Below are 288,358 nucleotides of genomic sequence, written 5' to 3'. Positions count from 1 at the left end.
TCTGACCTTTACGCATAATTTTCCTTAATCCTCTTATAGTGATTTTTTTTCATACAATTTTTACTTTTACCTTTTTATCTCCTAATTCCTGCTCTTAATCCTTAATCTTCTATATTTATATGGGTTTTGTCTAAAATTTTATTTCGTGGATTTTTATCCTTTATCTCTTTTGCTTTTAGATTTTTAGTCTTTAATCTCATTGACCTCTAGCCTTTTATACTTTCTTAAAAATATTTTCTTTTATTATTTTTTACTACTAGTCTTTTACCTTTTGGGGGGCTTTTTTCCATTTTAATCTGTATTTTATTCCTTTTTCTTTGTTTTAATGCTTTAATGTTAGTCTTTCTAACCTCCCATTCCTTTTTAACTATTAAAAATTGTGTTTTTTCTTTAAGTAATTTTTAAAATCATGACTCTCCAGGAGTGTGATTATAGAAGTAGGAGCCATAGAGAAGACCTGTACTAGAAGAGGAGGGATGGGACACTTTCCTTTCTGCCCAAGTTGCCTTCACAGATCTCTTCTTAGTGACATCATTTGTTCATCTTTCTCCTGAACTCTTCATTGTTTTTTCTTACGATTTCATAAGTATTCAACATGTATTTATTCTAGTTTCCTACAGCAGAGTTAGTTTTCTCTGGGGATTGAGTTTTGAGGTTAGCAATGGTCTTTTGTGATTTCATTTAGAATGAAGGGGAATGAGGAGACTGATTTCCTGGGGAACATTCTTTTATTGACATTCATTTATTTCAATTATTTTACCTTTAATGTGTAATTAAGCATTTATGAAAATGTGAACAAAAAGTTTTAAAAATTTAATGCAATCTTCTGAATGCAATGTTACAAGAGAAGTAATTCTAGTTTATCTTTTTCTCTCTTGCTTTTGTTTTACCCTTGCTTTCATTCTCTCTTTTCTCACCTGTAAACATGAGTATTATAATGCTGACTCTATAAGCTTGCAATAAGAATTAATTAAATGAGAAAAAAATGTATATAACAATGAACAGCGTAATGCATAAACTATAGTAACTTCTTTTTTTTGTCTTTTCAGGGCCGCACCCGCAGCATATGGAGGTTCCCAGGCTAGGGGTCTAATCGGAGCTACAGCTGCCGGTCTACAGTGCAGCCATAGCAACATCAGATCCAAGCAGCGTCTGCCATCTTACAGCACTGCTCACAACAGTGGATCCTTAACCTTACTGAGAGAGGTCAGGGATCGAAGCTGCAACCTCATGGTTTCTAGTCAGATTCATTTCTGCTGCGCCATGAAGGGAACTTCTATAGTAACTTCTCAGTGGAAGTTACTTCTTTTTCTTCATAACCAATTAAAAATTACATCAAATAAGTTGCATATATATTGATTAGAAGAATTAAGAACTTCATAACTTATAGAAACAACCAAAGCTTATGCTTATTATCAAACACAATTAGACTATGGAAGTAAAAGACATAACAAATATACAGCAATTGATTTTGTTAATAGTTATTTCTTCACTTTGAAATGTATTAGTTGACTTATGATTGATGTCCTTATTAGGGATAGTACCAGACCAGAACAATATCTTTATCCCTTGAACTAACCTTGAGAACCAGAGATCCAATATAGGAACATTCTTTTAATATCAGATGTATCACTTTAAATGAAAAATTTCTCAAGGAGGCTCCAGGACCCAATGGTTAGTACACTGGATTTCTAAATGGAAAGTTCCTCACAAAATATACCTATGAACTGATGATGGTGGTGTATGTGGTAACTAAGGAAAAAAATTCCAGAGAATTTCCATCCCAAGGCCACCATGTTGGAGAACTTCCAGGATATGTCATCCATATGAGTGATAATGTAAATAATGCCTCCTGAGTCCATGTAACTCCAAAGACCTATGTGTCTAATTTCTATGTCAGCACTATTTATTGTGTCAAGTTACCCTTTCTCCTTATCACCTTCTTAGTATGATTTATTTTTCCCAGGAAAAAATGAACATTTGTAATGTGTAGCCTTGCTGTTCCAGTGTTCATTAGTCATTCTCAGAAGTAAGGTGGACCAAAGCTTTAAAACTCTGTTGTGACCTATTGCTATTTAAAGCCTGTTTAAAACTCTGCCATCAATGCTTCAATGGAAATTCTATTCCTTCCCCTTTTATCATCAGTAGTTTATTTGAGTTTCAATAAGTCTGTCTTCGTTATGTGACAGCAAACATGGGTCATCTGAAAGCCTATTTTAAAATAAAGAGTAGCCAGTTTAGAATGACCCGAAAAGACTATCACCTTCTTTAAGTCAAATTTAATGTTATTATAATTTCATCATCTTAAAAATGTGGGATTTGAGAGTTCCCAGGTGATCTAGTGGTCAGGATTTGTTACTATCACTGCTACAGCCCAGGTTCAATCCCTGGCCTGGGAACTGAAATCACACATCAAGCTGCTGCATGTTGTGGCTAAAAAACAACAAACAAAACCCCTCAGGCTTAATAAATGGAAGTAGGAAGAACTGAACTTGGATAGCATACTTGGCCAAGGGGAGCAGGTATAGGATGTGTAAAGCTAAGATCTTGATGAATTGGTAGGAAGCATTCAATTTCTCAGTTTCAAAAATCACACACAGACACCCCCACACCCATCTCGCACCACACTCAAGATAGAGGTGTTTTTTTTTTATCACCACAAACATTGTCAAGAATTGAAGGAGAGAGGCTGTAATAGTTTGTATAGTTTCATATTGAAATGTGGGTGCAGAGTGGACTGGTTCATGACTTACATCTAAGAGTCAACTGTACATTTCTTTCTTTCTTTCTTTCTTCTTTCTTTCTTTCTTTGTTTCTTTCTTTCTTTCTTTCTTTGTTTCTTTCTTTCTTTCTTTCTTTGTTTCTTTCTTTCTTTCTTTCTTTCTTTCTTTCTTTCTTTCTTTCTTTCTTTCTTTCTTTCTTTCTTTCTTTCTTTCTTTCTTTCTTTCTTTCTTTCTTTTTATGACCATAGCCATGCAATATGGAATTTCCTAGGCTAGGTGTCGAATTGGAGCTGCAGCTGCCAGCCTACACCACAGCCACAGCAACGTGGGATCTGGGCCATGTCTGCAACCTACACCACAGCTCATGGCAACACCAGATCCTTAAACCACTGAGCAAGGCCAGGGATTGAACCTGCATCCTCATGGAGACATCAGGTCCTTAGTCCACTGAGCCACAATGGGAATTCTTACTGTATGTTTCTTTATAAAGGACACACACATTACCCATGTTGTAAAGTAATAATGTACTTCATTTTTTGAAAGGACCTCTTTTATTCTACAGAGGTGAAAAGTTACCTTATTACGCAATTCATCTAAAATATATGTTTCTCTCTTGATGGCAACTTTGGGCTTTTGGGGCCAGGAATCTAATCAAAGAGCAAATAAATGTTTTGCTCATCATCCCCTGGATGGGAGTTCTTTTATGACTAATTGAAGCAAGTTTAGTGCTTTTATCCACTATTCCCCAGCCTTTGAGTCAGTGTACAAATACCAATATTGCGTTTAGTAAATTAAGTTAAAATAAATCCATTGTTTTTGATACATGTACAGATTTAATATGACTTCAAGTGTAGGGGTTGATTGGTATATAATTTTGATTAATCACAAAACAATTTTCATCTCAGGAGTGTGTTCTGTTCATGGTTCCTTTTTAATTCAAAGATTTATGTCCTGAAACTGATTTTGCCTGGGATAGAGACATACCTCTCTTCCATACAGATAAACATTATTTAATATGCAAATGTCATGATTTTATTATCATGATCCACCAGTGCCCCTAATAGATAACCAAACTGACTCTGTAATTATGCTGAGAAAAAGAAGGGTTTTGGGTCAAATATTTTAATACCAAAGATTTTGTTTTGAGAGGATGAGTTTTACTGTGACATTTAACTATATTCTAGCCAATGCTTCTATATAGCAGGTTTTACATTTTTATTTATTTTATGGTATATTTTGCAACTGGTTTATCTTGGTGATACACTCTGGTTTATTGTAAGAATGCACCATTTTAAATATTGCCTGGCTTTCTTGACAGTTATATTTTTAATTGCACAGGTAGGTGTCTGGTGCTTGAAATGTTCTCCAGGCTAACACAATTTGGGCTATAATCTGTGGTGTACAATTTGGGGGCTATGACCACTTTTTCTTGTGTGCACTGAAGAAGAATCAATATAACCTTTTTCCATTTTTTAATTGAAGTTTTGTAGATTTCCAGTGTTACATTAGTTTCAGGTGTACAGGATAGTGAGTCAGTATTTTTGCAGATTATACTCCATTATAGGTTATTACAAGATAATGACTATAATTTTCTTTGCTATGCAGTATATCCTATTTTACACATAGTAGTTTGTGCCTGTTAATACCATACCCCTAATTTGTCCCTTCCCGCTTCCCTCTCCCCTTTGGTAACCACAAGTTTGCTTTCTGTATCTGTAAACCCATTAAGAACCACCATATGATCCAGAAATTCCAACATAACATTTTGAGGGGCCTCTTGGACAGTGGAAACATCCTCTCTCAGCTCAGAGGTAGAGTAACATCTCCACATTTTCCATAAGAAAAAACTAGCCCCACTCCATCTCAGTTGGTTATGAAAATACACATTGCCACATTTAACTGGAAGTTTAGAATATTTGCAATCCAGGTCTTGACAGTAAACACTAAGCCATTTATTGCTTTGTCCGTCAAGTGCTATTTTCCTATTCTATAAGTAGCAACCTTCTTCATTAGAAAATTACTGGCCCATTCTGTTTTAGACTGAATGTTTGTGTCCCCCTGCCCCATCTATGTACCCTAACCACCCACTGTGGCTGTTTTTGGAGTTGGAGCCACTAAGGAAGTAATTAAGTTTAAATGAAGTCAAAGGGTGGAACCTTTAGGATCCAGTAGTTGCTAGTGGTCAGGATCTAGGCAAGAGAAGAGGTGAGAGAGGGAAAACGTATGCACTGCAGTCAAGGCCTCGATTCCTGTTGTTTCTGAGGCTCAATTGCACCTCTTTCCTTCTGATAATTTCATGGTGAGCCTGTTAATTCTATTTAGTCCAAGCTGATTTAAATTGTGCCTATGTCACTTGTAACTTCAAGTTCTGCCTAATGCAATGAGCTTGACTTTCAAGCTCAATGTAATCCAGTACTCATAAACACTTGGTAGAACAAGTCCATTTGCCCCCATAAAACTCACATAAAATTATGCTCTAGCATGGGATCAGCCTCTTGCATTGGTGCATGGTATCAGGAGTAGCCCTATAACAGTCTTATAATTAGCTTAAGAATCTTAGGAAAGTCGTGCATGACATAGTGTCCTCTTTCTTAAGATGAACAAGATAAATATATTTCTAGTGGAGGCAATAAGCCTGTTTTGGGGGATAAAAATCATGCTTTAGTGAAGCAACATATGATTGGATTTGAAATCCTAGAGTTCAAACGAGTCTCTGTCACTTTAAAAAGTTGTGGTATATATGTACAATGGAATATTACTCAGCCATAAAAAGAATGAAATAATGTCATTTGCAGCAACATGGATGGACTTAGATATTATACTAAATGAAGTTAGTGAAAAACAAACATCATATCACCAACATGTGGAATCTTAAAAAAAAAGGTACAAATGAACTTATTTGCAGAACAGAAACAGACTCAAACTTTGAAAACAAACCTATGTTTACCAGAGGGGTCAAGTGGTGGGGTGGGTAGGGATGGACTGGGGCTTGGGATTGGCATTTGCATACTGAGGAATATGGAAATGACTGGCCAACAAGGGGCCTGCTGTATAGCACAGAGAACTCTGCCCAATATTCTGTGATAATTTATGTGGGAAAAGAATCTGAAAGAGAATGGATGTGTGTACATGCATTACTGAATCACTTTGTTGCACAGCAGAAATCATTACAACATTGTAAATCAACTTTACTTCAATAAAACCTTAAAAAAATAAGGAAGAAAAAGTTGTGAGTTCCTCATGGATAGGCCTGGAGGGCATTATGCTAAGTGAAATAAGTCAGACAGAGAAAGACAAATACCATATGATATGTATGTAGAATCTTAAAAAATAGAACAAACTAGTGAATATAACAAAGAGAAGCAGACTCACAGATATAGAGAAAAAACTAGTGGTTACCAACCGAGAGAAGGAAGGGGGAGGGACAGCATAGGGGTAGGGGATTCAGAGGTACAAACTACTAGGTATAAGGTAAGCTATAACGATATATTGCACAACATGGGGAATATAGCCAATACTTTATAATAACTATAAATGGGGTATAACCTTTTAAAAATTGTGAATCACAGAGTTCTCATTGTGGCTCAGTGGAAATGAACCTGACTAATATCCATGAGGAGGTGGATTTGATCCCTGGCCCTGCTCAGTGGTTTAAGGATCCAGCACTGCTGTGAGCAGATGTGTAGGTCATAGACTCATCTCAGATCTGGCATTGCTGTGGCTGTGACATAGGCCGTCAGCTGCATTTCCCATTCGCCCTCTAGCCTGGGAACTTCCATATGCTGCACCTGCAGCCCCCAAAAGAAAAAAAAATGTTAAAAAAAATTGTGAATCACTACATTGTACACCTGCGACTTATATAATATTGTACATCAACTATACCTAAATAAGGAAAACAGTTGCGAGTTCTTACAAAAAGTGAGTATATTTGTGAAGTAATGATACATAATGTGTGTTCTACATAGCTGTCATTGTGGCTGTAGGCCAATATATGCAAAAGGGCTTTGTAAATTAGGAACCACACATCATAAATATGATTTGCCAATTCCAATCTCACTTTTAATCATGAATTTCAAGGTAATTGTGCAAATTTTTTTTTCTTACTGCACTGGAGTGCTGAATATTGCTGCTTGGGGAAACAGCACCTTGACAAGAGCAGAGGTTGTAGGAAAAAAGAATATTGACAAGATGGGTCAGCAATTCTATTGGCCTGAGCTGATAGAGATTTTTTACCTTCCATTTAGCTCCAAGCCCAGGGCTCTGGGTCCTTTGTGCAGAGAAAAACCAAGGTCAGCCAAGGGTTTGAGTGTTCGCAGCAGAATCATTTAATTTGGCTCACTCAAGTGTTTATTTGGTAATTAGCATGTTGTATGCTTCCATTTTAAATCTATTTTGTTTCAAAGTTTAGATTTCCCCTTTTAGTGGTGTGTGTGTGTGTATCTAGAAAGAGACAGAGAGACGGAGGAAGAGAGAGAAGAAAGATTTCAATTTTTTTCCTTCTGTAAAATGTCCATTAGAAAATTATAGAAATAGAGAAAATATTCCTAAGAATAAGATTTACCTTATAACTCTTGTATATAGAAATACTCACTGCTACCTGTAAGTTTCTTTTTTGTACATAATGTATTTATATCATTGAGCTTATGTGTATACACAATTTTGCATTCTGGCTTTTTAAAATAACATCATATCTGGATAATTTCCCAAAGTCATTAAAATTCTTAGTAAATATAACTTATGGCTGTGGAAGAACTCATAACCTAGGCATACTTTTTATATTTCATCATTACCCCATTTTTAGATAATTAGGTGAATTCCAAATTTTTTGTTCTTATAAACAGTGCTGTGATTAATATTTTCTCATAAAAGTCAGTACTCTTTAAAAAGAACTTTGCATTTATTTGTGGCACTTCTTTTGCCATATTTGGAGACTCTTCTACTTATAGACAGGTTAGTTCTGAAGATTACATGTAAGTCCATTTGTTTTTACATCCAAAAAGCCCAGCAAGAACTAGTGCCATCTGTTGGCAGTAGGCAAAGACAAGGGACCTTGCTCTGGCTTGTGGTTTTATTTTAGGGTGTCTAGGCTGAACATTCACAATCAGGGGAGTTTATGTTCTAAACTCTTAGATATTGAATTTGCTGCTAAGATATTCATTGGTGATATCCACTTATCCCATTTTATACCTTATTTTTTTGTTCAAATAACAGATTCTGATGGCATACATAACACATTTATTGGAAAAACATATAAACACTGGAAATTCTGAAGAAGAAAAAGTTAAAATGATCGTTAATGTACTGCACTTAACCATTTGACATACTTTTATCTCAGTGGGTGTTTGTGTGTATTTATAACTTTCCCCCACATAATCGAACTTGTACTTCATATCTGCTGTCCTCAAGGAAGTCATCTGTAATGATCAGTCCTGGTGGTACCCATTTTACATCCTGGTGTGTGAGTGACTCTAATCTTCTATGGACCATCTCCTTGCACTGTGTCGTCTCACTTTGCCAACCATATGGTTGGGTAACAATAATAATGAAATTCATGCATGAAGTATATTTTGTGGTCACGAAGACAACAAGGTAAGGTTTGACTCCATATAGCACCAACTAACTCCGTGACCTTGGGCAAAATTTAACCTCTCAGAGTCTTTGTTTCTAGACCTAGAAAACAATAAATAATAATACCTACTTTACAGAGTTGGTATGTGGATCAAAGGGAAAAATGGATATAAAAAGCAAAATGTGACCTATTGAATCCTGTAGGCTTGTTAGCTAAGAAGTGAAATTTTTTTTATTTAAATAAATTTTATTGGATTATAGTTGACTTCTAAAGTTGTGGTAGTTTCAGGTACACAGCAAAGTGGTTCAGTCGTACATATATGTAATCCATTCCTTTTCAGATTCTTTTCCCCTATAGGTTATCACACCATATAGAGTAGATTACCCTGTACTATACACTAGGTCCTTGTTACCTAGCTATTTTGTGTATAGTAGTGTGTACATGTCAATCCCAATCCCCTAATTTATCCCTCCCACCCGACATTTCTCATTTGGGAACCATGAATTTGGATTCAAAATCTTTGTTTCTGTTTTGGAAGTTCTTTTGTATCATTTTTTGGTTAGATTCCACATATTAGTGATCTCATGTGATATTTGTCTTTGACTTACTTCATGTAGTATGATAATTTTTAGAACCCTCCTTGTTATTGCAAATGATATTAGTTCATTTTTTGACTAATATTCCATTGTATTTATGTACCACATCTTCTTTATCCAGTCTTCTGTCAATGGAATAGAAGATTTTTTTTTAAATGGAAAAATGATAGGAGGAGAATGTCAAAACACTCTTAGCTACAAAAGCCTCAAATCCAGTACTCCGTTCCATTTAGAGAAAGGGGTTTGACTGTGGCAGTACTTGGCTCATCTTTTAGATCTTGCCCATTGCAGCATTAGTTTAGAATCTTTTGGAAATTTTATCTTTGTAAGCAATGTCAGTAGATTTCCATAGTATATATTAATTAATTCATTCATTTTCTTGTTTATTTATTAAATAAAATGTTGCAAGTAACTTACTGTGTGTCCGGTATTGTGTAAAACTCTAGGGATAAAATGTAAGTAAGGCATAGAAACTGACCTTCAGGACTACACAGTCTGGTGTGGGAAACAGGTGTGTAAGCACAATCTTATGTCCAAAATACAGGCAATTTACTGGGAGAACCAGGGTAGGGAAGCAGTCACTTCTGACTGGTAGCAGTAGGGAGGGGGGCTTGAATGATCACAAAAAAGTCACACCTGAATAAGTCTTACATATGCAAAGAATGAAGCATGTTCCTTCTTGGCTAGGAGGACAATGTATACAAAGGCCAGAGAAGGCATGCTTACAGGAGAAACAGGGAGAAGGAGGGAGTAATGGGGAAGGTTAGAACAGAGCAGGGAAAAGGGAATTTTGTAGGAAATGAAGGAACTTAGTCTGGAATTTGCAGTAGATGTATTTTTGTCTGCCCAGCAATTCATTGAATTTTTTGTCTCCCATTTTTTAGTTCAAGTCACTTAAATAGAACTGACTTCAAGTGACAGTAGATGTGATTTTAAGAAAAATGGGAAAATCAGTTATTTAATACAAATATCTTGTTGGATTCATAAAGCCTTGAACAATATAAGAATCATGGAGAAAATTAATAAAAGAAAGTCCTAGCCTTGACAAAGTTTGTAAGCACTAACTCATAAGAAACATGCTTCTAATTTTCAATTTAGTATCATCTGAATCAGGTCGTGGATGCAGTTCTAACAACAAACATGAGATATTTTACTGGTGGAAGAGAGATCATAAGGTCATATTGACTAGATAACTAGAACATTTCCTCCTTTGTGAAAGCCTTTAAAAATAATAGGCTAACCTATGGAAACTGGGTTCTCAAAGGTTAAACATTTATTTTATCAACTGTTTAAATAATTTGGGTTAGGTTCCTTATTTTTCCTGGAGTATCTGCATCCTGGAGACATTATACATTTCTTTAGGCTTGGCCTAATTTGTGGCGGTCAATTGGTGATTATTTTATTGTCAGTGTAATAAAGAAGGGAAGAATATATTTTTATGAATATTCTTGGATCCCTTAGAATGCTGTTGGCTGTTCCTACAAATGCCAATTCTAACAACTGTGAAACAGAGAAATTGACAAACTGGAAGATTTTTAGTATTTTGATATGATCTTAGAAGCAAACAAGACTGAGAAATACTTTATTGCTACCATCTGACTTTATCATCTGCATTAAAATGTAAAGCCATCCTCCCATCTCACAAAACAGAACAATGGTGGAAACAATGGCCATAATAGCATCAGTGATTCCAGTTGTTAATGGAAGAAAGAATTTTGAGGCTCAGAATATAGGCTGGAACTCCCAATGGGTTAGTATTAGGAGGAAGAAGCATCCGGCCAGCAATGCTTACTTGTCTGTTAATACAGAAAGTTACTGATGTCATCATCACCACTCCTCTAATCATGGTTATTAATCTTAAGTTTTCTCAATCACTGCTGGAGAAAATAAGCCAAGTGGTTCTTTTTGTGTGGGATTGAACATAGGACTTAGTTCAGAAGAACTGTTCCTAATGCCATCAAATCTAGATGAAAGATTGTCTAGGCAACTCACCCAGCAGCTACATGGCAATAAAGGTGTTTTATCTGGAAGATGTGTGAAGCTAGGAAAAAAAGCTGTATAGGTACAAAGAATGCTTTGTTAGGGATTTAGGGAGGGGAAAGAGATTCTCTGTGTTTCTGAGTCACACTCTTGCTGATTTCTTTCAAAAAGGAAAAAAATGGGACATTCTGGCTTGACACAACTGAGATGAAATCAGCTTGATCCAGCTGTCTGCAGCATCAGAAATGATTGCAGCTGGCTAATCTCTAATTATAGAATCTCTATTATTGGTGATGGAAGTGGCTGAATCTGTGCATTGACTTCTCTGATCCCTGGCTTTGTGAAAAGCTGGGATTTTTTGATAATATTTTTTTCCTCTGCATTAATAAACTAAACAAATTTAAATTAACTCTTGGGACAAATATAATTAAGGAGCATCATGTGATATGTTTGTGCCTTTTGCTGACCAGAGTATGCCCTAACTGTGACCTTGGATGAAATTATTAAATCCTGTTTCCATGGGATTCAGTCCAGAGAATACAGCTCTGACGTCCTGAGGTATTTGGAGAGGCCAAGGTCAACATCAGGAATTCTGAGTTTCAGAGAAAGTTTATTTCTCTAATGGTTTGTGTTTAGAGAAGATTTCAACAGAATTACTGCATGTCAACTTCACTCTGAGCCCTTCCTTAATCGTTTGTCTTCCTTGCTCTCATTGTCTCCACTAATTCTGTTTTTGCAGACTGGTTTAGAGAGGAACAAGTGGTCAGGTCAGTTATCAACGTCAATGTATTAGTCTACTCAGACTGCTATAAAAATAGCATAGACTGGGTGACTTAAACAACAGACATTTATTTCTCACAGTTCTGGAGGCTGAGTCCAAGGTCAACGTGCCAGCCAATTCCTATTGCTGGTGACAGCCCTTTTCCTGGCTTGGATGGATGGTTGTCTTCTTGCTGTGCACTCACATGGTATATAGGGAGCAAGTGAGTTCTCTATTCTTTCCTTATAAAGGCACTAATCCCATCATGAGGACCCCACCCTCATGACCCCATCCAAACATAGTTACTTTCAAAGGCCCCACCTCTACTTACCATCACATATTAGAGCTTCAATGTATGAACTTGGGGGTGAGGGGCACAAATATTCAGCCCATAATAGTCAGGAAAACCTCAGTTAGTTATAACTTTTTAAATCAACTTTCAACTTGTCATTTTAAGAGCAGGAGACAGATTACAGATTAACTTGGCTGAATGGTCTCATTAGTCCCAAGATGGTCATCCACCCAGTTTCAGATATCATCTTTGTGCTTGGTATCATATCATCACAACTAATGGGGGGAATGTTGCTCAAAACACTGAAAAATCTTAAGATATCCAACAGGCAATATATATTTTTTTAATTTATTAAAATATGGTTGATTTACAATGTTTTATTAGTTTCTGCTGTCCGGCAAAGTGACTCAGTTATACATACAGATATGTATATATGTGTATGCTTTTTCATTTTCTCTTCCATTATGGTTTACCACAGGATATTGAATATAGTTCCCTATGCTATATAGTAGGAACTTGTTATTTATCCATTCTATATATATTCTAGTTTTCATCTGCTAAACCTGTATGTTTTCTAATACTTCCGTGAACCTGGACTAATAAACCTCAAAGGTTTTCAGTTCATTTTGGAATGAAAATATTTTAATTACAAGCCAGCCAGGAATTATATACACATGATTTCATCCATTCCCTGCATATTTTAGCAAGGTATTATATGGCTATTATAAAAATAATACAACACAGCTTCTGTTTTGATTTTTCAAATAGCCAATTGTTGGACAAATTTAATTATTCCTTATCTCCCACACCAATCTGTTATTAGGCAACGTCAATCCTAACTCAGAAAATGTGTCTTTTTCTTGACCCATTAGCAAGAAGAGCCTAAGGCAAGGACTGAAGGGCTGAAACTTTGAGAGGGATAAATATGGGGTGGCAAGGCTGAGGAATAAGGCAAGTGAACCAAAGAAAGATGTAAAGCTATGTGACATATTTCCATGCCGGCTACCAGGTCGTAAGAAGCCATAAAGAGAAATGGCAGGGCATTCAGGAGGCAGACTTACTTAGCATAAAGTACCCTCCAGAAGGATTATGGGGAGGTCATGCCCCTCAAAGCTGTCCAGGGAAGTGGGAAAGGAAGGCAGATTATCCATCTGATACACTCCTACCTCCACTTCCTACTGGTCAAGTGTCACTCTGCAGCAACTTAACTTTCCACATTTCTAGCTTGTGCCATCCATGCCCTAGGCAGCTTAGAAAGCCACTGTATGATATTTGGGTCCTAAAAGCGGAGGTAATTTGGCATGAGGGTCATGGGGCCATGGAATCCTGAGAATTTAACTGACACCTTCCACCTCAAGGAATTTAGTGAAGCATATGTGGTCCAGGAGATGGCCATTGCCTTAGAAAGCAGGGGGGCATTCAGCCAACTGGAGTTGGCATACAAGATTCGGTCTGATAGAAAACTCTATGGTCCAACTTGAAACTATAATGTGAGAAATTTAGAAAAAGTAAAAATATAAAAGCATGAAAATTATTAATCCTTTAGGAAAACAGACCCATCTGTTTGTCAGATAGATCTTTCTATCAGAAAGATTTAGGATTTTCCATAGAAACAGAACAAGTAGGAGATACCTGTATCTATATCTATCCATCCATCTACATACAAAAATGTACAGAGATTTATAATAGGAATTGGCTCATATGATCATGGAGGTAAGTCCAAAATCTGCAGGGGGTGCCCAGTGGTGTAGGGGACCTACAGAGAGCTAATGTTCCAGTTCAAAGATGTCAGGCAGAAAGAGCTAATGTCACAGATGAATCTGAAGGCAGTCACCTAGGAAATTCTCCCTTGCCTTGGGGAAGGGTCTGTTTTTTTGTTCTCTTCAGGTTCTCAACAGTTTGCCACCCATATTACTGAGGGCAAACTCCTCACTATACTGTTAAAATGTTAATTTAATGTTAAAATCTAGCAATTTAAATGTTAATATCATCTAAAAAAAACCCTCCCAGAAACACTCAGAATAGTGTTTGACCAAATATCTGAGCATCCGGGGATTCAGTCAAGTTAACACATTAAAGTAACCATCCAAAGTGTCTATCTGGAGTTCCCCTTGTAGCGCAGTGGAAACAAATCTGACTAGTATCCATGATGATGCATGTTTGATCCTTGGCCTCATTCAGTGGGTAGGGGATCTGGTGTTGCCATGAGCTGTGGTGTAGGTTGCAGATGTGGCTTGGATCCTGTGTGGCTGTGGCTGTGGCTGTGGCCGGCAGATGTAGCTCTGATTTGACTGCTAACCTGGGAATTTCCATATGCTGTGAATGTGGCCCTAAAAAGAAATAAAAACAGAAACAAAAACCACAAGCAAAAAAAGGGGGGGGGTCCATCTCTCTTACTAGAAAATTCCGTGTGAAACAGGAGGAATGTAGAAAAGGTGAGGAATTGTGAATTCAAGCCCAGACTTGGCCAGTGATTGGCTTTTTGACTCCAGGTAGGTCAATTTATGGCTGTGGGTCTTGGGCTCCCCATCTAGAAAATGTGGGAGTTAGATGTCCAAGGACTTTATAACTCTAAAATTTGCTAATCCCATATAATTCTTAGTACTCAGCTGCAAAGGGTGTGTTATAAAGAGATTGGAGGCCATACCTAACTATAGTTAATAGACAAACACAAGAAATCTGTGTAAACTTGTAGGAAGATAGATTTATGTCAGCTCTGTGACAGACCCTCCTCATTTATTGAAGGAGATGAGAGAGACTGAAAAATGATTTATTATAGAATATTAGGGAGACAATGACACCCTGTTTTCTGATTCCACACACTTTTGACTTAAAGCAGAGCCTGTCATTTTGGGGTCTGCATTTCAAGATGCCATTGTAATGCCTGAAGAGTTATTATGCAATTTGTATATTTTATGTTTAAATGCTTGCCATCTTAAATGTTATTTGACATTTTAAATATCTGATCTTCTGTAAGTGGCTATCTAGGGCAAAGAAATTCACCTGCTACAACCAATGAAAATGAAGATTTCAGAGAATTGAGAAAATAGACGTGAAAAAGGGAGTTCCCACTGTGGCACAGTGGGTTAAGAATCCAGCTGAAGTGGCTCAGGTTGCTGTGGAGGTGTGGATTTTATCCCTAGCCTGGCACAGTTGGTTAAAAGATCGCCATTGCTGCAGCTGTGACACAGGTCACATTACAGCTCAGATTCAATCCCTGGCCTGGGAACTTCCATATGCTGTGGTGCGGCCATAAAGAAAAGGAAAAACTGTTTGGAGTTTTGGGAAGGAAACTGTTCTATTTGGAATGGATGGACAATGGGGCCCTAATGTACAGCATGGGGAACGATGTATGATTGGGTCACTTTGCTGTACAACAAAAATTGAAGAAATATTGTAAATCAACTATATATTTTTTTCATTTTTTTGTCTTTTTGCCATTTCTTGGGCCACTCCCCTGGCATATGGAGGTTCCCAGGCTAGGGGTTGAATCAGAGCTGTAGCTGCTGGCCTATGCCAGAGGCACAGCAACACGGGATCCTAGCCGCGTCTTCAACCTACACCACAGTTCACTGCAATGCCGGATCCTTAACCCACTGAGCAAGGCCAGGGATCGAACCCGCAACCTCATGGTTCATAGTGGTATTCGTTAACCACTACGCCATGACAGGAACTCCATCAACTATGCTTTAATAAAAATATGTAAAAAAGAAAAAAAGGACAGCTGTTGGAACATTAGGTGAGATGCAATTTTCCTATCCTGTTCAGTCTTTTGTAGCTACACTGCAAGACCAATGGCATTTAGTTGCCAATTCTGTTTTTGGATTCTTTGTGAGACTTTTCTTAGCAACTTTTCTCTTCTTGCCCAGGTGTCTTCTATCCTGTTGCCTTTGTGTGGGAGTAGATGTTCTGGCACATAGAATCTAGCCCTCAGTGTACTGCCAGCTATAATAGAGAATACATCTTCTTAAATACTGGCTGTCAGGTTTGAGTATCTGTAATATTTATAATTAGATTACACCATAGGTTGTACAGATACATGTGTAACAAGCAGTGTTATTACTAACCCAAGTTGGCTTTTGTTATACCAGCGTGAGTGTAGGTAAGATTGATAGGTTTGGTAATTTTGCCTACAAAATAGTAAAATTGAGGAATAGTAAATATTCAGTTATTTGGGTGCAAAAATTTCCTTCGATTTTTATTTAATTTTTTTTGGTTGAAATATGGTTGATTTACAATGTTTCTGTAATTTCTGTTGTACAGAAAAGTGATCCATACACAGTTCCCTGTGCTGCACAGTAGGACCCCATTGCCCATCCATTCCAAATATGGCAGTTTATGTCCCCAAACCCCAATCTGCCTGTCCGTCCCACTGCTTCTGACCACCCCCACTGGGAATCACAAGCCTGGTCTCCTTGGCGGTGATCTGTTTCTGTTTTGTAGATAGGATCATTTGTGCCATATTTAGATTCCGCAAATAAGTGATATCATATGGTGTTTGTCCATTTCTTTCTGGCTTACTTCACTTAGTATGAGATTAGTTGCATCCATGTTGCTACAAATGGCATTGTTGTTTTTTATGGCTGAGTAGTATTCCAATGTATATGTGTACTGCCTCTTAGTCCATTCATCTGCCGATGGACATTTAGGTTGTTTACATGTCTTGGCTATTGTGAATAGTGCTGTGATGAACATAGGGGTGCATGTATCTTTTACAATGAAAGTTTCGTCTGGATCATATGGTAGTTCTATATTTAATTTTCTAAGGTACTTCCATACTATTCTCCATAATGGTTGCACAAATTTGCATTCCCACCAACAGTGAAGGAGAGTTCCCTTTTCTCCACACCCTCTCCAGCATTTGTTATTTGTTGACTTGTATATATAAAAAAAATCCAATTATGCCTCCTCCAGGCAGTTTAATCTTTGATCAGTTTGCCATCATCCTGCAGGGTGTGATTTGGGACCCAAAACATGTTCCGTTCTCTGGAAACCCCTCTCCCTGTTCATATACAAGTGGTACCCAGAGAATTTTCTTTCCTTGGCTAGTTTCTCATTATAACTGAAGTGACCATCTGTGCAGCAGCCATCTTGCACAAGGGGACAGAAGAGCAGAAAAAGCCAAACTGGAGAGAAAGAGAAAGAAGAGAAGAGAAGGGGGGGAGGGGAGAAGAAGGCAAAAGCAGACCCATTAGTGGGGAGAAGAAATGAGAAATTGTGGAAGAGCACAAGGCAAGTGTCAGTTCATGTCCTCACACCCCAATCTAAAGTAAAGATTGCAAAGGAGTTTTATTGGTTAAATACAGTCTATAGAAACATTTTATTTGCTCAATATAGATTTAAAAAAATAATTTCCAGCTGAGAGATATTATATAAAAAAAATCCAGGAGTTCCCTGTTGGCTCAGTGGGTTAAGGATCTGGTGTTGTCACTGCTGTGGCTTGGGTAGCTGATATGGCACAGGTTTGATCCGTGGCCTGGGAACTTCTACATGCCATGGGCATGGCCAAAAATCCACATTCCTAACTTTTAAAAAGAGAAAGAAAAATACCATATGATATCACTTAAATGTGGAATCTAAAATATGGTACGAATGAACCTATTTACAAAACAGAAACAGATCTCAGACATGGAGAGAAGACTTGTGGTTGCCAAGGGGCTGAAGGATGGAAGTGGGATGGATGGGGAGTTTGGAGTTAGCAGTTGCAAACTATTACATTTATTTTATTTTATTTTATTTTTTTCCACTGTACAGCATGGGGCCAAGTTATATGTACATGTATACATTTTTTTTCTGCCCTTTTTTCTGTTGTGATATAAGTATCTAGACATAGTTCTCAATGCTACTCAGCAGGATCTCATTGTAAATCCATTCCAAGTTGCATCCAATACCCCAAGCTCCCAATCCCTCCCACTCCCTCCCTCTCCCCCCAGGCAGCCACAAGTCTATTCTCCAAGTCCATGATTTTCTTTTCTGTGGAAAGGTTCATTTGTGTTGGATATTAGATTCCAGTTATAAGTGCTATCATATGGCATTTGTCTTTGTCTTTCTGACTTACTTCCCTCATTATGAGAGTCTCCAGTTCCATCCATGTTGCTGCAAATGGCATTATGTCATTCTTTTTTATGGTTGAGTAGTATTCCATTGTGTATATATACCCCATCTTCCGAATCCAATCATCTGTCGATGGACATTTGGGTTGTTTCCATGTCCTGGCTATTGTGAATAGTGCTGCAATGAACATGCGGGTGCATGTGTCTCTTTTAAGTAGAGTTTTGTCCGGATATATGCCCAAGAGTGGGATTGCAGGGTCATATGGTAGTTCTATGTATAGATTTCTAAAGTATCTCCAAACTGTTCTCCATTGTGGCTGTACCAGCTTACATTCCCACCAGCAGTGCAGGAGGGCTCCCTTTTCTCCACAGCTCCTCCAGCACTTGTTATTTGTGGACTTATTAATGATGGCCATTCTGACTGGTGTGAGGTGGTATCTCATGGCAGTTTTGATTTTCATTTCTCTTATAATCAGAGATGTTGAACATTTGTTCATGTGTTTGTTGGCCATCTGTATATCTTCCTTGGAGAAATGTCTATTCGGGTCTTTTGCCCATTTTTCCATTGGGTGATTGGCTTTTTTGCTGTTGAGTTGTATAAATTGCTTGTATATTCTAGAGATTAAGCCCTTGTCAGTTGCATCATTTGAAACTATTTTCTCCCATTCTGTAAGTTGTCTTTTTGTTTTCTTTTTGGTTTCCTTTGCTGTGCAAAAGCTTTTCAGTTTGATGAGGTCCCATGGGTTTATTTTTGCTCTTATTTCTATTGCTTTGGGAGACTGACCTGAGCAAATATTCATGATGTTAATATCAGAGAGTGTTTTGCCTATGTTTTCTTCTAGGAGTTTGATGGTGTCCTGTCTTATATTTAAGTCTTTCAGCCATTTGGAGTTTATTTTTGTGCATGGTGTGAGGGTGTGTTCTAATTTCATTTCTTTGCATCAGCTGTCCAGGTTTCCCAGCAATGCTTGCTGAATAGACTTTCTTTTTCCCATTTTATGTTCTTGCCTCCCTTACCAAAGATTAATTGACCATAGGTGTCCGGGTTTATTTCCGGGTTCTCCATTCTGTTCTCCATTGGTCTGTCTGTCTGTTTTGATACCAGTACCACACTGTTTTGATGACTGTGGCTTTTTAATATTGCCTAAAGTCTGGGAGAGCTATGCCTCCTACTTGGTTTTTGTTTCTCAGGATTGCTCTGGCAATTCTGGGTCTTTTGTGGTTCCATATAAATGTTTGGATTGTTTGTTCTACTTCTGTGAAAAATGTCCTGGGTAATTTGATAGGGATTGCATTGAATCTGTAGATTGCTTTGGGTAGTATGGCCATTTTTACAATATTGATTTTTCCAATCTGTGATCATGGAATATCTTTCCATTTCTTTACATCTTCTTTAATTTCCTTGATTAAAGTTTTATAGTTCTCAGCATATAGGTCCTTTACCTCCTTGGTCAGGTGTATTCCGAGGTATTTGATTTTTTGAGGTACAATTTTAAAGGGTATTGCATTTTTGTATTCCTTTTCTAATATTTCATTGTTGGTATACAGAAATGCGACTGATTTCTGAATGTAAATCATATCCTGCTACTTTGCTGAATTTATTAATCAGTTCAAGTAGTTTTTGGGTTGAGTCCTTAGGGTTTTCTATGTATAGTATCATGTCGTCTGCATACAGTGACAGTTTGATCTCTTCTCTTCCTATTTGGATGCCTTTTATTTCTTTTGTTTGTCTATTGCTTTGGCTAGGACTTCCAAAACTATGTTGAATAGCAGTTGTGAAAGTGGGCATCCCTGTCTTGTTCCAGTGAGAAGGCTTTCAGTTTTTCTCCATTGAGTATTATATTTGCTGTAGGTTTGTCATAAATGGCTTTGATTATGTTCAGGAATATTCCCTCTATACCACTTTGGTGAGCGTTTTGATCATGAATGGATGTTGGACTTTGTCAAATGCTTTTTCTGCGTCTATTGAGATGATCAAATGGTTTTTGACTTTTCTTTTGTTAATGTGGTGTATGATGCTGATTGATTTGCGTATGTTGAACCATCCTTGTGAACCTGGGATGAACCCTACCTGGTCATGGTGTATGATCTTTTTGATACGTTGTTGGATTTGGTTGGCTAAAATTTTGCTGAGAATTTTTGTGTCTATATTCATCAAAGATATTGGCCTGTAGTTTTCTTTTTTGGTGGTATCTTTGTCTGGTTTTGGAATTAGGGTGATGGTGGCATCATAGAATATCTTTGGGAGTGTTCCTTCTTCTTCAACCTTTTGAAAAAGTTTAAGGAGAATGGTTATCAGTTCCTCCTTGTATGTTTGATAGAATTCACCTGTGAAGCCATCTGGTCCTGGACTTTTATTTGTAGGGAGTGTTTTTATGACATCTTCAATTTCATTTCTAGTGATTGGTCTGTTCAGTTGGTTTGTTTCTTCTCGATTCAGTTTTGGCAGGCTGTAAGATTCTAGAAAAATGTCCATTTCTTCCAGATTGTCAAATTTGTTGGCATATAGTTGTTCATAGTATTCTCTTATTTTTTTTTTATTTCTGCAGTATCCATTGTGATTTCTCCTTTTTCATTTATAATTTTGGTTATTTGGGTTCTTTCTCTCCTCTTCTTAGTGAGTCCAGACAGGGGTTTGTCAATTTTTACCTTTTCAAAGAACCAGCTCTTGGTTTTATTAATTTTCTCTATTGTTTTTTGAGTCTCTATTTTATTGATTTCTTCTTTGATCTTTATAATTTCCTTCCTTCTGCTGACTTTAGGTCTTTTTTTTTTTTGTCTTTTTGTCTTTTTGTCTTTTTGTTGTTGTAGTTGTTGTTGTTGTTGCTGTTGCTATTTCTTGGGCTGCTCCCACGGCATATGGAGGTTCCCAGGCTAGGGGTTGAATCGGAGCTGTAGCCGCCGGCCTACGCCAGAGCCACAGCAACGCGGGATCCGAGCCGCATCTGCAACCTACACCACAGCTCACGGCAACGCCAGATCGTTAACCCACTGAGTAAGGGCAGGGACCAAACCCGCAACCTCATGGTTCCTAGTCGGATTCATTAACCACTGAGCCATGACGGGAACTCCTTTTAGGTCTTTTTTGTTCTTCTTTTTCTAATTCATTTAGGTGGAGGGTTAAGTTGTCAATTTGAGATCTTTCTTCTTTTTTTGAGAAAGGCCTGTATTGCTATGAATTTCCCTCTGAGCACTGCTTTTGCAGCATCCCATAGATTTTGAGCGGTTGTGTCTTCATTATCATTTGTCGCCTGTTATTTTTGAATTTCCTTCTTGATTTCCTCATTGACCCAATCGTTTTTTAGTAGCATGTTGTTTAGTCTCCATGTAGTAGGTTTTTTCTCATTTCTTTTCCTGTGGTTGATTTCTAGTTTCATGGCATTGTGGTCAGAGAAGATACTTAAAGTAATTTCTATGCTCCTAAATTTGTTGAGGTTATCTTTGTGTCCCAGTATGTAGCTGAATCTTGAGAATGTTCCTTGCACACTTAAGGAGAATGTGTATTATGATTTTTTTGGATGTAGTGTCCTGAAGATGTCAATTAAGTCTAATTTTTCTATTGTTTCCTTTAGGATCTCTGTTGCTTTATTGGTTTTCTGTCTAGAGGATCTGTCCATTGGTGTGAGCAGTGTATTAAAGTATCCTACTATGATTGTATTCCCATCAGTTTCTCCCTTTATGTCTGTTAATATTTGTTGTACGTATCTGGGTGCTCCTGTATTTGGGGCATATATGTTGACGATAGTAATATCCTCTTCTTGAATGGATCCCTTAACCATTAAGTAGTGTCCTTCTTTGTCTTTCTTTATGTCTTTTGTTTTAAAGTCTATTTTGTCTGATATGAGTATTGCAACTCCTGCTTTCTTGTCATATATATTGGCATGAAATATTTTTTCCCACCCGTCACTTTCCAATCTATATGTGTCCTTTGTCCTAAGGTGTGTTTCTTATAGGTAGCATATTGAAGGTTTTTGCTTTTTTAATCCACTCAGCCACTCTGTGTCTTTTGATTGGAGCATTCAGTCCATTGATATTTAAGGTGATAATTTATAGATGATTATTTATTGCCATTTTAAACCTCATGTTCCAGTTGATTTTATGATTCTCCATTCTTCCTTTCTTTTTTTGGTTGGATGGTCTCCAATTATTTTCTGCTTGAGTGTTTTTCTTTTCATTTTTTGCAAATGTAGTGTTTGGTTTTGATTTGTGGTTGCCCTGTTTTTTAAGTATGCTAACCCCTTCCTATAATTGTGTTTTAGCCTGATAGTCCTATAGGTTCAAACACTTCATTACTATAGTAAAATTAAGAAGAGAAACAAAAAAAAAAAAGAGAGAGAGAGAGGAAAAAAAAGAAAAAAAATTTAAAAAGAGTCTATTTATTTCCTTACTTCCCTTGCCCATGTTTTATGATTTTGATGACTCTTTTTTTCTTTTTAATTTTATTTTGTTTTAAACATGTTCATGATTAAATCTGTATGCTGGCTTATTTGAATGACTGCTCTCTGATTGTGGTTTCCTCAATCCTAGTTCTTCCTCTTTTTTTTCCCTTTCTTTCCTTCCTTTCTTTTTGGTTTAGAGAAGCCCCTTCCATATTTCTTTTAGCTGTGTTTTGTATTGCTGTATTCTTTTAGCTTGTGTTTGTTGGAAAAAATTTTCATTTCCCCTTCTATTTTAAATGATATTCTTGCTGGATAGAGTATTCTAGGTTGCATATTTTTTTTCCTTTTAGCATTTTAAATATCTCTTGCCATTCCCTCTTGGCCTGTAGAGAAATAAGCTGATAACCTTATGGGGGTTCCCTTATAGGTAATATTTTGCTTTTCTCTTGCTGCCTTTAGGATGCTCTCTTTATCATTAACTTTTGCCATTTTTATTATAATGTGTCTTGGTGTGGGTCTATTTATGTTCAACTTGTTTAGGACCCTCTGTGCTTCCTCTATCTTGAAATCAATATCCTTTAGATTTGGGAAGTTTCCAGTGATAATTTCTTCAAATATATTTTCCATCCCCTTATCTTTTTCTACTCCTTATGGAATTCCTATTATGCATAGATTGGCCCACTTTATATTATCCCATAGGTCTCTTAAATTGCTTTCATGTCTTTTCATTTGGTTTTCTGTCTGCTGTCCTGTTTGGGTGATTTCCATTATTCTATCTTCCACATCACTAATTTGTTCTTCTGCATTATTCATTCTGGTTTTTACTGCCCTTGGCTCAGTTTGTATCTCTCCAAATGAATTTTCTAGTTTTTCTTGGCTCTTCCTTATATTTTCTAGTTCCTTTCTGAGGGTGTCTGCATTGCCGTTCATATCTTCTCTTAATTCCTTCAATATTTTCACTGTTTCCCCTTTGAACTCCAAGTCTGTCAGAATGCAGAAGTCTGTTTCGTTGTTGACTGCTTTAGATGAGTTCTCCTGTTGGTTTAACTGGGGATGGCTTCTCAGCTTCTTCATCTTGATTGTTATTTTCTTTTTCTTGATGGAGTTGTACTCCCCGTGGTTGGGCAGGGTTTGCCTTCGCACTGCTGTGGAATGTTTCCTGAGGGCTGGCATTGTTGGTTGGTCTTCTTTGAGGCAGCGTGGCTTTTCCTGAGGGCAGGCTGGGCTGAGAGGGTCTCTCTGAAGCAAAGGAAGACTTCTTGAGTGCAGACAGGACTGGGAGGTCTACACCATAATGGAAGTAGATTTCACATGGCTGGGCAGAGCTTGCTCTGGTGTTTCTGGGCTGTGGGGCTCCTCCAGGGGGATGGCAGTGCTGGACAGCTGCTCCACGGGAGTGCAGCACCCCCTGAGGGTGGGAGCGGCTAGCTGGGCTGCTGAGAACCCAAGGGACTCCTCCCCAGGGCACCCAGAACTGGCAGGACCACCCTTCAATGCAGGCAGATTTTGCATGGCTGGGCCAAGCTTCTTCTAGCTTTTCTGGGCTATGGGGGCTCTTGCAGGGGGTTGGCAGTGCTGGGCAGTTGTTTCATGGGAGTGCAGCACCCCCCGAGGGTGGGAGCGGCTAGCTGGGCCACTGAGAACCCAAGGGGCTCTTCCCCAGGGCAGCCAGAACTGACAGAACCACCCCATAATGGAAGCAGATTTTGCACAGCTGGGCCGAGCTTGTTCTAGCTTTTCTGGACTGTGGGCCTCCTCCAGGGGGCTGGTGGTGCTGGGTGCTGCTCTGCAGGGGTGTAGCCCCTCCAGAGGGCAGGCAGGCAAGGACAGGGAAAGCCCATGTGGTGGTGGGCTTCCCGCAAATTGTGAGGCCAGCCCTCCGGGATGGCAGGCAGCCTCAGCTCCAGCATGCGCATGCGCAGGGTAGGGGAAGGTTGGATGCACTGGGAAGCACAGCTTTCTGACAGCTGGTGGGCAAGTGAGCTTGCTGTGGTGTAGGGAGTATTCTGCGGCAGCCCATCCCACCTCCTCTCCCCTCCCCAACACTGGCGCCTTGTCTCTCCTGCAGATCCAGCTCTTCTCCCAGGTTCCCTCTGATGTGGCTTTCCACTCCCTAGCCCTTAGTGTATTGCTCCCTCCACCTGAAACGCTCTGCTTTCTAGTCTCCCAGGCAGTCTCTGCCCCGCCAGCCTGACCCACCAGTTCCTAGTCCCCAGGCAGTCTCCTCACTGCCCACCCCAGCCTGCTCCCAGGGACTAGCCTCTGGAGCTGAGGTCTCAATGCCCAGCCCCCACCCAAGCACCTCGGTTTTTGGTGACTATGCCAGTAGTTCAGATGATCTCTTCAGTTCTCACTCTGCTCTTCAGGTCTCAGACTTACTGCTGCGCTCTTCTCTGCATCTGGAGATCCCTCCGATTCAGTTGATCTTTCCATGATTAGGTGACTTTTCAGGGTGTGGGATCACTTTCTCCTCCACAGTTCCCTTTCGGGAGTGCCCATCCAGCCCCAATTCCCCTTCTCTCACTCTCCTCTTTTCTCTTGTTTTACCCAGTTATGTCATGAGATTCTTGCCATATTGGAGTTTAAGCTCTTCTGCCAGTGATTAATTGCTGTTCTGTATGAGTTCTTTAACCTGTAGATGTGGGGTTTTTTTGTTGTGTTTGTGGGAGAGGGCAAGTGTGTCCCCCTACTCTTCCACTATCTTGCCTTCCTCTCAACCTATTACATTTAGAATGGATAAGTAATGAGGTCCTGCTGTACATCACAAGGAACTATACCCAGTCTCTTGGGGTAGACCTTGGTGGAAGATAGTTTGAGAAAAAGAATGCATATACATGTATGACTGGGTCACTATGCTGTACAACAGAAATTGGCACAATACCATAAATTAACTATACTTTAATAATAATAATAATAATAATAAACCATATGTTCTGGGAATTTTTGACCCTCATTCCCTTGTGACATTGATGGAGCAGCAGACTGCAACTGTAGTGGCCTCCTTATACTTTCTTTAAATTTTATTGGGGTACAATTGATTTACAATGTTGTATTAGCATCATGTTTATAGCAAAGTGGATTAGTTAGCATACACACACTACTGTATATAAAATAGATAACTAACAAGGACCTACTGTAAAGGGCAGGAAGTTTTACTCAATGTTTTGTAATAACCTAAGGGGGGCGGGGAGAATGGATATATGTCTATGTAGGGGCCTCCTTTAGATGGAACAGAAACCCTGTCCAGTTCACAGTCACCTCCATCCCACAACTACTTCCCACCTGCTTCAATGGCTTGTGACAGTTGCCTGGCCTCTTGGGGCTTTTGCATTAAGGACTTTTGCAGGAGTCTTTACCGTGGTCTAATCACCTTTATTTATTCTCTCTAGTCTACTTGGCATGTCATAGGTGCCAGTGAGTAATTGTGATTGCTGAAAAAAGATATTGTTGATAACAGCCCTGCTCCAAACATCTGAGAGACTTGGAGCAAGAACACATATATTTAAAGTAATAAAGCATGTTCATAAACTATTAAGTAAAAGCCATTCTCTCCTACTACGGTGGTAAATATCTCTTCATAATAACAAATAATTCTTTTAAGCTATAGATTTCTTTATATTTCTGTTTTCAACATTTTAATTTATTCTTTATAATAGAATTATATCTGGCAAAATGTCAAAGTTGACTGATTTTTTTAGAATTATTTTTGCATATATATGGTTATTTGAGCAAGCCATGTTTTAAGGAGTAGAAAAATAAAGATCTATATAATTTATGAATTATTTTAAATTATTCCATAAAACTTATGTTTTATTTCAGCAAAAAATATGTTGTTATTACAAGATTTTCAAATAGTTTGTGCTCTGTTCTCATCCATTGTCTTTGTGAATTATTATGCTTCTAGATAGTTTTTTTAACTTTCAGAGAGCCTTTATTTTCCTAAAGCAATAGTAATTGGAATTGTTTAAAAAAATGCTTAAAGCAATATTCCAATTTGGAGATAATCATGAACTTTATATTTAACCCACGAATTTACATATCATGTTTAAACATTGTGATAGGATTGCATGTGATAAAATATGATCACGGAATATATTTTAAAAATACTCTAATTTCATCATATAAATCTATTACACTTATTCCTTAATTTTCATGCTGTCTTAAAGTAACTTTAAATTCACAGGGTAACACAAAGAATTGCCTTCATGCTTCATGCATATATGTCTTTAGATACAGTGGGGGTGTGTGTGTGTGTGTGTGTGTGTGTGTGTGTGTGTGTGTGTGTGTGTGTGTTTGAACCAAGCACGTTAGTCTACTAAAGAAGGGAAAATTTTATATGGTTCATCCTGATATGTATTTAAGTTATTTGAATAGTTTCGTGCTGTAAAATGCTCCTCAGCTGCCAACACCTCATTAATTTGTGAGTGTCTAGAACTACAAATAGGAAGGAAGAGAAGCAAAAATGGGTGCTCAGCACTCCAGGGAAATTATGCAGGAGTCTAGGGCATTCACGCTATCTGAGAGGAAGGATTGACAAGTTAGCTAATTTGTCTTTTCTCTTACTCAAGCTTTTCTGTCATTCAAATTCTCCCAGTTCTCTGGAGCAGTGTCTGTGGAAAAACCTGAAAACTACCAGGGCATTTGGGAACAGTTGCTTTTCTTTTCAAGAATAGAAGGCAAAAGACATGGTGCAGTGTGGCCCTGAGGCCAAAGCGGGGTTAGAGGCAGGAGTGAGGTTTAACTGTTGGTCTCCCTCCCTTAGTGGTTTAACTGGATCCCCAAAGACTCATGAGTCGCTGTGTGGACGCCAACAGTCCAATAAAGCATGGGCCCAATGCAGAGCCCCTTCTTGCCCAAGTATAAGAGTAACAAGGGTTGTCAAATTCATATTGCTGAAGTGTGGCTCTAATCATAACAGGATCCCAGTCAGAAGCATTCATTGATGCACAGAATACAGTCAAATATGGCAGTTCAGGCCTGAGACAGCTGCATCCAACACAACCTGCGGGCCTTCCCTCCTACTCTTGGCCTTTTTCCAGTATTTTTAAGGGCAGAAATTGCAACTAAATAAATTCTAGAAGCCAGCCACTACATGTACATTATTCCTTCCCTCCATCCTTAAAAGCTTGCAAGATTACTTATAGTAGAATTTGAAATTTAGAAACATTAGGAAATTAGATTTGAATAATCTCTTCATATTTCCCACCCAGATCTAGCTTTGAAGGTGGTGGTTTTTTCACTAAGGCAGGTTTTTCACAAAAACCCAGAGATGGCTTTTCCCTTCTGCATAGTCCCTCCTTGTCCTGCATTTAAAATGTGCTCAGTTACATACAGATGATCATACTAAGTGAAGTAAGCCATACAAAGACAAATCCTATGGTATCACTCTTACGTGGAATCTTAACAAAAAAGGATACAAATGAACTTATTTCTAAAACAGTAACAGACTCACAGACATAGAAAACAAATTTATGGTTACCAAAGAGGAGTGGGGGAGAGGGATAAATTAGGAAATTGGGATTAAAATATGCACATTACTATATATAACAACCAACAATGACCTACTGTATAGTAAAGGGAACTATATTCAATATCTTATAATAACCTTTACTGGAAGATTTATAAAGAAAGGATATATGTATTCTTTCTTTATAAATATGTATATCTGAATATATACATATATCTGAATCACTTTACACCTGAAAATAACACAATATTGTAAATCAACTATATTTCAATACTTCAATAGTTGATTTTTTTCTTTTAATTATTCTTATTTTTTTCCATTATAGCTGGTTTACAGTGTTCTGTCAATTTCCTACTGTACAGCAAGGTGACCCAGTCACATGTACATATATACATTTGTTTTTCTTACATTATCATATTCCATCATAAGTGACTAGATATGGTTCCCAGTGAAAGCAGGATCTCATTGCTTACCCATTCCAAAGGCAATAGTCAATAATTTTTTAATTAAGATAATAAATACATAAAAATAAAATGTGCTCCATTACTGTTTGTAGCCTGAATAAACTTATATTTTTATCAGAACCCCAAAGGAGAAGATATCCAAAGTCAACATACATTTTCTTTAGGCAGTTTTTTCTTTCAGGATGGTGGCTCAGCTTACCAAAAAGGAGCTGACTTGACCTGGCACACACCCCATAAAGCCCACATTGAAGTTTTACTTGCTGGTTCTCTCTGTTCCTGTTATCACAGCTTAGACTGGCTGTTGGCCAAATAAGGCGATGATTTCTGTTTAGAGCTCTTTGAGATTCTGAAGAATTCTCAACATTTTTTATTCCTGAGTGCAATAGTGAATTCCTAGCATAAGAATTATTTCCTTAGCTTTCCTGATAAAGCTGTGAACAGATTAATTGAAAGAAATGTTAAAAATTGCATGTATCTGAGAGTTTTGGTTATTAGCGATTACAGACTGTGTATTGAGCTATATATACCATTTGGAAAAAAAGAATGAAATAATGCTGTTTGCAGCAACATGGAAGGACATAGAAAGTATCATACACAGTGAGGTTAGACAATGAAAGACAAAGATCATATAACATCACTTATATGTGGAATCTGAAAATAAAGGATACAAATGAATTTCTTTGCAGAACAGAAAATGACTCATAGACTTTTAAAAACTTACCAAAGGGGACAGGTGGGAGGGATGGACTGGGAGTTTGGGATTGGCATATGCACATGGAGATATATGGAATGATTGGCCAATGGGGACCTGCTATATTGCACAGGGAACTCTACCCAGTATTCTGTAATCATCTGTGTGGGAAAAGAATCAGAAAGAATGGATATGTATATATGTATATAACTGGGTCACTTCGTTGTATAGCAGAAATTATTATAATTTTATAAATTAACTATACTTCAATAAGACCAAAATGGCAACTTTAAAAAAAACAATTATTTTTTAAAAATTTCATCTTTTTCTTTTTTAATTTTTAAAAGATTTTAAAATTTTTTATTAAAGTGCCATTGATTTACAGTGGCATGCCAATTTCTGCTCTACAGCATAGTGCCCAGTCATACATATATAAACATTCTTTTCTGTGTACTCTTTTCCATCATGGTCTATCCCAGGAGATTTAATATAGTTCCCTGTGCTCTACAGTAGGACCTCAAAAAAATAAGCAATACTTTAAAATTCTCTAGCAAATAATAGGAACAATGAAAGGGAGTGAAGGCTCGGTGATAATAGGAAATCAAAGGACACACACTCACAGAACTTACCGTGTACATTACCATGACTTTATCATTGGGCTGTTTAACTTTATTATCCCACTGCCTTCATCAATTTGACTTCACTATTCCAGGGTACTCTTGCCTGAGAAGATAAAAGTTGCAAATAAATCTATTGCTTGTTTCAGGAACTTCCCATCAAGCCCACTTAAATGAACATTAAACTCTGAATCTCTTCAATTGACAAGCAGCAAGCCAGTGTTTATGCCCAAGACTCTTCGAACTCTTTGCCTCAAAATCCTTACCTTGTAGCCACAGATCATAAATTATTACATCATGATCCTACTTAAACTCCATCATGCCCCCCTCCCACTGAATGTTCTGCCTTAAACCAGACCTCACAATCTCTTAAATATCTTGTCTTTGCCACCCTCCTTTTAAGAGGATAATAAGGCTAGCAAGGTGTTATTCTTCCTTATTAGGTGAGAATAAACTCATCTCTGTCTTATCAAAAGGCCGTTTTGATGAATTTGGGGAAAGCCAGCATTTGGCAAAAGAAGAGTGGCTGAATACTGATAAGTTGGTGAAGCCGAGTGATTGACATATGAGGTTTGTTACACTCACCTCTCTGCTTTTGTGTATATTGGGAAAATTTTGGAAAAAAGAAGAAGCTAAAATCCCTGAATTAAAACCTGGCTGGGACGGAGGCCAAGGAAAGGAGCTGCGGAGTGAGTGATGAGAGCCCAAGACAATGTGATAAGTAGGCTGGAAGATGGAGCTCTGATGTCAGCCTCCTATGGCCCTGTAACATGGTTGCCCTCAGTCTGAAGGATGCGCACATGAAACTTCCAACCTATTCTTGACAAGTACAGCATAAAAGGGCATCTCTTCCCACTCACACTGTTCTTATGAGCATGTTATCTATCTGTGATGGTGCTCACTCCAGAGCCTAGAACATGTGAATTGAACCCTCTTTCACCAAAGTATATCTTTTTAAAAAAAGTATTTTATTTTTATTTTTTAAATTAAAGTATAATTGATTTACTGCCAACTCTATCTGCTGTATAGCAGAGTGACCCATATGCATACATTCTATATTAGTTTCCATCATGGTCTATCCCAGGAGACTGGATATAGTTCCCTATGCTATACCATAGGATCCCATTACTTGTTCATTCTAAATGGAATAGTTTGCATCTACTAACCCCAAGGAGACAAAGAAAACAATAGAAAAGATCACCATGTTATTTCTTCTAATGGTAGGAAGAAGGTATATACACCAGTAAGGGGATTGTTAGGTGAAGCAGCGTAGGAACTGGGAAGTTGAGAGAATCCCAGGGCTTGATTGGAAATACCCCCATTGGCTCTAATATCTACACATACTTTGCCTGTCACTTTTTAGATACTTTGCCTTATCCCTGACCTCAGTAGCCTCCAAACACTTCCCTTCTTCCACTCTTACTTCCAGACCTCTCACGATTATCATGTGGGTGGGACGGGGAAAGAGGGAGATGTCATCTTCGTCCCTTCAGCTTCCTCCCATAGAAACAACTTCACAAACAGTGGAGAAGTAGGTAGCCCAGGCCAGCCCATAGAAGCCAATTTACCCATAATGTAGCAGAAATTGGAGGCGGACTGCTGAGATAGTCCCATTCTATTTCTAAAAATAGAAGACCATTTTCTGATGGAGTTATTGAGGTTTCCTAGAAGATTGTAAGTAGAACCTACAAGTCAACATTCTGTGTTATGAGTCCAAAAAAGTCTAGTAGTATTGTAACACCATTAGTTCAAGTTCTTATTCTCTGGACAATCTTTTACCACTTTCATTAAGTCATTTATTGCATTGATATGGTCATCTAGATGACATCAACACAACATATATATATATACAGTTCTTTTTCACTTCTTTACTTTCTTCTCTCTTTCCTTCCCTTCCCTATCTCCATCTTGCTTTCAAAGTTTCCTCCTTTCCTTCTTTCCTTCCTTTTTCCTCTCCTCCCTTAAACAATGTTGTGGCAGTTTCTGCTGTACAGCAAAGTGACCCAGTCATATATATGTATGTGTGTGTGTATATATATATATATATATATATGATATATATATATATACACATTTCCTTTCTTATATTATTTTCCATCATGGTCTGTCCAAAGAGATTGGATACAATTCCCTGTGCTGTACAGTAGGACCTCATTGCTTACCCATTCTAAATGAAATAGTTTGCATCTACTAACTCCAAACTCCCAGTCCATCTTATTCCCTCCCTTTTTCCCCTCCCTTTCTTCCAAAAATAGGCCATACAGCTTTTTTCCATTTCCAAAGAATCAAAAAATTTTAAAGCTGGCCAAGCCATTAGAGACAGTCAAATCTAGCTGCTTCATAATGTAGGACACTGAGGTCCAGGGATGTTTAGCCACTCACCCCACAAGATTGAGTGTGTTGGTAGAATTGAGGCAGCTTTCAAGCCCAAGAACACTCCCTCTATGCTTTTTCTTGCACTGTGTTGCTCTCTAGGTTTTTAAGCTTTCGGCAGTTATTAGGTGAAAAGTATCTCTAATGGGTGATATAGATTTTAACATTTATATTTCTTTTTTTTTCTTTCTTTCTTTTTTTTTCTTTTGTGCGTGTGTGTGTGTGTGTGTGTGTGTGTGTGTGTGTGTGTGTTTGGTCTTTTGAGGGCCGCACCTGCGGCACATGGATTTTCCCAGGCTAGGGGTCTAATCAGAGCTGTAGCTGCCAGCATATGCCACAGCCACAGCAACACCAGATCCGAGCCACATCTGTGACCTACACCACAGCTCATGGCAATGACGGACCCTTAACCCACTGAATGAGGCCAGGGTTCAAACCCACAACCTCATGTTTCCTATACGGATTCGTTTCTGCTGCGCCACGACGGGAACTCTGATTTTTTTTTTTCTTTGTCTTTGCTATTTCTTTGTGCCGCTCCCGCGGCATATGGAGGTTCCCAGGCTAGGGGTCGAATCGGAGCTGTAGCCACCAGCCTACGCCAGAGCCACAGCAACGTGGGGTCCGAGCCGCGTCTGCAACCTACACCACAGCTCACGGCAACACCGGATCGTTAACCCACTGAGCAAGGGCAGGGACCGAACCCCGCAACCTCTTGGTTCCTAGTCGGATTCGTTAACCACTGCGCCAGGACGGGAACTCCGGAACTCTGATTTTAACATTTATATTTCTAAGTTGCTCCTAGATATTCTATTTTTGTTTTCTAGATTGACCATTTGTGATTAGTTTTATGGCAGTAATTTGTGTCCTGTTGGTTCTAGGATTTGATATTTACTGTTTTAGCTGAAAGACATAGTATCACACATGAATTTTTAATGATTTCTTGAGGACCATTAAGAAGTTAGTTGGTTTCTGTGCGAAGTCCAGCCCAGTAACAACAGGCCCTGCAGTGATCTGAGTTGAATACCACACTGAGGGATTGATACCAAATATAGAAACAGAGCAGCCCTGACTGCCTTAGGGCCCAAGGGAATGCATTCTCTCTGGGTGTGTGTAAACCACCTGCAAATGGCAAATAGCTCACAAGGTCCATAGAAGGTGGAGCTCAGTTATTGTCTCAAGGAAGTGGTAAAGGCGAATTTTATTTTTTAATAGTAGGCACTCAGTAATTAGAAATAGTTGTGGAGTGAGACATTATGCTTTTTGAACTATAAATATCTGCTGTTTTTAGCATTAGTGAATAGTATGCCTGCCTAATCTTAGCAATGTATGACTTTTGAGTTATTTTTTCCAGTATGATTGGTAGCTGGTACATTTTACTAAGTTTCAATAGCCCACATTTGTGAACACACTGGGGAGAGGATTATGAGAAGGAGAGAGAAAAGCAGAAGAGAAAAGGGCAGACACGACTATAAGATTTTTCTTTGTTGCTAGTGAGCAAAATAAAATTTAAAATTGCTTCATATTTGGATTTTATCCAGCTTTTATCTAGCCAGCTAATACTGGCTTCATTAGCAACATGCTCTAAGCTAGGAGTTCTTAATCTTTTATTTCCCTCTAAGCCATGAAGGATGGATGTTGGCTGGGGTGTGGAATTTTCCCATCAGTGTGCCAGGGTTATGAGCAGTTCCCAGTGGAAGTGCTGCAACAACCCCACCCCTTAAACTGCACTGAAGAATGCAGTTGGGAATGAATGGGAGACAGAATGATGCTGTTAGAAGGAAAAAAAGCATGGATCTACTCTAATTTATTATTTAGGAATTCAGTTATTTCCAAATATCAATATTTGACAAATAGATTACCAGTTGCAACATGTTGTGCAGGGTGTTGAAACAATGATAGTGAGATTGCTGCTTGAATCAGATAAATTAAATAGCCAGACCTTTTGTTCTTTGAGAATATCAGAAATCTTGCCTCTGTTCTTCATAAGTGTATCATACCCCATATGATTAACATATACCCTAAAAGTACAGATTAATGGTCCTTTGAAATGAGAGGTATAACTGTCTGCTGTCATGACTCTAAGAATAGAAAACCAACATTCAAGGTAAATGTCTGTAGCAGATTAAAAATGGATACAAATACTTTGAGGCTCCTCCCATTAAAAGCTGGGTCTATTATTTCTTCAAAGAGGACATACAGATGGCCATTAGGCACATGAAAAAATGTTCAACAGCACTAATTTTTAGAGAAATGAAAATCAAAATTATAATAAGGTACCACCTCACACTGGTCAATGGCCATCATTAATAAGTCTACAAAAACAAATGCTGGAGAGAGTGTGGAGAAAAAGGAATCTTCTTATACTATTGATAGGAATGTAAATTGGTACAACCACTATGGAAAAGAGTATGGAGGATCCTTAGCAAACTAAATATAAAACTACAATATGATCCAGAAATCCCACTCCTGTACATCTATTCAGACAAAACTATAATTTAAAAAGATACATGTACCTCTATGTTCATTGCAACAGTATTCACAGTAGCCAAGACATGGAAAAAAACTCAATGTCCATCAACAGATGAATGGATTAAGAAGATATAGTACATATACTCAATGGAATACTATTCATCCATAAAAAAGAATAAAATAATGCCATTTGCAGCAACATGAATGCAACTAGAGATTCTCATACTAAGTAAAGTAAGTTGGAAAGAGAAAGACAAATATCATAGGATTTCACTTCAACGTGGAATCTAAAATTAACCTATCTACAAAACAGAAACAGACTCACTGACATAGAGAATGGATTTGTGGTTTCCAAGGGAGAGAGAGGGAGGAGTGGGATGGGTGGGGAGCTTGGGGTTAGTAGTTGCAAACTATTCCATTTAGAATTGATAAACATTGAGGTCCTGTTGTATAGCACAGGGAACTATATCCAATTTCTTGGGATAGACCATGGTGGAAAATAATATAAGAAAAGGAATGTATATATATGTAGGACTATGTTACTTTGCTGGATAGCAGAAGTCATCACAAAATTGTAAATCAACTATACTTAAAAAAAGAGGTAGGTGTATTATCGTGCTCTTGAATCTGAACTGACTCATATCTGCTTTAAGTGATAGAACATGGCAGAAGTGATGTTATATCTGTCCAAGCCAAGTCTTTAAGTGGACTGGCAGCTTCTACCTTGGTCTCTTGGAGATCAGCCACCATGTAAGAAGAAAAATTACCCTGGGATAACAATGCTGTGAGAAGTTTAATCCATAGAAAGAGACCCTGAAGGAGGGGATGCCTTGTGGAGAGAGAGGCTGGAAACACTGAGTGATTGGCTATTTGAGTGAAGGAGTTAGCATAAAAGGTGGTCCTCCCGTCTTACCTGCCCAAGCTGACACCACATGGATCAGACTGCCCAGCTGAACTCTTTTGGAATTTTTTTTCTTTTTACTGCCACACCTGTGGAAATTGAACTGGGGCAACACTGGATATGAACCACGTCTGCAACCCTCATTGCAGCTTGCAGCAATGCTGGATCCTCAATCAACTGAGCAAGGCCAGGGATTGAACCGCATCCTCACAGAGACAACTAAAGTCTTTAACCCAATGAGCCACAACAGAAACTCCTCTTCTGGAATTTCTGACCCTCCAAATCATGAGCAAAAATAAAGTCTTAAGCCACTAAAACAAGAGGTAACCAGAGCAACCTCAGCTGAGAATTTTAAAGGCATCATACAGAATATCATGTTGTAAGCAAAGTCATTTATATAAGGAGGTTCCCAGATGAAATGTGAACAGATTTACACGGGCCACAGCTCAAGAGCATGTAAATAGCAATAGGATGCTATTGAGATTTAAAATCAGAGTCTTTAAATGGAACTGTGGGAGGAGAAATAACTTAGAAATTTTCTCTTGGAAGGTGTAGGAGGAGTTATGGGGAGAAAATACACTTTCCCCTTCATAGAACAAAGGAGGATTTTCTGAGTGGGCCCCAGGTATCTGAGCTGCATTCTGCTATGGGTACCCACGGAAGTGTGAGGCTGTCCTTCAACTGGATGACTCATTAAATTGCTCTGTGTTTGACTACAACTGCAGCAATTCCACTTTGCTGGAATGATGAGGATGCTTAGAGGATATATTTTCCACTCTCACCTTGAATCCATATAAAACTTCCAGTTGCCACCTCTTACCCTAGGAGCTCCCCCAGTATTGGGCCTAAGCCCATTTTCTCATTCTGTTCCCCCTGCCACCCCTAAAATAGCATAATTTCAGGTATTCTAGGTTTTACCATATTAAATAATTATTTAATAAATTTTCCTGATTTAAATAAATGAAAAATTATGAATGGTATAAAAGCATATTTCTTGAAATGACTGTATTGATAGAGTACTGATTCTATGAAACTGGAAGAGACAGCCAACACAATTTTTGCTAAGATGTATATTCTCAAATGATCCCAAAGGTGGGATTTGATAATATGCAATGTCAGGTCAAACAGTATAGAATTTCATAGGAGTGTATGCGAAGCAGGGACATGGGTTCAACAAACAAATGGCTCTCTTTTTGGAAGGCACAGATGTGGATCTGGAGCAGCCATTGACTCCCACAGTCTGGGTCTTCAGTGTCATGTAACCACCAGAACCGCTCAAGTGATCTTGGGCCCTGTGCAAAGAGGATAAGTTTAAAAACATGGGGGTGCAAATCTTATTTCACTCTTCACCAAACAAACCATGCCTGGAGTGCTGACATGTTCAAGGTAGTAAAGGCAATTTAAGAGGACATTTTCTCAGTTTATTCAGGGCTACACAACCCAGAAAGATGCTGAGGGGGTTCTAAATCACACTGTATGAGAATGTACTGAAGGAAAGGAGGATTTGGCTAGGAGATCAGAAGATTAATTTTTAGGGGCATTCAGTCAAAGGTGAGAGTAACAAGAAGCAGGGGAGGGCGTAAGTAGAAAATTTTTTTCAAGAACTAGAGGATTGGGAGTTTCCATTATGGCTTAGCATGTTTGGAACACAGGTTAGATCCCTGGCCTCACTCAGTGGTTTAAGTATCCAGTGTTGCCGTGAACTGTGGTGCAGGTCACAGAGGCAGCTTGGATCCCGTGTTGCTGAGGCTGTGGTGTAGGCTGGCAGCTATAACTCCAATTCAACCCCTGGCCTGGGAACTTCCATACGCATGGGTGTGGCCATAAAAAGAAAATAAAAAAAGAATTAGAGGAGTCCAATAAAGGAATTTGTGAAGTGTAAGTTTCTTGTTCTTGAAGGTTTCAGGCTGCAGTTGGGAACCGTCCTGGCACAAGCTCAGTTATTAAAAAAGAATTAGACCAGTTAACTCCTGAGGTTCTTAAGAATCCCATCAATAGGAAGGGCATATTTAATCATCTTAAAATGAATTCAAGATAAGGTGTTAAAAATGAAATGTGTTTTTTTTTCCCCCCGGAAAAATTTTGTTTTAATAAGGTGTTCTAAGTCAGTAATTCCACTACCATGCCCCCAACTGCCCTAGAGCAAACAACCCCAGCACTCCTTCTGGCTGGGCTGGGACCACACCTCAGAAACAATGTTCTGGGCAGTCAGTACCTTCAACCGTGTTGGCATAAGAGCATGAAATCTGTTTGTTATCCCTACAGAACAAAGGAAAGGATGTCTAATTCAGGAAAGCCTCATTACCTGAAGGTAACTTGTATTGGAAAAAGTCCACTTAAGGTGAGTCACTTAAGGTGAGCATTTCAAAGTAAATAGAAAAAGTAAGAGTTGAATAGAGCTTTATTTTGAAAAAAAAAAATGTGAAGGAGTTCCCTGGTAGTTCAGCAGGTTAGGATCCAGCATTATCACTGCTCTGGTGCAGGTTCTATTGCTGGCCTGGGAACATCCACATGCCATGGGCGAGGCCAAAAAAAGAAAGAAAGAAAAAGAAAAGAAAAAGTGAAACAATATATTCATTTCAATTCACCAGCATTTACCAAGTAAGTACCATGGTAGACACCATTTTCTGCCCTGGGGATACAGAGGTAAATAAGATTCACAAATGTTTGTCTTCAAAGAGGTCCCCTGCTAGTGGGGGAGGCAATTATAACACAGACAAATATTAAGATCAGCTAGTGACAGGTCCTATGAAGAAATTATGGCAGAACAAAGTGATGGAAGCTGAGAATTTAAGAAATGTGGTCAGGGAAGTTTTTCCCAAGGAAAACTGAGCAGATCTGGAGGTGGTAATCCTGCGGCCTAGGGAAGGATCAAGGTCACCGGTTGTAACAAGAGCAAGGAGGTCAACAGGATTGGTGGTATGTTCAGAGTTGTCTCAGGACCAGAGCACATAGGGCCTGGGAGGTCATGGTAAACAGTAAATAACATCATAAAAAAGTTCTTGGAGTTACCACCATGGCTCAGAGGAAACTAATCCGACCAAGAACTATGAGGTTGTGGGTTTGATCTCTGGCCTCGCTCAGTGGATTAAGGTTCTGTCGTTGCCGTGAGCTGTGGTATGGGTTGCAGACATGGCTTGGATCTAGGTTGCTGCGGCTGTGATGTATGCTGGCAGCTGTAGCTCTGATTAGATCCCTAGCCTGGGAACCTCCATGTGCCATGGGTGTGGCCCTAAAAAGCAAAAAAAGAAAAAAAAATGTTCTTAAGTTATATTTGTAATGGTCATAGTGATCTAATTCTTAGAAACAGTAAGGAATATATTATGCTTGTTGGAGGGAATATATAATTTTCTGCAAAAAAATTTTTTGGGCCACGCCCATAACATGCAGAGGTTCCCAGGCCAGGAATCAAACCCACACCACAATAGTGACTAGAGCCACAGCAACAGCAATGTTGAGTCCTTAACTGCTTGGCCACAAGGGAACTCCCTGTGAAATTTTGAATAACTCAGAATGATAGCCTTCACTTCACATTTGACATCCAGTACTAACTATAAAAAGGTAACCTTTACAAAATTAATTAAGGGCTTCAGGTATTTTTCCAAGAACCACTCTTGTCAATTTTTTATTCTCTGGTGGTTATTGCCAAAACCTCACTTATCACTGGTTTTGAATGTGGTTCAAGCCAGTCTCTATCATCACTTCCACTGATTTCTTGAAATCCTGAATCTTTTGCAAAAATTAAAATTTCGATTAGCAATTGCTTTATATTGTATTTGCATTTTGTTGTCAGATGAATCAGAGAGAGATTGTCAGACAAAGGTGGTTTTTCTGTATGCTAGCCTTAATTGGGGAGAGGGATGTTTGAATGAAAACCAATATTATAACCAGTCCGCCATCCGTTTATAGTTTTGGTATCACAACTTTGCCTCCCTGAGCGAGGCCTTTTCAGTTACCATGTCAGGTTTGGGGGCTGGTGAGGGAAAGGATGAAAGGATATGAGGACAGAGAATCAAGGAGGGTTTTTTTTTTTTTTAAGTGGAAAATAATCTTTTCAGGCAAGAGTCCTCTTTTTCCACAGGGAAGCCTGGTTGCTCCCAAGGGTCCTGGCAGGAAGCTACAGGTCACTGTGTCCAGGCCACTAGAGCAGGCCTCTGTTGACTTCCTGGCATTGTAAAGACCCTGGCTCCTTGCCGCAGGGTCTTGCAGAAAGTGATTTCTCAGAATTGAATGTTCCTCCAGATATGTGAGTATTTTAAATCAAAGGGCTATAAAGTGAATACAAAGCCACTCTGGGTGGAGCTTATTTCATTTTTAAGAGCAGCCCATCTACATTTAGTAAAGTTTTCATTTTCATTGTTCTTAAAAAAAAACTATGTAAACACTATACCATTATGGGAAATAGAAAGAAAACATCATGTTTAAACCTACAACCAAGCACAGCAGTTTGTTCATCCTATTTCAAACTTTATGTTTATGTATTCTTCTATTATGATAATAATAAAAATGATACTGATGATAACATTTAACTTTTTTTCTGTCATTTTCAGTCATGTCATTTAATGTATATTAAAAGCCAGGAGATAGTCATTATTATCTCCAGTTAAACAGTTGAGAAAACTGAGCCATGGTGTGGTTGTCCAAGTTCAAACTACTAGTAACTTGTGGGTTTTCAACCTTTGCATACAGTCAAGTCAATACATTAGCATTAATATATTTTCAATGGTAATAAAGATTCTTGTTATTAAGGCTGAAATTCAAATATTGATTCTAAGAGCACTGATAGAGAAAGTAAAGCACTGAAAGTCTTAACACGTAAGTGAATTAACCATATTCAAATATAGCATATTCATTTCCCCCTTATTATAATTATATTGTATAAAATAGGGTTGTACATACACTATATACTATACATATGTATACATAAATACGTAATTACTCTTAAAAAACATGATGACAGGGATTGCATCTGTCTTGTTAATAGCCATGGAAGAGTGACACACATGTAGCACTGTTTGTTCATTCATTCACTTGTTCAATTAATTACTATACCAGTTAATCTGTTTTGCATTTTACCTGATATACTCAGGAACTTTCCCTCAAAATTCCTACTTCAACATGATGTTAGCAGATTACATATTTAACAAAAAACTGTTTGGTCTTCATTGAGCCTGAGAAATGTTGGTTGAAAAACAAGATAATTTGCAACCTAATATGCATTTTGAAGTTATAGTATGCATCCTTTTGAAAAACTTATTTTTGATCATGTAACTCTCTTTGTTTGTTTGTTTGTTTGCTTGCTTTTCTTGAACCATCTGGAAGACTAGCATTCCACCAAAGGCACTTTGGAAAAATCTGATCTAGAAATTACTTCTTTTAGACTGCCAATATTAAATTTTCTTCCTTTTTTGAACTCACTTTGAACTACTATTTAGTCAATTAGTGTCTCCAAAATAACCAAATGTTGTCTGACTATTCATCAGTATTGTCCTATTCTAGGTTGATTAAAACAAAATATCAAAACAAAACAAAGACTCAGACGGTATAAAGATAACTTCTAAACCCAATTTAAAATGAAAACAAATAATGTAGAAGAAAGGCTTAAAACATAAAAATAAAAATGGTTGACTTTTTTACATACTGCCAAAAACAAGTATTTTTTCCTGGGATGTTTTTGTTTTTTAACCATAATCGGCTATATCAACAAAGTGTTTCAGTGAATAAGAGTATTACCTAAAAATCTCACTTTGGTCCAAACTATTCATGGAGCTGCTGATTATTCTTATTTCTTTTATATGGACATTGTTGAATATATGCATTTATTTTATACAGTTTTTATTTCATGTTATTTTCAAAGGGCCCGCATTATTTTCATACATGTGTCCAAGTCCTACTTTAAAGTTGAAAGCATCATATTTTTCCATTCCAAATGGATCCCTGGGAATTCTTAAACAGGAAAAGGATGATCTTTCTCTGCATTAGAACATTTGAAATCAGCATCATACATAGACAATGAGTAAAAGAGGTTTCTGAAACCTTTGAATTTTTATTATTTTATGTTTAAAAATTTTTATTGTAGTAGATTTACAATGTTCTCTCAATTTCTACTGTACAGCAAAGCAACCCAGTTACACACACATTCACACACACACACACACACACACACATATATATATATAAATTCTTTTTCCCATATTATCTTCCATCACATTCTATCACAAGTGACTGGATATAGTTCATTGTGCTATCAGCAGGACCCCATTGTTTATACACTCCAAATGCAACAGTCTACTGACCCCAAACACCCAGTCCATCCTATGCCCTCCTGCCCCTTGGAAACCACAAGTCTGTTCTCTATATCCATAATTTTGTTTCTGTTCTGTAGATAGGCTCATCTGTGCCATATTTTAGCTTCCACATATAAATGATATTATATGGTGTTTGTCTTTCTTTTTCTGACTTACTTCACTGAGTATGAGAATTTCTAGTTGCATCCATGCTGCTGTAAATGGCATTTGTTTATTTTTTTTAATGGCTGAGTAGTATTCCATGGTGTATATGTACCACATCCTCTTAATCCATTCACCTGTAATGGACAACCTTTGAATTTTTAGAGCCAAGAATGTGGAATGTAAATGTACTTTGATCAGTCTCAATAAAGCAGAAAGAATAGACCTTGTTTTATGCTGGCTGAATAACGTATACACATATATAGTGACAAGGCCATGTTTGACACTCCTGAACATACCTTAGGTGAGGCAATAGGTGGCTTAGGAATGTATATATACTGTATATTAAATCATTCAAGGGGTAAATATTCTTAAATTATTTTAGTCCATAGAGTTCAGACCATACAGGCATACCTCATTTTATTGTTCTTTGCTTTATTGCTCTTTGCAGATATTGTGGGGTTTGTTTGTTTGTTTTACAAATTAAAGGTTTTGGGCAATCCTGTGTCAATTAAGCCTATTGGCACAATTTTTCCAACTGCATTTGCTTACTTCATGTCTCTGTGTATCATTTTGCTAATTCTCACAATATTTCAAACTTTTTCATTATGATATTTGTTATAGTGATCGGTGATTAGTGCTTTTTGATGTTAATATTGCAATTTTTTTTCAGGCACCACAAACTGCAGCCATAAAAGATGCTGAACTTGGTCTATAATTGTTCTGTGTGCTCTGACTGATCCAACAGGCCATTCCCTCTCTCTCTCCCTCTCCTTGGGCCTCCCTTTTCTCTGAGACAGGACAGTATTAAAATCAGTCCAGTTAATAAACCCACAATGGCCTCTAATTGTTCAAGTGAAAGGAATAGTTTCCCATCTCTCACTGGCATCAAACCTAAAAATGATGAAGCTTAGTGAGAAAAGTAAGTGAAAGCTAGGGCTCTTGCACCAGTCAAGTTATGAAATGCAAAGGTAATGTTCTCAAAGGAAACTAAATCATCACATCCATTCTGCACCCTATGCATCTAGGAGTAATTTAGACTTTCAAATCTTAGTATCTAAGAAATTTTTTTTTAAGGCCGCACCTGCAGCATATGGAAATTCCTGGGCTAGGGGTCAAATTGGAGCTGCAGCTGCAGCCTACACCATAGCCATGGCAACACCAGATCCAAGCCACATCTGTGGATCCTTAACCCACTAAGCAAGGCCAGGGATTGAATCTGCATCCTCACAGAAGCAATATTGGGTCTTTAACCCACTGAGCTACAACAGGAGCTCCCAAAGTTATAAGGCTATAGTTACCCTAAGTTTTGATTCCTCAGATGGATCTGGACAAAGCAGATTGAAAACCTTCTGAAAAGGGTTCACCATTCTAGATGCCATTAGGAACATTTGTGATTCATGGGAAGAGGTGTAAGTATCAACATGAACAGCAGTTTGGAAGAGGTTGATTCCAACCCACATGGATGACTTTGAGGGGTTCAAAACTTCAGAGGAGTAAGTAACTGCCAATGTGGTAGAAAGAGTGAGAGAACTAGAATTAGAAGCACAGCCTGCAACTGTGACTGAATTGCTACAGTCTCATGATGAAACTATAAGGGATGAGGAGTTGCTTTTCCTGGGTGAGCAAAGAAAGTGATTGCTTGAGATGGAATCTAACTCTTGGTGAACATGCTGTGAAGATTATTGAGATGACAACAAAGGATTTAAAATACTACACAAACTTGGTTTATAAAGCAGATGCAGCGATTGGAAGGATTGACTCCAAGTTTGAAAGAAGTTCTACAATGAGTAAAATGCTATCGAACAGCACTGTACACTACAGAGAAATCATTTGTGAATGGAAGTGTAAATTGATGTGGCAGACTTCATTGTCTTATTTTAAGAAATTGCCACAGCAACTCTGACCTTGAGCAACCACCATTCTGACTGGTCAATAGCCATCAATATTGAGGCAAGACCCTCCACCATCAGAAAGATTCCAGTTCACTAAAAGCTCAGATAATGGCTAGTATTTTTAGCAATCAAGCATTTTTAAATCAAGGTATGTACATTGTTTTTTTCAGATATAATCCTATTGCACACTTAGACTACAGTATAGTGTAAATGTAATTTTTATATGCACTGGGAAACCAAACAATTTGTGTGACTAGCTTTATTCCAACATTTGCTATATTATGATGGTCTGGAATCGAACCTATAACATCTCCAAGGAATACCTATATTAGGTTTTTATTCTGCCAGTGTTAAAAATATCCAGGGAGAGGAAAGGAAAATTGCAAAAGACTTTAAGGAAATCTTGAAAGGTAAAGATATGACTCTCATACAAATATAGGCACACACCAGAATCTATTAACTTACTAATGCTGGGATCTATAAGATGATGATGCTCTTGATTCCAAGCTCATTTTGAGGATCTGAATATTTATATCCATTTAGAAAGAATGTTAGTATAAGACTGGATATGAAATTGGTTAAAGCTGCGCAATGCAATAAAACCATAAATGCTGAGCTTATCTTTTTCTCTGGACAGACTGGACAAAATGTGTAACATTAGCAGTGTCAGTGTCTGTAGTGTCAGGAATCGAACCAATAGTGAATTCAAATAGTGAGTCAAATACTAGTCAATCTTTTAAGAAAATTAAGCAGTCCATGGACCTGTGAAACACCGTCTCAGTGTGATACTGAAAGGACTCGTTCTTTCCCTTTGTTACAAATTCGAGTAATTTTTCTAAAAACCTGAAAGTAAAAATTTGAGTTTTTTGTTAAATTAACTCATTGGTTTATTTAATTTGGACTAAAACCCACCATCTCAGCTGCTTCTGGAGGGGGAGAGATTAAAAGGGGGGAATGGGGCATCTCAATTCAAAATAAGCATCTTTCTCAGGTGACTGTTCACTGGGTTTCAAGGTCAGCTGAGCAGGAGAAATTAACAATGGAAGGCGGGCAGGACAAATCTCTCCAGGGTGGTGAAGCCACCCCTCCCCCAACGGGGCTGCCTTTATTTAAAGGGGATAGCTTTAGTGGATTTCATCTCTCATCCTTTCTAAAGGTGGTTGGGAGTGGAGTTCAGGAGGGCTGCTCTGGGCAGAGTAAGCCCCACCCCGTGGCGGGTCGCCCCAGTCACCAGCTAATGCCTGAATAAATTCTCCGCTTGCCCTGCGAAGGCTCATTCACCTGCACCCTGGGGCCGGCCGCTTCCTCTATGGTACTGAAATAAAAGAGTGCAGACAGTTCTGGTGTGATACAGCGAGCCCTCTTTCAGAGGCTTTTCTTTTTACACACACACACACACACACACACACACACACACCCAGCTATGTTCCCCTCCCCCCGTTCCCGTCCAGCTTTTTATAAACGACTGATGAATCTCTGAGAGCCTCCATCCCTTGGGGGGGGGAGGGGTGTCTATGAAATCGGTCGGAGGCATCTGGAAGAAAGCAAGACCCCAGGGGATTTCAGCACCTAGGCAGAAACACTTGGGCTTTCCCGAGGGTGGCTGGCACTGGGTGGCCAAGAGTAAACGCGCCAGAGCCCGGCTGGCGAGACTGGGATCGCACTGTACCGCTCCAGGGGTTCCCTGCGGGGATCCCGGGGTCCTGGGTCCCGGCCCCCGCCGCCGCGCCCCGCCCAGCTCTGTCCCCGCAGCCTCACGGGCTGCTGGGCTTTGTGGTTCGCCCGTGCGGCTGGGCCCCTGCTGGGGGTGTCGTTACGAGCATGTGCAGACAGCAGCCCAAGGTAGAGCAAGCGTGCCGGGCGAGCCCTGAGACTTGCCTTGCAATGCCATGTTTGTGTATGTGCTCTAACTCCCGGAGAGCGATCAGGGAGACGGCTCCCGGGCCAGACTTGGCTGATGTTTTCTTGTTTCTGTTTCAGCCTTCAGGATAATTCCTTCAGCAGCACCGCTGTAACCGAGTAAGTGATTCTTGTCCATAAAATAAGACTTGCATGCCTTTCTCTGGAAGCAACTATCGGGAAGGTACCCTCCACCGTCCCTAGCAGCTCTTGATACTAGATGCATTGTCTCCTGTAATCTGGGGCTGTGAAGACCGCGAGAAGTGCCGGCAGAAGGGGCCCAGAATCTTTATAGGTTGAAATTGGCCTTTTAGCAACTATGGGAGAGATATTAAACAAACCGATGGCTTGGGGAGCTCAGTGCTCCCAGATATGTGTTCTCGGAGTTCAGATATTTTTTTTAAAAATAAATCTATTTGACATGTCAGCAAGGAAGCTTTGTTGTATTTTGCCAATGTTGGTATCTGTTTTCATGGAGCGTGCTGTATATATTTACAGCAAATAAGAGATGGATGTGAAATGAGTTCAATTCCAGCATGTGATAAACAGGCTAAACTTAGCCTCACCCTCTCTTGACTATAGATTTTTAAGACACAATAGAGTAAACTTTTCTTGCATGCCCTTTGTCAATTTTGTCTTCTGACCTCAGAGATCTGGCTAGAGGAGGAATGAGTTACCCAGTCCTATGTTTAAAGTGTTTGATTGGGATGGCTAAAATCATGTAATGTTGAGTGAAGACCAGCATGCATGGTATTTTTTAAATTAGATGTTTATAGTTTATGGCTTTAATTCTTGCCATCCCTTCCTTAATATGTTTTTCTAATACTGTACATATATATTAAAAAATTAATAGATAGTATATTATGCTAATACCATAACTGATGTATAATTGATATATATACATATATGTATGAATGTCTATACTTCATTTAATAGCATTTCAGGAAAAGGGGTATATAAAGTTCTATACTCAACTACATTAAAAATGCTGCAAGTTTGATATAGAAAGCCTAGTAACTTTGGAGCTTTTTGCTAAAGTTTCCTAATAGGCAAATAAATTATGTGAGTTTCAAGTCATCACTGTCACAATGACTTGGTGATGGAAGGTAAGATTCTACAGGGCTTCCCAGGCTCTCTTGTTCACATTCTTTTGTTTCTCTGATTGGATATGCCACTCTCTTGGTATTGCGCTTTGGACTGACTTAAGTGGAATTACTTTAAAAAAAGAAACAAACAAATAAAAAGCCCCAGGGTTGATTTTAGAAGATGCAATGTAAAATACTCATTGGGACCTGCATCCTGTTAATGAGACTGCTTAGTAAGGATGCTACAACTTTGCTTTTGTAAAAGCCTAAGGGGAGGGAGAGTTGCAGGCCAAAGATAAGGATGTGACTCCCTGGTTCAGGTGCACAGCTATTGCTTCCCTCTTTTTGCTGTGCCTACAGCACCAAGTGATTTCTGGGCCTGATTCTCAGGACCCCTGTGTGGCAGAATCCCCAGAGTCGGCCACAGGCATAGCAGCTTCACCATGAAGTTACTTAATTCCAGGTTTCACATGGACAATTTTTTAAAAATCCTTTAGAGTGAAATGCTGGGGAACGTCTGGTACCTTGTCTTTGGACACTCCCCAAGGAGTTCTGATTGCATAAGATCCTGTTGTTGTTTTCAGAGAAGTGACAGTGATTTATTTTAAAAGGCACAGAGTGACAATTGGAATGCCATCTGGCTAATCTAAAAATCTGAGGGTCATGTTTAAAACATACCAAAATCTTCATAGGTGTGACAGCACAGACTACGGTCATTTAAAACTAGCCATTGTATAATATACTATTTTCTCCTCCTCTTAGAAATATGAACCATTTTCCTTGGTTCTTTGGGCATGACCCCCAAGCCAGCAGGACCAGGATGCATGATCCTGAGACCAAGAAGTAACAGGTGCTCAGCCAGTATTTGGGTCTGCTCCTGGTATACACTGAGGAGGCCCTTGCTTCTCTTGTATGTTTTGGATACAAGAAAACTTCTCCTTCCTCTGTCCTCATCCCACTCCTGTTCCCTCCGACCCACATGTACTTATCTTCCTTCGTGTCTGAAATTCTAACCAGAGGTTTTTTGTTTTTTGTTTTTTGTTTTTTTTTTGGATGAAGGATTCTGGTGGTGACCCTTATTAAAATGGAAATTAAAAAGTCTGCGCCCCTGGGAAGTGAACTCAAGCTGTCATTAAGGCTTTAATATAAATTATGTTATCAGATAGTCTATTAATAGAGTTCTGCTTGACCAGCTAGGGGTCTTCTAAGAGTCAAAGAGAATGGGACTTTGGAGGGAATCAAGGACATATTTTAATTCTTTTCTCAGTTCGTCCCATGCCTGGCCCTGTCTGTGCAGCTCTGGACCAGTTCACTGCTAAGATCAGAATGGCCTTGGCCTTCCCTTCTATATCTGTAGCACCCTTTCATCTATTCTTTCTCCATGGTCATTTCTTATGTTGCCCTGGCTAATCCGCTATTTGAAATGAAGTCTGCCCAGCAATGAATTCTGTAAGGAATTAATTATCATTCAAAGCAGTGGTTTTAAAAACCAGCTGATCCTCAGTCTCAACTGGGGAAGGGCCTTGAGGCTTGTGAAAAATTCAGTTTCCCAGGCTTTATTCTGAAGTAGGAACCTGGAAATAAATGATGGGATTGGAGTCAGCCCAGTGCTAGTCTGGGTTTCATAAACCTGCGGGCAGTGTTAAACATTTTAGAAGCATACTAGTTATGAGGCCCCACCCTCAAGAGAGTTGATGTAGTGGGGAGCTGAAGCTAGAATTTTCTTTTTTTTTTTTTTTAGGTCACACCTGCGGCATATGGAAGTTCCCAGGCCAGGGGTCAAATTAGAGCTGCAGCTGTAAGCCTATGCCACAGCCACAGCAATGCCAGATCCAAGCTGCATATGCTGCAGATTGCAGCAGCAACAACTCCTTAACCCAATGAGTGAAGTCAGGAATCGAACCCACATCCTCATGGAGACTCTGTCGGGTTCTTAACCCGCTGAGCCACAATGGGAACTCCTGGAACCTTCTGTTTTGATCAGGCACTCCAGGTAGCACTGATACAAGTGATTCTGGGGACACACTTTGAGCAGTCACACAGGATTGCAGCCTGTACCTCAGCAACTTGGCCTTCAAAGAACACGGTACTGCAGGTAGTTGTCCTTGCCTGGTACAACTACATTTTATCTAATCACCAGTCTGAGGCCTTTCTTCTTATTTACCCCAAGTCAAAAAAGAAAATCTCTCATGGGCACTTCTTTCTCTACCATGATGCTAAGAAATAAGACTTTCTCTCTCTCATGAGCCTCTAAGAACAGAGACTGAAGAGACTATTTGGTGGGCTGAGTTGGTGGAGCAGAAACAACATGAGCATCACTGCTTTATGCCTTGGAATTCTGGGCAATTCCTTAGCCCCTGTGTGAAGGTAATTCCTGCTTCATAGCATCACCAGGCTTAATTGAGATAATATGAAAGACAAAGTGAGCTGTAGAGTACCATCTAACATTTTTCTTGTTTGTGGTTGATAAATGAAAGTCCAAATGGAAAAGTAACAACCCTGAGCATTTCACAAAGAAATGATTTCAAGGACAAATTACCTGTTTACTGTCTGGGAGACCACAAATTAAGAACTCTGGGACTTAGAATCTAGTTGATGAGAACCTTAAAGGAAGTCATTTAATAAAGGTGTCTTTCACATTTTTTTTTTACTATGGACAAGAGCAAGAAAAACATTTTGTATTGCAATCCAGCACACACACATATTGTATTTATACAATGTATATTTATAACGTATAATAAATACATGATTTGTTTAAAAAGTTTCATGAAGTAAAGCTTCACCCGCATAATACTGACATTTTGTATTCTGTTTCTCTACCAACAATGTTAACAAAATACTGGTAGAGGCTAATTTCAGGACCTGCTAATGGGTCCCAATTTGCAGTTTGAAAAACATTATACTAGAAGATGTCCAGTTTTGAATATTTAAGGAGAACATCATTTAAGAGATTTGTCTTTAAATTTTCTTGTTGGGATATAATATAGGAAGAGAATCTCATGCCCAAGACCAATCAGGCATTTGATCTGCGCTGATTTTTGGGGGGACCTCTGGATATGGGTTCCCACTGTGGAATGCAGTTTTATAATTTGGCCAGTATTATATATTTGTAGAGGGGGCTCCTGGGCAAGGAATCAGTAAAACAATCAGAAAGAAGATGTAAATTTAGTAGAACTTGATGGTCTTCAGTGAAGCAAATGAAAACCCAATTAAACCGAAAGAGCTTAGATATGTGCACCACAGAAGCCACAGGGAGATCTGTTTCATTGCCATATCGCCAAGCTAGGAATTGTATCTTCTGGAGTGGTGATCAGACTTATTCAGAAGTCCTTAAAATTGGATCAGCTAATTAGCTCTGGCCTCATCCTTCAGAAAGCCTCTGCAATATGCTCTGGTGCCCCGTTTCCATTTTTAACTAATTCTACTTGGAGAAGAAAGATTAAATAAGTGAGAGGGAGAAAAAAGTTCTTGCCAAACTCCCAAACAATAGGTATTGCTGAGCTCTGAGGCTGAACCTCTCTTTGAACCCTAGTTCTTCAGAAGCAATGATTCCAGATTTCTGTTCTTCATTGATTTTTCTACTTAGCTAGGTTGCTTTTACTGGGAAACATTTTTACTCATGTAACAAAGCTCAGATGATCTATGAAAGTAAATGCCTCCTAATGTGGGAGAACAAGGCAACATTTAGGAATTTAATTGTTGTTTTCCATGAAATGGACAAAGTGGGTTATTGAGAGTCAAAAAAATGGGAAAGCACGGAAATTTAGTTCATTTTGTTAAGGAGAGCATACTGTTAAGTTGGCGGATTTTTTTTTTTAAACTGCCACAGGAATAAAATATTTCAGCAGGTAGAGAGGGCTGTAGTCTGTGGGTGGCCTTAGTTTAATTCATTACAAAACCATAATTTAAAAGGGGTAATAAGGGAAAAGAACTGAGGCTTCATCAGTTTGTTCTGTGAATAAAGTATACACCATGGCTTGTAAGGAATATTTTAAAAATTTAAATGATTTCACATAGTATAAATACTATTTTATGGTTATATCTATGTATGTAAATATTTATTTGGTTTTGTCTACTCATTACATTGTGACTCTCCCAGAGCAGGGTCCAGTTCTTTACTTTTTTTCTTTTTTTTAAAAAAATTTATTAATGTATAGTTGATTTATATTTGTGTCAATTTCTACTATACAGCAAAGTGACCCAGTCATATATATATTTATATATATATACACACACACATATATATGTATATATGTGTGTGTGTATATATATACACACATATATATGTGTGTATATATGTATGTGTATATATATGTGTGTGTGTATGTGTGTGCATATACTTACATATATATATATACACACACACAAATATATATACATTCTTTTCCTCATATTATCTTCCATCATGGTCTATCCCAGGAGATTGTATAGAGTTTCCTGTGCTATACAGTAGGATCTCATTGCTTGTCCATTTTAAATGAAATACTTTGCATCTACTAACCCCAAACTCCCAGTCCAGGTCTTTTTCAACTTTCTGTCCTTTAGAAGTAGTGCTACTCAAAGTGTGGGCTCACAAATCGTTTGTAATTTGCCTCAGAGACAGAAAGGACAGAAATAGGGAATCTGCATTTAATTTTTATAGGAATTTGACATTCCTTTGGTATTTTTACCAAGTTGTCTATCCACAGTGAATTGGATATAGGAAACCAACTAGGGTCAGTCCCAAATTCCCAAAAGCTTGAGAAGCAGAGCTCCAATGCCTAATGCGGTCCCTGGAAGGCAGTGAATGCTCTATAAATGCGTGTGAAATTATTTCAGGGAACAGACTTGCTGAGGAACCAGAGTTAATGATTCAATTCAAACATTTATTGAGTGTTTACTCTGGGACAGTGCTGTGGGCACTGTAATAGTATATCCAGAAAAAGAAACAATGGTTTTTGTCATGGAGTTAACAACTAATTTAAAAGATCTCAAAGGGGAGTTCCCACTGTGGCAGTGGAAACGAATCCGACTAGGAACCATGAGGTTGAGGGTTTGATCCCTGGCCTTGCTCAGTGGGTTAAGGATCTGGGATGCCGTGAGCTGTGGTGTAGGTCATAGATGCAGCTTGGATCTGGTGTTGCTGTGGGCTGTGGCTTAGGCCAGCAGCTGTAGCTCCGATTCGACTCCTGGCCTGGGAACCTCCATATGCTGCAAGTGTGGCCCTAATAAAAGCAAAACAAAACAAAAAAAAAAACAACTCAAAGGTACAAAGGAATTGCATAACCATTCTAGGCAGGATATGGTTGGTTACTAAAACCTCAGAATGAAGAGTAAACATTTCTGTATTAAGGTTAAAGTGTAAACAAGGTACATGGGTGAACTTGGCAAGGGAAGTTCCCAGAGCTTGGGAGACTTGAGCATGAAAGCTGAGTAGAAATTGAAGATGGAAAAAGCATTTCAGGCTGGAGTAGTGTGGATTGAGGTGGGGTGGGAGAGAATGGCTGAGAACAGGAACAAAGGCTCCCTCACACAAGGCAGTGGGAGAATGGTCCTACTCTAGGTTCCCTTAGGGCAGTATGGAGCATTGGAGAGTTTTCAATATGGAAGAGCCAAGAATTTTCCACAAGGTTATTTCGGGTGTTTTGTGAAAAGGAAGGAGATCGAGAAAGTTTGGAGGCCAATGGAGAAAGCCAAATGGCAACTGGTGTGGTTTGGGACTGCCTGAGGCAGAAATAATGCCAAGAGGCATGTTGTAGGGTTTCTTTTGAGCCAACAACAATCCAGCAATCTTGGTATCAGATATTCCCTCAAGTACTGTGACCACCTAAGTGTCCTTGTTAAGAACTTGTTAGTTTAGGTGATGCAGAGCAGTGGAGAAAAAAGAAATGTTACCTCTGGTTCTGAGCTTTTAGGCTCTCGAAATATAATGACATTACTCTCATTACCTGGTAGACATTTTGGGAACTGATGCTGGTTTGGGCCAGAGTGGTAAAGATTGTTCCATTTTTTAGTTTTTTGTGCTAATCTTAAGATAATTCTAGACTATTGCTGCTTATGCTGCCACAGACATTTGGATTTGATGTTTTCTTCCTTCTCCCCAGGTGTGACGAAGACACAGTCTCTCTGCAAGAAGATCAGACTGACTGCTCCAGTCTGAGGTATAACTCACCATTGTTTAGTTCTTAAGCATGAAGAACAGAAACCATCTGGGTCTGGTGTCTCGAGTCTCTTTGAATTCTAATAATTTGTTCTCAGGTCCCATTTCTTCTAATAGATGATCACCTCTTGAAGGAAGTTTTGTCTTATCCCCTTTTGGGTGGATACCACTTTTAGCATCCAGGACAGTACCTTTCATATGGAGAATGCTCAGTAAATTCCTGTTGGATTACACATGGATTAGTGCATCTCAGTGTTACTGTAAGAGAACTTAAGGAAGAGGTTCTAGATTTATTCACAAAACATGTCATTGAGTGTCTGGAGGGTGGTCTTGGTCATCAAGGGGTTCATAGTATGATGGCAAAACCAACACAGTTAACCATTTCTTCCATATTTGCTTTGTCCCAAGCACATTCACGTACATTTTGTTATTTCGTCTAAACTGAAAGGAAGTGGATGTTTTCCTCCTTATCCTGTAGATGGAGAAGCTGAGGCTCAGAGGGATTAGAGCTTATCTAAGATGACACAGCCATTCTGAGGCAGAATTTGGATTCTGGTCTGTCCCATGCTAAAGATAACTTGTTGGATAACAAACATTTGTTGAAGGCCTATTTTATGAGCCAGAAACCAGTGGAAATATGGGGTAGAGAAAGATAAACTATACCCTGACCCCAGGAATTCAGTCCACTGGAGGAGACAGGCAAGAATATAGATGTGGATGTTACAGTGTATTAAGTGCTCTTTTACTAGAAGTAAACAGAGGGTTCTCTTAGAAGAACCTCAATAGCTCAGCAAGGTTTCTGGGATGGATTTCTAAAGAAAATTACACATGGTGCATGACTGTTTTCGATGGGATATAAGGCTCCCAAACCATGATGTAACCGAGCAGAGGGAGTAACTTACTGGAAAGCCAACAGAGAAAAGAGAAAATAATTCAAGTTGAAGGTACAGCAAGCAGTTCAGGATGGCAGGAATTCTGAGAACTGAGGAGGCCAGGATTGGCAAGAAAGTTCCAGAGATAAACAAAAACCCGATTACAAAAGTTTTATGTATCCTGCTAAGGACTTTGGAATTTATCCTGAAGGCACTGGGAAGACTAAATATAGACCTCAGGTTTTTTTCTTTGCAAATAAACACTGGCCTAAGACCCCAAGTAAGTGTAATAATAGCCACTGTTCATTGAGTTGTGGCTTTGAGCCAACTTTCTATGGTAGGCATTTCACAGAGACTATTAGCTCTGCAAGGTAGAGATGCCAGACATCTTATGCATGAGGGTCACAGAGGTGAAGTAGTGTGGCTTAGGCTGCATTACTAACGAGTGAGAGGATCTTTTGGACTCTTGTTCTTTTCAGAACACCATGCTCCTTCTCAGTTATGATTGATTCCAATAAGCAGTTACCTAATTTACATTACCTGTATTCTATGGGGGATTCTGAGGAACCAATTGGAAATATATTTCTAAAGATGACTTTTGTATTTAGGTTTTATATTTGTATATCAGAGGAAGATGCTTTTTGCTCTCCCCACTCCATCATTTTCCTTGCTTTCAAGTCAAGGAGGTGCATGAAATGGCTTTTATAAACTTTGGGTGCCTTGAAAATATGATATAAAAACAAAATTTAGGTGCCATTTTAGGAGTGAGTCTATCAAAAGAGTAATTTTAAATTTGAAAAATCACTTGTTTTCTTATCGAGTGTTCTAGAATCCTCCTTGAATAAGGAACACTTAGGTTACTGCAAAGGCAGCTATTCCTTCTTTTGCTGCTCATCCAAGAGTGTGTGGATGAGTAGTATTTGTTCCTATTGAGAGACTTGCATTTCAAATGAACTAGTATAGTTCCAACCCATGGTTTGATATTGGTCTCCAAACCCATTTGTGACTTGAATTTTTTTTAAATGATCCTAAGGGAAAATATGAACCAATTTCACTAGCATTGTGGTTTTTTTTTTTTTTTAAAGTTAATAATATGAAGAATTATTTCACCTGTTGGGTTTACCTTTCCCAGATTCTAAATTTGTCCTGAGGCTTAAGTTTAACTTTTTCACACAATTTTATTTCCATATCATGCCCAAATGCATGCCCTCAGTCATGATCTAGACCACCTGTCCCAATGCTTTCTTTGTTCTCTGAAAAACTAACTGGAGCTCATCCTTCTGCTATCAGCTTAGTGCATTTAATCTTTCACTTGTCAAAAGACATCCAGAGCAGTGGGCACAGAAATCCTTCCTTTGCTGGTCTTGTCTCTTGGCTTGAGTGACAAAGCATTGCTTCCTAGCTGACCTTGTCAAAATCTCTTATGGATGCTTCTGGTCAGAGAGAAGGAGGGAAAGACACCACCTGGGGAAGTGGCCAGTTGTACAGAATTGCATGATCTAGTACCATGATCTAGTTGCCCTTGGGTTAAGGAGGATGATATTGATTGTGGAAAGAGAATACCCCATTTGGCTCTGTCCATGATATTTGTGGAATTCTTAGCAAAAGAAGAAAAAAAATGCACCTAGATTTAAGAGGGACAAATGACTTCAAATAGCAGTGTTATTATGTCACAATTTTTGAGGAAATTGAAACAGCAGGGTGACGTTGTGTTGAATTTTATTGATGTGTGAAAATGAGCAGTGCCCACTGAGCACTGAGTGTGTAGACGTAACACCAGTCCATTCAGTCTTCGCCAGCAATTCTACACCCATAGGACCCAGACACTGAGATCTTTGGCTTTGCATTGAGAGTGTAATTCAGATGGATGGCTTGGTTGGGTAAAATTTGACCTTTGTATTATCTTCTATTGAGGAAGTATGTATCCTGTTAAAATAGACCCCAGTTAGACTTTTAAATGCGTCTGAAAGTTGTAAGGAGATGCTTAAAGACTTGTCAGTGAGGAGGAAACATCATGCCTTGAAACAAAGACATGTACCCTAGAGAGTGGAGACCCAGTTGAGCACTGCAAGTCTGGGTGAGTTAGCCCTTCTATTCAGCATTTTATTTAATCTCTGGGGTTTAGAGTCTTAGTCTATATACTGGGATGACAATAGCTGAGCAGACTATCTCAGATGATTATTGTGAGGGGAAAAATATGACATGGGAAACCATCTTGAGGTGAAAAATTAAAAATAAATATGACAGTGCAAAGCTACAATGACAAAAAATTACGTATCACTAACAAAGATTGGAAGGGAATGTGGGGTGATCCAAACAGTGACATTCACTTCCTTCGAAATGAAGTCTACACTTAAAAAAAAAAAAAAAAAGTCTGCTAAAATTTTCCAAGTACTGGGAAAATAGAGTAGCAATGGGGACCTCCAGCCTCTTCTTCCCAGGGCAGTTTATTATAGGCTTTTTGGTGCTTTCTAAATTGGGTCTTTCTTGTTTTAGAGATGAAGACAATAAAGAAAATTACCCCGACGCCAGGGCTCCGCTAGAGGACTCCGCGGCTGACGTGCTGCGATCCAGCATGGGCAACTTCAAGTCCCGGAAGCCCAAGTCCATCTTCAAGGCGGAGAATGGGAGGAGCCACGGAGAAAGTCAGGTAGCGAGGTTCCACCCCCTCAGGCGTTTGCCTAGACCAGTGCTTCCCGGGCCAGGGCACAGTTCAGGTGACCGTCGGTGGGTCGGTCTGGGCAGGTTATTTTGCAGGTGGAGGTTTGCGTGACTTGTCTTTGCATCCCGCACCAATACCCTGGGGTGCATGCATGCTCCCTTGGGTTAATAGCGGAGTGCTCTGAGCAAGCAGGCTGCGCTTTTAGCGCCCTTTCAAACCAGTATTCTCTCATGCTAGACTTTGACATCATTGATTTGGATCATCCTTTGCAGGGGAGAGTGGAGGAGGATCTCCAGTTATCTTCACTTATCCAGGGCATGTAGCTCTTGTCCCAAACTTGGAGATTTTTCTCATAAAATCAAAAATCCTGTGTTTATCCAGAGCCATGCTTCTTAGCTGCAGTTTAATGGCTTTGAAAAAACTTTCAAGCCTGTATGTGCCTGTTTGTCTGCTGTGTGTGTTTAGTAGCTGGTTCTTTAAGGTCAGTAAGTATTTAAATGTATGAATGATCATCTTTCCAACTTGATTCAAGTAATATTGTGTGTATACACACACACACACACACACAAATTATTTTACTTTTCTTGTTGTAGATGGATGTATCAAAGAATGTGATTTTTAAAAATCTTAAAACCTCTCAAATCATTTTGGGTGCTTTTAAAAGAGATTAACTGAAAATAATCCATTTTAATCTTACTGGGAGGTTAGTGGCCCCAACATTAAGATTATACTTGTCATGCACCTAACAGAGTTTTGGGGACATAGGTGCTTCATTAATGTGTCCTTGGCTTTTTTGTTAATGCTTAACTGTGAACTTTAAAAATCATGTGGGGAATTCCCATTGTGACACAATGGAAACAAATCCAGCTGGTATCCATGAGTATATGGGTTTGATCCCTCCCATTGCTCAGTGTGTTAAGGACACGCTGTTGCCCTGTGAGCTGTTGTGTAGGTCACAGATGTGGCTCAGATCCTATGTCACTGTGGCTGTGGTGTAGACCTGTGGCTGTAGCATCGATTTGACCCTAATCTGGGAACTACCATATGCTGCAGGTGCAGCCCTAAAAAGCAGTACAATAAAATAAAATAATGTGGGAGGTTCTAGGTGTAGTAGGTTAATTATATAATAATTTTAAGTCTTATTTAGCAAATGGGCACCAGGTGATCTTCTTGCTATAATGACTTTGGCTGGGCAGTTTATTTGACCTTGTAGTTTTCTTATATGCCTTGTGATTTTTATCTCATTTCTTTCTTCTTCTTCTTCTTTTTTTTTTTTTTTTGGCATTGTGACCTCTTAGTTAATTTTGCAGTGAGATGAAATGCCCTATGCATTCATGAAACTGTGCTGTGACTAGTTTAAACTAAGTTGAGTTGCAGAGAAAGATTAAGTGTAAAATAGCATATACATTATGATAAACTTGAGACCCTGGCTATGACTGAATGTACCCAACACTTGTTTGGTTAGGAGTGTGGTGCTGAAGAGGGCATAGGTACCCAGAGGCTGCCTGCAGAGTCTGACTGGTTCTGGGGAGGCTCTGACCTTGAATCTCCTATTAAAGGTCACCCGTGACATCATGGGCTTGGGGTGACCAGCTGTCTTTCCTAAAATGCCCTCTTTCTTGTCATCCTATAGTCTGGCCTCATAGAAATTACACAGTCATTACCTGTAATAAGGGGCTAATGGGGCATGTAATTCCCAACATGTTGCTCATATACAGGAAGATTTCAAAAGAGGAATATGCTGGTAGAATCCTGGCTGATAATATGACATAGGAATCCTGGACTGCAGGTAAACTTTCCAGTCCATTCCTAACATCTCTGTGTACACAATGAGATTTTTTTTCCCTAATGACTAAGAAAACTTTGATACTTTTATTTTAGGCCTTCCACATTTTAGACAAATTTGAAACAGATTTCATTCTTCCCATTTTCTTTGGAGAGATATACTTAATCTTGGTTGAGTATTCACCAAGAACTGAGCATATATAAATAATAATATAAATAAAATCAGCTAAAACTTGTTTAAGCATTTACTGTATCCCAGGCATGTACCATGTTTACAATGATCCTATGGAATGGCATTATTATCTTTTTGTACAAATGGAAAAATGAAGGTTCAGAGGGATTACATAACCTGAGTCAGATTTGGAAGAATTTGAGTGGAATGTCTTTTCCATAAAAGGACAGTGTTTCTAACAAAGAGGTACCCAGAGCATTCAAGTATGAGTCTAGTGATTTACTTACCTCCTTATACCACTCATACCCTAATTTTTGTATAAAACCTGTTATTTCACTCTGGAATTTTTTTCCTTTGGTGACATATGTTGTTAACCAGTAATTAGTTATGTTGAAAGGATTACTTTGGAGAAAATTTTATATGTATTTTTCTTCTGTGCCTTAAAGCTTGTGATATTTGTCACATAAGCTAGACAAATCGTTTGAGTGAATTCTAACTCCACTAGGATTTAAGTTCCTGGAGGTCAGTGAGTTAATCTTTCTTGTCTGTCTTTGGATCTCAGTCCCTCCGTATTATTCACTAAACAACTCAAAACTGGAAAAATGTAATCATATATATAATATTACCATAATCATATAAAATATTATATATTACATATGTATTATTTGTAAAATGATATATAAATTTAAATATATAGGTAAAATATATAATGGTATAAAATGCTATAAAATGTAAGCATTATATCTTCATTTAATTATAAATTCATTTAAAAAGTGAATAAAATCTTGACTCTTACACAAATAAGAATCAAAGATTTTATTTAAATCATAAATTAATGAGGGAACCAATAAGCTCTTTTAACCAGTTCAAAAAAGAATGCAAAGTATCACACATTTATAGTCTGATAAGGAGTGCTGAAATAAATTTGTAAATGCTCTCAAAATCGGCAAAAGTTATAATATCTGTAGGTATCTATAGGACATCCACTCAATTTCAATGTCTTTTGTTTTTCCTTGCCTTCTTTTCCTCCTTCCTTCCTTCTTCCTTGTGATCATGATGATCTCAACGAAAGATTAACTTTAATGACAAGATAAGACTAGTCTCATTAGGTTTGGTCTTAGTATTTATCCGGGCATAGCAAGAGTGTTAGTTTACCATAGAGGTCCTCTTACATATGCTTTGCAAAATCTAGGGCCATATAATTTTGAATAATTACAAAATTCACTTCTTTCTGGAGGTTTTCATAAGAAATCTCAGATTGGACTTTTAATGCCTCTATTATTTGCATTAAGGCAAGAAACCAAGTTCAAGAAATTCCTTCCTCCTTATTTCACCTGCAGTATTTATATATTTGGGTGAATTCCTTTCTTCTAAAGGTCCCCAAAATAACTTTAGGTTCCTGCCTCTAGGTTGGACCCTGTAAACTAGCTAGCAAACTAATTATCCTAGGAGGCCTTTGTAGGCATTGACTCCATGATTAAGGCACATTAGTTCCTTAAAATTGGCCTGTTGTACCCTATCCAAGGAGCATCAGTCTCAATATGATGATCTAGGTGAAACATTAGTTACATAACATATTTCTCCAATTATATCTTGGTAAAAAGGAAGACATTGTTATTGAATAGATGAAATAACCTTATTGCCATTGAAAGTAAGGATATTTGGTATGAATTTCTGAACTCTGGCTATTAGTAAGACTCAGATATCATTTTAAAATATGTCATTTCAATTTATATAAACAGAATGGTTTTTAAATACAGGTTTTTATTAACATTCAGTTATGATGAGGCTAATAGATCAGAAAATGACTACTATTTGGAAAGCTTCCTACTCACAGTTCTTAGGTAGGGGTTGTGGGGGTGGCATGCCTTGTCATGCTGGGCCACATGGGGAAGCACCAAGGTTGTTCGGGAGGAGGATAGGGCAAGGGGCTTTACTGTGGTTTTTAATTGAAAAGGCAAGGCAAGTGAGAGTAAACAGGCTTAGAATTGGCTGGTTTGAATAATTTCAGTGGACACTGAGATATAGGGATTCTCTCTACTGATCTGGTAACTGGTCCTGGAATGAGGCAGAGGAAAATTGCCTTTTGGAGAATATGAGACAGATAGAGGAGGTGGTTCAGAGTATGGGCTCAGAATTGGTTAGTTTGCATATGAAAGGCACACTCCAATTTATTTGATATGTTTTCTGTTCCTAAGAATTGATTATCCGCCCCCCCCACCGAGATGCAATCTGTTCCTAGTCACTGAGGCCCCAAATGCCAGAGCATCAAGAATACAGAAGATAATAAAAAGAAAACTAGAGTAAAAATCTACTAAATTAAATGAGTAATTAATAGTTGATGTAGAAAGAGAAAGGTCTTTCTTATAGATCCAGAAGACAGAATGTTAAGACAACAATATTCCAATCAGATAACCACTGTAAGATTTCCGTTATCAGTCCATTCAGTTGTGTGTAATTAATGCTTGTTCCACTTGATTTTAGGTTAGCAGTGACATGAAGTTGTCTGCTTCTTGACTAAAGTTCTGCAGGTCTTGACTCAGCCCACTGGTGTCATCAGACACCTATAACCCAAGAGTCTGTTCTTTGAAAAGTCAGTTATTTAAAATATCTGAGCCTTTACCATGGGACTCTTAAGTGCATTCTTTGTTGAATACACAAACTCTGGCCTGAAGCTGATAGGAGAACCTGCAGACAATATCTGAGGAAAATGAACATCTTTAGATGACAGAAACCGAAAGTGATTTTGGTTAATTTACTACTAATAATTTTCAAATGTGAAGACAATTCATAATAAAAATGGTGCACAATGTGGCATGAAAAACAGCGTAATAAAAGCATTCCTCCCAAGTTAGAGTGTCTCAAAGGATAATAAATAAGCCTATTTTTAAAGAAGTCAGGGAATTTATTTCTGGTTTTACAAAAATGGAGGAATGTAATTCTTACAGATGAAAAATATGGCATAATTATCCTAAAAGAAGATGCCAAGAATATCAGGTAAAACATTCATTAAGTCTGGTGTGGCTCTTAGACATCTATATTATAAAACTCCACAGACAAGTCTGTTGTGCATCCCTGATTGAAAACCACTGGCCTGGATGATGCTAGATTCACATGAAAGAAGTAGGGATCTGGATAAGTCAGTGTTTTAAATAATAACCACAATTATCATTGATAATATTACAGTATTGCTGTCAAATATCATCAGGCAAAGCTTCACAAACTGGAACAAATATACAAGAGTCTAATAGGACTATGTGTTTCATAAAAGTTTTTTTTCCCCAATTTTTCTTTCTTTCTTTCTTTCTTTCTTTCTTTCTTTCTTTCTTTCTTTCTTTCTTTCTTTCTTTCTTTCTTTCTTTCTTTCTTTCTTTCTTTATATTTAAGTATAGTTGACTTACAATGTTTCAGGTGTACAGAAAAGTGAGTCAGTTAAACATATATGTATACTCTTTTTCAGATTCTTTTCTATTGTAGGTTGTAACAAGATACTGTTGTTCCCTGTGCTATATAGTAGATGCTTGTTTATTTTATGTATATTGGTGTGTATCTGTTAATCTCAAATTCCTGATTTATCCACCCCACCTTCCCCTTTGGCAACCATGAATTTGTTTTCTATATCTGTGAGTCCATTTCTACTTTGTAAGTAAGTTCATTTGTATCATTTCATTTATTTATTTTGATATTTTTTGGCTTCACCTGGGGCATGTGGGAGTTCCTGGGCCAAAGACTGAATCAGAGCTGCAGCTGAAACCTACACCGCACCACTGCACCAGACTGGGGATTGACAGAGATAGCACTGGATCCTTAACCTGCTATGTCACAGTGGAAACTCCTGTATCATTTTTTTTCTTTAATTCTACATGTAAGTGATATCATATATTTGTCTTTAACTGACTTTGCTTGGTATGATAATCTCTAGGTCCATCTACATTACTCATAAGAATTTTGACCAAAGGGTAAATGACCCGTTAACCACATTTCCCATGCACCGTGGTGGAGAGAGTAGTTCTGTTAATAAAGCTGGATTTATTTGGGGGAACTTGAGTTTATGGCTCAAATCCTGCCTGATGCTTGTTGCCATCATCAAAACACAGTTCTAACTGGTCTGTATGAGATCATCATTGACCAAAAGTACCTGTGAAGACCCTATGGGCACAACTTTATAACTTAGAAGCAACCCTTTTTGAAGCTGAAGGTTTAGCTGTTGCCACTTCTGGGTTCTCTGTTCACAAAGTTTATATTTAGGATCCCTGAGTGGATCTTCAGTATGATCCTAACCAGGTTGGGAATGAGGGTGTGGGCAAGGGAGAAGGGGCCAGATAGGAACCACTGGAAGTTTAAAGCTTTCTTACCTTTCTGAACAACTCCAAAGTTAGAATCAGAAATTCCACTTATAGAGGCTCAGATTCAATCCTACTTTGAGCAACTTAACTTTAGTCCACAGAGTAGCAAAATCTGAGGTTTTGTCTATATGTATGAATGTGATTACAGTTTTGTACCCATTAATTATTTAAAAGAGGAGTGCTTTGGGTATATTTGCTGATTCTATAAAAGTCCAGGAACCAAGAAGGAAATGCAAGAATGTCCTCAAAGAGGTTAAGATATTTAATATCTCAGCATAATAAAACTCATTTATGACAAACCCACAGCCAACATAATACTGAACAATGAAAAGCTGAGCCTTCCTGCTAAATTCTGGAACAACACAGGGGTACCAACTCTCACTTCTATACAACGTAGTATTGGAAATCCTAGCCACAGAAATCATACAAGAAAAATAAATTAAAAGTATCCAAATTGGGAAGGAGGAGGTAAAACTGTCATTGTATGCAGATGATGTGATACTCTGTATAGAAACCCCTAAAAATTCCACACAAAAACTATTAGAACTGATAAATGAACTCAGCAAGACAGCAGGATACAAGAATAATGTATAGAAATCTATTGCATTTCTTACCCTAACAATGAAATATCAGAAAATAAAATAAAAAAAAACCTCATTTAAAAATCACATTAAAAAATACCTAGAAATAAACCTAAACAAGGAGGTGAAAGACCTATCTGTATGGTGAGAACTATAGAACATTGGTAAAAGAAATTAAAGATGATTCAAGGAAATGAAAAGATATCTCATGCTCTTGGATTGGAAAAATTAATTTTGTTATAAATATACATACTACACAAAGCAATTTACAGATTTAATGTGATCCATATCAAATTACTCATGATATTTTTCACAGAGCTAGAACAAATAATCCTAAAACATATATGGAACCATAAAAGACCCAGAATTGCCAGAGGAATCCTGAGGGAAAAGAAAAAAGCTGGAGATATAACCCTCCCAGACTTTTGAAAATACCACAAAGCTACAGTAATCGAAAGAGAGTGCTATTGGCACAAAAACAAATGTATGGATCAGTGGAACAGAATAAAGAGCCCTAAAATAAACCCATGCACCTATGATCAATTAGTATTTAACAAAGGAGGCAAGAATATGTGATGGAGAAGGGACAGTCTCTTCAGCAGGTGGTGTTGGGAAATCTGTACATCTGCATATAAATGAATGAAATGACAACACTCCCTCATACCAGGCACAAAAATAAACTGAAAATGGCTTAAAGACTTAAATATAAGCCATGGCACCATAACACTCCTAGAATAAAACATAGGTAAAACATTCCCGATGTAAATCATAACAATATTTTCTTAGATCTGTCTCCCAAGGCAGGAGAAATAAAAGCAAAAACAGACAAATGGGACCTAATCAAACTTATAAGCTTTTGCAGAGCAAAGGAAACCATAAACAAAATGAAAAGACAACCTACAGGCTGAAAGAAAATATTTGCAAATGATTCAACACAACTCACAAGGGATTAATTTCCAAAATACACAAACACCTCATGCAACTCAATATAAAAAAGAAAAACCAATCCAATTAAAAAGTGGTCAATCTAAATATACATTTCTCCAAAGAAGGCATACAGATAGGCAATAAGCATGTGAAAAGATGTTCATCATCACTAATTATTAGAGATGCAAGTCAAAACCACTGTGAGGTATCACCTCACACTGGTCAGAATGGCCATCATTAAAAACTCTATAAATAATAACTATATTTTTAATTTTTAAAAATCTACAAAAAAAAAAAATAGCTGGAGAAAGTGTGGAGAAAAGGGACTCCTCCTACACTTTTGGTGAGAACATAAATTGGTGTAGCCACTATAGAGAACGATATGGGGGTTCCTTAAAAATTAAAAATAGAGTTACTGTATGATCAGTAGTACCACTGTTGGGCATATATCTGGAAAAGAGAAAAAATTTAATTTGTAAAGGTACATTCACCCCAGTGATCATGGTAGCACTATTTACAACAGCCAAGACATGGAAGCAAGCTAAATGTCCATCAACAGATGAATGATAAATAAAATGTGGTATATTTATAAAATGGAATGCTACTCAGCCATAAAAAAGAATGAAATAATGTCATTTGCAGCAACATGGATGGACCTAGAGATTATCATACTAAGTGAAGTAAAACAGAGAGACAAATATATGGAATCTAAAAAAATAATAATAATACAAATTAACTTACAAAACAGAAATAGACTCACAGACATAGAAAACAAACTTACGGTTACCAAAGGGGAAGTGGGGAAGGATAAACTAGGAGTATGGAATTAACAAATACACACAACCATATATAAAATACATGAACAAGATGATTTACTGTACAACACAGAGAACTAATAACTCTAATATTAGAGTTTATTGATATGATGAACTTGAAGTTAAAACAAGACTTGTGAGTTTTTGCTAAGCAGAGACTTCTTGTCAAAGTAGAGTCCAATTAACAACTTTCTATCCTGTAGAATGTATTATTAAATAGCAAACACTCTTTTTAGGGAGAAGAACTGATTAAGGCAATAGATTATACATGTTCTAATATTTTGTGAAAAATTGTACAATACATGGGGAGTGGGTGAAATGGGTGAAGGTGGTCAAAAGATATAGACTTATAGATATAAGAGAAATAAGTCCTGGGGATGTAGTATACAGCTTGGTGACTGTAATTAACATATTCTATTGTATATTTGAAAGTTGCTAAGAGAATAGATCTTAAAAGTTCTCATCACAAGAGAAAAAAATTATAACCATGCGTGGTGCTGAATGTTACCTAGACTTATTTTGGTGACCATTTTGTAATATCACATATATCAATTCAGTATGTTATAATATTATGTCAGTTATATCTCAATAAAAATAAATCTGCCTTATCTCATGATTAACAATGAGCTCTGGGGGTTTCATCTCTCCTCTTTAGAATATTTAGGTAATTCTTCATCTTGAGAAACTTTGGAATTGATTGTGAGACCCCGTAATATGTATGTTTTCCACATGTTTAATATGTATGTGATTATCAGTCTTGATCGGTCTCTCTTGATTTGCATACTATTTTCTGGAACGATTTGTCTCACATTAACTTTTTATAGTCACACTTTCCCGATTACTTAAAAACGTAGAAACCTACCACTTAATTAAAAAAATCCCTATTTATCGACATTTCTGTACTGATTAAAATGAGCATATCCTGGTATTTAAAAAGACAATAGATTTTGTGTACTCTAATACTTGGTGAAAAATTCAAGTCTGTATTTCTATCATATTAATCCCCGATGTGGCAATGAATAGACTTGACTAACAGAACCGCCTTCTTGAACTGGATCTCCAGAAGGCATTTAGAGTTAGCATTGGTGAATCAAATTTTACCATCTTCATTTCCTACCAGCTGGCAGCAGGCTGTGCACCATGCTTCCGTCCTCCTTGTGGCTATTTTAGCAGAAGAGAAAAAGTAGGAGGCTTATGGAGAGGTTTTTTGTTTTTTTTTTTTTTTTTTTTTTTTTTTTTTTTTTTTTTTTTTTACCATACCCATGGCACACAGAAGTTCCTGGGCCAGGCTGAACCTGAGCCACAGCAGTGACAATGTTGAATCCTTAACCATTAGGCCACCAGGGAACTCTTTTCTACTGGAGATGTATGTGTGTATATGTGTGTGTGTGTGTGTGTGTGTGTGTAATATATATACATATATTTTTTTCTACTAGTTTTTTTAACTGAATTTTTTTGGAGAATTTTTCTGCAGTGAGCTGTGTACTGTGATCGTGATGCCAATCCATTTCCTTAGGGAGACCAGCTGTTCTGTCTGGTGTACATACATTGGCATCAGGTTTCTTCCACTTGGCTCTGGTAGATGTGTTAAAAGGCTGGAAAGAGATCCAGGTCTGATTGTGAAAATTACATTTTTATCTTTCTGCAGAAATAAAAAGCCCCTGAACACTTTTAGGCAAAATAACCTAACTTTATTTACTATAGTAAAGTATAGTCCTTATTCTTACTGTTATACTCTGAATTTTAAAGAAAAACAGTACTTAATTCTGGGTCATTTTTTTTAACTCCAAAAGGAACTAAGACTCTGTTTCTAATTATAATTCTACTTTACATTGTTCTTAGTATATGATTGAACCACTTAGCTAGTGCAAATGGTAGAAACCTACAGCTGATTGACTTTGAAATTGAGAGCCCTGGAAATCTAAAATGAGTGGACTTCAAATAGAATTTCACTTGCTTTTCAGTGAAGGGAAGACTTTTACGTTCTGAACATGCCTTTGAGGGCTTGTATTTTGCAGTGTGTCAAAAGCATGAATTTACTGTGATTCTAACAATTGGTCTTAGATAATTTTTTGACACATTAGTTTGCGTTACATTATTTCTCTCATGTGATTGTGCAGCTCCAGTGAAGATGTTTTACTTCAATTCCTGTTAAGGTATGGATCTATGAGAAAACTTGTTACTGGTCAGTTCAAAACATGGCCCTCTGGGAGTTCCCGTCGTGGCGCAGTGGTTAGCGAATCTGACTAGGAACCATGAGGTTGCGGGTTCGGTCCCTGCCCTTGCTCAGTGGGTTGACGATCCGGCGTTGCCGTGAGCTGTGGTGTAGGTTGTTGCAGACACTGCTTGGATCTTGCATTGCTGTGGCTCTGGCGTAGGCCGGTGGCTACAACTCCGATTCAACCCCTAGCCTGGGAACCTCCATATGCCGCAGGAGCAGCCCTAGAAATGGCAAAAAGACAAAAAAAAAAAAATGGTCCTGTGGATTTTTTTTTTCCAGGTTCCACATCACTCCACTAAGAGTAAATGGTTGAAATTCAGAGGGATAGAGTGAGAGAGGGGGTCTTTGAAAGTGAGACCATCTGAGTCAATGTTTGGATTTACCTGTATCTCATGGTATATCAGATTCTGATACTTCTCTTCAAAATAACAGCCAACCTGTTCTTAGTGATTAAGCTGATGACGAAAGATATCTTTAGGGAGGAATCTGGAATGTTTGTAATATAACTTTATTGCTTCTTTTCAAATAAATAACTACATTCAGCCTCATACTGACACGTAGGAATCTTAAAATTAAGTGAGGTACCTCATTTGGGCATTGAATCTCAAAATTTTTTAAACAATTGTCACTCAAAAAGAGTTTATGTTCAAGTAACTGGTTGGAGACAAGTTTATGAGCAATGGAACATTTGAAATATTGGCACTATAGTGCTTAAGGCCACATTATCTAATTGATATTCCATCTATGATGGACATTACTGAAGAATTACCCTTAAAAAAATGAAGATGGTATTGGTTCTTCTGAGTATAGCAGTGGAAGATAGCCAGAACTCATCTCTACTTACACTTAGCAGAGATGAAGATGGTTCCCACATAGAATGGCTCTTAAACTTGCCTTGTTATCTTTCTTATCCTTATTTATCTGTGCAAACTTATACTTCACATATATAAAGAAATTCTGATTTAAAGAATATCTGATTTCCCCTACATAGTTCCAAAGATGGTTTCTGATACTAGACATGTAGCCCTATAAATTTAGCCCAGAGGCAAGACCTACCAGAATATAGAAAGAGGAGTAAATCATCCATGGAACACCATTGTCCTGTTGGTACCTGCTGCCCTTCCATGGGGTTCTAAGACTTGCTCCCTCTACTATAGAGAATTTAATAACTTCAATAACTTCCAGAGCTATGGTTGAATGGTAGTATAATGAGGTGATAGAAAGCATGCTCTATAGTTCCTGCTGGATATGGACTCAAATTTCTTCTCAGCCACTTACTTTATGTGTGACTTTAAGCATTTATTTACTAGCTCATTGTGTTAGTGTTCCATCTATAAAACAGAGATTATAATTTGTATTTACTTTAAGTTATGATTTGTATTTACCTGTAATTTGTATAACCCTAATGGTTCAACATGTCTTGGGGGCTTAAAAAATTGAATAAATGTTTTATAAACTTATTTGGCTGGAGATACACTAAGCTTCAATAATTCCATGTCCCCTGAGTTAGGCTAGGCTGGACTCTGCCGCAATAACAAATAATCCAAAACCTTAGTTGTTTAAACCAACAAAAATGCATTTCTTGTACATGTTCTATATCCATCATTGGTCACTAGGAAGTGTCTGTTCATGGCAGTCAATTAGGGACCCAGATGAACCAAACAGTGTCAATCTTGAATGTGCTGGTTTTGAATCAGAAAGAAAAGAGAGCTCTGGAGGATTCTGAACCAATAATTAGAAGATTTAGGCCTGAAGCCATACGCAGTATTTCCATTCTCTACTAATTGGCCAGAGTTGGTCATGTGTTTCCCCTGTAACCACAATTTCAAAACACAGGGACAAGGAAGTCTAATCCTGCACCATGTCCCCAGAGGGAGATTAAGACACTGGCCAGCAGCACTAATGACTTCTGCATCTTAGAGTAGCATGTCACCTATAGCAAGAGGAAGTTAGCTGACCTTTTTTCTCTTCCAGTCCTTCAAAATTATAATGTATTAATGTTCTTAATGTCAAGGACTAGAAGAAAAAAACATTAATCAGGCTAATTTACTAAAGGAGATACATGGCATTATATTATTGTTTTGAACAGGAATCGCAGTTTTATATAAGCACCCTTTCAGTTAAACACCTTCTTCATTAGTATCAGAAAAAAAGAATTATGTTCAGTTATTGATTTTTTTTTCTCTATTGCCAAATGAAACTTCAGAGTTCATCAATTGTATGTCATTTAGGGACAATTGTGATTTAAGTCTTGCCTGAAGATTGTAGTGACTTTGGGTTATGTGCAACCCGTGGTGCTATGATTAAGAGGCATTTTTAAATTTGATCCCCGAATAATCTTTCCTATAGAAAATGGATTTGACAGTGGGGACACTGTCAGCTGTGAGAGCTGGGTTTCTGAATACACACAGATATGCAAATTCACATCCTCATGTACTTGGTGATATTTATCCAAGAGCAGGGTGTTCTTTAGGCAAAGAAAACAGCTTAACAAGGACTTAGCCTGTTTTGGAGCTTGGAAGTGAAGCTGTTTGGGAAGTCGGGAGAGCAGAAACATAATGAACTGACATTTCGGGTAACTAAGGATTGCCAATCTAAACTTTATCAAACATGGTTAAACATCACTTTGGGACCAAGACATAACATATCAACCTCAAGCCTGCAATTTCAGAATGCATATTTTGCAAGAGAGGTCATTGCCAGATAAAATATGGGATATCCAGTTAAATTTGCATTTCAGATAAACAGTGGATAATTTGCTAGTATAAGTAGGTCTCATGTAGATATGGCTTGGAACAGGAATGGGAGTTTTGTACAAGCAAGTGCCTACATGGAACATACTTATATTACAAGGTTATTGTTCATCTGAAATGCAGATTTAACTGGACATTTTGAAATTTTAGTTACTAAATATGGTGACCTTTTCAAGAATGAATGGCCTAGGCATTTGACCTCACTCACCTTCTCTTCCAAGGTAGAAGTAACTAATTGTACCCCTGTAGCCTGAGAGCCTCAGGCTTAGGAAATATTTTTTTTTAGTTGGGTCTTTCCAGGATAGTTCAAACAGGCATAGGAAGGGAAGTCAGCCTGTCCGGAATATTGAGGCTTATAGCAATTTTACATTGCCAGCATCTAAACAGCTTGAAAAATTCTGGGAAAAGCAGTCTACTCTCTTGGAATGATAAAGCCTTAAAAACCGGATAGAAGTACAAAAAAGTTTGAAAATCTGCCCTTGAAGCCTGCAGATTATCCCACTGGACCCTCCTTGCTGTGAACAGTGGTTGTCATCAAGTCAATCGAAAGGCTGGACTGTGAGTTTGGGGTTAGTAGATGCAAACTATGGCATTTGAAGTGGATAAACAATGAGATCCTGCTGTATAAAACTGGGAATTATATCTGATCACTGTGATGGAGCATGATGAAGGATAATGTGAGAAAAAGAATGTGTATATGGGTATAACTGGGTCACTTTGCTGTATGGCAGAAATTGACAGACATTTTAAATCAACTATAATAAAAAATTTAAAAATTTTAAAAATTAGAAAAAAAGAAATGCTGACTTTGAACCTAAAACAAGCAAAAACAACATAATTGATGTCAAACACAGACAGAACAAGGGCACTGGTGTTTTGAGCATTAATCCTGCTGAAGATAAGCAGCCAGACAGAGGAATGCTGCCTTGAAAATTGCTGCTCTGGACTGAGGCTAGTGCCTCAAGCAAGAATGGCCTTCCAGGAGTTCCCGTCGTGGCGCAGTGGTTAACGAATCCGACTAGGAACCATGAGGTTGCGGGTTCGGTCCCTGCCCTTGCTCAGTGGGTTAACGATCTGGCGTTGCCATGAGCTGTGGTGTAGGTTGCAGACGCGGCTCGGATCCCGTGTTGCTGTGGCTCTGACGTAGGCCGGTGGCTACAGCTCCGATTCAACCCCTAGCCTGGGAACCTCCATATGCTGCGGGAGCGGCCCAAGAAATAGCAACAACAACAACAACAACAACAAAAAGACAAAAAAAAAAGACAAAAAAAAAAAAGAATAGCCTTCCCTTGAAAACAAAGCCTAGGCGTTCTTTTATTGTGTGGTTGACTGACTCCTGACACAGGTGACTGGTGGTCTGAGTCAATGGTGGCACTTTGCCTTCCCACCCAACTAAACCCTGCTTGGTTTTGTTATGAATCTTTAAAAAAAAATTTAATAACTGAGTCTTCTGAAACTTTACTGCTTAATAAGTCGTAGTCACTGTTAGGGGATTTCTTGCAGGAATATGGGTGTTCAGATCTGCTTCTTTTGTTCCTTAACATGCTGGACTACAACATTCTGATTGCTTGGCTTGGTAGTGTTGCTCTGTGCCAGGGAAATTTCCAGTAGGAAAGGTCATCCCAATGTTAGAATTTCCGACTTTTCAGCCATAACTAACCGTCAGTGATCAAAGGGATACTGTCAAGGTTTAAAGCTCTCTTTATCCATCTGCCAGCAGGTAAAGGGCTGGCTTTTAGTATGTTTTAATCCAGAACACATTCACTGTACTGAAGGTATGACTTACCAGATTTAAAATATGCCAAGGGGAAAATCCTTGAATGGTGTGCTTGTGGATCTAGAGGAGGTAGAGGAGGGCCCTAGCATCCATCACCACCTCTTCCTTATGTCATTCCCTGTTGCTTGCTGTCTTCTCAGTTGAATTGAAACTGATATTTGATTATGAAACCAGGAGAGCCTTGTCTAAATATTGCTTCCTCTGAGAGACAAGAGGACTGAACAGAAGACTGAATTAGTGCAGCTCTAAAGAAAATGCAGGGTTTAAGGCTCCTTTAAAATTTTTATTTTTTAAATTTATTTTGTAAAATAAAATATGATTGATTTACACGGTTGTGCCAATTTCTGCTGTAAAGCAAAGTGACCCAGTCACACACAAATACACACACATTCTTTTTCTTTTTCTCATGCCATTCCCCCCCCAATCAAGTTCTATCCCAAGAGATTAGATATAGTTCCCTGTGCTATACAGCAGGACCCCATGGTCCATCCATTTTAAATGTAATAGTTTGCATCTACTAACCCCAAACTCCCAGTACATCCCACTCCCTCCCCTCCACCTTGGCATCCATAAGTCTGTTCTCTATGTCTCTGAGTCTGTTTCTGTTTTGTGGGTAGGTTCATCTGTGCCATACTTTATATTCCACATATAAGTGATACCATATGGTATTTGTCTTTATTTTTCTGACTTACTTCACTTAGTATGAGAATCTTTAGTTGCCACCATGCAAATGGCATTGGTTTGCAACCTCAAGTGGCATTGGTTCGTTCTTTTTTACGGCTGAGTAGTATTCTGATGTATACATGTCTTGTTTTTTAACTGGCTACTTATAAAAACTTTGCTATCATCCTCCCTACCAATATGAAACATTAAGGCGGAAATAGAGAAAAAAAATAAACAAGACGTAACCCCTATTAAATCTCTATCTCTCTTCTACCTTGTGCTAAAAAGAGGATGGGAACCAAGTGATTGTTTCTCCACATGATCAGGAGTCTGGAAGAATAAGAATCTGGGTATTAGAACTGTCTTTGGGCTGTCTACAGGGCAAGAATCTGGTGAGCTCTACTTTGGCTGATGCAGTCTTGGCTCTTCAGGGTTTAGATGCAAGGAGGGGGTTCAGGCAGACAGTCCCCCAAAAGGCAGGCAGTTGTGGGATGGGCATGAAGTAGGCAGAGAGCTCACACTAGGAAAGAGACGGGGTTCTAATCTCAGCAATGGAGATAAAATTCTAATTTATAGAACAATGAAAGTCTTTGCAGAGACTATTTTAAATGATTTTTTTTTTTAAATCAGAAAATGCAGTAGCTGGAACTCTACTTGAGCCTTATCTTCCCGTCTTTGAAAATTTCATTATTTGATTAAAGTTTCTAAAATGATACTTCTAAGATTTATTATAGTGTCTTATAGCAGTGCTGTAGCTCTGAACACGTTTTGTTCTTGACTAGGGTATTTTTTTTTTTCTTTTGGCCTAGAGTTTTTTTTTTTTTTCTTTTGGCCACATCTGCAGTGTGTGGAAGTTCCTAGGCCAGGGATCAAACCCATGCCACAGCAGCGATCCAAGCTGCAGTGACAATGCTGGATCCTTAACCTGCTGTGCCACGAGAGAACTCCAACACCTTGATTTTGGACTTCTGGCCTCCACAACTGTCAGAGAATAAGTATTTGCCTTTTTACACCACTGAGTTAAGTTAATTTTTACAGAAGCCCTAGGAAATGGACATAAGGGGTTTCCTGAAGTTAGACCATGCACAGGCTGCTCCTCATGCTCCAGGGAAACTGGCCAGAGCTGGATGGGATGCCAGCCCAGGAGGATGAGCAGACTGGCAGGGCAGAGACATGGGTACAGAGTGTCCATACAGTGGGCCCCAGGCTGGGATTGGGTGACAGGAACAAGGCAGATACTTGGGATAAAACCTCAGAGTGGCAGCCGCAGAAGGACACATCTGTTGCTGCATTACCTACACTGACCTTCCTTTCCTTTGACAGAGGACAGAATCGGCCCCAGATCCTGTTAGAGCCGAACCAAACTGAACTCAGGCCAAGGGCAGGTGGTTGGAGCAAGGGGGCAAGCAATTCATCACATGCAACAGTGTGGTAACTGGACGTTTTTGGATGTACACTCAAGTGCTCACTACTCACACAGTTGCTGAGAACTGTGTCAGTTCCATGTGTTTTTAACTTTTTTGTTTTGGGCCATACCTATGGTGTGTGGAAGTTCCCAGGCCAGGGATCAAACCCTTGCCACAGCAGCAACCTGAGCCACTGCAGTAACAATTCCAGATTCTTAACCCACTGATCTACTTGGGAATTCCTCCATGATTTTGTTTTTTCTCTTGGTGGCCACATCCTTGGCATATGGAAGTTTCTGGGCCAGGGATTAAATCCAAGCTGCATCTGTGACCTAAATGCCAAAGCTACAACCTAAATGCCATGACTGCAGCAATGCCCAATCCTTTAACCCACTGTTCCAGGCCAGGGATTGAACCCACTCCCCCGTAGTGACCTGAGTTGCTGAAGTTGGATTCTTAACCAACTGCGCCACAGTGGGAACTGCAACACTATGTTATTAACTACAGTCACCATGGGCACAGCCTGGTCATGAGTGCTTTATGACAATAATTTTATATGTAATATGTATATGAAATTTAGTAAATAATAAATCATGTATTTATATAATAATTCATTTCATTCTCATAACAACCCTGTGGGGGTACTAGTACTCTTATTCCTGTTTACAGATGAGGACACTGAGGCACAGAGAAGTTAAGTAACTTGCTCAAGACCACAAAAATGGAATGACTGACCTAATGGTATTATTAGGTACTGCTTAGGGTTGTCTTAAAATTGATTTATATTTTTTATCAATTGGGGGATGGATTTGTCCTATTTGGATCCATCCATACAGACAACAAATAAGTCATCATAGATTACGAATGTGTCCAGGGCCTCGGAGGTTAAGATCTGCTGGGACTCAAGAAAAGGAGGGAGGGGTTCCTCTTGTGGCTCAGCAGGTTAAGAACCTAACACAGTGTCTGTGACGACGTGGATTCAATCTCTGGCCTCAGTGGGTTAAGGATCTGTTGTTGCTGCAAGCTGCAGCATAGTTCACAAATGTAGCTTGGATCCAGTGTTGCCATGGCCGTGGTGTAGGCCTGCAGCTCCAGGTCCAGTTCAACCTCTAGCCTGGGAATTTCCATATGCCACAGTGTGTGGCTGTATAAGGAAAAAAAATAAAGAAGGAATCCAACATTCCTCTTACCTGTTGGGATAAGAAAAATATGTCATTCTTAATAAAAGAATCAATTGCACAGGGATTTCCTGGCACTTCCTGAGGAGTAGGAGGAGGGAACTAGAGATATTTTAATGGCATATCTTTGTCATTAATGACAGGTGAGTGCTGTGGCTTGAATGCCATGTGGTATGCTTCAGATGACGATTTTTTTTCAGGCAGCGGGGGGTGCTTTTCTTTAGATGTGTAATGGGGGCAGTTCTGTCTGGGCATTTGCACATGAGTAGAAAGGAGTAAGATCTCAGTGGTCGCATTCCTGTAACAGCTCTCCCTGTCTGTTTTGAGTCCCTGGAACCTTGCCACCTTGGGGAAGCTGAGGCATATGGCTGACTTATCCTTTAGTGGTTGCATCAATGGAGAATTGGCCACAAAGTAGTTCAAAACCAGGTTGACCATATTATCTTAAAGCCTGGCTTTCTTGAAAGCACAGATGTTGTTGACAGTTTGTACTGTGTGGTGTTTTTACCATCAACTTTGGCCGTGGTTGAATGGCAAGATGCAGAGCTTCTTGACCTTAACCTCAGGTTGTGAATGCATACAGTGATTCAGGACCTTGTCTTTCTTCCTGTAACAGCAGGCACTGAGGGTGCCTCTGCATGTGAGGACTTGATCCAGGGTAGTTGTGGGACTACTTTGCTTGGGGTGGATGTACTGTTACTGGGGAGATGATGACAGGAACAGTGGAGCATCCATTGAGCCCTGGGTGAGGTGCAGCCTCTTTTGTCATTGTTTGGACTTGGATTCCTGTGAGGCACCTGAGAGTACCCGCAGCTGAAATGGTGGCTGATAGTGTCCTTCCTCCCATTAAGGTTGTTTAAGGCTTAAGTGAGATAATCCTTGTAAAGCAGTGACTGGAAAGCCTGGTATGTAATAAAAGCTCAATATATATTAGAATGCCAGCTGTCACTATGGTTATTATATCCTAATATATTGCTGCAATAATGAGAACGAAAAGTTCCTATCTTTTTACGAAAAGACTAACTGTTCTGTGGCCATGGTTACCAGTAACCATCAAAACCTGTTTTACATTTGTTTAAACTGATTGATCACTGCATCACACATGCTTCTATAAACCAGCTAATCAGCACCAGCAGCCCCCAATCCTGGGAACACACCCCATTGTAAAGGCAGTCAACAAGAATTTCACCCTGGTGATTGCCAGGCTGCTGATCAGCCAGTCCACCCTGTTCTCACTCTAGCTTTGCTTCTGCACCTCAGGGTCGGCTAAATGCCTGAGCATTCCAGCCTTTGGAAGTCTCCTAGCCCCTGAAATCCAAGGGTCTCCAAACGCTACATAAGATCAGCTCTCTCTGCTTTGCTCAGAAAGAAGGTCTGTTCAGGCACAGCTGTCCCCTGCTCAGCAAGCTATCAATTCTGCTTTTTGTTCAGATAGTGAGTGTGGAGCTCTTCTTTCAACAATGGACATATGTATAAAGTGTTAAGATATCACAAAGATGGGGTTATATGGAAAGGTTCATAGGAAGGGTGATTTCTTGTCCAATGTGTGCAGTAGGAATTAAGTAGGAAAAAATTTGTAGGTGGAGGGAGACTTCTGACTTAAGGGAACACACCATGAGTGATGATGGCAGTTTAAGAGCTGCTACCCAATGTTCCCATTGTGGCTCTCTGAGTTAAGAACCCAGCATAGTGTTGGTTAAGGATGTGGGTTTGATCCCTGGCCTTGCTTAGTGGGTTAAGGATCCAGTATTGCCACAAGCTTTGGCATAGGTCTCAGATGTGGCTCAGATGTGGCGTTGCTGTGGCTCTGGTATGTAGGCCGAGAGCTGCAGCTTCTATTCGACTCCTAGAACTTCCATTTGCTGCAGGTGTGGCCCTTAAAAAAAAAAAAAGCTGCTACCTAATTTGTTATCCCTGGACTGTAGGGTATGTGAAGGGTGGGGTGATGGAGACTAGGACTGGAGCAGTTTGCAGGGGCTGGGTTGTAACGGCCTTGGATTCCATCCTAAGGAGTTCTCCTCTTCTGGTGCTTCTCAAACATTTTTCTAACTTTCTGAGTCCTAACCACAGAAGACTGAGCTTTTACCATAAGAGGGAGTTTCTTTGAAATCTCCCTATAGGGGATATTTGTCATTCTATTTTGGCTGCCCAGCCTTTGAACTCTGCTCTTGGGTTTGGAGCATTTCCCACAGAAGGGAAAAAAAGGCAGAATCTTTTTTTTTTTTTTTTCATTCTAGAAGCTGAAAATGCCAGTATTTGCTTCTCCAGCCTCCCTTTCAATGAGAACATGGGCAGAACCTGGGGTGGGAGCCAATGCAGCAGGAGGCAAAACCAGGGCTATGCAAGGTGGTTGTGGTGGTGGTGCCTGTTCTGGTGTGTGAGTGAGCATTGCATGCTACAGGATCCACTGTTGTTCAATCCAGATATTCCCATATCCCTAACCTTTAAGTATTGCTGAAATAAAGGTGCTCTTGACAATGTTGTGATAGAGTTTGATAAAACATATTATCTAATTTTTCTTTAAAAAATAAAATTGGTGTCCCCTGGTTGCTCAGCAGGTTAAGAATCTGGCATTGTCACTGCAGCGGCTAGGGTCACTGCTGTGGCATGGGTTCCATCCCTGGCCTAGGAACATCCTCATGCTGCGAGTGTATCCAAAAAACATAATAATAACACAATGGTCTTAATAGTGGCATCGGAGATGCAGGGTGCTCAGTAGTGGCAGAAATGTTCGTGTTGGGCCAGTTCTGAGCCCAGATTAGAACCCATGTCTGGTTCTCCAGCCCATTGCATTATTTTGTAAGCTTCCCAATGTATTCATTCTTTGCTTAAATTAGAGTTTGCTTTTACTGTTTGAAGCTAAGAATCTTGACTGGTGGATACTTGCCATCCGAAAAAGTCATAAGAATGATTCAGGTTATTAATATAGTTGTTTTGATAGAAGCCAACTTTTTTTTTCCTCCCCAAATCTTCACTTAAATTTGATGTCCCAAGAATCTATGCCATGTTAATAGCTCATCATTCAACAAGTATTTATTGACAACCCCTGTGTGATATTATGGAGAATGAGCTCATAATGGAGCTTTTATGTCAGCAGGTATCTTGTGAGTTTGCATCCCCCTGGCACAGCACCTAATGCCAGCCATTCCTATCCCGGAGGACTGGACCCAGGTAAAAAAGTACAGTGTAGGCAATGGAGAGCTGGTAGATACTTTAACTTGAGGAAGGGACCTGATCTGTAGAACTGCTTCTTAAGGGCTTTCTTCCATTATTCTTATCATTATTCATCTGGTGGAATCCTGTCTCCAGGATTCCTGTATCTTGAAGGGTTTCCTATATCTTGAAGCTCTATGGAAACTAATTTGGAGCTGGGAGCTATGACTTTTGGGTTTTGAGACACCAGATATCTATCAAGCTCCAAATGCTTTTGAGTCCAAGTGTTCTAGATGGAAAGCTCTTTCTTCATTCCAGCTAATTGCTGGGTTTCCAAATTTAAAACTTCCTTAGTGGGAGTGGTGCTACTATAAGTATTTGGGTCCAATAGATCCTTAGACTTCTCTCGGGTCCATGTAAGAACTTTTTCATGAGTTACCTTTACTTGGATTATTCAGTTAAGTCACCATGTATCATCTGATCTTACTATGTAGAAGGAAACATTCTTTCTAAATGGGACCCCTCCTTTGCAAAAACTTTTCATATTCTACCTGTGGCTGAAGAATCTGGTAAAAAATTTGAGATAAACAATCCTAGTTTCTCAGTCTGAGTTCATTGAGAAATTAGACATAGAGGTTGCTTGTGTGGCCTTTGATAACACAACTCTTGGCTTCTAGAGAGGTGGTGTTGATTTGTACTAATATTGTATATAGAGATCTTTTGAGGGGGGCTGATGTTTTGCACCTTTGTGGGATCCTCTAAAGTCTAGTACTTGGGGTATTACCAAGGGGAGCTAGCATCAAAGTCTTAGCATCTTTTGACTACTGTTAAAATGGACAAAACCATAATGCAAGTGAATGTTGGTATTCACAAAATACCACTATTTTCAATGTGTATTCTCTTTATGGAGCTTAGACTAATTTTCTTGTCAGGGTTTGCTTTCTCACTCCTGTTATTTTAAATTTGAGTTCGCTTAGTCCATAGTATTTCATCATCACATCAGTTTATTTTAATTCCAGTTATAAAATTCTTTCTAAAGTAAGTTTCTGTGAAATTAAAATCCATCCAGGCATTTCTGGTTTCTGAGATAACATTATTTCTCTTCCTCCTTCTGCTGCTTTCTACAACCTCCCTCAAAAGGAAAAAAAAAAAAAAGCCACAAACAGACCATATGCTTTAAAGATGGGAGTGGTGTGATGCTTCCACAAGGTCGTTAAATAAAGAATGTTCACTGGTCAACAAGATGAAAGACACATGTCCCTTGTTAATTTAGAAACAGAATCAGAGCCCAGTGTTGAAAGCTGTGAAACACCCTTGTCTGATGTTGTGTTTTATTCAGTCCTTGGGTGGAGTTCAGTATTCTTTAGGAAGACCTAAAGTTTTCATTTGTTTAGAATTTGTAAGACAAATTCTGGGTTGAATTTTACATGGCCATCAGCTATGAAAAACAGACATAATAATAATGTAGACAGGCTTATAAGAATTATAATATTATAACATTATTATAAATATCATAATAATATGTGAAACTCAGATTCTTTCCAAGTATTTTGATGCCCTTATTTAAGAAACATACTTGATAAATTATGCTAATGGATGGAAAAGCAGTTTGAGAAGTTTACATACTACAAATGCAAGCTGCTGTTAGTGTTTGGCAGTTTCTGATTTATTCAGTAAAACAGCTGTTCAAGGCCCTTCCCTAGGCCAAACTCCCTTAGCCTCCTTCCAGTTACAGAAATGAGCATGTGAGCAATGAGACATGGGCGTTTCAGTACAGAGATTTAGTTTTTATGCTGTGGAAGTGTGTGTGTGTGTGTGTGTGTGTGTTTAATTTACCAAATCCACAAACGACTGATTTTCAGCATCAGGCACTGGTGCTCAATGGACATGTGATGACTATCTGAATGAATCAACAAATAATTTATATGGTGGTGAAACACTTTCAGAGACTGAAAGAAATGCAAGACACAGATCTCCTTCCTTGGGGTGCTTGCTTACATTTTAACTTGAGGATGTAAGCTAAGCATACAGATCCTACATATACTGTGCAATAGGCTGTACAGGATTAAACACACAGAATGAGAGCAGAATCCAGAAGAGAGGGACAAGGTTTTGATGTGGCTTAAAGTCATCAGAGGATAGGATTTGAAGGGGACCCCCAGAATCTACAGCATATGATATGGACTGCATATGCATACCCCAAAATTCATATGTTGAAACCTTAATCTTTAATGTGATGGTATTTGGAGCTGGAGCCTTTGGAAAATGGATTAGTGTTCCTGGAAGAAGAGACAAGAGAGGGCTTGCCTCCTCTCCCTCTGCCATGTAAGGTGTAGCAAAAGGCATCCATCAGCAAACCAGGAAGAAGGCACCTTCCTGGAGCCTTCATCTTGGACTTCTCAGCCCCTGGAACTGTGAGAAATAAATCTTGGTTGTTTAAGCCACTCAGTCAGTGGTATTTATGTACATCAGTTGGAACTGACTAAGATAGGCTATAAATAAAATGGGAATCAGGCAGATATCCCAGGAGGATGAAGGTGGTCAGAGGAGAGTATGTATTTTGTGGGGCTCTTAGGCTTATTGATTTGATTGTCTGTTATTATAGTAGAAGGTAGGAAGTAGGAAGGAAAAACCTAGAACGCATTGACTTCGCAAAAACCTAGAACGTTCTTCATCTTTTCTCTTCATCTTTCTCTTCCTCTTTGTTTTTCCCCTGAGTGATGATTTGTTGTGTTTTCCACTGTAGTCCCACAGCTAGAACCATCCCTGGCACTGTAGAAAGTATTCAGTACACATTTGAATAAGTACCTGTTAAGGAGCCACAGAGGTTTTTTTGTTTGTTTTGTTTTTTACATTTTTAAAAATTACAGTTGATTTACAGTGTTGTGTCAATTTCTGCTTTACAGCAGAGTGACCCAGTCATACACATATATACACTCCTTTTCTTATATTATCTTACATTGTGGTCTATCCCAAGAGATTGAATATAGTTCCTGATGGTATACAGTAAGACCTCGTTGCTTATCCATTCTAATGGAATAGTTATTAATAACTAGAATTGGAAGTCCCTATTTGCCACTTGCTTATTGAGTATGGAGGGGTTTTTTTTGCTGTTGTTGTTGTTTTTTCCTGAGTTTGAGGATATCCCTATTTCTTTTTGTGCTTAACATGACTTGAGAAGCTTGTGGAGCTGGGGTAGTTTTGGGGATAGTAATTTTGGATTTTTCACATGACTGCTTTGGGAATAGAAAAATAATTTGCTTCTTGCTAAACTAAATCAAATAAACAAGGGAGCTTGTGAAATGAAACATTGAGGGATATTTGAAAGCAAAGAATAATAGACATAGTTCAATCATTTCAGAAAATAACATGATAGAGTTTCCATATCAACAGGCTGTTCACTTTCTCAGTGAAAAGGGAGATAAAAAGTGGTTTTTCCTGGGAAGGAGCTGTTCTTAGTAAGAGGCATTTAAAGGAGTTTAAATCCCAACTCAAAGGGAGATGATTTAAAATATACATAAATATTTAATTTATATTAAGGTCCAGAAATTAGCACTTCTGATTCTTACAGTTATGGTAATCTAAAAAGTCAAAACAAGGCACTAGCTTCTGTCATAGGCTTGAGAGGCCAGGGGCTGAGAAGAGAGCGCACACAATGAAGGAGCCTTTATGTCTTTCCTTCATGTTTCTACCCTTTGTCTATGACCGAGCTCTAGTAGGAAGGCTTGAGCTTCTGTTGCCATATTTATAGGTGGTGACTCACTGCTCCCGTTGTCCCATTTGGGCATGATTTCTTGCTGATGAAAATTGTATGTCTTTATTAAAATTTAACATACACAGACTTTTAAGAAACAGTGGCCTCTGTTTTAAAGAACATCATTTATAACATTTTCGGACAGAAGTCATATGGTTGAGTGTGCTTTTACTAATATTTATTGTATATTTTATTGCCTTACCCTGATTTTCTTTTTTTTATGTTGAATTGTATTTTATTTTTTCATTTTTTAAAGTTTTACTGAAGTATAGTTGATTGACCATGTTGTGATAATTTCTGCTGTGCAACAAAGTGATTCAGTCATACATATACACACATCCATTCTTATTCAGATTCTTTTCCCATGTAGATTGTCACAGAATATTGGTTAGAGTTCTCTATGCCAATCCCAAACCCCCAGTCCATCCCTCCCTACCCACCTGTCCCCTTTGGTAACCATAAGTTTGTTTTCAAAGTTTGAGTCTGTTTCTGTTCTGAAAATAAGTTCATTTATATCCTTTTTTATATTTTATTTTATTAATTTAATTTTATTTTATTTTATTTTGCTTTTTCGGGCTGCACCTGCATGTGCGGCATATGGAAGTTTCCAGGCTAGGGGCTGAATTGGAGGTACAGCTGCCGGCCTACGCCACAGCCACAGCAATGTGGGATCTGAGCCACATCTGTGATTTATACCCAGCTCGTGGCAATGCCAGATCCTTAACCCACTGAGCGAGGCCGGGGATGGAACCCGCATACTCATGGATGCTAGTCAGAATCACCTCCACTCCACCACAATGGGAACTCCTGGTTTATATTCTTTTTTTAGATTCTGCATATAAACAATATCATGTTTGTCTTCGTCTAACTTTGCTTAGTATGATAATCTCTAGGTCCATCTATGTTGCTGCAAATGGCATTATTTCATTCTTTTTTTGTGGATGAATAATATTCCATTGTGTACATGTACCACATCTTCTTTATCCATTCCTTTGTTGATGGACATTTAGGTTGTTTCCCTATCTTGGCTATTGTAAATAGTGCTGCTTTCAACATCGGGGTGCATGGATCTTTTCAAATGATGGCTTTCTCCAGATAGATGCCAGGGAGTGGGATTGTTAGATTATATGGTAGTTCTATTTTTAGTTTTTTGAGGGACATCCATCCTGTTTTCCATAGTGGTTGCACCAATTTACATTCTCGCCCACAGTGTAAGAGGGTTACCCTTACCCTGATTTTCCACATGGAATTAATGTCCTTAAGCATTACAGTGAGATAAGACATAAGTAGGATTAGGCAAGAAGCTTCCCTGTCTCAGCATTTTCTTACCATCTCTCTTCCTTGGACTTCTTTGAGATTTCCTTCCCATCTGCCTGTCTCTTAAGTGTTGTTAAAATGAAATCTTCTTGTTTTAAATTATAAAATACATACTCATAAAATAGTTCAGACAATAGAGCAGTTTATAAATTAACGTGTCCCACATTAAAAGAAAATAAGTACACAGTAATACACACATACACATATGTTTGGTTTCCCCCTCCACCTTTCCCCATGGACTCTTACTATATATACTATTTTTCAGCTTAATTTTTAATTTAACAATATATCATCAATGCCATAAACCTGGTAGGTTCTCAATTCTTCCACTAGGTTTTCTCTTCTCTTTCTGCACATGCTGAATGGAATGATACTGTTGTGAAACTTGGCTTCTATCCACCAGCGACAAATAGAAACTAGGAGACAGAGTTTTGGGTGAAGGAGAAAAAGAAATAGCTTTTATTGATTTGTTAGGCAAAGGAGGCCACAGCTGGCTAATGTTTTAAAGACTGTAAAGAAGTGTTCCCCTCCCTTGGGGAAGAATCGTGAAGAGTTCTATAGTCAAAAAGGAGAAAAACAGGGTTCCAGATAAGAATCTGGGTTAGGATAAGTATACATTCTTCTTTCTTTGGGGGAATATTAGTCACTGAAGTTGGTTTTGTGATCTGTTGGTCTTCTGGGTTATCTATCTTGATTTTTCCTGGAATAAAAATACTTGTGAAAAGGGCATATTGATCAGAGGCTAGGACGATCTAGGAAAGTACCTAAAAAAATCATGTGCTTATAATCTTTCACCCACAGGCCATTGTGCTCAGGGTGCCTAATCATGGGTGTTTGTGTTTGGGGTGCAATCAAGCCAGGGAGAAGGACAAAGAAGGGCTCCACGCTGTTCAATTTTAAGCAAGTCATTTCTAAAAGAAGCACAAAGAACATAACTTCTCTCTTAGATGTATGAGGTGCCTGCATCAATACCACTTATACTCTTAGTTACTTTCATGCTTATTTCCAAATATATATTCCTGCCTTGATCTTTTTTCTTTGATGGTGATCTTCTAGTTTATTTTTTTTAATTTATTTTAATCGAAGTATAGTTGATTTACAGTGTTGTAGTAGTTACAGGTATGTAGCAAAGGGATTCAGTTATTTACATGTGTGTGTGTGTGTATATTCTTTTTCAGATTATTTTCCCTTGTAAGTTATTACAAAATATTGAGTTTAGTTCCCTATGCTATATAGTAGGTCCTTGTTGGCTGTTTTATATCTATATCTATCTATCTATATATATATATATAGATATATATATATATAAATTTTGAGTTTAGTTCCCTATGTTATATAGTAGGTCCTTGTTGGCTATTTTATATATATGAATGTATATACTAATCCCAAACTCCTAATTTATCCCTCTCCCCCTTCACCCTTTGTAACCATAAGTTTATTTTCTATGTGGGTCAGTCTCTGCTTTGTATATTTTGTGTATATATAAAAATATGTATCATTTTTTAAGATTTGACATATAAGCAATATCACATGATGCTTGTATTTCACTGTCTGGCTTACTTCACTTAGTATGATAAGCTCTAGGTCCATCCATGCTGTTGCAAACACGTAGCCCCTGATCTGTCTCTGGGACTCCAGCCCACCATTGCCCATTTGGATGTCCCATGGACATTACACCCAGTTCTTCCTAAACACTGTTTCTCCTCCTCTGTCCATCTCAGGAAGCAGCAATATGATTTACTCCATTTCACAAGCTAGAGGTCTGGCATCATCTTCAGTCCATCATCTTTCTCATTCAACCATATGCTGTCCATCACCAAGCCTGCAGTTTCCACCTCTTTAATATCTTTTAAAAAAATTTATTGAAAAAAAAAAAAAAGAAGAAAAGGAGTTCCCGTCGTGACGCAGTGGTTAACGAATCCAACTAGGAACCATGAGGTTGCGGGTTCAGTCCCTGCCCTTGCTCAGTGGGTTAACGATCCAGCGTTGCCGTGAGCTGTGGTGTAGGTTGCAGACGCGGCTCGGATCCCGCGTTGCTGTGGCTCTGGCGTAGGCTGGTGGCTACAGCTCCGATTCGACCCCTAGCCTGGAAACCTCCATATGCCATGGGAGCAGCCCAAGAAATAGCTAAAAAGACAAAAAAAAATTATTGGAGTACAGTTGACTCACATTGTTGTATTAGTTTCAGATGTACAGCCAAGTGAATCCATCATATATCCATTCTTTTTTTCCCCATATAAGGTATTACAAACTATTGAGTTTTCCTGGGCATATATCCAGAGAAGACCATAATCCACTGATTTAATATCTTTTAAACCAATTAGTCTTTTTCCGTTCTGACTACCTTCTCTGTAATGCCAGGCGACACTCTTCCCTTGCTTGGGGCTGTCATTCCTACCAGTTCCCAGCTCATTTCACACATACCTTGATCCTATTGTAGCATTGATCATACTGCACCGTAATAGCCTGTGCATGGTTTGTGTCACCTTGCCTGCCCCTGCCCTTGCCCTTGCCAGCATTAGACTACAAGCTTCCTGAAGAACATAGAATACAGCACCTGTGAGGAGCCACATATTTGAAGGATAAATGAATGTGCAGACAACCGTTGAATAACATGAGTTGGACCTGCAGGGACCACTCACATGTCGATTTTTTCCCCAAAATACTGTACCTGTATTTTCATTTTACAGATCTTTAATTAAGTGTGTGTGAAAGTCTATGTTGATTCGAAAAGATAGTATGTGGAATCAAAAGATCTAGATTTTGAGTCCTGATTCTGTCCACAGGGTTTCTCATTCAACCACATGCTGTCAATCACCAAGCCTGAAGTTTCCACCTCTTTAGTATCTTTAAAAAAAAAAATTTACTGGAGTACAGCCTCCTGCCCTAGAGTGAGTCACCCATCAATTCCTGGGGTTTTGAGGCAGAGCTCATAGTACCCATATTTTCGACTGGAGGTGGGGGTGGGGAGCCAGGTGCCCCTAACCCCTGTATTGTTTAATTGTCAGCTGGAGTCAGAAACCCCAGGAGCCCCTTGTGCTTAAGAAATGGTCTGTTCCAGAGTCCCAGGGGTCAGAATGGTCAAGTCAGAAGCTCCACCCACCTTGAGGGATCGGCAGCTTCACAGGTCCCTGTCAGCACTTTTCAGTTCCTGGGCAGTTTGAAATACCAATGCTGTTAGAAAGAGAAGTTTGAAATACCAGTGCTGTTAGAAAGAGCAGAAGCTCTTTCCATTGTGCTTCATCCTGGGTGGGGCCTTCCTGTAGACTCAGTGACACATTGCAATTGGAGAGAGTGGGAGAGTCGGAGGCTTGCACTAGGTATAACTCTTCAGTGAGACAGGCACAGATGTGAGGGTTCCTGGAGCGAGGTACTTGGATTTGGGGTAGTCGCTAACACCCAGTCATACCCCTCTGGAGCTGGTTAATCCTGCCATCCCCTGCCAGCCAACAGCCTCCAGTCTGCGTAAGCTCGTTAAAGGAAGACCTTTGTTTCTTCATGAATCTCTCTCACTTTGGAGTCCCCGGGTTCTTTACCCACATGCTGCAGAAGAGAAAATAAATACCACTCAGAACCCAGATGCCTTGTGACTCTCTTTTATTCTTTTTAATTATTTGTTTTTATCAAATTATAGTTGGTTTACAGAGTTGTGCCAATTTCTGCTGTACGGCGTAGTGAACCAGTCATATACATAGCTACATTGTTTTTCTCATACCACCTTCCATCATGTTCTATCCCAGGAGACTGGATATAGTTCCCTGGGCTACAAAGTAGGACCTCATTGCTTATTGATTCTAAATGCAATAGTTTGCATACTCTATTTGATGCTCTGATGATTTTACACTTGAATATCTCTGACCCCAGCTGTCACATTTTGTTCATTGTGACTGTGTTCACCCTGATGTTTGCATGGGACACTTCTCAGGTCTACAGTGTTAACATTAATTTTATATCAGGACCCATAAGATGGAGGCTGCCCCAATGACCCAGCCCACCTCAGGCATCTAAATCTAAGTCAGCCTGCGCTTAGGTGAAACACCTGGCAAAGAAATTTAAACCAAACCAATCACAATCCTCCAACTCAGCTTTGGCTACTTTAACCTTACCTGGAAAACAGGACCCACCAGCCTTAGAAGGGATTTCTCTTCTCCTGGCCAATCACACCCTGCTTCCTCTGCGTTGCTGTTTCAAATGCTCTATAAAGCTCGCACTTGCCTAGAATCCTTCTCGAAGAGCGTTCTACTGCTTAGGAGGCTCTGTACTCTCTCCCCATTAGCGGATTGTATTCCCTTCAGTCAAAGGCATCATACTTGTTACTAAGTTGTTTTAGTTTCATCATTTGACAGTGGTGACGAGATAGGACTCGAAGATTCCTGATGAAAATTGCAGAGGCAGCCCTGAGATGCATATGAAGGTAACAACAGACCCTATTTAGTTTGCAGCCTCTGGGAGAGGGCCACTCTCTGGGCTCTCCAGAAAGCTTCTCTTGGATAGAGCTCCGATTCTTTTGCATTCTGAGCTCTTTGCGTCTGTTGGTCCTAATTTTTCTAGGTGGAAAATTGGTGTTTCAGTGACTCTAGGTTTTCAGGGTGAGACTTAAGGTCTCAGGTACTGTGCTCAGGCAGCCACAAAGAGTAAATCTAGTTGAATTAGGGAGAATTATTTCAAGGGAAAATAATAGGTACCCCCTCAATCTAAAGAAAGCAAGGTGTCAGCCATTAGGAGACTTATAAGGCCTCCAGGTAAGTCCACTGGGGGACTTGGGGAAAATAAATTGAGAGAAGAAATTCTGACTTTTTTGATGAAGGGCACAAGTTAGCTATTAAAAACCATCAGGGAATCTTCCACTATAAAGAAATCTTCTTTTGTTCAATTGAGGTAAATTTTGTATATAACATATTAGTTTTAGATATATAATGCAATGATTACATATTGGTATACACACAAAGTGATCACTACAGTAAGTCTAGTTTCTGTCCATCACCATGCAACTGACCTCCTTCACCATTTTTGCCCACCTTCAACCTCTTTCCCCTCTGATAACCACCGATCTGTTCTTTGAATCTATGAGTTTGTTTATAGGTGTTTTTTTTTAGATTCCACATACAAGTAAAATCATAGTTATTAGTCTTTCTCTGACTGAACACATCTCACTTAGCGTAGTACCCTCAAGGTCCATCCCATGCATGATGTTGCAACTGGCAAGATATCATTCTTTTTTTATTGATGAGAAGTATTATCTATCTATCTATATAGATATAGACACCCACAAATACAGATATATCTCAAATCTTTATTCACACATTTGTCAGTGGACAGTTAGGTTGCTTCCAAATTTTGTAAATAATGCTGTGATGTATATTGGAGTGCACACTCCTTTTTAAATTAGTATTTCCTTTTCCTAAGATAAATACCCAGGAGTAGAATTGCTGGATCATTATATGGTTCTATTTTTAGATTTTTTTTTTTAGTAAATTCCCTTTTCTGTAGTGGCTTTGTCAATTTACTTTCCCACCAATAGTACACAAAAGTTCCCTTTTCTCCACATCTTTGCCAGCACTTATTATTTATTGTCTTTTTCCTAACAGCTCTTCTGACAGGTGTAAGGTTAATATCTCATTCTGGTTTTGATTTGCATTTCCTGGAGACTAGTGATGATGAATATATTTTCATGTGCTTTTTGGCCATCTTTCTGTCTTCCTTAAATGTTTTTTCAGATCCTCTGCCCATTTTTAAATTGGATAATTTTTTGTTGTTGTTGTTATTGAGTTGCATGAGTTCTTTATATTTTGGCTATTAGCTCCTTATCAGCTTTATGATTTGTGAATATTTTTTCCCATTCACTTGGTTGCCTTTTATTTTGTTGGTGGTCTCCTTCACTGTGCAGAAGCTTTATAGTTTGATGTAGTCTCATTGGATTATTTTCGCTTTTGTTGCTGTTGTCTTTGGAGTCAGGTCCAAAAAATTCTTGCTAAGAGTGATGTCAAGAAACTTACATATATGTTTTCTTCTAGGAGTTTGATGGTTTCTGGTCTTACATTCAAATCTTTAATCAATTCTGAGTTAAAGTTTATGTATAATATATGAGAGTGGTCCAGTTTTATTCTTTTGCATATGGCTGTCCAGTTTTCTCAACACCATTTATTGAAGAGACTATCCTTTCCTAATCGTGCTTGCCTCCTTTGTCATAAATTGTCTACATATGCATAGGGTTATGTTTGGGCTCTATTCTGTTCCATTGATCTATGTGTCTGTTTTTATATCAATACAATACTATTTCAGTTAATAAAGATTTGTAGTATGGTTTGAAATTGAGGAGCATAATACCTCTAGCTTAGTTCTTCGTTCTCAAGATTGCTTTGGTTATTTGGTTTCTTTTGTGGTTCCATATAAATTTTAAAATTATTTGTTCTCGTTTTGAATGCCATTGAAATTTTGACAGAGACTGCATTAAATTTGTAGATTGCTTTGGGTATGTGGACATTTTAACACTGCTAATTCTTTCAATCCATGAGCATGGAGTCTTTCCATTTATTTGTATCTTTTTCAGTTTCTTTCATCAATGTCTTATCAATGCACAGGTCTTTCACTTCCTTGGTTAAATTTATTCCTGGGTATTTTATTCTTTTTCATGCAATTGTAAAGTAGATTGTTTTCTTAATATCCCTTTCTGATAATTTGTTATTAGTGTTTAGAAACTCATGTTTTTGTATATTAGTTTTGAATCCTGCATCTTTACTGAATTTATTATTTTCTGTATATAATGTCATGTCATCTGTAAAGAATGACAGTTTTACTTCTTCCTTCCACACTTATGTCTTTTATTTCTTTTTCTTGCCTAATGGCTCTGGCCAGGACTTCCAACATGAATATTTAAGTCAGCCTGCACTTAGTGGAACACCTGTCAAGGAAACCTAACACACATCAATTATCATCCTCCAACTTACCTTACACTAGAAGATAAGGCCCTGCTAGTCTCATAAGGAAGTCCCCATCTTCTTAGCCAATCATGTCCTGTTTCTGTGTTGCTTCTTCAAATGTTCTGTCATACTCACCTTTGCCCAAAATCCCTGAGGAAGAGTGTTCTACTACTTGGTAGGTACTGTACTCCCACAACCCCATGGATTTTTGCCCTTGAATTAAGTACATCAAACCAGTCACTAAGTTGTTTTAGTTTTGCTATTTGACAGTAGTAAACACAGGATATTGAAACATAGTGGAAAGAATTCTAACTTTGGATTTAGGAGATAGAGTTTAGGATCTGGGTTCTCTAGCTTGAGTGGTACACTATGATCCTGTTTTATGGAATTTTAATGAAATATTGAATATAAAGTTTTAAGTCTCAAATGCAGGGTCTTCAGGAAGGCATCTCTTACATAAAAGACAGTCGTTCTGGCCTAGCTGAGTCATCTGTCTGGTCTTCCTTTGATTATTCCCAGTGGGGAAAACTGGGAGGGCAAAATCCACCTCCTAGTTTTGAATGAGGAAGTATAGCTTAAAAGTGCCTGGTTTAATGGTTGGTACAGATAAACCACTCAGTGTTTCTTCTTTGATTTGGAAAGTAGACAAGATAGATAACATAATTTGAGTGTCTGTTTTTTACTAGGAATTCTTAAAACTGTAAGCAGTAAACTGGGTGAGATCTCTGTATTGCAGATAGAGAAATAGGATCAGAGGAAATTTGACTTTTTGGATATGTGGGGATTTTGAACCTAGGCCTTCCTTCCTTCATGATTTACTTTATTTCTGTGTTGAAACTATGACTAAGGTAGGTAGAAGTTATTTTTAAAATGGAACTGATAGCACTGAAGAAATAGTTATATAAGATCCCTGTTTCTTAAAGGGCAAAAACAAATCAAGTAGTAATCAGACATACATTAAAAGAAATTTAAATCATCTCTTTCAGGACTTCCTTTCTCCAGTTATGAAATGAATGTGATAATCAAATCTTTTAATCAGGGGTAAAAGTCTGTAAAACTCCCAGTTATTCAGAAGGATTTTAAGTCGCTTTCACAGATGTGCAGGTTTAAGGTAATAGGAACTTTAGGGTAACATAGGATAGGGTAGATTGAGAACACTTTGCCTGTGTGTTCTAAGAGAGGAAGATACATGCTTCTCCAAACTATGATCTTCGATGCATCAATCATGTAGTAATTAGAGCTCTTGGGAAGCTCACGCTCTCATAAACACAAGACATTTTTATTAGCAATGGAGTGATTAGTGATAAAACCATTTAATTTATAATTTGAGCCAGCAATTGAATAACACTTTTAATCAATTTTAGGGTAGAATGGACACAGATTAATACCTCAAATGTGAGAAGATTGGAAAAAGTTACTGTTTGGACTGAATACCTCTTGGAAGGGAGATTTATAGGATGCATATATGTCTTTGAGGCCCAAGGGTAATATTATGATTTGGCAAGTTAAAGTAGGTAGGTAAAAACTGGAATGAAGATGAAAAATTCTTTCTTCTGGTTCAGCAATTTGTACAAATTAAGAAATTTGGAAGGCCCTGAAGCAGTGGCCGTGCCATTGGATACTCTCAATTTCTGTATGAGCCAGCTAAACTCATTAAAATCCCAACAAGGACAAAATATCATATTTCACCATTTCTGCTTAGGGAGCAGCTAATTTTTCCTTAACTCGGCTGGGGTTTTGAGCCTCTCAACCTAATAGAGAACTTCTCTCTTATCACCATGTATATACCATCCTAGCCTCTGCTCATGGATTAGAATATAACCAAAATAATGTTTGTTTTATTAAGAATATTTTTCTTGGAGTTCCTGCTATAGTACAGTGGGATTGGCGCACATCTCTGGAGCACAGTGGTGCAGGTTTGATCCCCTGGCCAGCAGAGTGTGTTAAAAGATCCAGGTCACAACTGCAGCTTGGAACTGATCCCTGGCCCAGGAACGTGGGGGGCCAAAAAAGGACAAAAAAAAAAAAAAAGAAAGAAATATCTTTTTTTAACAGAAAAATCTTTGTTATGAAATATCTTAGAGATTAGTCAATTTTTCTCCTGTATAAAGCAGAAAGCCCAGAAATCGCCTTATTGGGGCTATACTGGGCACATGTGGGAAGTGAGGTCAAAGGGTAGAAGAGGATGATTGGGAGCAGGAAAAGATGTAGGATGGTTCCTTTTACAGATGCCCATTCATCATAGATGGCCACGTGGCAGGAAGAGAGGCATGCAGAAGAGGGTCATGGCCTTTACCACCCTTTCGCCCCTTGGTCAGCTTGGACATGCCCGCTTTAACACAGAAGTAGGCAAGTTTGTGTATGCCCTCCCACACTTAAGTCAAAACCAGTAAAATTTTTTTTTTTTTTTTTTTGCTTTTTAGGGCTGTACCCACAGCATATGGAAGTTCCTTGGCCAGGGGTCAAATCAGATCTGTAGACACTGGCCTACGCTACAGCCACAGCAATGTGGGATCCAAGCCACATCTGTGACCTACACCACAGCTCATGGCAACACCAGATCCTTAATCCACTGAGCGAGGCCAGAGATCGAACCTGCTTCCTCATGGATACTAGTCGGATTCTTTTCTGCTGAGCCACAACAGGAACTCCCCAAACCAGTAAATTTTAAAGTTCTTTGAAGGCAGGGATGTCTTATTCACTTTTATATAACTCTCTCAACTATTAATATGCAGTAAGTGACAGCTTTTTTTTTTTTTTTTTTTTGGTGTGGGTGGGCATAGGTGCAGCATATGGAAATTCCCAGGCTAGGGATCGAATCAGAGCTGCAGCTGCTGGCCTATGCCACAGCCACAATGCCAGATCTGAGTCATGTATGCAATGTCCACCACAGATCACAGCAACATCAGATTCTTCACCCATTGAGTGAGGGCAGGGGTCAAACTTGCATCCTCATGGATTCTAGCTGGGTTCATCTCTGCTGAGCCACAATGTGAACTCTGGTGATGGCTTTCTTTAAAACTGAAGTATAGTTAACATTCAATGTTATGCTAGTTTCAGGTGTACAGCATGGTGGTTACATAGTGGTTCAATATTTGCATGCAATACAAAAGGATCACCATGATATGCCTAGTAACCATCTGTCACCGTACAAAGTTACTACAATATTACTGACTCTATTCCCTATGTTGTACCTAACATACCTGTGATTTATTTTTTAACAGGAAGTTTATGCATCTTAAATCTCCTCCACCTATATTGCACAGTCTCCACCTACCTTCCCTCTGGTGACCATCAGTTTATTCTCTGTATCCATGTGTCTCTTTCTATTTTGTTTTGCTTATTCATTTGTTTTGGTTTTTTTAGATTCCATCTGTAAGTGAAATCATATGGTATTTGTCTGTCTTTGTCTATTTCTCTTAGCGTAATGCCCTCCAGGCCTATCCATGTTGTATCAAATGGCAAGATTTCTTTCTTTTCTTATGACTTAATCCTTTTCTTATGACAGTATTCCATTGTGTGTGTGCATAGGTTTATACCATCTCCTTTATACCTTTTGTCAATGGACACTTAGATTGCTTCAATATGTTGCCTATTGTAAATAATCCTGCAATGAACATAGGAGATGCATATATCGTTTCAAATTAGTGTTTTCACTTTCTTTGGATAAATACCCAGGAGCAGAACCACTGGGTCATATGGTAGATCTATTTTAAATTTTTTGGGAAAACTGTTATACATAGTGGCTGTACCAGCTTACATTCCTACCAGCAGTGCATGAGGATTCCCTTTTCTCCACATCCTCACCAACATTTATTTGTTGGCTATTAGAAAAAAAGATATTCTAACAGGTACGAGGTGATATCTTATTGTAGTTTTGATTTGCACTTCCCTGATTGTTAGTGATGTTGAGCATCTTTTCAGGAGCTAGTTGGCCATGTCTGTGTCTTCCTTGGAAAATGTCCATTCAGGTCTGCCTATTTCTTAATCAGAATCCTACTTGTTATTGTGTTGTATAAGTTTTTTTGTATATTTTGGATATTAGCACTTTATAGGGCACATAATTTACAAATATCTTTTCCCATTCAGTAGGCTGCCTTTCATTTTCTTGATCTTTTGTGTGTGCATGTGCAAAAGCTTTTTAGTTGGATGTAGTCTTTTTTTATTTACCTTTGCTTCTGTTTGTACAATCCATGGGAATCCAGCCGTGGGTAGCCTCTAACCCTTCTCAACCCTGTAGGTTCAAAAGATTAGGTAAAACACTGTCTTTGGGAAATAAAAAACTACTCTTTCCTTAAAAGGATTAAATTTTAATAAAATGGAAATTTCTGGTTTAAACTTTTTAGAGATTCAAAGGGCCATTTCTTTAGGTCTGCAAGATTGGAGATTTATGAATGTGGTGTCTAAAATAATATTGTTAGTATAGAAACCTGAAACAAGCATCTAACCACAAAATAGTTTTGCTTTTGCTAACCTCATTTAAAACTCCAAGGATTTCCTTAACACTAGTTTCAGAATATTGAACTTTAAGGGAATTTTTATAACAGGAATTATCATTATCAATAGCTCCCATCCTCTGTGTGCCTCCAGTTGGCAAGCAGTAAAAGAGCATCTTCTTTAACAACCTTGTGAACTTAGAGTATTATCTCTATTTTACAGACAAGGAAACCAAGATCCAGATAATTAATATAACTTGCCTAGGGTCACATACCTAGCATACTTGAAAACAGAGCCATCTCACTTGGAAACCATTATCAGGGGGAAGTTGGCCAGGATTTGGGTAGCTGTAGAATTTTTCACAAGTGGCTACTATGTCTAGCGAACGTCAGACACTCATGGAATCCTTTCATGTGATGTATCTTCCAGCTTGAAGCTGGAGGCTTAGAAAAATAGAATTAAAGAAAGGATCCTGGTAGGTTTTATTCATTCCATTTCCTCGCTCTGCTCCCACTTTCCATTTTATCCCTCTTCTAGGAAGTCATCCCTATGGTTTTGCTTTAAAAACTTGTGATGACTACTTGGCAAATAGCCCCACCAAATTATTCCAGTATTTTTTTTATTACTCAATTAATTTATTACATTTATAGTTGTACAATGATCATCACAGTTCAGTTTTATAGGATTTCCATCCCACAACCCCAGCGCATCCCCCCGCCCCTGAACTATCTCCTTTGGAAACCGTAAGTTTTTCAAAGTCTGTGAGTCAGTATCTGTTCTGCAAAGAAGTTCATTGTGTCCTTTTTTCAGATTCCACATATCAGTGAAAGCATTTGATGTTGGTGTCTCACTGTATGGCTGACTTCACTTAGAATGATAATTTCTATGTCCATCCATGTTGCTAAAAATGCCTGTATTTTATTCCTTTTGATGGCTGAGTAATATTCCATTGTGTATATTCTAGTATTTTGGAAAAAGTACTTCTGAGGCACCTGACACATTGGCACTTGTAGTAACTTTAACATACACCTCCAATAGAGGAACTTGGCCTATAGTGTCACTGCAGTATCCTGCACAGTTAGACCCAAATTCATGGCATCACATGGATATTTTGACTGCATGACAGTAGCCATCTGGGTTTTCCGAATTTCTCACTGATTTGAGTTGTAGCATTTCATTCATCAGGTAAAGAGGGACTCTTTTATCTTTAGGAACATTTATCAGAAGTTTGGCATGGCTCAAAGACTATAGTGATTCCACTGCTGAACATATATAAATCTTTCATTTTGGGAATATGTGCCCTTGTATTGAATATAGATTCATTTTATCTTGGGTGTGTTTATGATTTTATAATACTCTTCTTTTTTTTTTTCAAGAAGGAAGAGGTTTTTTTTCTTTTTTCTTTCTTTCTCTTCTTTTTGCCTGTTTGTTTGTTTTGCTTTTTAGGTCTTCACCCACAGCATATGGAAGTTCCTAGGCTAGGGGTCAAATCAGAGCTGTAGCTGCTGGCCTGCACAGCCACGTGGGACCCCAGCCATGTCGGTGACCTACATCATGGCAACGCTGGATCCTTAACCCACTGAGCGGGGCCAGGGATCAAACCCGAATTCTCATGATATTAGTCAGATTTGTTTCTGCTTTGCCACAATGGGAACTCCCAGGAAGAGATAATTTAATGGAATAGTGGTAGGTATTTCACTTAACTAGATGGAAAGCATGAAATTTTTACCCTACCACAAAGTAACTTGATGTTTCACAATTTACATGTGTATTTACATATACATTTTGTATATATTTTGACATTTGTATCACAATTCTGGCAATTTCAATTTTCCCCCATCAGAAACATTTCAGATTAAATTAAGAGCATCCCAGAGCCACTCTATGATGCTCTTTATAACTAGCTTCTGAAGTTTTTTAAAATAATGAGTAGATTTCATCATGGGATGATGGGACCAATATAATGATTTCTTTGGATGCAGGGTAGCCAATGACAGGTGTAGGGTTGTATGTGTGTCAGGAAGGGAGAGAGGGTTGGGAAACCAAGCATGTCTGGGATTTTGAATTTATAAAAAAGATTTGTTCCTTAGTTTTCAGACCAACTTAGATTTCTTATTATAGGAATAATGTGTGATTATTGTAAAAACATATAGATGAACATCTAATAGAAAAAAAATGACATCTTAGTGTTAGTCGCTGTTAAGATTTTGGTTCACTTTATCCCCATTTGTGTGTGTGTGTGTATTCATATATATGGTTGTTTTTGCAAAAATGAGCCTAGGCCATAAATATTCTGGAAATTATCTTTTCAAATGAATCTATTCATTAAATACTCATCTATAATATTTATTTTTCCTGGCCACACCTGTGACATATGGAAGTTCCCAGGCAGGGATTAAATCCAAGCAAGAGCTGTGACCTATGCCACATCTGTGGCAATGCTGGATCCTTAACCTACTGCACTGGGTTAGGGATTGAATCCACACTGCTGCAGAGACCACACTGGATCCCTAACCTGCTGCACCACAGTGGAAACTCCTATAATATTTTTAATGTATATAAAATGAAGGTTTTTATTGTATGTTTCTTTATTGTTTACTCTTTCTATTAAAGAGGCTTTTTAAGTTTTGGATCACTCATCCCTCTTCCTCACCATCATCAGTAGTATAGTGTGTTTTGTCAGGGCTGCTTACCTGCCCTGAGATCCACCTCACCCTATCCCATCTACCCTCACCAGAGAACACTATGGAACTAACTGAGGGCTGCTGACAGTTCCTCTGCTATTGCTGTTTCTATTACAGGAGACGGAGCATGTGGTCCCCAGCCAGCCGGAGAGTCGGGGGAGAACAGGAACACCAGTTCAGGAGAGTCCACAAAACCACACCTTCAGGTGCCAAGAACCTGTTCAACCAAGGTGGGCCCTTCATTGTCAAAAGCTGCACTGGGCCTGGGGTTCCTTTCCCAGAAAGGCTAACACCTATGCTTGCCATGCCCACATAAGATGCAAGGCTTTCTGACTTTGTTGGCATTCCTTGCAGTCAGAGAAACCGCTTGAAGGGCCCTAGGAGGAGAACCACTGAGTCTGAGCTTGAGAGAAACATAAATAACCTCCTTCCTCTGCTTTGAGTTTGAAGATAACCAGCCTTAAGGCTCTGGGAGGAGATACCTTCCCCCCCCCCCCCTTCGAGAGAGACATGCTGATCTCATTTTGTCCTCTTTCATTCTATTCCATTCCAGAGATGATTAGGTTTTCTTCTGTGACGATAATTTGTGATGACAGTGTAGGCATCAAGCCAATTGCTCTTCACATATTCTTTCATTTAGCCCTTACCACTTCTCCAGAAAGTGGGTGCTCCCAGCCCCATTTTAGACAGGAGGAGCCTGGGGCTGAGACATTAAGGCACTTGTTCAGCATAGCCCAAGTCAAAAAGGCTGAGCCAGAATTTGAACCTACAAATGTCTGATGACAGCATAGCAGGTGTGACTTAAGTGCTGATCCAAGTGGCATCTTTAAGCCCTGAAGTGGCCCTGGGGCTGGCCTCTCTGGTCGCCTCAACCTGCTGGAAACAGCCCTGGGTTCAGGGCAAGAATGTGGGTAGAAGGCTGTCTGCAGCGGGGTTGGCATGGTATCGGAATGGGAGCCTGGCCCTGCAGCTGTCTATGGAAAGTCTCTTCTGAAAATAAACAGAAGAAAGAATTCAACCGCTAGTTGTGTCAGCTGTCTTTGTAGGATCTTGTGTACAGTGTAATCATAGCTCTCACTCGGTAGAAAGGGAGGGCTATGCTTCTGGCCTGACCTTTAGAAATCTTTTCTCAGGCAGCAGAGTCTAAATGAATCAACAACTCCAGACAGCGTTGGCTGTGCTATGAAATTGTCCTTTAAAATATTCAACATACTAAGTTTAGAATCATAGAGCCTCACAGGGTTGATGGGGAGACCCCAAATGTAAAGTGATCCATTATCCAGTCGGATTTCTGGGCCCCTTTTCTCACCCTTCTCAGTGGTTGCCGCTTCTTATCTGTTTATTCTTTCTTGACCTTGGCTCGAGTAAGACTCAGCTTTGTCCTTTCTCTGCTGATCAGGAGCCCTTACTATAACAAAGCTGTTTGGGGTTGACTAAGGACCACATTAGGCTGTGACCCCATCTCCCTGCACCAGACTGGTGACTGCCTCTCTCAGCAAGAACAAGGAAAACTGTATTCCTATGCGTATTTCAAAATAGCAAAGATGGCAAAACAAAACATTAAACCAAAAAATCATTTATATTTGTGTGTGCAATGCATGGAGCCTTTAGGGTGGATATTCCACAGAGATTGTTAGGGGAAAATGACATTAGCAGTTAACCTTCTCAGAGATGCTTGATGTTTGGTAACTTTAAATCCCTTCCAATCCCATTTACAGTGGAGAAAGTAAATGGTAATATTCCTGTTATTAGAGGGAAAGTCAGAAATTTAATAGGGTTCTGTGGTGAGAATCATTCACACATGACTAGTAATAACTAAGACTATTGAATTACTCAAGAGGAACCATACAGGGCAGCAATTCTTAAATTTAGGGGCGTGGAGTTACAATTTCATTCAGATTCTCAGATTCATGGCCACTTTCCTCAGACAAATAGAGTGCACAAAGACACAGAAATTTGTTTAACATTTTAGGAGATCCCTACACCTCTTCTGCATGTCAGGAAAAGGAACTGGTTACAAAGGCCTTCCCTGCTGAGTCCAGGCTTGTCTTCCCAACAGAGTGGCTAATTCTTGCAAAAACATATCTAGTCTCTTGCTCTTCCCCTATACTTTAGCAAACCTCCATAGGATTCCAGTTACCTTGTTGTTCTTTGCTTCTTTTTCCCTTCTAGCCTCCATGTTCCACTTTGACAGGGTCTAGTTTTCTGAGCTAGCAGCATTCCAGAATAGTCTGTGCGCCAGTGTTGGCAATCACAGGATCCGGTGCTAAGTCACCAGTCAGGAGCTGTGCTAGGCCAGTGATGTCTGATATATTAGGTTTTATATTTAGATTGGGCTGATAAGCTTTAAACTACAGAGTTATTTGTCACAACCGTGGTGGCTTCACCCAAGGTCATTATAATGGAACTTAAAAAAAAAAATCTCAAAATATTATAGGGATTGTGAAATTTGATGAACTGGTGAAATGAGATCTGAGGCTAAAAACAACATTGAGTCAGGTAGCTCACATTCCTGATAACATTCTTCCTCTGTCCTAAGCCAGCATATGGCCAGGTCCAGGCATATCATGCCCAGTAAGATCTTGATAGAGACATGGTACTAAAACTGGACACCGTAGACCTAGGTCTGACTCAAGGTGAGAGGAGAAGCCAGGCTCAATCTCAGCAGGTGTAAAATGTCACCTTCTTGTGGTTGGGGCAGGGGGACATGTTCTCAGCATAATGAACACTTTGAGAAAGGGAAGAAAGATCTTTCTTCAGCAAGGAGCTGCCGAGGGGTCACATGCCATTTGGGTGAAACTCAAAAAAGTAGTTAGTGTTCAGAGAGTGAATACATCCTTGTAGAAGTGAGATTTGGGGCTGATTGTGTCCTGGAGTGGTATTGACCTTCCCACACGTGGAAAGGAGAAATAGTTTCATACCTTCAGCTCTGAGATCATATTGTTGAGCCCTTTCTAGCTCAAGGAGCCTTTATCTGTGTCTGTGGATGAGCTTTGGAGGGTCTATGAATGTTTTTGCCCAAGTTTGAGTGTTTGTGTACTATATTGGCTGTCTACTGCTACTGTAACCAATGACCACAAACCTGTGGCTTAAAACAACACCAATTTATAATTTTACAGTTGTGTAGGATAGATTGTCAACATGGGTCTCACTGGACTTAAATAAAGGTATCAGCAGGCCTATATTTCTTTCTGGAAGTTCTAGGTTCTGGTAACCTTTAAGCTATAGAATTATTTGTCACAACTGTGGTGACATCACCAGAGGTCATTCTAATGGAACTTTAAAAAAAAAAATCTCAGAGTTCCCATTGTGGCTCAGCAGTAACCAACCAACCTGACTAGTATCCATGAGGATGTGGGTTCAATCCCTGGCCTTGCTAAGTGGGTTAAAGATCTGTCATTGCCATGAGCTGTGGTGTAGGTCACAAATGCAGCTTGGATCCCAAGTTGTCATGGCTGTAGTATAGGCCAGCAGCTGCAGCTCCATTTTGACTCACAGCCTGGGAACTTCCATATGCTGCAGTTGTGGCCCTAAAAAGCAAAAAACAAAAACAAAAAACCCTCAAAATATTGTGAAATTTGATAGACTGGTAAAATGAGATCTGAAACAACATTGAGTCAGAATCAGTCCATTTCCTTGCCTTTTCCAGTTTCCAGAGGCTGCCTACATTGCTTGGTTTTGGCTACTTTTTCCATTTCCAAAGCTAGCAACATTGCACTTCTCTGAGCATTTTTATGTACCTTTCCCTCTGACCATGTTATTAAGTCCAAGGTCCTACTGTTCATATCACAACTGGCCAGTAAATCAAGAGATGAGGTGTTGGGGCAAGGAATAGTGACTTTCTTCAGAAAGCCAGCAGGCTGAGAAGATGGTAGGCTAGCGTCTCAAAGAACCATCTTACCCTAGTCAGAATTCAGACTTCTTTTATATTAAAAGGGGAGGTGGTACAGCTGGTTGTTGCAAACTCTTTGGTGCTGGAATCCTTTGTTCTTGCAGTTGTCCAGGTAGGTCTGATCACAGAGTTCCTGTAAACCTGCAACTAGACAAAAGTTGTTCTCTTGTTTTGCAACTTTTTATCTCTGTAGGAATGGAAAATGTGTTGTACCTTTAAAGGTCAGAGCCTTGAGAGTGGGCTATCCTGTATATTCCAGGCTATAGGGAATGTTCTTTTGCAAAGAGCCAGCATGAGGAAGCCTGGGCCACAAAGCAAAAGGTTAGAGCTAGAGAAATAGATCCAATATAGGGCCAGGTTTGTTCTCTGTTACAGCCACGGGGAGGAAGGATATTCTGATTTTCAGGATTCATGTGATTAGATTGATTGGGTCCACCTAGATAACCCACTGTAATTCGCTCCATCTTAAAGTCCTTAACTTAATCATCTCAGCAGAATTCATTTTGCCATGTAAGGTAACATGGGGAAGGAGACAAACAATGAAGGCATAGGTATCTTGGTGGGCAACATTATTCTACCCATTGCATATGTTTAGTTTTCTAGTGAAAATATCTATTTATTATAGTCTCATATGCTGCCCATGACCCCCAAAGAGGTTTAGACTCACTGTTGTAACTTCATCCTACCTCCACATTTGATTGCTCTTCTGAAATTTCTCAACAGAGCTGACTTCAGATACTGAGTTAGCCTGCACTGTTCTCTTTCATCACATCCTTCCTCCTATTTGCCATCTTCCCTCGTCTCTCTTTTATATTCCTTGGCAGTACCATGTTCCACATCAGAGATCTCAAAGTTGGTGTCCTGCAAATGTATCTAGTGTGGAGATATATTTTGCTCATAGAATGTTTTTAAAAGATTTTGATTCAGTATTTAAAATTCAGAGGTTTCATGGATTTTTGACATTCTTTTGAAAAATCTAAAGATGGGATTGCTCAGGGCATACATTCCTGCAAGACAGCAATTAGCTGGGGCTGAGGAGCAGCTGTCCATTTTTTCACAATTCTCACTTAGATCTCTTCCTTGTTTTATGCTCATTGCCTGGCATTCTATAGGCATTTGATTTAAAATGCCTGCTTCAATCCTTTTCTTCCCAGCAACTGCTACTCCTTAGGAATCTAGCTGCCTGGAGCTAAGCCCTAATAAGGTGATGGCTGATAATTCCTTAATGCCTCCTTTCCCAAGATTATGTGTTTACATTTTAACTTGAATTTTCAATGCATCTGAGTGGTTGGGCTGCATTTTACCCCACTCTGGGATGCTCCTCAGGACCCAGAGCTTTTCAAAATATGTAAAATTACAGAACTGCATTTAGTTAGAGCAAGAATGAACCTTAGTAATCATTTAATACAACCCTCTCATTTTCTATTTGATACCCAGTGAGGCTTTGGTTTGCTTAAACCCTCACGTCCCCTATAATAGAACCTAGACAAGCGCCATCAATCTGTTTAGAGCAGTCAATTGATGAATATGCATCAGTTTGATTGATTTTTATAGCTAAGCCAGTGCCAATTCTGTAAATGCTCAGATATGACAAACGGGAATTTATGGATGTAAGAGAATACTAATGAAGTCGGGGATTTCTTACCTAGCTAAGTAAATTTACTGTTGAAAGTGATTAATGCACTTGTGTTTAAAATATTGTATTAAAATTTATGACAACATTAAGCCTTTTAAATGTCTTTAAAGACCTTATGTATATAAATAGGAGTTATTCTATAGCAATGTGTTACTACTAATTAAGTTGGAGGTTATATTTGCAACTTGGAGTTCATTAGCCTCTTCATCTGGAGGTTAAAGGAGGTTGAAGATTGGGGTATTAGCAAGGATAATGGTCTTTGATGATTTTGACTATTTTTGCAACATTCCAGATAAAAGAAAAAGCTTTTGTTACTTTATGGAAAGAGGAAGTTTTGTTGGCAGCAACTTTTCCATGGGGGATAAATCCTTTCATCTTTTGTTTTTGAGATAGACAAGTTTGTGTGTGTGTGTGTTAATAGCTAATTGTTTCTTGTTGAAATGTGTTTCAGAGAAGTAAGCAGTCTTAATGGGCTCCGCTAAAAAGAGAAAGAATGAGTAAGAGAAGGAGCAGCCAGAAATTTTTTAATAATAAAGAGGATAAGATCTGCCTTCTTGGACTGTACCAGAGTAGGAGCTCTGCATGTTGTCAGCATGTTCTTCTTATTAGTGTGCTCTTAGGATTTTTCTTTTTCTTTCTTTCTTTTTAAATGGGGCTTGGAAGTGAGTTTGCTTGTCTTGACAATGTTTTGAGAGTCCCTGGTTTGTTGGGTAATGAGTGGATTCTAAAAATAGCTTTATTTGCTTATGCTGCATAGGCAGGAAGCAATATAGTGAGGGCTCTCTCCTTCCCCACCCCCACTCCCACCCCTACCCCAATCCTGCCTCTGCTTCCATGGGTGAAGAAGCCATCTGGTGGAATGGAAAGAACAGCCAAACTAAGAAATGCAGGGTTTTCTCTCACGTCTGTCAGGTGACCTTGGTCACTTCACTGACATCCCTAAGTCCCCTCCACTAACATGAGTTTGGGTCAGATGATTTCTAAAACCCCTTCCAGCTCTAACATTGAAAACGCTCAACACTCTAGGTGTTTAAAGGATTAGACACAGAAAGACTTTAGCTAAATAATACAAGCTCTTGCGGTCACAGATAAAAATAATTCATTCCCCCTGCTGTAGAGCACAAAAAAATCCCACACCAAATCCTTAAATTGTTGATTGAAAAAGAGCCCACACTTGATTATTCTGGGAATGAAACTCTCTTTGCATGCTTTCTTGCTTTCTTTTTTTTTTTTTTCCTCTCTCTTTTCTTTTTTTTGAAGGAGTCTGCCCTTGATTTGCCACTTGATAAAATGTTAGCACTTTGGCTGAACAATGATTAGCATAAAGATAAAAGGGAAACCCATTCTTTTATTAATAATAATAATACAGTAAGTGAAACATGGTTTTATTGAAAGATACAGTAGGGAGTTCCCGTTACAGCTCAGCAGAAACAAATCTGACTAGTATCCATGAGGACGCAGGTTCAATCCCTGATCTCACTCAGTGGGTTAAGGATCCGGCATTGCTGTGAGCTGTGGTGAGTTGTGGCATAGGTTGCAGACGCAGCTCAGATTTGGCATTGCTGTGGCTGTGGTGTTCCTAGCCTGGGACTCCATATGCCATGGGTGAGGCCCTAAAAAGACAAAAAAAGAAAGAAAGAAAAAAAGATACAGTAAATTTCAAGGAAATAAAAATGTACTGAAATCTTACCATCCAGATATAAACTCTTTTACCATTTAGTATACGTTTTTATGTTGCTGCCATTGTTTTAATGTGGCCATAAAAAAGAATAGTGTATGAAAGGGACTTCCTAATGTACTAGGGTTTGATTCTGTTAGAAGCACTATTTATTTAAAGCAGGCCCCAGGGTATAAAGTTAGAGTAGAATGCATTCTGACTCTACAGTCTTTGTATAGAAACTGAGTAATAGAGTAATAGGTTAGTGTCACAAGGCTAGTGAGTTCATTGATGGCTAAGGCCAACAAATGGGATTTTCTATAACAAACACTTTAACTTACAAATGTTCTGTAAGAAGCTTGTTTTTACAAACGTTGGTGTCATTATAGCCTTGGGTTAGAAATATTTCTAGGAGATTGAATAGAAAACTTTGGCTCTAACATCTCAACATTTTGGGAAGTTTCTTGGCCTAACTTGGAATAGATTTAAGAGAGAAATTTCAATAATGATTACAGAGACCATGTGTGTGTAAACTTGAATCTGAGAACTATGACTATCTGGTCAAGGGTGCAGTGTTCCTGAGGTCATGGGAATGAGGTTGTTCTTCAGCTTCCGCTTCTTCCCAAGAGGCACTGGCTGCTCCAGTACTTCTATCATGGTATCATCAACAGGATTATTCCTTTTTAAGACTAATGCTAAATATTACACACACACACACACCATATATAATGACACACTCAGTTCCTACCAATGCCCTATTTTTTTCTTTTATCCTTTACCAATGCTAGGTAAAAAACATTTTTGATTTAATATATATGCATATGAAATATATTTTCTTCGTATTATGAGATCTTAGAGGGATTTTTCTATGTAGCTTGCTGTCATACTTAGTGATTATGATTATATTATTCTAAAATATTCATGACTGGAAATATTATAATTTATGGATAGACCATCATTTATTTAGCTTATTCTGAATTATTTGATATTTGGATTCCTTCTAGGACTTATATTTGTAGATATTTCTATAGTAAAAATCATTAAAAATACTTTTATGTGCACCCATTGTAGTTTTCTTGGTCTGTGCATAAGGGTTAAAGCTGTCTAGCTGTAGGATTTAAAATGGCTAACCAAGGAGTTCTGTGGTGCAGCACGTGAAGGATCCAGCGTTGGCACTACAGTGGCCTGGGTTGCTGCTGTAGTGTGGGTTTGAACCTTGGCCCTGAAACTTTTGTATGTTGTGGGCACGGCAAAAAAAACAAAAGGTTAGCTGAAATGAGACTTAGGATATAAATTTTTCAATTTTCTGGTCATGGAAGATAGGAATATAATGGATAATTGATAACTCAGAGAGCTAGATAGAGTCGTGGGGCTGGATTTCTGTATGTGGTATCACAGAATAGTGGCTTTGGGTGAAACATGACTCAGGGCAATTCAGTCCAATCCCTTCCTTTATACTTGTGTATTCTAGATACTTCTATTTCATCCTGTATCTCTCATCATCTTCTAACAGATTGTACTGAGGGCGAGTGCCCCTGGCTCTCACATTCCCAGAGGACATTTGGAGGTCATGTGGGGGTGGAGCAATGCTCTGCTTTGTGGGACTGCCCCATACATGTCAGGCTCACAGAGTGTTGGTGGGCACCCCAACATCTGTGCCCATCACAAATAACCCCCAGTTTCCTAAATGTTCCCAGGAAGGTGTACCACCACCCTCTTGAGAAATGCCAATCTGTATGACGGATGTTTAAAACCATGTTTTATGGGAGTCTTTACTTGAATGGGCACATGTTCCTGATCAGTTATATGTGGGGGGAAGCAATTATCTCACAGTTTTACAACTTGAACCTCAAAGTCTTCAGACACTCACATGCTCCCCTCTCTGTTCTGCTGGCTAAGAGTTGCCTTCAGCAGAGGTAACTCTCCCACACTTTCAAGCTAAGGGATCATGTTCTGCCTCAAATAAACCTTTTTATATAAAAAAAAATTGTTGGAGTAGATTTGACTTATGATGTTGTGTTAGCTTCGAGTGTACAGCAAAGTGAATCAGTTATAAACGTACATATATCCGTTCTTTTTCAGATTCTTTTCCCATATAGGTCATCACAGAGTATTGACTAGATTTCCCTGTGCTATACGGCAGGTCCTTATCAATTTTGTATATAACAGTGTGTATATTGGCACTTCTAGTGTCCTAATCCTTCCCTCCCTCCAGCATTTCCCCTTGAGTGACTATAAATTTAGTTTTGAAATCTTTGAGTCTGTTTCTCTTTTGCAAATAAGTTATAAAAAACCTTGAGTCAGTAAAATGAAGAGTCTTGGCAGGTGCTTTCAGGAGTGGGGGCGGTGGTGCGTATAATGTGAGTGAGCAGAGCTGTGCATGTCTTCTAAGACCCCTCTGCCTCCTGGGCTGAACCCTGCCTTCACTGGAGCAGGTGTCTAACCATTCTATACTAAGTGAGTGGAATAAGTGAGGTGATGGAAGCAGGGAGCTTTGCATCCTGCTCAACAAACCCGGTGATGCTATCACTCATAATAATAATGCATTATTGGGACCTCTGCTTCTGATGGGATTCCTGTCCTGAATATGCTGTCTTGGACTCGACCTCCTTCCGTCTCCCAATCCTGACATTGGGCCTCACTGCTCACTCATCATCCAGGTGTTAGTGTGGTTCTGGCTGTTTCTGGGGTCTGTTCCAGCCCACCAAGGTGAGAGTTGGTACCTATGCAGTGTGGCAGGGCCACCTTGTGTTTGAAGTTTCTTAGAGCATCTGCAAGAACTCAGCCCTTCCCTCTTCTGGAATGTGTCCCCTGAGAGGCCAGGCCAGAAACACCCAGGTGTTCCTATACTCCCAGAAGTCCCTCACCTGTGCCCTTCAACTGCTGGTCTCCTCCCAGGTGGTGGCACTTGAACTTTTAGGATGAAATTTCCCAGTTGGGAATGCCCTGGAGTGCTTGTTAAATACACGTTACCAGTCCACTCCTCTGGAAATTCCAATTCAGTGTGAATGTGGCCAGATATTTCTGTTTTTAGTAACACTGGTTGATTATAATCTTCCGAGAAGTAGAAGGTGGGGTGGTAGCAGTGAGGCTTGAGTCCCAGCTACTGGAGGGCCTGTTACTGGGGCTCAGCATTCTTCCTTTAGCCCTGACACCTAAGTTCCCTCTGTGGGAGCTTATTGGCCTGGACAAGGAGATCCATGGATTGAAAAGTCAACTTAACATCTGTCTCTCCACTTCTAGTTCTCTTTCCCATCGGGGATCCCTTTGAAGGTCATTTTGAACTTTGTGCCTCGGTCTCTTTACCTTTGAAGCTGGTTGCCCAAGATTTGATCTCAGTCCATTTAGCATAGAAACTTGGTAAAAACTAGTAAGAGAATGTCTTTAATACAGCTTACACTCCGTAGGGAAAAGGAACTTTATATTTGCTGGGTTTGAGAGTTGTTATTGTATCTAATAATATTACTGGAATTTATTGGCATCTTGTACAGAGCTATTGTGTGTGTATAAAGAATATTTTGCTCAGAGGGTTGCCCTCTTGGGATATACCTTTTTGTTTTCAAAAGAGTTTCAGGAAACAACAGTCATCCAGCCAGCGGACCCCACCATCCGGGTATGCATTAGTGTATCCTGTGTTGCTTTCTAATACAGAGGCTCAACCTGAGGCAGTGGAATATCTTAGACTCTTAGCTTTAAAATTCTCATTCTTTTTTTCTTCATTTTTAAAAGTCTTATTGACGTTTCATTGATTTACAATGTTGTGATCATTTTGGCTGTACAGCAAAGGGATTCATATGCATATAAACATTCCCATATAGGTTATCACAGAATATTGAGTAGATTTTCCTGTGCTGTACAGCAGGTCACCATTGACTATTCCATACACAATAGTGTGTACATGCCAATCCCAACCCCTAATCCATCCCTCCTCTTTCAAATTTCTGATTCTTTATTTATTTTATTTTTTTATGGCCACATCCATGGCATACGGAAGTTCCTGGGCTAGGGGTCGAATCAGAGCTGCATCTGTGACCTGCACTGTGGCTTTCAGAAATGCCGGCTCCTTAACCACTGAGCAAAGCCAGGGATCAAACCTACATCCTCATAGACACTATGTCATGTTCTTAACCTGCTGAGCCACAAAATGAACTCCCTGATTCTTTAAGAAGGACTCTGAAAAGTGTGCTAGAGGCTGCTCTCCTTTGACTCTTCCTGCCCGGATTTTCTAAACATGGGTTAGGGAGTTCCCATCGTGGTGCAGCAGAAACAAATCCGACTAGGAACCATGAAGTTGCAGGTTCGATCCTTGGCCTCGCTCAGTGGGTTAAGGATCTGGCGTTGCCGAGAGCTGTGGTATAGGTCGCAGATATGGCTTGGATCCCATGTTTCTGTGGCTGTAGTGTAGGCCAGCTGCTGTAGCTCTGATTGCACTCCTAGCCTGGGAACCTCCATACACTGGGGGTATGGCCCTAAAAAAATAAATGTGAGTTAGAAAGCCAGTTGCTAATCCTTAGCAGTTAAGGTCTCTTCCATCAAGAAAATGTGTCTACTGATGGGAATGAGTCATCCCATCCAGCCTGTCCTGCCACCATACTACAGGTGGAGGATGGAGTGGGAGTTTTATCCTAATCACAATACACACTCAGGTTTATACCAGAATTGGCAGCAGCCTATAACCCAGGGATTGATACTTTATTAACAAACCTGTGAGCACCTCCTATGTGCCAAATGCCACAATTAGCTCTAGAGGTAAAACATTAAGCAAGATTCATGTGATCCCTGCCCTGGTAGAGCTTACTGTCATGAGAAAGAGACAACAGTATGAGAAAAAGTTTGTGTATGTGTGTGTATATACATATATATATATATATATATATGTATATATATATGACTAGGTTGCTATGCTGTTCAGCAAAAATTGACACAACAGTATAAATCAACTATACTCTAATAAAAATAAAATACTTAAAAATAAAATTTTAAGAATATTAAAAAAATTATACAAACGCATACTTGGGCACTGAAATGGGCACAGCAGATGTGGAAGATCAGAATACAGCAAAACGTATCAAAGGGAGACCTGATTGGGCCAGTACCTGGTGTTTAAAGGATGCGTGAGTTAATTAGGAGAGCAAATGGAGAGGGAAGAGTGTTAGGGGCCGGGGAGCAGCATATATGGAGGCCTGAGGTGGCCAGGAACATGGCCTGTCCTCTGAACTGGAGGAATGCTGGTGTCATGGGAGCACAAGGGAGAAGAATGATGTGAGTTGAGATTAAGTAGGGAGGTAACTCCTTCGATATCACTTGAAGCTATCACTTCTTCAAGGAGCTTGAAGAATTTCAGTCTTTAAATGTGCAGAAAGGTGATGACAAGGTTGCTTGATTTGGGGGTAGGGTGGTGGTTTGAGGAGGATAGAGGAGAAGCAGACCGGGGAGGTGGCCCAGAAGACAGATGATAGTAATGTGGCTTAAGGTTGTGGTGGGAAGGGGACAGATGCCAACGTGATTTGGGATAAGACTTTGAAGGACTTGGTAATGGATTGGCTGTTGAGTGTGAGGGAGAGGAGAGTGTCAGCTTACTCTCAGATGTCTTCCTCGAGCAATCAGATGGATGGGGGAGCTTTTCACTGAGATTGGAAACATATTTATCTGCTAATTGAACTGTCGAAAGTTGCTCTAAATTGAAAATCCTATGCTAAAATACTGTTTCTTCACAAATTATTGCATCTGTGGTTTGACATTATCCTCAGGCCAAGAAAAATATCTTAATGCTTTGTTCATTTCACTCTGGAGTTCCAGTCTGCCCCCCAAGGGAAGGTAACTGCAGGATGACCCTAAAGTCTGGCTCAGCACAGGCTTTAGTGTTCCAGCCATGTGGGAACACCAGCAGTTTTAGAAAAACTGCCCCTTCATGGCCAGGCTGCAATTTTATAGTCACAGAGTCCAGGAAGAAGCTCTTTCAATATGAGCACACAATTAAGTTTTATGTTCCTCTGTTAAGGAGTGTTTTATATTGAATTATATCACAATGGTGGTTGTCATGGTGGCAATGGTAGTGTTGGTGATGACGATGGTGGTAGTGATGGTGATGGAGACAGGATGGTGGTAACAGTGATGGGGTGGTGGTGACAGTGAGGTGGGTGTGGTGACAGTGATCAGATGGTGCTGACAGTGATGAGGTGGTGGGGACAGTGGTGAGGTGGTGGTGACAGTAATGGGTGGTGGTGACAGTGAGGTGGGTGTGGTGACAGTGATCAGATGGTGCTGACAGTGATGAGGTGGTGGGGACAGTGGTGAGGTGGTGGGGACAGTAACGGGTGGTGGTGACAGTGAGGTGGATGTGCTGACAGTGATGGTGGGAGTGGTGGTGACAGTGATGGGGTGGTCGTGACAGGAACAAGGTGGTGATGACAGTGAAAGGGGTTGGTGAAAGTGTTGAGATGGTGGTAACAGTGATGAGATGGTGGAGACAGTGAGAGTGGTGGTGGTGATAGTGATTAGATGGCAGTGACAGTGATGGGTGTTGGTGACAATGACAAAGGTGGTGGTGACACTGTGATGGGGTGCTGGGGGTGTTGGGGTGATCGTGATTGGAGGCATCAGTGCTGAGAGCCATGAGTGGGCTCTGAGGAGTCCAGGCCACATTTCCTATTGCCTGGGCCTGGGCTGGAGGGCAGGCTCCTGTTGGAGGTGGCTGAGCACCCTGACTAGCTGTCTCATCGTTGCCTTCTCCTGTAGCAGAAGTGCTTGGAAGGAGATGTGCTTGGCTACTTTCCTGTCATAGTTTTAGATGAAGGGAGGCAAGAGAAGTGGATTGTTTCAGTGTGACCCAGTTTTTGTCCTGAGGCCAACTTCCAGGCAGGATTGTAAATGGTTCAAGCAGGACCTTTAAAGACCTTAAAAACAAAAAGAAGGTAGTTTGAGACACCTTAATACTGGTCCAGGTCTTCTCATTTCACTGCTAAACTCCTCTAGTGAGAAGCTTCCGATTCGGTTTCTTCTTCTGCCATGACCTTATCTTTTGCATTCCAGTGGCCTTTTATTTCTCAACTTTCGTTCTCATCATTTCCAGATGACTTGGAGATTTTCTAGCAGCATGAGCTTGGGCAGTCCTTCTGCACACCCTGTTCTCCTCGCCTTGCTTTCTTGCTATGTAATATTTAGCCTCTGGTGCACCATTGATCACTGGTTTATTTCTTCAGCTTCTCTCTGCTTCTAGAAGGATACAAGTTCCATAGAGGGCAGAGGTGTGTTTTATTCACTGCTTTCTTTCCAACACCTGCAATAATACTTGACATGTAGGTATTTAATATATATTTGTTGAACGAATTGATAAAATAATCACCTTAACTGTCTCCTATTAGATCAAATGGGCCTAATAATGCTAATAATAATGTAAGTAAAATGCCTGGTATTTACCTTGAATTGTCAGGCTCTTCTTGACATTCTTTTATTCTTGTAACTTTTTTTTTTGTAACTTTTTTTTTTCTTCACTATTTAAAGTGCTCTTCTGGTTGGCTTCTTATCTCCTTCATGGTGCATCTGTGTTTTCCTCATGGCTCTTCTTTCTTCTGTCCCCTAACTGGCCAATTTCTGAGACCCACCCAGAGGCCTTGAGCAAGTATGACCCAGCTTCTATCCCTTTCAGCTTATTTACTCACCAGGCTTCAATGATTACTAATAAGATATGCCATTAATTATTATCATTTATGATTTTATTATGTTTTGTTTTTGCTTTTAGGACTACACCCGTGGCATATGGAAGTTCCTGGGCTAGGGTTCGAATTGGAGCTGTAGCTGCCAGCCTACACCACAGCCATGGCAACACAGGATCTGAGCCATGTATGTGACCTGCACCACAGCTCATAGCAATGTTGGATCCTTAACTCATGGAGCGAAGCCAGAGATCAAACCCATGTCCTCATGGATACTAGTCAGGTTCGTTAGCACTGTGCCACCATGGCAACTCCCTATTATGGTATTTTTTACATTTAATTTTACATTTCATGTGGGATTTTTTTGGTTTTCATTTTCTTTTTTGGCCACCCTGTGGCATATGGAGTTCCTGGGCCAGAGATCAGATCTGAGCTGCAGTTAAGACCTATACCACAGCCGTGGCAGTGCCAGATCCTTTAACCCACTGTGTCAGACTGGGCATCAAACCTGTTTCCTGGCACTGCAGAGATGCCGCCAATCCCACTGTGGCACAGTGGGAACTCCCATGTGTTATTATTATTATTTTTTTGACTTTTCAGGCCTGTACCCACGGCATATGGAGGTTCCCACACTAGGGGTCAAATTGGAGCTGCAGCTGCTAGTCTACACCACAGCCACAGCAATGCTGGATCCTTAACCCACTAAGCGAGGTCAGGGATTGAATCTGCATCTTCATGGACACTAGTTAGGTTTGTTAACCACTGAGCCACAATGGGAAATCCCTTGTGTTATTTTTAATACAGCTAACAATATTCATAAACATTTTTCACAAACTGTCCTTCACGTCATGAATTATCCTATGCAATAGCTGACAGTGTCTTCACTTCACGGGTGAGGAAACAGAGGCTGAGAGAGGTGAATATCTTACCTATAGATACACAAACCTAGTAAGTGTTAGATTAAAATCATTTTTGGGTCTGGATTCTTCTGTTCCTTCATTTATTCATCCATCCAAAGGGCATATAGAAAGCATGTGCTATGTGCCAGGCACTGTGCTAGGCTCTGGCCACGCAGAGAGTTAAAGCTTTGAATATATAAATGGAAACTCATGAATTGCCTCTCTTTATGCCTGCTGCCTGTACTCCCTTCCCAAATGGCATATTTTTCTATCTCCATTGAAAAAAACCACCTGTCATCTTTCTTGTCATACAGGCTCGAAACTTTGAAAGAATTTTTATTACCCCATCTCTTTCATTCAATACTTTCAAAACACATCCAAGAACTCATATTGTGTTTCTTCCTGATGATGTTTCTTTATCTGTCTCTACCTCCCCAATTCCTCTCCACCATCCTCATATGAGCTCCCGTGCCTTCATCCTTGAGGTATGGAAATAGCCTCAAGACTGAGAGTTAGTCAGTTTTATTTTCTTCTTCAGAATCCACTAGATTGTAAGTCTCCTAAAAGTCAAGAGTCTGCTTATTGATTTGTATTTCCCCAACACTGTATCAGTCACATAGAAGACAGTCAGATGACCCTTAAATTAAAGCACCTTAGATGCTTTGAACATGGTTCTCAAACTTGATCTGAATGCTTACCCAGAGATTACAAGTTGTTTTCCTGGAAAATCCTGTGACTCTATGACATGCCGCTATTCTCTACATCTCAATAATATATACAAAGTCAATTTTTTGCTTTTCTTCCATGACTATTGGCTATTGTGTATTTGTTTTACCATCTTCTGGCATTAAAACCCTAGAGAAATGGTTGAGAACTGTCAACTGATAAATATTCTTTCCATTAGAGGACATGACTTTCCTTTTTCTGCTGCTACCATAGCTCTATAGAAACACAATTTGGGAACCTCTTTAGGTTAGAGGAAAATTAAAAGCCCTTCAAAGTTTTAGGTGTTACCAGACAGGCTGGATTTATGCCTCTCCCCCAGAAGGTTTCCCCCATTTTGTAAGAAAGAGCTACTTTGCATTTTCTGAAGCTCTGGAAAGAAACTGATAATTGTGGTTCAGGGAATTGACGTGCAGAGCATGGGTGTGCCAGGTGCCTTCTTCCTCACTGTTCTTTCTCACTTGAACCAACTCTCCCAGGGTTCATGGTTGGGACCCTCAATCTTCTCTCACACCCAGGAGGGACATTCTTATTTGTGCAGACATGGTAGATATCAGTGTGACAGTCACAATTCTGTTTTACCACTTACACATTTTTCTCATTGGAAGTTATTGTTTGGCAAATGGGGGACAGGTGTAGGGGTGGGATGGACTTGGGGTTTGGGATTGGCATGTGCACACTGAGGAACATGGAATGACTTGCCAACAGGGACCTGCTGTATAACACAGGACACTCTACCAAATACTCTCTGGTCTGTGTAGGAAAAGAATCAGAAAAAGAATGGATGTTTGTACACTTTGTTGTACAGCAGAAATCTTCACAACATTGTAAATCAACTATACTTCAATAAAACTTAAAAAAATGAAAAAAAAAGAATTAAATTCCTGGAGAGTTCCCTGGTAGCCTAGTGATTAAGGATTTGGTGTTGTCATTGCCATGGCTTGTACCACTGCTATCGTGTAGGTTTGTTCCCTGGCCTGGGAACTTCCACATGCTGTGGGATGTGATTAAAAAAAAATTGTTTTCACAGTTAGCAGTACTTATGGACTGAAAAAACTTGACATTCTTAAGAATATTTTGAAGTTAGGCTTGTAGCATTCTAAAAATGCATAATAACTTTTAGAAATCATTCATCTTGATGACCACTCAGAGGCCATATATGCTTTCTTCAGGATTCAAAGTAAAGCAGATAATAACTGTAAATAATTATGTTCCAAAATAAATCTTTTCATAAATGACTTAGCACTGACTAAATCCTTTATTCCTTAAGATAGCAGGCCTTTTTATAAGGATAATAACTGTAATTTAATATATTTATTATAGAATAGCATACGAACTGCTGCAGAAAAAAATTGAATGTTATGTAATAGATCCCATTGGACCATAGCATTTGATGAATCCCAATTTGGAGCTAAGCATCTGCCAGTAGTGGAGTTTTTGTGGGGTTTTTTGTTTGTTTTTGACCTAAAAAAAATATATTCAGGGTAGATTTGCCTTGTTTCAAGTCCTTTTTCTTCTACTGGAAACAATGAAGAGGTGAAACCTGGCTTTACCATGTTACCCAGCAATTGCTATAATATTTATCGTGTTAGTTAAGTTATAGAATGAAGTTTCCAAAAGCTATCTCCAGTAGGCAAATGGTATTTTTCTGGAGCAGCTATATCAGATGATGATTCAGGTTCGATCCCTGGCCTTGCTCAGTGGCTTAAGGATCCAGCATTGCTGTGAACTGTGGCAAAGGTTTCAGGTGTGGCTTGCATCTAGCGCTGTGGCTTCATGTAGGCTGCAGCTATAGCTCCTATTCGACCTCTAGCCCGGGAACCTCCATATACCGCAGGTATGGCCATAAAAAGGAAAAAAATAATTTGTCCTAGGTACTGAGGATTCAGCAGTGTAGAAGGTGGACAGAATCACTGACTTCTCGGAGCTTACATTTTTATGTGGAATTTCCCATAACAGGGTAACTTTGGGTAGTGATAAGGGCTAGGAAAAAAATCTAAGGACCAGGCTATAGAGAGTGAAGAGGAAGGATGCTTTGATCAGAGAGGTCAGGAAGGCCTTGCTAGAAGATGACCTAGAAGCTGAGCTGATGCTACATGCTGGCAAGAGTCAATCTGGTGAAGATTTGGGGAAAAGCACATGTGAAGGTTTTTTTTTTTTTTTTTTTTTTTTGGGCTGCACCTGTGGCATATGGAAGTTCCCAGGCTAGGGGTCGAATCAGAGCTGCAGCTTCCAGCCTATGCCAGAGTCACAGCAACATGGGATTTGAGTCAAAACTGCTACCTATGCCTTGGCTTGCAGCAATGCTGGATCCTTAATCTGCTGAGCAAGCCCAGGATTGAACCTGCATCCTCATGGATACTTGTTACCTTCTTAACCCTTTGAGCCACAATGGGAATTTCAAGTGTTAAGGTTTGAACAGGAAACTGCACTGTATGTTCATGAAACAGAAGGTCAGAGAGGCTGGAGGGTAGGGGACTGGATGGGAGTGACAGGTGGTGGGACAGGAAGACTGGCAGAGCTCAAACACTACAAATTGTTGCAGACTTATAATGATCTTGGATTTTGTTCTTTAGGCAGTGGGACACCGGTGAAGAATTTTCAACAGGGCCATGGCCAGATCTGTAGCTGCCAGCTGCAAATGTATATTGTTGAAAGGTTTCTTTTAAATGGAAATATTTTTCTTTCTTTGTATTTTATAGTATAGACCAGAAAGCTACCATTTGGCCAAAGGATGCTTTTGAAACTCAACAGGACTTCGAGGAGGTAGGTGCAATCATTGCTGGTTGTATGCATATGAATTAGCCAGTCATGAAATTTATTATTCTTTTACCTAGTACTAGAAATTTACTTACTTATTTATTTATTTATTTTTAGGGCTGCACCCACAGCATATGGAGCTTCCTAGGCTAGGGGTTGAATCAGAGCTATAGCCACTGGGCTAAGCCATAGCCACAGCAATGCCAGACCCGAGCCATGTCTGTGACCTACACCACAGCTCACAGCAATGCCAGATCCTTAACCCACTGAGTGAGGCCAGGGATCGAACCTGTGTCCTCATGGATACTAGTCAGATTTGTTTTTTGCTGAGCCACAACAGGAACTCCCAGGAATTTATTCTGATTCAAATTTTTAGTACTTTTGCTCTTAAGTAAACTTGTTTTCCTAGCACTTCTTTGGGCAGTGTTTTCCTTGCTGTGGATCAGATGCATTTAAAATGTTATTTGCAAGATTGTTCATTACGTTTTGGACCTAAGCTAAGTCCCATAGTCATTTCATTATACTTCTTTCAACTTTGCTTCAGGATTGTATAACCATGACTGTGACCATTGCATTTGTAAATTTTTCTCTTAATTTTATTTAACTCCCCGCCCTGCCACCTTCTACTTTTTCTGATAGCTTTTGCAGTCTCAAATGCTTAGTATTTTTCCACAGAGCATGATATAGTTTGATATTTGCAGTGTGGTCTTCCAGTATGCTTTGGGATATTGAAGCCATACTTTCTAAACCAAATGGTTTCCCACTGCACTGGACATCACAGTGTTAATTAGCTTGTTCTAGATTTTCTTTGAGATATATAATTTAATTCTGTTGGAAATCAATATAGTATAATTAGGATCCCTGTTGTTACAAATGCCTTAGCTTAAGATGTTGCTTTGGAATACTGTAATTTCTCTTGCCCTCATTATATAATTAAGGAGCAGTGGGTGGTATATCTGATTAGGACTGTGGCAAAAAGAATGAAAAGACTTGATGCTCAGATGCCAGGAAGAGAAATGATGGGCTTCGGGTAAATTGTTTGTCATTTGAAGATGCATCTCTCTTCCTCCTCCCCCACAACAGGCAATTACTGAACTTAGATGGGTTTTTTTTTTTCTGTAGAATTTGGCAGAAATGAATAGCCAAGGTAAACCAGGTGCCTTATTAAACTCAGTTAATAACTGAGGTCGTGGAAAATATCCTAAAGATAACAACACAGAAAACTGCCTGTTACTCCTTTGAGCATAGAGACAGCCTTCAGATTCCACAATCTCAATGGTGGTAACAGGATGGAAAAAGGAGTTTGAGGAGATTGAGGCAATAAACTGAACTGTTTGCCCCACTGGGAATAAGCACAATGCTAGTTGTAAAGAACACTGATTTATTTTGTCATAAGTGCCTAGAAAAAGGAGGGGCTTGTAAGAGTCAACTTATGATACTTTCAGGTATTTGGGAGAGACTCTGAATTGTGAGTTGGAACCCCATGAGAATACTAAGATGACTTGAGCATTCTCAAATTACAGTGGCATAATGCTCTATTTGAAAAACTGCTTTGCTGTATCCCTTCACTATATTGTATTTGAAAATTACATGAACTGTGCCAGCTCACTGCCCTGGGATTATATGGGTGCCAGAGTGCTGAATGGAGCCAGGCATGTGAAAGAGCAGTCAGCGGCATATTGTACATGTGTGCTTTTCCACGGAAAGGTGGTGCTGCTGATCCAGACTGGTTGATGACAGTGAATGTGTACTCAAAGTGGAATTGCTCCATTTACAGGGGTAAATCATGTGTGCAGATCATTTTGTGACCAAGTTTTGAAGACTGTTAGAAACCTTAGAAAAGCTTGAATGGGGCAACTCATGGTCCAAGGCCATGTAGGGAGGGCTGACGTTGTTCAAACTCAATGATGGAGACCTCCCGTAGACTAGGAACATATTGTTTAAATTATTAAAGTGTAGTTGATTTACAGTGTAGTGCCAATTTATGCTATATAAAAAAGTGACCCAGTCATATGTATCTTTACATTCTTTTTTTCACATTATCTTCCATCATATTCTATCCCAAGAGATGGGATATAGTTCTCTGTGCTGTACAGCAGGATCTCATTACTTATCCATTCTAAATGGAATAGTTTGTATTTACTAACCCCAAACTCTCAGTCCGTCCCACTCCCTCTCCCACTTGGCAAACACAAGTCTGATCTCTATGTCTGAGTCTGTTGCTGTTTTGTAGATCAGTTCATTTGTGCCATATTTTAGATTCCATATGTAAGTAATATCATATGGTATTTGTCTTTCTCTTTTTGGCTTTCTTCACTTAGTATGGAAATTTTTAGTTCTGTCCATGTTGCTGCAAATGGCATTATTTTGTTCTTTTTTATGCCTGAGTACTATTCCACCATGTATATGTACCACATCTTCTTAATCCATTCATCTGTAGGTGGACATTTAAGTTGTTTCCATGTCTTGGCTAGTGTGAATAGTTCTGCAGTGAACATAGGGGTGCATGTATCTTTTTCAATGAAAGTTTTGTCTGGATATATGCGCAGGAGTGGGATTGCTGGATCATATAGTAGTTCTATATTTAGTTTTCTGAGGAACTGCCAAACTGTTTTCCAGAGTGGTTATACCAATTTACATTCCCATCAACAGTGTAGGAGGGTTCCCTTTTCTCCACACCCTCTCCAGCATTTGTTAATTTGTGGACTTATTAATGATGGCCTTTCTGTTAGGTTGAGGTGGTACCTTGATGTAGTTCTGGTTTGCGTTTCTCTAATAATTAATGGTGTTGAGCATCTTTTCATGTGCCTATCGGCCATCCATATGTCTTTTTTTGGAGAAATGTATGTTTAGATCTTCTGCCCATTTTTTGATTGGGTTGTTTGTTTTTTTTGTTGTTGTTGAGTTGCATGAGTTGTCTCTATATTTTGGAGATTAAGCCCTTGTTGGTTGCATCGTTTGCAAAGATTTTCTCTGTGGGGTTGTCTTTTCATTTGAACATATTAAACTGGGTCTTTCCTAGCATTTCCCAAACTTATAGAATACCCAACTCTTTTTTGGAAGACCCCCCCCAAATTACCATTCCTTTAGATAAATGAGTCTTATGGAATACATATGGGAAATACTTCTTTAGTATTTTTAATGTAAATAGAAAATACATATAGAAAAATGCACATAAATATACAACTGGGTGAATTCTCACAAAGTGCACAACCAGAACTGAGAAAAAGAACACTATTAGCATCCCAGGCACCCCTTTTTAATTCCTTCCAGTCACTGTTCCCCTATAAGGATAACTGTTCTTTGGACTTAAGTAGATTTGTTTTGTCTGTTTTTGAACTTGTTATAAATGGAACTTGTTTTTGTGTCTGGTTTAATTTACTTACTAAATTAGAGATTCATACATGTTTGGCACGTAGTTTTAGCTTTCATTCTTCTTGCTGTAACCCATTGTATTCTAGTTTTTGACTGTTATAATCAGTTGCTACTAATTGTAATTTTTTTTTTCTTTTGAGGGCTGTACCCGCAGCATATGGAGGTTCCCAGGCTAGGGATCTAATTGGAGATACAGCTGCTGGCCTACGCCACAGCTACAGCAACACCACATCCAAGCCGCATCTGTGACCTACACAACAGCTCACGGCAACAGCCGATCCTTAACCCACTGAGCAAGGCCAGGGATCGAACCTGCAATCTCATGGTTCCTAGTTGGATTCTTTTCCACTGTGCCACAACGGGAACTCCATAAAGAGTTTCTTAAACCTCATAAGAAGCATGGTCCACAAGTATTTTCCAGGTGTTTCTATGGATGCTAATGTTGTAGTTGTTGATTATAACAGTGTTAAGATATTACATATGTGCTTTATATTTTCCCCAGATTTCACATCTACTTTTTAAGCTTCTTCATTCTACTTTCTCTGTCACAGATAGATGGGGCCCAGCTGTATTTGATTCCAGATTTGGTACTTGACCAAGGTCTCCAGTCTATTCAGTAAGGTCTCCTCTATATAGCAGGTCTCTTCTATACAGTAACTTGACCCGAGGTCTCCTCTATGCAGTGTGACGTAACACAGATACCTATCGATGTCTGTCTCTGTGTATGTTCCCCATGCTTTCCCAGTGAACTGAAAACAATCACTTCTTGTCTCCCCAGGGCATAAGTACAAATTTGATTCCTGCCAGTCTCACTTGTCTTCTGCCAGTCTCAAGCCCCTGGTTTTTGACTTTGGTCTCTTGATAGGACTTGCATTTCCATTCCATGAGTTTCAGTGTCTCTGGAACTATTCCATAGGAGTTGGTTTCTGAAAAACTTGAGTTTCCTTTATGCCATTGACCTGAGCTTTCAACTCTGCCTCTACAAGACATCAGATTTTATTGGCTGTGGTGTCCTGATCCTGATTGGAAAATACTCTAGATTTGAGATCTGTTAATGTCTCCTTCCCCTTAGCCCTTGGTTTTAGTCATTTCCCCATGTGCGTATAGTCGATAATCAGTCAGTAGTCCCCAAAGTTGCTTGAAGAATAAAATGAGAAAAAATATTGTTTTCCTCTCCACATCTTAGCAGATCCCATTCTTGGCTTCAGTTTAATTAAGAAAAATAACAGGAAGTTCCTGTTGTGGCTCAGTATGTTAAATATTGTCTCTGTAAGGATGTGGGTTCTATCCCTGGCCTCCCTCAGTAGGTTAAGGATCCAGCATTGCTGCAAGCTGCAGTGTATGTCTCGGATGTAGCTCGGATCTGGTGTTGCAGTGTCTGTGATGTAGGTCTGCAGCTGCAGCTCCAATTTGGCTCCTAGCCCAGGAATTTCCATATGCCATAGGTGCAGCCATAAAAAGAAAAAAAAATTAATTAAAAAAAGAAAAAATAACAGATGTATGAGGAAAACTAATGTATCTCTTATTCCCTGATAAAACATGCCATATTATGTCTTCATAATTCTTTCTCCAACTCCCAGACTACATATCATAAAGCATCACATTAATCTCTTTCAGTTTTTGATTTGTAAAATTGAGGCAGAAGTTTTCGAATTGGGTTAACTCAAGGTGTGCTTCAGTTTTAACGCTTATCGCGTCATTCTATCTTTTTTTTTTTTTTCTCACTGCCTGTAGAATTTAGTCATAGGTTCCCATGAGGGATGGAATGAGGCAACTTATGTCCCTTTTCAAGTGTTTATGCACATGTCTATGTGTGTATCTGCATGTGAAAGATTTGATTGCTTTTTTTATTACCACCCATAGTTTGGCATATAGATAAATTTTGGCATCAAGCTGTATCAGACCTCCAGATGGTACTTACTGTTTTGTTTGAGATATGTTTCTCCTCCAAAATCATTTTAATTTCAAGAAACAGTCTAGCAAGAGGCTTCTTTAGACCCCTGATACTCCTGAGTTGGCTGAATGGTGTTTTTTTCTGTAGGAATAGGCAGCTGTATTTTTCTCTTGAAATGCAAACTCAGTCTACAGGGTTGGGCCTTAGATCAGGATTGACTGAGAATTTTTTTTCCCCAGCGTCTGGGATTTTTTTCCTTGTGACTGAAAGTTAATTCAAGCTGGCTTTAATAAATAACAGGCTTTTATTGATTCACACACCTGGAACTTTAGGATCAGGATAGGCTTCACGCATGGCTAAATCCAGGGATTAAAGACGTCATGTAGATGCTACTTCTTTCTATCTCTTGACTCTGCTTTCCTATCCTGATTTCATCTTTAGGTCAGCCCCTCTCTGTGGACACATTATTCTTACAGCTAGTAATTCCAGTGTATGTTAGTCTTCTTTTTAAAATTTTTTTAAAGTACAGTTGATTCACAATGTTTTTTTCTGGTGTGATTTCCTAAGTTGAGAAAAAGTGGTCTTGCTTCCCTACCAACGTTTCTTCCTCAGCAGGAACAGTGTCCAATGATTCATTTAATTTTAGCTCACTTCTCTTTTCATTATCAATAAGGACATCCTGCAGCCAACATGGTCATGGTGTAAATCCCAGTTCTCTTTCCCAGTTGAATGAACCGCACAGCAAAGAAACTCAGAGGTGTTTCCAGGCCTGGTTTATTTTGCCCCCTCATTCAGAAGCAACTCTCCAGCCTGGCTTCTCATTTCCAGGGAAACCAGGTTTATAGTCATCACCCTCAGGGGAATCCTTAAGAATAGCATTGGCAGAAAATGTGGAAGCTGTGGCAGCAGCTGGTCAGAATTTCTCCTTGTTTGGGAATCGACTTGAAGAAACTTCAGGGGTATTGGGCTGAGCAGAGAAATTATGGTAACACTCACCGTAGCTGACCCACTATGTTTGCCTTTTGCTTAACAGCCTTGCCTTCCCACACCCCACCCTGCTGGCCCCTGTTCTTTCCTCCATCCACTTCCTTGTTGCTTGAACTTGCATTTCCTCCTGTCCACACTACTAATTTCCTACTCTCTCATGACAGGCTGGAAGGGACTCTGTCTATTTAGTGGTTCCAGGTTTCAGCCTGTGCAGTAGCTTTCACTGCTTTGTAGCTAAAGGAGAAACATAAGAACAATGTAGTAAGGGTTTCATAAAACTGACGTTGAGAAATAACTCTTTGGAGATTTTTCTTAAAAATTTCATTTTGTGATGAAATGATGGGGAGCTTTGTTTATCCATATCTATCTATCTATCCATCCATCCATCTACCCATCATTCTATCTATCCATCCATGTATTTTCCACATGATCTCACTTGGCAAAATGTAAAGCTCACAGTTTTCATGATATCCTCTGTCCTCCCCCACACACTCCCCTGCCAACTTACTTCTACTGATCCTAAGACCAAATTTTTGCCTGAAAGCTGTGATTTTGGGGCTGTTTTTTAAAGGAGTAATTCTTTCCTTCAGTAGTATTTATTAAGAAGCAAATGTGTATCCAGTTCTGACTTGGGAACTGGAGTTGGGTGTGAGGGCTGCAGTAGAAGAATGAACTTTATTATCCTTACTTTTCAAGGATTTACAGTATCTTTTACCTTTTTAGGGCATTTTTGGCTTTCTTAGGACTATAAAACTCAGATTTTAAGGGAGGAAAATGCTTAATTTTCACATTTTCTAGCAAAGTATTAGTATTTGAGAAAACAGCTGATGCTTTCCAGTGTGACCTGACATTTTTAAAGACACAGGCTGGTAACTTATTTCATATGGCAAATAATTTTATGATTTCCAGTGGGATGGTTATTAATTTCTAATATTCATTGAATTTTAGAAATTGAAAGGGTTAATATAGTGTCATCAGAAAAAAATAAGTTGGGAGTTCCCATTGTGACTCAGCAGCTTAAGAACCCAACACTGTGTCCGTGAGGATGTGGCTTTGATCCCTGGCCTCACTCAGTGGGTTAAGGATCGATCTAGCATTGCTATAAGCTGTGGGGTAGGTCACAGATATGGCTCAGATCTGGCATTGGTGTGGCTGTGGTTTTGGCTGTGGCTCCACCTGCAGCTCTAATTCAACCCCTAGCCCGGGAGCTTCCATATGCTGCAGGCACAGATGTAGAAAGAAGAAAGAAGGAAAACAAGATAAAGTGCCTCTGGATCAATGTGGTTGGATGGTTTGCCCACAGACACAGAAGGAACAAATGGTAGATTTGAGATTAAAGGTCCCTGTGGTCTCTCTGCTGTGCACACATCTTACTGAGTTTAGTTTTTAAGCAGAGTATTTTTCAGGACTAAATGAAATTGGGACTTAAGGTACCACAAAGAAGTAACCATATGGGCTACAACATGGACTAGATTCATGGACTTCAGCCTAAGGGACATAATTGATGATGTGGAAAAATGTTTTTTTTTAGGGGGTTTATTCTATCTTAAAACTTGTGCTTTTGCATAGTTTAAGTACTAGACATGACAAAGAGAAGCCATTGAAGTTCACTCTGTGAGTTGAAAAAGAGACATGCTCTATTTTTGAAAAATCAATGTTTTATTATCTAGAAAAGCTCACAGTCCTGAATGAAAACATGAATTTATAAACTGTATTATTCTCTCAAACATCTTGTTTTTATTGCTTATTTAAAAAAGTGAACATGAGGATATCCCAAAGAGGTATAGGACTCCTGCTTCCCAGGTTAAAATCAAATCAGGGAGGAGGGAGTGGGATGGACAGGGAGTTTGGGGTTGATAGAGGCAAACTATTCCATTTAGAATGAATAAGCAATGAGGTCCTACTGTACAACACAGGGAACTATATCCAGTCTCCCTGGGTAGACCAAGATTGGAGATGATATGAAAAAGAATGTAAATATACATACGTGTGTATATATATATATATATACACACACACACATATATATGTATGGGTGACTGAGTCACTATGACATACAGCAGAAATTGACACAACACTGTAAATCAACTCCAATAAAAATAAAAATTTAAAAAGTCATCTGGTTGGAAGAAAATTTGGTTTGCATAATTATGTGTGGTGGCAAGATTGTCTTTGGAAAAGAAAGGCTGCTGTCATGGGAGTAGGACCTGGATCCTCTTGTCAGCAGAGGACTACCTGAAGTGAATAGCTTGTTCTCTGAGATTGAATCTCTCCACTGGGTAGTGCAGGAAGGTGAAGGCTGGCCATCCTGCACAGAAGAAACTGGGATGGGCCAAGCATCATCCTTCAGTTAGACTGGGCTGCAAAGCATGGTGAAAGGTAAGCAACACAGGCCCCACAGTGATTAGTGTCCCTGGGAATGGGGTGGATTAGTCATTTTCTTGCTTGCTTGCTTGCTTTGCTTTGCTTTCTTCCTTTCTCCTCTTTCTCCCTTTGTCTGTCTGTTTCTTTCTTTCTCTTTCTTTCTCTTTCTTTCTTTCTTTCTTTCTTTCCTTCCTTCCTTCCTTCCTTCCTTCCTTCCTTCCTTCCTTCCTTCCTTCCTTCCTTCCTTACTTCCTTTCAATTTTTAGGGTTGTACGTGCAGTATATGCACATTCCTAGGCTAGGGGTTGAATCAGAGCTGGAGCTGCCAGCCTGTGCCAGAGCCATGGCAATACCATATCTGAGCTGCATCTGTGACCTACATCACAGCTCATGGCAATGATGGATCCTCAACCCACTGAGTGAGGCCAGGGATCAAACCCATATCCTCAAGGATACTAGTTGGGTTTATAATCCACTGAGCCACAACAGTAGCTCCAAATTTGGCATTTTCTTGGTAGCCATTGGAAGAAGTCCTACTTCTTTTGGCAGGAATATTCAGAGTACAGCGGCCACAGTTCAAGAGGTAACTCTGCCTTGCTTCTGAGCACCCCATATTTTATACTTCCTGATGTGGTGGTCCAGCACCAAAGATGGGTGCCAGGGCTAGAGGCTATTGAGGGTATAGGTCAGGGAAAAGTTATTGTTCCTGGGACGGGTAGAGGTAAACAGGCAACCAAGGCAGGGGCTGAGGGAGCATTTCTTCAAGTGTGGACCTTGGACCTCCTGCATCTAAGCAACCCTGCCCCAGACCACAGAATCCAAGTCTGTCCCTGTCTGGGAGTGCACATCTGTAACAAACTCCCTGGTGATTCATAAGCTTGTAGAAAATTGGAGCCAGGGAAGCAGGGAGGCTTGAAACTGGATACTCACACAAGGGCCTCCCTGGTACTACCAGAAGGGTCCAGGAAAATAAAACATATGTAATGGCTGTCTTTTTATTTTTCTCTACTATTATTTTACTTTTGCTTTTTAGGGCTGTTCCCGAGGCAAATGGAGGTTCCTGGCTAGGGATCAAATCGGAGCTACAGCTGCCGGCCTATACCACAGCCACATCTACACAGAATCCAAATTGCATCTGCAACCTACACCACAGCTCACAGCAATGCCAGATCCTTAACCCACTGAGCGAGGCCAGGGATCAAACCTGCAACCTCATGGTTCCTAGTCAGATTCCTTTCTGCTGTGCCAGGACAGGAGCTTCTTATTTTTCTTTTTTTAAAGGATGAGTATATTTTATTGTTTCTATGAAGCCTGGTCACAATGACTTCTTTTTTTTCATTTTTAATATTTTATTTTATTTTTTGTTAGAGTTGGTTTACAGTGTTGTATCAGTTTCTGCTGTATAGCATAGTGACCCAGGCATACATATCTATACATTCTTTGTCTCATTCTGTCTTTTTCATGGTTGGCTCCCCTTCTTCTTATCATGCTTAGGTACAGTCATGAACAATGGTGGCGTTGGTCCAGCCCTCTTGGAACTGCAAAGGGCCAGTAAATAGGTAGAGAAATCAAGAAGAGTCCACAGTATAGCGAGTATTGGGAAGGAAAAACACAAGATGCTGAAAGAGAAAGTGGGGGGCCCTTGTCTGAAGAAGGTTATCAGAACTGGCTCAAGATTTGATAGAACTCTGACTATGAGGCAACTAGAGCTGAATTCGGCCTGGGGAGGTTCAGGCAGGGAGTGGATGGGAAGGAAGGGTGGAGTGTGTGAGGATTGGAACATACGCAGGAAATGTGAGCTCAGGGAAGAAGGATGGGCGGTAGACATAGGGGTGTGCAAGGACCCCATCGTAACCTCAATTTTGAGCAGATTTCCAATTTGATATTGATCCATATCACCTTAGAGAATCTCTGTGTAACTTTTGGGTAGCTAAAGGGATAGGGCCATTTAACCTCTTCATAGAATTTAAAAGTAAGCTAGCTCGATGACTGGGGAATTGCAGACAAAGGCATCTGAAAATAGTGTTTCAGCCTGTGTGGGTGTTCTCCACTCCAACCCAACTAAAGTGAGACCTTGTAATTGTAGAGGAGAGAAAACAAGGAGAGTATTTTCTGAAACAAGTAGCATATTTTCCATTATGTAAAAGAGAAAAATGAGCTTTTCAAAAACCCCACCAAGGTTTCATGGATGTCTCTCTGGTGTCTTTGGTGACTGGATGGGAGAACTGGGAAAGCAGAGATGGTTCTTGTTCTTGAGAGGATCCAAGAAATTGAGCCTTGCTCAATTTTCCTGCAAATCCTAAAGACCCTCCAGGGAGACTTGGGATGTGAACCTGGAAAAGTGCTAGAGGCTGCTGGCCTTGAGGGATGGGCTGGGGGCAGCCTGGTTGAGAGCACAAGCCCCCAGGGAAGAGGAGGGAGCACTAGGACCACAGGGCTTCACTGCCCTTCATTTTTCTATCAGGGGAAGGCTTATTCCTGCATTAAAGGTCACCCAGTCAGGCAAGGTTGGAGAGAGTGACAACTGTTTGCTCTCTCTCTCCCCGGGCTTGTAGTTCCTCTCCTCCATAGCCCTGTGAGAGTAGTAACTGGCATTATTGTTTGATTTCTTTGCCTGTTTATTAGCTGGTTCCCCAGTAGACCGGAGCCCCATGAGGAAGGGGCTGACATGGGTCTTGTGCTGCTCCAGAACCCATCTCAGCTTTTTGTGCATTGAGAGCCTGGGAGCTGCCCTGTGTGGTACAGCTGCTAGGGGCATGACCCTCACATCCAATGGCCTTCTCAGGGGCAGCCCCATGGGGCTTCACCCAGATGAGACAGGCTTGATGCCACCTGTCGCCCCCTTGTAGGGCATGTGTGTGACAATGGTAAAAGTCATAGGTAAAGCTTCCTGCTTCCACTGTTCTGGGTTCCCTGTCATCAGGCCCACCTCACACAGTCCTCAGGTCATGGGTCTGTTCAGGGTGGGCAAGGGACATGGCTGATGACAGTCGATGGGCGGTTTCTTCCATTCTCCCTCTGCTACTCACTTCCAGTGGTTGATGTTCTCCCTTCTACCTGGAGGTCTTCTTAATCTAGTAATACTCTCTTAGGTCTGCCATTAAAAAAAAAATGATACCACAGACTCAGGGGCTGAAACAAGATTTATTTTCTCATGGTTCTGGAGGTGGGAAGTCCAAGATTAAGGTGCTGGTAAAACTGGTTTCTCCCGAAGTCTCTCCTTGGCTGCAGATGGATGCCTGCCTGCCTTCTCGCTATGTCCTCACCTGGCCTTTTCCTCTGTATATGTGCATCCCTGGCCTCTCTTGTCTTAGAGGGCCCTAGTCATATTGGATTAGGGCCTCAGCCTTACAACCTTATTTTACCTTGATTGCCTCTTAAACGTTCTGTCTCCAAATACAGTTACACAGGGGGTGAGAGAGGCAACATAGGAATTTGGGAGAGTCAATTCAGTTCATAACACATTTCTTGGTTATTCTGAATAATGTTTCTATGAACATGGGTATACAAATATCTGTTTGAGTCACTGCTTTCAGTTTTTTTGGGGTGTATATCCAGCAATGGGCTAGCTGGATCTATTTTTAGAATGACCATGTTTGAAAAACTACCTATTTTTAGAACTACCATACTGTTTTCTGTAGCTGCTGTACCATTCTACATCCTTATGGTGCTAGTTCTTAATTTTCAGAATAGTTTTGCTCGTTTTGAGAGGTCACCCCTATTTCTAAGGTTCTTTAATAGGAAGCTTGCCTGGAATCATTCTTTTTGCATCTCTGATGCCTGGTTACTAAATCTTTCCAGAAACATGGTGCCCTTGCTCCTCTGTGTCTCCTGTTAGTAACCTTGGGCTCTTGTTTCCACCTTGGTTGCTCACAGAACATCCTAGAAAGGAAGAAGCTGTAAAAAATGGCCTGATGTTGAGCAGATGGGTCATTCCAGCTGTGGGCTCCAGGGCAACAGCCCCTGAGCACAGGGGGTGGGAGTTGGGGGTGGGGCTAGGGGTGAGGGTGTGCCAGTTCTCACGTCATCTCTGAGCGTGGTGGGGGAGGGGTCCTGAGCCTGAGAAGCCCCTGCTGCTTTCAAACTGGCCTAGAAACAACAGATTTAAGAAATTTCTCAGTGAGCAGCTTTTAAATCATACTTCAGGTTCATACTTAAAGGCCCTGTCTCCAAATATAGTTACACAGGGGGTGAGAGAGGCAACATAGGAATTTGGGAGAGTCAATTCAGTTCATAACACATTTCTTGGTTATTCTGAGTAATGTTTCTATGAACATGGGTATACAAATGTCTGTTTGAGTCACTGCTTTCAGTTCTTTTGGGGTGTATATCCAGCAGCGGGCTAGCATGATAGGGGAGTCTGTGCAGGAAGGGCCTGGAGTGTGAGGAGGTGTTGGAGGTAGGTGTTCATGTGCAGAAGGTGGGAGGGTGTAGGTGGGGATTAGGGGTGGGCATGTGTGGGAACACAGTGTGAGAGTGGGAGTTGGGTGTGGGGTGTGGGGGTGCATATAAAGCAGGATGTTGGTGTGCGGTGATGGAGATAAAAAGGGCTGAGTGTGAGGGGTAGGAATGAGAATGTGTGTGGGGTGGAGGTGGGGTATTTGAAGTTGAAAGTATGAATGGAGTAGAGTTTGAAGGTAGGAGGGTTGGGCATGAGGGTATGAGAGACAAGAGCTGAAGGTACATGTAGGGCAGGGGGCGTGGTGCCTGTGTGTCACAGGGTGTGAAGGTATATAAGGGAAGCGGGTATATGGAGTAGGATGTGGCAGTTGGGATGAGGGTGTGTGGGGAATAGATTATGTGGAGAGCAGGCTGTAGGTGTGGTGTGTATGTGTGTGTGTGTTGCAGGTTCATAGTAGGGAAAATGGCTCCACCCCAGGTAGCCTCCCTGCCAGGAAACTGGTGGGTAGAAGAAGAGGGGAGTCCAGCCAGGGACTCGGTCTGACTCACTTCACCTGGTCACCTGGTAGGGGAATTAATTTGCTGGGCATCTGCATCACAGCAGGATATGTGCGTCAGAACATATGACTGACAGTCTTTATGACTTTGTTCTTATTAAGCACCATGGGAGAAATTTAAAATGAGAAAGGGAGAGGTGTGAGGGGATGTCATGCTGGGAGTTAGAAAAGATCAATTGCTTCTCCCTCAGTGGCTGGGTCAGACTAAGGGGCCAAGGTCATCTCCCTCCATCCCTACTCTGTTCTTGATAAAAGGCAGCTGTGGCTAATCCCATGTTAGCAAAGTAACTTCAGAAGATACATACACACACCCCTACCCGCATGCACACACACTGCATGCCAAACTAGTTAAAGGAGTCCCAGAGCACCTCAGCGATGCCAGGCAGCCTCTGCAGCAGTAACCCTCTGTGCACTGCGGTTTGGTCTGCTGCAGTCTTTGCGGTGGAGGGACGCTGGCTTTTATGAATGGTAGCTGGGAGGGGCCTCAGGTCACCCGCTCCTGATGTCAGCACAATGAATGAAACACTGGCACAGCGTAAAGCCTCTAACACTCGGGAAGCAGATACCTCCTCAGATTGGTTATCTGGGTGCGGCGTCTCTTGCTGACGAAATCACCAGTCCCATGTGTCACAGATAATCCATATGCGTTAGGATTTAAATGAAGCAGAAACTGAGGCTGCATGTGGAATAACTCTGCATCTGATTCTGGCACAGCCAGCTCTGCCTGAAGCAGCCAAGGCCCCCTTCCTGCCGGTCGCCTGAGAAAGGAGCTGCAGACCCAGCACTCTCTTAAGATCTAAGGGAGCAAGCCTGATGTTCTGCTTTTGCTGGCAGAATTCCTTTCTAAAGCTCCAAGCCCTGGAAACTGATCTGTGCTCTGCCTTTTTGACACACCAGGGAGAAGCTACTCAGGTGCACGGCGTCAAGGATCCAGCCCTGGTGGCCACCCAGAGTTCGCCAGCTGGAGGGGCGGATGCGACAGGTAAGGAGGGAGGCCCTCAGTTGTGCTCTCAGGATACTTCAGCCTCTTGCTGCTGTCTCTAAAACCTGGTCCCCCATGGGAAACTGCCTGGTGCAATGAAAGCTGAGGAGGTGCCTGTGGCTCCAGGGAGCTGAGAGGGAGGAGGAAGAATTAAGATGGGTTGGAATCTAGATCTTTCTCTCTAGCTGGGGGCCAAGAGTCAGACTTCCAGAGCTGGCATCAGGTGAAGAGCATCCACTTCACCTGATGCCACTCTTCATTTTCCTAATGGTTGTCCTATGACAAACAAGGGGTATGTTTATATCACTGGATTTAGATAATCTCTGTGATTTTGAGAGTCATATTTTTGAGGGATTGAGGGAGTAGGGGAGTTTCCACATTGCTAGTTCCTTTCTTCTGTTAATTGCTTGTAAAATGATCCTTCAGCCCAGGGAATGTGGAGGTGAGTGACATAACTCCTTATGATTCCATGTTGTCTTATGCTGTCTCATTTTTTTCATTAATTTCTAAATTGAAAAGTCTCAAACTTGGGTTTACTTGTCTGTTAGTTTCTCTAGTTTTCATCTCAGGGATGGTAGGTTGACTCACAAGCAGGAGGCAAATGAATGCTTGCAGAAGACTTGGATAGGAAAGAAATCCTAAATAGATGTGATTAGAAAAGACAGTTTATATTTTCTAACCCAAAGGGGTCAGAGGTTTGCAGACTGGTTTCAGAATGGATGGGAAAACTAGACATAGGTGAGCTGGCTTCATGAGATGTCCTTTAGCTCCAGGAACTGAAGGAAGAGACTTCCAAAGGTAATCTATTTCAGTCCCCTTAGCAATAGTGCATTGTAGACATTACTGTTTGAAAAAGGTCCACATGATCTAATAGGCAACACAGTCATCTCCAATGTTAGAATATGTATTAATAATGGTGTCTAATAATAGCTAGTAATAGTGGCTTCTATTGTTATTTAAGACTTTCTATGATCCAGGCATGGTTCTAAGTTCTTCATAGCTATTAATTTAAATCCTTAACCCTGTGACATAATAGTATTCATAGTAAGGACACAAAGGCTTAATATGACCCTGTAAGTAAGTGGTAAAATTATTTCCCTGTGGATGCAGGTGGCCAGTTGGCTGTCCTATCACCTGGTGAGCTCCTCTGTTCTGTTGACCATTGTGTTTGAATGAGATATAAGTAAAACTGGGCAGGAACCAATGTCAAGCCAATTAGGGATTTGAGCCACATTATTAGACAGCATCCTTCTTCTTCAACCCCATATTACACTCCCTGTAAACAAACCACATAAAAGACACATAAAGAAGTCCCAAGCCAAATACAAATTAACTTTTGAATTATCTGATGTTTCATAAAGCTTCACAAGTATCTGGCAAAGACTGTTCAATAAAATATTTGTTGTATGTTGGATATGGATATATGTAATATAAAACTATTATTGACATGTGTCTTATTTTTTCCAGAGGTCAATAATAGTTTTATATTTTCTTCTTCTAGATGGACAGGATTTTGAATAAATTTATTAACACATTCTTTATAAAACAGAAATGCATACTGAGTTGATGTAGGGCTCACTCCCACAAAGGAACCACTAGTATATTCCATGTTAAATATCAAATGGAAGAAATGAGCTATTACTGAGGAGGTTTGTGGGCTACATCTGGATTTTCCAAAATGTAGGTGAATCTGAGATACTCTAGGATCCTCCTAAGAGAGTTTATGAAAAAGAGAGATTTGCACTCTGTGTGTCTGGGGTGTGTTTGCGTGTGCGTGCATGTGTGTGTACTAGGCAAGAACAGCTCCTGAAAGTTTTTCAAGGTAAAACCCATCCTGACATTTCTCTCCTTTGCAAAAGGTCTTGTTTAGCTAAAATGACTGCATGAGAATTGACACAGGAAAAGTGCAGAAGTCCCAACCCTGATATTGGACCTTGGAATGCTTTATTTGGCACATATTTTATTTTAAAAATTCCCTTTGTCACAGTCTGGAAACCACCCACTAGATGTTTTCAGGGACCTAAGGGACCTTCATTTTGCAGGAATAGTGCCAAAGTGATGAGCACTTGGAAGAGGCTTTCACAGTTCAAGTTGTGGAGTGGTTTGGTCTCATTGGCTTCTAAGACACACTTTTATAGGAAGGCCATACATTTTCTAGTCCATCTGTCACTCAGAAGGAAGAAATGTATGTTCATATTAGATCAGCACTTCTTAACTTGGGGTCTGTGAATGGATTTCTGGGGTGATCTTTGAACTTCTTGGAACTAGATTTTTGTGTGTACATAGAGACTTAATGATAGTGTGACTGCATAAGATTAGCACAGATGGCTATACATCTATAAAAAATTAGAGCAACTTAATTTTTTTCCCTTTAAGTCTAGAATCTAGCCCTGGGCCTTAATTTGTCTATATTGAATCAATATTTATTTATGTCAATATTTAGTATAACAAGGACAAAATCCAACAAGTGATTTTTATAGGACTGGCTGGATAGAACAAGCTACCAAGGAGCTGTTCAGAACAAATATTCAGAAATACAAATTGTTGTGATTTAAATAGGTTTGAGACATTTTAGATTCGATTTAAGTCATGCCTTAAGTTGTTTAACTTTTGCACTGGACATCTGAAATGATGGTATGAGCAATACACTGTCGTCTTTATGCCTTCAGATGAAAATGCTGGGTTTTAACTTGCGTTGATAGGATACCAATATTAGTCTCACCTAGTTAAATACCTGAGATGCTCCCTTGTTCTAGAAATCCAATTACAAACTGCCTGCACAGCCAGAGAAGATTTTATGGCATCCTGGAGGGGCACTCTGTTCCAGAGAGTGTCCTTGAATCTTTCTGCCCATCATGATTACCAGGAAACTTTTATACATGGGGATTCTCAGTCCTCATCGCTTGACAGTCTAAGGTTGGAAGTCCTTGAATCTTTATATTTCATAAATATTCCCTAGTATTGGGAACCACTATGTAAGTGGAAAGTGTCTTGAATTAAGAGAGAGAGAAGGTCAGGTTCTCTTAGGTTCTCTTTGACTTAGTTTCATCAGCCAGAAGAAGCTCACAGACGACATGGACTAATAACTCAGGGTATGTAACCAAATGGCTCAGTCCATTTACTTCAGGAGGAGAAAGGGGATCAAGACAGAGCTAGGGATGGGTGGGATGGGGGAGGGACAGAGCTGAGGGATATAGAGGTATTTAGAGAAAAGTGATAGAGAGGGCATCAGCTGCAAGGCAGATTCCATAAATAACTGCCCCAGTTCTCACACTAAAAATTCCACACACTAGAAATCCCCAATTCCAGGCAATCTAGGACGGCAAGTGACCCTCCACTCTGTATGTTGTAGACTGTGTAATGTGAGATGGAAACCCACATAGTACTTCAGCTCAAAATCCCACTAACTGAATCAACAGCCTCTTATAGAGAGAGCAAATGCTTCCACTGGACATTAGTAAGCGTCTATTCTGGCGATGTTGATTGGAAAATGGAATGAAGATTGTCTTTTCAGCTGCTTGTCATTTTCAATGTGTGTGCAAGAGCCGTTTGACATTCCACATGACCAAGCATAGTCACCTCTGTTCTGCCTGACCAGAGATGATGGAGATTTTAGCAAAAGCTGGCACTGAGGATAACTGAAGGCTGATTACTAGAAGTAATGGTTCCAAAGCAATACCAAATTAATGATTATATTCTAAAATCTTGATTTTTCAAATTGAACTTTCCATTTGGGTAAGAGTCTTGTTGCTAATGTTGATTTTTAGACAACACTACTGTATGTCTATGTACAGTCTATAGTTATTTCCAGAAATAATTCTGCACGGCCTGTAGGTTTCTTTCCAATACAAAAGTTGAAATGGGGAAGAATCAAAGAGGACCTGACTTTCCCTATTGTATTTCAAGATATTCCCAATTACTTTGGAGTGCTTATTAAACTTAGAGATGTCTGGGCTACCCACCATAAGATGCAAAATTAAAATGTAGAGATGAGGCCTGAAAATCATCATGTTTGAAAAGCTCCCTAATGAATCTGCTGTTCAAGGAGGTTCAAGAACACTTTCTAGAACAAAATACCCTTCCAAGGGCGCCATGAAAGTTGTTTTTGCTGCAGGTGCAGTTAGTTTTTTTTTTTTTTTCATGATTGACTTTTAATTTTTTTCTTTTTTTATTAGAGTATGGTTGATTTACAGTGTTGTGTTAATGTCTGCTATACAGCGTAGTGACCCAGTCGTGTGTGTGTGTGTGTGTTCCCTTTTTTATATTATCTTCCATCATGGTCTATCCTAGGATATTGGATACAGTTCTCTGTGCTGTATAGTAGGACCTCATTGCTTATCCAATCTAAATGTAATAGTTTGCTTCTACCAACCTCAAACTCCAAGTTTATGATTGGATTCAGAAATAGGAAAAATCTCAGCTATCCTACTTGGTGGGATACCATATCATCCTATTTGGCAGAGCCCCAGATAGTCTTTGAAAGTCAGTAAAGAGGGGGTCTTCATCACCTCAATTCCAGAAGTATGCAGGATTCCATATATCTTTTGGAAACGTTATACACTTAGTTTGTGTATGTGTGTAATAACCAAATCATTCTTGAATCTTTTTATGTTTTTAGTATGTAGCATTGGTTGCTTTAACTAGAAAAAGGCTATCACTGTAGAAAGTAGTCCTTCATTTTCTGGTCCTAAATTGGTTCCTTCAGACATATGTTTTCAATTTGGGTTTTTCCCCACCTCACCCCACCCAACTTGGGGACATTCAACAATATCTGGAAACATTATTTTGGCATCACAGTTGTAGTGTTAGTGCTACTGGCATCTAGTGGCTTGAGTCCAGGGGTCCTGCTAAATGTCCTACAATGTACAAGACATTTCTCCCACAAATTGTTATCTGGTCCAAAAGCTTAGTTATCTAGTGCCAAAGCTTAGAAACCCTGCTTTATAGGTCTTTAAATGAATAGCATCAACATTAGCTAACAATGACCTCTTCATTTATGGCCAGGCATTGTTACATCAATTTTCTTATTTTATTGCCACAACCACCAAATGAGCCAGGTGCCATTATTATCTCCCAACGAAAGATGAGGAAAACTTAGTGGGTTAATATTGAGGTTTCCACAGCTGCTGAGTGGGGAACGGTTGGGAGGAAGTGGGAGGAGTGGGGGAGTTTCCCCATCAGACTCCATGGTCTCAGTGTTTCACCCTATGTCATTTGCCATCAGTTCACATGGTTCTAATATTCTAGAATTTGAAATTAAGCCCAAAGGTAGCCTGTATACACTCAACATAGCTACTATGTTTTAAAGTCAATTTTAAACTCCATCCTTGACTTTGCAAGACTGAAGAGATCTAGACTGGTCATTGGTTAACTCATTGCAGCCTCTCTGTTCCCATAGTCATTTCAGCTCATTTGATCTAAACCATCTCTAGGTCCCTGTGCCTTTCTTGAAGGGTATTTACCTGACCTGCATAGTGTATTCCATTTGGAGTCAAATAGTAGAATTTTATTTGTGAGTATAGGCACAGGTACTATGCTTTTGCAGAATGACACCACTGGGGAAAATTAGGCAAAGTGTATGAGGAATCTGTAATTATTATTTCTTACAACATGTGAAACTCAATGATATCAATACCTAAAAAATATGAGCAGCAGGAATGTTTTATAAAATAGTTACAAAGTAATTATGCTTGTGGGATTGCTTTATATACCCTTTCTAGAAATGTACATTATTTTCTTGCCCTTTTTGTCATATCAGTCCATTTTATGAGATCGCCAAAATTCCCATTCCCTATCAAACAAAGAGTTTAGTGCTTATTATTTGTTAAGAGATGATGGATTAATTTTCTCCAGATGAATTGCCTACTGGCCCACAGTGATGGCCATCTGCCATTATTGAGCCTCTTCATGGTTTGTGCTTTTCTCTTGTGGTTACATAGCATTTTACTCTTTGAAAACTCAGAATCATAACTCTACTTCTGGCTTCCATGTCATTTCTGAAATGTAAAATTAGATTAATCCAGGATCCATTGGCAAGGATCAGTACTCACATGTCTGTCATAAAGATACCAACTCAATCCTGTTTTCGGGGGCATATTATTAATTAATTTTTTTTTAGGGCTGACCCGCCCCCATGACATATTGAGGTTCCCAGGCTAGGGGTCCAATTGGAGCTGTAGCTACTGCCCTGCACCACAGCCATAGCAACGCCAAATCCAAGCTGCGTCTGTGACCTACACCACAGCTCATGGTGATGCCAGATCCTTAACCCCCTGAGTGAGGCCTGGGATTGAACCTGGTCCTCATGGATGCTAATCCAATTCATTTCTGCTGAGCCATGACAGAAACTCCCTAAGTGAATAATTTTATCTATGACAAAACATTTAGCCCAATCATAATTTGGTTTTGTTTTTCAATAACACTTTGTATGAACACCATGCCATAGACTTCTTGAAAATAGAAATAAATTATATTTATTAGGTCTGCCTTGTACAGAAGCATAGCTCTTTCTAGAACTTGGTGAGCTTCTTGGGTGATCTCAGACAGGTTATTTGACCCCTCTATGTCTCAGTTTCCTTTTCTTTAAAAAGGGAAAAAGGAGAGCATCTACTTCATAGGATTATTGTGAGAATGACATAGCATAATACATATGAGGTCCTTAGCAATCACCCGTGGTAAATGCTCAATAAATGTCATCTATCATTGTTTAAGAAGCTGGACATTTAGAGCTTATATTGCCTACCCTCCACTTGACAATGCTTACATTCATGTTTAAATGTCCACTCTATCATAATTTCTAATGATTTTCAAGAGATGGAAATGACAGTTAGTACTGTTTATTCCCTAGAGCCTTGCATATGATTGACATTACTCTAGTTCCCTTCAGCAAAATGTATTTATAACAGTAATAATCTATAGAGCTGATAGTTGAATAATTACCTCTTATTAAAGTCTAAACTACATTTGCTGTCATAAAATCTACCCTGTGCTAAACCTATGACATAACTTGGCTGGAAAAGATCTTTAGTGTCAATAATTTTCCACTGATGCTTTTATAACCATCTTCATCATCTCTGAAAGAGGGAGCTTCACATTAACCCCTTCTTTCCCAAAGAAAGCATTTTTAGAAATGATTTAAAATTCATGGATGACAGTGTGATTCTCTGATGCCATTTCTATAATTGGTTTTTCTAAAAGGAAAAAATCAGTCCTACAAGCCTAAACTACTAGGATGAATTTTTTAAATTCAGTTTTTAAGTGAGGCCAAGGACTGTGTTGTATGCATGGTCCCAGTTGTTCACTTTTACAAAGGATTTTTAGTTTTAAAAGGCTCATCTGGCTTAGGATATAATGGCTGTGAGCAAGTAGCATCCCAGACCAAGTCCAGAGCTCTGACTCCAGAGCCAAGGCTTTTAATCAGACTTATGAAACATGTTATTTTTTTAATTAACAGATATTTTTAATGGCCACATTCACAGCATATGGAAGTTCCTGGGCCAGAGATGGAATCCGAGCCACAGCTGTGACCTATGCTGCAGCTGCAGCGATTCTGGATTCTTAACCCAATGCACCAGGCTAAGGATTGAAACCAAGCTCCTCAGCAACCCAAGCTGCCACAGTTCATTTCCTTACCCACTGAACCACAGCAGGAACTCGTAGTTTTCATTTTTAAGGGGTTTTAGGTTTATAGAAAATTGACCATACAATACTGAAAGTTCTCATATGCCCCTCTTGCCCCTGCACATAATTTCTCATCTATTACAGTCATTAAAAAACCTTTCTTGAAGTTCACTGTGGCTCAGAAGGTTAAGAACCTGACATAGTATCCTTGGGGATGTGGTTTTGATCCCTGGCCTCTTTGACTGGGTTAAGGATCTGGTATTGCTGCAAGCTGTGGTGTAGATTGCAGATGCATCTCAGATCCCACGTTGCCATGGCTGTAGAGTAGGCTGGAAGCTGAAGCTCCCATTTGACCCCTAGCCTGGAACTTGCATATGCAGCAGGTGCGGCCATAAAAAGAAAAGTAAGTTAAAAAATAAAAACCTTTCTCATTACTCATTCTTTCTTGCTTATGAAGAATAGTCTAGAAATGATCAGATGTTGTGCCTGGATGCTGAACAGCCAGCTCCTAGGCCAAAGGTAGACCACCTCTTCTATCTCTTCCAGTTCCCAGAATCATATTTTTCCATGTCTCCATGTGGAACTACAGGTCTAACTTTTGGGACTAATGTTTCCTGACATTAAATGAACCTAGAAATACACGGGGAAGGTGGGAATTTCTTTCAGTAGTCTTCCTGTTTACTTTGTATATAATTTCCGTTTTGCTTTTCAAAGCACATCTGCTTGTATATGAACACCCTCTTTTGAAATGGCTCTTGTTACCTTCATAGATGATTTTTATCAGCTATACCACTGAGGTGATCAATTGTGCAGGAATCAACCAGAAGACGTGGAAAGGCTAAAAATGATCAACATCACAGCACCCAGTTTTCTCTATGTACCAGGAGGGCCCTTCTGAGTCTTGGACACTATCATGGTGATATTTGCTCTTTCTTCCCAACCCCTACCCCCTCAACTTAACTGAGCATGTGACTCTACTTTTGTGACATAGGGAGGGGAAAATATTTTTATTTTTATTTTTTTATTTTATTTGATTTTTTATTTATTTTTTTTTATTTTCCCACTGTACAGCAAGGGGGTCAGGTTATCCTTACATGTATACATTACAATTACATTTTTCCCCCAGCCTTTCTTCTGTTGCAACATGAGTATCTAGACTAAGTTCTCAATGCTATTCAGCAGGATCTCCTTGTAAATCTATTCTAAGTTGTGTCTGATAAGCCCAAACTCCCGATCCCTCCCACTCCCTCCCCCTCCCATCAGGCAGCCACAAGTCTCTTCTCCAAGTCCATGATTTTCTTTTCTAAGGAGATGTTCATTTGTGCTGGATATTAGATTCCAGTCATAACTGATATCATATGGTATTTGTCTTTGTCTTTCTGGCTCATTTCACTCAGTATGAGATTCTCTAGTTCCATCCATGTTGCTGCAAATGGCATTATGTCATTCTTTTTTATGGCTGAGTAGTATTCCATTGTGTATATATACCACCTCTTCTGAATCCAGTCATCTGTCGATGGACATTTGGGTTGTTTCCATGTCCTGGCTATTGTGAATAGTGCTGCAATGAACATGCGGGTGCATGTGTCTCTTTTAAGTAGAGTTTTGTCTGGATGGATGCCCAAAAGTGGGATTGTGGGGTCATATGGAAGTTCTATGTATAGATTTCTCAGGTATCTCCAAACTGTTCTCCATAGTGGCTGTACCAGTTGACATTCCCACCAACAGTGCAGGAGGGTTCCCTTTTCTCCACAGCCCCTCCAGCACTTGTTATTTGTGGACTTATTAATGATGGCCCATTCTGACTGGTGTGAGGTGGTATCTCATGGTAGTTTTGATTTGCATTTCTCTTATAACCAGCGATGTTGAGCATTTGTTCATGTGTTTGTTGGCCATCTGTATATCTTCTTTGGAGAAATAGTCTATTCAGGTCTTTTGCCCATTTTTCCATTGATTGATTGGCTTTTTTGCTGTTGGGTTGTATAAGTTGTTTATATATTCTAGAGATTAAGCCCCTGTCTGTTGCATCATTTGAAACTACTTTCTCCCATTCTGTAAGTTGTCTTTTTGTTTTCTTTTTGGTTTCCTTTGCTGTGCAAAAGCTTTTCAGTTTGATGAGGTCCCATGGGTTTATTTTTGCTCTAATTTCGATTGCTTTGGGAGACTGACCTGAGCAAATATTCATGATGTTGATGTCAGAGAGTGTTTTGCCTATGTTTTCTTCTAGGAGTTTGATGGTGTCCTGTCGTATATTGAAGTCTTTCAGCCATTTGGAGTTTATTTTTGTGCATGGTGTGAGGGTGTGTTGTAGTTTCATTGCTTTGCATGCAGCTGTCCAAGATTCCCAGCAATGCTTGCTGAAGAGACTTTCTTTTTCCCATTTTATGTTCTTGCCTCTCTTGCCAAAGATTAGTTGACCATAGGTGTCCGGGTTTATTTCCGGATTCTCTATTCTGTTCCATTGGTCTGTCTGTCTGTTTTGGTACCAGTACCACACTGTTTTGATGACTGTGGCTTTGTAGTATTTCTTGAAGTCTGGGAGAGTTATGCCTCCTGCTTGGTTTTTGTTTCTCAGGATTGCTTTGGCGATTCTGGGTCTTTTGATGTTCCATATAAATGTTTGGATTGTTTGTTCTAGTTCTGTGAAAAATGTCATGGGTCATTGGATAGGGATTGCATTGAATGTGTAGATTGCTTTGGGTAGTATGGCCATTTTTACAATATTGATTTTCCCAATCCAGGAGCATGGAATATCTTTCCATTTCTTTACATCTTCTTTGATTTCTTTGATTAAAGTTTTATAGTTCTCGGCATATAGGTCCTTTACCTCCTTGGTCAGGTGTATTCCGAGGTATTTGATTTTGTGAGGTGCAATTTTAAAAGGTATCGTATTTTTGTATTCCTGGAAAATATTTTTAGAGATTAGGCACTGTTCATCAGCCCTTTCCCTTGGTTATTTCTCAGTTGTTCTTTGGCAGTGTGCATATAGGCAAAGAAATGTCTCAAATAATGAGAGTAAAGTGAAAAGATTCATTTAGTCACCTGGTGGATTTGTCTAGGAGATTGTTTCTTGCTTTCTCCTTGAATTGTGCATTTGGTTTGGTGCTGTGTAGAAACTACCTCCAAAAATATGACCTATCCTTGCCTCATAGGTTCTTCTTCAGAACAATGCAAAGAATAGATTTCTTCCTTTTCCCCATATGACAGATACCCGGAGGTTCCACCGCTGTCCTCAGTGTGGGTCCTGTTACTGTAGCCCACAGCATAGTGCTGAGCTAGAGCAGAAGTCACTAACGTCTGAAGACCTCAGTCTGCCTTGGGCTAGAAGTTTACTCTCAGGCTCGTTTCCTCAGAACAATCTCAGCCTTGTCACCCTGACTTGCCTGCTTTCTCACCCACCTCCACCAGTGTTGTGTCTCTGTTTTTCTTCTTTTTCTTCTCCCACAGCTTCTCGGCTGCCCTCTTTCTTACCCACTACCTTGCCACTTTGTCTTCCTCTTTCTGTTTCCCCCTTTTCCTTTGGTACTTTCCTTGGCTAAGCTAGTTAATTTCATCCAGACACTTAACTTTATTGAATATCACTGTAATGCTGAAAATTTGGATGAGTTGAAACTATTTACACCTCCCAAAATGACACTGTAAACAACATATTAGCCAAATGGCATTGTGATTTCCCTTTGCTTGGAGCTTTTTTGCTACTCCCTTTTTTTTTTAAACTGGAGGTCATATATTCCTTATTTTTACCATGGAAACTGTGTATTCCTTATTTTTACCATGGAAAGTGAAAATTCTTAAAAAGTCCTGTAGAGGAGTTCCTGCTGTGGCACAGTGGGTTAAGAATCTGAGTGCAGCAGCTTAGGTTGCGGTGGAGCTGCGGGTTTGATCCCTGGCCAGGAGCAGTGGGTTAAAGGATCCGGTGTTGTTGCAGCTGTGGCTCTGATTCAATCCCTGGCCTTGGGAACTTCCATATACCGTGGGTGCAGCCATAAGATTAAAAAAACAAACAAACTGGGAGTTCCCGTCGTGGCGCAGTGGTTAACGAATCCGACTAGGAACCATGAGGTTGTGGGTTCGATCCCTGCCCTTGCTCAGTGGGTTAACGATCTGGCGTTGCCATGAGCTGTGGTGTAGGTTGCAGACGCGGCTCGGATCCCGCGTTGCTATGGCTCTGGCGTAGGCCTGTGGCTACAGCTCCGATTAAACCCCTAGCCTGGGAACCTCCATGTGCAGCGGGAGCAGCCCAAGAAATAGCAACAACAACAACAACAAGACAAAAGACAAAAAAAAACCAAAAAACTGTAGAAGTCTCTTATCAGAGGACATATAAATTATTATTGTACTAAAATAATCAGTGACAGTATACCCTGATGATTTATGTATCTATATATTTCTGGGATCTAAATGTGTTTACTTGGCAAAAGGTGTAGATATGTTAGATATAATAACAGTGACTTAAGAAAACAATATTCTAAAATTGTCTTTCTATAGTTCTCTGGGAAACAGAAGTGATAGTATTAAATTTATCTTAACTCAAAAACCTAAAATCTGCATCTTTATTTCCTGATGGAAATTTAATTGGAAGATTATAACCAAAAATGCAGAGGTGAAGAATAAATTAAGATCTGAGCTGAGGCTTCTTGATCCATGAGCTTTCTGATTTTTCAGAAAGGATTTTGTATTTTCTCATTGCTCAGCTAACCTGGTGGTTCATTTTAATTGAAATCAGTACATTGGCTCCTTCCATAAAGACAGTGCTCACTGCCCTACCCCCTACTCCAGAAGGAGGATTTAAATGGGGAAGTGTCTGCTGAGGTTGAACCCAGTTAGATTATGTCCCATGAGCTCCATACCTACACTTATATAGGGCCTATTGGTCACCTTCACCCAGATGACCAAAAGTGCATCTTTTTTGGCGGGAGGGTGTGTTATTTAGCTGAGTCCATGGCGTGTAGAAATTTCTGGACCAGGAATCAAACTCAAGACACAGCAGAGACCTCAGCTGCTGCAAAGGCAACACCAGGTCCTCAACCTGCCAGGCCACAAGAGAACTCCCAAATGCCCCTCTTAATCCATTCAGAACTGAACTCATTTTCTTTTCTGGCTCCCATCCTTAATTTCCTAACTAGATCAAACCATAAATACAAAAAACAACTGTCATTTATTAGTGAGTTATTATGCCCCCTCCCTCAGGCACTGTCCTAAACATCTAAGATTCCTTATCTGTTTATTTTTTGTTGGTTTTTTTTTGTACACAAATGTTCATAGAAGCTTTATTTGTATTTTTTTTTTCATTTTTAAAAGTTTTATTGAAATATAGTTGATTTACACTGTTGTGATTTCTGCTGTACAGCTAAGTGATTGAATTATACAATACACATACACACACACATATACACACACATCCATTCTCTTTCAGATTCTTTTCTGATATAGATTATTACAGAATACTGGGTAGAGTTCCCTCTGCTACACAACAGGTTCCCATAGCCAGTCACTCCATATACCACAGTGTGCATACACCAATCCCAAACTCCCAGTCCATTCTTCCCCACCACCTGTCCCCTTTGGTAACTATAAGTTTATTTTCAAAGTCTGTGAGTCTGTTCCTCTTGGGAAAATAAGTTCATTTGTGTACTTTTTTTTTTTTAAGATTCCATATAAGTGATATGATATATTTGTCTTTCAGTCTAACTTCACTTAGTATGTTAATTGCTTTATGTCCACCCATTGTTGCTACAAATGGCATTATTTCACTTCTTTTACAGCCGAGTAATATTCTGTAATATATATATGTACTACATCTTCTTTATCCATTCCTCTGTCAATGGGCATTTAGGTTGCTTCCATGTCTTGGCTATTGTAAATAGTGCTGCAGTGAACATTGGCATGCATGTATCTTTTTGACTCCTTCCAACAGTTGATGAGGTGGATACTGATATCATTATCACCTGAGACAGATGGGAAAACTGAGATTGAAAAAGATTGAAAAAATTGGGACTTGAAGCTGGTTGTTTATTTTATTTTTTGGCGGTGCATTTATTTAATTTTTGTTGAAATATAGTTGATTTACAATGTTGTGTTAGTTTCTGCTGTAGAGCACCCTGATTCAGTTATGGATACACACACACACACACACACACATATATATATGTATATATATGTACACACATATACACAGACACATATCGCATTCTTTTTTATGTTCTTTTCCGTTATGGGAATCTAGGTGTTTCTGAAACTATAGCTCATGCTTTTATTCATGATGGCAAACTTCCTCTTGGGATCTGCAGAGTGTTTGCCATAGAGCTCAGTCTGCTTTCACAGTGACATATTCCTCACCACCCCCGCCCCCCACCACCCCCAGCTCCCTGGGGTTTCTGGTGGTTGTCCACAGAAACTGGCACATAGTAGCCTGCTTGGAGTAGTGACCTCGTCCCACTTGGTAGCTGGAATCCCTCTTCATCTGTTCTTATCCCTGCCTGCCCATCCTAACCTCAGAGATGCTGCTTCCCTCTCAGTGGTCTCTGAGCAACCATCTATTTCCCCAGGCTTAGTCATTGGGAGGACTTCATGTCACCCATGTTCTCTCTCTTGTGAACTCTTAGTGTCTTCAGGCACTTAAATTAAACACACCTACAACTAAATTTGTTGTGTATCCATCAGACATTTGGGGTTGTTGGTTTTGTTTTGGTGGCCCATTTTTGTGAGGCTGGCCAAGAACTCTGATGCTTGAGCCTTGTTAGAATCATGGACATACTTCTGGCTTATGTAGTTTTTAAAATCATCAAAAGCTGATGTTTGACATTTTGGAATATATCTGAATGCTACCCATGAACCCACCATGATGGGCAAACACAAATGTACAAATTAACAAACCCACAAGCCTATGGCTCTTTTGTGACTCATATCTCAGCAGTCCATCTCAAGTCCTTGCAGATAGAGGCTTATTTAAATTTTGAGGGGTTCTCACTGTGGTGCAGTGGGCTAAGGATCTGACTACCACACTGTGGTAACAGCTGTGGCTCTGTTTTGATCCCTGGCCGGGAAACTTCCATATGCCATGGGTGTGGCTGACAAAGAAAAAATAAATAAATTTTGAATCACTTTATTTATTTGTTTTTAATTTTAAAAATTTATTTAAGTGTAGTTGATTTATAATTTGAATCACGTAACAATTCACATTAGAAAGATATATATATATATATTTTTAAATTATTTATTATTATTTTTTTCCCACTGTACAGCAAGGGGGTCAGGTTATCCTTACATGTATACATTTCAATTACATTTTTCCCCCAGCCTTTCTTCTGTTGCAAGATATATTTTAAAAACTGATTCATATAACAACTGTAATACAGCTTCTAGTCTCACCTGGGGTTGCCCCAGATCAGAAGTGGGCACTTGGACTTCACACCTGATGATAATGACTTCTCTTCACTGTGTTCCCTATGCTCAGTGAATGCACTACGGGAAATACTCCCTGGCCTCCAGGGTCAGAGATGTGGAATCTTCTACCCACAGGCATTGGTCAAACCCTCCCTGACTAGAGCTAACATGGTCATAACCACCTTCCTTACTGAATTTCAAATGGAGAACACGTTTCTACCAGCCTCCTGTGGTTATTATGAAGATTAAATCATTGCAAACCTCTTACAGGACAGAGCGAGTCATTGTATAAGTATTAGCTGTGATCATTTTTCTTAATTATAAATAAGAACTGGTAGGAGGGACAATATGTTGATTCTCATTCCCTATGTTAACCTCATATGGAGTCCTTGTGTAGTTGGTGCTTGGTAAGAGAAGGTAATATTCAACTTCCTTATTTTGATGATAATAATTGTTAAAATGATGCTTCTCATGGTTACTGTGTTTAGTGGTTTCTACGCCTTATCTCAGTGTTTCACCAAATATGCATGGGTGAAGATTATTTTAATAGGGCTTTAATGTGTATTAGTTGAAGAAATATAACATGTCAAATTCATGATTTCTTGGCCTTCATTACCTAAGATGAAGCTGAAAATTTTAAAAGTCGTAGATCGAAAATAAGATTTTATGTATACATAATATACACACACGCAAACATATATATATATATGTATATATATATATACACACACACACACACATACATATTAAAACAGGTTTATATGGATAGGGCAAAAATTTTTTAAGGGATAAAGTTTTCTTTCATTTCATCCTCTCTCAGGCTTGAGATGCAGGCCCCATTATTCTCCCCATTTTACAGATGAAGAAACTGAGGTTTAATAAGGCCCATCCTTTCTGAAGTGTCTCTTAACAGGTGGTAGACCTAGGGTTCCAACTCAAAATCTTTATATTCTCTCTTGTGCTGCCCCAGGGTTATTTCTCACTTACTTTCTTGAGAATGCTTTTTCCACCCAAATTTTTATATTAATTTTATTGGTTTTTTTTTCTTCCTATAAAATTAAGACGTATTCATTACAGAAATTTTGGAAAATACAATGAAGGAAAAATTTTTAAAAATTATTGTAAGAATGCTTAACAACACAAGATGTACATTCTTAAAAACTTTTTAAGTTTTTAAATAATATTATTATTGTATTGTATTGTATTTTTAAATAATACAATAGTATAATACAATAGTGTTAACTGTGAGTGTGGTGTTGTACAGCAGATCTTTGACTTTTCTGTCACAGCCATGTGAGATGGTCTAAACAAGGACACTGAGAGAGGTCCATGAACTCACTTGAGCTCCACAAGAAAGTAGGACCACCCCAAACTCCTGGCTCTTAGGCCCTCCCTCTAAACCATACTGCCTCACAGAATGGACCCTGGAAAACTATCCTTCCTTTGGAAAAAAAAAAAAAAGTAATGTGTGCTCAGTGTCCTTCAGAAGCCACTTGAGTTTAATTTTGCCATAAGCTTCTCCCTGTTAGGGAGCAGGGTCTGTAAGTGGGGACCTGGGCTCTGTTTCCAGGATGGCAGCAATGCTTGTTGGCTCTGAATCTACCCTGGCTCCTTTTATTGAGCAAGGAGCTTGGTAATGCTGTCTACACAAATGCACAAATGGGGAGTTTAGACAAAGAACTGAGGTGCTACCAAATTGCCAGTTTTTGACTGCTTATTATATTACTTTTCAACTGATCATTTTGGGATCTTTCGGGCTCACTGCTTCCTTGTATGGTGAGTGAGGCAGAAGGGAGGCGGGGATATTAGTTGGGTAGCACTGGTAAATTATGGGAGTGCCCATACAGATACCATGTAAATGGAGGTTTACAGTTGCTCTCACAGTGTAGTTCAAAATGAGACGTTCATAATGGTCTGTGATTCTGTGAAGGCACATCTTAGGTCTCTGTGGTTTCAGAAGCTGAGCTCTTACCTCCACACTTGTCATATGGTTAGGAACCTAAGTGCCTGCATTCTGTAATTTTAAGTCAGTGCCAAGAGACTTCTCTTAGTTTTGACCTTGGCACCACAGCTGAGCTGAAGAGAAGGCCTCAGATCTTTTTGTTTTATTATTACTCAATGAATTTATTACATTGATAGTTGTACAATTATCATCACAATCCAGTTTTATAGGATTTCCATCCCACAACCCCAGCGGATTCCGCCCCCCCCCAAACTGTCTCCTTTGGAGATCATAAGTTTTTCAAAGTCTGTGAGTGAGTATCTGTTCTGCAAAGAGGTTCAGTCTATCCTTTTCTCAGATTCCACATGTCAGTGAAAGCATTTGATGTTGGTGTTACATTGTATGGCTGACTTCACTTAGCATGATAATTTCTAGGTCCATCCTTGTTGCTAAAAATGCTGGTATTTCATTCTTTTTAATGGCTGAGTAATATTCCATTGTGTATATGTACCACTTCTTCTTGATCCATTCCTCTGTCGATGTTTCCATGTCTTGGCTATTGCATATAGTGCTGCAATGAACATTGGAGTACATGTGTCTTTGCAAGTCGTGGGTTTCTCTGGATAGATGTCCAGGAATGGGATTGCTGGATCAAATGGTAATTCTATTTTTAGTTTTCTGAGCAATCTCCAGTTTTCCACAGTGGTTGCACCAATTTACAATCCCACCAACAGTGTAATACGGTTCCTTTTTCTCCACATCCTCTCCAGCATTTATTGTTTGTAGACTTTTTGATGATGGCCATTCTGGCTGGTGTAAGGTGGTGCATTATAGTGGTTTTGATTTGTATTTCTCTAATAATGAGTGATGTTGAACATCTTTTCATGTGTTTTTTGGCCATCTGTATGTCTTCCTTGGAGAATTGTCTGTTTAGATCTTCTGCCTATTTTTTGATAGGGTTGTTTGTGTTTTTGGTATGGAGTTGCAGGTGTTTATAAATTTTGGAGATGAATCCCTTGTCAGTCGATTGATTTGCAAAGATTTTCTCCCATTCTGTGGGTTGTCTTTTTGTTTTGTTTAGGTTTACCTTTGCTGTGCAGAAACTTTTAAGTTTAATTAGGTCCCTTTTATTATTTTTGTTTTTACTGTCATTACTCTAAGAGGTGGATCTGAGAAAATGTTGCTGTCGTTTAAGTCAGAGAGTTGTTCCGCCTCTGTTTTCCTCTAAGAGTTTTATAGTGTCTGGTCTTATATCCAGGTCTTGAATCCATTTGGAGTTTATTTTTGTGTATGGTGTTAGGGAGTATTCTAATTTCATTCTTTTCCATGTGGCTATCCAGTTTTCCCAGCACCACTTATTGGGCAAGCTGTCCTTTCTCCATTTGTATATCCTTGCCTCCTTTGTCTAGATTAGGCTGTAGGTGCATGGGTTTAATTCTGGGCTTTCTGTCCTATTCCACTGATCTATATATTTGTGTCTTTGTGCCAGTACCATTTGGTTTTGATGATTGTTTCTTTGTAGTATAGTGTGAAGTCCGGGAGCCTGATTCCTCCAGCTCCATTCTTCGTTTTCGGGATATCTTTGGCTATTCTGGGTCTTTTGTGCTTCCAAACAAACTATAAAATATTTCGTTCAAGTTCTATGAAAAATGTTCTTGGTATTTTGACAGGGATTTCATTGAATCTGTAGATTGGAGAAGGCCTCAGATCTTAACCATTTCAACAAAAATATGCTGGTCCCAGGTGCTTGCTAAAGATCTCTTTCTTCCTCACCACTATGACCAAAAGATAAGACTCAGAATTGGGTAACATGCATAAAATGCATTTTTTTTTAGAGCTTAATGGTTTAAGAAAAAGATATGATAAGGAACTCATACACTTCCTGGTGGGTTTTGAAGGTCATTGGTAGTGTAAGCTGCAATTTACTGGTTAGTAACTATTATTCCTGTTAGTCCTTAGGGCTCTGCCAAATGGCAGTGTTTTTTGGCTATGCTACTGTTAGCAAGGGTGTTGCCTGTGGTGACCAGTGCCAGTCACACCAGCACACCTCACCTGTGCCTGGGCAGTGACATTTATCTGGGTCTATCTTTACCCTACCCTCACCCCATCTGTATCTGACCAGCCTCAGCCACTGACTGAAGTGCCCTCAATGAACTGCCTTAAAGGCACAATAGGAAGCATTGTCCATCTTCTCAGTCTCCAGCCCAACAAGGGAGGAGCTGACTGAAAACACACAAGGACCTAATTGGACCATTGCAAATTGCATTTCAAGCTCTGGAGAACATGAGCCATTCTAAACTGATTGAGATGCATCCGGTTCCAAATCATGATAAGTGTTTGTTTTGGAAAAGGAGATCATCAGTATTTTCACATTCTGTTTATTCACCTAGAAAATCTGTGTTTTCCTCTTCCTTTTTTTTTTTTCTTGTGTCTTTTTAGGGCCACACCTGTGGCTTATGAAAGTTCCCAGGCTAGGAGTCAAATCAGAGCTACAGCTCCAGGCCTACACTACAGCTCATGGCAATGCCAGATCCTTAACCCACTGAGAGAGGCCAGGGATTGAACTGATGTCCTCATGGATACTAGTCAGGTTTGTTACCACTGAGCCACAACAGGAAATCCTTCCTCTTTCTTTAGGGTGATAGGAATAACAGAAGCCTGGGGTTGCCCTAACTTGTTTGCTGGGAAAAATTGAGAGGGTTTTGGCTGCTGCTGCTTCTTTTTTTTTTTCCCTAGAATCTGTTGTTCTTATCAATATTTATTCATTGTATATAAAACAAATTCAAGGATAACGTGCAAGTCAACAAGAGGGGGAATTATCTCTTGAATTTCTAGAATAATCCCAAGAAAATGTAAAGGGATCAAACCAAATAGGTGCTTTTGGGCACAGAAATATTAGAATTTTGGAGTCATATAACTGTATATTTTTAAATCAAGCAAGTGAGTGTCATCCCTACAATAAGAGAAATTAAAAAGAAAGGGCAATGCATCCAGATGAACTAATGAAACCAACACATCAGTTATTAAGGGGCCTCTCAGACAGTAGAGTGTATATAATATGTTACAAGACCATAAGAACAGGGCAAAACAGTTATTGCAAGGTGTTTCATACTAGAAGCAAACACAGTCACTTTCGTATTTGGAAACAATTTCTAATTTTACCATAAATCAACAAATGTATTAGTTCCAGCTAAGTGTAAAACTACAGCACATGACTTCTGCCCACATCCTAACAAGAAGCCATTTTGGAAAAGTAAAAATGTCTATAGGAGGTGAAAAATTATCTTAGAATGGAAGAAGAGAAAAATATGAGTACATATCAGCAACTTTTGTTTTTAAATACAATGAGCATTAATCATGGATTCTGAAAGGAAGAAAGAAGGTAAGAAGTATGAGAGAGGAAGGAAAATATCAACATAACATCCTAAGGTTTTGTTGCCCTCTCAATTTTGCCATGAGATTTGTAGGTTTAAAGAATATATACCCTTATCTTCTTGGGAGTCATATAAGAATCCACTAGTATTTATACTCACTATATATTTTGTAAAATAGTTATTCAGTTTGGAAGCTGGGCAAAATTGAGAGGGTTTTAGTTGCTTGTTGAGTAGCTCCCTTCTCTTGGCCATCCTGACCAAGTATCCTTATATCCCCCATCCCCCTGCCCTCACCTCCTTGCCTACCTTCTAGACTGACCCTGCTGGGGGAACTAGTGATCTCATTTAAAAGGGGAGTGATCACAGTGAGAAATGAGACAGAGAGCTGCCTAGCTGGGGAGATGGTTTAGAGCAGCTTTTGTTCTTGATTTTTGCTTTTGCCTAAAATAAACTGCCCTGTAAAATTTTGGAGAAGAAATAGAATCCTTCCTAATTCTGCCATATTTTGTGGCTGTGCTTTGTAGCTTTTTTGATCTTTTAGTGCATTTCTTTGTACACATCAATGTATGTTACTTATATGAAATGGAATCATTACGGTTTTGTGTTGAAATGTGTGGTTTTCATTTAACACATTCTGAACTTAATTCCATGTTAATAAGCAGAGTTGTCCATTATTTTTAAGGCATGCTGAATAATTTTCTATCTGGGGACTCCTCTCTTCCTCCTTTATTTTCTCTTTTCTCTTCCTCTTCACCCCTTCCTTTCCCTTCACTAACAATTCTGTTATACCTTCTTTTCCTTATTATCTTTTGCTTCAGTTCAATTTAATTGTTTTCTTTCTGCCGCACTAACATCTTGTAATATACACTTTGGCATATGGAAATAATATGAAATAAAGAAAGGATTTTTGTAGTTGTGTCTATGCTGACGCTATAACTCATACCGAATTAATTTGTGTTTCCATTTTGTGTGTGTGTGTGTTGGCTTTATCATATTTTCTATCCAGGTTCTGTGAGAACAAACATGACAGTATTTTGAAAGGCTTTCATATCCCCAGAAGGAAGAAATGACAAAAAGGCAAGACATTGTAATGAATGTTTATGATCTTTTTTAGGAACATGACAGTCTCAAGCCCTCTGTCTCTTCTGAGTCTTGATGATTTATCTTGTTTCCTCAGATTCTGTGCCAGGCCACAAAGATGGGCAGAATGAAGTTGACAGTGCGCCTGAAGACCTCCAGTCTGTTGAGACTAGCAGGCTGCTCTACCACATCACGGATGGTGACAACCCACTGCTGTCACCGCGATGCGCCATCTTCAGCCAAAGCCAGAGATTCAACTTAGACCCTGAATCAGCCCCTTCTCCCCCCAGCACTCAGCAGTTTATGATGTAAGGAAACCTTGTTCTGTAATTATCTTCGTTTTGTGCCATTTTTCAAATACTACGTTTATAAGCCAGAGTGAAGGGTATATCCAAAATAGAGCAAATGTGCCTACCGAATGCACATGCAGCCCTGAACAATGAGTGGAAAAAAAAAAAAAAAGAGTGTGTTTTCTAGTTGAGAATGCTGCTTCAAGCCTTTCTGTCTCAGGAGGAAATGGTCTCAAGATAACAGGCTCATGTATTTGAACATTTTTGGTGAAATGACCAGAATCCTAGGAAAATGGATGTACATGCAACTATCAGGAATATCATTCTTGATGTGCTCACTAAGTAGTCTTAGTGACTACTCATTATTATTCTTGATGTGCTCATGTCTTTCCATGTCCAATGGTGGCCTTGATGGCTGGATCGTAGCAATGCTTGGAAGTTGTCTTGTCTCAGTTTCTTCTTAGATTCTAGAAAAGTGGTAGCTCTTATAGCTCCCTACCACACACACATATTGTGAAACTGTATTTTCTTGTTTTTTAAGTTCCACAAGTAGTTCTTTCTTTTCTTTTCTTTTCTTTTCTTTTCTTTTCTTCACTTGTGGCAAGTAGAAGTTCCTAGGTCAGGGATCAAACCTGCAACACAGCAGCGACCCATGCCACAGCAGTGACAATGCTGGATCCTTAACCTGCTACACTGCAAGGGAACTCCTTTTTAGAATTTTATTTATTTATTTGACATGTAGTTTTGATGCATAGCTAAAATGAGTCTCCTTCAACTGGAAATATGTGCAAGGAATTCCTAGTTTCTCCTGAATACCTCCTGGTGTTATTTGTGAATTTATGCAGTCCTGGGTCCATGGACCGTCTACTGATGGACCTGAGGGAGTGAGTGAGTTATGACTCCTATAAAGTGTGTCCTCTGAGAAAGTGAACACATTTTTCTGGAGAGGGGGTCCATTCCTTTCAGCAGATTCATGAAGGCTCTGTTACAAGAAAAGTTAACTACTCATCTAAAACTTCCTTGAAAGTGTCTCCAAGCTTGAGGAAATGCATTTCCTAGGCTAATATTCTGACGTCTCTAGACTAAAAAGTCCCTGATAACATTTTCCTGTTCTCTGATCAGGAGCTTCCATTAATGAGTGGATGCTACTCATCAAATAGTGACCTGGCCTCTGGACCTCGCTGTTAATCCAGGAAGCTGGCTTTGTGGACCAGCAGCAGGGTTTACTGGAAGACCATTGTTTTTTGTTTGTTTGTTCTGTTTTTCATTTTTAAAAGTTTTATTGAAGGATAGTTGATTTATAAGATTGTAATCATTTCTGCTGTACAACCAAGTGATTCAGTCATACAGATACACAATTCCATTGTCTTTCAGATTCTTTTCCCACTTAGATGATCACAGAACTTTGGATAGAGTTCTTTGTGCTATATAACAGCTCCTCAAGATCAACATTTTTGATGATTCTTTCCCTCCTTATAATCATCACAGGCCCCGAAGTTCTTCACGGTGTGGCTGTGGTGAAGGCAAGGAACCACCGACCATTACTCAGCTCACCAAACATATCCAGAGCCTCAAGCGGAAAATTCGGAAATTTGAAGAAAAATTTGAACAAGAAAAGAAATACCGGGTAAGGACCCTGTGGTTTGAAATGAGTGGATTATGGCAGAGGTGTATGGGCTTTCTGTCCTTCCTTTTTGAGCACTTCTCTGTGCCAGAGGATGGCTGAGTTTCCATTGGCCAATGAAGGACCTATCATAACTTGAGTTTCCATCCTGAATCTGTCTTGTTCTCATGTGCTGTGAACTGATCTCTGCTAAGGTGCTTTCTAGTAACAAATTCCAACTCTTATTTCCAGGCTGTGTGATTATTGATCCTTTCTTTCTTTCTTTTTTTTTTTTCTTCTCTGAGGAACCTATCACTAGTACTCCTACGACTGAAATTTGGGAAGCTTTTGAATGAGCTCTTACTTTTTTTAACATTTGCATTTTGATAAGAGTCTATTAAGGACCCAAAAGGCAGAATCTCTTAATTATGGAACAGAGCGAAGGAGAGAGAGTTTTCTTTGACAATAAAATACTTTTTGGTTGATTGATGAGGACATATCAAGGGATATCTATTCACACCACTCATAAGAACAAACCCTGATCCACCCTTTCCAATCAGAGAAACACTGGGCTTCATGTTGGGGCTGTAGTGTTGCTTTTCTTTTCTTACATAAGAGAATAGAGTCAGAGGCAAGTGTACTGATGGCAAATGCGTTTTATTGATTTTATTTAATGGTGACCATGGCATAGAGAAAAATTATATCCATGTAGAATTGCACAAAGATATTGGCTCTTTGGCAGAGGGCCCAGAACAATTTGTTATGAGAATAAAAGAACAGGGAATAATGTCCCATAGATCTTGAAATAATTAAAGGCTCACTAAGCACTTGGTGCAGAGGCAATCTGCAGGTCCCTGTAGTGTGAATAGGTTCTAGGGAGGGAGGAGAGAGTGGGTAACATTCCACTCTCCTGTTCTTCCTGTTCTGTTTTTCCCACAGTGGCTTCAATTTCACTAAAAGAGGAATTTCAAGGAGTGGTTTTTCAGCTTTGCAAAAATGGAAAAAAAAATTAGATTGGCTTCCCAGACAACCTTAGTGCATTGAAGATCCTTCTCTTCCTTGAGGTCAATCACAGCTCCTTTCTGTCTTTAAAAGCAAGAGGGCATTCCACATATTATGAGGATCGGCCTTTATAGTACAGATGAAGAAACAGAGGTCCACCAAAGATGTATAACTTTCTTAAGGTAGTTGTGTTGTGTCAGCTAAGGCTGTGGGTTCATGTTAAAGATGGGTAGGTTTTGTGGATTTCCTTTTGTGGCTCAGCAGGTTAAGAACCCTACATAGTATTCTTGAGGATGCAGGTTCAATCCCTGGCCTTGATCAGTAGGTTAAGGATCCTGTGTTCCTGTGCCTGTGGCATAGACTGAAACTGCAGTTCTGATTTGACCCCTAGCCTGGGAACCTACATATGATGCTGGTGTAGCCCTAAAAAGACAAAAAAAAGTAGGTTCTGCAGTGGAGAAATAGAGGTAAAATTAATTAAGTGCCCACATTTTGAAAGCTGCAAATATCCTGAGGGAGGCTGATTTTCTTTGTTTGCTGCTGGAGTGTTACTGGATCAGGGATGCCCTCTTATTGGAAGCTATAGAGTAATAGTTAGGGGCTTCCTCCCCAGGGCCTGTTAATATGTCTTACCTGACAGCTCTTGAATCAGGCTGATCTAGGTTTGAATCCAGCACAGCCACTTAGGAACTCTGTGACTTTGGACTTGTGACCTTACCTTTCTGAGTCTCAGTTTTTCCATCTATAAAATGGAATTAAAAACTGAGTCTCAGTTTTTCCATCTATAAAATGGAGTTAACATGGAAAGTTATACATCTTTGGTGGACCTCTGTTTGTTCTTAAGTTTGTAAGTATTAAATGAGGGAGTGAATATATAATGCTTATTACAGTTTGGGCACAAAGGAAGAAAGTGGTCCTCAATATTAACTTTTTGATCTGAGTGGTATTTGAATAGGCTATCCCATGGCAGCCCGTGCCTTGTCAGAAAACAAAGGAAAATTGTAAACATTCATTTTCTACTGTATTTTTCTACCTGCAGCCACAGACCCTGGATTATGTCTCTCAACTATAGCAACTGCAACTATTTTAAAAAAGAATTTCTATTGCCTTGGAATGGATTAGCAATGGGATCTTGCTGTGTAGCACTGGGATTTATGTCTGGTCACTTATGATGGAGCGTGATAATGTGAGAAAAAACAATGTATACATGTATGTGTAACTGCGTCACCATGCTATACAGTAGAAAATTGACAGAACACTGTAAACCAGCTCTAATGGAAAAAAATTAAAATCATTATATAAATTTCAAAAAATAAATAAATAAAAAAAGAATTTCTCCTGGCACCTCCCACCTTTGTCTGGAGAAATTTTAGAGCCAGAGCAGACACATATCCACACACTTAAACATGCAGATGGATGGCTTTCGGAGCAGCAAAGGAAGAAGGCTTCACGGTCACTGCGTCCATGTGTATAAATGTCACTGATGCAACAGAACCTTCCATGTCTCAGGAAACAGGGTTTCCCCTCACTCTTCCTGTCTGGATGCCAGGCTGTGGTTAGAGGTTTGACATGTCAGTGGGCTTTAATTGGTTGCTGTGTGTGTGGCTTTCCCTTCTGGCAGCCTGACTGTGGAATTAATAGCAACCACTGCTAATTTTTGAATCTGAGCTCCTGCTAGGCCTCTGTGCTAGTCTGATACCTTGGTATAATATACATCTTTCCTTCTCTGTTGAATGTAACCATTTCATTTCCTCTCCTAAACCATGTATATTCCCTACAATTGATTTTACATTCAACTACTGTTAGACCTATGGACTTAGAAAAGGCTATTTCAGCCAGGTGTCCTTTTTCAGTAGAATTAGAGAATGTTAGAACTAGAAGAGATCAGTTAGTCTTATTTCTTGTTTGACCACTGGAGAAACTGGGGCCCAGAGATGGAAACCAACTTCTCCATGTTTGCACAGTATAGAATTGATCTAGCCAAAATAACAACATAAGTGTTTTCATTCCTGATCCATAAAGCTTTCTAAGGTGTCCTTTGAACCATCTTTGACAAACCAGACATCTGATCCAGGGCTACACTCAGTTATGTGACTCAGGAGCCTCATTTAAATTACATTAAACAAAATCTATACTGTGTACTTTTTGGGTGTATGGCCCTTGGGGTCTGTTAAACTGAAACTTTCAGTTTATAAGTGCAAAGGCTTGAAAACTCACAGCTTGTATATGAAAACCTTCTATATGATTTGAGAGCTTCCATCCTTCTGAGCTTGATTTAACCTCTTTTGAAAACTCCCTTAAGAATAGGGAAATACAAAATTCATTTCAGAAAATGATTTCAGGCTTTAAAATACTTTGTCAGAAATTTCAGCCTTCAGTTTATACCAATTTGCAAGTAGTGAAAGCTTATTTCTTTGGTAGTCATTGGCTTAGGGTCTTAGGTGTTTTTTTTGAAAAACAGTATTTCAAAAGATGGCATTAACTGTGTGAAACATATCCAGTGAAAAAGATGTGTTCCATAGAATGAGATGTGTTTTCAGATCAGAGTGGAGAATTCTGTGAAGATTTTGAGAAACTAAATGTAAAACATTGGTTGTTCAAATAACCACACTGTTACCCAAAGTCAAAGTATTACATGTTACATCAGGGAAGTAGTAAATTGCATCATTCTAGTGGACCATGGGAGGACCAGGCAAAGCACTTTGGAGGGGGCTGCTGCTGTGTCACTGTCCATGGTCCTGAAACAGGGGCTTCTTGCCCAGAAACCAGTCTCCCTTCTGGACACTCTCAGGAAATAAATCATTGTCATTTTTCCTCAGTCTTGCTTCCACCATGATTTTAAAATATATTATTTTAGAAGTGACATCACTATAAAAGTGACAGAACCATGTCTTGTATTTCACAATTAAAATATCTAATCCCATGTACATTTGATGATGCTGTCACATAAGCACTATTTTTTTCCTTCAAATGCAAGAAGAACACATTCCTCTCTCTATGTCTCTCTCACCAACAACTTGCTGATGTTACATGGATTTAATGATCCTTAAACATGGCCAAGCCCCTAGCCATGCACACATTTCTGGCTATTATCATGATGTTTATAATATCTTCTTGAGCATTCCTATATAGCTCTTGGTATATCCCCAATTCAAAGTAACAATTTATCTTCTTGAGTCTTCATTTAAGTTACCAGAGTGGCCTCAACTTGTTTAAGAAAGTTTCCTACCGATCAATGGAGGTGGAGGCTAGATATGTTTGACTATTCTTTTCTGCCAGTTTCTCTTTTCTGAACAGGAGGCGTGGAGAGGCTAAATAATTTGCCCAAGTTTATACTCATATGGTTAAATTTTACTTTAAATTCTGGCCCAGTAGGATATTGTGTCTATAAACAATGAGAGAAGTAAAAATATGGGTATCCCCCCGACATAGTGACTTCTCAGACTTTTGTCAGATTTTAGTGATCCTGGGGTCCCCTTTCTTCAGCTTGGAGAATATAACTAAGAAGAGTGAAAGCTTCCAGTCTGTCCTTGTTCATATGTCATGAGCAGAAGCAAGGGGGTCCACCACTGGTTTGTATCAATTATCTATCTCAGTAATTAGAAATGCAGCCATATACAATGATACAAAGAATGGCCAAGGTGTTGGGTGTTGGAGGCCACAAGGGTGTTGAAGGTTAGACTGAAGGAGTGGCTGGCATGGTAAGGACTGTGAAAAATGCTGGGTTCTGTGGTTAGGACTTCCAAATAGCCATGAAGTAAAAGCTGCTTATCTCTCAAAGCGTGGGCTAAAAAGTAGCACAATATCATTTCTACCATTTTTCAGCAGTTAAAGTGGTTACTGAGCCAGCCAAAATTCAAGAGCATGGATATAGAGCTCACCTCTGCATAAATAGAATTCCAAGAGAAATGTCTAAAATTTGTGGGCATTTTTCATCTGCCAAAAAAGTTAAGTATTATTTCATGAATATGTTGTGTCTGTTGCAAATATATGAGTATATATTTGGTTAAGTTGTATGTTGCTTTTGATGAGTAAAGTTCAAACATTTTTGAAAGCCATTGAAATTTCCATTTTTATACTTCATATTCCTCCTCAATTTTATGTTATTCCAAAAATATGCAACTTAAGGTACTGTATCTAAATTATATTCATTTTCTAAAACAAACCAATAAAAGTATTAAATAAACCTCCCCAAAAAATGCTGGGTGACTAGGCATGTTTAGAAACAATATCCATGGCAAGGATGAAAGAGTTGGGGAGGTCAAGAATATCTGCTGTTTTGTAGAGGCAACTCCATCAGCTGGTGCTTTCATGCCTGAATTTCTCTCCCAGCTTTATCTGTTCCTGAACTATTATTGTGTGCCTCAGCTGTTTAAAGTTTTTGTTCTCCTTTTCTCTCCTTCTTACCTTCCTTCCCTACTTTTCCTTCTTTCCCCCTCCCACCCCCATTTTCCCCTCCCTCACAGCCTTCACATGGTGACAAGACATCTAATCCTGAAGTCCTGAAATGGATGAATGATTTGGCTAAAGGTCGTAAACAGCTCAAAGGTAAATGCCAGCCGGTCTCCTTTCTCAGAAAAGAGGCAGTTAAAATAGTGATAATGTGCTCCAAAGAGTTTTTCATTTCCACCTGTGCCCTCTTTAACCTTGTCTCCTGACTAGATTGGAGGCCTCATCTCGAAAGAAAGGGTCCTGGGTTCCTTTCATTATTTTACCCCATTTAATAAGTCTCCTCATAAAGAGACTGGGGAACTTCAAACTCCCAAGTGGAACTAGTCACTTCAGTGCCGGGAACATTTCGGAGTCTGGAGTATTCATTTCCCTGGGTTATTGGATTCCTGAATAATAGAAACAGAAGAGGCCCAAGCAGTTGTTTATTCCACATACATCACTGCACAGAGGAAGACATTCATGTCAGAGAGAGGAAAAGGTGACATGGCTGGGGGGTGGTAAGCTAGGAGTAAAACTCGGTTCTCTTGCCTCTGAATCCAGTCGTCTTTCTCTGTCTCCCTGAAGATGGTTATGTGAGTATTAACTAACTCTAAAATCCATTCTAAGGGACTGTGGTGATTTACCAATAAAAAAATATTTCCTTCCTCTCTTTACGTGCTTATTTCAATACTTAGAGACACGGGAGTTTTCCCAGATTTCTAGAAGGAAAGTGATACAGAAATGGAAAGAAATATTAATTCATTTGTATTAAACTGTAGCAGATTTGTATTTGTGATGTAGCACATTCACAAAATATGTAGTGTTTAAACACCATGCCAGAGCCTAACTAAAAAATAAAACATCAAGCAAAGAATGAGTTACGTAATTGGGAAATCAATATATATATGGCCTTATTCACAAGACCAGTCTTCTAGCATCATCTGAAATGTAATTCCTTGGTAAGTCCTGGGAGGCCTTTTAATTTTTATTGTGTAAGTTTATAGAAAGCCACATGGCAATAATGGTGATTTCTAGATTTTAAATACTGGCACTGGACAAAATTATGAAATACATCAGGTTGGGTTTGGCACTCCCATCTCCCCTTTTCCATCCCTCCCATATATCCTTAGATGTCTGTGTGTGTAGTCCCTTCAGAAGTGCTCGCATTTCCACAGGGGCTCTTAATGACTGCCCACCTTTCAAAACCCAAGTAAATTAGTCTGTGTGTGTAGAATTTCAAGGGCTGTGGTAGATAACAGGTGAAAACTTTGGGGCCAGGTACCAGTGGTCTTTCTCTTCTGAAATCTTGATCACTGAGTTACCCCCTTATAGGATCTTCCACCTCCATGAGATCCCAGCCTCAAGAGCCCTCTATTTCCACATCTGATCGGGAGTGTATGCCCTTGGCCTTGGTTATTAAGGCTGCTGTTGTTTCCATGAAAAGCCATCATTAGCACTGTTCATTTCTACTCACTTGGCATCAGGGAAGGAATTCCTGAAAGTCTCAGTTCTTATTAGGGCCAATGAGACTTCCTTGCTCATGGTGACTCATGGTATTTCTCATAGAACTAAAACTGAAGTTGTCGGAAGAGCAAAGAAGTGTTCCCAAAGGCCCACCTAGAAACCTGTCCTGTGAGCAACCTGCAGTCCCCAGAGAGAATGGGAAGCTGGAAGCGGTGGGTGCTGAGCCATGCTCCTCTGGAGAGGAGACTCCAGATGCTGTGCTGACATTCCTGAAGGAGAAGAGAGAGCAGCTTCCTTCTCAGGAGGAGTCTAAGGTACCTCACCAACCTTCATAGGGCCCCAGCACTCCACACTGTGCCAGGGAGATCGTGGTTTTGACCAGTTTGTCCAGGCACTTTGGTACCACGTAAATGTCTTTGGGAGACTGGTTCTGCAATTTCAGTCAGATGAGTTCCTAGTGGGTTATTAGCGATGACCTAGGGTGTTGCCACATGATTCTAGGGTGCTGCCATTCTGGAGGTTATAGTGTTGTATGTTGATGAGAAACAAATGGTAAAGACATTAGAGTATATCATATCCCTTTCTCCCCAAGTTCCCCTAATAAGTTAGCAGACAAACCCAAGACTCATTTTACTCTATGCATAGTTAAAATAATAAGTTAGAAATGAGGTATAAACAGTAAGGAATGTGGTTTAGTATTTTATATGATAAGTATAGAGAGGTGGGGTTTCTTGAAGAGTGTTAGATAGGATGTCTTAGGACTTCAGCTTTAGACATCTTAGTTTTGAAATCTTTGTGAGATACCCAGATAGAGTTGTCAATGATGCATTTGGAAATATGAGCCCAGAGTTCAAAGAAAAGATGTATTATATTTTACAAAACAGAGGATGAAAGCCATTAGTGTTTCCCTGGTTAATCCCTCCCCATCCTGCATATCTATGCTTGCATTTTACTTGCGGCATAGAACCTTCCTTGTAGTCCTTCCTTTCTGAACTCTAAGAGTGGTACAGTTGCCTTCCACTTCTTGAATAATCTTTAGCTTCCCTATCATAGCTCTAACTATGCTGTGTGCCATTTTATGTCTTTCATATTATAGGCCCGTAAATTTCTTGAGTAGGGTTTAGACTGTTTATTGCTCGTGATGCTGCAGTGTCTGTACACAGTAGTTATTTAATAAATGTTTCTCGAGTGAGTGATTAGCTGAATGAATAGCATATTTGACTTTGAAATGAAGTCTTCTTGAGAATGCTGGCTGTACCTAATGTTCTATTATATATTCTCTAGTCTTGATCATAGGTTGGAAATATCACAAAAGGCTCGCCATATCTCCCTGGACTAGTCCTTTATGTTGGTGCATGGGATCTGCAAGTGGACATGGGCTCTTGGCAACCTCTGTCTTGACAAAATACCTTTAGACTTAAAAATGACCAATATATACTGTAAGGACTGAATTAAAAGTTTTTATCCACCTACCTAACCTATCCCTTCCTCCTACTCTCAAAGATTCTAGACCTTTGTGATAGTGGATAAGTGGATAAATTGTGTGTTGTGTGTGTGTGTGTGTGTGTGTGTGTGTGTGTACAACTGTGGTTTTCCATCCTTCAGTGCTTCTGATGGTCTTTCCTGGATTTTATACTTTGACCACATCTATCGAAACAGCTTGGTCAACACCCAAGTCCTAATTCTGTGTTTTACTCAGTTGACTAGGGCAGTGAGGGATGAGTTGGAACTTGTAGAATAGAGCAGGACTTAGTCCTTGAACAAGCCACTTTCTCATCATGTACACTTGGCAAGTGAACTAATTCTCTGATATTCAACTTCCTCATCTCTAACATGCAGATAATATGTATTTATCAATGCCTGGTGTCTGGTGGGCAACCATTCATTTGCAAAAAGATTTGAGTGCTTACTTCTCTGTGTTGTGAATATAAAAAACAAAACAAAACAAAAAACAAGATAGAGAAGTGATGTGGGTCACTGCCCTTATAGAGCTCAAATGTTTTTCTGGGAGTTGGGAGATGACAAGCAATAACTCAATAAAAAAAAGTCCTTAAAGATTTTGATAAGTACTGTGCAAAGAAGTAAACAGATGATATAGTAGAAAATAATGAGTATGGTTTCTATTTTATATAGGGTGATTAGGAAGACCAATAGGGTGACATTTAATGCAGAAGAATCAGCAGATCAAGAGAGTAGCAAAGAGCACACTAGACAGATGGTACTGCAAATATGAAGGCCTTGACAAAAGAGTTTATCTATAGTTGGGATTCTCAGTCCTGGGCTAGAACACAGGGTGGCGTGAGATGAAGTCAGAAAAGACAGATTAGGCTGCATAACACAGGACCTTTTAGGCTACTGAGTTTTGAGAAGCTGTTAAAAGGTTGTTTGTGTGAAAGAGACATGGTGTGATTTACACTCAAAAGATCTTTCTCATTACTATATGGAGAATAAATCATAGGGGAAAAGAGTGGGAAAGGGAAGATGAAGTGGGTGGCTTGGACCAGTGTGGTAGCCTTGGAGATGGAAAGTAAATATATTCAAAGTATATTTTAGACATGTTGAAAAGTTCCCACTGTGGCAAAGTAGGTTAAGAATTTGGCTGCAGCAGCTTGGGTGCTGTGGAGGTACAAGTTTGACCCCTTGTGCAGCGTGGTAGGTTAAAAGATCTGATGTTGCCACAGCTGTGGTGTAGGTCATAGCTGCAGCTCAGATTCAATTCAATCCCCGGCTTGGGAACTCCCATATGGCACCAGTGGGGCCATTTAAAAAAAAAAAAAAAAGGACATATTGAATCATTGGTTGGTAGGGAGTGAAGGAACGGAAGATGGGTCCATTTACAGAGATGGAGAAAACTAGAGGAGGAGCAGAGGGGGGGTGGGAGTGAAAACTCAGGAGATCTGTTATGGACATGTTCCGTTTAAGATCTTTCAGGAAGAGGGTGGGCAACCATCCTAGGTTTTCCTAGACTTTCCTAACTTTAGCACTGAAAATTCCATGGCTCACCAAAAGCCTTAGTCCTGGGAAAACTGAGATGGTCAGTCACCCTACTGAGGCATCTAAGTCAAATAAAAACATGTAAAGGAAATTTGGAAGATGGGAGAAAAATCTCTGAGTTCTTGAGAAGAAGTCTACCTTTGTTCAAGTGGCAATTTATTTCTTTTGAAGTATCTGTTAAACTGTTTGGTAAGTGTCGGAAGCCCCTTCAAACAAATATGGTATCTCAAGTTAGGTACTTTAAATAGAGACCATATGCAGCAGAACATGTCTGTCTTAATACATAAAGCTGCAGTATTGATCCTGGGAGAGCTTAACCCAGCAGACCATGGAGTGGCTAGGTGGCTATTAGGTGGTTCCTAAGGGGAGTTGAGCAGCCATAGCTGGAGGAAAGGGAGGATTGTAAATTTCCAAAATAGTATTATTCCTGGCTCCTTGGTGAGCTCAATAGCATTTTAGATTATCTCATTAGGTCCGATTTCTTTAAACTCAAGTTGACAGATGATTTTCACCTGGAGTCTCAACTGCTGAAAATGCATAAAATATTAAAGCTTCCAGGATGAGGAGTTACTTCTTTTCTAGAGAGACCTTTGTTATGACTTCCTGAAATTTTCACATTTTGTGTTTCATCAGAGTCCATACTAAAGCTGATAAACCCTACAGTGTTGCCTCATCAGTTCAGATACTGCTGCTGAGTAAATCTCCTTCCTCTGTCATCTGTGGGTGATTTTGGGGGTAATCACTTCTGGGTCACAGAGTATCTGTTAAGCACTGGAAATGAATGAATCATCTTCTGGGTCTGATTGTGGTGTCTATTTATGTCCTTTTCTTTTGAAAATCCTGAATTGATACTGTGCATATATACCCCTTTTTATTGCCCTTTCCAAGAACTGTAGGTGGGGTCAGGTATGGCACAAATTTACCAAGTGGATGAGTAATGGCAGTTACTTCTTCTGGCCCTTCATTACCTGCAACTTCTTTGAGGAGAGAAACATAATAATTCATTTTACTTTTTAAATAAAATTAATAACTGATTATTGAGTGCACAGGAGAGAGGGAAGACTTATAGGTAAAAGGCACCAAAAGGAAGATCCCATAAAGTCCTTCTGCCTACTTATCTTTTAAACCAAAATTTAATTTACTGAATGAATAGGTAATACTTTCTCACATAGTTCAAAAAATTATAAAAGGCTACACAGTAAAGACTCCTTCCCACCCCATCTGCCAGTTCTAGTTCTGAGGTATCTGACCCCCAAGAAGGTAATTATTGTTATTAATGTTTTATGTGCCCTTTTAGTTTGTATTAAAAGTATGTATATGAAAGTATCAATATACAGGCTTAAGCCCCTTTTAAACAAAAGGTAGCAGCCTACATATAATTATGTATTCCTTTTTACTTTGCATATTCGAGATAGATTTTTACATCAAAACTTAGAGAACTTAACTATTTTTTTATTCTTAAAATTTATTCTTTAGTAGCACCATGATATTCCTTTATGAGTTATATATACATTGATAGTAACATCAAATAAGCTAGTTGATAGCTTAAATAACATTTACTATGTCTGACTTTGTGCCAGGGACACTTATATAAGATAATTAGAAATGATCCATATTTTATGTTAAAAATCTGCTTATTAAGAATCTAAGGTTCAGAGATTCCATAATTTTCCAAATTAAAAATGGTGTGTAATTTTTGAAGCTAGTTATCTTAACTCATGGTCTCTGTTTCCAAGACCCAATATCAATCTTCAGTCTACTTAGAAATCTGAATTGACAAAGCCATTCTCTTCAGCAGTTGCTTTCCATGTCCTTTGAAGGACTGGTTTGGTTCAAAAGGTCATGGGAGGGAGTGGGATGGACAGGGAGTTTTGGGTTAATGGATGCAAATATATTTAGAATGAACAGACAGTGAAGTCCTACTGTGTAGCAGAGGGAACTACATCCAATCTCCTGGGATAGACCTTGATGGAAAATAATATTAAAAAAGAGAATATATATACTATGTGTATATATATATATATATAACTGAGTCACTTTGCTCTACAGCAGAAACCCTAACCTTAACCCTAACCCTGTAAATCAACTATACTTTAATTTTTAAAAAAAGGTCAGACTTGTTCCACATATACTGTCTCCCTCAGTGAGGAGCTGGAGAGACTTAGACATATGGAAAGTCTGGCAGACTTGAATCCCTAAAGCCAAAGACTAATAGATTCTTATCACTCACTGTTCAGAGAGGAAAATGCCAGTTTTACTTCCCTTTTTAGGAGACAGCTTGTTTATGTGGACAGTTAGAATGATTATTGTAAGTTTCTGTGGTTTAGTGTGAAAGAATACATGGGACCATTGCCATGGGGAGAAAGGAAAACAACTTTCCAACCTGGGCCCAGAAAGAAATAACACTTGGGCTGGCCACTCAGCAGCAATTCTGCCTGAAAAGCCTGCTTGTTTGGAAGCTGCTATTCCAGACCTTGATGATTCAAATAACCTACTGGATAGGAGGCCGGGAGTTTTTTTTTTTTTTTTTTTAAATGACAGAGTTGTTTGGCTATCAACAAAGTATATCAAATTTTGTTCTATGTACTGTCGCCTCTTACTCAACCTCCTTTAAATTTCATTTCTCTTGATGCCATAAAAAAATGGAGGAGCAGGAAATAAGGATAATTAGCTTTGGGGTTTATCTCCTTACATTTATCTTTAAAATATGACAACCCATTCATGCTCTGGATATGTCTCTCTGGCTCTTTCAGGTTATTCAAAAGGGTCCTTGTTTCCTCCATTTAAATAAAAATCAAAAGTTAGATATTATTAGCATATCACTGTTACATATCATAGCCAGTTACCAATATGCAAAATTAGGGAGGGAGGATGCATTTCATAAAGAGAGCCATTGAATTCAGAGGAGAAAATGGTTTGATTCTTAGTAGAGAGTGGCTGAAGTTAAGGTCTAATATAGACCCTTGGATTTGGAGTACCTATTCAGCAGAGCCTACATCTTCACTCACTTCCACCATAGAGATTGGCTTTGCAGGCCTCCTGATAGCTTGTCTCTGCAGGAACCCAAGTAGAAGGCAGCTCCTGGCACATAGTCTCACCCTTAACCCTGCTTCTTCAGGCAGGCTACCTCCTTGTCCAAGTATATTTGAGGATAAGCACTTAGGGCATTAGAATTTTGACGGTGTCCTATACTTATGACCATTGAACCCTCACATCTTCCTTTGGGGATTGCTTTGGTAATGATCCTAAGAGTAAAACCATGGAATCAGTAGAATGAAAGACAAGTGCATGCATTATCTATGTAATCCTTTACTTTGAGGTTTCAAAAAAAATTTTTTTTTTGGCCTGCTAAATATATTGACATGTTTTCGTTTAAGTTTGAGAAAGGAGCAATAATGAACTTCATGTTTTCCAGGTAACTAAGCAAGACAAGAACCTCATAAAGCCTCTGTATGACCGATACAGAATTATCAAGCAAATCTTGTCCACACCTTCCCTTATTCCAACAATTGTAAGTCAGGATGCTTGCATTAACTAGAAACCTGTCCTTGTGCTTTGTCATGCTTATTAGGGAGGCAGCACTATGAGTTATAAAGGAGCCTTCTTGCTGCTAACAAGGCCAGTTACTTCACAAGGTAGAAAGTGGTCTCTCTCAACTTTAATACTGTACTTAACAGTGGCTAATAATAAAAATGACGTGAAACAGGAATATATAGCAATTCTATTTTTGAAGCCAGTTTTATCATTTGCTTTCATTTCTTGGGTAAGGAGAATAAATGATGGATTTTAGTTTGGCATTCTCTACAACTACACAGCTAGACAAGACAAAACCTTTCTGGTCTGTGTATTGTTAATTTTTCTTCTTAAAAAGAAAATTGATAGTATGCTCCTTGATATGATGCAGCATTTGTTTTTGGTACCATTTGACCACTACTGTACAAGATATAAGTAGACTTATTTCAATAGAAAATATGAATACTGAAATTGAGTTATACTACTTTTAATAAAGATTGATTTATGGGCATACAGAGCTAGAAAAGTACCACAAATCCTACTCCATCAATACCACAACAGTCACATGCTCAGGATATCAGTATTAAAAAGATATTAACAAATATAAATTTAAGTATACTTCAGTACATTTATACTTCCACAGTTCCAAAGACAAAGACAACAGTGATTCATATTCTTTGAAATTTTCCCATTAAGGAAGCATAATTTAAAATGGGGTATGATTTTTCAGATTACCTTGCAAGAAAATCTTTGGGATGTGATAGGCATTACCAAAACAGGTTAAGGAGTAACTGCATTTTGTTTTGGCCTTCATAAAGGTCTTCCCTGAATTTGTAAATTTTTTGAGCATCCGCTGTGTCTGAAAGTGGCCCACATCAGGACTTAATTTGGGGTATTTTCGGATGACTAAAGGAGTCTGTGGTCCATCTCATCCTAACCCTTATAACTGTTAATGAAGCTGGGGCCCAGAGGGTCTGGGTAAAGGGAAGAACTACTGGGTAATGCAGCCCACATTGGCCATATCCTAGATATCTATGCCTTCTTTGGCCCACAGAGAGTGCTGAGCTTGATGAGCATTTGAGCCAGGAATGGTGCTTCTTTGCTTATTAACTTCTGCAAGTTTTTGGATGCAACTGAGCAATGGTTCTTCTTTGTTGCTTCCTTATTAGTTCTCAGTAGGCACAGAGGTCACCTACTGTTTTTGTGGCATCTATTTATGGTTCCTCTTCCTGTTTTTGCTTCCTCAAGAGGCAGCTAGCATTCTGTGATTTTATTTAACTCTTCCTATGATTAGCAGGAGGAAGAAGACTCTGATGAAGACTGTCCACAGGGAAGCCAACAACTTTCTTTGCCAAATCCAGCATCCCGTGTTCCTACTGACGACCACCTCACCTACTCTAATGAGACTGAGCCTGTTAGGGTCCTGCTGCCAGATGAAAAGAAGGAGATCAAACAACCAGCCCTTTCCATGTCCAATTTACATGAGGCCACGATGTGAGTGTAAATCCTAAGTGTGGAGTCTCCTTTTAACTCCTTCTGGTCTGGGGAACCTTATAGGTACACACAGAATTCTGCAGAGCAAATTTCTCTAAAATTTGCTACAGTCACACATCTTTTCAGCAGGGTCTGACACCAATCTAATACTTGACAGTGTGTTAAGCAGAGTTGACCTTTGAAAATGCTGTACCAAAAGGAACTGGGATCCTGGGTTGGGTCAAGAGGTGTCAGGGTCTTTATCCTAGTCTATTCTATTTTATTAGGATAAAATAGTTTCTCCAGACTGGGCCTTTAAATGAGCTGAACTTTTTTCATCTAATGGTCCCTCAATCAAGAGCTATTTGGCTTATCGTCATCATCATCACTGTCATCATCATCATTATTATTCAGTAGCAGGCGTGCCTCTTGATCATTTGACCTTCTTTGGTTTATGTATTATAGGCCAGATTATGAGATTTTCTTTAACAGGTATTATAGTGTGGTAATTGTATGTCCCAAGAAAAGGATAGAATCCTCACAAATATACGGCTAGACCAAGGTCTAAATTGTAAGCTGAGATTTTAGTGTGCTTATATCAGTTGGTACCCCAATTTCAGCTCAGAGAAGAGTGACCTGTTTGGAAGCAGAATGTTAATCTTTCCTCTTCCTTCCCTTTCTTTTTGTTCCTTCTCTTTTCTTCCCTCCCTCCCTTTCTCCCTTCCTTCCTCTCTCCCTCCCTTCTTCCTTCCTTACATTCCTTGTTCCTTGTCTAGCAGTTCTAAAGCAGCTGTTCTTAATTTTTTGGGGGGGTGTTAGAATTTTTTGAAAGTAATGGAACTTTTTTTTAGAAGATGCCATATATAATCTTAGGGAGTTCACAAAGTTTCTGAAACCAGACACAAGTTCCTCAGCTGCTCTGAAGTTTTTGACTTTTCTCTCTAGTCTTAGCAGAATTCAGTGAGTAGAATCAGCACCATAACTATAGCTTTCTCTGTTTTTTTTTTTTTTTATTCCCTAGGGTTTTGCCATTTTCCTTATCCTCTAGATTGAGTGACAGAATTTTCTTTAAAATATCTCCCTCTTGTGACTTTATGTTTGGTCTATCACCAAATACTGATGAATATTCCTCCAAAATGTCTGTCTCCTTCATGCATTCACATAGCCTTTATCCTTACCACTTTGTATAACGGACTCAGTCCATGTGCCTCTTGTTTATCCTTTCCCTTTCCCTATGACGTTTTCAATCAAGTAATTTCCTTTGTGATGTGCTTCCCTATGATCAGGCTCTACAAGTGTCATATTTATTCCAAAGACATCTTTTAGGCGGAACACTTCTGTATCATAAGCTTATGCTAAATAGGTAACTCTACTTACAATGATCTCTCAAGTATGCCAGAACTCAGTAATGGCAAATATACATGGTATCTGATACAGGCCTGTACTTCTTGACCATCTCCGAGAAACAAGAGCTGACAAGAAGAGACTTCGGAAAGCCTTAAGAGAATTTGAGGAACAGTTTTTTAAACAAACAGGAAGGTAAGTGTGGGTGGAGATATTTCTTGAGCTAATACTTCCTAGAGAACTACTGTTAAGAGTGAATTACAATTTTTTTGCAGGCACGGTGACTTTATACAAGACATAAATAATTTCCACAGTGACTTAGACCCAGAGTTTGTCTAATGCAACATTCTGATAGTGCCATTGTTGGGTATGTTTTATGGGAGGCTGTAGCTATCAAGTATGAGACATCAAGTTTTTATTTATTTTTTTAAACATCTTTTTTTTTTTTTTTTTTTTTTGGCCAAGCCTGTGGCATGTGGAAGTTCCTGGGCCAGGGATCCAACCTGCGCTATAGCATTGACCCATGCTACTGCAGCAACGACATTGTCCTTAACCAGCTGGACCATTAGAGAACTCCATGATATCAAGTTTTTAAAATAAAAGATTAACTCTCCAAATCCTTAACTTTACATAATAAATCTCATTATAACTATTGAATTTACCTAAGCCTTAAAAAAATCTGATTTTTCAGTTTATATAATTTCTTTGTTCTTGTTCACTTAGTTTCACAAGTTATTTCCTACTCTATTAAATGATTATTCATTTGCTTTAAATACATTCTTTAAGCTTCAGGATATGGCCTTATTTTATTTTAGGATTCAGTCAAAATTTCATAGCTATTCTGTCCTTAAAGAAATGTTTAGCTATATCCTCTATTTGTCCTCTATTTTTCTATGTCAACACAAATCTCTCTATGCACTGCATCAGTTTCTTCTAAATTGTGGTGTATCATCAACAAAATTTATGTGAATATGTGTGTGTGTATGTATATACATATGTGAGTGTGTATAAAATGAAATAAGGGTTATTTATCTACTTCTGGAAGAGACAGAGATAAGCCACTTAGCTGTCTTGAGGCTGTTTCCATAGTTGTAGGATGAAATGATTGGAATTCCTGGGATATTTTAGGAAGCAGTAGCTGTCAGGTGGGACATCAGCCTCTAAAAAAATGTTAAAGGGTGTAAGTTTCCCAAAGTCACAAAGTTATTAAGGTGGCAGAAGAGGAAGTCAGTGACACACTGGCTTCTCAGTATTCTTCTCCATCTAGGTGTCTTCCTTTCCTGAACTGCTTTGATTTCAGCAGCCTGAGGGTTTCCCTGATGGAGAAGAGATTATTTTCTACAAGCTTGGTCCCAAAAGCTTGGTCTACTCACCTCTTAGTAACTCTCCATTTCAGTCCTCCAGGGCTGTTCATTAGAACTGGACCTATCAAACTTTTTGTTTTCGGCAAGTCTAGATATAATCTCCTAGTTTTCTACCTGGAATCTTCACATTGATTGCTTTAAGTCTAAGTTACTTACCTTTCTGCTGATGTTAACTATCTAGTGAGAAATTGCTGTTAAATTTAGAATATAATATATAATGTTTTCTTTTTCTCTTTCTAGTGAGAAATTGCTGTTAAATTTAGAATATAATATATAATGTTTTCTTTTTCTCTTTCATTTTTTTCCTTTACAAAATTTGCCACAACTTTTATATTTTTTAACCTATTCAAATTTAATGAGTTTGAGAATTTCCCAGTATATGAGTAGTCCTGCCTAATGGGTCTGTAGCGGTGCTTAGCATGCCATTTGACATACAGGAACATTAGTTATGTTCTGCATATAGTATTCTAGTGCACCTGTGAGTCCCAAACCCATGTCAGATATACTTCATATTTGACTATAGTTATATGCCCTCTTGTGGTAATACATTTAAACTAAATGCAGAAGTGAGTGGTGCTGTATTACAAGTAAAATCAAGTAGTTGAACATCTAGGAAGTACAGATCTTGTGTTCCTAAAACATCTCATTGGGAAGGGTTTACTTTCCATAGGTAAAATTACCATGCAAATGGATTACTAAAAATTTTAAGGTATTATAAATGTTCTTGGTAATATTCATTTTGCAAGAAGAATATCTGTATAGATAGGGCATTAATACTTATGAGCCAGGAACTATATGCTAAACACTTGAGTATGCTTTATATAATGAGAAAATTGCCTAAGGAAATTCTTGGCAAAAATTTTCATTCTGGCCAATGCATTCTTGTTTATTAGCCAAAATGGATTATGCAGGACCATAGAAAATTGCACAATGGGTTATTAGCATTTCCCTATAAACTAGACCATTTCTTCACTTAGATGTGTTTGCACAATTTAAGTGGTTTTCAGACATCCAGTTATAAGATTGGTTCAGAACACAGAATGGAGGCAAAGGAATGATATTATATAATTGAGGCAACATTTAAAAGGAACCTCATCTATAGATTTGTGTACTGTTCTGAGTTCTGAAATAGAAATATAGAATTACAACCCAAGTAGATAATTTCATTCTTAGGGAATTTTTATAGATTAGCTGTCCTTTTACTTGTTAAGAGATATAAATATATCTTTATCAGTACTGGGAAAATAGTAGGGGTATAGGTAAAACATTAAATGTTTGCTGTTTACCCATTTTCTGGCATACTAATATCAGATTTATGTTATATTTAGTAGTGATTGTGGTGACTTCATCAGTGTTTTTCCCACTTTTTGTATTTCATAGTAATGCGTGAAGATATTTTTAAAGCAATTGGCCATCTTTATTAACTAAGGAGAAAATCTTCTGAGATCCTGAAGTAACTATTGTTCTTTAAAAAACATATCCTGGTAGTATATTTTTCAGGGAAGGCAAATGATTTTAACTCCAGATGTTATCCAGTTATTCTTCAAAGTAAATGTCATGAACATGTAGTATTAAAATGCAAATGTATAAAAATATGTGTATCATCCTATGCCTAGTTTTAGTAGAATTAGTGTGCAAGGAGAACCACGGCAATTTAGACTCAAATTCTTTAAAGGAACTTGTCAGTGATTCTACTATACATTAGCAGAGATAGGTATGATAATTACAAGAAAACTTAGGCATATTTCATGCTTGTAAGGTAGCTACTGAGCTTTTTTTTTTTTTCCTACTACCAAAATTTTGTAAGTTATTTCTGATAATATAAATTCTGTAGTACTTTTAGGTTGACATTTTTAACAACTGTCACAGTAAGGGTTAAACATTCTTCACAGGTGTGGAACTGTGCAGGCATGGGTAATGGGAGGATGACTAGATAAGAAATACCATGAGGGTTCTGGTTTTTGTTTTTGTTTTTTCAGATCAGACCTTTGCCTTGCCTTACCATTGTAAATCCATACACTGGACTATATATTTGCGCAATACCTATGATATTTAACTTCTCAAAGAGTACTATTATATTGAAACATAGTAATATGTGGGAGGAGGAGGGAATGAAGGTGAAGAGAAGAGAAAAAAAGATATGATGTAAAAACTAAGTAGAAACTGCTACTCTGTACTTGATTTTTAAGGACTTAGTTCATTATGAACTAGTGGACACTTTTCTTTTTTTGCAGAAGCCCACAAAAGGAAGATAGGATACCAATGGCAGATGAGTACTATGAATACAAGCACATAAAAGCCAAGCTGAGACTATTAGAAGTCCTCATCAGCAAGCAAGATGTGGCCAAAACTATTTGAGGTTCAGGAAATGTTTGTGATCACTTTTACCCAAGATAAGTCAAGTTTATTTTCCTCTGCCATTGTTGCTAAGTAGTTTTGACAACTGAAAATTGAAGCACTTTAGTGGTAGTATTTATTAGCTATTTTTAAGAGGGAGTGGCAAGTGTAATTATAAATGAGTAGAAGGGATTAAAATGGGGGGGGGATACAAATAACAATATAATTGGAAAATAAAGTTCAATCTCCATGCCAAGGAAAAAACTTGGTATAATTATTTCAGAAAAAATCTATTTTATCAAATCTAAATAACATATAGCATCCACCTATTAAATGGGCCACTTGTTAGAGAAAGTCAATTTAGTATCCAAAGATTACTTATATTGACATATGGAAAAGAATGTGGTTTTTAAAAATTAGTAAGAGGAAGAAAAGAAACTTTATTTTATGTAGGAAGGAATACAGCTAGTAAGAATGTAATTTATTTGAAACTCCTAATAGATTTTTAAGTGATAAAAAAAAATCTACTACCTTGTCCTGTAAGTCTGCTAGGCTTTCAGCACCCTAAAATATACTAGAATGTGTCACTGCTAATTTTTTATTTCTATATAAAAATAGCACATTATTTTATCATTTACTTAAAATTTTACATTTCTGATTACCAAAGTTCATTCTGATAGCATGTACTTTGTGAATTACCTTTGTCTATAACTGACAGATATTTATATTAAAATAAAATATTGTATTAAAATTTGAAAATAGGTATTTTGGATAGATGTGTCTGTAGTATATAATCTAATGTGATCATAGTTATGATTGCTAATCTTTTTGTTTACTATAAAATTATATAACTATTTTTCCATTGGGAATGTGTCTTTCTTAATGTTCAAGGTCTATACTTTGTAAAGTCAAAAAACTTTCTCATTAACTGCAGTTGTTCCTCATTCTGTACAAAATGAAAGGTTTGGAAATAGTTTGCTATGACACCTTCGGCAAGAAGCCAGAATACTTTATTTGCTTCATCAACTTTAGTGTATATTGTTTTGTTACTTTGTACTAGACCACATGTTGATTACTTTTGATTTTGTAATAATAAGTAAAAGGTCAACATTTTCTCTCTTGTACCAACCATGTTTGTATTTCTATTTTCTGTAATGTTTAAGCATGATGTTGAACAATTTCACATTTTCATGTAGTTTGGATGGGAAGAATATTGACTATTTCAGAAGCAGACTAGATCAGAGGCAACTATTATTTTCTCTGTAATTACCTGATATTTTATAACTTTTTGGAATCAGAATAATGTCCTTCATAAATTTGTTTAATTAAAGTCATCTACTTAGGACACATACACAACTACTTGAGGTTTACGAACTACATCTTTGATAAGGGAAATGGTTTCGTGACATGTATACAATTAAAATGTAACTCTATATATTCTATAAGATTGTAAATATTTTATACAACAATACAAATAAAATATTTTTCTATTATATTTATTATGTTGAAACACAGTAGTTGTTTCCTGTTAGCTAATATAAATAACATAAATAACACTGTCAAACATGTTGGAAGTGCTGATAATTCTAGGCTTCAAGATTTAACTCATGCTGCAATTACACCCTTTCATGCGGTTTGGAGTTATCCCAATATTTGTTCAGTAGATTAAAATGAGTGCATATTTAAACACCATTTATAAGCCACCATTATCTTGTACTTTGCTAAAGCAGTTTACATAATTGTTTTGTTATGTTTGGCATAAAGGAAAAATAAAAACATTGCAGCATCTAGGCAAGAGAGTGTCAGAAGGACAACTTAGGCTATTTCATCACTGAAAGTAGTGGGAAGGTTAGGGAATAGGAAACACTAAAACAGCTCTGAATGAAATTTGAAAAGTGGCAGTTTGCTTTTGGTGATAGCGGCATGTGCATGCTTCATTGGAAAACATCTGGTGATGAAAATGGACAACAGCTCCTAAGGGAAGAAAAGGGACTAAGAATAAGAAAAATGGGCATTAACGTCCAACACTGATATTACAGGTTTTGCAGCTGGGATCTTTCTTTGCATTTGCAGTAGACAAGCTCATGAGCTGATGACCAGTGATTTCTGCCACAGTGCCTAGAGAAAGATCCACAGGGTCAGTGTAAATGACTTCTAAAATGACATCCTGGGCATGGTGGTAAACCAGCATCCCATCTTCTTCTGTGCAGGTCAAAAATTTATTATCCTTGGAATTTAGTTGCGGAAGGCGCTGCTTACAAAATTCATCTCCTGGTGATCCCACAGGGGCAATAACAAGAATCACATAATGATAAGCAGTGTACATACAGTAGAAGTCCCCAAAGTACAAGTTAGTATTGGGGTTAAAAAGTTTTTCTGCTGCAATCTCAAACCTGTATCTTCCATAAGGTGAATCCTGGGGTGGCTTCCCAGTATTGAATTCAGTGCTGCAGCTGAAGAAGATGCCTTCTAATTTTCCACTGATAGGAGAGCCATGGCTACCACTGTTATCCTTGACAGAGGGCTGCATAGCATTCACATGATGTTCTCTGTAAGAGAAAATAAACATGATCACTGCTTGGAACAATAGTGGTAAAGCTACTGATTTATAGCATTTAATGGTGAGAGGGTCTAAAAGTCATTTGCTTGCTATTAAAGGCCTGAGTGCACTTCCATTCTACTGTCAGACCAAGGGGAATTACCTATAGATGGCTAAATTCTAGCCTTGCCTATAAAGTAAAGTTGCTCTGCTACACACCCTGGAGGTCTTTAATAAATTTCCTGACCAGGAAAACCAAAATGGAATTGGAACTCTTATAGCTGAAATTATAGCCTACTGGATTTCAGAAGTGACTTACTGAAAACTGGACTACAATACTGGTTATGTATGTTGACTATTTCTTTAAAGTAGGCCAGAATTTAGACCTAAAATGAATGTTGTCTGTGTATACTGGCAGAAAAGAATCTTGTTTATTTTGTTTTTGTTTTAGTTTTTTTATCCAGGAACAGTTTACTAATCAGGCCTCTCTCCTGCCTTTTGCTTAGAATAAAGCTGGTTTTTCCTCCCTTTACCCCACTGTCAGATCTATTCTCTATTCTTCTTGCTTTCCACCATGGGCTGGGACTCTCTCATCCAGTTCTTCCTGTCCTTTGGTTCCTTCCATTTCAGTTCTACCAAATGGAGGCATAGTAGGAGACCTAAGGGAGGAAGAGGTAATCCTTGAGCATGTCCACTTCCATCATGCTTCAGAGCCCTGGGGTTGTGGCAGGGCTGGGTTCATCTATATCTCTGACTACTTCTCCTGCTGGATGACCTCTACTCCCCTTCTCTTCCCAATAGTAAAATCTTTCAACTCTCATAATTCCTAGTTGCTTTAGCATCTTTTTATCAGTTGTCTTAACCCTGCCTATACCTCTGTGACAGTACTTCTGTTAAATTTCCTCCACAATTCTCTCTGAGGGTGTGTTTTATTTCTTGCTTGGTTCTTGACTGGCAGGACTTCTAATGAAAATCACAAATTACCACTTAAGCAAGAGAAGGTTCTCCCCGTCAAAATGCTTCTTAAAGAGTCTGTGTCACTTCCAATTAAAAGAACAAGAAAAATCCCCTGAAAGAACAAACAATGAAACAAACTCCAGTCTACCAAATCCCAACTTCAAAAAAGACATAATAAAAATAATGAAGAATTAAGAAAGGCTATCAAAAGAAATGCAAATCACTTTAACAAGAAACTAGAAACTATAAAAAGGAGCTAATTAAAATTAAAATTAGAAAACTCATTTGCCTAGATGAAAGCTGAGCTAAAGGCAATGAATACTAAACTAAACACTGCAGAAGAGCAAATAAGTCATCTGGAAGATAGAATAATGGAAATCACCCAATTGGAACAGCAAAGACAAATGAAAAAGCTGAAAGGAATAATCTAAGACCTAGGATAATATAAAGTAGCCAATATACATATGATAGGGATCCCAGAGGAGAAGAAAGGGAAAAGGGAATCAAAAATGTACTTGAAGAAATTATGGCTGAAAACTTTCCTAACCTAAAGAAACAAGGAGATATCAAGGTATAAGAAGCACAGTGGGTCTCAAACAAGATGAACCCAAACAGGCCTACACCAAAACATTTTATAATTAAAATAGCAAAAGTTAAATAAAAGATTCTAAAGGCAGCAAGAGAAAAACAGACTTAGTTACAAGGGAACTCAAGGCTATCAGCTGATTTCTCTATAATAATGTTGCAGGTCAGAAGTGAGTGGCAAGTTATATTTGAACTCTTGAAAATAAAAATATGCAACCTAGGATACTCTACCTAGCAAGATTATCTTATAGAATAGAAGGAAAAAAGAAAGTACTTCTCAAAAACTCAAAGAATACAGCAATACTATACTAAAAGAGACATTGAAAGGTCTCTATAAATAGAAAAGAAGCACAAATCTATAAGAAAGAAATTCACAGTTGAAAAGTAATCCTTTAAATATGCCAGTACACAGATTTTTTAAAAAGTCAAAAATATTTGTGAAAACAAAAGCTACAAAGAACAGCAAAAGGATAAATGTGAAGATGTAAAAGAGGACATTAAAATCATAAAATGTCAGGGAGGGGAGTAAGAAAATGTAGTTTTTTAAAAGAATGTGTTTGAGCCTTTATGACTACCAGTCTAAAGAAAGTAGGTTTGGTAATGAGTTAACATGCCTGAAAAACAGGGTAACTACACATCAAAACCATATTATACGTTCACAAAAACAAAAAAGGAGAACTTGAGAATAGAAGAAAATAGAATCATCAAACCACAAAAGGAAAAACAAAGAAAAATGAAGACATACAAAATCAACTGGAAAACAAGGTTTAAAATAGCAGTAAATAAACATCTCAACAAATACCTTAAATGTTAATGTACTAAATGCTCCAATCAAAAGACACAGATTGGCTAATAAAACAAAAGGCTAAAATACACTGCCTACAAAAGACCCATTTTAGGGTGAAGGACAGACATAGATTGAAAGTGAGGGGATGGAAAAAGATATTTCATGCAAATGGAAATGACAAGAGAGTGAGGGTAGCAATACTCTTATCAGACAAAATAGACTTTAAAATAAAGGACATAAAGATAGAAAGACACTATATAATGACAAAAGTATAAATACAAGAAGAGTATTACACTTGTTAACATATATGCACCCAATATAGGAGAATCCAAATACATAAAACAAATGCTAACAGACATAAAGGGAGAGAGTGATTGGAATACAATAACAGTAGGAGAATTTAAACCCCACTCACAATGGACATATCTTTGAGACAGAAAATCAATGAGGCAACAGAGATCCTAAATGACACAACATAACAGACTTAATTGATATTTTCAGGACATTACATCCAAAAAAATCAGAATATTCTTTTCAAGTGCACATGAAAGACTGAATCAAGAACAAATAGATACTTTGAACAGATTGATCACTAAAAGTGAAATAGAATCTTTAGTAAACAAAACCCCACAAAACTCCCTGCAAACAAAAGCCCAGTACTGGATGGCTCACTGTGGAATTCTACCAAACATACAAAGAAGAATTTATACTGTTCCTTCTCAAACTTTTCCAAAATTTCAAAGAAGAGGGAATGCTCCTAAAGTTATTCTATGATGCCACCATCACCGTGATACCAAAACCAAAGACAGTAACAAAAAAGAAAATTACACGTCAATATCTTTGATGAATATAGATGCAAAAATTCTTAATAAAATATTAGCCAACTGAATCCAACAACACATAAACTTTGTACATCAAAATCAAGTGGGATTCATCCCAAGGTTACAAGGATGGTTCAACATATGCAAATCAATGATACACCACATCAACAAAAGAAATAACAAAATCATATAATTATCTCAACAGATACAAAAAAGCATTAGATAACATCAACATACATCAATGGTAAAAACTCTTACCAAAGTGGGTATAGAGGGATCATATCTTGACATATTAAAACCTACTATGACAAACCCACAGACAACATAATACTCATTTGATAAGCTGAAAGAAAGCCTTCATAAATCTGGAACAAGACACAGATGCCCACTCTCACTTCTATTCAACACCGTATTGAAAGTCCTAGCCTCAGCACTCAGACAAGAAGAGATAAAATATATCCAAAATGGAAGGGAAACAGTAAAACTGTCATTATATGGAAATGACATGATACAGTGTAGAAAAAATCCTAAAGACCTCACACAAAAATTACTACAACTAAGATTCAGCAGGATAGAAGGATACAAGATTAAAATACAGAAGTCTGTTCCATTTCTTTACACTGTAAGTGAAATACCAGAAAGGTAAAATAATAAAAATCCTTTTTAAAGTTGCATTAAAAAGAATAAAATACTTGGGAATAAGCCTGACCAAGGAGGTGAAAGACCTATGCAGTGAGAACTATAAACACATAAAGAAAACTGAAGATGATTCAAAGAAATGGAAAGATATCCCATGCTTTTGGATTGGAAAAATTAATATTGTTAAAATGGCTATACTACCCAAAGTAATAAACAGATTTAATGTGATCTCTATCATATTACACATGCCATTTTTCACAGAACTGGAATAATTCATAAAACTTATATGGAACTATAAAAGACTCAAAACTGTGAAAGTAATCCTGAGGAGAAAGAACAAAGCTGGAAGCACAACCCTCCCAGACTTCAGACAAGACTACAAATTTATAATAATCAAAAAACAGTGTGGTATCGGCACAAAAACAGACATATGGGTCAATGAAACAAAACAGAGCCCAGAAATAAAGCCACATACCTATGGTCAATTAATCTTCAACAAAGAAGACAAGATTATACAAAAGGAGAAAGAAAGGACAGTCTCTTCAACAAGTGGTGTTGGGAAAGTTGGACAGCAGCATGTAATTCAATGAAATTAGAGCACTCCCTCATACTATACATAAAAATGAAATGAAATCCAAAGGGTTTAAACATTTAAACATGACAGGACACCATAAATATCCTAGAAGAGAATATAGAGAAATCTATCTCTGACATAAATCACAATAATACTTTCTTAGGTCAGTATCCTAAGGCAATTGACATAAAAAAAATAGAAGAGGAACCTAATCAAACTTATAAAATTTTGCACAGAAAAGGAAACCATAAACAAAATGAAAAGACAGCCTACAGACTGGGAGAAAATATTTGCAAATGATGTGACTAACAAGGGACTGATTTCCAAAATACATGAACAGTTCATGCAAAAAACAACCCAATCAAAAAATGGACAGAAGACATAAATAGACACTTCTTCAAAGACATACAAAAGGCCAGTAGACACATGACAGTATGCTCAACATCACTAATTTTTAGAGAAATGCAAGTCAAAATTATGATGAGATATTACCTCACACGGGTCAACTGGTCATCCATTAAAAAGTCTACAAATAACAAACGCCGGTAAAAAGGGAACCTTCCTACACTGTTGGCGGGAGTGTGGCCACTACAGAAAAGAATATGGAGGTTCCTTAAAAAGCTAAAATAAGAGTTGCCATATGATCCAGCAATACCACTCCTGGGCATATATCTGAAAAAAGATGAAAACTTTAATTTGAAAAGATGCATGCACCCCAATCTTCATAGTGGGACTATTTAAAATAGCCAAGAAATGAAAGCCTCCTGAAAATCTATCAGCAGATGGTAGATAAAGATGTGGTTTCCACATACTGGAATACTAATCGGCCATAAAAAAAATGAAATAAAGCCATTTGCAGCAACATGGATGGACCTATAGATTATCATACTAAGTGAAGAAAGTCAGAAAGAGAAAGACAAAAACCATGGGATATCACTTATATGTGGACTCTAATATATGTTACAAATGAACAAAACCAGAAACAAACTCACAGACATAGAAAACAATCTCATGGTTACCAAAGGGGAAAGAAAGGAGGGGGGCAAGGATAAATTAGGGCTTTGGGATTAGCAGATAGTCTACTATACATAAAATAGATCAACAAGTCTACTGTATAGCACAGGAAACTGTATTCAATATCTATAATAAACCATACTGGAAAATATAAAATAGAAGATAGATATATATGTATAACTGAAATGTAATCACTTTGCTATACATACAAATGTAATACAACATTGTGGTTTCAATATACTTCAATAAAAAGGAGAACATCAGTTATGCAACACTATTATTTTACATTACTCTAAGAAAAAAAACCTTGCAATTTCAGTGTGATCCAATGCTTTCTTTTTTCAAAATGTTTTCAGTGTAGTTGATTTACAGTTTTCTATCAATTTCTGCTGTATAGCAAAGTGACCCAGTTACATATACATTCTTTCTCTCACATTATCCTCCATCATGTTCCATCACAAGTGATTAGTTATAGTTCCTTGTGCTATACAGCAGGATTTCATTGCTTAGCCACTCCAAAGGCAATAGTTGGCATCTGCAAACTTCCAACTCCTACTCTATACTATCCTTTACATTTCCCCCTTGGCAAACACAAGTCTGTTCTCCATGTCCATGAGTTTTATTTTTTCTTTTCTTTTTTTATTACTCAATGAATTTATTACATTTATAGTTGTACAATGATCATCACAATCCAGTTTTATAGGATTTCCATCTCACAACCCCAACGCATCCTCCCACCCCCCAAACTGTCTCCTTTGGAAAGCATAATTTTTTCAAAGTCTGTGAGTCAGTATCTGTTCTGCAAAGAAGTTCACTGTGTCCTTTTTTCAGATTCCACATGTCAGTGAAAGCATTTGATGTTTGTTGTCTCATTGTCTGACTGACTTTACTTAGCATGTTAATTTCTAGGCCCATCCATGTTGCTAAAAATGCTGGTATTTCATTTCTTTTAATGGCTGAGTAATATTCCATTGTGTGTATGTGCCACATCTTCTTGATCCACTCCTCTGTTGATGGACACTTAGGTTGTTCCCATGTCTTGGCTATTGTAAATAGTGCTGCAATGAACATTGGAGTACATGTGTCTTTTTCGAGTCATGGTTTTCTCTGGATAGATGCCCAGGAGTGGGATTGCTGGATCAGATGGTAGTTGTATTTTTAGTTTCCTGAGGAAACTCCATACTGTTTTCCACAGTGGTTGCACCAATTTGCAATCCCATCAACAGTGTAATGGGGTTCCTTTTTCTCCACACCTTCTCCAGCCCTTATCGTTTGTAGACTTTTTGATGATGGCCATTCTGGCTGGTGTAAGGTGGTACCTCATAGTGGTTAAGCTGTTGATTGGAGATTTTTCTTTTTTAAGAAAGGCCTGTATAGCTATGAAATGACCTCTAAGCACTTCTTTTGTGACAACCCATACTTTCTGAATGGTTGTCTTGAGTTATTTTTTTAATTTCCTATTTGATATCCTCATTGACCCACTGCTTTTTTATTAGCATGTTGTTTAGTCTCCAGGTAGTCAGTTTTTTTCTCATTTCTTTTCCTATGGTTGATTTCTAGTTTAATGCCATTGTGGTCAGAGAAGATACTTGAATTAATTTCTATAGTCTTAAATTTGTTGAGGTTAGTTTTATGCTCCAGTATGTGTCAATCATTGAGAATATTCCATGTGCGTTTGAAAAGAATATATATTCTGATTTTTTTGACACAATATCCTGAAAATGTCAAGTCTAACATTTTTATTGTGTCATTTAGGATTTATCTCGCCCTATTGATTTTCTGTCTAGGGGATCTGTCCATTGATATGAGTGGGATGTTAAATTCTTCTACTATTATTGTATTCCCATCAATTTTTCCTTTTATGTCCGTTAGTGTTTGTTGTATGTATGTGAGTTCTCCTATGTTAGGGCATATATATTTATAATATCCTCTTCTTGAATTGATCCTTTTATCATTAATTAGTGTCCTACTTTGTCTCTTTATGGCCTTTGTTTTAAAGTCTACTTTGTCTGACATAAGTATTGCAACTCCTGCTTTCCTGTCTTTTCCATGGGAATGAACTATCTTTTTCCATTCTCTCACTTTAAATTTATATGTGCCATTTGCCCTAAGGTGAGTCTCTTTGTAGGCAACATATTGTTGGCTCCTATTTTTTTATCCACTCTGCCACTCCATGTCTGTTGACTGAACATTCAGTCCATTTACACTTAAGGTAATTATTGGTAAATATGTATTTATTGACATTTTAAACATTATTTTCCAATTGATTCTGTATTTCTCCTTTGTTCCTTTTTTTTTTGTTTGGATGATTTCCTTTTATTTTATGCTTGTGTCCTCTTCTTTTTAGTTTTTGTAAATGTATTGTTTGGTTTTGATTTGTGCCCTGTTTTTCAATTATGTTAACCTCTTCCTAAATCCTATATCCTGATAGGTACATAGGCTCAAACACATTCTTTAAAAAAAGTCTAGATTTTCTTACTTTCCATATCTTAATTCCTTTTTTTTAACATCTTCATGTTTATCCTTTGTTGTTACTTGTGTTTTTCCTCTTTTATAATAGGTTTTTTTTTTTCCCTTTTAGATCTATATACTGCCTCAAGCGATTACTTTCCAATTGTGATTTCCTCCTCCTTTATCTTCTTAATCCTTCCTATTTAGAGGAGATCTTTCAGTATTTCTTTTAGATTGGGTTTAGTATTGCTATACTCTTTCAATTTTTGTTTTTTGGAGAAACTATTTCTCCATCTATTTTAAATTATATTCTTCCTTGGTAGCATTCTAGGCTGCAAATTTTTCCCTTTTAGAACTTTGACTATATTTTATCACTCTCTTCTGGCCTATAGTGTTCTGTAGAGAAATCTGCTGATAACCTTACAGGGGTTCCCTTATAATTAGCTGTTTTTCTCTTGCTGCCTTTAGAATCCTCTCCTTATCTTTAACTTTTGCCACTTGTGCTTAATATGTCTTATTGTGGGCCTGTTTGGGTTCAACTTGTTTGGGGCCCTCTGTGATTCCTGTATCCTGATATCTGTTTCCTTTAGAATTGGAAAGTTTTTGACTGTAATTTCTTCAAATATATTTTCAATCCCCTTTTCTCTTTCTTCTCCTTCTGGAATCCCTATTAGGTGTAGATTGGCCCACTTTATATTATCTCATAGTTCTCTTATATTGCTTCCAGGTTTTTTCATTTTGTTTTCTGTCTGCTGTCCTGCTTGGATGATTTCCATTATTCTATCTTCCAAGTCACTAAATTTGTTCCTCTGCATTATTCATTCTGCTCTTCAGTTCCTTTAACTCATCTTTGTCTCTTCAAATGATTTTCTAATTTTCCTGGGTCCTTCCTATAGTTTCTAGTTCCTTTATAAAGTAATCTGCATTACTGTTCATATCCAGTGCTTTCTTTTATATTAAAACATCCTCAACTAAAACAATCTAAAAAAAAAGAGTTTGTGGGTCAGTGAGGTATGACCAGGATCTGTCCTTGCCTTTGGAACAACAATGGATCTCAAATTCTAACACTTGTGATCTACAGAGGGAGCTTATTACAACTGCAGATTCAAGAGAAGACCAAGAAACTGTCACTGATTAGAGGAGAGAAAGAAGACATAATAAATAAATGCTATATGATATCCTGGATGTGGATTCCCACATTTTCACTCTTTTGTTCTTTCTTCCTTCTTGATATTCCAAAATTCCCTTTTTAAAAAGCATTTCCTTCATGTTTCAAACACTTCTATTAGTCATTGTTTTAGGGTGGATAGGCTAATGATAAATTCCCTTACTTTTCCTTCATTTGATCATGGTTGATTCTCTTTCACTCTTAAAAGGATATTTTCCCTTCTGGGTTAACTGTACTCTTTTAGAACTTGAACATATTCTGCCACTTCCTTCTGACCTATTTAGTTGCTACTGCTGCTGCTATCAAATTATTTTTCCTCTATAGATAAAGCCTCTTTTTTATTTGACCATTTTTGGGATTTTTTTCCATGTCTTCAGTTTTCAGGAGTTCATAAAGTGTCTTGGCAAGGATTTCTACATGTTTATCTTGCTTGGGGTTTACTTAAGATTCCTGAGTCTTTAGGTTTATGTCATTTGCCAAATTTGGTTAATATTGAGCTATTATTTACTTGAATACCTTTTCAGTTCCACCCTCATCCTCCTTTCCTTTTTGACTCTGATGAAACAATATTAGCTTTAGTCCCACATGTCCACAAGGTTCTGCTCATTATTTTTTCAATCAATTTTCTCTCTGTTATTTAGTTTGGGTAGTTTCTTTTGTTCCATCTTCAAATTCACTGATTCTTTCATCTCCTTGATTTTGTTGTTGAGCACATCCATGAGGTTTTTTTTTAACCTTAGAGTGTGTTTTTCAGTTCAAAATTTTCCATTTGGTTCTTTACATTTTCTATTTCTTTGCTGTTTTCACTTGTTTCAAGTTGGAGTTGCTTTTTGAAAAACTCACTTTTATAGTGGCTTTAGAAAATCCTAGTCAGATAATTCCAAGATCTGTATTATTTTAGTGTTGGTGTCTGTTGATCATCTTTTCTCATTCAAGTTAAGATTTTCCTGGTTCTTGGTATAATGAATAGACTTCAGTTGAATCCTGTACATTTTGGCTATTATGAGACTAGATCTTATAGTATTTTAGTAGGCCTCTTCTGACTCCACACCAGTGGGGGAAATGGTGGGGGAATCACTTCACTGCTGTCAGGGGATGAGAGTTCAGGTTCTCCAATCAGCCTCAATGACATAGGGCAAGGGGTGTGAGTACTGGGTGGAGGTGAGAGTTTTGGGTCCCTCTAGGCTTCTGCTAATATAGTCTAGCTGGGAGAGGTAGGGGTTTCTCATTACTGCTTCCTATGTGGCCTTCACTGACACTGCAGAAGCAAACCTTATCATCATCCATAGGCTGTGGTACAAGTCCTGGTTTTCACTAGGCCTCTTCTGACACCACCCCAGTGGGGAGGATGATAGGCATCTCATTGCCTCTAGTGGGGGTATAAATCTAAACTTCCCACCTATTCACCCTCCTCTGACACTACTCAGCAAGGGATGAAGGAGGAAGGGATGGTGATTCCTTAGAGTGGGGAGGTGGAAGTCTAGGTTCCCCACTAGGCCTTGGCTGTGGGTGAGGGGCACAATTTTTTTCCCCATGATATTTGGATGGAATAGGGTAGTTATTATCTAAAACATTTCTTTCTTCAAAGCTGTCTCTTAACTGATCATTTGGGAAAACAGAGAAAAACTTCTGGGAAGATTTTTTTTTTTTTGCCTGTGTACTGATGTGAATTGATGGCTTCTCTAGCACCTAGTCCAGAGCTAAAAAGAAAATTCAAGGAGCTCATCACTGTATTGTTCCTTGAGTCCCAAGATCCATAACTGGTTTATCTTCTCTCCACCTTTCAGAGTCTTATGTTTAATATATATAGATATGAAATATCTATCTATCTATCTATCTATATGAATTATATATATAATGTCCAGGGGTTTTAGCTGTACTTAGTGGGAGAAAGGGAGAAATGCATTGATTCCATTTTGTCCTGAATCAAAAATTCTTAACCCTGTTACATTTTCATTAATAAAACCCAATTATTAATATGATACATGTCCTACATGAATCTATAAGTACAATTATATGAAATTATAACAGCAGAAAATATATAAACAAGAATTTAGGCTAGGAGAAATGTCTTAATATCAGTGACTGACATCAATTTTAAGAATATACAATCAAATTCTAGCAACCAAAAAGTACTAGACTACACATGTCTACCAATCTCAGTGGATTCCTGAAGAGAAAACTTTCAGATACAGAAAGGTATTTTAAGGACAATTCGTCTACTTAGTGAACTTGAAGGAGTAAGAGAGAGGAAAGTGGTATTCTGATCTGTGGTAAAGTAAAGCAACATTAATTTAAGAATTCATTTCTAGAAGAAGAGATCATATGGACTGAGTCAGAATTTATCCAGGGCTTCTTCATAATTCATAATTATTTAGAAAGTGAGTCAGGAAAGTCAAAAGTTCCTTTCTTCTTAAGTATTGTGAATAACAAGATGACATTTTAAAATTAATTCTGGTAAAGTGTGCCCTAATTAGACTGCATTACATGAAAATGAAATCATGATCCACTGATGCAAATGCATCTTCAGTTAATACAGCCTTTTAAAAAAGCAATGTTGAAAAATTATACCCATGCCTTGGCAAGTATATTTATTATGTATATATACTTCAGTATATGTATATAAACTGCATCAAAATACAATTCACATGGGTGGATTTTATTATAACTATCATGGAAAAGCCAACAAAGGTAAATTTCCTTGTTAGTAAATACATCTTTTATGCTAGTATGTTGGAATCAATCATACAATATATACAATAACTTTTCCACTTTCCATGATTCTTGTCTTTAACTTTTTACTTCTTGCAAGAATTTTTGAAAGTAGATAGAGCAAAGTCTAGAGTATCTAAGGACCTGAGAACAGAAGGCCAATTCCCATCCAAAGGAAAGAGAAAAATCGGAGAAATACTGACCTCCAGTGGCCACCTAAAAAGACACTGGCAATAATCCAGGAATGTAGATCTAGTACCAATGATGTATTTATTTATTCTACTGATGCATTTATTTATTATTAAAAAATAGAAACAGTGGATCTTTTTTATTTCTAATTTTATGCTTATCAAACATAAATAAATAACTTTCTTGTTGAATATATAAGATCATTCCCATTCAACAATTGAAAGGTATAATAATTTGTGTTCTGTCTCTCAGTTCATTTTCTCTAAGTTATATGAATGGCATCTACCATGAATTATAGAGACTCAAGGTAAATAATTTACTATAAAAGAGAATTATGGAGTAAACCCTGCATTTGTAGGATATTCAAACATAAGGCAGGAAGTTTTCATGATCAAAATATATAAAAATATATGATACTGAAAAGAACTTAATTTGAAGAACACACATGCCGAAATGCACCTCTCGCTTTCTGTTTCCCTTTGCATTTTTGACAGCTCTGAGCTTATTTAGATCTGGAATCATGATCTTGATTTAAGAAAAACTAAAGAGTCATGAAGCAAACAAACAAAAAACCCCAAAAACTTACTAAATTTTTTTTTTCATATACAATCTTTTCAAGAATACTTTAGAGTTTAAAGTGAGATCAAGGCTTTTAAAATGACAAACTATAGGGAATTCTGTGAAAAGCTTTAGAACCTATACAGCATTTATCAAGCTAAAAGCTTCAGTCTCACTTAAAACACACATCTGCCTATTTATTCTCCTGAATATTTTTCTACAAATATGAAAGCGCTGTAAGTCTTAAAACTACCTGTGACATGGAATTTTTTTGAATTCTTGTAAACTGCTTCCAGGGATAAACATATATTCTCAGAAATATAGCTGAACAGTAAAATTCAAAAGTAAAGAAAGGAGATTTTCCTCATGAATAATTAACCCAAGATAATGGCTAAGAGATTTCTCTACATAGGCAGAAGCCTGAAAATTTCCTCTCATTCATCCTTTTAAAAATTTTCATGAAACAGTCACCCTTTTAAAAATTCTCTCTTACTCAATGATCCACAAGAGGAGGAGAAAATTTGGTAGATGGTATGAGACAGAAGGCACTCTGTTATTGGGAATTAGAGGTTGAATGTGTACCTGCAAATGAAATGCTCATCCATCTCAACCCTGGGGGTTTAAGATCTTCCGTTCAAATAGATAGGAATTGGTATGACAAATGATTATGGAAAGGACTCTAAGTCAAGTGGAAAAAAAAATCCTTTGATTCGACTTTTTCTACTTAATGATTCTGGGAATAAAAGTCAGTATAAATAACTATTTTGAGAAGAAAACTAAAATTGCTATTTTGCAGGAGCAGATTTGAGGGAAAACTGAGCCTCGAGGGAAACCTGAGCCTCAAATTTGGAATGACACTTGGTAAAGCAAATCAGTATATATTTTTGATTCTTACCGAATATAGTCAAAATATTCTTTGTGCTGGTTACGATAAAAAACAGAAAATTTAAGCATTCGTCCTGAAATCACTTCAGCCTTCTCCAATAGCTGTGTGAGATGAACTTTTGAATAATCTGAAAAAAACAGCAGATTATTAAAAATACATTATCAAAAGTATTAAGTATACATGCTTAATAAATTATAGATTATAAAAATTCACTTTTAGGAAATTCATCTTAGTGAGTAGGAAATTGCACTTAGAAAACATTCATTGCCTTTGTGTGCCACATTTTTTTCTTTCTACAAAAATATTTTTGTCATAGTTTATTGGTTGTTTGGTTGCTTTTTAGAATACCTTTGCATTTTTTTCACACATTGAAATTAAACATCCCGAAACCAAAATATTAAACAAGGAATACAGTCTCTGTACAACCAAGTCATGAAAATGAACCCTACTAGCCTTCCTTCAGTCAGGTGATAAATCAAATAAAAGAAGCTGTAGCCTGCAATCAGTAGCAAATGAAATTTAAAGACGTAATAATAATAACTTCCTTTTAATTTACTTCTTAAATCTATGAGATTGGCAAGGTAGATTAAGTATGACCATTTTATTGCTGCAGAGACTGAGGTTTTTATCACAGTTTGCCAAATGTTCATGAAGCTAGTAACTTAGAGACTCGGCCTTTGGATTCTAGTTAGTAGTTTTGGAGTATGTAAGACTCATGAAAGTCTAAAGCATCTGTCAAGGTAACCTGATCTTTTCACCAAATTTTTGTTTTGATAATTGAGGATTGTTGTCAAATCTTCTGTACTCAAATCTAGGCAACAATTTTGGTCTATAAAGATTTTAAGACTTTCCAAACAAAAGTAGCCCAGTTGAACTACTCATGGTAGCAATGTTTGTATACCCACTGCTTCACTGGCTCAACAAACATTTATTGAGAGTAGAACATACGAGGAACAAGGCATCATGCAAAATTATACGACCAGGTTAAAAGATTAAAAAAATATTCTTCTTACTCTCAAAGAATTCACAGCCTAAGGGAAGAGCTAAATATACAGACAACTAAGTCTCATCTCTGTCCATTAGTCAGTGCATTCTATTTTATTTCTAATACTTTGTATAGGGCATAGCCCACAGCATGTGCTCTAAATTTTGAATTAGATGTTTAGATTAAAAACAATTTATATAAAATATTGACTCAAAATTTACAGAGTCAAGGTTATTAATAAAGCTGAGGTGAAACAGGCTCTTAATTATTTTAATAAGTTGAAACAAGTTTGAATAGCTTAAGTTCCTCTGAGATGTTACTCATGGAAATAAAAATGCAAAATAGTTTATAGAAAAATACTGTGGAACGTTTAAAAACTTGCATTTTCCTAGTTACTACCCTATAAGTTCTTTAGAAGATTTAGAGAATACAGCTGAATAAAAGAGCAACAGAGAGATCACTCTAAAGGAAAGTAAGAAGACATAAGATTTTTCTTTATATACCTAGATATAAAACATGTACTCATGTAGTTATATAGAACTGAGTGTATTTGTGTGTGTATCTAGATTAGATAGATTATTTCTGAACTGAAAATGCCAAAGGTCTTCCCCTTTCCCTAATGTCAAATGGGGTTTTAGTGGGTAACTTATAGCTCTTTTAATGAACAAATACTACGGTACTGTATGGTGTAGTCCTATGGAAAATAGCAGGTGATAAAAAAATGTCAAATGATATCAGGTCTTATTTAGGTTAATCCTCCCTGCTAGGATGCAATAAAAGCAAATAGGGAGATGTGTAAAAATATTAAACATGATGTAGATTCCAAGGAAATATTTTAATTCAGGAAAAAAATGAGGGGTACATTAATTCTAATATGACACATCACATACAGATAAAAATTATATCAATGAGAATTCTTTACACATTATTCTTTACACAATACTGAAATCATTACCTATTTAATTACTGAACACTGGATATGATGTATACCATATTTCATCTATTCTAAAATGTATTTTTTCATATTTTATCATCTCTGAGTCTGACAATAAATGTGATAGAAAAATAATTTCACAGCTTAATTGGCAGTTTAATTTTTTCTTAACAATATATAAAATGGTGGACCTTTTAAGCAATGATGTCTCAGGAAAAAATACAGTATCAGAGAGTACTATTTTCCTTGCTTTCATATGTTAAGGATGTTGCAATCCTAATTCCTCATAGTAATTTCCTCATTGGAAAAAACAAAAAGGGTTGAAGTTAAAAATCACAATAACTTAGAATTAAAACTTCAACCATTCTACATATCTACATGAGACATTTTATACTGAGTTTGGGATTAAGAAAAACAGAAGATAATGAGATAAAGCAGTAGCTAAGCATGTAGAGAGTCTAAAATAATTCCAAGTGTGAGGCTATGGAAAAAAAAGAGCTGATTTATCTGAAGGATGCCTCAGCTGTGGAAAGTTGCTAAGCAACCTGCAATAGGTGAGGCAAATTGTTTTAAGACTTCTACAAGCTCCTTTCTGTTGAAACAAACATTCAACCTCTCTTCACAATTATGGAGGAAACAATCACCTAAACAAAGAAGAGGAAACAAAGCCCTATTCAAAGGGACAAAAGGAGTGGATGGCAGATATATTCAGGCAGAGATATCTTTGTGTCCCTTCACCCCCTTTTAAGTGCTCAATAAATATTGTTTCTTGATTGAATGAATAAACAAATAGATAAAGGCCTAAGATGAATGGTAACATTTACAACCCAGTGGAATATTAAAGTACAGTTCAAGACCAAAGGGCTTTCCACATCAGGTATTCCCAATGCCAAATGGCTAGGAAAGGCTTTCTACTGAAGCAAAGACACACACACAAGTTTAGAGGGAGATCTTCAGCATTTAAGTGAAAAATCCAGTAACATTTTTGCCAGGTACAGTCATTAAGATTTGCCTCCACTCCCTTAAAGGAGAGAATGATGTTCCTGGCTTTTTTCTTTCAAGACTTGTGAAAATAAGTAACAGAAAAAAAAAAAAGGAAGAAAAAAACTCACTCACTCAAAATAAATTTCAAAATATGCTGAGGATAGCTCTACTACTCAGCTGTAGAAAAGAACAAAATAATGCCATTTGCAGCAACACGGATGCAACTAGAGATTCTCATACTAAGTGCAGTAAATCAGAAAGAGGAATAAAAATACCATATAATATCACTTATATGTAGAATCTAAAATATGGCACAAATGAACCTATCTACAAAATGGAAACAGACTCACAGACAGAGAACAGACTTGTGGTTGCCAAGGGGGAGGTGGGAGGGAAATGGATGAACTGGGAGTTTGGGGTTAGTAGAGGTAAACTATTACATTTAGAATGGAGGTCCTGCAGTAAAGCCCAGGGAACTATATCCAATCTCTTGGGATAGAACATGATGGAAGATAGTATCAGAATATATACGTATGTTTGGGTCACTTTGCTGTACAGCAGAAATTGGCACAGCATTGTAAATCATCCACACTTTAATAAAAAGTACACTACGTATATTTTCAACCTGCATACATTTTTAATGATATTTGTTTTTTCCATTATAGTTGGTTTACAGTGTTCTGTTAATCTTCTACTACATAGCAAAGTGACTCAGTCACAATACACATATATACGTTCTTATTTGCAAAGCTTTTACTTTGAAAACTCAAACTGTCCATGTAGCACAGAAGTACTTTAATATCATTAACCAGTTTTTGCTGAAAACCTTAGCTCCCTCTAATCAATTTATTCTGTCACACAATGCTACTGGAATGCAAAAATGACCAACACAATACATATCACTTCATAATTACAAAAAATAAATATATTTTCTATAATTGGCTTTCCAGGAACTATGAAATATTTTTTTTCTGTATTTGTACCCAGTTCTCTTACCTGCTGTGCAAAATTCTATAATTTCACTCCATTCAGATACAACATAATCACCGTCGACTTGTTTTGAGGCAGTCTGCACTGCTACTGTATACTCAGTTCTTGGGCTCAAAAACCAGTGTCCACGTACAGTCATCGGCAAAGGAACAGCTTTTGCCACGAGTTTTGTTGGAACATCCTAAGAAAGGAAAGAAGGAAAGAAGGAAAGTAGGAAAGAAGGAAGAAAGTAATGAAAGGAGGAAATGAATTAATTTAGCAGTATAACTTGAATCAACTGTAAACAATATTGAGGAACTTATTAAATTTCTGGCTGATGACACAAGTTTCCTGTTTAAAGATATCTAGCAATTATTATATTCAATTTCTTATTCTCCACATGTAAAAATTAGGGTCCAATCTGATCAAGAGATAGGCCAAATCATACAGCTAGCTAATGACATAAATGTTTTGGGATCACTTTTTTGATTTCCAGTATAATATTCTTCTCTGTACATGCCTTAATATGCTCCTTAAAATGCAACATTCTAATACCAAATGATAAAACAACACAAACAGAAACATGAAATAAATTATATTTAGTAAATTTAATATTTTAAAATACTATACTTGTTTAATATATACTACCCAATAATTTCATCAGAATAGCCCATTACTGAATATTTTATATGTGAATGGACAGAATATTTTTAAGATAAATGATTCAGTTTTACATCTGAGTTAACATTTGTTTTACTTATATTCAAATATGAAGCCTATGTGTCATAGAAATGTTTAGGTATTTTCAAAAAAATGCTCAATATGATAATTAAACCTACTAGTTGAATATTAATTGTATTTCCAAAGATCTGGTATTCTAAGTATGGAATGAAGAAAGGGGATAAAATCTTGATCCCTCTTCACTTAATGATAAATATTTCAAAGCTACTTCAAGAAGGCAAGTATCAGCAAAGAAAATAGCCAAACCAGAAAGCATAACTAAAGATGGAACATGGAAAAATAATGACTTACAAATCTTATTCTATCACACTTATTTGTAAATATAAGCCTCATTTACCACTGCTACGTATAATTACACATCTAGTAAAATAATGTCCAGAAAAGACAATTTTTCCAAAAGATCTGCCAAGTTAAAATTTAGTATTAATATTAAAAAAGGATCAGTTTTCATCATCAGTGAAAATATTGAAACATAAGAAAGCATTCTTAAACCAGGTAACTATTATCCTCTTTATAGCTTTTTTTTTTTTTTAATTGCACCCACAGCATACAGAAATTTCAGGGCCAGGAATCAAACCCATGCCACAGTAGTGACCTGAGCCACAGCAATGACAATGCCGGATCCTTAACCATTAGGCCACCAGGGAACTTCTATAGCCACTTCTGAAAGGAGATACATATCAGAAAAGATACATGATAGGCAGACAAGTAGGAGACTAAATATTAGGGAATTGTTATATGTTTAAAACACCTAAAGGTTAATTTTTTCTCAAACCATAAAATAAAATTGACTACATAGAGCAATTTTCAGCTGTATTTTAAAAAATATCCTAAAGTTTATAAGCTGCATCGTGTTCTTCTTTTGGCAGTTATTACAGGGGAAAAAATGTGTGTTTCAGTGGAAAACTACAAATTGCCTATAGCACACTCTTTTGGCTATCTTCTGATTCTGTGGAATCTATTTTACAACTCCGTAATTTGTACACAACTGATAAAAATTCAGTTATTCTTGTCTACATAAATGCAAGTATGTTTTGTCCAGCAGAAGGACAACCCTCTCCACCTGTTCTTGCTCCTTCCTCAACCCAAGCCAGCTTTGCTTCCATCTATACATTTATTTCAAGATCTTGATCCATAAAAGTGTTTTTGTTGGATCAGCCTTTTGAATTGGTTGTAATACCTAATCATTTACCTCATTAATAAGTAAAATAAAAACTTTAACAGATGTTCATTTTTATATCTGTATAAGAGTCAAAATTTCACCTTTTCTGGAAAAAAGCTATTTTAACAGTAGACTGGCATTTCATTTTCTTATATAATTTCTTGGAGGAATAGGGTTGTTAAATGACAAATTTTTATTCTTCCTAATATCAAATATATCATTTCAGTAATTAATAGAACATTATTTCTTCTTTAAAAGTTTTAAGATATAAATTAATATAAGAATTAGGGTTTTACCTTGTGCTTAAATTTATTGGAGTTCTTGTTCTCTTTCTTATTGAGGTCAATGAAATAGTGTGTAATACGGTCCTTTGATTTTGAATCCATTTCCCATGAAATCTTGAATGAGTCACATGTGATATTGCTTATTTTGATGTTATGTGGTACAGGAAGTTCTTCCATCTCTGCTATGCCACTGTCTTGTGATTTGTTCCCTGGAAGAAAACAATGCACAGATAGTTTCCAACTAATAATTTTTTTTTTCTAGTTTGCAAGGCCATTACTACATACATGTTTCTGACCTCATCTAATTACTAAATCTGAGATTTCATTTTGTTCATGAAGTAGCGTGAGTGTTAATACAAGTAATACTGTCATTACAAAGTCTTATTACCAATAAAAAAGCAGAAATGAATTAGTCTTTACCACCTCTATGTTTTCAATTTACTTTTCCAATTTTTGCTTTCACATAAATTAAAAACAAAAACACTGATGATCTAACTTTCTAATGTATGAAAGATTAGCCTTACATGGTAGGTTCTGTCTGAAAGGCCCCAAGAGTCCATTTTTCCCTATATAACCAATTAATTCTGCTCAAAAGCAATAGTTTTAAGCTACATGAAATCAAAAATATTGCTAATGAAGTGAAGTGAGTCCAGTCAAATAAACGGAATGTTTCTTTAAGAAAAATCTATGAGGTGTCAATGACAGTCTATAAAAATTGCTCCTTCTTTCTCCTTTTAGAAATTTATATATAGAAACAGCATTTAATGTTTACACTACATATAAAAATATCAAAGACCATTCTCTTACAGCTACTATGTGATAGATTATTCTACGAATCTTTTTATCTGCTGTATCTTGACAAATTTAACTTTGAGCGCTAAAAAAAAATTGATAAGCTTAAAAGATGAAAAATGATTGCCATGTTTATTGATATTATTAAACTCTCAAAGAACTCATCTGACATTTGGTTACTTTACAGACTGTGTCCTCCATTTCCAATTGGAGAAAATGCTACCACTTTGGCTAACATTACAGGGTAAAATATGATGAATGACAGAACAAAAGGAGAAAATATAAATTTGCCAAGGTTGTTTCATATGTAGGAAAGCCATACTGTATCAAATTTTATTCTATTTCTCCTTCCTAAGTTCCCTTCCCTCAAGCTAACATAAACTTTAATGCCCCAGAAAAGAAAAAATAAATAAATGTAATTGTTATTCATATGACGAAAGTGGTAGGTCAATAAATCAGCTGCATAACCTGTTCCTAATCTTAATCAAAAAAACCTAAAAAGAACAACAATGAATGTCACCTCGTGGCAATAGCTTCAACTTCCAGATTAGGCTGTGTTTTGTGCCCTCACTCTTCCATCTCAGTGATTAAAAACAAAAACAAAAACAAAAAGCTTTTTGACAATTCCCAGTCTTATTAAATATTTCACCCATGTTATCTCATCCCAAGCTGTGTTATGGCCAGAAAACCTGATGATAATCAGTGACTAATTTCAAAATAACTGAAGTTCTTTATTGTCATTTCTTCAACAATACTTTTAAAAATTCTTTTTTCTCTTATGTACTTCCCTCACCTTCCAGTTTCCTCAGATCCCTACTCTATAAAACTCCCAGAAAAACTGCTTCCAAACCTTTTAAATTTAGCCCCATCTGGCCTCAAATCCCTAAAATACTTCCTGCTAAAGCCTTTCAGAAGTCAAGCGAAGGAAAGAAACCAAGTGGAATATTTTAATGGCTTTGGGAATGGCAATAAATATGCAAATAGTAATTTTTGTTCTAAGAAAAGCTCACGTTTTTAAACTATTATTGATTGCAGTTATCTTTAAAATATAAGCAACACTAATGAAAAACTTTCTGGACTCTTAACTGTAAAAATTTCTGTAGAAATCACATTACATTATGACTGCTCATATAATTTCCCAACAGAGTGAAAAACTGTTTTAAGAAAAAATAAAGCTTTTTGAATTTGATCCAATTTAATGAAAATATAACCTTAATATATCAACACTATCTAAAATGTATATTTTGCCATTTAAACTTCCTCTATTGTTATCTTACTCAACCTTAAAGTTACAAATAATTATTTTCCAGAATATGACACTTTGTTTTATGTAGTTTATCTTCTAATTATTAAAACTTTAGAAATCTGTTACTTATATTGAAAGGTGGAAACTTTTCCTCCTCTCATATTTTGCCATTCAGAACAATATAAAACTCAAACCTATGAAGGAAATGTTATATCAAGAACCCTCATTTTCAAGCTACTTTCATAGTTCCAGTTCTTAACAAAACCACTAGATTAGTCTCTATGCAGCTTTCTTACTTGGGGAAAAATAAGAAAAGCATTTATTTAAATAAATCCTATCATTTTAAGTCTAATTTGCTTCCTCCTCAAGCTGTGTGAATCATTTTTTAAGTGAGATTTTGAGGTGACAGAAGACAATGATTCTGTCTTTAAAACTGGGTAAACAATAGTGTTCCACATGACATTAATATTCCATAACCAGTCAATACTATCTTAGATCTTTACAATTAGGTATACTTTCAAATATAGCTCCCCTTTATTTGTTAAGATTTCATCTTAAGGATAGTTCTAGCTACATTTCTCTATTTTACATGCAAAATAATTCTAATAACTCTGGCTACACTGCTCATTAGTAATAATGAAGAGAAAACAAATAAGTGACACTTTTAATCCATTGAAAATATTAAAGTTACTTTTTCAGAACAACCATTTCAAAAGCACTTTTCTAATAGCAGCAATTATTAAAATGCAAACAAAACATAGCCAGATTATATATATTTTATATGCATGGCTCTTCTCTTACTGAACTTAAGTTGGCTTGCAAAAAAAGATTTTTTTTTTTGTCTTTTTGCTATTTCTCTGGGCTGCTCCCTTGGCATATGGAGGTTCCCAGGCTAGGGGTCTAATCGGAGCTGTAGCCACTGGCCTATGCCAGAGCCATAGGAACGCAGGATCCGAGCCGCGTCTGCAACCTACACCACAGCTCACGGCAACGCCGGATCGTTAACCCACCGAGCAAGGGCAGGGACCGAACCCACAACCTCATGGTTCCTAGTCGGATTCGTTAACCACTGTGCCACGACGGGAACTCCAAAAAAAGATATTTTTAAAAAATAAATTTATTGAAATATAATCCACATACCATACAACCATTCATTTAGAGTGTACAATTCAATGGCTCTCAATGGATTCAGAGTTGAGCATCCATCCCCACAATTACAGAACATTTTTATTTACACCAAAGAGAAACCCCATACACCTTAGCTATCACTCCCCAAACCCAATCTCTTCATGTCCCCTTAGCCCTAGGCAACTACTAATCTATTTCCTGTCTCTAGAATTGCCTATACTGGACATTTCATTTAAATGGTATCATATAATATGCAGTCCTTCATGACTGGCTTCTTTCACTTAATACAACGTTTTCAAGGTTTATCCATGTTGTATAAATACCTTATTTTTTTATTGCTGAATAATATTTCATTGTATAGATACACCAGTTTTTGTTTATTTACTTATCAGTTGATGAATGTTTGGTTTGTTCCTACTTTTTGGCTATTACAGATAATGTTGCTATGAACATTCATGTATAAGTTTTTGTGAGAACTTAAGCTTTCTCTTCATTTGAGTATATGCCCAAGAGTGGAATTGCTGGTACATATGGTAACTTTATGTTTAACTTGCTGAGGAACTGCCAAACTGTTTTCCAAAGTGGTTACATCATTTTACATCTCAATAGCAGTGTATATGGGTACCAGTTTTTCCACATCCACATTTCCTATTATTTATCCTGTACTTTTGGTGTCATATCTAAGAGACCATTGCCTAATTAAAGGTCACAAAGATTACATCTGTTTTTTCTTCTAAGAGATAATATAGTTTTAATACTAACATTTAAGTTTTGCATTCATTCTTATTTTTATATAAAGTGTGAAGTAGAGGTCCAGGTTCATTGTTTTTCATGTGGATGTGCAGTTGTCCTACCAACAATTATTTTAAAAGATCATCTTTTGCTTATTTAATTACCTTGGCACCCTTGTCAAAAATCAACTGGTTATCTTAATATTTATTTCTAGACTCTCAATTCTATTCCATTGATCTATGTCTTTATCCGTATTACATTTATCACATGGTCTTGACTACTATAGCAGCATTGTAGTATATTTTGAAATTGAGAAGTGTGTGTCCTTTTTTTCAAGATTATTTTGACTATTCTGGGTCCCTTGATTTTCTACATGAATTTTGGGATTGGCAATTTTTTGTTAATTTTTAAAATTAAAGTATTTACAATGTTTCTTCAATTTCTGTTGTACACCAAGGTGATCCAATCATACATGATTCCCTGTGCTGTACAGTAAAACCTCTCGCCAATCCATTCAAAGTGTTACAGTTTGCAGCCACAAACCCCAAATTCCCCATCTATCCCATTCCCTCCCCACTGGCAACCGCAAGTCCATGTCCATGATCTGTTTCTGTTTTGTGGATCAGATCATCTGTACCATATTTTAGATTCCACAAATAAGTGATATCATATGGTATTTCTCTTTCTCTTTCTGACTTACTACACTGGATATGAGAACTTTCAGTTCCATTCATGTTGCTGAAAACGGAATTAGTCTGTCCTTTTTCTGGCTAAGTAGTATTTCATTGTGTATACATATCACATCCATAATCCATTCATCTGAGGATGGACATTTAAGTTGTTTCTCATGTCTTGGCTATTGGGAAAAATGCTTCTATGAACACAGGGATGCATATATCTTTCTGAATAAAAGTTTTGTCCAGACATATACCCAAGAGTGGGACTGCTGGATCATATGGTAGTTTTATATTTAGTTTTCTGAGAAACCTCCATACTATTTCCATAGTGGTTGTACCAATTTACATCCCCACCAACAGTGAAGGATGGTCCTCTTTTCTCCACATTCTCTCCAGCATTTGTTATTTGTTGATTTGTTAATGGTGGCCATTCTGACCAGTGTGAGGTGATATCTTACTGCAGTTTTGATTTACATTTCTCTAATAATTAGTGATGTTAAACATTTTTTCATGTCTATTGGACATCTATATGTCTTCTTTGGAGAAATATATATTTAGGTCTTCTGCTCATTTTTTAATTGGGTTGTTTATTTTTTGTTGTTGATTTGTATGAGTTGTTTATATATTTTGGACATTAGCCCTTTGTCTGCTGCACCATTTGCAAAGGTCTTCTCCCATTTTGTGGGTTGTCTTTTCATTTTTACAATGGTTTCTTTTGCTGTGCAAAAGTTTTTCAGTTTTATTAGGTCTCATTGATTTATTTTTGTTTTTATTGATCTTATTCTAGGAGGTGGATCAAATAAGATGTTGCTGTGATTTATGTCAAAGAGCATTCTGCCTGTTTTCTCTAGGAATTTTGTAGTACAGAGCCTTATATTTAGGTCTTTAATCCATTTTGAGTTTATCTTTGTTTCTGGTGTTAGAGTGTGTGTTCTATTTTTATTCTTTCACATGTAGTTTTCCAGTTTTCCCAGCGCCACTTATTGAAGAGACTATCCTTTTTCCACTGTATGTTCTTGCCTCCTTTGTCATAGATGGATTGACCATAGGTGCTTGGATTTATTTCTGGGCTTTCTATCCTGTTCCATTGATACAGATTTGGGGTTTTTGTGCCATATTGTTTTGATAACTGTAGCTTTGTAATATTGTCTGAAGTCAGGGAGCCTGATTCCTCCATTTCCATTTTTCTTTTTCAATATTGTTTTAGGTATTCAGGGTCTTTTGTGTTTCCACAAAAATTTCAAAATATTCTGTTCCAGTTCTGTGAAGAATGTCCTTAGTAATGTGATAGGGATTGCAATGAATCTGTAGATTGCCCTGAGTAGTAAAGTCATTTTGACAATATTGATTCTTCCAATCCAAGAGCATGGTAAATCTTTCCATCTGTTTGTGTCATTTTTTATTTTTTTCTTGTCATACAGTTTTTGCAGTATAGGTCTTTCATTTCTTTAGATAGGTTTATTCGTAGGTATTTTATTCCTTTTGATGCCCTGGTAAATGGGATAGTTTCTCTGATTTCTCTTACTGAACTTTCATTGTTAGACTATATAGAAATACAATCAATTTCTATATATTATCTTGAGTTTGGGAAAGTTGCAGGGATCTGCACTTTCTGCAAAGAAGTCAGGTGAAATTTTGATAGAGATTGAGTTAAACTTATGGGTCAATTTGAGTGATGTTGTCATTCAAACTGTAATGATACTGTCTTGTGATCCATAAATATTAAACATCTTGCCATTTATTTAGGTCTTCTTTAATTTATTTCAACATGACCACATCTTAAATGCCTTAAAAGCAAGAGTATTTAATGTGGAAGCAAATTTATATTATCAATGAAAAGACCACTGTGAATTCATTCCTTGTTAAAAGTCATTTTATTATGGAAGTTTACAAAAATACATCAAATATAGAAAATACTATAATGAATTCCCATGTAGCTATCACCCAGCTTCAACAATTACTGATATTTTTCCATTTTTCTTCATCTATTTACCACCTATTCATTCACCTTTTAATTTTCGACAGTATTTTTAATACAATTTTAGACTTCAGAAAAGGTGCAAGAATACTACTAAGGGCTCTGGTATTCTTCCCTAAGATTCTCCAATTATTCAATCTTAAACTTTCCATTCTCCTCTTTTCTCATTCCTGAAGCTTCCCCGGACCTTTTCTTCTCTTTCCACTTACTCTAGGAATGGACTTTGGACAGAAGTTTGAGAAATGGTTGTACAAATTTTTTTTTTAAGTAGGACGTAATTTGAAAATTATATATTCTCAGTTTTAAAAGTTATTATGAAGGTATGGGATTTAGGTCATTGTATTTTTGTTGTTACTCTCTACATAATATCTGAAATGGGAGAGTTAGACTTTGGTGAATCTGAATCATTTTTCAAATTCAGTTACTTAGAAATCAGATTCATTCACTTATTTTTATCTTGTGCTAAGCTTAATCATTGGAAAGCAATTTTTTTTTGTATTTTTAATTTTAATAAAACTTCCTGAAAGGAAGATTTTAAAATTAGGTCTCTTCTTTGGATGATTTTTCACTTTATTTTTAGCATGGATTGAACTAAGTGGCTTCTCACATTGACTTTAACAAATCACTCAGATTTCTAAAGCTCGTTGAGGATGCTTATCATTCTGCTACTTGATTATGTGTCCCTTTATATTTATTTTTTTACTTATTAAAACTTCTATTAAGTACAAATTACTTATATAACAAGAGTATGCAACAGAAGAGATGCAAAGATATATAAATTAATTCCTACCTCAAGAATATAAAATGGAGAAGAATGTGGATAATATCATATTCAAAGTTATGATGTAAATAATCTAACTGAAAGACATTAAGGGAGTTAAAGAAGTACTCCAGAAAATATGTGACACTCTTCCTTAAGAAGTTAAAATTCTTTTATTGAGATATAATTGACATGTAACATTGCATAAGTTTCAGGTGTACAACTGTTTTGATATGATACATATGTCAATATAATTTATCTACTGCAATATGATTACCACACAGAGTTAACTAATATCTTCATCATATCCCATAAATATCATTTCCTTTCTGTGATGAGAACATTTAAGATCTATTTTCTTAGCAACTCTGAAGTATATAACACAGCATTATTAACTCTAATCACAAGGCAGTGGGAGAAGCAGAATTTCAAAAAATGAAGACAATAGTGAAAAAATTGAGGACATGACATTCCAAATGGAGGCAACATAAAAAAGCATCAAGAAACAGTGTATTTTCATTTTAGTTATTTCAGCACATGGTATAGGAAGAATACACTGAGTGAGAATGCTTAACAACACTAGAAAAGCTGTCAACAAAGTTGAGGAATTACTTCTAAGGGAAAAGCTAATGGTTAATTTACATGGAGTTCAACAGGTACAGAACTAAAGATAAAATTTCACTGAAATATATCAGACTCATAGTTACTTCAAATGTGCCCTTCAATTATACTAAGAACGTAATCTTCATATATCCATGAGTATTTGGTCTAATTCCATCTATTTTAGAAGATATTAAGAAGTATACACAACAAACACTGAAAAGCACCTAAACTCAGTAAAACCTTTCAGATGTACAAAAGGATAATAAACCTACATCACATCTACTTCAGTATCACTTATTTCAATCTATGCATATAAAAACAAGTATTAATTCAACATTATGAATTTATTTATATATATATATCAGTAAAATACTGTCAGTACATTCCATAAATTATCCATTTTATAAGAAAGATTCTTCAAGTTTGTATATTTCCCCCTTTCCTCTCAAGAATTAGTAAAGCTATTCTAAACAAACATTACTCATTATAATCTTTATTCCTTGATTTTTATGGCCATATTCATAATAGACATAATGCAATATAATCTTTTTGTCTCATTATATGTATGTATGTGCATTCATCTGTTTGAATATATAATACATACACATATAATGATACAATACTTTTTCTTTTAATAGCTTTGTATGGAGATTTAAATTATTTACCTTTCAAAGGCCTTAGCTAAATTCCTTACAATCTGAGATGTCTTCTTTATGTTTATCTTTTTGAAAGGTATTTCAAAGAAAAATATTACTTGGTTATCAAGCTTACCTCATGAAGTATATCCCTCAATTTGATTAATCCAGAAATAGTTTTATCTTGAATAATAATTTAAAAAATCACCTAATAAACAGATGTACTCTGACAAACAATGCAACAGAATATGTCTCAATAAATAGAGGACCTCTATGGGTTTTTTGTTTTGTTTTGTTTTGTTTCTTTTTGGCTTTTTGTCATTTTCTTGGGCCGCTCCTGGGGCATATGGAGGTTCCCAGGCTAGGGGTCTAATCGGAGCTGTAGCCGCCAGCCTATGCCAGAGCCACAGCAACTCGGGATCCAAGCCACGTCTGCAACCTACACCACAGCTCACAGCAACACTGGATCCTTAACCCACTCAGCAAGGCAAGGGATCGAACCCGCAACCTCATGGTTCTTAGTCGAATTCGTTAACCACTGAGCCATGACAGGAACTCCAGGACCTCTATGTTTTTAGCAAACTTTTTACACCATTGTCCCTTGGCCCCATAAGTTTTATAAAAAGGAGTCATTTTTCCTTCTCATATTATCTTCCCTAGGGTGCTGTAAGAGTAGCCAATCTAAAATCTTAGTTACTATAGTTCAAAGAGCATAAAAGACTTAACTTGAATAAAGTAAGAGAAAGAATTGTTTAAAGAGGTAGTTTTAAAATTAAGCCTTGGGTTGTCCTTCTAAGAAAAAATTGCAAGTGTTAGGTTCACTTCTCTTAAATACAGCAATCAGAAGAAATTTCCTCATATTATACATGTCTTTTTTTCCTTCCTAAAATTTTAGTGATGAAAAATTGGGCTACCATAGTATAAATAGGAAGACTGTATAATTAAGATTATATGTGTATATATGCATACATTTAAATAAATGCACATGTTAATAATTCTCATTATAAAATCAGAAATATACTCTTCTGGGATAAAAATACATTTCTCTTCATAAAAATAAATTTAAAATGCTGCAATAATTTTAAAGTCATGAAGAAAAACTAATTATGACAACAATAAAGCTCAGTAATCACATCAAAACCTGAAACTATTCTCTGTCACAATAAACACCCAGAATAAAAATAATCTTAGCAGTAACATTGATTAATAGAAATTTCAGGGAAAAACACAAAGAAGAAGGTAAAAATCATCTATAATCTCTATACCATTAACATACTATAGCATATTGTTTTAGAGCCTCTTTTTACTTGTTATATTGTGAACAATTTCTTATGAATACATAGAATTCTAATCTTGGTATATTCTACTCTATTAAACAGTCATCATATTGGATATGCAGATTGATTGTTTCCAGTGTTTTCCTGTGATAACACTTCAGTCAACACCAATCTATGTAGATTTTTGGGCATATCTAGGATTATTTATCTTTGGATAAATCCCATGAACTGCAAATGTTGAATCACATTTCTTTTCATCATTTTGTATTCCTGTCTACAATTTTAGAGTGCATATTTTTTCATCTTTCTCAATTCCATTTATTAGTATTTAAATGTCCATTTTGATGGCAAAAACTGAAATCTTATTTTATATTAAAAAAGCAAAAAATGAACCTCGACCTAAAACATGCATCTTACATAAAAATTAGCTCAAAATTGAATTAAAAACTTAAATGTAAAACATAAAAACTATTAAACTTTTAGGGGGAAAAAAAAAGAAGAAATTCTTTGGAACTTAGACTAAACAAAAAGTTCTTCAACCTAGATCAAAAGCATGATCCATAAAAGGAAAAACACTCAGATTCATCCCAAACTTATTTCTTTATTTTTTCCCAGTTAATGGTCCTTCTACACTTCCATTGTTTTAGCTAATTTCTCCTTTTTTCTTCCTGTATTTTGAGGTCTCATTGTGTGCATGTGTGTGTGTTTGTGCTTAGTTATATCTTCATTGGACATTTACAACTTGACCATTTTCATCTTAAGGGAAATATATTAATTATACTTTGAAATAGTTATATCCTGCTTTAATTCAACTTGCATGTGTATGGACTATCTTTGTTCATTCATTCATTACTTAGTGGTATCCCATCCACCTGGACATGTGCTTTTCAGCTTTAAGATAATTAAAATTCTGGATATCCAAACTCTAGAATTAAAGGAGGATAGGAACTGAGGATAACTATTCCTTAGGAATTAAAATAGAAAATAGAACGTAGGACTGGGGTCCTCTCGTGGCACAGAGGAAATGAATCCAACTAGGAACCATGAGGTTGCAGGTTCAATTCCTGGCCTCGCTCAGTGGGTTAAGGATCCGGTGTTGCTGTGAGCTGTGGTGTAGGTCACAGATGTGGCTTGGAGCTGGCATTGCTGTGGCTAGCACCAACAGTTCCAATTAGACCCCTAGCCTGAGTACCTCCATATGCCCAGCCCTGAAAGGACAAAAGACAAAAACAAAAACATAGGACTGAGGCTTGATAGAAGGTACGGATTATGTTACACTATACAAGAGTTAAGTATAGGCTTGCATAGCTTTCATACTGAGGTAACATTCAAAAGAAGAAAAAGAGGAAGAGTCAATAATGAACTACCAGATGATCCAGGAAGGGAAACATGAAATAGGATACAGTTAAGAAAAGTAATAGAACCCATGAACAGATCTCACAGGTGGGCAAAAGGCAAGTCAATAATTTTAACTTTCACTTTGTTTCTTCATGGTGATTGAAAACTGCAGGTTCAATCCAATCCCACTGAGCACCAGCCATTGATTATAAAAAAAATTGACACTGGCAGAAGAGAGCCTCTATCTTTGGCTGTCAGACTTGGAGGGCGTCTAAGCTACTGGATTGCTTTTCACCCAAATCAGTGTAGTTTCTCTGGGACATTTTCAGCAAAGGAATACACATGCTTAAGTGCCTTTGTGGCAAGAATCTTAAGAAAAACAAGAACCCAACTTATGTTTTAAATTAGTACAAAATAATGTTGATAAAATTAAGCAATTGAGGGGCGGGATCAAGATGGCAGAGGAGTAAGACATCACGCTCAACTTCTCCCACAAACACGTCAAAATAACATATTTATATGTAAAATGATTTGCATAGAACATCTACTGAAAGCTGGCAGACGAACTTAAACCTCCAAAAAGGACAAGAAACTCTTGACATAACAGGGTAGAACAAAAGACAAAAAGAGACAGAAAGAAAAAAAAAGAATCAGGATGGGACAAGCATTCCTGAGAGGGAGCTGTAAAAGAGAAAAGAAACCCACACCCTGGGAATTCACCTAACTGATGGGGAGATCAGCTGAGACAGAGGGACCTCAAAGTCCCTGAGAAAAGCGCAGTAGCTGGACTGAGGATGGCAAAGTATAGTGAGAGCCGGACAGATCACCTGCACCACCTCCCTGGACACCACAGCCTGAGATGCTTGGGTGGGGGCTGGGTGCTGAGATTCAGGTTCCAGAGGTCAGTTCTGTGGAGAGGACTAGGGTTGGCTGTGTGGGCACACCCTGAGAGGCTAAGGAGCAATGTGACACAGATAGGGGAGTGGTGTGCTATGGGCTGGGGAGTGAAACGCCATGGCAGAGGGAACCTGGGAGAAGATCTACGCCCACAGGAGGAGCAAAGTATTATTGTTGGGAAGGGTTAGAGCAGGAGGGGCAGACTGCCACAGGCTAAGAGCTGTGGCTCAGTGCTAATGCCCACCATTACAAGAAGGTATAATACTGTGTATCACTATCCTAGGAAATGATCAAAATTCAAAATACACCTTCTATTGAATGCATATTGCTTTTGCACCATCATGAAATTGAAAAATCCTAAGTTAAACCATTGAAAGTTGCAGACCACCTGTAGTATTTTTCTTTATGTGTCTGGCTTATTTCTCTCAGCATAACGTCCTTCAAGTTCATCCATGTTGTTCCCAATGATAGTATATCTTTCTTTAAGGCTGAGTAATATTCCATTGTTTATATTTATATCACAGTTAGCTTATCCATTTATCCACTGACAGACATTTAGATTGTGTCCATAACATGGCTATTGATAATAATGCTGCAATAAACATAGGAATGCAGATATCTCTTTGAGGTACTGATTTCATTTCCTTTGGGTATATACTCAAAAGAAGAACTGCTGGATCACAAATAAAAGACTTCTAAGTTAGAAAGTAAGAAGTAAAATTACCTGTTTTCAGATGACAAAATCCTCTAAGTAGAAAACCATAAAAACTTAACAACAACACAACAACAAAGGTTCAAACAAATAAATGAATTTAGTATAGGTGCACAACACCGAAATCAACATATAAAAATCAGTTGCATTTCTTTACACCAATGATGATCTATTTGAAAAGAAAATCAAGAAAATAAGCTCATTTATAAACCATCAAAAAATACTTATGAATAAACGTAACTGAGCAAGTAAAATATCTATACACTGAAAACTTTAAAACATTGATGAAAGAAATTGAAGAAGACATAAATAAATGGAAAGATATACCATGTTCATGAATTATAAGACTGCTAAAATGTACATACTACCCAAAACGATATACACATTTAATATAATGCCTTCAAATTTCCAATGGCAGTTTTCACAGAAGCAGAAAAACAAATCCTAAAATTTATACAATACAAAAAGACCTCAAATAGACAAAACAATCTCAAGAAGGAAGAACAGAGTTAGACAACTCACATTTCCTGATTTCAGGTTATAGTACAAAGCTACAGTAATCCTAATAATATGATACTACCATAAAAACAGACACAAAGGCCAACAGAATAGAATAGAGAGGCCTGGAATAAACCCAAGCATATATGGCCAACTAATTTCCCACAAAGGCATGAAGAATACACAATGGGGGAAAAAAGAAGTCTCTTCAACAAACAGTGCTGGAAAAACTGGATATCCACATGCAAAAAAATAAAACTGGAGCCTTAACTTAAATCACACACAAAAATAAACTCAAAATGGATTAAAGACTTACACATAAAACCTGAAACTGTAAAACTCCTAGAATAAAAAAAATAGAAAAAGCCCCACGACACTAGCCATGGCAATTATTTTTGAGTATGATGCCAAAAGCTCAGGTAATAAAAGCAAAAATAAACAAGTGGAACTACATTCAACAAAAAGTTTCTGCACAGAAAAGGAAACATTCAACAAAATAAAAAAGGTAACCTACAGGTTGGGAGAAAATATTTGCAAATATTTGTATCTGATAAGGAGTTAATATCCAAAATACATAAGGAAATAGTCAATAGGTAGATGAAAAGGTAATCAATTATCACTAATCATCAGGGTAATGCAAATCAAAACCACAATGAGATATTTCACACCTGTCAGGATGGCTATTATCAAAAAGAAAAGTTAAGTGGTTGGTGAGGATATGGAGAAGAGGCAATCCTTGAACACTGGTAGGAATTTTGGTGGGAATGTAAACAGGTACAGCCAGTATGGAAGACAGTGAAGGTTCCTCAAAAAATGTAACCTGTTCTTCAAAGTTGATCTCAAGTCATGCCTCTGAAAGTCTATCCCAGTGACTCAGAGATGTGACTCAAGTCATATATCTGAACGTTTACCCCAATGACAGCTTCTCTCTGAACTCTAAGAGAATATTGTGTTGGTACTGTGTACTCTATAGATTAGTCTACTCTACCCTATTTATATATTACATGGGTATTGAAATCACACAAGACTTTGATATCTTTGTAACTTCTAGTTCTGTGATCTTGGGGATATTACTTAAATACTTGTATTTAGGTGATTCACCTTGAAAATGGAGAGGAAAATACTATATCAGGAAGAAAATTCACCAGGAAACTAACAAAACTTAAGTTTCAAGGGTCCATTACTTGTACTTGTTTCTGGTACTTGATTTTATACCCAAAATTTTGTATTGCTTTTTTTTCAAATAAGACATCCCAAATTGGAGAACTTCAATTTTACATGGCTTAATTCTGGATCCACTCCTGACCAGAGTAAAAACAAAACAAAACAAAACAAAACAAAACAAAAACAAGTGTGTGTATGTGTGTGTGTGTATATAAAATATATGTAGGCCCAACATGTTCAAAAACGAGAATAGTTAGTTAAGCAAAAATCCTTAGTTGAAAGACTAGGATGATTCAGGGTATTGGCAGTAGCATCCTTGATTCTGATTTCAGTGAAACTTATGTTAGTGTTAGAAAATTAGTCTTCACATAATCACCTGGAAGGTAACACTGAGTGAAAAGAAAATAAATGTTTGATCTTAGCCCAAAGTCATAAAGGGTTGTGCTGGCACCATACCTGAAACTCTATGTTTCTTCTGGTAACTGTTATCTATGTTCATTAAAAAGAACTATTTCTCAAATAAAGGTAAGAATATGTCATGCTATTACTTCTATTTAGTAGGAAGTGATGTTTCCCTCACATTTTGGTTATGAATCATCACACATTAAACTCATTTGAATTTTATTTTAAAGTGAATAATGATTTATAAGATGCATATATACAGTGTGCCATATTTTAGATATTTTCTGTAAATCTGTCCCTTCACTGTGATGCATAACTTTATGCAAAAATATTAAAAAATGCAAAACACATTAACAATATAAACAGATATTGCATACAGAAAAACAATGAAAACATTTCAAGGACAAGTATTTCTTGGAATATAAATTCTGCAATTACATTTTATAGAAAAAAATACATGAGGAAATTTTACAGAGAAAATTTATGAGGAAAAAAGATGTGTACTTTTCCCTGCACTGGAAGTTTGAAAAACGAAACTTTAAAACATATATCTGTATAATAGTTATTGACAAATTATTTCTTTTATTCCATTTTTGACCAGAAAGTATGTTTGTAAACACTAGAGAAGCTAATGTATCATAAAGTGTTTTCTTTTAAAACTGATATTATTTGTATTCAGAGATTATAAAATTGAACAGCACAATGAAATTTATCTTCCTAAAGAAAAAATGTGAGAATCCTGCAAGCAGGCGCTGAGCCATGCCCCACAGTCCTGAGAGTGTGGGAAACACAACCACCATTCTAGGACTTGTGAGAGGGTGCCAGGCCCTGCTCCCACTCTATCCAGGAAGTGTGCCTGCCCAGCTCTCCCTGAAGGACCTGTGAACAGGCACTGAGCCCTGGCCCCACTGTCCTGTGAGTGAATGAACCTTAACAACCCCTGCAAAACCTATGAGCAGGCATCAGACCCTGCCCCCACATTCCTGGAAGTGTACAGGCCCTAGACACCCCTTCAGGGCCTGCAAGCAGATACCTAGCCCTGACACACTGCCCTGGGAAGGCACAAGTACGTACCCCACATCAAGGGGATAATGGCCAGTACATGCTGAGGAAAGAGGGTGCAAACATCCACACTAAAACCAACTCCTCAATTCAGGACAAGATGGTAGAATAGAAAGACTTGAGCTCATCTCCCCACATGAAAACACCAAAATCATAACTAACTGCTGAACAATCATGAACAAAAAAGAATGGAGCCTACAAAAAAAGACATTTTTGATTCAAGGACAAAGAAGAAGGCACAACAAGATGGGAGAAGTGCTTTTATGACCTGGTCAAATCTCATAAATGCCAGATGGGTGACCCACAAACTGGAGAATAATTATATCCCATGGCAGGCTCCCTGGCCTGAGGGACTGGCATCACGAAGAGAAACACCCAGGGAGCTCGAAAGGGCACACACAGTGTTTCATGTGCACTGGGACCCATAACACTGCAGCAACTCCACAGGAGCCTAGGCTAGACCTACCTGCATATCTTGGAGGGCCTCCTGGGGAAGAAGAGATTGGCTGAGACTCCCTGGAGGGTTAAGATCACTGCTGACAGACACCCTAAGGAATACTGATTGGTGTGAGTGCCAACAGTATTCAGGCTCAACTGCTAGAACATCATGGCCAAACAACCAGCACAATAGGAAAATGCCCCACCTATGAGCATCCAAGCTTCCTAAAGCTGTACTGAGCTCACAACCAGCTCTAAACACACACCTTGACAGAACACTACCTACTAGAGGGACAATCTCAGCTCCACCCACCAGACCTTCTCACCAGGAAGCCTGCACAACCCCCTGGACCAATCTCATCCACCAAGGGGCAGACACCAGAAGGAAGAGGAACTATGATCCTACAGCCTGTGGAAAGGGGACCACAAAGATAAAAAGTTAGACAAAATTCAATGGCAGAGAAATATATTCCAGAAAAAGGAACAAGATAAAAAATCCACAAGAACAACTAAGTGGAGAAAGGCCATCTACCTGGAAAGATATTCAGAGTAATGATAATAAAAATGATCCAAAATATCAAAAAAGAATAGAGGCACAGACCAAGAAACTACAAAAAAAATGTTTAGCAAAGAGCTAGAATACATAAAGAACAAACAGTGATGAATAATAAAATGAAATGAAATGAAAAACACACTGGAAGCAATCAGCAGAATAACTGAGGGAGAAAAATGAAAAAGCTATGTGGAAGACTGAGTGGTGGAAAACACTGCTGCATAAGAGAATGAAGAAAAAGAATATAAAGAAAGGAAGGCAGTCTCAGAGATCTCTGAGGAAACACTTAAGGCACCAACATTCCATTATAAGGGATCTAGAAGGAGAAGAGACAAAGAAAGGGCCTAAGAAAATATTTGATGAGATTACAGCTGAAAACTGCCACAACATGGGAAAAGAAACACTCATTCAAGTCCAGGAAGCAGAAAAACTCCCATACAGGATAAACTAAAGGAGGAACATGCTGAGATATATATTAACAATATGACAAAAATTAAAGACAAAGAATAGTATTAAAAGAAACCATGGAAAAATAACAAATAACATATAAGGGAACCCCCATAAGATTATCAGCTGGTTTTTCAGAAGAAACTCTGCAGGCCAGGAGGTTTCATAATATATTTAAGGTGATGAAAGGGGAAAAACCTAGGACCAAGAATACTTTACCAGCAAGGCTCTATTCAGATATGACAGGGAAATCAAAAGATTTACAGATAAGCAAAAGGTAAGAGAATTCAGCTCCACCAAACCAGCTTTACAACAAATACAAAAGGAACTTCTTCAAATGAAAAAGAAAAGGTTGCAACTAGATATAAGAAAATTATGAATAGGAAAGCATGCAGGTAAAGGCAAACATAAAGTAATATGTAGGAAATCATCCACACACAAATATATTAAAACCAGCAATGGTGAGAAAAGGACAGTAGAAATTATAAATATATATACACACACACACATGTATATATATACACACGGCAAACCAATAAATTGTAATAGAAACACAGACAAAAGAGAAAAAGCAGTCCAAAGACAACATGAAACACAGTCATCAAATACAAGAGAAAAAAAGAAGGGAAGAAAAAAGACTTACAAAAATAAATCCAATTAACAAAACACAGTAAGAACATACATATCAATAATAACACTAAAAGTTAATGAATTAAAGGCTCCAACCAAAAGGTAAAGACAGGCTGAATGGATGCAAAAACAAGACAGGTATATTATTCTATCTAAAAAAAAACTCATTTCAGATTTAGTGACATAAACAGACTGAAAGTGAGGGGATGGACAAAAATATTCCATGCAAATGGAAATAAAAGGAAAGCCGGAGTAGCAATACTTGTATCAAACAGAATAGACATTAAAATAAAGACTGTTACAAGAGACAAAAAAAGGACACTTTTGAAAGGATCAAGCCAAGAAGAAAATATAACAATTGTAAATATATATGCACCCAACATAGAGGCACCTCAATATATAAGGCAACTGCTAACAGCCATAAAAGGAGACATCAACAATAACACAATAATAGTGGGGGAATTAACACCCCACTCACATAAATGGGAGATTATCCATAAAGAAAACAAGGAAGCATAGGCCTTAAAGGACAGATTAAACTGGATGGACGTAATTGATGTTTAGAGAACCTTCCATCTGAAAGCAGTAGAATACACAATTTTCTCATGTGCACCTGGAATTTTCCCTATGATAGATCACATATTGGGCCACAAATCAAGCCGTGGTAAGTTTTAGAAAAATAAAGTTATATCAAGTATCTTTTCCAACCAACCACAATGCTATGAGATTACAAAACAATTATAAGAAAAAAATAAAAAAACACAAACATGTGGAGGCAAAACAATATGCTACTAAACAACCAAAGCATCACTGAAGAAGTTGAAGAGGAAATTAAAAAGTACCAAGAGACAAAAAGGTCCCATGTGGCATAGTGGGTTAAGGATAAGGCATTGACATAGCTATGGTGCAGGTCTCAACTGTGGCATGTGTCTGATCCCTGGCAAAGCAACTTGCACACACCATGGGTTTAGTAAAAAAAAAAAAAAAACCTAGAGACATGTGACAAAGAAAACATGACAATCCAAAATACATGGATGCAGCAAAAGCAGTTCTAAGAGGGAACTTTGTAGCAATACAAGCTTACCCAAGAAAACAAGCAAAATCTCAAGTAAACAATCTAACTGGATACCTAAAAGAACTAGAGAAAGAACAAACAAAACCCCAAGTTAGTAGAAGGAAAAAAATCATAAATATCAGAAAAATAAATTAAGTATAGACAAAACAATAGAAAAGATCAATTAAGCTGAAAGATGGTTCTTTGAAAATCTAAAAGAAATTAATAAACTTCTAGCCAGACTCATCAAGAAAAAAAAGGGAGAGTCCTCAAGTAAATAACATTAGGAATGAAATAGAAGTCATTTGACAACACAGAAATACAAAGGATCAAAAGAGACTACTACAAACAACTATTTGCCAGAAATATGGACAACCTAGAAGAAATGCAGAAATTCTTAGAAAGGTATAACCTTCCAAGATTCAACCAGAAGGAAATAGAAGAGCTGAATGGATAAATTACAATTACTGAGCTTGAAACAGTGATTAAGAACATTTTAACAAGTAAAAGTGCAGGACCAAATGGCTTCACAGGTGAATTCTATCAAACTTTCAGATAAGAGTTAACATCTATTCTTCTGATTATCTTCCAAAAAAATTGCATAGGAAGGAACAGTCCCAAGCTCATTCTATAAGGTCACCCATTACCTTGATACCAAAACCAGGCAAAGGTACCACACACACACACACACACACACATACAAACTATAGACTACTATCACTGAGGAAAACAGATGCAAAAATCCTCAACAAGGTACTAGCAAACTGAATCCAACAATACATGAAAAGGATCATATGCCATGATCAAATGGGATTTATCCTAGGGATGCAAGGACTGTTCAATATACATAAATCAACCAATGTGACATACCACATTAACAAACTGAAGAATAACAACCACATGATCATCTCAATAGACACAGAAAAAGCTTTTGACAAAATTCAATACTCATTTATGATAAAAACCTTCCAGAAAGTGGGGAAGGAAGGAAACTATCTCAACATAATGAAGACCATATACGACAAACTCACAGATAACATCATTCTCAATTGTGAAAAGCTGGAAGCATTCCCTTTAAGATCAGGAAGACAAGGATGTCCACTCCTCTCACTTTTATTCAACATAAAACTTACATGGCTTGGAAGTCCTAACCATGGCCAACAGAGAAGAAAAAAAAAAAAATGAAAGGAATCCAAATTGGAAAGGAAGTAAAACTATCACTGTTTGCAGATGACATGATACCACACATAGAAAATCCTGAAGATGCAACCAGGAAACTGCTAGAGCTCAGCAATGAAGTTGGTGAAGTTGCAGTGTTGTAGGATTCTCATATAGGGAGGCAGGACAGAGGCTTCTTGCCAGGAAGCAGCATTTATTCATGCCAGCACTGGCTCAGCAGATTCATATCCAAAGGCTAAGCTCCAAATGCAGTGGGGCACTGTCTTACATACACTGTTTTTTTTTTTTTTTTCTTTTACACTTATGTCCCTTTGTCCCCTTATAAGGTAACATACATTCTGTAAATTCTGGTTGGATGGTCTATGTTACAAAGTTGCACATGAATATGGATTATGTCATATTGCCACAAAGTTGCACATGTGCACACAGATGCTGATTGTGCACTTTGCCTTCCCTTTGTTCAGGGTGGACCCCTACCACATTTCCCCCTTTGATGCGTGAACCTCCCTTTGGGGTCAAAGAGCATCATCTTGGTTTAGGGGTTTATATTTCCATAGAGTCATCACGTGTGGCTTTTTTTTTTTTTTTAACCATGGCCTCAATGAGTCTGGAAACAGACCTCATAACCAGAAGGGCTAGGCAGGGTAGGATCAGGCAAGCCCCCCAAATCAAAAACACAACTATGAGGATTTTGAGTCTCCCAAAAGTTGAAAACCATTCCCCAAAGAAATTTTTAACAACTGCCTGTAACCTTATGATGTAGTTTAATATATAGATGGAAGTACAGTATCCATAAGACCCATCCTCTGCCCAGGTGGCTGGACCATAGCAATGGACATATGCTCAGGGGGCCATTTGTCATATTTTCAGTTGTCAATTTGTAGTGCACGCAGTTTTCTTTAGGTATCCTGGTCCTCTCACTTGGACTCCCAAATGTTTCCTGCTGGAAAGTGGGAGCAAGAAGAAAGGTGGGTGGATTGATCTGAACACATAAGATCCTGACCAGTCTGGGGGAAGTACAGTATAGGCTGTTCTCCCACATATCCAGTATAGTCCACCTGGGGCCCACCATTCAATGTCTGCATTGACCTTGTGCCAGGTCTTTTGTCACATTTTCAGTCAGATGGAGCAGTCTCTGCCAATCCCATGGCAAAGGTCAGGGGAAGGATCATAACAACAGACAGGTGCAAGGGGTGGCAGTGCATCACAGTAAGAGAACTGAAATGGGAAACAAAAACAGTCTATTTATCCCATCTGGTGGCTGATTCCTCAAGTTTCTGCCATGTGTAGACCAGTCAACTTACGAGTGACTAGAGCAAGGCTATAGTCCTCAGGGGTCTCTGGAGCTGCAACTTGCTTCTTTTGGATGGTCAGCTTGCACAGTGTTGAGGGATCAGGGATGCACTCCCAGTCTCAAGATGCTGGTTTTATTTTGCTGTGGTGAATCCAAGGAGCCAATTCTGCCACCTTTACTGCAGTAGGGGTGGATAAAATGACAGTAAACAGGCCCCTTCAAAGTGGACTTAATGGCTGGATATTCCATTCTTTTATCTGTACAGCATCCCCTGGTTTGAAGTGGTGGGTGTCTGTGGTTAGGCTTATAGGTAACCATTCCCTAACCCACTGATTGAGGGTGGCCAGAGTGGAACCTACACCTGTATCTGTTGCCTCAAGGCGAGGTTTCCTAATTCCTTTGGGTGCCTCCTTATACTCTTAATGAGAGAAGGGGGATGCCCACAGAGGATTTCATAAGGGAAAAACCCTGTCTGCTTAGTGGGGCTGGACTGAATTCTCAGCAGGGCTACTGGCAAGAGCTAGTCCCAAAGTAATTGAGTCTCCTGGCACAGTTTGCTTAATTGCAGTTTCAGAGTCCGATTCATCTGTTCCACCTTCTCAGAGCTTTAGGGCTGATGGGCCATGTGTAACTTCCAGGTGATCTTCAACCCCTTTGCCACCAATTGCACCACCTCAGCTACAAACACTGATCTGTTGTCCAATCCAATGGTGATTGGTATCCCAAGTCAGGGAATGATTTCCTTTAGGAGAAATTGGGCCACTTCATGTGCCTTTTCTGTGCTAGTAGGGAAGGCCTCTACCCAGCCTGAGAATGCACACATAAAGACTAACAGATATTTATAGCCTTAGACTCCGGGAAGCCCAGTGAAATTCACAACTATATTTTTGATTGGGAGCCCTCCAACACTCTGTATTCCAGGGGGTGGCCCTAGGTCCCTGACATGGGTTATTTTGGGCACACATTTCACATTGTTTGCATACTATCCAGGCTATGCTGGAAATCTGAGGGATGTAGAAGTGTTGGTCCAATGTGGTCTCGAGAGCCGTTTGGCCATTGTGAGTCTCTGGGTGAAACTGTTTGACAAAGGCTGGGGATAAGGCCTCAGGAATTGCTATTTGGCCATCTTCAAACTTCCACCATCCACCTGGGAGATAGTTTCCAGTCTCAGTTTTGAACCAGGTGTTTTCATATTTTGAGAAGTAGGGTCCCATTCTTCCAAAGGACTAGGGAACAGTGCGGTGGTCAGAGCCTGATTCTATTGTCCCCTTGGAGGCTGTGAGTTTTGCTGCTCAGTCTGCTTTATGGTTTCCCTGAGTGGCTAGTGTCCCCCCTTGATGTCCCTGACAATGTGTGACTGCCACCTTTCTAGAGGCCCACACAGCATCTAAGAGTCCAACAATTTCTTTGCCATATTTTATGTCCTTTCCTCCTGAGTTGATTAGGACCTTTTCTATATATAAAGCCCCATGTACATGGAAGGTGGTGAAGGCATATTTGGAGTCTATGTATATTGACATGCATTCCTGCTGCCAGATGGAGGGCTCCGGTTAGCACGATGAGTTCTGCCATTTGTGCAGAAGTCCCTTTTGGGAGAAATTTTGCTTCAGTGCTGGAATGTGGGGTCACCATGGAATACCCAGCAAGGCATTCTCCCTCTTTTACAAATCTGCTACTATCGGTGAAATTTTGAGCATCTGGGTCTTTGAGGGGCTGGTCTATTAAATCCAGTCGACTGGAAAATACTTCATGCATGACATCAACACAATCATGATCTGGCTGGCCCGGCCTGACAGGTAGTAGGGTTGTAGGGTTTAAGGTCCTCACTACCTCTAGGTGAATGCATGGATTTTCACATAACATTCCTTGATATTTGACCATCTTGGCGTTAGTTAGCCAGTATTGTCCCTTATACTCCATTAATGTTAGTACCAAGTATGGCACTCAGACTGTTAATTCTTGTCCCATAGTTCATTTATCAACTTCTGACACTGAGAGCTGTGGCTGCAAGTGACCTCAGGCAGGGTGGCCACCTTGGGCAACAGAGTCAAGTTGCTTGGGAAGGTATGCCACTGGATGACATCATGACCCCAGCATCTGAGTTAAGACCCTTACCATGACCCCAGTGTTCTCGTGCACGTATAAGAAGGGCTTGGAGGTGTCTGGGAGTCCCAGGCCAGGTGTGTTGGTGAGGGCTCACTTGATTTATTCAAAGGCCTTTTGTTGCACTCATTCCCACAACAGAGTTCTCATTCTCCCCTCTTTGTGGCCTCATAAAGGGGCTTTGCCAAAATGGAGAAGTTCGGTATCCATGTTCTACAGAAACCTGTGGCCCCTAGAAACTCAGGGATCTGGCATTAGGTTGTCAGGACCAGGACAGAGCAGACAGCCTATTTTCTTTATGGGCTGACTTGACGTACCTGAGACAGGTGAAAACCAAGGTACTTGACTTTTTTTTCCCAACAGATTTGGGCTGCCTTCATTGAAACTTTGTAGCCAGCCTCCCATAGGAGAGTGAGGTGTTCCTTCCATACAATTCTCCTGAGTTTGTCCAGCCAACAGTAAGTCAGCCACATTCTGGAGCAATATACAGCCATATTGGTCTACTAGGAAGGCTTTTAAATCAGACACTAGAGCAGTGCCAAAGATAGCTGGAGAATTCTTGAATCCTTGAGGCAGTTTAGTCCAAGTTAATTGGCCCTTGTCACCATTATCAGGATTTTTCCACTGGAAGACAAAAATCAATTGACTCTGGGAGGCCAGATGGACATAGAATGTGTAGGGGTTTGGGATGGCCAGAAGTAGGGTGACTGTGGCTTGATTTACTGCACACATGTCCTTGATTGGCTGAAAATCATTGGTACCTGGCTTCTGGATAGGCAGGAGAGGCGCATTCCAAGGTGACTATCGAGGCCAGAGAATTCTGTACTTTAGGGAACTTTGTACTAATGCCTATGATTTCCCATCTGGGCCTCACAAGAGATGAAATATTGCTTTTGTTGGATGGGCCTGACCCATGGCTACCCTAAGGTCAGGACTGTGTGGCTGTGGAAGTTAAAAGATATCTGGGCGTGTAGTTTTCCCACTAAGTCCTGACCCATCAATGCCACAGGCTAGTTGGGGAGGTATAGAAATTTGTGAAAGACTTCATGTCCCCCCAAAGTGCACTGTCTAGGCAGCAGGAAGGGGCACCATGTTCAGTTGCCTGTGGCCTCTACGATGGTGGCTTGCCTCTGCCAGAGTGGGCCCACAGGCTGAGTTACCACTGAGTGTTCTGCCCCAGTATCTACCATGAAGTCAATGGGTCGGCCCCCTACATTCATTCAGACCATTGGCACTTGGGGGGCCTAACAGAACAGAGCCCAGTCTGTCCTTGCCTTCCTCATAGTTTCCCATAGCAGCTAGCCCTACAGCTGGGCCAGCTGGTATCAGCTCTGGACCACCTGGCCTCTCTTCCCCTCTGCTTGGGGCCCAACTGGGAATCATCTGACAATTGGGGGCACTCATTTTTCCAGTGGCCTTTCTGGCAACAGTAGGCATATTGGTTTTATCCCAGTTTTGGCCCTGGGTGAGATGGTCCTCCTTGTTGCCCCCCTTTCTGCCCTTGGCCTCGGCCTCAGCGCTGTGGGGCACCTTCCATTTTTTTTTACCAAGGCAGCAGCTGTTAGGCTTGCCTTCTTCACATCTTTTTGTTGTTTTCAGCCTTTAGTGCTGCCTGGTAAATGCTGGCAAACACTTTGGTTGTTATCTCCAGCAACTGACTAGCATTTATGCCTGCAAAGCCCTTTAACTTCTGGAGCTTGTGTTGGATGTCCCCTTGTGCCTGGCTCACAAAGGCTGCGTTGATCATCCACTGGTTTTCAGCCACTTCTGGGTCAAAGGGGGTACAGAGGTGGAATGCCTCACATATCCTTTCTTAGAACTGGCCTGGGCTCTCATCGGGCCCCTGGAGTACCTCTGAAGTTTTGCTCATGTTCATGGCCCTTTTCCCACCTTGTTTCATGCCATTTAGGAGAAGCCTCATGGTAGCATGAAAGTTGCAGAAGTCCCCCTTCAACACTAGGGTTCTTTGGGGGTCCTCCTGGGGGGAAATAGTCTCAGACATAAGCCTGGGCATCTAAGTGTTTGTGCCGGGGCATTTTTCCTCTAGCCAATTTACAGCTGCCTGAGTAATTTGGTGCCATTCTTCAGTGTTAAACAGAATCAGGAGAAGCTGACAGCAATCAGTCCAGGTGGGCTTGTGGGTTTGAATGATGGACTGCATTAGATCAATCATAGCCTGTGGCTTCCCTGTGTAGGAGAGGCTATGATTTTTCCAATTTAGGATATCAGCGGTGATGAAGGATTGGTACACAAAACCACGCTGGCCTCCTTGATCAAAATAGACAGGCCCTCTGGTCTCTCTCAGTGGCATCTGCAGGGGCCCCTGGCATTGTAGTGAAGAGGGACTGCCTCTGCTGGCCTGAATTTCTGTTTGTCTTCTGGTCAGAGTATACAGGGTTAACACTAGAAGCTCGGGAGAGGTGGTGACCAGTGACGTCATGGTGAGTAAGGAGAGGGGGTGCTCTCAGGGCAGGCAGCAGCCTCTAGCATGGCCCCGGCTGCTGCAAGTGCAGGCAGCAGTGGAGGGTACAACAGTGCATAAGGTGGGGGAACTTCCTCTGGCTCCCTAGATAAAATAGGCTTCTTGGGTCCCAGTTGGCATTTTGAGGAGGCCATCATTTGAGCCAATTTAATTTTACAGTTCTCTTCCAGGCAGGCTTTCAGCCATGGTGGCTGAGAGAGGACTGTCTTGCCAGCAATCAATGTAAGGGAATTGATCAGGGTGTCCTGAGTCTCCTGTGATGACTCTAAACACTTTGCTAACTAGTTCTTTATCTAATGACCCCTCAGAGAACCAACCCACTCCAAATGAAGGCCAATCCATCTCACAGAATGTCTGTAGTGTTCCAGGAGTCAACTTAATGCTGTAATCTCCTGAATATCCCTTCTTGAAATTTTTTTTTTAAATCATATACTCTAAGGGGTTATGTTTACCCTGTTTTCAACTTATTTCCTCTCCCTAAAAGATGACAGTCTCACACAAGAAGAGAATGGGAAACAGTAAACAATCGCTTCTTCTGTCTCTGGCTGTTCTCCTGAGGGAGCTATTTCAGGCACCTCTTAGCATTGGTGGGACTGTATAAACCCCATGTCAGGACCTCTCTGAAAAAAACCACCATAGGCCATATGAGGATCACCACAGAACCACAGATCAGGACTCAACACTTGCTTCAGCCTGTCTGCTTGAGTTGGAACTCTCCCATCATCTGTCTTACTCACTCACATTTATACAAGTCTCCAACTCACTGCCCAGTGTCTTGGAGTTGTGGTTTTTGTCTCCTGTCTCCAATGAGACTATGTGGGCAACTCCAGGAGGTGGTCAGGCTTCCCTTCTGCCTCTTGGAGGCAGGCTACCAAACTGAATCTGGGTTCTTACCAGTCTGATAGGCAGTGTTCCCTTGGCTGGTTCCTGGGCCTCACCAGGTTCTGTTGATCTCCTGGGGTCCTCACCCTGGCACACTGGGAGGGCTAGTCCCCTGCGTATCAATTGTTCCACTGGTGCCAGGTGAGGTCACCTCTCCTGGTGTCCCAGGGGTTGCACCCCAGTGACAAAGGAGGTGAAATCACTGTCTCTGAGTCCCAGATGATTCCCCCCAAGAAATGTTGTAGGATTCTCATAAAGGGAGATAGGACACTAAGGCCTTTTGCCAGGAAGCAGCATTTATTCATGTGAGCACTGGCTCAGCGAATACATATCCAAAGGCTGAGCCCTGAACATAGTGGGAAACTGTCTTACATACCCTTTTTTTTTCTTTTACACTTTGGTCCCTTTTTACCCCTTATAAGGTAACATAAATTCTGTAAATTCTGGTTGGATCATCTATGCTACAAAGTTGCACATGGATACAAATTATGCCATACTGCCACAAAGTTACACATGCACACACAGATGCTAACTGTGTACCTTGCCTTCCCTTTGTTCTGGGAGGGCCCCTACCACAGCAGGATACAAAATTAATAAAAGAAATCAATTGCATTTCTATATGTTAACAAGTAAAGATCAGAAAGAGAAATTAGGCAAACAATCCCATTTACCATCACATCAAAAAGAATAAAATACCTAAGAATAAACACACCTAAAGAGGCAAAAGATCTGTAATTTGAAAACTTTAAGGTATTGATGAAAAAATCAGATGACACAAACAGATGGAAAGATATACTGTGCTCTTGGATTGGAAGAATCAATATTGTTAAAATGAATACCCAAGGCAATCTACATATTCAACACAATCCCTATCAAATTACCACTGGTATTTTTCACAAAACTTGAATAAATTTTAAATATATATGTGGAAACACAAAAGACCCCAAAGAGCTAAAGCAATCCTAAGAAAGAAAAATGCAGCAGGAGGAATCAGGCTCCTTGACTTTAGGCTGTACTACAAAGCTACAGTCATCAAAACATTATGGTACTGGCATAAAAAAGACACATAGATCAATGGAACAGGATAAAAAGTCCATAAATAAACCCATTAACTATGGTCAATTAATCTGTGACAATGGAGGCAAGAATATACAATGGAAAAAAAGACAGTCCTGTCAATATGTGGTGCTAGGAAAACTGGAGCTACATGTAAAAGAATGAAATCAAAGTACTCTTTAACACCACACACCAAAGAAACTTAAAATGGATTAAAGACCTAAATGTAAGACCTGATACTATAATACTCAAAGAAAAATATAGAACAGTTTTTGACGTAAACTGCAGCAATATCTTTTTGGAGCCACCTCCTAGAGTAATACAAATAAAAACCAACCAACCAAAACAAAAACCAAATGTAACCTAATTATACTTAAAAGTTTTTGCACAGAAACCATATGCAAGTGAAAAGACAACCCACAAATGGGAGAAAATATTTGCAAATGAAATAACCAACAAGGGATTAATCTCCAATATACACAGACTCATGCAGCTTAATATCAAAACAACCTAATCAAAAAAGGGGGAGAAGATACAAAAAGACACTTCTCTAAAGAAGACAGAGAGTGGCCCAAAAGCACATGAAAAGATGCTCAACATCACTAATTATTAGAGAAAGGCAAATCAAAACTACAATGAGGTGTCATCTCACAGTGGTCAGAATGACCATCATCAAAAAGTATACAAACAATAAATGCTAGAGAGGGTGTGGAGAAAAAGGACCCCTCCTGCACTGTTTGTAGAAATGTAAACTGGCACAATCAATATGGAAAACAGTATGAGGGTTCCTCAAAAAACTGAAAATATAACTACTTCATGATCCAGCAATCATCAGCATATTTCTGGAGAAAACCATAATTCAAAAGGATACATTTACTCCAATGTTCACGGCAGCACTATTTACAACAGCCAAGACAGGGAAGCAACCTAAACGTTCATTGAGAGAGGAATTGATAAAGAAGATATGGTCTATATATACACAACAGAATATTACTCAGCCATAAAAAATAATGAAATAATGTCATTTGCAGCAACATAAATGAACCTAGAGATTATCCTACTATGTGAAGTAAGTCAGAGAAAGACATATCACTTATGTGTGTTATCAAAAAATGACACAAATGAATTTATTTACAAAACAGAAACAATACCCACAGACATTGAAAGCAAACTTACGGTTACCAAAGGGGAATCATGGTGGGGAGGGAAGGATTGAAAGTTTTGGACTGGATTTTCACAATATTGTATATGGAATGGATGGTATGTGGGGACCTGCTATATAGCACAGTGAACTCTATGCAATATTCTGTGATAACCTATATGGGAAAAGAACCCAAAAAGCAATGGATATGTGTATATGTATTACTGAATCACTTTGCTGTACAACAGAAATTAACACAACACTTTAAATCAACTATACGTCAATAAAATTTTAAAAAATAGACTATTTCAAATTGCCTTTACACTTGAAAGACTAAAAAAGTTTCCCAGTTGCAAAATAAATATTGGAAATGACCTGTCTTTGTAAAAGGTAGTCTAGTATACTATTACTTGTCACCTCAAGGTTATGAAAGTGCTCCATAATATATAAATTTTGAGGATTATAATTTCATTCTAATAGAAAAATAAATATGACAAACTCTTTCCTCAGATACAGTTATAAGACTAATTGTCTCATACATTCAACAGACATTGGTTCAATACCTAAGGGCAAGAGGATTAAAAGATGAATCAAGGGAGTTCTCCTCATGGCTCAGGGATAACGAACCCAACTAGCATCCATGAGGATATGGGTTAGACCCCAGGGCTCACTCAGTGGGTTAAGGATCTGGCATTGCCATGAGCTGTGGTGTAGGGTTGCAGATACAGCTCGGATCCCAAGTTTTTGTGGCTGAGGTGTAGGCCAGCAGCTGTATCTCCAATTAGACCCTGGGAATTTCCATACACCATGGGTGCGACTCTAAAAAGACAAAAAAAAAAAAGATGAATCAAGGAGACACTAGATACTTTCAAGAAGTTTATCTTATAATCTAGTAGACACATATATATGAATACGTATATATGTATATAGGTGTGTATATAATTTTTAAAAATCTTTTCCTTTCATATGGTGATCTACATCTTTACTTTTCTTCATAACCAAACTTCTTTGAATGCCTGCCAAAGCATGTTATCTCCATTTTCCACCTCCTAATCACTCTTAAACCCAGGTGAATCTAGTATGTTCCTCTACCACCCCAACACTTTTATGTCATGAAAATGCAGTGGATACTTTCCAATTCTCCCCTGACTTTACCTCTCAAAATCATTTAACACAGTTGACCATTTGCTGCTGCTTAAAACATGCTCTTAGTTTTTCTCTTGTTTCGTATTCATTCATCTTCTCCAGACCTTGTATCTAACCAAAAGTTAGTGTTTCTCAGGGGTCTACGCTAGTGCTGTACAATAGAACTTTATGCACTGATGGAAATTTTTCTGTTTGTACTGGTTAGTATGGTTGTCACTAGCCACCTGTGACCATTGAGCACTTGGAATATGGCTATTGCGAATAAAGAAATACACATTAAATTTGACATAATTTTAATTAATTTAAATTTACACAGCCATTTGATCTTAATGGCAACAATATTGGGCAATGCAGTTTTAGAGAAAGGCTTCTTTTCTTTCTTCTCCCTATAAGTGATCTAACATCTTTTTGCTTACAATTTCCAATTTATATCTCAAGATCTAAAGTATATTTAACACTTCCCCTTTGATGTCTCACAGACATTTCAAACTTAAGCTATGTGAAACAGAACTCCTGATTTTCCTTCCTAAACTTATACTCCAATCTAGTATTCCCCCATTTTAGTAAGTGGCATCAGCATCTGCCCAGATGCCCCATCTAGAAAGTTTACACTTCAACAACTAATATAACTAATCTTTTTCCAATACTTAAATAATCTAAGCTCTTTTCTCCCTGACGGCTGCTTCCCCTCTCTTATAATGATTTTCCTCCAGTTCTTTAAAAGCTACTTCTCCTCATCCTTTTGGTCTCTTTTCTAAAGTTTGTGTCCCCTACTACTGATATTCTCCATAAGTTCCTATTTATTTTCTTCATAGCAATTCCATAGTTTATATTTGTCTATTTTTCATCTTTAATCTTTTTTTCCAATGTGTTCATAAGATCTATGAACACAGGAATCATATCTATCATGCTACCAATATTTCCACATTGCTAAAATAAATGTTTACTGAATATATGAATGCTTAAATAAAGGAATCAATCCACTTCCCAAATACAGAAATAGGATATTATTTTTATGATTCTAAAATATCAATGAATTGGCAAAGGAAGTTTTAATTGTTATTATTTTTTTGTATTCTTGCCTTTTTTTTTGTCTTTTTGCTTTTTCTAGGGCCACTCCCGCAGTATATGGAGGTTCCCAGGCTAGGGGTCCAATCGGAGCTGTAGCCGCCAGCCTATGCCAGAGCCACAGCAATGTGGGATCCGAGCCGCATCTGCAACCTACACCACAGCTTACGGCAATGCTGGATCCTTAACCCACTGAGCAAGGGCAGGGACCGAACCCACAAGCTCATAGTTCCCAGTCGGATACATTAACCATTGCACCATGACATGAACTCCAGGAAGTTTTAGTAATCATTTGATTTCCAAAGACTCATAATAAATTATCCATTTTTTCCCATACTACTCAGGTGATAACCTATTATAAGGCAATGCTGACTTTTATAGATCCAATAAAGAAGTTAATAAATATACTTTAAAACACAAATACAACATGACAATGTTTTGCTATCACATTATATGTGTAAATCCTGCCAACCCCAACCCCAACCCCAAGTAACATGCTCTTTCAGGCTGACATTAACTATGAGCAACACTTTATCTCTCCAAATAATTTTTAATGATTTCATCATTCCGAAAATAAAGAATGCATAATATTCAAAAAAAGGAAAGCAGTGTACTACTATCTACAATGTTACCTAGCCCTTCAATTCCTCTCCCCAGCAGTAACCATTATTAACAGTTTTTCTGTGTATTCTTCCAGAATATTCTAAGCACATAGCCTTATCTGCCCTTTTCAGATCTGGAATCAACCATTTCCTCACAGTTTGTTTTTTTGTGTGTGTGTGGAAAATGACATTTTAAGAGTGTTATCTGGGCACTAAGGATGTTCATTCCTAATGGATTAATCTTTGTTTCAAGGAGTTTTCATTTGACAGAACTAGGAAGTAACTGTTTAATTTTTAAAGAGAAAAAGTTATTATAAGTTTTACTAATACTTCTAATTCAACTTTAATACTGTAAGGTTTTAATTTAGTCCCTTCATCCTGTATTTACATTTCATTTCTCCCATGTCTGGTTCTGGAGAGGACCAGGATGATATAATTAGAATACTATTTATATACTCATCTTTTTTTAATTCCCACAATCCATACATAACAGTCTAAGAATAACAATACTAACATTACTACCAACAATATAACTTCTATAAATAGTCACTAAAGTTTCTTTTATCAGTTCTCTTTTCCATAAGGTATATGTCACTAGGGAGGAATACTCTGTTAATGTTTTCAAGCCACTTGGAATACTTCCTCTCTGAGTGATTATACCACTAATTGGATACTCTGAGGTTCAATTTGGTTTTCTTATTTTAAATTTTAGGGCTCTTTTTGTTTTTTAATTTTGTACTTTAATAAAAGTTATCAACCTTTCTTATGGTTTCTTGATTTTGTGTCATTCCTGAGTGTCTTCTGCATTCTAAGAGTATATATTTTTAGATAGTCGTTAATTTTTTTTCCTAGTGCATTTATGGTTTTATTTTTAAATGTTTAAAACTTTGATCTGTATGGAATATGGTAGAGTAGGAATCCATTTTATTTATTTATTTTTTGTCCAAATGGCTATCTAGTTTTCCTAGCACCACTTATTGAATAATCCATCTTTTTCCTCACTGATTAGAAATATCGCTATTTATTAAGAGTTCGGACTCACGGCGGAAGTTTCTAGTGGCAGAAGCATTAACGACAATGGCTGGGAGTATCTACGGGCAATGGTACAAGTAATAGTCCTGAGAGTAGACTATTGCTGAGGCAGAATCTTAGGTCTGCTTCATCCTTTGTTTTCTGTTCAACCTAGATCCTCGTGTTTTGTTTATTTAATCATAGTATTTTTGGCTGTTTGTAGCCAAGAAACCTAACCTACACAGTATGATTTTTCTCCTGCTATTCAATGGTAATAAGCATTTCCAAAATTAAAGCCTTTCAGTCTGTGCTCTACACTCTAGCTGAAACATATCCATAATTATAATTATCAGAATTTTCACTACCATCTCTAGTACCTGACTCCAAATATGTATCACTAACCATGAGCTCATATCACCTCATTATTTTTATGTTTTTCATTTCAGAGGGTAAATAAACCTATGGTTGGTTATCCCAACATTTAAAACTATCTTTTAAATATCATTTTTCTTAAAATATTTTGAAGCTATAAGAGATAACATGAGTGTTAAAGTCAAAACAAGCAGAAAGATATGGATAGAAAAAGATAGGAGAAATAGCAGGAAATAAGGCTAGATTAGGAGACAAGGGTAAAATCACAGTTTTTTTTTTACATTGGACAGTTAATATTTAATAATATAATCAATAAGTATCCAATGAGTAATTCTAAGTAGTAAATGACATGATTAGATTTTTCGTGAAAAATCACTCTGGCAGCACTGAAGAAAGTAGAGAGAAGGACATCAGATTTTCTTTCTTTCTCTTTCTTTCTTTCTTTCTTTTTCTTTCTTTCCTTTTTTTTTTACAAAGCCCTTTTAAACCGAATAGATTTAGGATCCTACTACACATTCTAAACAGTCTTCTAAAAATTATTAACAAAAAGCTGTAATTTGGAACCATATACAAAAGTATGGATGCCAATTAACTTATAAAATTACCAGTATGAGTTTACAGATAATATGAATAAAATATTGCTTACCAAGTGTCACCTTGAAACTGACAGACAACAAATATGGTTTCTAATCAAGTTGAATCATTAACTACATTATAATATATCATTAATTTTCTATCTATAATACACAGATTAATAAGCAGATACGTCTGCATTTAGAAAATTATTACACCCTTTGGGATACGTACAGTTTATTTACCACATAATCTTAAGTGTTACATTGAGATGACTCTATAATTAATTATATATGAAGACCCATAAACTACAGGGTCCAAATAGGGATACATGTCACTTATGGTTTGGTTTTACATGTATGGAAACAATAATTTTCCTTTCTTCAAAAAATAAAAACATAAAATCAGAAATACATGTTTCACTTAAGAAAGGGATAAGCTTTTATTTATAGACAAACTACATAAAATCAATCGACCTTCACGAAGTACTTTGGTTTATTTGGATGCTGTGCTGGAAGATAGCTAAATTTATTTAATAAACTAAATAAAATACCTATTTGTGATATTCTTAAGTAAGGTAATTTATCTAGGCCCTATTCTTAAACTATCTCTATTGTGGCAGCCTATGACTGACTGAGAAAATGACTGTCTTGCTGTATTGTTTTAATAAAGAAGCTCATATTTACTTCTTTGAAATGGTAACTACTGGAGAGGGGATCAAAACAGCAGAGAAGTTAGATGTGGCACTTACCTTCTCCCAAAACACATTAAAAAAAAAAAAAACCAAAAACCTACATGTAGAACTATTTGCACAGAACATCTACTGAACACTGGCAGAAGAACTTAAAACTCCAAAAAGGGAAAGGAACCCTCCATATAGCTGGGTGGAACAAAAGGAAATAGAGAGAGAAAATGGAATCAGGATGGAACCAGCACTTCTGAGAGGGAACTGTGCAAGAGGAAAGGAACCCACACCTGGGAAGCCACCTAACTGATGGAGAGATAAGCTGAGATGGAGGGACCTCAAAGCCACAGAAAAAAGCAGAGTAGCTGGACTGAGGAGAGCAAAGCAGAGAGAGGCACAAAGACCATCGGTACCATTGCCCCTGGACATTAAAGCCTGAGACATTCAGGCGGCAGCTGGGCACTGAGACTCAGGCTCCTGGGTCACTTCAGAGAGAGGACTAGGGTTGGTGGTGTGGAGACAGACTGAGGGAACTAGGGAGCAGTACACCAAAGGCTGGGGAATGCCACAGCTGAGGGAAGGCAAGAGGAGGTCTAGGCCCACAGGAGAAGCAAGAAGACACTGTTGGGGGAAGGTAGGAGGAGGGGCAGACTGCCAAAGGAATATCGTTCTCTGCGCAGGCGTGGATTCACAGAGGGAGGGGATATGGGCATTGAGGCACCTCTTGCACAGGGATATGGGTGAAGGCCCCTCTTGTGCTGGCTACGGTGGCAGCACCTCCTGCTCAGGAGAAGTGAGATGGGGTGTTTCTTGTGTGGACTTAAGGTGGCAGGGGGAAACCACTGCAGTTATCTCTGACTCCAGAGGTGGATGTGGCCTGCCACCACTACAGGTCTGTGAACTGGCACCACCTGTGGCAGCAATCACCTCAGAGGTTGGCACAGAGGAGGACACTTCAACTGAGCACACTCATTGTTGCTTTCATTCCCCTGGGAATGCACACGACCTGATGATGCAACTGCCAAATGCTCCAGGTGCAACCTAAACCTGCCTGAGGGCCCATCAATAAGGAGCAGACTGTGCCATCTTCCTGTAGGTCCTTACTACTGTCAAGGGCCCAGCAAACAGGTACTGGCTACTAAACCTGCCCATTGCCACCACCTTGCTGGAAGCATGCAGAGCACCCTATCAAGGAGATAACAGCCTGCACATGCTAAGAGACAGCAAGCATCCAAACTCTCACACCAAAAATAAATAGTAAACCTTCACAAAATACCCAGGGGTAAACAGCCCTTCAAGACTACAGTAGTTGGTTTCACTAAACTCTCAGAACAAGAAAAATATAAGCAAAATGAAGAAGCTCAGGAACCATTCCCAGTTAAAAGAATAGGAGAAGTCTCCTGAAGAAGCAAACAATGAAATAGTCTGAGGAGTCTAACAGACACCAGGTTCACAAAGGAAATAGTGAAAATAATAAATTAATTAAGGGCAAATATGAAGGAATAAAGATCAGATATGAGCAGTAATGCAGATTACTATAGAAAGGAACAATAAAATATAAGGAAGAGCCAAGAAAAATTCATTTTCAGATGCAAGTTGAGTTAAAGGCACTGAAGAGTAGAATGAATAATGCAGAGGAATGAATTAGTGACTTGGAAGATAGAATAATGGGAAATCACCCAAGCAAGACAGCAGACAGAAAACCAAATGAAAAAACAGGAAAGCAATATAAGAGATCTATGAGATAATATAAAGTGGGCCAATCTATGCATAATAGGGATTTCAGAAGGAGAAAAAAAAAGGGGGGGGATTGAAAATATATTTGAAGAAATTATGGCCGAAGACTTTGAAAATCTAAAGGAAACAGATATCAAGGTACAGGAAGCACAGAGGGCCCCAAACAAGTTGAACCCAAACAGGCCCACACCAAGACATATTATAATAACAATGGCAAAAGTTAGCATAAAGAGAGGATTCTAAAGGCAGCAAGAGAAGAACAAAGAGTAAATTATAAGGGACCAGCCCTATAAGGCTATCAGCTGATTTCTCTACAGAAACACTACAGGCCAGAAGGGAGTTGCAAGATATATTCAAAGTTCTAATAGCGAAAATTTTGCAGCCTAGAATACTCTACCAAGCAAGGATATCATTTAAAATAGGAGAAACAAAGAATTTCTCCAAAAAACAAAAACCAAAACAGTACAGCAATACTAAACCCATTATAAAAGAAAGACTGAAAGGGCTCCCCTAAACAAAAAAGAAGTAAGAAGAAAGAGGATAGAGAAAATCACAATTGGAGAATAGTCACTTAAATAATCCAGTGTACAGATCTAAAAGGAAAAAAAATGTATTATAAAAGTGAGGATAAACACAAGGAACAGTAAAGGGATAAACACGAAGATGTTAAAAAAGGACACTAAGATCATAAAATATGGGGAAGGAAAGTAAGAAAATCTAGATTTTGTTTTTTTTTAAGAATGTGTTTAAGCCTATATGACTATCAAGCTAAAGCAAGCAGATACAGGAAAGGCTTAACATAGCTGAAAAACAGGGCAACCACAAATCAAAACCAAACAATACATTCACAAAAACTAAAAAGAAGAGGACACGAGCACAAATAAAAGGAAAGCATCCAGATAAAAGAAGAAAGGAACAAAGGATAAATATAGAATCAATTGGAAAACAATGTTTAAAATTGTTTTAAACACATATTTTATCAATAATTACCTTAAATGTCAATGGACTGAAATGCTCTAACCAAAAGACATATAATGGCAGACTGGATAAAATAAAAAAGTTTATGATATACTGCCTATAAGAGACTCCACTTAGGGCAAAGGACAAATATAAATTGAAAGTGAGGGGACGGAAAAAGATAGTTCATGCCAATGGAAAAGACAGTAAAGCAGGAGTTGTAATGCTCATATCAGACAAAATAGACTATTTAATGATAAAAGGATCCATTCAAAAAGAGGATATTACACTTGACTTGTCAATAATATAGGAGCACCCAAATACATACAACATATACTAACAGACATAAAAGGAAAAATTGATGGGAATACAGTAATAGGAGGAAATTTTAACAACTCACTCACATCAATGGACAGATCCTCTAGACAGAAAATCCAGATGGCAACAGAAATCCTAAATGACGCAATAGAAATGTTAGACTTATTTAACATTTTCAGGACATGACATCCAAAAAAAATCAGAATATACATTATTTTCAAGTGCACATGGAACATTCTCAAGGATTGACCACATACTTGAACAAAAAACTAACTTCAACAAACTTAAGAGTGTAGAAATTATTTCAAGTATCTTTTCTGACCACAATGGCATGAAACTAGAAATCAACCAGAGGAAAAGAAATGAGAAAAAACTGACTACAGGGAGACTAAACAACATGCTACTAAAAAACCAATGCATCAATGAGAAAATCAAAAGGGTAATTAAAAAACACCTCAAGACAAATGATAATGAAAAGATAAACATTCAAAATCTATGGGATGCAGAGGGAAGTTCAAAGAAATACAGGCCTTCCTTAAAAAATAAAACTCTGAAATCAACAACTTAACCCCCCACCTAAAAGAATTAATGAAAGAAGAACAAACACCTAAGTCAGCAGAAGGAAGGAAATCATAAAGATCAGAGAGGAAATCAATAAAACAGATGTTCAAAAAAAAAAAATAGAAAAAAAATCAATAAAACCAAGAACTGGTTCTTTGAAAGTGGAAACAAAATTGACAAACCTCTGTCCAGACTCACCAAGCGGAGAAAAAAACTCCAAATAAATAAAATAAGAAATGTAAAAGGAGAAATCTCAAAGGATATTCCAGAAATAAAAAAAAAAGAGAATACTATGAACAATTACATGCCAACAAATTTGACAACCTAAAAGAAATGGACAACTTCATAGAGATTTACAGCCTGCAGAAACTGAATCAAGAAGAAATAGATCAAATGAAGAGACTGATTACTAGAAACAAAATTGAGTGTGTAATAAAAACACTCTCTATGAATACAAGTCCAGGACCAGATGGTTTCACAGGCGAATTCTACCAAACACCCAAAGAGGAACGTATACCCATCCTTTTTAAAAGTTTAAGTAAAACTTTTCCAAAAGGTTGAAGAAGAAGGAATAATCCCAAAGACAGTCTATGAAGCTACCATCACACTAACATCAAAACCAGACAAAGATACTACCAAAAAAGAAAATTGCAGGCCAATATCTTTGATGAATATAGATGCAAAAATTCTCAACAAATTTTAGCCAACTGAATCTAACAACATATAAAAAACATCATACACCACAACCAGGTGGGATTCATCCCCAGGTTCAACATATGCAAATCAATCAACATCATACACCACATTAAAAAAATAAAAATAAAAAACCACATGATCATCTCGATAGATGTAGAAAAAGCATTTGACAAAATCCAACAAACACTCATGATTAAAAACTCTTACCAAAGTGGGTATAGGGGAACATTCTTTAATATAATAAAAGCCATTTATGACAAATCCACAGCCAATATAATACTCAACAGAGAAAAGCAGAATGCCTTCCCACTAAAATCTTGAACAAAACAAGGATGCCCACTCTCAACATAGTATTGTAAGTCCTAGCCACAGCAATCAGACAAACAAAACAAATAAAAGGTATTCAAATTGGAAGAGAAGATAAAATTTTAACTCTATGCAGATGACATGATACTATATATAGAAAACCATAAGGACCCCACACAAAACTCTCTAATTGATCAATGAACTCAGCAAAATAGCAGGATACAAGATTAACACTCAGAAGTTAGCTGCATTTCTTTATGCTAACAATGAAATATTAGAAAAGGAATATAAAAATACAGTACCTTTTAAAATCACACCCCCAAATATAAATACCTAGGAATAAACCTGACCAAGGAGGTGAAAGACTTATATGCTGAGACCTATAAAACATTAATCAAGGAAATTAAAGAGGATTCAAAGAAATGGCAAGATATTCCATGCTCCTGGATTGAAAGAATATCGTTAATGGCCATACTACCCTAAGCAATCTACAGATTCATTGTGATCCCTATCAAATTACCCATGACATTTTTCACAAAACTAGAACAAACAATCCAAAAATTTATATGGAACCTAAAAAGACCCAGAATTCCCAAAGCAATTCTGAAGGAAGAAAAAACAAGCAGGGGGCATTAACTCTCCCAGATTTTAGACAATATTACAAAGCTACAGTAATCAAGATGGTGTGGTACTGGTATAAACATAGACATAGAGACCAGTGGAACAGAATAGAGAATCCAGAAATAAACCCAGACAGCTGGTGAGAATATAAAATGTGAAAAATGCAGTCTCTTCAGCAAGTTGTGCTGTGAAAACTGGATAGCTGCATGTAAATCAGTGAAATTAGAACCCACCCTCATACCATGCACAAAAATAAACTCAAAATCACTTAAATATAAGACAAGACACAATAAAACTACTAGAAGAGAACATATGCAAAACATTCTCTGACGTCAACCATATAAATGTTGTCTTAGGTCAGTCTCCCAAAGCAATAGAAATAAAAACAAATACAAACAAATGGGACCTAATCAAACCGACAAGCTTTTGCACAGCAAAGGAAACATTAAAAAGATAAGACAACCTATGGAATTGGAGAAAATAGTTTCATACAATGCAATGACAAGGGCCTAATCTCCAAAATCTACAAACAACTCATACAACTCAACAGCAAAAACAAACAAACAAACAAACAATGCAATGGAAAAATGGGAAAAAGACCTGAATAGACATTTCTCCAAAGAAGACATACAGATGTCCAATAGGCACATGAAAAAAAGGCTCAACATCGCTAATTATTAGAGAAATGCAAATCAAAACTACAAGAGGTACCACTTCACACAGGTCAGAATGGCCATCATTAGTAAGCCTACAAATAATAAATGCTGAAAAAGGTGTGGGGAAAAGGGGACCCTCCTACACTATTGGTGGGCATGTAAGTTGATACAACCAGTATGGAAAAGAGTATGGAGGTTCCCCAGAAAACTAAATATAGAACTACCATATGATGCAGCAATCCCACTCCTTGGCATACGTCAGGACAAAACTAACATTCAAAAAGACACATGTACCCCCTATGTTCATTGCAGCATGATTCACAATAGTGAAGATATGGAAACAACCTAAATGTCCTTTGACAGAAGAGTGGATTAAGAAGGTGTGATATACATACACAATGGAATACTACTTGGCCATAAAAAGAACAAAATAATGCCATTTACAACAACATGGACGGATGTAGAGATTCTCATACTAAGTGAAGTAAGTTAGAAAAAGACAAATATCATATGATATCACTTATATTTGGAGACTAACATATGGCACAAATGAACCTATATATAGAAACTAATGGACATAGAGAACAGACTTGTGTTTGCTGGGGGGTTGGGGGTAGAGAGTGGGATGGAGTGGGAGTTTGAGGATAACAGATGCAAACTATAGCATTTGGAGTGGCTAAGCAATGAGATCCTACAGATTAAGAATGAGTTACACTGTGAGTCAATACACAGAGATCCAGTTACTAGATAGACCTTTGAAATGAGGATGCCAATCAGGAAAATTCTAAGCACTCCATAGGGAGAGGTAATCCAGACAGGCTATCAGAGAAATCTGGTAGCCTCAAGTGTGACTGCTCCCTCTGCCTTAAAAAAAGATCCTACTGTATAGCACAGGGAACTCTATCTAATCATCCATGATGGAACATGATAAAGGATAATGTGAGAAAAAGAATGCATATATATGTACATCTGGGTCACTTTACTGTACAGCAGAAATTGAAGGAACATTGTAAATCAAGTCTAATAATTAAAAAAAATAATAACATGAAAAAATGTTAACTATTATGTTAATGAATTATGTTATACTTTCCAAAATTTTCGAGAAGTCATAAAACATGACTAGTACAGGAGATAAACTGTACTTACGGTTAATCACTTAAAATGTTTAACTAACAAGTGCTTTTATCCTTTTCTTGCCGCTTTGAATTTAGTTCTCCAAAAACTACTAAAAAATAAATAAAATACAAACCTATAACAGTTTATAGTTACTTCCTAGAAGCTTTTAAATTTTTCAGTCTCCTTATGCAGTATGAAAGTCTGACTCAGAAAAATGTGTTTCTGAGTGTTTCTAAACTAAGCACGATTTGCATTTATATTCATCAGGCCTAGTTTTCCCACTGGATTTTCAGAATTAGCCTTTTTTCTTACACAAAATTTTTTAGGTAAGAATTGTAAAAACAGAGATTAAGAATGAGTTACACTGTGAGTCAATACACAGAGATCCAGTTACTAGATAGACCTTTGAAATGAGGATGCCAATCAGGGAAATTCTAAGCAGCCCATAGGGAGAGGTAATCCAGACAGGCTATCAGAGAAATCTGGTAGTCTACAAATGGTCAAATTCCCATTTAATAGGCAAAGCATGACATGGAATAAGAGCAAGTAATATAATAGTAGGCAAAGGAAGGAGTACAGGTGATCAGGCTGTTGCATCAGGGAGTCTTAACAGAAAAGTTGCCAAATTTGACCACTAAGGAATTATGAAAAGCAATATTCTAGTATTTAAAATACCACTTTAGGCTGGAAGGAACTAGGATAAAGTGCAAGAAAGGAAAGCACAGATTCATTTTTAGATGAATGCAGGGATTTGACTGTTAGAAACAGATAAAGGGGCTTGAAAGAAGTCAAAACAAGAGCTTAATTATTACTATAATTAATGTACCAAGACAAACTAATGCCTCAAATCAGTTGATGCTAAGGTCATAAAATCCTGACCTTGAATTCCTTACAGTATCTGTTCTTAAATATAGAATTGTATTTAGAATTGTAAAACTCAAGTTATAAAACCCAGAAGAATTATCAGGCCAAGGCCTATAGTTTAATACTAAAACAAACCATACTGTTGTCATTGTCACCCCAGAATTCAGGCCTCAAGTGTGATTGCTCCCTCTGCCTTAAAAAAAAAAAAGGCTGAAGTAGAATTAAGGATACAGGTGACCTACAAAACTGTAATTCTCTGGCGTACTGGCAACTAGGATGTTGTACCACTCTTTCGGCAGGGGATATGAAGATAAATACATAATAAGAACATTCACAAATATGCTGTCTGTGGTGAGCTGGCAAAATAGGTGACTATATTAAGGACTTTAAAGAATAAGATGAAAACAATATTAGTAACATAAACAACTGAGAAATCTTATGTTTAGTGAGAAGAGAGCAATGCCGTAATTATAAAAAAAATCAAGGAAAATTTTTCTGTGGAAAATAGAAAAACTACTTCCATTTGGTTCCATGACCAACACTTGCATAATCTCATATTCATGAAAAATATCCACCTAGAATGTCACATGGACAAAACTGAGCTGCTGAATCAGGATAACTTGAATAAAATGTCCACAAGGAATTGGGACATCTTCTCATAGTCTAACTTAAAGTATACTGACTTCGTGTTATTTTAACAACTTCATGAGACTCCTTTCTACTGATTCTGAGTGTCTGGATCTAATAAATATTTGTTGAGTGAATGACAAATGCATGAATGAGGAATACGAAAACATGAATATATGACTAAAGCACACTAGAGATGGTACTCTTACCAAGTGCTAGCAATATTTAATAGGTTAAGAAAAAAATTTCAGATTACAAGCCAATAAAGGAATTCCTGTCATGGCTCAGCAGTAACAAACCTAACTAGGATCCATGAGGATGCAGTTTCGATTCTGGGCCTTGTTCAGTGGGTTGAGGATCCAGCGTTGCCATGAGCTATGGTGCAGGTCACAGACATGGCTTAGATCCCACATTGCTGTGGCTGTGGCGTAGGCCAGCAGCTGTAGCTCTGATTTGACCCCCAGCCTGGGAACCTCTATATGCCATGGGTGCAGCCTTAAAAAAACAAAAAAATAAAAATAAAAAATAAGTCGCACAGAAGATATTCACACAAAAGGGAAAAAAGTCTACATTAAGTGAAAACTGGTCCTTGAGTTCCCCCAGATGACATGGGAATGGGACCAATTAAGTTTGTACTAATCCAGGGACTTTGAAATTAATGAACCTTGACCTCCTTCTTCTCCTTTTTGAAATAAATGAATTCTCATTTGACTGACAAGGGAAATTTAAAGCCCCATAAAAAGGGAATCTGCTAAAAGTCTTCATACCTAGAGTCACTAAATACTAAAACATGACTTTAGCATTGTAACCACTTAGGCCATTTAGAATGGTCTATCACTTAAAAATATGCTATGTATTCTAACAGTAACATACAATTTAAATGGCAGCACAAGTCATCAATTTTCATATTTCAGTGTTATATAAAGTCTGTTCTCCCAGCAGGCTAGAACTTTTAAAATTTAATATTTGTATATACTGAAAGAATATTTTATGACTTGTTTTGCCTTCTTGATATGTCTTTTTATGAAGTTTTTCAGAAATTTGGCTTATTGGCATAAGCCCTATATACATTCTATAAACCCTATATATTCTATAGTTATATAGAGACTTTTCATGAAATTTGAACTTAATGTAGATTTCCATAACTATGAAATCATTTAGGCCTCTTCCAGTCACTGGAAAGTAATTCTTGTACATGCAGCCAACTGGTCAATACACCATAATCTATCGTCTCTTTAGTGATCACTACAGTCTGCCAAAGTTGAGACATATGTACTACGGTTTATGTTAGTGTGACTTTTATGCTATAAATGACAATTTGCACATAGCAGTGTAAATTGCAAAATAAAAACATATTAATAAAATAGTTGAAAAAATGTATTAAGTATACCTATTCATGATTTTATTTTGTGGAATAATAGATACTGGTTAAGAGCACTGGAATTAGATAAAACTGATACAAATTCTGTCTCTGTTATTTACTGGCGATGTAGCATTAGAAAGGTTATTTAACTTAAATAATCCTTGATTTTCACATCTGAAAAATGGTAAATTTGAAATAGATAATTTTAAGACATTCTCTAAACTCTAAAATTCTGTTTCCTTGACTTGGGTAATAAATTTAACACTACTTAAGCATTCAAAGCACCAAAATGGTATAAAAGTGAAGTAGTAGCATTCAGAAAAGGGAAACACACACGCACACGCACACACACACACACACACACCCACACACACCTAAATTACTTAAGTTATTTAGCAAAAGTTATTTTGGCTTTAATAATCTGAAAAACAATTGTTTAAATTCTCCTCTTAACCATTCATGTGATGATGATGTTACTTCCATTCTTTAAATCCTTCCTCAGCTCACCATGTGATAAAGTTAACATAACTATTTAAATTGGCCCTTCAAGATCTTGTCTATTTTCCTCTCTGGTCTAAACTCTGCTGACTCCTAGTCTTACTCTCAGTAGCCATTATTAAGCCTCTGTTGCTGATTCCTCATAACTGGCCTAGTACTGCCTATCTTATTACTTTCTCTCCCTACCACTATCTCCAGGAATTTTGCCTTCCTAATCTTTATGCATCCTTCAAGTTACTTTACTCTCCTGAACCATGCTCCCCCAACAAGTCAGTTAGAAGACCTTCTTACATATTTCTCTGTTAGATGAATTAAGAACAAATGATAAACTTTTCATCTTCAAATAAGATTTCAAGCCCAGATATACCTTCGATATTTTCAATTTATAATTTTGATAAATCATTAGGTTTTTCAGTTTAATATCAACTTTCATTATTTAAGGGCTGAAACTGGAATGGGAAAGGCTATATGACATTCTGATTCCTCAAAAGCATCATACTGGTCCAAGATTGGTCCAAGGAAGGGTTGGCATCTACCCAAATGAGAAGGCAAGTATCATAGAGATCTAATTCTTCCTATGCCTACTCTTCCTCAGGGTTTTATCCCACAAGAAGGCACAAATACAAATCAAGCCCCAGGCTTTTTTTAGCAACAAAAAAACACAGATGCAACTATATTTGACCTAAGATAAAATAAAAAGTAATAAATAGAAATACGTACAAGAAGAGCACAAAATAATTTTGGAAATAGAAAAAAAATGATAATTAAAATAAGGGCTAACTGTATTTTATTTTATTTTATTTTATTTTATTTTTGCTTTTTAGTGTTAGAGCCACACCTGCAGCATATAGAAGTTCCCAGGCTAAGGGTCAAATCAGAGCTGTAGCTGTGGCCCTTCACCAGAGCCATAGCAATGCGGGATCTGAGCCGCATCTGTGACCTGCATCACAGCTCACCGCAATGCTAGATCCTTAACCCAATAAGCAAGGCCAGGAATCAAACCTGCATCCTCATGGACACTAGTCGAGTTCATTACCACTGAGCCACAGTGGGAATTCTAGTAACTGTATTTTAAAACTGAATTTAAATGAAAGCAGTCTCTTAAATTGTTGGGGGATCCAACATGTAGAAGCCCACAGAAGTAGGGAGTAAAGCCTTAAGTGAAAGACAAAAAATCTGGTGCATAGCTGGAATAGAAGATGACATTGGTAAACTGTGGGACAAGAGTGAAAGTAGGGAATGCTGGTCCTGGAGTGTGGCACAATGACTTGTAAGAGTAAAGCAATTCACTTTGAACTTGGTGAACTTTTGGAAGGAAACACATGGAATGCAGGGGGAAGAAAGTACAGATAAGTAGTCAGCTAGGTGAGCTTGGGGAACAATGCAGTGACAGATGCCAACACCAAATAACCCTAAAAGATGGGAGGATGAAATAGTCTTCATGAAAGTCTGCAAGTGTATTGCACTTGAATTAAAGTTACTTAAGAGTTAAGACAGATATTGAAAACCTACTGTCAAAAAAGATTATTTTTAGATCAAGAATAAGATGTGACTGGAGGAAAGAGAGACTAGTAATGTGAGGTCATCAAGTAGATTCTCAAAGTGATTCAGTTATAAAGTTATAAGAGATAAAGTCAGATTAGGCCAGTAAAGAGAAATAATTCAAAGGATATTATCTTAAAGAATAAGATAAGAATAAGAATAATATATTAAAGAATGTCTCTAAATGTCAGTGCCTTGGGGGTTGGAGAGGATAATGAGAACATCCTTTGGAAAAGAGAACGATTGATGGGAGTAGTCAATAGCAAGATGATTCTAAATTTATGGTGTTTTAGTTCCTTGATGAGCACCTAAACTGTGTTTCATATACATAAGTAATTTTTTAACTCATGGAATTCATCAGTAGCATCATGTTAAAAGTTCCGGTTCAAGATGGTGATTCTAGGCTTGCCTCGTCCCATGGACAAACAAAAGCTACAGATAATATGGAAAATTACTAACAATTCCCTCTGCATCAGATGAATGAGAAAGTCTCACATCAAAGTGGGTGGGAGAGGTTGGGACACGATCTTGCCATGAATTCTATCCCTGTGACAGTGAGCAACAGTCAGGAGGGAACTGAGAACCCAGAACTTCTCTTGGACAATAAGGGTTTGAACCCCACATTGAGCACCCCAACTTTTAAGTCCTGCACCTGAGAGATGAGCCCACAAAACATCTAGCTTTGAAAACCAACAAGGCTTGTATCCATAAGACCCAAGAGGCTATAATGATTTGAGAAATGGCTTTTAAAGAGTTTATATGTTCAGACTCACCTACACCAGGGCTCAGAAGAGAGGCAGCGAACAGAGAAGCACCAGACTTTATGTGAATGACATTCACATGTTAAACATAAAGCTTTGGCCTGAGGAGCAGGCATCTGATTTAGCACACATCTAGGGGCCTAGCAGCTGGTGGGCACCATCTTTTTTTAAGTTATGGTTTCTTTTTTTCTCTTTTTCCTCTTTTTTCTTTCCCCTACAGGCACATCTATATAGTTCTCCTCTTGTCTCATTCCAGGCAGCAGGGACTATCTTTGGGCTCTCTCTAGCTGAGGGGGGCCATCTTTCTTTTACCACTTTTCCTGGTGGGTGCCTCATTCCAGTCAGTGGGTACCATCTTCATACTCTTCCCTTCTGCTATGCTCCAGAGCACAAATATCCCCCAAAGAGGAACTTTCACACAATTCTGATGCCCTAGTTTTTGCAGCTGCCACTCAGTGAATGTTCCTTGATCATCTAGCTCTGGTGGTCAAGGGGATTTATATTCTTGGGTCCCATGGGATTGTTACAATAAGAAAGACAGTTCTTGGCAGACTACCCAGGGCACTGCATAGGCAACTGATTGAAACACATTCCAGTCTTTCTGTGAATGAGGCCTGTTTGTCCTAGAGCTTTGCCAAAGGGACAGGCTTCAGGATTGGCATACAACAGGGGCCAATGGAAGTGTTCAAAGGGAACACAGATCAATGGATGCTGTCTTTGCACTTTTCCTCTGCCTTCCTACACCTTGTCAATATCTCCTAGAAAGGAAATTATACACTCATCTGGAGCCCTGATTTTTGTGACTGCCATTGAGGGGATACTTCCAGATCACCTGGTTCTAGGGGTCACTGGGCCTTACACTAGCAGTCCCATAGAACTGATAGGGATGGAGTAGGCACAGGGAGTTGTAGAAGTCCCAATAAGGGTCCATAGATAAAGAGGGAAACTTAGGGGACTTTGGGAGACCAACCTAAGTTAATAAATTGCTCAAGAAAGCCATCAGAACAAGGCAGACTTGCTTGATTAGTGGAGGCCCGAGATTGCCTCAGGTCGTGGGTAGGGGATGGGATGAGGCCTGCATTCAGTTTCACACTAAGGGCAGGAGTTTGAGGATCACCTTTCGGTTGAAAGAGGAAGACATGGTCCTTTCCGACCCCCACTCCTCTTGGAAGATAAAACTGCAGCCCACTGGATACTTAGGGCAGAGCTTCCATGCCTGCCTGTTTGCAACTCTCACAAGTGTCCTAGCTTAATAATTTTATTTCCTGCTTATCACTTTGTCTCTCACTGAATTCCTTCTGCATGGAGGCATGAAGAATCTGAACTTCAGTGAGTCCAGACACTGTGTGAATGACTCTAATTTAAAACCACTGGGTCAAGTCTCAATCTGGGTTTAGGCTGGGTTCGAGTAGGGGCATGTGGCTTCAAGTCCCAATTTGGGTTTGGGCTGGGTTCAAATACTGGCATGTGGGTTCAAGTCCCAATCTAGTTTAAGCTGGATTTAAGTCCTGGCACTTGGGTTCAAGTCCCAATCTGTGTCCTGGCTAGGTTCGGGCAATTAGTGCTGTCAGTTTCAGAAATGTATTTATTTGCATACTTTAAAAGTTGCTTTTTGAGGATCTGGCTTTCAAAAGAGCCTGAATCTAGGTGCTGACTGAACTCCCCCCCTTTGAGACATCAATAGGTCTTGACACACCTCAACTACTGGGAGCCATTAAAAAAATAGGCTGCTTGAACAATCACAAAGTTTTAGTGAAGTAAGCTACACAAATACAATTATCATATGATATTGCTTAAAAATGTGGAATCTAAAAAAAATACAAATGAATTTATTTACAAAACAGAAAAAGACTCACAGACACAGAAAACAAACACAGTTACCAAAAAGGAATGATGGGGGGAGGGATAAATTATGAGGATGGGATTAACATATGCACATATATAAAACAGATAACCAAAAAAAAGACCTACTGTCTAGCACAGGGAATGGTACTCAATATTTTATAATAACCTGTAGGAGAAAAGAATCCAAAAATGAATAGATATATACATATATAAGCATAACTGAATCACTGTGTTATACTTGAAAATAACACAATATTGTAAATCAATTATACTTCAGTTAAATTTTTTTTGAACCAACCAAGAGCTAGGGCACAGATGGATGTGTGAGACCACTCCTACAAGACTGAAAGAGGTGGCTGTTTTATCTAATGCTTAGGAAACAAGATAGTCAGTCAAGAAGATGAAGAACCAGAAGAATATACTCCAAATGAAGGAATTAAAATCTCAAAAAATCTTAATGAAACAAAGATAACTAATTTATTTGATAAAGAGTTCAAAGTAATGATCATAAAAGTGCTAACTAAACTTGGGAGATGAATAGATAAATGCAGTGAGAACTTCAACAAAGAGAAAATATTACAAATAGAAGTTACAAGTTGAAGCACACAATAGCTGAACTGAAAAATACACTAGAGGAATCAAACAACAGATGAGATGCAGGAAACAACTCAAGGACAGGGCAGTGGAGCTCAATCAGGGCAGAAAAAAAAAAAAAAAAGAATGATAAAAAAAAGTAAAGCTCACTTAAAAGACTTATGGAACAACAGCCAGGGAACCAACATTTGCATGAGACTTCCCAGAAAAGAGAAGGGATAGAGAAAGGAGCAAAAACTTATTTGAAGAAATAATAACTGAAAACTTTTCTGACTTTGTGAAGGAAATAATTCCAGATACAGGAAGCCCAGAGAGTTCCAAATAAGAGGTATCCAAAGAAACTAATATGAAGAAACCATACAATTAAAATATCAAAAGTTAATGACAAGGAGAGATTTTTAAAAGCAGCAAGAGAAAAACAACTTGTTATACACAAGGAACCCACCACAGACTATCAGTAGATTTTTCAGTAGAAACTTTGCAGGCCAGAAAAAAAATAGCATGATTTATTCAAATCCCTGAAAGAAATAACTCACAGCAAAGTTATGATTCAGAATTGAAGTAGAGAGAATTTTCCAGACAAACAAAAGGTAAAAGAGTTCTTCACCAGTTAGTCAGCCTTATAAGAAATGTTAGAAGGACTTCTTTAAGCTGAAAAAAAAGGGTGTTAATTAATTTCAAGAAAATATATAAAAGTCTAAGTCTCACTGGTAAAATAAATGTACATTAAAGGTAGTGGATTAATCACTTATAAAACTAGCATGTAAGTGAAAAGACTAAATTAGTAAAAATTACTATGCCTACCATAAGTACTTAAGAGACACAGATAAAAAAATGTAAAATGTGACTCTGAAAACATAAAATTTGGGAGTTCCCATCATGGCTCAGCAGAAACAAAAGTGACTAGCATCCATGAAGATGAAAGTTTGATCCCTGGCCTTGCTCAGTGGGTTAAGGATCCAGCATTGCCATAAGCTGTGGTATAGGTTGCAGATGCGGCTCAGATCCCAAGTTCCTGTGGCTGTGGCATAGGCCAGCAGCTTACAGCTTTGATTTGACCCCTTGCTTGGGAACCTCCATATGCCATGGGGTGAAGCCCTAAAAAGACGAAAGAAAGAAAGAAAGAAAGAAAGAAAGAAAGAAAGAAAGAAAGAAAGAAAGAAAGAAAGAAAGAAAACAAAATTTGGTGGGAGGAGAATAAAAATGTAGAGCTTAAAAGTGCATGAAAACTTAAGTTAGGATGAGCTTAAAATTCACAGTTATAAATATGTTATCATATGTAAGCCACATGATAACTACAAAGCAATATCCTACAGCAGATACACAAAAGATAAAGAATTTAAACATACCACTAAAGACATTCATGAAACCACAAAGGAAGAGATCAGGGAAGAAGAAAGTAAGAGAAGGGAACAACACAATAGTCTGAAAATAATTAACAAAATGGCAGTGAGTATATGCCTATCAGTAATTACTTTAAGTGTAAATGTACTAATTCTCCAATCCAAAGATATAGAGTAGTTAAATGGGTTTTTCAAAAAGACATCTATATGCTCCTTACCAGAGACTCACTTCAAATTTAAGGAGACACACAGACTGAACACTAAAAGATGGAAAAAGATGTTCCATGTAAATGGAAGCCAAAAAATTTAGAGTAGTTATATTCATATGAGATAAAATATACTTTAAAACAAAGATTATAATAAGAGACAAAGAAGGAGATTACAAAATGATAACAGGGGCAACCCACCATGAAGATTAAACATTTGTAATTATTTATGCACCCTACATAGAAACATCTAAAAATGCATAAAGCAAATATTATCAGACATAAAGGGAGAAATAGCTAGCAATACAGTAACAGTAGGGGACTTTAATAGCCCACTTATATCAATGAATATAATGAATATAGATCATCCAGAAAGAAAATCAATAAGGAAATATCAGCCACAAACAACACCTTAGAACAGATAGATGTATCAAACATGTCCAGAACATTCCATCCAAATGCAACAGCATACACACTCTTCTCAAGTGCACATGTAACATTCTCTGGGATAGATCGTGTTAGTACACAAAACAAGTCTTAATAAATTTAAGAAGACTGAAATCATAATCAAGCATTTTCTCCTACCATAATGGCATAAAATCAAAAATTGCAAGACAAAAACTGAAAAATTCATATACATGGAGATTAAACATGTTACTAAATAACCAATTGATCAAAAAAGAAATCAAAAGTAAAAAGTACCTTGAGGCAGATGAAGTTGGAAGTACAACAGGCCATAACTTAGATTTAGCAAAAGAAGTTCTATGATGGAAGTTCATAGCAGTAACTGCCTACATCCATAAACAAGAAAAATTTCAAATAAACATCCTAACTTCATATCTTAAAAAACTAGAAAAAGAAGAGTAAATGAAGCCTCAAGTTATTAGATGGAAGGAAACAAAGATCAGAGTAGAAATAGAGACTAAAAAGACATTAGAAAAGATTAATGAAACTAAACCAGTTATTTGAAAAGATAAACAAAACTGACAAAACTTAGCTGGACTCACCAAGTAAAAAAGAGAGAACACAAATAAATAAAATCATAAATGAAAGAGGTGACATTACAACTGACACCACAAAAATACAAAGGATCCTATGTGACTGCTATGAGCAATATGAACAATATGACCACTATGAATATGCCAACAAATTTGAAAACTTAGAAGAACATGGATAAATTCCTAGGAACATACAACCTACCAAGACTGAAATCATGAGAAATAGAAATCTGAAAAGACTGATTACTAGGTAAGGAAAGTGAACAAGTAATCAAAAACTTCCCAAAGCCTCCCCCGCCACAAATGTCCAGGACAAGGTGGCTTCACTGGTGAATTCTACCAAACATTCAATCAATTAATAGTCCTTCTCAAACTCTTCCAAAATAATAGAAGAGAAGAAAACACTTCCAAACTCATTTTACAAATCCAGCATTACCCTGACACCAAAACCAGACAAGAATGCCACAAGAAAAGAAAATTATAGGACAATATCACTGATAAACTGTGAGGTTTCATACCTAGGGATTAAATCAACTGTAGATCCTATAGAATGGCAATATTTATTGAAAGAAATCTGTGTATAAGTGTACCTGTGAGGTTCAAATCTGTGTTTGGGTCAATCAAATTACAAACACTATTTATTATGGATAAAATATAAATTTAAAATAATAAAATACATAATATTTTAAAACATTTTTATTACTAAAACAAATATATAGGTATATGTTCTTATTTTGATAATTTTAGTTTAACATTTTGTGATATAGCTATTCAGATGACACCCTCTAAACTTGATTTACTTAGACGCCTGGTTTTAAGGGCTATCACATTTGTAAAAGATATCATACAAAAATGGGTACATCATTCTAGAGAAAGTGCATCAGAAGGTGTCTTATTAAGCATTAATAATTTTTATTTCTGAATTCCATACACCTATCATACAAAGGCACTCTATGCACATATAGGTAATAGTTTGATATAACAAAAATTAATTCATATAGATAAGATTAATCAAGCTTATTTTTTCTTATATTAAATAGGATAAAAAAAAGTATTAACAGAACTTCTATTACTTTCTTCCATGGCCCAATTGCTTATCTTATGTGACCTCTGGGGTCATACACAATATACCCATAGTATTTGCGGTGGGGGCACACCCATAGCATACGAAGGTTCCCAGGCTAGGGGTCAAAATGGAGTTGTAGCCTCTGGTCTAAACCACAGCTACAGCAACTTGGGATATGAACCGTGTCTGTGACCTACACCACAGCTCATGGCAATGCTGGATCCTTAACCACTGAGCAAGGCCAGGGATTGAACCTGCATCCTCATGGATACTAGTCAGATTCATTTCTGCTGAGTCACAACAGGAATTCCCAATATACCCATGGCATTTACATGACACTCTTGTAAGTCCTTACATTGTAGAAACAAAGCATACAGTTTCCCCATAAAAAGTAACAAGAGTATAAAAGAAAGGAAGTAAGCCATTTGCAGACCCTTAGTGATAATACAAGACAATGAAAGCTATCTTTCATTCTGGCATCACAATAAATTATGATACCTTATATTGTTAGTATAATAATATTTGTTAATGCAAAAATTTTACAAAACTACTTTTTAATTTAACAAAAATTACTCTTGGTAAAACCCCTTTTCTCCTTTCTGTTTTTTTTGGTTTTTTTAAAACATCCTCACACTTAGTTTTCTAGAAGTCTTTTTTTTTTTACTTAGAAACAATGTTTTTGGAATTTCACAGGAGTTCTGTGTGCTCTGAGGAAAAAAAATTAAAGAAATGTTGATTGATATGCTGGGCAAACATTTCGTAAACTCATAGGTAAATGATATGAACAGTATTCCAGACTGTTTTTGGATTTTAACTATCAGCACAATGACAATTTAGCTATCTTTGATAAATCTAAAAATGCTAAATCTTTATATTTCAAATATCTACTATTCCTGTCATCAACATTTCAGAGGTGATTTAAGAAAGCATAGGTTAAGATAATTTAGTTGGTATTACATTTCACTACCATTTTGTCCCTCTGTCAAATTCTTCTGAAGGACCAATTAAGAACACTAGGGAAATGGCAGAGAACATATTGTGGGGAAAATAATTATGCCCTGAATAATGTGTTTTGTAAGTTTAGATTTAACATTTCAGATTTTCTTAAAGAATACACATCTGCATTTTAAAGTGAAATGAAAATAATTAAATACACACATATACATATACTTTTGTGGTAAATAGCATCATGCATGTATTCAGAAAAATGCATTTAATTTTTTCATTAAAATATTAATACATGATAATGAAACTAAATGGTATTTTTATGTCAAAAAGTTTAAATGCAATGTATTAATACTAAAAGCAAAAAAAAAAACCGGTAAAAATATTCTTGAAATTACTATGAAGGCAGTGAAAAAAAGTTCAATGACTGCTGATCCATATAAAGCTTTTAGAAATATTTATGAAGCTCTTAAAAATATTTATATAGATGAAGATACACTACTATAATACATAGTGCTAAGAAAAATTCTGGTAGAGGTGGCTAGACTGTATTTGGAACATTTATCACTATTTGAACCTCAAATTTTATTATTTTTATTTTATTATTCATTTATCACTATTTCAACCTAGGCCTATAAATTTTATCATTACAATTCAAATGAATAAAGCCTTTAGCAAAACAAATGGCACAAACAGCAAACTGCAGAATCACTGCCTTTTTAGTCATCAGGCTTTCCTGCTTCTTTTTTTTTCCTTTAATCACTAAAAGTAAGAACCAAAAAAAAAAAGTATATCAAGCTCCAGGGAAATTAATATTGGGTATACTAAATTATACTAAAATATATTAAAATAGGCTCAAACACCCAGCCTTAACATAGCTTGAAAAAGTTATACAAAAATCATACGTATTAAAACAGAAGGTTTTTCTAAACTTAAACCAAAAAAATCAGCAAAGAACAAAAATTAAGTGCAAAAAAAGGCCATGTCTTTTTTAGGCTAACATTCAATACCTACCTATAGTAAACAATAAATTAGCAGGTTCGAAGTCAAGAGAAAAGCTTGGAAATACATGTTGAGCATGATAGTTTTAGAACTAGCTTTGGTGAAAATTTTAGTTTTTCTGTAGGCTCTAGTTTCATTATTTTTCACTAATTTGAGTTCAACAGCAGTACTATGGACTGCTGCCACGGAAGGAAACATGAGTCTAATGTATTTCTACAGTAAGCACAGAAAAATCATACACTTAACTCTCTTTCCAATCAATATAAGGGAAACTTATCGAGTATAGAGGTTAGGTCAATTGCATTTCTTCCAATGTTAACTGCCCCAAATAACCACTTCTAAGCCAAATTTAATTATATCAAAGTAATTATTTTTCAAATGCACCTTTTAGGCACTACAAATAAGAAAACAACATTTAAATTTACTCTAATGAGCAGTTCAACAATTTGGCATGAGTCTACAAAAGACTGACTAGAAGACGAAGGAAGAAACACTTGATAAAGGAGAAACTAGAGCAATAAAAAAAATTCTGAAAAGGACTACCAAATTTCATCTTTTATCCTCAAACTCTCTTCTTGGGAGACCCAGGTGAATATTTTTAACAGTCTTCTGGATAATTCCATACAGGAATTCCACAACCACCTGAAACCTAACTTGTCCAGGAAAGACTTTAATAGCTTGTTAATAGCTTATCAAGTCTCCTCCTTCACATTCCTTCCATCCAACAACTACTACCTTATTACCAGCATCAAAACTTAACCAATCTCTCAATCTAGCAAATTTAGTGATCAACAACTTTGCATGTCTCACACTACCAGTTTAATCACATCACAAACCCAAAAACTTTACTTCAAAAATGTTCAATTTCACCCCCAATTTTTACTTACCTGTTCTTAACAATCCTATTATCTATAATTGTCCTGCAAATGGTTAGACTCTTGAGCTCAACATCCCAATTCATTCCTCAAATGGATATATTTATTAAAACCAAAAGTGTAATATCTCTTCATTAGCTATGAACTTCTTTAGTCATGTTACCTAGATCTCTAAGTATGGCCTCTGAATCACCAACATCAGCGTCACCTGGAAATTTGTTAGAAATGCAAACTCTTGGGCTCCACCCCAGAACTAATGAATCTGAAACCTTGGGGTGGGGGTGGAGGCAAACAATCTGTTTTAACAAGCCCTCAAGGTGATTAATTTTGAAATCCAGTGGTTTAAGTTGGTTCTGACAAATGATTTAATTTTTTTTAATACAAAGGTGATTAAAAGGTTAAGCAAATAACATTTAATTTTCTTAATAATTTCTGCACTATTCTCAAAACTGTAATACAAATAGCATACATTAAAATGTGCTTGCTGTAAGAATTATGTTATTTTGGCTTAAATATCAAAACTTTTTCTGCTACTTCAGTGCATAAAATGGCACAATGTATAAAAAAGGTTATGGCTCCGATACATTTCTTTTCTTTTTTTTTTTCTTTTTGTCTTTTTGCCATTTCTTGGGCAGCTCCCTCGGCATATGGAGTTTCCCAGGCTAGGGGTCGAATCGGAGCTGTAGCCGCCGGCCTACGCCAGAGCCACAGCAACTCAGCATCCAAGCTGTGTCTGCAACCTACACCACAGCTCAGGGCAACGCCAGACCTTTAACCCACTGAGCAAGGGCAGGGACCGAACCTGCAACTTCATGGTTCCTAATCGGATTAGTTAACTACTGCGCCACAACAGGAACTCCACATTTCACATTTTTTTTTTAACTTAAATCAGCAAGTATACACGCTGTTAAGTAAAATTTAAAAAACACTGAATGCTTGTGTTCAATTAGGTGCACGCAAAGCTGAGGTGAAGTTTGGCCATTCAGCTCATCAGAAGTAACTGAAGGGGTTATGAATTTTGTGTACTTCTTTTTGTGATGAAGTCATTTTAAGTTTGGGTTAGAGTTACACTTTTTCTTGTATAAATTATGAAATAATTACCCATAAAACTAGTTAAAAGCAGGAATGTTAAACAAATGTTAACATGGATGTATTGAGACTGATTTGGCTCAAGACATATCAAAAGTTTTACTATTAGTTAGAACCACCTGATTTTTCAGCTAATATTTGGGAGCTCTCACCAAAGCTAAATATTAATGATAGTCATCTGTTAGTAGAATTTACACTGTAGCCATAAAACTGATTAATTTATACCAAAGTGATAAAAACTGATAAACTTCATTGGGTCTCATACATCAAGGTTTTGCAAATACAGATATCCTCTGTTTCTTAAAGTTGGCTGTTATGTCACTTCACTTTTATGAAGTATCTACACAAGTACCTGTTCAATGCTAACCAAAAAATCCAAAAGATTTATGCTTTTACCAAAAAAAAAAAAAAAAGGCTGGGGGAGGCAAGTGAAAACAGCCTTCAGCATTTATTTTTCAGGGAATTGTTATTGAGGGAGTAGGCACCCCAAGCAGGGAGAGCAGCACCACCAAGTTCCTTTACTGGAAACTACACTCAGCATCTCAGCAACAAACTGCCAGAGCTCTGAACTATGTCTGTGAGCATCTGTGCTTTATCTGGATTTATTTTGTGCATCCATTACCAAGAATGTGTCCTAAGGGAATTGTTTTTTCACGTTACACCATTTTGTCTTACGAAAGACTTTGGAGGAAAGCTCCACTTTTAGATATCAGGGGGATCTTGTAATGACATGGTCATTGACAAGTTCCATAATTAAAAAAAAAAATATGTGTCTTAAGTTATTGTAAACCTAGGAATTAAAATGTGCTCCAAAGTCACCAATATCACCTATGAACCACAGCAAACACAATTGCCAAAAAAAAAAAAAATCTTATTAAGTTCTGTATGACAGTGCAACAAATATGTTAAATTAGTAAACTGTTATAAAAAACTGAAATATTGATGCATGTCTAAAAATACAGAGAATACAAAATTCTTCATCATATATGCTTGATTAATTCAAATGTTGAGATTATGTAAAAAGTTTCCAATTTAAATGCTTGAGAATATGAATGTGGCAGATCTCTCCATTTACTTTTGTAGAAGTTTCTCAAATAGGTAAATTCAAGGATTCTAAAACAACACACAATGAACAAGAAAATTTTCATGTCTAAGTTTTTAACAAACTGTAAGAATCGTTGAAACAACTACATTAGGGGAAATAGATAAAATTTTTAAAATCTCAGGAGAGGAAATTCCTGTAAAAGCTGTTGCCAGCTTTCATTAAGTAGTAACTGTTCACTAATGAGGACTGGATATTAGGATATTTCAAAATAATTTTGCATAATCACATATAGTCTATCATTTAAATTGATGGATTTTTCTCCCCTTTTTTTTCTGAGCCAATTGTAGTGTTACAGATAGAAAATTTCAAAATTCATTTTTTGACACCAAATTTAGGTGGGTGTTCTGAAGGCAGGCATAAGTATTTCACAAGAAACAATATTTTATAATTAAAAAGATACTTTGATAAATATCTTTCAAATGTCAATAACAGGCAAACTAGTAATGATTATATAGCTTTGTAACAATCTGAAAAAACTCAATGTGACAATACAGTCACAAATGTTACCAAGCCTATAAATGCAAATAAAGTATCAGTAATGAAATTGATCCTTACAGTTAAGGTTCATCGTTCAAATAAATTAAATTAAGCTGTTCTGAAATTTTAACAGATTAGTGCAAAGATATGACTGTTTTTTAAAATGTTATCAATGAGTATCTCAGAATATTAGAAAATACATTATTTTCTCACCAAAATGAAAAAATGAACTGATGGGGCGTTCCCCTCATCACTCAGCAGCTTAAGAACCTGACTAATATCCATGAGGATGTGGGTTCTATCCCTGGCCTTTAACTCAGTGGGTTAAAGGATCTGATATAGGTAGCAAATGTGCCTTAGATCTGGCATTGCTGTGGCTGTGGAGAAAGACTGCAGCAGCAGCTCCAATTCCATCCTCAGCAGGGAACTTACATATACCACAAGTGCGGACTTAAAAAGAAAAAAAAAAAAAAAAAGAACAGATGGATGAATCAATTCTTTCACTTCCCTACAAAAGTAGTTACACTTTGATTCAACTTAGGGGAAAAAAAAATCTTACTATTTCAAGAGTATCCTGAGAAGCCAAATGAGTTTAAAAACATTACCATTTGCCACTACTTATCTGAATGAACCAGAATTTCCTAGAAACAATGCAATGAAAGTAAAATTCAGAAACAAAGACTGAGGTTGATATAAAATAACAGCTTTCAAGTATAACTGCTAATTTTAATTTCTTACCAAACCCACAGATGGATTTTACTTGAAAAATAATATGTTTGAAATTCTGGGATAAGTGTATACTAATCAAATGCTTCTACTTGTTAGAGTTTTATAAAATGTGGTGGTTTTGTTTTAAAAGGTTCTCTACAAATTAGAAAATTTGAAATAAGATTTCAAACAAGATTAAATCCAAACTATGGATCATGGCATAATCTAGCTAGCTTTTAGTTTATTTTCTCACAAAGAAAACTTCTTTCCTTCACCAATACTAAAATCTGTGTGTCCCTAGGACATAACATGGTCTTATGCCTTCATATATGCCACTTATCTTGCTAGAAATGTCCCATTTCTGGAAATTTTTTATTTTACTTTGAATATCCAGAAAAAAATTTTGCTTCCCTCTATGAAGCCATTTGAGAGATTCAAGACAGAATTAACCACTTTTTCTTCTATACTTTATTATGTATTCTAAGGATATTGTATACTTATCATATTATATTTATTTAATTATCTCATCTCCCTAACTGCCAGCAAATCCTTTGAATGCAGGGTAAGTTACACTCATTCTTGGACCCTTTCCCCCCATCTTAATTCAGACCCTAAAGTTGTAATAATGTTCAAATAAATAGTAAAAACAAAAAATAGAGGCAAATAAAAGAGGCAAATAAAAGAACAAAAGGAAACAAATGAGAATATTAACTAAGTTTAGCACCTAAAAATTAACTTTTGAATAAGAATAGAATGTCACTGTCCTCTAGCTATTGTACTCAAAGTGTGGTCTGTAAACTATTTACCAGCCTGTGATGAAATAAATATAAAAATTAAGACTAAGTATTAGAAGCTTTTATAGGAATTTGGCAGTGATTTTTATGTCTGTTAAATCTTTTGGATTTTTTAAATTTCACTTTTCTAATAATTCATTTTATTATACTTTCATAACATATCAGTCAGTGATAGATTGACTATTAAAAAAATACAGATAGTTTGAAAAGCACTATGTGAGACTATGGAAATAGAAAGATGAGTAAGACTTTGCCTCCTTTTCAATGAGAATTTGGTCTAGAAGGAAGAAGATGACATACATAAACTTTAATAATATATCAATATAACTAGTCATTTCTCAAAGTTCATATTATCATCTTTGATACTTTAAAACATATTTATTAATGGAATTATAATGTACCTAGAAAAACTTATGTATAACTAGCATTTCTTTCTAAGGTTATTTACATGATGACTAGATTTCAAGTTAAAATTAGGGCTTGTTTCGCTCACTGACTATCAGACATAATGGCACAGAGCTAGGCTAATGCCTGGTAAGGTTTTTCAGCTTTCCAAAGCTCTCTGCCTGACCTGCATAATCTTAAAACCATGGCAATCTATAAAAGCAAAATGATTATACAATTTTTTCTAGAAACTCTTCTTTCAATATATTATTCCTATCAAGAGATATTAATTTATTTTCTTAGTCCTCTACATTAAGAGTTGGCAAACTTTTCCTACAGTGGACAAGATAAGTATTTTAAGGTTTAATAAGTATTTTAAGGTTTGTGGGCTAAGTGGTCTGTTATCACAGCTACTAAACTCTTGATGTTTTAGCACGAAAGCAGTCAGATAGTATTTTAAAAAATGGGCATGACTTTATTCCAATAAAATTTTACTTACAAAAACTGGCAGCAGGTTTTCGGATTTAGCCCAGGGACCGTAACTTGCTGATCCCTGTTCTACATCATAGATGCAGTCATGAAGAACATATCACATAATTGATGCTCAAAAAATTGTTTTTTTCTTTGCATTTATCATTAGTTTTAAAAATTTTAGGGACTGAGAGATTCACCAACATTTAGACTTGGAGAAGACACTATTTTTTGAGAAAATCAAGTATCTTGGAAAAAATGTTTATGTCTTGCCTCTAATGGCATATATCTAGGGGAGTTATACGCCTTTAATACTATTATTAGATAGCAACACTCCCACAGGCTATAGAAAACAAAAGGAGTTATTTATACCAGTTGCCACTAAGCTACAACTAATAGTATATATATGCAAAAATCACACAACCCCTTTAAAATGAACCACAAACTTGGCCCAAATGGTCATAATATCACAAACAAAGCTAATCATAATTCAGAATACTATATCTTTGTTCAACTAGCTTCTAGTGAGCAATTTCAAAATGCAGAGCACTTGTTTGCATTAATGAGCCTGAATTGTAGATTTATTCCATCTTTGGGATTCAAAATTGACCTTCCCCAGAATGTGATGACTCCTTACCTTCAAGGGATGAGACACAAAGCTCATTAGAAGTCACTCTAAAACTGAAGTCAAATTCAAATCTTTCTTTTTCACTTAAGTTCTAGTTTCCCTAGTCAAATATATAGGTCCATGAACCACTCTATTCCTCACTCTAGAACTCTTTCCCCAGAACACAACAGAAATTGCTAAATGTTTAATATGCTTCCAAGGAAGTCTTCTATGTTAGATTTCAAATGTCTTAAGGTACATTTTCTTTTCACTTTATACTAAATCCCTGTGAAAAGTCTCCTAAGACTCCAAAACTACCTTTACACAGATGGCTCAAAATCTCTTTGTATGTGTATGACTTGGTCACTCTGCTGTACAGAAGAAATTGGCAGAAAAAAAAAATCTTAAAAAAATTTCTTTCATAATCCTCTAAAAGGTATCAAGTGGTTTAGGTTTTATCTAGTAATGATTCTCAAAATATTATTGGATGATGAGTAGCTTTAAAGAGTGGGAATCAAGAAAAAGAGTCTAAAAAGAATGTAAATGGATTATTTTGTGGAGATTCACACTGAAACAATAATGACAAGGCAGTATAAAATAGTGTTCTGGAAAAATGATTTTTCTGAGAGGTGCCCCTAGAAAAGGGTGTGGGACATATTCAGATGTCCACTGAGACCTAAAATATGAGATGTAAAATATTGTCATCATGATGTCTAAATACTATTTTCTCTTTCTTTTCTTTCTTTCTTTTCTTTTTTTTTTTCGGTCTTTTTTGCCATTTCTTGGGCCGCTCCTGCGCATATGGAGGTTCCCAGACTAAATACTATCTTCTTTTTCCTTTCTTTCTTTCTTGTCAATGATTCTTCTGATTTCCCAGATTTATAATCCTAAAGTTACCCTTTGTCGCTTCCCATTTTGCTTGAAAATTCAATCACAAAATTTTAGTAATTATTTTTAGATTTCTTTTATATACTATTTTATACTCGCTATCCTTCCATATAAAGAACATGCTGAGGCTGCTTATTTTTCTTGTCAGGACTCTTCAACTCTTCTACATATTTCTGCTAGAAGATTTCCTCAAGTACCGATTTTACTTCTCAAATGTATGTGTACAAAATATTAGTCTTCTTAGAAGCTCCCGTCGTGGCTCAGTGGTTAACGAATCCAACTAGGAACCATGAGGTTGCGGGTTCGATCCCTGGCCTTGCTCAGTGGGTTAAGGATCCGGTGTTGCTGTGAGCTGTGGTGTAGGTTGCAGACGCGGCTTGGATCCCAAGTTGCTGTGGCTCTGGTGTAGGCCAGCGGCTACAGCTCTGATTAGACCCCTAGCCTGGGAACCTCCACATGCCGCAAGAGTGGCCCAAGAAATGGTAAAAAGACAAAAAAAAAAATTTATGTATATATAGTCTTCTTAATAAGACCATTCTTAATAAAACAGTTTAACTATTGTCTGGTAATAAAATATTTTAAACAGCTAAAAATTAGGTAAATGCTTTAGAATAGTAAAGATAAAATTTAAATAATTTATAAACATTAAAAAGATCCATATAGAAAAACTAAAAAGAAATGAAAAAAAAACCCAAGAAAGAGGCAAATGCTATAAGAAAAACTTAAATAATACATCCAGTAAGGGCAGAGAAGGAAAACCAAAAACCAAAAGAATTATGCTTACTGTAGTAACTGATGCAGCTGATGTTATTATATACTGAAGCCCAGGATAAAATATCAAAGTCATAAAAAAAAATCAAGCTTAGGCCTAAGAGAGGGAAACATTAGCAGTGATTAAGGAAAAGTGACTTGGAAGCTGTTTAGATAGTGTTCTATATCTAACACTGTTAGTGTTCTAACTGGCTTACTAGGCAACAAATCAAGTTGCCAGTGTTACTGCTTATTATGACATATCAGTCATTCTACCACTGGAGGGAGCCTGGTCACATATTCTTTGATGTGACTTTTACTCTAATGACTTCCTGATTTTCTCTGGGAATGAATTAGAACCCCTACCAAGAATATAAATTGGTTTAACATAATCTGATGACTTTCAAGCTTTTTGTTTTAGTTTTCATTTTATTTTTGTTTTGTTTCATACTCACTAGTGCAAACTTATGGCACCCCTATAGTCATAGCTGGGTCAAAGAAATTAATCCACAGGTCACATGTACAGATCCATGGTTAGAAAAAAAATAAAAATAAAAAAATAAAGAAAACAATTGATAAGATCAAGAGCAGAGAAGCCTTGTGATGCAAATACCTACCCAAAGCAGGTATCAAGGTCACAAGGCACATGAAAACAGCAAACAGCAGATTTGAAGTAGAAGCTGAAAACAGCTTTTAGGATTAATGCTGAGAAAGATATTACTGATAGGATAGAAAAATATAAGCAAAGGATAGAGTACTGTAATTGATTTTACTGTTCTTTTAAGATTCAGAATTTACAGTTTTCACCGACTACTCATGCAGTTCGAGTGACATAAAAAAGATTTACTATGCAAACAAAACTAAAATAAAGGAGGACTCTGGTCAGGAGTTCCTGTCGTGGCTCAGTGGTTAACGAACCTGACTGGTACCCATGAGAATGCAGGTTTGATCCCTGGCCTCCCTCAGTGGGTTAAGGATCCTGCATTGCCCTGACCTGTGGTGTAGGTCACAGATGCAGCTCAGATCTGGCATTGTAGCTGTGGCGTGGGCTGGCAGCTACATCTCTGATTTGACACCTAGCCTGGGAACCTCTATATGCTTCAGGTGTGGCCCTAAAAAGACAAATAAATAATTAAGTAAATATTGTCCAAAAAAGAATTAAAAAGCAGTAGTTCAACTGAAGAAGATAATGTAGAGAATAATATTCCTTTTATAATACCAATTATTATTCTCTTTTGTGTCAAGAATCGTAAGAAATGCTACGTAAGTAATACTTCAATTAATTATTTCACAACTTCAATTAATTATTTCAACAATTCCACAGGACTGACATTATTTTTCCATTTTTACATGAGAAAGTTTGAAGCTAACAAAAAGTTAAGTAATTTGCCTAAGATAACATATCTATCAAGAGTCAATATTGTAAAAAAAAATAAAATAAAAGTCAATATTGTGTCATAGGTCTAGCTGATTCTAAAATGGTATTTACCACCATGCTAAATGCTATGTCAGTGAGACTAACGCCAACCTTACATTCTTGTACTATTAAAGGTAATAGCTAAGAGTATTCTTCCTAGATGTCAACTTTAGAAATATCGTTAAGAATTATCTAACGCAGAATTGTGTTACTAAGCACTTCTGTATTTTGTTTCCAAAATTAACATTTATTTCACATTTCAATAAGCATAAAGAATATCTCAACTGATTTCAAATTTAAACAAATACGATAAAGTCCAAATTCAAGGAATTTACCTTTTAAAATATATAAAAAGAAAAACCCTTTTTCCCTTTCCTCCACAAAAACTACTGTTAGAGACAAAAACAGGGAAATCTGTCAGCTTCTGCCTGTGCAATTTCTTTAAAATGTGTTCCCTGGCTGACTAGCATCATAAACTTCACAGATCATATCTAGGCAGTCATAAAAATGCCCTAATCATGGAAAGAATACTTGTTCAAGCTAGAAAGCCTTGGGAATGGATTTAAGTGCTACACAACAAATTAATTTTGTATTTTCTTCCTCACTATTATAACAAGACTGCAGGGAGCTTGGATGCATATAAAGCAATATAAAGATAAATCTTCTCAGCAAGGAAAGAAAGCTTCTATATGTACATGGATGATAAAAAATATGAAAAGAAGCAATGCAGAATTCTATGTGTGGAGTCAGAGTTGTTTTGTCACGTTAAGGTCATTGAGGGTCTGAAGAAACAAACTGGAAAAGAGTTTCCAAATTACTGATGCTTCCAGATGAGAAATTAAGGTTTTTTCCTTTGATTTTTTTGGAAAAGTACATTAGATATGCAACTTGAGGATACTTCAGCACAGTAGAGATGGAAGAAAACAGACTCTTTCACTTACAACAGAGATTACAGAAACTACTAGATCTACAGCACATCTTCAGAGATTTCCTAATAGAAGTCTATCCAGAATCTTCATCTGGAATAACCCTTAGGCAGGGCCTTACACTAGCAACCAAAGCACATACGCCCAGGATAAAAGTACACATGAGATAGTGTGTGTATATAAATCCTCTTGTATAATTTTAAAAAATCCAATTATATGACCACTTGGACTCTATTCTATATTTTCAAAGACTATTAGTATTTTTGAGGAATCATGAGAAAAAGCAGCATTGTGAATTGTTGCTAATAATATAAACAAATTAATTTATAAGAAAATAGCTAAGTACAGAAAAAAAATGAGAGCCAGAGAAACATAAGCCATACTGTTTACCAGCAGCTCCAGCTCTTAGTTGATGCAATACGCAAAACACTCTAAAATTAAACATGTCTATGAGTGGAGAGGGTAAAAGGAAATGTTTATTAAACAATCATATGCTACTTTCTCATTCTATTTTAGTCCACTTACAAGGAATTTTTCTAATTTTTCCCATCAGATTAATAGCAGAGTAAAATAAAGAACAAACAAGACAAATCTATTTCTATAGTCATAAAATTATGAAAATATAGCATTTATTACTTGAGCACATAATATACCTATCAAATACTAATATTTCTGTAATATAGTTATAGAAGTTAAATAATGAGGCCTTAGAGAGTGAAAGGAAGGGAGTGAAGGAACCAAATAGGCTTTACCTGAAAATCTCTCAATATAAAATTTATAATAAGATGTGATTGAAAAACTTAATGCAATACTTAGAAATTTTTTTGTAAAAATAACTATATCATCTCTCCCAAATTATTCCCATGAAGCCAACTTATTAACATCTTTGGAATTGATGTATAGAGTTATGAAATGAAAAGTTAGGCATTTAAGAACACCTTTACACAAGCTATTTTCAAATTTTACACATCTTTTAATAGAAGAGTTAACCCTTTATATATGCTGGTATACACTATTTTATAAAATGAAACATTAGTTAATCTATGCTGAATCCATTAGAAAATCTGCAAATAAGCAATTTTCATAGATATGGCCTAGTGACAATACCTTTCCAAATCAAATGTTACATAATTGGCTCATTTTGCAGGATTAATAATGTGAAATGAAACAACTAAAAAATATTAACAAAATAAAATGACCACTTCTCCAGAAGAAGAGACCATGGTAAATGCAGCACATTAATTTTTGCACTCTGCATTATTAACTCTGTAACCATCATTTAAACTTTATGTTTCCTAGTATCTTTGAAACATGTGGTTAAAAGCAATTTTAAGTATTGATTACTGGCTTCTGAAGAGCAACCATGACTGCCTGTTTCCAACAACTACAGCAATAAGCTTCTGATACATCACTGAGGTAAATGAAAATAAAATCTACTTTTAGTAGATTCTTGATTTTCTGTCAAAGCAATCTAGGAAAATGAAAATATTTACAATGATAACAGTACAAAAAGTCATTTCACAATAGTGTAAAGTAAACCCCATGGGACTTCTTATGTGATATGTTTTTTAAAAATCTGTATATTCTAATAATGCAAGCTTATATATAGAATATAGAAACAATGAATTTTTTTAGATGCCACAAATATGTGCACCTATTACTATGGTGACCAAAATAGTCTAAGGATGAAGGAAATGTAAGTAACTTTTCCAAGAATATTTCATAAACATACAACACCTGTTTCAGAATTATTTAAAGTGGTTTTGGATTCAAAGAGCAATTACTCAAAGAGTGACTGTCCTAAATTTATTAACAAGTGGAAACTCCAGGTTCAGCTGACCTAAACTGCACTGTATAGCAACGCCTAACCAAGTTATTACCATTTAAATGACTGTAAACAAGACCTCTGCTCTCTACTTGGATTCATACTGATCAATTTTATGACCTATCATAAGCATATTAGTGTTTCTATATCACTTTGGCTAAACACCATTTTAAAATTACCCCTCTCTATATAGTTAAACCTTAATTTCATTTAAAGCCCAAACTGTTCAGAATCATCTCGACAACACACAAATTATTTTTCCTTTGTCAGATGTACAATTTTACAATTATTACGCCAATCAATACTAATCAGGTGACTTCTTTACAGATGAAGTTTTATTCCACATTACTTAAATAGCACTGACCTCCAACTACTCCAACTCATACAGAAGCACTATAACTACCCATACTGCACAGAGTACTAGTTTATCTCTTTAACGCTCAGAACCTGTGTTTAATCAATTTCCTTCTTTAGGAGACTGCCAACTTTAACAATAGAATAGGCCATATAATATCAACACACAATGGTGAGTACTCGCCACATATTCTGAATCACAGGAGCTATATTAGGCCACTTCCTTTACAGATTTTTGACAGTTTCTAAATCGTACCCCAAAACCACGAAGCCTGTGGCTGTCCTTGGTGCTGAAACGCACTCTTTTTCTGCCCCTTCACTGAAGAAACTGTCACCTCAATCCCATTTTGAGAGAAGGAAATCTAAAGAAGGGAGGTTCAGAAAAGGAAATGATAAGTTTCTGGGCAGAGATCGCTAACTAGTGTGTGCGGGGGGTGGAGGGGGTGGAACAGGCTAGAAACATCCTGAGGGCAACTCCCCTTCGGCTCCCGGAGACCCAGGAAAGCGGTTCTGCGGCAAAGATCGGAAACGCCTCGTCCCGAGCTGGAGCAGCGGGCAGGAACGGCGCCCTCGAGGGGCAGCCCCTCAGCCGGGTCCAGGCAGCCGAGGACAGCCAGCGGCGACGCAGCCGGGGACTTTCCCGGACGAAGCGCTAGCCCAGGGGTCCTTTTGTTCCCCGGGTTTGAGGGGAGGGGAGGTGGGCGAAGGGGAGCCCCCACCCTCATTCATTTGCACAAGGGTTGGGGGGAGGACAACAAAAGACCCTGCCGCCTGAGCGGGCAGGGTCGGCCAAGCCGGGGCTGCCGAGGCGCCTGGCCGCGGCGCGGGCTCGGCCCCTCTCCCCGAGGTCCCGGCCGCTCTTACCGTCCCGGTCGCACAGCTGAATGGCCTCCAGGCTGAGGTTTTTGATCACCTCCTCACAGGGACTGGTAGGGCTGTTGAGGGCATGATCCAGGCGCGGCACCTCCATTTTTCCAACCCCCTTCTCAAGTCCGCCTGCTTCGTACCCAAGCTCTCTCCGCGGACCGTGTGGTAGAGAAGAGCGGGAAAGGGAAGGGGAGTGGCGGAGGGCGGGAGGGGGGCAGGCCTGGGACTCGGCGCTGAGGAGCCGAGGCTGAGCTGCGGGGCTAGAGAGCCGCTGCCGAGGCGACGGCAGGGGCAGGAGCTCCGCGGAGCGTGCGGGTCTGAAAGACGGAGACCGACCCGGCGCGAGGGTGGGAGGCGGCGCGCTCCCGGCGGGGAGGGGACGCGGTGCGCGGGGAACGTGAGGAAGAGGGCGCGGGGCGCGCAGGCGCGCGAGAGGACGCGCCCACCTGCTGGCGCGCAGCATTCGCTCTCCCCCGCCCTTCTGCGCGCGCGCGCGCCCCCGGCGGCCCTCCTGCCTCGGCGCCTTCAGGCCCAAGGTGAGGGCTCTAATCGCCAGGCGCGCGGGAACGGCGGGCGTGTCTGGCGGTGAGGGTGGCGCTTGTCTCTCCCTCCTCCCGGTGAGGGTGATTTGGCGTTCATTCCCTCCTCACAGTGTCATTCGGAGCCAGGTTGGCACTGAGGCTTCTGCACGAGGAGGTGAGATTGAGCAGTTGGTTTATCAGGGATTGGGAAAATGAGGGTCCACACACTTTTCTATCGGGTTTGGGAGCCAGCGGGCAACCTTCACCCCCTCACGGTACGGGGCTCCTAGCCGCCCGAATCCTGTTTGCTTGGCCAGCCATTGGAAACAGCTGCTCAGTGTGAGAATGAGCGGACTAAATGAGGAGAGGTTCGGTTTAGGGATAGGATTTTGGCCATCCCGAAGGAGGGGCAAACTGGGGAATTCAGAACTGCCAGAAAGGTGAGGGAATAAGGGGATGCCCGCCAAAGCTGCTGAAAGGCAGCAGATGCGCCTTGGGGAGCCAGCTGCTAGTCTTTCATCCTTCACAGTCTAGCTTCATTCATTTATTCAACAAATAAGTGCTTACTCCCCATCAAAGGCTTTGTTTTAGTTGCCAGTGAAGGAGAGAAAGACAGTATGTGCCCTGCAGCATTTGGAAGGTAGCTTTCTTTTCCACAGTGGAAAATGTGCTGTCTTAAGTTACCCTAAACTTGTGTGCCCATTATTTTTAGTGTCACGAGATTCTGCAGTGCACTCAGTGGAGGTGTACATGATTTTTAAAAAGAAAATAGATATAGGGTCCCAGGCGTTTTGCTTTTTTGGAATAGTTTTTAGTTTTGTTGCTATCTCAGGATCAAAAGTAGTGCCACCTCCCCATTTTTAGTGTATTCTAATTTGAAATGAAAGTTTCTTGTCATTGATTTTCCAACTTCAAACCTAGATGTTAACCTATAGAGTAACAGTTTACACATGGATTGCTATATGCTGCCCTTTCTAGTCGCATCCATTTAGCCATAACATGACTAAATCTAGTTAATTGATGCCTCATGAAACACAAGGACCAGCTTAAGGTAAAATAAGCCTGTGAGAAAATTTGGCACAATTGCAAATTGTTAAAAATCTGCAGAATATAATTGGGTATCCTAAAGTGAACGTCCTCATTATCAGCTTAGGTATTAATGAAGATGGATGTCCTTCGTGTACTTTGAGAAAATTTTTGTGTCAAGGTGTCCCCAAGGAAAGGATAAATTATTACTTGTCAAGAAGCATGACAAGATGGTGCTTATTGGTGAATTTCCTGTGTTTTAAAGCCTGGTTCTGAAGGACTAGAAATTAATATTGTCAGCCCAACTACAATAAGTTCATCTTCAGAGTAGTATTAAATTTATAAATCTTAAAATGAACTGTGTAAGCTATATTACCAATTTACTGATTTACAGATGAGAAACATAATTCGTGCATAGAATTAAAATTAAAAAGCATATAAATATTTAGAAAGCACCTGCTATGTCCAAGGACAGTATACTAAACGTTGAATTTTTGAATCCAAATCAGGAAAGATAGGCATTGAAAAAGTAAAATGATGGGTGTTATGAAAGAGGAAGTATGGGAGTTTGTGGAAGCACACACAGGGATCCCACCAAAGTCTGGTTAGTTAGGAAAGCCTCTAAAATGACTTTATTTTAAAGATATGGGAAATGATTGAAAGGCTCTAAAGAGTAAAATATCAGTAGAACAGTATTTGAGTAATGGAAAATGGGGTGATGTTTTGAGAAATAGTAATGTAAATATAAGACCTACTCAATCCAAAGCACCTTTCTGTTAAGGATTTAGATTGTTACATAAGAAATATGAAAAATGAGTTAATGTTTAACTTTTGACATTCAGCCTAGGATTTTTATTTTTAGCAATTGTTAGGCCTCAAATCAAAACATTGTCAAGAGATAAAATATAAATTTGTACATGGTTTAATATTTCAAGATTAGGCCAATGATGCAAATGATAGAATTTCTCTAGCAAAGACAAGATATTCTAGCCCACCATAAAGGCTTAGGTCAGAGATTGGTGTAAGGAAGATGGTGGCTGTGGGATAAGTAAGTAGTAGAAAAGGCTCAGAGGATTATGAAAAAGAGGTAGAAGTGCTTGAGGAAGGCATCCAACAACATTTTTACTCACTCTTACCTTGAGGATGTAGGGTGAGGGGTTGTAAATTTAAAAATGTCCAGATAGATATGGGAAGACTGCAGGACAGAGCAATTGCTGCCCCAGTTCTTAGATCTTTGGGAGGATGTCACCGGGTCATGCTAAGAGGGAACCACATTCAAGTAACTTTGAACAGGGCATCATTGTTAGGTGAAGGGAAGACAGGAGTTTACTTTCCAGAACTGCTGAAAGTTCCTTGTTCTCAGAAGGTAGTTGAGTTGAGAGTAGCAGGCCTGCCGTGTTAAAAGAGCAAAGTGATATTCTAGCAAAAACTGCAGGGGAGACCTTCTAGAACACTGATGTCTAAACCATCAAAAAAGATGAGACTTGTCAGTCAGAGACAGCTACCAGGCCCTGACCAAACTGAGAAAGCACAGACTAAGAGTTTTCTACCCACCAACTCCAAATGAAAAACCAGATATGCAGATGTCAACACAGAAACCCAAGGAGGCAAAAGATACTATTTAAGTCCCAGTGCCTCAGAGTAATGATATTCCCAAATACCATTTAAAAGAGGATATAGGGAGAAAGGTAGAAATCTGAAAGACTGAGGGTTATACCTAAAAAAATCCTAACTTTACCTAAAGGAACATATTAAAATACTGATTTATTTAGGTTCCTGGATTAGTATAAAAACATATTATTCCCCCTCATCATTTCATCAGTGAATGAAATTTATGAAGATAACCTAATCAGTTTTAGGTAAAATGAAAATGAAGTTGCAGATGGAGCCTTTGTAATCTCCATACACTTACATTGTTTAATTTTTAGCCTGAGGTGCTTTGCAGAAAAGCTTACCAGTCGTTCAAGCTCCAACTTAAATGGTACATTCCCTGTAAAGATTATTCCTACTGACCAAAATGTCTTTTTGTTTTATTTACATGAGGCTTTATTTATAGTTATCTATAGACATAATCACTATGATTTATGTCATTATTATACATGAAGAATCAGGCTCAGAATTTGAAAAGAACCTTAAACATATCTTATTTCAATCCTTTGTCATATGTTGAAGACCTCAATAAGAAGTTGTTTATCTTTTAATAAATGATAAATTACAATCCTAATGAAGTAATCCAAAGTCTTACTCATTCTGGGCCCAAACATGCCTACTATAAGGTCAATACAAAGACCTTAATTTTCCCCTCTGTTGGTCATACACAATAATGATAATCCTTCTTCTTTCTACCCATATATTCAATTCCCTGGGTAAATGCTCCTATTTCAAGTATTTCTGATATCAGATTGCTTTGAGTCTCTCTGAGACACTCATGTTGCAGTGTCTGTCGCTCTGTACGCTTTCCTCTGGATGGCTGTAATTTTTTTAAAAGTTTGTAGGTGAACACACTAGTTGTGGAAATATAATAATATATATTTAATATAAGTTTTATAAATTATATTATAAATAATCTAATGTATAAGGAAATACACAGAAGTATATCACTATATATACCATACATAACACAGCCCAGGATCACATGAACTTTCTGACAGTTATCACTCGGTTCACACATCTTGAGCTTATAATACCTCTTTGTTGAAAATTTTTGTTTCACCTGTAATGTATGTTTTAAACACATGTTATAGTATTTGCATAGAGAAGATATTCAGTACAATTTGCTGAATTATTTGGTTGAAGCTCATTCAATATTTTGTATTTAATTATATTGTTGTAGCTAGCCTAGAATTTTCAGCAAACCCAAAGATAAAGTAGGTTACAAAGTCCTTTAGGTAAGCTTATAAGAGTAAAGGTCATTCTTATAGGGGCCACAGGCTGTAGGCACAACTCAGTTTTTTATTGCTAGGCAGAAGGTGAAGAGTGAGAACCAAAACCATAGGTAGAAGCAAGCTCAAAGAAATGCGTAGTAAATTAAGGAGTAGTTTTTTTAAATCTTGTGATATTACCATAACTTTCCCTGAGCTTTTCTTATAAATGGTAGGGTGAAAACTCATGATTTACAGAGACAAAATTGAAAGCAACTCAAATATTCTAAATTCTTTAACTTGATTCAAATTGAGTAGAGTCTGAATTTGTGAAGATCAAATGAGGGAATGCATATGAAAGTATTATGTGAGCTGTGAGGCACTTCAGAAAGTTAGGATATTGTTATTAGGGGACATTAAGAATGCCATTAAGAAAGGCTACCTCTGTTCAATTTTACAGTACAAATTCCTTGAAATATTTTAATGACTATTTCAAAACATTAAGAACTTCCATATTTAGAATATCTTTATGATTTAATATGCTGGGGCCCTTAAAAATTATGCTTAGTTTTGTTTGCTTTGGGTTTTATCTCAGTAGTAGATTATTGCCAAACCCTTAACCAAATACTCAGTATTGAATCCCTGCCCGGCATTTGATTTCTACACTCCTAATTCTGTATCACCAAATACTTAATGGGAGAAGATAGAGAACTAAAATGAATTAATCCATTACAAATTCATGCTGTCAAAATTAGCTTGCTTAGCGATTCAGTGGCTATTGCAGACCACTACTCTTTGAAACACCAGCTCCATTGTCATTTTCAAAAGACGATCTCCTCTCTCTTTCCTGAAAAAAGAAAAGAAAAAAAATGAAGGCCAGCCAAGGGAAATCTCTCATTTGTTCTTATCTTTAGCTCAGTAAGTCCTGGTAAAACTTGCTACTTTTCCTTCCCTAATGTATATCCTCCATTCAGTGCCTGTGTATTCCAGAATAGAGTTAGCTTCCTAATTTTACCCCTTCCCACCGCTTTGGTCTTTTTCTTTCTTCTGACTCTCTTTTTTGTCTTTAAACATCACCAAATCTCCTTGACTTTAAAAATTATCTTACTTAAACCAACCGGTTATTATCCAGTTTCTTAATATTCTAAGGTAAATAAGGAACCTGTTATAAATTGTGAAGTGCCATAAAAGTGTTATGCATTGCCTCTATTTCCTTTTAATCCCCATACAGTTTATCACCCATCTCCACCACTATCACCCATCTTTACTTCAAAATCATCTTTGAATTTGGTGAGATTTTTTTCACATCACCAAATATAAAGCCCTTTTATCACCTACATCCTCTTTAATATTTCAACATTTTATTTCTGCTGAACTTCTGTAGCACTGAATTCTATTGGATCTCTTCCTACATGTGTGCTTAATGTTTATCTACTCTAGCTTCTAAGCTACCCTCTTGAGGGTAGGTATTCCTTAAAGTTCAACCTCTGACATTATGTTCTTCCCTGTTTAAAGCCATTTCCTCTGAGAATGCATGCATTCCCATGAATTTTAATGTCTTCTTAATGTTTAAATTCTCACCTTTATCTTCAGATCCCTATCTCATGTTCCTAACTATAAACAAAAGCCATTGTCCTATTTCCAAATAATGAACATTTTAACTTACATTCCCATAATCATTTCTAATTGATCATTTCATCTCCAAAACTGATTCCCTTTTCTAATTTTCCCCATTATATTTACTGGCAGCAGTATCCTTTTAGTCACCCTCTATTACCCAGTTTTTTTATTTTCTCTTTTCCTTTTTAAATGAAGCTGTCCTCAAAATAATTAAAATTTTACCATAGCTCTTGGATGTGTGGTTTTTTTCCTGAATTATAAGTACTGCTAACATCTAACACATTAAATTCTTATAATTTTGGCTATATTATTGAAATTACCCTGTGCATAGTGTTTCTACCTCCTTCAGTCATGCTGCTACTGACTGACCTGCTGAGCACAATGATGATCAGAACTTGCTCAGTAAATTACAGTGGCTACCTATTTTTGTTAATGGTAAGTTTTTTAGGCATGTATATGACAATTGCAAAGCAATATTATAAGAAGATTAATCTACCCGTGTTTCTTAGGATGAATGGAAGACAGGAATTTGGGAGGTTATTATAGTCTAGGCAAAAAATATATGGTATTATAGAATGAGACAGAATTGGGACTGTCAAGGAAACCATGGGTTGGAGAGAGTTGGTATTATACTATTGCTTTCTGAGATTAGTTTTAAAAGTGACAAAAAAGAGAGGTCCTTTAATATTTTTATATTTTAAAACATTAAATTGTTCACTCATATTATTTATGACTATATACTATTAGTATTATAGTATAGTATCTTACGGCATACAAAGCAAGAAAATTGTGAATATATTTCTCCCTTGTTTAAACCCAACAGTTATTTGCCAATGATGTACAAGCAGATTAACCTTAAGAACTAAAGCAACATCTAGTCTTCATTCTATATTTGTGAATAAACAAAGCTTAACTAAAAATGGTTCTTAGAGTAGCATGTCTTAGAATACCCTCTGCTGTCACCGGTTAAAATTTAAAAGGAGTTGGTATTGGGGGAAAGAAACTTTGGGAGGGATAGGAAAGAACAAACTTCTCTATAGACTGAACCACTTTGATTGAGAGCATTTCTCTTCTCTTCTCTGGTCCTTCCACTTCTATTCAGTGTGTATTACAGCAGAGTATTTTCAGAATGTGTTCAACTACACACCCCTCCCTGAGTAGCATGTCAGGAAATCTTGAAAATAAATTATATATAATAATACATATAAATTTATAAGTATATAGTCACAAATCAGTTTGCCACAGTTCTAGACTATTCTTGCCTTCATAGACGGATCGTTGTAATTTTGAGTTTTTCACCATTCACTTATGTATTTACGTTATTGATAGACAGGATCTCTGGTCTTTCCCCCTCAAACATGTCAAAAATGCTTTCCTGAAATCCTAATTTAGTGTCCTCCTAAATATAACCACAAAATTTCCTGATGAGTCTTTTTCTAGGATTTTTATCTCAGCAGAATTAGAACCATGACTTTTAGAATGATTAACACGTTTTGGTTTCCCAAAGTTCTTTCTAAGCTAAAATAAATGCTGATAGGATCTCTAAAACTCACTTTTCTGAACATCCAATTTTCTCACAAATGTGCTGTAACATCAGTGATATTATATTGCTCTTATTTGCAATATACTCATTAGTGTGATAAGAAGCCCTAACTCAACAACCATATCTGGCCTTGAGACTTGGTCTGTGATATTTGAATAAACAAAACTACTACACTGCATTCAATTAAGGTTTAATTTTCCCAACTTCATCTAAGCTAGGCATGCTCCAAGATCCATAATGAAGGAGGTTTATTTAAAAAATTATTGAGTCAATAACATCCACTGAATGATGATTCAATGCTATATACATATGTATGTACATATGTATGCATGAAGTCAGTGCACATTATTGAGCAGCCATTAGCTTTTCTGTGAGGATACAAAGACACTACCCATGTAAACATTTTGCCTTACCCCATGTTATTGCTGTTATCCTATGATGCAGATAAATGGAATTGCTTCCGGCTAGCTAGTTTTAGCAAGAGGAGGTGGCATCGTAAAAATTAGCACAGCAGCTATTTCACAGGAGAGGCATCAATTAGAAAGTGGCAGTAGTAAGGGCCAGGGAGACAGCTAACTATCACTTTTTACGCTTCCTAATAAAATCGTCATCGTTAGGGCACATCAGAGGCACCACTTATTGTTCCAATGTGTGTTAACATTCACTGTTTAATATTCATAAAGGTGTTAAATATTTTAAATATTGGGAGACTGTTTTACCACTTCCTTGTTTGAAACTTCTCCATGACAGCTAAGCCAAGTTGTATGTGATTATGTCTCACAGCTAGAAAACGATTTCCTCTTGAAATAATCTGTTGTATCTAGAAAGAGCTATAGAGTCAACATTGTATGGAATCAAAAACTTCCTCCACTGTCAGTGTTCCCCCATTTATCTTGAAGATACAAAGAGAAATTAATTATTCTGAATTAATTCATCTGTGTGTGTATATATATATATATATACATATATTTCAAAACATTGATATCTCTTCTGATTCATCTATTCTCCAGTCTAAAGCTTCTCACATATTGCAGCTTGACTCAAAAGTTATTACCTCTTTGGTTTCCTCTGAATATGCTCTAAAATTATGTATTTTCCTCTCAAATATAATGCCCAAAACCAAACAGTATAATCAGGGTGGTCATATCACAATAGAGCAACTCATCTAAACTTATTGATTACAAAAAAGTACTTTTACATAAATTGACAGGTCATTCACATTAAAAATGTTATTTGATTATAATTTGACAGTGTATGGCTATTCATCTTTGGAAAGTCCTTCGCAGTAACTGTCATTTATTATTCCTCACAGCAACCTTCTTGAACCTTTGTTTTTTAAGCTGAAAGAAATGCCTGCAGTTCTCATTTTTACAAATCACAGAGATACTAAAACTAATTATGCATAACATCAAAAATTGGAAATGTCTGCAGCGCAGTTATATTTTATGTAGTCTCTTGATTACCCATGGTCCTTAAGACCTTTAAATCGCAATATGTCATGAAGCTTGATAATAAGATTTTCTGTTTATGATAAGTGTCATATAACCACAAAGTATCTGTAGATTCACACATTTTGTGGAACAGATCATGGGCTAATCTTCCATGGTGTGGAAGGTTTTGACAGTCCATGAAATGCAATAAAGAAGCCTTATTTCGGATATTCACAGAGCAAACCTGACAGCCCTATAAGGATTTAGTTGATGCTGTTATAATGATAAAAGGGATTATTTCTTTGGTCTCTCATGTGATACTTCTTTTATTACAGTATAGTCCAGCACTGCATTAATTTCTCCTCCACAAAAATGTCTCTCACCTAGACAAGTGGTTTGATTATTTAAGATATCACAGAACAATGGAGTTCCTGTCGTGGCTCAGTGGTTAACGAATCCGACTAGGAACCATGAGGTTACCAGTTCGATCCCTGGCCTTGCTCAGTGGGTTAAGGATCCGGCGTTGCTGTGAGCTGTGGTGTAGGTTGCATACGCGGTCAAATCCCACATTGCTGTGGCTCTGGCGTAGGCCGGCGGCTACAGCTCCAATTAGATCCCTACCTGGCAACTTCTATATGCTGCGGGAGCAGCCCTAGAAATGGCAAAAAGACAAAAAAAAAAGATATCACAGAACTGAGGAATAACGGACTCTTAATCAAATATAGCCGAGAGAGAGACTCAGTCTGCAGAGACACTACATAGACAGTAAGCCTACTGAAAAAGTTCCAATACTCCCAGGAACAAGAATGACACAAAGTTAAATTCTAAGCCATCATCTGGCAAAATTGAACATTTAAGAGAGTAGGCACTTTTAGTATCATTCTTGCCACGCACTACATTCTACTGTCCTGATTTCTATATTATTTCACTGTCTTACATCCTTAGATCAATCACTCTTTCTAGATCTTTTTCTTTCTTTTTTTTAATATATCATAGAAGCCAAATGACCTTGTGGGATCAGGAGAGGAAAGGAGGACAAAACAAAACAAATGTAATAATAGGATGGATAGAACAGATATGATTATAGGCCCTTGTTAGTTCCTCTATTTATCTCTCTTAAGGATATCTTTATAGGTGACCCCAAGAAACTGTTTATTTCAGGAAAATTAATTTGTATTCAGTCAAACTAATTTGTCTGGTGTCTCATGAACAAATCAAGTATCTAATTTGTTTTATACTTTTAAGATATTTTTTGAATTTTTATTGAAATTCTTAAAATGCAGCTCATAATGACTTTGTTTCATGTCTTCATAAGAGGTGGCAAATCTATAGTAGTAGGTGGTACAATTGATACTTTTGCTGATCTTACGTTATGGATGAACAGAAGAAATCCTAATAGGTCAAAAGCTATGATTGATTTTTTGCTTCTGCCACCTTAATAATAATTCAGATATTATTAAGTTTCTATTTCAAGGCTCTTGTCTTTTCTTTCTCATTCTAAGGCTTCAGTACCTTTATCAAAATAATGGCCTCTAAACAATTTAAAAGGGTAGACTTATGGAAATGTTTATACAAATGAGTTACAAGATAATATAGTTTCCAAGTTTCATCCTTGATCCCTTGACTGGATCTGTCTGCTGTCTTTTACAAGGAAGATAGCTAAGGCTAAGACAGTTAAAAACCTTTCTTTTTTTAGGTTTTTTTGTTTTGTTTTGGATGGAAGTGGTCTGTGGGTACTGAATAGAAGTACAATGATGAGCAATGATGTTTGCCAAATCGTTGCCTTAAAGACTAGAGCCCACAAATGTAAACTCCATTGCTTTTGATTAACACAACTTAAAGATTTTTAGTACTTCTCATGTAAAGGGTACTAAGAACTAGGACACAGAGTATAAGACTTTATTCTCAGATTGACTTTACTCATGAGAATAAACAGTCTACTGCCATAGAGGTACCTTAAATTCACACAAATACTTTGCTTTTCATAATATGGCATATGCTATAACCAGTTTTAGGTCAGAAAGTAAGACATTGATAGTTTTCTAGCATGCCAGTGTATGGCCTAAATATATATATAAAATATGACTCTGCTTTCATCACTCTTCTTTTATTTTCCATGTTGTTAGTTTGTTTTATAATGCTAATAATTGATCTGTGCTTGAATTCCATGTAGCAAGCATGTGCTTTATAAGGAGAAATGTATCTAGAGAAGGGAGAAGATATAGAAAAACCTTAACATTTTTATCCATATATTTGTAGGTATGGATATTTTACCTTTTTACACAAAAAAGTAGAGCGTAGAATAGGGTAGAGTGTGGCAAATGTTACAGGAGAGGAAAAATTGTGTGCTGTGTAAGCACAAAGAAGGGAGAAGTTTATTTTAGCTAGGGGAATCTACGTGAATAAAATACTTGTCCTGAGTGCCGTTAAGTACAATAAACTAAAGTGCCATCAAGTTGCTTCTCTAGGCTCTACATTGTACTCAGAGTGCTGCTGAGTCAACCATTTTAACCTGTTGAGGGATCCACAGAAGCACTCATCTTATCCCAAAAATATTTTTTTTTCTTTTCTGTAGATACACCAGGAAAAAAATGATGACATGGACCAATATCAACATACCTGATGTGTTCTTTCAGGTTGGGTCTTTTTAATGGGTAGGGAGAATGAATGCTCTATGTGCAGAGGCCATTTAACAATGATGGCTAAGGAGGTTAGTTATATAGACAACTTTAATTTTATTTAATGTAATGAAAGTACTTGTGGATATTACAAAATACTTCCATACTGTTATAAACACTAATATTTAAAGTCTTTATTTTCTTGTTTCATCTATAAGGATTATTCAAGTTGGTCTGGCAATGCTGTCCTTTGAAAATCTGGCCTTCTGAATGTTCTCAACTTGATTTTGCGTAATAACCTCTAATACCGTAAGTTTTAATTTTTAAATTAATATTGAAGTTATCAACTATTGTTTTCTTACAATATATTCCATGACTATTATGTTGAAAGTGTCTGAGGCTATTTAATCTCCTTTAAATATATTTATATTTCTCTTAATGAATATAAACATAAGAATAAATATGTATTATGTAATTTATATTATTTAAATATATATTTATATATCTTTGTAACTCTGTATATTACATAAGATACATATTTATATTAAAACCATAGCAATTTCAATGTTTACAACCTAAATAATTCTCTTCTCTGCCCATGTCTTCTAATAAAGCCTAGAAAAACAAATAGGACCTTTTTGTAGATGCTGCTTAATAGTGCCATAGTACATGGCTTCCAGACAGATTTATAAGTAGCATCACTACTCCATATTTTTGCTCTAATTACAAGCAGTATACAATAAAATCATTTATTAGAGGATATAAATTTTCAATTGCCAGTTTTTCCCTCAGCAAGTTTTTCATTGAGGTAAGCCTCTACTTGTCTTATATGTGAGATTTCCAAATTATCTATTCTGTATAATTAAGCTCCATACTTACAAAGTATAAAAGTCTTTTTTATAATCTCAGCTTAGGTCACCTATAAAATTATAAAGTCATCTTAAGTAGAGTAATTCATATCCATTATTAATAACTGTTCACTCTTCTCTTTCCCTAAAATGTCTTCTGGGGTTTTGCCAAGTATATACCATCAAGAGATAATAGTTCACTCTTTCTCTTTGACCCCAGGGTGAGATTATTATTAAAAAATAAAAATACAGGTAAATAATTCTACTACATCTAAGAGTTTTTTCCCTAGATAAAAGATATCTAAAATAGGGATAATTAGTAGGCATGCATAGATATATTCTGCATCCTGTGATTTTAGGGATATAAGATTATGAAGTGAGACAGATATCACGTTTTCATAAAGCCTTTATTATATACGTTTCTGTGTATATTAATATACATGACTGTCAAAGCTAAAGTGGGAGGTCCTTGTCTTTACCCTGAGTCTGAGCTGCTGATCCCCTTTCTAATACTGTGTCTACACACTCCTAAACCATAGCAATGTAATAGATCCTTGAGAAATAAATATCTTAAATAATGACAACTAATATGATTAAACTTTCTGAGTTAAGTGATTAGTTTTTTAAAACTGACTAGAATGAAAATGGTTTGAGTATCATAAAATAAAAGCAGGCAACAGTTTTTGAGAGTTTATGGGCACTGTTCTAAATACTTTATATGAATTAATTCTTTTAATATTCATAACAACCCTTGAAGTGGATACTGTTTTCATCTGCATTTTACAGAAGAGGAAAATGAACACAGAGGTTAAATACTCTCTCAAAGTTTTGGAACTTGAATTTGAACTGATATAGTTAGGCTTCAGGTGTAATCTTTATGTTCAAAAATGAAAAGAAGGAGTTCCCATCGTGGCTCAGTGGTTAACGAATCCGACTAGGAACCATGAGGTTGAGGGTTCAATCCCTGGCCTTGCTCAGTGGGTTGAGGATCCAGCATTGCCGTGAGCTGTAGTGTAGGTCACAGATGTGGCTTGGATCCCATGTTGCTGTGTCTCTGGCGTAGACCGGTAGCTACAGCTCTGATTAGACCCCTAGCCTGGGAACCTCCATATGCCGTGGGTGCAGCCCTAAAAGAACAAAAGACAAAAAAAAAAAAGAAAGAAAGAAAATGCACACATACACACATACAAACACACACGGATAGAGAAAGAGAATATCTGTATGTGCTCAAATTCAGTGTTTTCATTTCTTAATAAAAAAAATACTGGGTACAGTTTCATAACTTATTACTATAGCTAAAATTTTCACAGAGAAAGAAGACTCACTTCACACTTTCCTTACCCACTGAGGGAAGAAAAACACCAATATATAGTCATTTTCAACTCTTTTCAGTATTATGTAATTTTTTGAATAATGGCCTTTTGGCAACTTTTTCCCCTTTCCTTCCTTCCCTCCTTCCTTCCTTCTTCCCTTCCTTTCTTTCTTCCTTCCTTCTTTCCTTCCTTCCTTCCTTCTTTTTTAGTTTTTTTGTTAATGACAGTGATAGGATACTAGAGACTTGGGGAATGGCTAAAAGATTAGAAAGGTTTGAAGTTTCTATATCCCAGCTTCATCATTCACAGTTTGTGAAACACTTTTTCTTGCCTTTGAAATAGAATGAAGTTTTATTTTATTGTTTACGAAAAAAGACACCCATATGCACACACTCCACATATTATCTGTGATTCTAAGTCAACCTAAGTTACAATTTCAACTGTCTTCAGACAAAATTAATAGATTATGTAACTTAATACTGTCCCTGATGTTATGTACAGGCAGTTTTCTGAAAACGCAAAACAAATGAGAATTAAAATACTCTTAAAATAGCAAATTGAAATTTTTAGACTCATAAGTAATTTCTTTGATGGTTTAATTGTTCTGTACCTGTTCGAGAAGTGATGAGCCATCCACCTTTAAAACTATTAATTTTAAGCTATTTGCATACATAGAAGGTAACTAAGGAAAAGAAAACATAATAGCAACCTGATTATATCTATATTATTTCTTTGATGCAAAATAGAAAGGTAGCTTGATCACATAATCACTCAAACTTTTCTACATGTAAGAGAAGCATTAGACTAAAGGTTTTGAGATATATACAGCAGTGTGTTGGTAGATTGGATATACAAAGCCCTGATTTATAGTATTTGATTTGTTTTTGTGGTATAAATACTATTATGTGTTGATTTCAAGATACTAATGATTTAGCAATTGACTGGCAAAATTTCTAAGAATTTGTTACTCAAGTCTCACATAAAACTAAATGCATAATTATATGACTTGGTTTCTTAGTCCCAATGATAGTAAGCAGTAGACTGACTGTGTTCATGTCCCAGTGCTTTACACCTCATGTATCCACATCCTTTCCCATGTAAGATCCTCTCACTGATATTCTTGAACTAGCCAGGTAACTTATTTGACCAGTGGGATGTTAGCAGTCATAATACATGTGAAAAAGACCATATTTCCATTCTGTCTCTTGAACGTCTCCTATTGCCATTAGAACATATGCAGGCTAAGCAAAGCCAGATTTTCCTGTCATCGCAACTAATACCATCCTGAATCAGTTGACAGCCAACCAATCCCAAGATATGTGAGTGATCTCAGCCAGAATCAAAAATCTATTTTAGCTGACCTCCTGATGAGTACAGATACATAAGCAAGAACAGCCAAAGTACGTGGAGTCATATTGACATATGAGATAAATACATTTTTAAATGTATTATTGAGGTTTTGTGTTTGTTTATTATGTAGGATCATTTTGTTAATAGATAACTGATATAATGATGTTGTTATTTGGCAAGTATTAACTAGGATGAAAATAATTTGTATGAGGCAATATGCTTGTAAAAAGAGATCAGTGAAACCTAGGTTTGAATCCTGGATTTACCAGTTTTAGGAAGATAGACTTGAGAAATTTATTCAGCCTCTCTCTACCTAAGTTTTCTCATTTGGAAATTGCAGATAACTTGGAGTTCCCATTGTGGCTCCGCGAGTTAAGAACCTGACTGTGCCGGTGAGGATGCAGGTTTAATCTCTGGCCTTGCTCAGTGGGTTAAGGATCCAGCATAGGCCTCAGCTATAGCTCCAGTTCGACCCCTAGTCCAGGAACTTCCATATGCTACAAATGTGGCTGTAAAAGAAAAACAACATAAAAGTGTAGATAACTAGCTTTGTAGGGTTATTGTGAAAACTAAATATATATCAGTGATTAAGAACAGAAATTTGGAATCTTACTGCCTGGAGTTGATTTCCAGCCCCACCATTTTAATACTTGAAAGCACTTAGAATTATATAGTTTTAATTTACAACACATATTCTAAGAGCTACCTAAATTAGAATTAGATAAATAAAATAAAATACCTGGCACACAGTACATATTCATTAAATGTAAATGTAATGTAACACAGCTTTTTGTTTACCATGGAAAAATGAGTTTAACATTCTGGTAAAATTAGTTATAATAATTATTTATTTTTAAATATTAGCAGAGATTATCTGGAAGGGGAACAGAGTGGCCAAGTAAAGTTAAGACACTGTTTGTAGGAGTCCCTTTAATCTCCAGAAAGCAGGACCACCAAGTCACTACTTTAACAGCTTCCAAGGAGAAAATTCCAACTCAGGATCCATAAATATAAATTTAGGGGATCTGTCTAAATTAATAGCAGATATATGATGTTTTTGCCTTTCTATCTAGCATACTTATGCAAGCTAACTTTCCTGTTAAGAGAGAAACTGAGGGAATTGAGGAATGCCTGTCAACATTCTGGTTTACATGTCTGAACAAAGACTTCTTAGATAAGATGGGGGGAAAAAGTGAAAAAAAAAAAAGATTCAAGGAGATAATTGGCAGTCAAAACCAGTACCAAGAGGTTAACATGGAGTAGAACCTACCACAGAGTAGAAAGAGGAGTCGAAATTCAATACAGTTAATTATGAATTTGTACACTCTGAGGATGACTCAACATTCCTTGCTTCACAGACCAAGAAATGGAGGGCCATGAGCAATAACAGGTATTTGGAATCAAGTCACCACTTCTTCGAGGAAGATAAAAATATGGTATTGTGCAGCTCTGTAATGGAGAGTGGAGTGTGGTAGGCATATATAGGCCTGAAATTGAATTGTCATTTGGAATACGTGCTCCCTTCTTGGAGTAAGCACCTAAGATGCATGAGGAAGCCTGCCAAGATATGTGAAATCTACCAACTGTTCTCTGTAGAGACAAATTTACGCAAGAGGATTAAGGGAGCCAGAAGAAACCTGGAACATAGTTATAGTGATTTGAGGTTTGGGGAGGGAATCTGGAAGACTGTGGGGACACAGATGGATTTAGATCTCAAGTTGAAGGTTGTGACTCTGGCACCAAAAGCAGAATGTGAAAGTTAAAAATTGCTTAGGCAGATGCTATTGGAAAATAGGGTTTTCTTTTCTTTATTCTTTTTTTCCCCTTTTTTGGCTGCCCCATGGCATATGGAGTTCCCTGGCCAGGAATCAGATCCCAGCTGTAGTTGTGACCTAAGCCATAGCTGCAACAACACCAGATCTTTAACCCACTGTGCCAGACCAAGGATCAAAACTATATCCCAGTGCTCCCAAGACACTGCCAATCCCATTGAGACACAGTTCCTATTGGGAACTCTGGTTTTTATTTTCTTTATTATGATCTGTTATGCTATAAGATGGATTCCTAATGAGGTATGGAATACTAGGCAATGAAATACTGGAAAGAGCATGTATGAAAAAAATTTAATCTGATTAGGAAAGATCAAATTTGAGAAAAAAATATATGAAGAAAAAACTATAAAATCTGATGCTTTGATGAATTAAAAAAAAAAACATTGCATGTCTAGTAATTCTTGAGAGAAAATAATAGGGATGAGAATCAGGACCAAGGCTAGTTCAGATGTCACACATTTCCTGACATAATAAACGCTCAATAACTGTTTATAGTTGTTAATGTAAATGTATGCATAGGACTTCATTATTTTTTAAGATAATGCCTATTTTTAAAGGCCTATACAAAAGCAAATCTAAACATTTATTGGGGTAAAAACAGTCTCATAAATACCAAGATTTGATGGGATTGAATTTATGACTGGAAAATAGAAATTGTTGAGAGAGCAATGATGGGCCATGAGGGTTCCTGCATTTTCTAATATGGTATGCCAAGAATGCAAGACCCTGACTGCATTTTGACCAGGCTATTCTTCAGTTTTGTGTTTGCAGTGGATAACCTTGAGGGATGAGGTGACATCCTTCTTCACACAAAGAACAAGTTTACTTTTGCCTAAATTCTCTAAGCTCAGTGTTCCTCTCTTAAAATGCAACCCACTCTTTATGAAGGCATCCATTTAGGCCCACTTATATTATCCCTGTGGGATTTGGAAGGGCAATGGGAGTCAAAGCAAACCAACGGAAGTTCTGGCTATTGCTTTGTTGTGAGTAATAAAATCCATTGTTTCTGATCCGGGAATCTTGTATCTTCTGCCAACATCCATGAAACAGTATCAGATTCGCTTACTATCCTGTAAGCAGGGTAAAAATCTCAGGACATTTGTACTTTATGACAGTAATAGAACATATTGTCGTCATGATAATTTCTAATGGTAGAAGAGTATATGTCAAAGAGAAGTTACTGACATACATGCCTGAGTAATTTTGCTCAATCAATGTACTGAAAGCTATCAGTGGGTTAAAAGAAATGAGGGTCTCTCAGATGATATTAGTGCTCTTTTTCTATATGAGGTTCTGCTGAAACTGTATCTTTGGTGATTTATATTTTTCAGTGGAGTCTTGCTAAATTATATTTAACTCTGCCTATTCTGTTTGGGTAAAACTGAATTTTAACATATAGTTCTTGATTTTATAATCTCTAGCCAAATTCTTTAAAAAAGTACAATACCCTTAGTCACTCATTTATAATAAAATTTAAGTCTTATGAATTAAATAAGTTGTGGTGGAGTTCCCCATGGTGCAGCGGAAATGAATCTGACTAGGAAGCATGAGATTGCAGGTTTGATCCCTGGCCTCGCTCAGTGGGTTAAGGATCCGGCATTGCCATGAGTTGTGTTGTGGGTCACAGACGCAGCTGGGACCTGATGTTACTGTGGCTGTGGCATAGGCCGGCAGCTACGGCTCCAATTGGACCCCTAGCCTGGAAACCTCCTTATGCGGCAGGTGCAGCCCTAAATAGACAAAAAAGACCAAAATAAATAAATAAATAAATAAATTTATGGTAGTAATAAACTATAGAATGGTGCTCACAATATAATAAATTTAAAAGCCTGCTAAATAATGTATATCATTAAGTTCCAAATTACAATACCTGTCTGTTTATTGATATAGTGTAGCTTGGGATGATACATACCAAAAAGTTCATAGTGGTGAGATTAAGTATGGGTTTAATTCTTTCTTTGCATTTTTCAAATTTCTACAATAAACATGTGTTAATTTATATCATGAAAATTATTTAAAATATAGAATCATTATAATTCATACTTGAAACTCATTTCTAGTTATTATATGTGATATATGGTATATAAAATAAAAAGAAATATCCAGCAGTTAATATCCAAAATATATGAAGAACTCATACAACAGAAAACAAATTCATACAACTCAACAACAAAAAACAACTCAATTGAAAACTGGACGAAGGATCTGAATATACATTTTCCCCAAAAAGACATAATACAGTTGGCCAACAGACACATTAACTATTAGGGAAATGCAAATGAAAACCACAATGCGGTATTGCCTCATACCTGTTAGAATAATTATTATTGAAAAGACAAGAAATAATAACTGTTGGAAGGAATGTGAAGAAAATAGAAACCTCATACACTATTGGTGGGACTCTAAGTTGGTACAGCCAGTATGGAAAAGAGTACGGAGATTCCTCAAAAATTTAAGAATAAAACTACCATATGACCCAACTATTCCACTTCTGAATATTTATCCAAAGAACACGAAAACACTAATTTGAGAAGTTATATTAATCCCTATGTTCATGATGGAAGATAGTATGAGAAAAAGAATGTATATATATGTATGACTAGGTCACTATGCTGTATAGCAGAAATTGACACAACACTGTAAATCAACTATACTTTTAATAAAAAAATCCCTGTTCATCACAGCATTATTACAATAGCCAAGATATGGAAAACCTAACTACACATCAGTGGGTAAATGGATAAAGAAGATGTGGTATTTATATGCAATGGGATATTATGCAGTCATTAAAAATAATGAAACCCTGCCATTTGCAACAACATGGATGGACCTTGAAGCTATTATGCTAAATGAAAGTCAGATGAGCACAATGAATATCACAAGTTTTACTCATATGGAATCTAAAAAAAAATAACATAAACAAAATTAAAAAAAAAAAACTCATACGGAGAACTGATTAGTAGTTACCAGAGAGAAAGGGGCTTGGAAGATGGGTGAAATGAGTGAAGGATGATCATTAGATTTGTGATGATCACTTTATAGGGTGTACAGATGTCAAATTACAATGCTGGACCTTTGAAACGTATAACAAAAAGTAAAAAACAAAAAGTCTATATTTCTATACTTAATCTTCACCTTTATTTTGTATATCTAGTCCATTTTTCTGTATTGTAAATAACTGCTAATTCCTTTTGAAAGAGGTAGGATATAAACAAATAAATGAAAATTTCACTTTTTTACAAATCTATATATTTTAAAATGAAAGCTCAGAAAAAAATCATGGGCACACAATAAAATACCAAACAGAAATTTCTTATTATGAGAAAATAAGTGTAGGCTAACTATTTTGATAGGTCAAATGGTATCTCCCTAAAAAATTCATATGTTTAAGTCTTAATCCTTAGTACCTCAAAATATGATCTTATTTGAAATTAGAGTCTTGGCAGAGTCAGTCAAGTTAAGGTTATTATAATGAGGCCTTTGTTGATATGAGTGTTATTCTTATAAAAATGAACAAATTCGGACAGAGAGGTAGATATGCACACAGAGTAAAAACCATGTGACTATGGTTTATAATGTGTGGCTAAGACTCACTGAAATAGGGATAATTTAGTAGAAATAGAATCAGGAGAATCAAGATAAATTGTCATTTCATCCATGGAAAGAATATTTCAAGAAACAGGTTGTGATCAAGAGCATCAAATCACGGGGTGTAATAGGCAATTTTAAATAAGGAAAAGGTACATTCAGTCTTCAGGAAGAGGGGAACTGAGTTTAAATGTTATCTTCAACACTTAGTAGCTGTGTCAGCTGTCCAAGTCATGTTACCTTCCTAAAGCTCATTTTTTTCTCACCTATGAAAAAGGGGTAGTATGTATTTTTCTTAAGTTTGGTTGTAAATTATGAACAACTATTCATGAATACTCAATCACACACACACACACACACACACACACTCTAAAGGCTTAGCAAAAAAAGGTGCTCAGTAAATAGTAACTGTTATTACTGCTATGTGACAATAATTGAAGGAAAATATTAAGGAAAAATAGTAAAAAAAAATACTAAGGGTATATTTTCTATTCTTAACAATAGGCAATCACTAAATGAGTGCTTACTATGTGCCAGGTACAATTCTCAGGAATTTACATGTATTAACATATTTAATTCTGGCAACAATCTTTTGAGGTAGATGTATTTTGATTCACAATTGACATATGAAAAAACAGACACAAAGAAGTTATTTGTTCAGCTCCACACAGATGATGAGTATGAGAGCCAGGACTTGAAGCCAGGTTTTCTAACTCTAGCATTCATGATTTTCAATACGCTTTGCCTCTTTTAGAATCAATAGGGTGTTATCAGCCAGTTATTTAGTCTGTGATAACAAATCTATATTTCTTTTCTAGTGATTATAGAATTTCTAAACACTGAGTTGTTTCACTTAACCCTTATTCTGGAAAATAGTTTTCTACCAAGTAGCATCTTCTACATTAAATATTCTTGGCTAGGAGAACATTTGTAATAAACATTTTTGCCTTTTCAGTGATTGATTATAATACAGAATTTGTTTTTGGTTTCCAGAATAAGAAAACTGTGAGTTGTGTCCTACCTATAATTAGTTACTTGATATCAGGCCTGTGAAATTTAGTGGACTTTTATTTTTGACATTATGGCCCACAAATTCATCTATACATTTTTTGGTCAGTAGAGTGCTGTAGTCAGTTCATATTAACTCACAGGAGATGATAAGTAAATTTTCAGTAATTTTATAAAGCTGTGGTTACCAAACATAGCCATTATTAGAAATTAAATTATAAATAATTTTTATTTACAAATAAAGTATACACGAACTTATAAATAATCAAAACACATCATCTTACTACATTTTACTATTATTTATGTTTTTGAGGTTATTGACATTTACTTTATCTCTGTGGAGGAAATACCATGAAACAGTGTGCTGTTGCACATTCTTCTGGACTCTAGGTTCAGTGATGTCAGGTTAGTAGTTTGAAATTGGGCATAGCGGGAACATTTATTCCACCTCCTGGCTGATTGCTAAAACCTTTCTTTATCAACACGCCCTGCAAAGCTAACAGGCTCTTACTCTACGTCACTGTTAATCCTTCACCCTAGTGCTTTCAGTTGAACTACTTTGCAGGATTTCAGAAATATATTTAAAACATGATTTGCCAGTAGTTGGTATTTTTAGAGATTCACACTGCTTAATGAGGATTTCTGTGCCATTTCAGGGATCTCAGATAGATCAAACTGACCATTTTATGTTCATTCTAATCGAGAGATAATGCTTTCTCTTGTTTGGAGAAACTAATCATCAACTGTTTTGACTTCCTGAAGCTCTTGCCATTGCTACTCCTTGAAATTTCACCATTTCTTAGCTCCTTATATTAATTCATAAAAATCGTTTTATCATTGAGCTCATTTCTTCTCAACTCAGCTGTTTTCTGGCTCATCCCCACCTGAACTTATGTGCAAGAGGGCACGTTGATAAAGGAATAGCAGTGGTGAAAAGTCTTTCTGGAAATTAGAGTGAAGCTTAAACTTAGCAAGAGGGAAATTATAAGAAGGAGGCAAAAGGAGAGAAACAGTGATGCCTAATGGTTGCGGGCACAGGCTCTGAAGTCAAATTTCAGAATCCAAATTCTAGTTATGCCACTAATTCTAGCTGTGCCACTTTGAGCAAGTTACTTAACCTCTCTGTGCCTTAGTTTCCACCTCTATAAAAATGAGGATTAATAATTAGATCAATTTCATATAGTTGTTGTGCAGTAATTAACGTAAAATGTTCAGAAAACTACCTGGTACATGGTAGGTATTATATAAGTGTTTATAGTTATTCCCTCTTTATGTCAAAAGATAGGAATTTTCTCCTCCAAAGCAGCAGAGATCTGGGTTTGTCATTTCTTATGCATTTTTAGTCAAGACTTTGTTTAGTTAATAATATCTAAGGTAGCTCATATATTCATTCTATAGAAAAATTTAAACTTTGGGGCAAGTTTGTCCCATACTATGATTCCTCAATTTTAAATTATGCAAACATTGCACAAGCTGTTGGCAGTTGAAAAATGGACACACATAATGGAACTGGCAAATTTATTCAGTCTATTTGAATGTACCGCATACAAATCAATTGTGCAGTGACCTATTTGGATTATTAAGAAAGCCAACTAAATGATGTCCTATGTGAGCAGGTGGCTCTTTGTCCATATGTAGACAAAGCCCTTGGGATGACCTAATTGGGATCAAAGCCCAAAGGGCACAGTTGAATTGCCTTAAGGTGTATAGTGCTTATATTTTAAAAATATGATTAAGGAACTATGATTCTTTATTTAACAATTATTGTTTAATTAGTAATATGGGATCTCAATGGAGTTGTCCCTATTTTCTCACCTTTCTCTATTATCTAGTAACTCAGAAGTAATTATGGGTGAGAATAA

The 288,358-nt window shown here is 37.7% G+C and overlaps 2 protein-coding genes across 8 annotated transcripts; one reads left to right on the top strand and one right to left on the bottom strand.

The window, feature by feature from the left end:
* Window positions 1–44,973: 44,973 nt before the first annotated feature.
* FAM13C (family with sequence similarity 13 member C) lies at window positions 44,974–175,718 on the top strand. Of its 7 annotated transcripts, none has more exons than XM_047760435.1 (15): window positions 44,974–44,990; window positions 45,659–45,697; window positions 52,746–52,802; window positions 56,170–56,323; window positions 97,342–97,454; window positions 116,389–116,452; window positions 130,922–131,006; window positions 152,506–152,716; window positions 154,187–154,325; window positions 159,770–159,851; window positions 161,301–161,512; window positions 167,608–167,703; window positions 169,000–169,199; window positions 170,616–170,717; window positions 174,121–175,718. In XM_047760435.1, the coding sequence occupies exons 4-15, from the start codon at window positions 56,249–56,251 to the stop codon at window positions 174,242–174,244; spliced, it is 1,503 nt and encodes a 500-aa protein (XP_047616391.1). In that variant the 5' UTR covers window positions 44,974–44,990; window positions 45,659–45,697; window positions 52,746–52,802; window positions 56,170–56,248; the 3' UTR covers window positions 174,245–175,718. The 7 variants fall into 7 exon arrangements, with proteins under 7 accessions (XP_047616391.1, XP_047616389.1, XP_047616386.1 ...); XM_047760433.1 differs by lacking the exon at window positions 44,974–44,990 and adding an exon at window positions 45,205–45,520; XM_047760430.1 differs by lacking the exon at window positions 44,974–44,990 and having other exon boundaries at window positions 45,527–45,697; window positions 169,003–169,199.
* Window positions 175,704–265,324, bottom strand: PHYHIPL (phytanoyl-CoA 2-hydroxylase interacting protein like). The gene is made up of 5 exons (XM_047760436.1): window positions 264,936–265,324; window positions 196,175–196,371; window positions 194,003–194,177; window positions 190,113–190,230; window positions 175,704–176,772 (listed from the first exon to the last, which is right to left on the bottom strand). The coding sequence occupies exons 1-5, from the start codon at window positions 265,039–265,041 to the stop codon at window positions 176,238–176,240; spliced, it is 1,131 nt and encodes a 376-aa protein (XP_047616392.1). The 5' UTR covers window positions 265,042–265,324; the 3' UTR covers window positions 175,704–176,237.
* Between the last annotated feature and the right edge of the window lie 23,034 nt (window positions 265,325–288,358).

The sequence above is a fragment of the Phacochoerus africanus genome, chromosome 15, assembly GCF_016906955.1.
Source record: "Phacochoerus africanus isolate WHEZ1 chromosome 15, ROS_Pafr_v1, whole genome shotgun sequence".
In the NCBI taxonomy this organism is placed as follows: domain Eukaryota; kingdom Metazoa; phylum Chordata; class Mammalia; order Artiodactyla; family Suidae; genus Phacochoerus; species Phacochoerus africanus.
Note: the sequence above shows the minus strand (reverse complement) of the source record. Positions and strands in the feature narration are given on the sequence as shown.

What these genes read in the sequence shown, in the direction of transcription:
- FAM13C (XM_047760429.1), top strand. Translation starts at nt 45,636, where the DNA reads ATGTTTTCTTGTTTCTGTTTCAGCCTTCAGGATAATTCCTTCAGCAGC. An exon ending in GGAGCCACGGAGAAAGTCAG is followed by an intron (nt 56,324 to 97,341) that starts GTAGCGAGGTTC and finishes TTTCTATTACAG; the next exon opens with GAGACGGAGCATGTGGTCCC. An exon ending in TTTTTTAAACAAACAGGAAG is followed by an intron (nt 170,718 to 174,120) that starts GTAAGTGTGGGT and finishes CTTTTTTTGCAG; the next exon opens with AAGCCCACAAAAGGAAGATA.
- PHYHIPL (XM_047760436.1), bottom strand. Translation starts at nt 265,041, where the DNA reads ATGGAGGTGCCGCGCCTGGATCATGCCCTCAACAGCCCTACCAGTCCC. An exon ending in CCAATAAATTTAAGCACAAG is followed by an intron (nt 194,178 to 196,174) that starts GTAAAACCCTAA and finishes TTCCTTTCTTAG; the next exon opens with GATGTTCCAACAAAACTCGT. An exon ending in GAATATTTTGACTATATTCG is followed by an intron (nt 176,773 to 190,112) that starts GTAAGAATCAAA and finishes TTTCTCTTACAG; the next exon opens with AGAACATCATGTGAATGCTA.